The following is a 286,759-nucleotide window of genomic DNA, read 5'->3' as shown; positions in this document are numbered from 1 at the left end:
GACTGTGCTCAGTTAATATTTCACTGAAACCATAAAAAACAACCAAAATATGCTATGGGCAAAAACGCTTGTGCAAAGTGCAATAGAGACAAATAAATTCAGATGCCCATGCAGTATGTAGCTTGCATGTCCATCTCACATTTTCATTATACGCCTTGAAACAAACATGAATTCTATATTTCCATTACATTTTCCATAGGTCTTTTCTAATGTCATTATCTTGTTGTTTTTTCCTGTGGTTTTCTTGGCATTTGGCTGAAAATGTCTTGACCTAACTACTAAATTACCAAATTGTAATGGAAACCTGCCCACTATGAGTATGGCATGCTAGGATTTGCATTTAGCTTATAGTACCACTGTGCCTAAATACAGCTTGAGCCACCAAATATGGTGTTACATTTTTCTGTTTATTAGTATTAATATACTATATTTTATTAGTATATGTTTATGCTCAATTAATTATCTTACAATGGCCAGTGTACTCTCTGCAAGTATCAGATTTTTGATCATTGATGATAGTTTTTGGAGCTCTGGACTAAATATTTGGATGTGAATTTTTGCTTTAACATATTAAAGTTTTGTATTTGAATAGAAATGCCAAAAACCGTATTACATTCATACATGGAACAGAAGGGAGGTGGCTTCTTTATTGAAAGAACAGTCTTTTTTTTTTTTTTTTTTTTAAATTGTCACATTTTTTGACATCAACCTTCACTAACAAGATGGTTACAGGCTCTTTCAAGTATTTTTTATAATACATGGTAGCTGTGAATGAAGAATGAATCAGGAGATATGGAGTCATGCCTTTAATGCCTCAGCGTGAGCTGAAGTAAGCCTTGGTGGGTCTGTCACTGGAAAAATTGTAAGCTTGTGGACATCAGGCCATGAAGAGGGCAGTGGGGTATGGATGGGGATAAGCAGAGGCACTTTGCTCAAGCATGAAATGCTTTCCAAGTAATATGGATGGAGATACAGAGAAAGGGAGAAAGATAGAGAATGAAAGGGACAGAAAGAAGCAGAGGAGGCGGAAAAAGTAAATGAGTCACCATGCAGGACACAAAACGTATTCTTTTGTTCTCATGGAAGTGACTCACACTGGTTTAATGTATAATGCTGTTTTCTTTTTGTCATATTGTTGTATGGTCTTTTGTATTTGCCCTGCAACTGGACAAATCCTATCCTGTAAAATCACTTTTGGAGACACATTACTTAATTTGCCTAGACTACTATTTTGACTGTATCTCTTCTTTGTAAAATATCTATCATTTGGTGAGCCCAAAAGGCAAAGGGTAGCAAGCATAACAAGGGCCCTTGGGGCAGCAGTATAATGATAAGTCTTCTCACGGCCTCTGGTTTGGGTTTTCAACGTTCCACTCGCTGCCACAGCTTCTTATCTGACTCCGCATCTGGGTTTAGCATCACAGTGTTGTGCTCTCAGGATATCTCCACCTTAACAATGATGCTGAATCTGTCTATAGTGGTAGATACAGGAAATCATGTAGAATTCATCATTTCCAGAATTGTATTCAGAATTTAACAGTGTCTTGCTCTTCATTCTGTGGTTTTAAGAAATAATGTATAGCATAGCTTTGTCAGTTGTACACTATTTATGGATATTTTTATATGGATATTTATATATCCATAAATAGATATTTATTCATGCAATTTTGATTTAAAACAACGTGAACACATTTTGGAACTATATGAATCAGATATGTTACAGTATGATGCCTCCTGGGCTTCATTTTTACTGTAGTTTTCATCCTTTCTCTGTCCCTTTTCATAATTGTGTTTCTCCACAGGTTTGCTGATAAATAATGATGTTGAGCTGTGGGGAATAAGACATTACCTGGAGCAATCACTCACAGTCGTCCAACTCTTTCCACTGGTCTCTTGGATTTAAACATTTCTCTGTAAGCACCACATGATTTCAAACTGTTTAACCATTGTGTACTGAAGATCATATTATCATGCAGTTTTTTTTATAAAATGAATTTAAAAGAAACAGAGATGAAAACTGGAGGCTAAAGCAAATATTTTGGATTGTATGGCAACATTACTGTGATCTAAAAAACTGAACATTTATCTCTGATGATTAATTTGCTTAGAATGTAAAATATGTTTCTCTGAAGGGGCTGTGAAACTTATTAAAATTACATGGCACTCTATTCGAAACAGCTGGAACCTCCCCAGTGCTGTACTCTCAGCAAAAAGCAATTCTGGCTCAAGTCCACTGCAGTAATTTTAAAAAAACTTTTTTTTACAAAGATGCAGTTGTTGAGAGACGTACTCCATTTGAAATGGCTTCAAACATCTGATGCACTTAAATGTCTTGTATTCTTTTTGTTATGCATGTTTGCTATGAGATACAGCACAATGTGCCAAAACAAACTCTGAAGCATCAGCAAAGGATCTACACAAGGGTTATGAAAAATATGAAAATGTCCTCTCCAAAAACTGTTGCCACCACAGGGCTGCATAGAGACACTGTTCATTATCACTGATTGGAAATGACGAAAAAAAATCACATCAGCTCTTGTGGTGCAGGCTGGTATCCATTGGCTTTTTGATTGTGAATCACATTTAAACACTTCCCAATCACATTAAATCAAGATAATACGTTTGTTTTTGTTTTGTTTTTTTTTTTTCACTCAGTGCTGACTACACTTCATTGTTACTGGCTGTGTCATTTAGTACTTCATTTTATCACCATACCTGTGAGGACAGTTCTTATTTTATGCAAGTATAATCTATAGCTCAGTAACTCCCCTGGGTTCTGTTCGATAAAGCATTTTGGGAGTTGACATATGTGTCTTATGTCACATTATAGAGTAGAAGAGAAACAGCAATTTCAACTAACAAATGTATGCAAACATCTCTGACCACAAATGCTTTATATGCTATCTACTGTACTTTCACCACCTTTATTCACACATATGGATTATCTGGCCTTTTCTTAGTCTCTACTGTTGTTTCATGAGCTGTACAACTCTTAAGAAAACCTCAGTCTGAAAATACACACTTTAAATATCTATCATTTAATTATACTTAAAATTGATCTTTTTAAGTACATATATGTGTGTGTATGTATATGCTAATGTATATACTAAGGTCTTCAATCATGCCAAACTTATTTTGTCGCTCAGAAATGTTTGAGTGCGTTCATCATAAATTCACTGGTGGTTTTCTTACTTTTTAGTTGCATTCATAATCTCTAGTCTGTGTGTGGCAGTGAGGGTTGTGCTGTGTACTGTAGCACTGTGTCTGAGGGGTTTGTTGTTCTAATGAGCTGCCAGTGGGCGGTGGGTGTGCTCAAATGTTACATGTTGACATGTTAGAAATCATGAAAGCTGTGAAAACTAAATATAGAAAGAATAAATAGGTACCATCTCTTATAAAGGCACGATAGTTTGAACAATTTTATGTTGAAGTAACACATTATAGTACGTTATGCCTGATTACTTTTGACTTATAAAGTTACTTGCACTTTCTCATCCAGGTGTTTGTCATGGACTTTGTCTGCTTTTCATCTGACTCATCATTGTGAATACAGCTGGTGCAGCAGCCTGTCAGCGCTGGTGAACAGGTAAGAGATGGCATCACTCTTTTAAGTCAGAGCTGTGATGTTGAAACAAGAATTGTCACAGGTTAATGGAGCAACCCCACACATCTGTGAAGCCAAGTTAGCTCCCTTTCTCTGTTTGTGATTCCGACACAAGCCAACCATAGAAAGTGTACTTCACAGCTCATGTACCAGTAGGTTTATCTAAGCAGACTCTTCTTGTTAATGACTGTGTATGCTCGCAAGTGATTTTAAGTCTCTTCGTATTGAACTGGACCTGCAGGTCAGCAGTCGTGCTCACAGCTAGAGGCAGAGGACTTTGTGTCATTTGTTCAAACCCACGTACCAAACTGGGTCATGCTGTTTTTTGGTAGCAGGATCTAGTGATGTCTTTTAGGCCACACAATCTTTGATCGTGAATGTTCAAATTAAAATGTTTTATCTATGAAAAAGCAGAGACTGTTATGTGCAAAGTCCTTTCTGTTCATCATCAGTGGAGCAGAAGTCTTTGATTTAGTAACATGTAGAAAATAGAGAAGCACTTTGATGTGGTGTTGAGTCCTTTTACTTCAGAAAATAGCTTAAATCTCTAAAACAGGAGCAAAAAGTTGTGTACGGAAGAAGCATATACTGTTGATGTACCTTAATAGAGTGAGTAGAGATGATGTTAAATTGTATGATCAACAGAATAATGTTTTAGGTAAGAAATAGCAGCTTAGACTTATACATCAAAAAACATTAGAAAAAATAGCAATAGGACCATAGAACAAAAGGTGTGCTGGACTATTTCTTAGCCAGACACAGTGACCTCGTACAGGTTTGTTTTCACCCTGAGGTTGCCAGGTAATGCATTAATTAGTGAGCTTTTAAGGTGTTGGTACAATACAATCAGGCCTTTTGTTCTCTCCTTCTTCCAGTTGAACTAAGCTAATCAGCTGCTGGCTCCAGTTATCTCACAAGAACACCAATAAGCTTAGTTCCACCCAAATATCAAATTAATAAATCAAAGATTAAGTGTATTAATAGATAAAGGGAAATTAATGCAAAATCACTAAACAGTCCACATAAGGACATCCAAAGAGGAAGGTAAGGATTAAAACAGCTCAAAATGTTACCTAATACTAATACATGGTTGGTTCAAGTCTACTTATTAGATACTGTATTTTATGGTGTACTGTATGTTGTATTGGTATGGCAAGGAGCTCCAGTGGGATCAAAAAGAGCCTTAGTGAAAATAATATACATGCATAGTTGTTTCCAGGATTGTACCAGTTATGCACATACAGTATGTACAACATGCAGGTGTAAGTGTGTTAGAATTCTAGGCTTTAGGACTACTTTTGTTTTGAAAGTGTTAACTGGTACAGTAAATATAAACATTATTTAATGACCAGATGCAACATGGAGCTCATCTTCATTTCTTGCCCCTAAATCTTTTTTTACACCCTGGCCAAGCAGAAGACATGATTGCAAAATTTTCTCCCATGGAAAACACCATCTCATAAAATGCAATAGCAGTAACTATGGTGGCTGGTGGGTTATGGATTTTCACTCTGAGAAATACCGGATTCACCCACCGTAGCATGTTTCACTGAAAGACACTACACCTCAGGATATTGCACAGAAATGTGCCACATAACTCATATTAGTTATGTTACATGTGGAAAAAGCAGATTCTAACAACATGCAGTCAAAGAAGTCCCCTCTCCAGGGGTGACAGTTGCAGGGTGTGTAAACTTAGAATTACTAGGACAAATTGTAAGTGCAAAAAGAGAAAATAAAAATCAGGCACTGTATTAAATGTTGCTTAATAATTTGTTGTCCACAGGTGATTAACATGAAGCATCTATTTTACTGCTGTTACAAAGGTTAGATTGAATCCCTTCACTTATACAGGATTGTTTCATCTTTTAAAGGAAGAGCAGCATTCAGCGGGTGGTCCTGAATTGTAGTGATTAAAAAGGCATGGACAGCCCTGCAAGGAGAGTCTAAAATGGCACAGACAAGAGAGAGATAGATATTGAACACCCTTTATCAATTACTTTGTATCCTTTTTCTCTTTTTCCGTCTGAGGTCAGGCGGGGGCTTGCCGAGTTAAAACGTGTTTATTTTTTTCTCTTTGCATTGTGGAAATTTGGCTGCTGCTGATAAGACACCGTGGCATTGATTTAAGGCCTTGACACCCTTTTTTAACAACCAATAATTCAGACAAATGGTGACTGGATGGCGTGATAGAGAGGGAGTCTGGACATTTTGTCCAGCGTGTCCACAACAGGGTCAGCATCAGTATGCACATGAATGCATATATATATCACATATCTGCATAAACTAGGACAGTGTGGATTGGGAGAAAAGCTTAGCACACTAGATATTATATATGTATGCAAGGCACCTGTATTTTGTACAAGCCTATGCTAAATATCATTGTAATTATATTATTACTAGTAGTACATTTGCAGTAGTAGAGTTTGATAACTGATGTACTGTGTATGTATGTTGCCCTGTTTGTTGTCCACTTACCTTAATTATGTTTGTGTTGGGGTGAAGAGGTGTACGTTTGGTCGTGATTGTTGTGCGAAGTAGTGATTAGTCCTTTCATAAAACCCACACTCATACAGAAAGGAACATGAACACTCACCAGTGCACGTGTTGGCCTCGTTCTCGTCAGCATTGTCAAGGTCACTATTGTTGACGCAATAGTCTGAAGTGTGGGTGTTGGATATCCTTAAAGGAGTGCAGACCACAGGTCCACAATAGCAGCTCAATGAGAGCTGTCTGCCACCTAATCCTCTCTGTCCAGGCAACATTAAAGTTGCATTGTAAAGAGGGAGCGCTCATGTGCCATCCCGGCCCAGCCCATTGGTGCTGTAGAGTAGGTATACCAAGCTCATGGATCACTTGTTGGGCTGTTTCGTCCATGACATGGATACTTCTACACTGCAGTGTCGGTAAGCACTCACATATTCATGAGCTTAAACTGAGCTTTCATTCAGGGGCTTTTAAACAAAATATTGGACATCTTTTGTATAAGTCAAAGAATCTTCAAATGGTTTAAAGGTATTTGTGCAGCAAATTGATTGAAACAGGAAATCTTTGTGTGTCTTATCATCTCAGAGCTTCAAACAAACCAATCTTTTCTACAGAGGTATAAAAGTGATCTCCACAGCAGGGGGACCCGTAAATCCAATGAAACCGTACAAGGTATTGGCAAATCATTATGTCAAAAAGGAAAATTGTTGCTCAGGGCCGCAGGGAGAAAGAAAAAAAAGGAATAGGCAGGCACGCCAGCAGATAAACATTTGATGCACATCAAAGCCACGAAAAGCGAAGGACATCAGAAGAGTCAATTCTTTCAGCCAGTGTGACTAGATCTGCTAGATTAAAGGAAGCTCCAAAGTGAGCCACTGATCAGGTCAGCCAGGTTAATCTGGTGAATCTTTTATCTTTAAAGTGATGGGGGCTAATGTCTAATTTGGCTAATAAAAAAAGAGTCTAAGGGAAGCACCCAAGTAAAGCTCCTTTTATAATTTTTTGTTCAGGAACACACAGAGAATACAATGAGATTGAGCATAGAAAGGAAAGGAAAAAATGAAAAAGATAGAATTGCATCATGTAAAGTCTGATCCTTCTTTTTTGTCAGCATATGGGTGCACAATTGGGTCAGTAGATAAGCAAGTCCCTGTAGACTGTAGACAGATGCAGTCCATCTCTAGATGTGTTGATGTCCTCCACCATCTTGTCTCTGTCAGGCTCTCAGTGATCAGGCAGCCTGTGGAAAACCAACCATGCCTTTAGGATGCAGATGATCATAGAGGGGGATGCCTGATTCATAGCGGGCTTCAGTGCCTTCCTGACATCTGCTATCATTAGCTATCATTAGGGGCCTTGTGAATATTGTTTTCCTGAGTGAATGAGCTTGGGATAAGTAAAATCACAAGAACATCTGGTGAACGAAAGCATTTCTAGGTTCTGTGCCGAGTATTGGAAAACCATTATTTTTTGGCTTTAGAGTTAAAGGTCATATACTTCATTCCAGTTACTGATCTCAAATTCCAATCAGACCCTTAATTAGAAAGTTAATAATGCAGAAGCTTGTCATTGTTCCTAATAGAATTTTGTGATTTAATCAATAAAGGAGCATTGTGCAAAAATAATCAATATGACTGGTCTTGAAAGGCTGCATGTTTGTGTGTGTGCACACCTGTGCTTTGTATATATATGTGTGTCTATGTATGTGTCTGTGTATTATTATATTTTTCAATTTGTAGATCAGTGATTTAACAGTAATGATGAGCCAGGTGTCTGTCCTTTGGCCTGCTGCCTGGAAATGGCATTAGATAAGACTGTGGGCAGGGAGGAGGCTGACGGGTGCCTGGGTGAGGGATATGCAAAGCTCGGTGGAACAGAAGTGGTGGAATTTTCATGAAATGCATCAGTCATGTCGTCCACATGTAGCTCTGACCTAGTAGCAAAATCATTTCAGAGCAAGGGCTACATAATGACAAACGTCAATATGAAGTATAGGAGCGAGTTTCATGTACCTGTCCACTAACAATTTCATCTGCTGCACAGGGCAAAGTGCAACACAGAGGTACTTTAACACAATGGATTATTTTTTTCATCACTAGATAGCTACCAACTCAAGGTTATCATCTAATTTCTGTTATTGTGAAACAGTGTGTCTGATCTAAAATACTTTACTGTTAAGATTTTTACTTTTTAAATCACTATATTTCAGATCATCTGCAATCAAATTAATCACATTAGCCAAACAGTTCACAACCTTCTTGGTTCATGACCCTTCAAAGTAAATCACTGCTTACATGCAACCTCTAGAAAATCAGCTTGTTCATCATCTCACAGTCCCACAAAAGTACCTACTGCCATTTTTCTTTTTCATATTCCACAATTCAAAGCAAATGGATTTATTAGTGTGTCTCTCTGGTGATTTGATGCAAGCTCCTGGGACATTTCAGCCACCATTATCTGGATTAAAACATATAAGGACTTTACACCCATTCCAGTCGCCTAATGCCAAGCAAGTAAATCCCCAATCAGCACAATGACATGCATGCTGTATACACACACACACACACACAAAAAGGTCCCAGTGAAAAACATCTGTTCAGTAGTCTGCTTATCTGTCTCAGCCATGTTAGCTCTGTCCCATGTGAGCACAAAAGGCAGCAGTGGTGTTTTATGCTCTGCAGATCAGTTTGCTGATAGCCACACTGCTGCAGCCTCAAGACTGTTCAAACACTGAGAGAGCCGGGAGTGATGATAACCAGGGTCATTCTTGCTGTTCTGTAAAAAGACATGCTCTTGGACATAAGTAATGCCTCGTGTGATACGCACACACACACACACACACACGCTACCCCACAACTAAATAGGAATTAGCTTGACTTGCTGGACACCACCCTCACCACCACCTCCATAAACACTCCCTCCCACACTTTCCCTCCTGCCCATACACCTTCCAAAATGAACTTGAAGCCACCCTGCCACCTCCTTTTTCTCCCCCCTGCCCACCATCCTCCCTCTCTCACACTCTGTGGTCTGAGCTGCATGCTCACTGTCCCGAAACATGATGAACCATTCAGCCCTGTGGGAATTTCTCCTCCCAGCTAGCGTCAGCTGCATCTGTGTCTGTCAGCCGGAGTAGACAGTGGAAGCAGCAGCAGCAGCGGCGGTGGCGGCAGCAGCAGCAGAGGTGGCAGCAGTGTGTAGTGGCAGTGACTTAGCTCAGGCATCAGGCAGCGTCTGACTGACGTTGGGCTTCAACTTGACTGAGAGGAGGCACAGTTCATCCAGCTCAGCTCACACTGGAAGGAAAAGTTGTTTCCTGTTCCCTTTTTTTTGGCACCTGAGCAAAGAATAACTGGTTCTGAATCACCCAGGAAGGATGTTCTGCAACTTGAGGATACTTTTCTTATCTGGAGGAACAGTGGCTGCTTTGGGCGGCTCAGAGGAACGGGATGCTGTACTCTGTGCCTCTTGAGCACGGATGACCAAAACCTTCTGGTGTCCACCCTCCTCCTCCTCCTCTTCAAAAGCCTCTGAGCTCACGCTTTTTCCCAAACCCCTCCGGCATGTGAGGGTCAAGTCAGCATGATTTCTCATCCACCTCAATCCTCTCTCCAACTGTGCTGTGATCCTGTTCCTCAGCACCACACTTGACCTGAGGGCTTCCCAGGCAAAACAAAGGGATTAAGTATGAACGTTGCTCTCACCAGGAGCCACCATCTGCCCTTAAACAGAAGACTGTGAGAACTGATGAAAGTCAAATGTGAGTATGATCACAGAGATTTTTTTTTTTCTCTTTACATCAGTGACTTATTTCACTGTCTCTAGAAAGCCATGACTGACTGAATGTGCACTCTCATTAATGCACAAAGGCATGACCTGAATTTAAGGGGAAATAGAAGCATGCGTGCATGTGTTAGAGGTATCCGTTTGAATTTTTAATGTATCCTTTTACCTTGATAAAAAAAAACAACACACACACACACACAGAGGATGTGCTCCAAGAAGGATGTGTGTGCAGCTATTCCTCTGAAAGACCATTATAAAATACATTTAACTTTAACTCTAGCCTACTAGTTATGGCTGAATTATTTGAAGAAATATGCATTCACAGTTGCCATACACATTGACTTTCTTTTTCCACTTCATTTTCTGTCTCACATCCACATCTGCTGTGATCACCTTTATCCATCTTCCACATTTTTCAACACACTCCTTACCTGTCAATAGAGCACCCAATTATAGAGTCAGTCTTACAGTATTTATCTCACACCTTGCATACCTTCTCTCCAATCTCCTTTAAAGTCTGCCTTATTAGCATTTACAATTTCAACTGCATTGCTTTGAAATGTAGAATTCATATTTTCAAATGTAATTTCATACCTCTCAGGAAAAAAAAATGTTTTAAGAAAAAAGAACAAATCTTGCACCCCCCCCCCCCTTTCTTCGACTGAGTAGAAATGACAAAACAGGAGAGGATTAAGCAGTGAAGTGTGGTTTTAACAAGTCCATCCAATTCCCACAAATCTTGTCAGGTGTTACAACAAAGTAGTTCCCACAAAGCAGTTTATTAAAATCATGAACAGACTGTGGACCATTATTTTCCTTTTGTGCAGCAATTTTACTTTAAAATAAATTTTTTGTGAAAATTGCAAATAATGGTTTGGGAGTTCAATTTTGCTCTTGTTTTTAACAAATCTAGTTTGCCAGTGAGCTAAATTGATATAAACAATTAGCTTCACACACATAAATGCAGCCAAACTGTAGATTATCATCCATATGTTTATATGCAGTTTTCCTCCAATGAATATACGCTTAACTCCCACTTTCAAAAGAAAATAATTCATGAGCGCCATGGATGTTACGCAAAGCAAGACCCATTGATTTAGCAGGCAAATGTAATAAAGAAAATTAGGCGTGTTATGAGTTAAGAACAAATGACAGACAACCTAGAGGCACAAACAGCACGGACTCATAGTTAGAAAACTCCTCACACAAGAGCACAAATGAGTTTGTAGTCAAATCATTATCCAAATGATAGGACATTAATGAAATGTTCTTCATGAAATAGAACTCCTGGAGGCATAAAGTGTTATTGTTTTATTCCCTTCAGCAGCTGCCAAAATCACTGTTGTGTCCATAAACTGATCATATTGTTCATCTAATGATCATACTCATTTCCCATCGGAGCAGAGCTGTTATTTAAGTTTATACTTGTTTTAAAATCACAGGGGGAAAGGGAGTGAATAGACAAAAGAGTGCAGATATACATTATAGCATTTATAATCATTTATTTCCTTTTGCCTTCCTATGTATGCTATGTTTGGTCACCAACACTGACGTGCTGCTATATCACATTTTATGCTGTTGAATATTTATTATCCTCTGTCTTGCTCCTCCAATGCATAATACACAGAATGATTCAAACATTTTTAGGTCTTCTTCCAGAACACCGCTTCTTAACCATGGGTCATTGGGCTGACTACGGGGTCCGCAAACTATTGTGCCAAAGAGCTCTGGGCTGACGTGCGCTTCATACATACTCAAGATTCAGATGCACGTGGTGCATTTGCTTCCTTAATTTTGGCTCATCCTCTCCCTTGCGCTCTCTTTCTCTTTCTTCTGTGCGTTTCTCTTTTTCTTTCCCTTTCTTTCACAAATGCCACACAAGACGCTATGCGCTTTCTTGCTTTTGCTGGGCAGAGTAGCTGTGTTGCAGCAAAAATAGAGTGGAGAGGAAAGGTTACGTATGACTGCAAGGCCTGGTGTGAGCCAGCGTATTGAGCAATAGCACTGGAGCAGTGATGGCTAGGTCCCAGTAGGTAGGACCTGCAGGGAGCCACCCTTCAACATGTCTCCCTCCTGACTCTGTATGGAGGCTCAGAATGAATTTTAGCTACAGCACTTAGTCTGTCTTTAGTCAAACACTGGACACTGTTCATCACTGGATCATTGACCAATATTTCTGCATGTTGAGCTGAGACAATATTTCAGAGAACTGTCTGATGCTTCAAGGATGTGTATGTAATAAGGAATATCCTCTTTCACTGTAATGAAATCCATGTATAGTATTTTTATTCTCATACACTAGCACTAGCAAATGGACTGTGCTATTCTGCAGCAGGATATTTGTGTACCTTTTTATCCCGCTGATGAGATAGTGTTGTCCGTCATATTTGATAAGAAACATCATTCACAAAATATCTAAAAACAGACCATATTTACTATTTATAGTCTTGCAGAGAGCATGTTTACCCCACACTCTGCAGTCTGAGTGTGCCATTAAAACACTTTCCTTTGATTTTGAGGCTGTTAGCAGGCTTGATTTGTTCCACCTTCGAGGTCAAAAGGTGGAGCAAGTGTATTCTGTGCATGTGTGTCTATGCTTGTATGGTGATCTTTGTAAGGTCTATTTTGATTATGTTTTAGGTAAAGTGAAGACATTTTGGCCTGTCCTCACTTTCTGGTGTTTGAGTTGAGACTTGGTATAAGGTTTGAGGCTAGAATTGGTTTTACATTACTAAAAAATAATATTCCTAATAGTAATGACAGTGCAAGATGCGTTTTTACAGTTCATCATGGGGAGGGACATGCAAATCTGCATCAAATCATGGCAGTGCATTTATTAGGCTAGTTGTTGAGATATTCAATCAAGACCGACATTAGTCACATTGGTTGCAGGTGTAAAAAGGGTTTGACTTAGGAAGAACATTCTCCACTTTCAGCTTCACAAATCTCACAATCTTATCTCTTTATAAGAATTTCTGCTATGGTCAACAAAGGCTAAGTTTGTTCAGTTAAATAGGCAATTCTACAGACAGATTCATGGCACCTCATACTAGAACAGGGAGACGGTGCAGGGATTTGAGTGATTTGATATGAAACACCATGCTATAACAAGATGAGGGACAATCCAAGTCCTGCAGGAGGCCCCCCACAGCGACTGGAATGTTATTTGCGTGGGCTGCCACTGGCATTACTGCTAACCTGGTGCTGTCAAAAGAATCACAAAGTGAGGAAGTTATTTCACAAGCATGAGGTAGTGACTGATTGCATCCATATCTCACTGTACTGTGGGAATAAACTATGATAAGAGAGTTTTCCTTCACATGAACTCTTTTTAGTTAAGGTTAAACATTTTGGATGAAAAGTTACATATTGGTTAAAAACTGACAGTATGGTCTTTGAAAAAAATAAAATGACTCTAAAATGGCCATCCAGCTTCATCAGTACCCTCTCTGTTTGGTGGCTATGCATCAGAAAGAATATTTAGCCAAAAAAACGTGTTCAGTTTTCTGAAGCCTATTTAATGAGGGTGGCCAGTGGATCCCTAAAATGGTGCCTAAAATACATTTATTGAATCCTTTGCCTGCTTCTCTATAGGTATATTTCAGAACATATTGGCTAACAAGTTGTGTGTGTAAAGCTGACACTCTGCCCACATGAGTGCCACTGCATCTGCACCCATTTGACAGCTCTGCCTAACAGCTTTCATTTGCTGCTATCCACATGGAGGATTTTCTTTGGGATGTGATCTGCCTGAGTTCACTCTTGCTCCACATCGAGAGCCTCAGAGGGTCAATGCCTCAATGGCGATAGTGGGTTTATGCCCCTGTGGGTGGACTAGTAATTATCAATACAAAATAATGAACGGGCACTATCAGACCACATATTTGACAAGCTTGGAAGTTCATACAGGGGACACAGATACTGGGCTGTAACATGGCATTGACGTTTTCTTATTTTAAGCAGAGCAAGTGGCGCAGCGGAAAATACTGATGCCAGAGTGCCCAGATGGCTGAGTTTTTTCCTGAGAGAGGAGTGTCCTCTCTGGAAAGCTGGAAAGAGGACTTGAAGTTATTAACTCAGCTAGTGTGGAACAGTATCATGCAGAGACTATGAGCCTCATGCTGTATACTGTAAAGTCTGAATGAATACAAATCAATGTATCCTGAGTATAATCAGCTACATATACAAATGTACTTTTACCCAGAGTATTTAATGCTACTTCAACATTGACTGATACTGTTTGTAGGTTATGGAAGGCAGATCTAGTCCCTGGATGGCCCCTCATCCATTGCTGATTGTAACATCCAGCACCCAGGGATTAAATGTAAATGAACGCTCTAAAGTGAGAGTGAAGGGACAGTGTCAGTGACAGTGTCAGATTTTACATGTGGAAGGTATATACTGCCCTCTACTGGTGCATTTGGCACTGTGAAAGGACACTAACCCCCTTCTATAATGTGTAGTAATTGCACCAATGCCCTGAGCATCGGTTTGACTTCATTATCCATAGCAACAGTCATGAAACACATTGTCGACTAGTGTTAATAGTGCTTCTGTGGATGGCTTTAGAGACAAAAAGTTGCTGTGCAAATTGGGCCTTACATTAAAGAAGAATATGACTCACAGGTACATCTGCTAAGTGAAAATTGTTCTGGGTCTATCAGTGGTCCCATAGACAGATGTGTTGCAAAGAAGGGAGCAAATTGCTAGACAGGGGCAGCAAATGTATACAGCTTATTTGATTATTTTACTGTCATCTCTCTTGGAAGTATACGCTCTAGAAATAATTTGATACAGTACATGGCTGAGAAACTAGCTGACAGTGGGTTTAAAATGTAGATAGATTTATATTTCTCATCAATCATAAAGCTGGGCACAGATTGCATCTGTCGCTTCATACATTACAAATTTCATGGCTGAATGTGCAGTACTGGCTTCCTCAGAGTGCAGCAATTTCATAGCACTAATACAGGGTGTACATGTCTTGTTTTGGTTTTACAGTAGTTTTATATACAATTTGAAGGCCATTATTGATACACATTTAAACGTACCACGCTGGGTGAGCATTTCTGTGGTAACCGATTAGTCAGTAAATATATTGTCACATTTAACTAATAGCAAGACCAAATTAGCTAGTCATTTCTCATTAATATTGATTGGCCTCTGCGATTGGTGCTATACAATACTGTATGTCTGTGATCACAATATTGTTCACGTAACTTGTCTTTGTATACTCGGATACAGATATTGTATTTCAGTACTTGTATGGATGCAGTGATATACAGTAAATAATCAGTGACAATTATGACCTCATTTGATTTACTCATCCTGCAGGTACATTGGAAATTACCTATGCAATACAACAGATTTCAAAAGCTGTAAAGGTATGGTAATAAAAAATCATCATCTGGAGAGATGATCTCCATGCCCAACCGCATTTGCTCTAGTGGTGTTATCACAACTAGAGTGGGGAGGCTGTTGAATTTGTCTGACCACAGTTTTCATTCCTTTTACATCTGTTCACTGAACAGTAGACAGATGTGTGCTCCTTCTGACAGTATAACTATGGAAACAAACAGACTCAGAGGATGGATGCACAGTTAGCTACAGAGTGACTCGAGTGCCAAACAGCAGCACTGACTCCTATATACACAGCTGATCAGTGTATAGTGCATATCACACTATTTGCTGTCTTTTATTTTAATTTTTGACTTTTAATTTGTCTTTTATTTCTGTAAAGCACTTTGAATTACTCTGTGTATGAATTGTGCTATACAAATAAACTTGCTTTGCCATGTTTTTAAAAAGTAAAATGCTTTTAACATGAATAACAATCCAAGTGGGAATAGTTGATGCTCAGCCTGCTGAAACTGTGCCATGAAGTGTCCATAAAAGGCGAAACAAATACTTTGACCTTTTCTTTCTTTTCTTTTCAGAAGAACTTACTGGAAATGATGAATCAAAAAAACGTTGTCATGGTTGGATGCCAATAAACACAAGATCATGGAAGGAGACTGGCTACAGAACTCCACTGTAAATAACAGTACAATGGATATCCACCAAGTCACACACAGTCTCTGGGAGGTGATCACCATTGCGACTGTGTCAGCTATAGTCAGCCTCATCACCATTGTGGGGAATGTTCTGGTAATGCTCTCTTTCAAAGTCAACAGCCAGCTAAAGACTGTAAATAATTACTACCTGCTGAGTCTGGCAGCTGCCGATCTCATCATAGGTGTTTTCTCCATGAATCTGTATACCTCTTATATACTGATGGGCTACTGGGCCTTAGGAAACCTTGCCTGTGACCTGTGGTTGGCAGTAGATTATGTAGCCAGTAATGCCTCAGTTATGAATCTGCTGGTGATCAGTTTTGACAGATATTTCTCCATCACCAGGCCGCTTACCTATAGAGCCAAGCGGACTCCCAAACGAGCTGGGATTATGATAGGTCTGGCCTGGCTAGTGTCACTTATTCTGTGGGCTCCACCTATTCTCTGCTGGCAATACTTCGTTGGAAAAAGGACTGTCTCTGAGAAGCAATGCCAGATCCAGTTTTTCTCTGAGCCTATAATAACCTTCGGGACAGCGATTGCTGCCTTTTACATCCCTGTGTCAGTCATGACAATCCTGTACTGTCGAATCTACAAGGAGACAGAGAAAAGGACCAAAGATCTGGCTGAGCTGCAAGGGATTAATTTCACAGCAGACTCTGGGGTTAACCAACCACAGAAGACCATTATCAGGTCTTGTTTTAGTTGTAAACTGAAATCGGCTTCAAGTGAGAGGAACCAAGCCTCCTGGTCGTCATCCAGTAGGAGCAATGCTGCCAAATCAGCAGCCACCACCAATGATGAATGGTCCAAAGCTGGTCACCTGACTACTTTCAACAGCTATGCATCCTCAGAGGACGAGGACAGGCCTGTGTCGCCTGGAGGCTTCCAGCCCTCATTCAGGAACCAGGCTTGCGAGAGCAGCAAGAGCGGAGTGGGGAGTGAGAGTGAGCACCTCAGCAGCTATGATGAGGACAGCTTCTTCCAGACGCCACCAAAAAGCAGCTCTCAGAAGAGCAGCAAGTGTGTGTCCTACAAGTTCAAACCTGTGGCCAAAGACACTCATGCGGAGCATCAGAGCAAAAATGGAGACACCAAAATGGCATCGTCTGCCTTTTCCTCTGCTGAGTCCATGAGCGTTCCATCCACCTCCTCGACGTCTAAGCCTATAGACGTTACACTGAAGAACCAGCTCACTAAGAGGAAGAGGATGGTGCTCATTAAGGAGAGAAAGGCAGCTCAGACGCTCAGTGCCATTTTGCTGGCCTTCATCCTAACATGGACACCTTATAACATCATGGTGCTGATTTCTACATTCTGCTCAGACTGCATACCCCTCTCTCTCTGGCATCTGGGCTACTGGCTTTGCTACGTCAACAGCACCGTCAATCCCATTTGCTATGCCCTTTGTAACAAGACCTTTCAAAAGACCTTCCGCATGCTCTTATTCTGCCAGTGGAAGAAGAAAAGGATTGAGGAGAAACTGTACTGGTATGGACAGAACCCAGCTGTCAGCGCCAAATGACATGAACCTATAGTGTTTTGTTTTTTTTTTAAGGTGGTGTACAACAGTGGCTGAAAATCATATGTTTGTACTGATAATCTTGGCTTCATGAACTTGAATTCTACATATTAGGTGACACCAGATGTAAAAAATACTAGATAAATGAGATGGTACAATTTATAGCATTGTTTATTATTCAGTAGGTATTTTGTAGTGTATGATATTTAGCCTACTGCTCAAAGTACAGAAACAGGAGAATATAATAAAATTGTCCCCATGTAATCACTGATTCTGCATATAGGTTTTAAAATAGTAAAAATATCAGTATTTTCCTTATAAACAAAATGCCATTTATTAACACAGAGACAATTTAATATTAAACTGTATTTATATTCATTTGTATTCAGTTTTAATATGTGGAGACCAATATTCAAATTGACACTGTATATTGGTCTAAAACTTGTCCCACTGAAGTTGATGCATTACATACAATATAAAACAAATGTATCGGTTTAATTCTGTAGGTGTTTGCATTGAGGATGCATATTTCTGAATTGCTCTTTTATTTTAAAGGCCTACTGTACTAACTTGTCCTAATTTCAGATTCTGCTTGCTATGTCAGGATTGTAACTTGGTGATAAAGCCTTTTCACATGTGCCAGTTGTCAGACATGTAAATGTAGATTCAAGCATCATTGTTTTGAGATTACATGCTCTGTATTTTCTCTCCAGCAAAATCTCAGTGGAAATCAAGTGTAATAATTCTGTAATTTAATAATGGTCCGAATTATTCAAATACAAACCAAAAGACTTTATTCCTTTAAGTCAAAATACATTTAAAAAAAAAAAACTTGCTATACAATGTCAGTGTTTACATAGAGAATGGTATGAAGGATTTAAAGAGCACACACTGTTTATTATATCTATGAGTTTTCATCCTCAGGATCTTTTCTTTGTTTTCTCTGAATTGCTGTAGCTGAATTAATGTCATATCTTTACTGTATTTCTGGAAACCTTGTAATGCACTGTGGCAAAAGAAATGCTGTTTGTGATTCGTTTGTTTCTGTAAGAGCTGAATGAAAGACGTCATAAGCTCAATGTCAAGAGGCATTTTGTAATTGTGATAAAACAGAAGTCTGCATTTGCAATTAGGTGTATGAAAGAGACGCTTTGCTTCAAGTACATTGACGTGATGTATAATGCAAACAAAAATAGAGCTAAAACTATACTGCATTTTTATACTGTGTTTTAAGTGTGTGATTTTTATTTTTTGTTCTTTTCAGCATTTTGTGATCATGTTCATTAATTTCTGAATAAAATGTGGTGAATTCAATGTCAATATTAAGAGCGTATCACTAGTGTCACCACGGGAGTACATGTTTGAAAAGAAAACTTTAAAGAAAACAGAGCTCTTAGTCCTTAATAGTCACCAAATCGAGTAAAAGTTAAAATTAAAGTTAAAATACTTCATAGCTCGTCCTTCTTACAGTCCCCATTATGTATCAGTTTAATTGTGTCTGAAGGTCTCACCATCATCCATGCATACTTGCACAGTCGCTCCTTGTTGCAGTCCTTTTGCCAGTAGATGACATTCCTGCGATTTAAATTGGCACCAGCACAGGCGTCATACCACCAGCCTCCTCCCGGCACCCCCTGAAACTCCAGTTTTGCACAGTTCTGGAAGTAGTTGTCATTGTCTCTGTCTTTGGTGGTGAACTTTTGGTTATCGTGGAGGTAGTTCTCTGTGTCCAGAGTCAAAGCATCTACAGCAGTGCCCTGGAACAACCCCAGCCTAAGCCTGTACGCTGATGCTTCGTCCTCCACTAGAAAGGGGTCATACTCTCCCGTTTTGGTGACGGCGTCTCGATCCACTAGTTTTACTCCCAGTTTATAGCGCGCAGGGCCACGGGTGAGCTGATGAAGGTATTCATTCCCAAGCCAGTGATCCCCGGTGATATCCCCGAAGCCATGCTTGTACTCAGCCCAGGTGCAATCAAAATTCACACTACTGTTAACAGTGATATGTTGCACCACGGTCCATCCTCCCTCCTGCATGGCGCAGTAGACCACAATAGGGGAGTCACCAGGTTGGATCAGGTACACCCCATCTCTGGCCTGGCCTGAAGAGGTCATTAGCATTTCATAGCAATCTCTGGGCACCACTGTTGGTCAAATTAAGATATGAGTCATAATATTCAGTATATAAAAGGCAGTTGCACTGACTTCTCAGCCTGTCTCCATAAAAAATTAAAAAGATGCTGAGTAATGAGTAATACAATGGTAATGTATGGGATGACATCCTTACATCAGCTTTCTTTCCATTTGATGGTAAAGTGATGTTGAAGATCAATACCAGATGATGATTCTTAGCACAAAGACAGAAAACCAACTAGCCCAAGGTAAACAAAATGTGTCACCAGCCACTGCTGCCATTATATTACCTTATTAATGAACACGTTATATCCTTGATCTATGGTTCTACCTATTGTTTGGGGTGTTTTGTGCGTATTTAACAACCACAATATAACATGTAAACTGGTACACTTTAGCTAATTATCGACATAAAACTTCAAATCTATTTAGTGTAGAGCTGATAAATGTCTGATTTTGGTGCTTGTAGTGTCAAAAGTCTCACTGTGTTGAGAAGAGCAGTGCACATACCAGGAATTTATTACATCCATACCAACACTATTTCTCAAGGTCTTCCAGGAAAACATGGCAGAACCTTGATCGACTGCCAACCTATTACAACTGTTTGTCTATCAAATCATCTTACAATGATAAACAAATCACGTCATGAGACATAACACTTATTGAGTCACTGAACAATTTGGGTCTACAACCTGGAATTGGACCCACATCTACAAAATACACACAGATCATAGGTGAAAAAGGTAATTCAGCATCTGAAGGCGATCACAGAGCTGTTTCACACGAAGTATGAATTGTACTGTCTCAAATAAGTGGAAGGTGTGTCATCGAGATAGACAGCAAAAGGAAAAGTCAAACTTAAAGTGAAGGTCTACTCAAGCTAACATACCTCTCATTCCATGGTTAAGGACCAAGTTATGCTCATCTGGGCGAAGGAGATTCAGGTTCTTAGCTTGGAGATGCTCCATGTTAACTCCAGCCACATTAAGCAGCAGCAGGGGCACTGCAGGCAGCCAACATCTCAGACACTTCATCCTTTACCCTCCTGTTCTGTCAAACCAGCAGTGTAATACAGTATTGTAACTTCCTCATAGGATTCAGCGAATTAAATCAAGAGCACACAACAAAACTGTGCTTAACTTTTTTGTGCTTACCTTCAGTGATGACCCCTGTAACAGGCCTTAGATATGTGTTGTTCTCTGTACCTGAATATTCTCCCTTGCTCTACTTTATTAGTCTGCACTGAATGAAAACACCAGACTGCAAACAAGGCTGTCGATGGCTGAGTTTAGATTCAGAGTTCACTGAATTGCAGCCTCTCCTGCCCAGTCACAGCTGGACTTCAGCCTCAGGTTCACATCACAATAACAGACACCCCACTTATCTGTGTCAAGTGAGATAAGACCTGCAAATGGAGAGAGATATGAGCTATGTGTATCTCTGCATTACTTAAATCACTTCAAAAGTGAATGAGGCTGAAGTCCAAATGAGACTGAAATGTAGTGATTCAATTAAAATCTGCTGCTGGCGATCTACTGCACTAATGGTAGTAATAATAAATAATAGTAATAAGGACTTGCAAGTAAAATAAGTAATAAGTACAACATGTACAGTTCCAGAGAGGGTTTGCATTTTTGAGCTTTTATTTAACAGAAACATGTCAGTACTGTCTCTTGCCATAGAAGAAGGGGAAATATTACACTGAAATATTACAATACCAACCATGCAAACATTATTTATCTTCAATAAAATGGAATACAACATATCAGTAACACAAAATCCTTACTTTCATTCTTGTATACATCGAAGATGCAAATTATCTGTGAAATAAATTAAACTGGAAAACTCACACCAAATTTGCCACACTATTGCACATTCTTAGTGAATTAGTACGGTGAATACGTCAGTCTCTACGGGCAGGCACAGTAGCCTACACACCAAAAGCTTCTACCAGGGGAGAGAAGGCTTAGTTATCTTAGTTATGTGGTTCTTCAGTGCTGTCAAGATGAGACAGAAAATGATCAATGACCTAAGGGAAAAAAAAAAAATCTGTATAAGACAAAATAGTCTTTCTACAATATAAGAACATTCTGAGGCAAAAATGACAGTGACAATCTTGTATTCATACATAAAACACTGACCTTTGCCATATCGCCTGCAGCTCCTGGAACAGATTTTAATAAGGGCTCCTGCTGCCACAACTCCAATAACTGCTGATTAAACACTTCAAAATTTCTGCAACAAAGTTAAATAATACTTTTACTATAATTTCTTGATTTACATTGTGGAAAATATTAAAAACAGTAGCAGATATTAACATAACTATTTAGTATCAAGGTTGATGTTGTATGGGTTCACAGTATGTTATGTAGGTGCATTTTTTTTCATTGTCTCCTGTTTTTTTAATGCTTTGACACAACAGATTTGCATGAATATATACAGCTTTTATCTGTCTGAAGTACTGTAAAACAAAACACTTACTTTTTCAGTGCATCTTTAGAAGATCCATCACAGCCACATGCACTTAGTTCTTCCCACCAGTTCTGCAAAACTGAATTTATCCACTTTAAACCCACGAGAAGATACCTGGAAACATAACAGACAGCATTAATTCATTTGCCTTGCTGTGATTATCCAGCCACTAAAAATACACTCTGTCTGCTCTTCTATGTGCAGTATGCATTGTATTGTGCCATAATTGTGTTAAATTACAGTACCAAGCAGGGATACTCACTCTTCATATGGATTGCTGAGGACTTCCCTAACTAAAGGAAAGAGGTCCACACAACAGCCAATGGTAATCCTATCAGAGTCCTGATCAATGCTGCAGAGAATATGAGATTTGTTTATAGTAACATTTAATCCACTTGTAGTCAGTAGCAAAGTGCAGCTTACCTTCTGCTTATCACAGGAAGAAAATCAACAAACACGCCAGTGTCTTGGATTCTGTACAAAGACAATAAGGTAAGAGTTTGAAATTATTTCTACTATACCATATGGCCCATGTTTACCACCAACTACAAACTATATACCTCAGAAAGTATGTCAGCAGCTCTCCAACATTTCTCTGCCACAATGTTAAAGCCACTTTGAGTCTCAGATTTCTTCCAAAAAGCACATCAGTCATTGTGCAATGATCCTTTGAGAGCTGAAAAACATTGTTAGGCTCAGATTGTTTTGTCTGCAAAGAAAGAACAAAACAGAAACATAATCTGAGCTGTGACAGTATTTCTGACCTCAGTGAGTGCACAGGAGCCAGCCTGCTCAGAACCAGTTGTACCAGTCTTGTGGTCATTATTGATATTTAGTGGGAACTCCCAAGGGTCCATGTCAAATATCTCCCGCTGCATGTCCTGCGTGCAGTTCATCTCATTCTCCTTGTTTGCACCATTGTTCGCCTTCCCAGACCCGAGCTGCTTTTTCCGAGCCACCGTCAGATGGTGCGTCTTCCTCTTACATGACACTACCCGCTTCACTCTGCCTGGGTTGTTGCCTGAGCGAAACACTGGATACCTGAGACAGGTGAAATGTTCAAACACATAATGCACTTTTTTTTCTAATGTAATCACAAAGCACATGCACTGTATCAATACTTTACCTCTTTTTATTGAAATCATCATTTCTATCAGAATCCATCTGCAGACAGAAATACAGTCAATACATCAGTTGTATGCAACAAAAAAAAGGTTCTGTATGTAGTGGCACACCTGAGTAACCCAGCTCACCTCTTCTGTGTTTCTCCCATGGGGATAACTCACTATGTACTGGGCTCCATCATACTCAGGGGCATGTTCAAGATTTAGATCTCTGTTCTCACAGTTGGAATCCATCAGACCTAAAGAAAGAGACAAATCAACACACATAATTAAATACATCATAGAGTGCACACCTTTCCTACTGTGGTTAGGTCAAGATAATCTCTATAAACACAATTTCCCACAATTCACCTGTCTCTTCTGCACGTTGACGTAGACAGGAAATGTTTTCAGACCAAACACCTGAGTTTTGTTGTGAGGGTTTTTAACATTGAACAGGTCTATTGTGGTCATAAAGGGGCTTTATCCATTTCTGTCGGCTGAGCGGCAAGTGTAGTTATAACTTGTCTGTAAGTTAACTTGGCTGTTAATGAGTAATTCAGTCAGCTAACAGCTAATTAGCTCGGTTTAACATTACAAGTGGTCCAAGAAACAGGTAATAAGAGCAGTTTAGTAGAGCCGCTGTAACCGCGTTACAACCTTTAATGTGAAATAAACGAAGTCCTAACTAAATAGTGTGTCTGTCGCACTAACCTCGTTTTCCTCTCCCGGTCAGAGATAACGCGTCCTTCGAGTCCCTTTCATTGTTCTAGAGGACTGAAAAACTGGCTAGCAGCTACTTTCCGCCCAGTAACAGAGAATAATGCTTTTGATTCATAAAGCAGCTGGTGCAGTGTGCACCCTCTGCCGACTGCTGAGAGGGTGCAGATTTTCAAACCAAACGCTTCTATAAGCCCTGATCTGGACCGGTGCGTTATATCTGTCATGCTCCCAGTCAGCTGATCTCACAGATAAACAAGTTAAAGTAGACAGGCTAGATGTGCCATGGCCCCTTCATTGTCATGATCGTGATCAATGAGGCTTATCAGCTGTTTGCCTTGTTCATTAATCTCAGACAAGCTGTGACTTGTGGGCCGAGGTCTTACTGGAGCTTACTTCCACAGCAGCGCTTCTCTGAATGCACAGTGAAAAACAACATCAGCTGGTTTTATTGAGACATCATCTTTTTCCCTGCTGACTCTGCTGTTTTGGTTCCGCAGTTGCATCGGGTTAACTGGAGTTTCACATGATGTACAGTTCCCAGTCAGAGGCCCGAAACACGGTCTGTGTGTGTGAACTCACACTGAAGCCAGGTGAGTTACTGGAAGGCTTAAAAGAGATATATTTATCCAGTGTTTTGTATATCTACCTATACCTGTAAGTGTCATGTGATTTTTGATATGCAAGCTTTAAAGATCATGTGATTATGAATGAATTTATTTCCTGGGTGTGCTACAGTACTTTAACCAGCCTTGTGATTCTGTAGTGCAGTGCTAAAATGGTGCCTGTTCGTGCTGCCTGTGTCTTCCTAAGCCTCGCACCCCTGTTGGTGCTTGGTGTGCCCCCCATTTGGACCCAGCCAGAGCAGGTGCACCTCTCCTATCCAGGTAAGTGCTTGAACTACTTCATGTGCTTTCATTTAGGGCTTTATTTTCCATTTATGAATACAAGCCAGCATCCAGGCCACATGGCTTGCAGATATGCAGATGTTCTGTACAAATCATAATATATAATAATAATAAATAAAAGTTCGAAAGCACAGGTGTATTTATAAACCTGAACATTTTTTTACATGAAACACATTCACTGAAGTTGAAATTCTGTCTTTATCCTAAAAAGCTGGTGTGTTTCATTTATTGTAAATGATTAATGGTTGAATGAGTTAATGGAACTTTATGCACAGCAGCAGCAACGTGATGAATTTTCATTATTACTATTCTTAGTAGTAGCGTGTTAGAGGCACCAGATAAGTGCCTAAACTGACAGTCATATTGCTGATGTTATGGTTGGATCACAGTCAGTACAACAGAAATGTTAGTTCATTTCCTATGAAGGTGAAACATGTGGTAGCCATTTATTCATGAAGTGAGTATCTGGCCAGGCTTCAGCTTAACTCGTCTTTCTGATGGTTATATCTTGCCAACGGCAAGATCAAGAGCACTGCAGTTGTGCAGTCAGCTTTCTCATAAGCATCTCTTGGCCTTTATAAATGCACCAGTAAGTGAATCCAGTGGTTCTGTCAGCTCAATCTACATCACATTGACAATAATTGGATTTTTCTTCACAGGTGTGCCAGGTTCCATGGTAGTAACCTGGACCACCTTCAATAAAACAGAGAGCAAAGTGGAGTACAGCTTTCTGGGGGGTCGGCACTTTGAGATGACCGCCAACGGTGACGCTACTCTGTTTGTGGACTCAGGAGAAGAGCAGAGGCACATGTATATCCATAGGGTCACTCTCACAGGCCTCAAACCTGCTGCTGCTTATGGTGGGAAGAGCTTTGGTATCATTGACTTTCATTCTGGTTTTGTCTCATTGTTCCACCATATTCCTAAACACAAACATTCCTCCCCTGTGTTTAATTCAGTCTACCACTGTGGCAGTGACAAGGGCTGGAGTGATGCGTTCTTCTTCGCTGCTCTGAACGACAGCACTAATTTCAGTCCCAGATTTGCTTTGTATGGTGACCTGGGCAATGAGAACCCTCAGTCTCTGGCCCGACTGCAAAAGGAGACTCAGCTTGGCATGTACGATGCCATCCTACACATAGGTAAGTTTCAGACTGCTGTTCTGCGTTGTAAAAACAGCTAAAGGGGCACTGATGTTTAACACCTGGGTCTAAGGCATTAGTCATCCATAAACACTTGTTGCACCTTACAATGGATTGTGTTAACAAATTGAGTAAGTAATAATAAATACCCAATAAAGAGGTAATATACTATGATTTTAATTACGGTTACTACTTTGTTTTACTGTTTTTTTCCAATTGAAACAGTAAGTTAAACACAGCTGCATTACATGTTCACAGAGAGTAGTTCATCAGAGATATGAAGTATATAGGTTGTTGTTCATTATGCTGTGGGAAAGTAAATCTCTTGAAAACACTTAAAAGATCCACCCTAATCTATAGATTTATTTTGTTTATTTTACAGGGGACTTTGCCTACGATATGCATGAGGTATTTTACTGTTCTGTCTTTTCAATATCATGAACTCTGATTACACTTGTGCTCGGTTGCTGTGAGTTAAGATCACTCACAGCTAATTTCTTTCAAAACCTTATATTTGTAAAGCCACTCCGATATATTCCATTAAATCTATAATGATAGATGAGATAAGCCACTTTACCTTTCGCCACCGTGCCCTTACCAAGGATCACTGCTATTTACAGCATGTGTATATAAAGGCATTCAGCTGTGGTTAAGTCACTCAGTTTATTATTGGTATTACTGTGAAATGCCTTAAGCCTGTGGTGAAAGATGAGAGTTGGGGTCATGTCACCCAAGTATTTCATGAATAAAAATAGTGGAATTTAAAACCCAAATCTTAAGTCCCAATAACATATTTGCTCATCTGAAAACCTCCCATCTGTCATCTTTGATATTTAGCTGACATAACCTTGTCTTAGATGTTATGGAATTATTAATGTCTTTTTTTTCAAATACAGAGAGAATGCTCAATGCAATCAGCAGACTTCTGTAAAAATGAATAACTATAATTCATCCAAGCTGTGTTTTCAGCTGGAATGTGCAAGTACATCCTGCGGCTTCACCAATTTAAATACAAAAACAGAAAAGAGGGATTATGACTGAAAGGTCATTAATAGTTTCTGGCAGGTAAAAGCCATCAAAACATGGCAGTATGTTTTAAAAGCTGTGTAGCCAGTATTAAAATATCTAAGAAGAAGAAAATCACTTTGTTATATAGTATATTTGTTTAGTAGGTTGATGATGCATTTTTGCATTTTTCTGGAAAATTTACATCATCGTTTCTTAAAACCTATTAGGCTAAATTTCAGTAAATTGGGAAAAAAAACATTGTTGTTTAACAGGAAAATCTGTGGCGTCATGTTTATCGTCTGAATAAAACTTTTCCAGGACAATGCCAGGATTGGGGATGAGTTCATGAGGCAGATCGAGTCAATAGCAGCTTACGTGCCCTACATGACCTGTCCAGGCAACCACGAAGCAACATAGTAGGTGAAACTCAAATCACTGTCTCTTTTTTTTACTTGGATCTTTAGAATCATGTATATCTAGATATGAACTCAGACATTCATTGAAGAAATCTTTCTTAATCACGATGCATCCATAGCCAGAGTGTCAACATGAAAGCTGTCTGACTGTCTTCTGTATAGCTAGTGTTTCTCTTTGTTTACTTCTTGCACCATAATCTGCTGAGGTCATAAGGGCAGAAGTATAATTTATGGGTTTTGTGCAAAAACAGAAGTACATGATGTTGAGAGAGACTTTTCACACACTTGAAAACTGCAATCGGTATTAGCTACTCTAAACGCTTTGTGGTCAAATGCAGTTTTTCCACCATTGAAAACACTCAGGTCTGCCAAAAATGCCTCCACATTTGAACAGTTATTTTGGTCTCCAAAGGCTAGTGAAGCATCAGGAACCACCAACATCTAAACAAGGCACCGCTCTCCAAAACAAACAGTAATCCGACCGTGAATCATCCACCCACTATCTGTTTTTCAGTTCCCAGACACTGGGACCTCCTCAGCATTTTAACTCATCATCACTGAATGTGATGTTCAGATTTAAGCCTGGGAAATTTTCAGTCCGGAGACAAGACAATGAGGAGAGGACAGCAGGATCTTTACAGTGTGAAAATAATGTTAGAGCGAAAACGAATAGTTAATTTATTGTATATTAGCTGATTGTCATAAATTTAATAATTGATTAATCATTTTGTAAGCTAAATCCTGAATTATTGCTGGTTTTAACTTCTCATATATTGCTAATATTTTTTGTCTGATCAATAATTATTTGCATAATAGTAAATTGAGTATATATTTGGGTTTTGGAGCAGCCTCTAGTACAATTATAGGCTAAATGTAGTTAGTTCTATATATTATGACATATTTCATACCGTATCTTTGTCCCCATCACTGTAGCTTTATAATTTTGACTTTACAGTGGCACCTAATTATAGAGCTGTTTAAGCTATTCGCAGCTTTTACAAAGAAAATAGTCAGGTGTGTGGTCATAACCTTATACTATAAAGTCATACAGTATAATGTTACAATATTGTATTGGTCACTTTTTGCCAGTAAATTACAAATTCAGTTCAGTTGCATTTGCTATTGATAAATAAAGCAGCCTTTGTGTTACAACTAATATATCCCTAAACAGCAAGCACTGCTATTGGAGCTAGTGGAGTGTATCTCTGCATTTTGAAAGAACGTGCCTGATTCTATACAACATAATATTTACTTGCTGCCTCTTTACCGAAACAGTCCTCTCTTGGCCTCGCATTGTTTAATGTGACTACTGCCTGGTCTTTATTAGCGTGCTGCTAACAGTAGTCTCTTTTTCTTGGCGCCACATCCTGACATAAGAACCTGATATCAAAAACCAGCTCACTGCATTACATAATCAGAAACCCAGCTCCTTTCTCTCACTCTTATACTTAAATGTGTGTTTTGTTCTGTGGTGTGGTTAAGAATCTGAATATTCCTGCTGCCGGCCCCTACTACTTTTGCTTCCTCTCGCTATACAGTACTTTTCAGTTCCTCGCTCTTTCCAACCTCAAAACCTGATGGGTAATAGGCAATTGAAACTGGGCAGACCACAAAGGTTTTCAGTCAGCATTCCAGCAGGATGAGAATAGCGGGTTCACAGAAGATACCCCAGTCAAGACTGTCTTAGTTCACTGAGCACAATGTATGGCTCGTCAAGCACTCAGAGGGACTGAGGGAAATAACTGTCACTGTTTGGAAGCTGGGTAGATATGCTTTTTATGGACTGTAGCTGGCTCCAGCCGCCTGGATTAAACTCATCAGGTGACTAAAAGGACGATTTGTTGAGAAAGGAAAATTTTACGTTAGGTCAGTTTTATATTGAATATGACATCCACCAGATTTCTACATCAATCTTATTTTAGTAGAAAAGCAAACACACATGGAAACAAGCATACTTTGGGTTACAGAGGATGAGTCATATGTTACATGGGCTACCACAGTGCAGATTAATATAAACAAATATAAACTTATTATAGGTGTACACAATCTGATTTTCCACTGCTAAATGAGAGACACTAAGACTTGCCTTTATTTCTACAAGCTCATTTTTTCCCTTAGGGGTTGCCTGGTCTAATTATTGTTTGCATTCCTACAAAATGTGTGTATTATTCCACTGCATACAGATTTAGTTCATACTACTGGGACAGTGCATACCCTTCACAGCCACAAGATGGGAGTATCAACCTGTCGTATGTCTGTTTCTAGTTCAGTGCCATGGCTCAAAACTCCAGACCTTAATTCATTTTAACAGGAGAACAGCTCACCCTTTTGGGTGTGGGTACAATAGATCTACTACAGCTGCAACTTTATCTGTTAAGCACTTATTTAAAAAAACAACTAAAGTTGACCAAAGTGCTGTACAAGATAAAAAAAATATAAAATGAAACAGGAGTAAATAGCAACAAATAAAAGTATAAAACATAAAGACTAAAATCAGATAAATAACATCTGCTTAGGATATTTTACTTAAAAAAAGAATTCATGTCTTCCTGTGGGTACTATGATGCTTAATAATATCTTCCTCATAATCAGGATTCATAATCAGCCCCATCAAATTTTAGTATGAAACTTTAAAATTTTATCTACCTACTGTTGAGCATTATGTTGATTATGGGGTACACCTAAGAAACCATTCAAGATCAGTATAAAAAATAATCTAAAAGTATTCGTGTGTGTATGTGTATGTGGGTATGTTTGTGTGTGTATGTGTTGCAGAGGAGCAACTCCCAAATTGACCATTGCTGGTTTATCATAATGACCTTGGCCATTTAAACCTGACCTCATTGTCCCTAAAAACAGAATTAGTTTAGGACTTTTTCAGCATTAGCAAATATCCCTGCAATCCTCCTTTTATGTCCCTGCTTGTGACCTTTGCCCTCTGACCTTGCTGTTTTGTAGTTACCGCTAACCCTCCATTAACCCATTCAGTGCTCGCTTCATTAATGGGCCATTGAAAGGACTGGCTCCTGCTTTCATTCTGAAGTTAAAAACTTTGAAGAGACCAGTAGTCGGGGAAAGGATGTTTTGTGAAGAGTTTTGTTTTTTTTAATGGAGCACCCTCTGTAATATTGGCACATGACTGTTGAAATATGAACGATGGCATTGGCATTGAAAAAAGAAGCATTGGCATTGAAAATACAGTGTGTTTTTCAGTGATAATCATTTGATACTTTGTTTTTTTTCATTGACGTTCTTTCTTGTACGATGCTGCTCCTTTTGTTTTACATGCCAATTACTGTTTTTCAGTTCCAACTTTCTGACACCGTTTTGGCGTGGAGGGGGCTTATGTTAACAATGTTAGCGATAACATTACATTGTCATTGAAAAAAAACAGAAAGTATCAAAAGATTATCACTGAAAAACACACCATAATGCAAAAAGATACAAAAATAAAATTATATATTTTTAATGCCCATTTGCAAAAAAAGGTGTTTCAATGCCAAAACTTAAAGACATCAAATTGGCTCCATATTTTAGCTGCTCCTGAGTTTTTGAAGGATGTGTCTGTGTTTCTTGTAGTCTGGTGCAATTTTTAACAGCCTAGAGATTAGTGGTGACCATTGGTGGTACTGACAGATAAGAGTAGTGATGTCTTGATGACTACTATACTTAGATCAAATAAGAACCACCATGACGAAATGTTAAAACCACTGTGGAAGTGCCTTAAGATGCAATTCCTGTAATAGCTGCTACATCTGAAATTGTGGTCTTTCGTGGTTTTAAAGGGTTATATTTATAGGCCTTTTTCTTTATTGACAGGTGTAGTACACTTAGCCATGGTGGCTTATCCCATCTTTACTCCACCCAGGCTCCCCCACATTGCCCAGATTTTGATTTTCTGGCTCCAGAAATTGACCATGATTTTAAGCTTCAGAACATCTTCTCAAAACCTATAGTCCATGTTTTTCTGCAGCCTTTAATTATGGAGAGGCAGCCACTGATAGCATGACTGCAGCAAAGTCTATGGTTTCTCTCAATATCTGAATTTTTTAAAGTTTGAAGCAGATGGAATGACCACAGTTTGACGCTCATCTTTGTCCAACCACCTACCGCTCTGTGTTTTCTCTCAAGTTGACATAAAAATGACATTTTACATAAAACAAAAGAACTGCACTAAACATAGGTTAGATTGTTATTTGGGAGTTGTTGGTTCATTATATTATAGATAAAGTTGGGAATTATCTTGAGTGCATTATGAATCAATTGTAGTTTTTTAGTTTTTATGTAGTCGGTACTAAAAAAGAGACAGCAACATTTTGTAATATTAGTTTTTGTTTGTCAGACACTCAAGGAATATAGATTGTACAATCAGTCCAACTGTCTGGAAATCACTTTTCTGACTATCTTGTTTGTCCACAGTAACTTCTCCAACTACAGGAATCGATTTACCATGCCAGGCCAGACTGAAAGCTTGTGGTACAGGTAAGGGAAAAAAAACAAGGTATATGAGTCAGTTGATCTTTGGATGTGCTTAAGCAGGTGAAAGAACATCAGCCACAGAAAAATCTCACATCAAGATTTGGTGTACCAAACCACCTAATGTTTGCCAGTAAGTATTAATGAGGTACAAGAGGTAACCCAAGTGAATTGGCAGCAGAGGACTACAGTTCTCCCTTACTTTATTTGGCCTTTACTATCGCAGGAAGGCAGCTACTGCACAAAGGAGCTATATAGTACATCTGACTGGGTGACTCATAGTCCTCACTTCAGACCTCCTTCTCTCAGACAGTAAGATAATACCTTGCTAGACCACAGGCCTGCTGCCCACTCCCTGGGCCTAGACACTGGGCTGTTCTGGCTGAGAGCCCTTTGCTCATGTATATGGTTAGGAACGAGGGGAGGCAGGGAGAAACATGGGAAAGGCAATCTGAAATCCCTCAACTTCTACTGAAAACATACAGCACACATACAGAGCAGTGCCCTGTGTAAAGACTCACAATAGTGAGCTTCTTTACGGGATTGCTCTGCGTAATCTCACATCAAGTCAAACACCCCCATACGTTTGAGACTGGCTGAAACAACTGAGAGTCACAAATGTATGTGGACTTAATAAAGTGAATAATCTGCACTCAACACATGCCGGTGACAAAATGCCCTGGATGTCAAAATATTTTTCACACTATCTGGAGGTCACAGGGAGGCATGTTGTTCCTTATTGGCCCTGTTTCAGTATACTTCCTCTGCTGGGTCAAGGCTGTGCATCATTTTAATGATGTGTGTCCACAGCTGGAACCTGGGGTCAGCGCATATCATCTCCTTCTCCACTGAGGTTTATTTCTATCTTGAATTTGGCCTGGAGCTCCTCTTCAAGCAGTATGAATGGCTGAAGAAAGACCTCGAGGTTAATGACCACCCCAATTGCACATGCTAATAAGGCTAAGTATACGCCTTTCTTCTCACACTTGTTCTCGCTTTTTTTATTTGAGCTTTTGAAATGATATTACCTCTATCTCCAGCTTCTTTATATGGCACACATTTACATACGTATGTCTTCATTTCTTCTGTCTTTTGATCCAGGAGGCCAACAGGCCCGAGAACAGAGCCGTGCGCCCATGGATCATCACCATGGGTCACAGACCCATGTACTGCTCTGATGATGACCAGGATGACTGTACCATGTTTGACTCCTATGTACGTAAATTACAGAATCCCATCTATTAAGTCATATTCTTTCCCTAATGGACATAGAGACTTATGATCAAGCATCAAACTCGTGCTAAAAGGTAGCTTTACAAGGACCACACATATAGCACAGAAACCAAAAGACGAGAAGCCCTTTAGTGCTTTGTTAAGGTTTGATTGTTCCACATTAAAGTATTTGTAAGCTTGTTTTCTGCAATTTAATTGTCACTGGTAGCAGACGTGTCACACATGTTGTAAGCAAGCCAGTCCACATCACAACCCATAAGAACGTTGAGTACGATATGTTGTCATAATCACTGCAATTTGGAATAAATAGTTTCCAGCAGAATAACTTCTCTCAGCACTTGGCACTGTTTGGGCCAAGGCTGGCAGGGAGATAATCGGAGCTCCACCAGGTAGCAGGTCTTGTTTGTGATGTTAATACCAATTCATGCTGTCTTTATTTCTCTCTGGAATATCTCAGGTCCGCCTGGGACGGAAAGACACAAAACCACCAGCTCCTGGTCTAGAGGATCTATTTTACCGCTATGGTATGTTCCCTATTTGACAACCAGCTGTGTGCTGCTAATGGGTGTTTAAGATCACACATTTGCACGCTCAGACTGACTAATGTTCTAATGGCAGTGCAATCCAAACATCCTTTATTAAAAAAGCAGGCTTTTGGTCTGGCTGACATCCCAACAAATTCTATAATGTTTTTCCTGTATTACATTTCTCAGGGTTTTGTTTGTTGTATTTCATTATTTCACTTGGGGAACTTTGAAAGTTTCGCCTGCTCTGATCTTAAGTTTTTGTTGATTGCTGAGTAATGTGAAAATTACATGGACAGAGGATCTGAGAAACAGTAGATTACACAGCACAATGTGTTAACCCAAGCAGATAACACTGCTTGAGCAGTTCTTTTTCTGTGGGAGGTTGTTGACTATCATCAGATTTGTATCTTTCACAGGAGTGGATCTGGAGCTGTGGGCACATGAGCACACATATGAGAGGCTTTGGCCTGTCTATGGGTACAAGGTCTGTTACTACAATACATCAGTTCTAGTGTATTTTGAAGTTTCTTGTTTTAGGTCAGTGAAAGAGACTCACTAGGCTTTTCTGTTTAGGTGTACAATGGGAGTAAAGAGCAGCCTTATGTGAACCCCAAAGCTCCAGTACACATTGTGACGGGCTCTGCTGTAAGTACTTTCATATCATTGCATCACTAACAATGTATTTCCATAAGGATCAATGCATGAATTGAGAGCAACATCAACAAAACAGTGTTATGTATTGTACACGGCCCCGTCTGTGTGGCAGCCGAAATGCCACAGAGCTTAGTACAAGCTGTTCCTCTGGCAAGTGTTTTCTGATGTGGTAGCAAGCGGTGCAGGGCATACTTTGTCATCCAACCACAGATCAAATGCAGCCAGACTTTCACCAAAGCACAGCTACAGTTGTGAATGTAAGTGAATTGAACTGTTTAGTTATTCCTCTGCAGGGCTGCAGAGAGAAGACTGACATGTTTAATCCAAACCCTAAAGACTGGAGCGCTTTCCGCAGCACAGACTACGGCTACACCCGCATGCAAGTGGTCAACACTACCCATATTTACTTGGAGCAGGTCTCTGATGACCAGGTGAGCACACATAGAAGAACATTTGCACAAGTACAACAAAGGTGAAAGGATACATTTTAAGGCTAGGGATTATTACCGGGGCCCTGCAATGGACTAGTGACCTGTCCATGGTGCACCCCTGCCTTTCACCCAAAGAGAGCTGGGATAGGCTCCAGCAGATCGCAGCACTCTGCCTCCAATTAGGAATGGGCGGGTATAGATAACGGGTAGATGAATCATATAATAGCCAAGATGATTCTCTGTCTTCCAGTATGGCAAAGTGATTGACAGCATATGGGTGGTGAAGGAAAGTCATGGTTTCTCGGCCTGGTTCTGAAGACGGCCATCCTTGAAATAAATGAACTGCTTTGGAAATGTACTAATTTTGCCGTGATGATTAAAATCACACAAATTCTGTATTCCTGACCATTCAGCTTTCAGTTACTGTCAATTGATTTTAAAATTATGTTTTATCCAATTGGAGTACTTAAACCGTATATGATGATCCTTTACTGTAACTGTATATAATGTTACTGTGATTTGATTTAAGGTGCTTTACTGCACAGTGTGTTGTAAACAAGGCACCAAAATGTGTTTTAGGCCTGAATAAACTGCTTCTTTATGCATGTCTGGGTTTTCTCTTCATAACTGCAGTCTGGCAAACACCGCTTTTCTTTCAGAGCATATTTTTCATTTCATGAACCTGGAAACACACTTAGACAGATCGGGTCAAGATGACAGATTCTCCTTTGGCTAATCCTATCAGGATATTGGAGCCTTATTTCATTGTCCATCTGTGTGGCCGTCAGGACTTGTGGCAAAAAGACACGAGTCTACGCTTCCTCAAAAAGGACTGTTATGTAACTCAGGGATGCTTGTGGCTTGGGCACATGCAGAGTGAAAGAAAGTGTTTTCCCCTAGAGGAGTGTTGCTCATGCCATGACTCTCACCATGATGGTGGTGTTAATTCCTAATAACAGCACGCTGCCTCCGATAATTACCGGCAGACAACCACTGCAGAGCTGCATGCGTCTGTGTTTTGAGTTGTCAAGCTGTCTGCTACCACCAGACTTTAATCCTCTCTGCATAATTGTCTTGATACAACATTGTCAACATAAACAAACTTAATGGTTTATAAACAACAACTTTCATACGTGAGGGAACATACAGCATGCTGTACGGGAGGCATTGTTCTCTAAAGCTCATTCAATACTTAAAATAATAGAGTAGAAGGAAAAGCAGCAGTGAAAATGGCTGTTTTTTTTAAATCAAAATGATAGAACCATTACAAAAACTTACACTTGGTCAAGATGCGACACGTTTGCCATATGAAACTAAGAGTTCTTGTAGAAAAACATATAAGTAGTCAGGCCTCAGCAGCCTGTCTGTGACACACAAGCTTACGGAGATCACACCTCACGGTCACATACTCTTGGTGTACCTACCCACTCAGACACAACCTTATGGCTATAAAGGTATCTTTGCAGAGGAGGCCCTGCACCACTGGGTTCCAGACCTTTGACTTGTTCGTGCTGTATTCAGTTCACTGTTGTTCTCCACTGAGTGAGAGAGACAAGGAAGAAGTGGTGCTGAGTGCAGATTGCACAGACCAGTGGGGGCTGTAGAGTCTGAGCTGCCAGACTGTAGACTGTAGACTACACTGAATCCCCGTGTTTACAAATGTTAGTGGCCACATTAATAGTCCAATAAAACCTGGTTGTTCTCCAGTTAGTCATCTATGTACAAGGTGTGCTGCATGTGCTGGATGGATGGAGGGTTCCTGCCTTCATCGAGGAGCACGTAACGTGGCGTACACGTTCCTCGTTTATTTCATGTGATTTCCAAAAAAAACAAAACAAAACAAAAAAAAAAAACATTGATCACAATCCAGGAAAAAAAAAACAGCGTGGGGAAAATAACGTGTCACCTCAGATCGCATGCCTGTCGCTGAAATATGATGTGCTTATTACCGCCTGTGACTGAGCCACAGCAGGTTCGTGGGCTTGTGGTTAGGGGCCTGTGTTGACACAACTTTATTCTTGCCATTTATTAAAGCAACAGTTTTTCTAGCACTGCTGCTACGGGATGTTAGCCAATTTATTTCTTTCAGCCAAGGCCTGTGGCCTGTCAGAAGTCAGATCTGTTGGATTGTTTCATCCAAACTTTGAGAAACTGTCTCAGGCGCAAAAACAGGCTGATAACAATTATTTTTGCGTCTTCGTACAAGGTAGGACCACCCGTGGTACACTGTTTCCATGTTGTAGTTCTATATATTCTATATATAATATTTATTAAGCTGTGAAACTACAAAAACCAAACCAGGTTGGAACCCAGAACATTTGCAAACTTTGCAGCCCGGTCTGAATTTATCGGAGAACCCAGACTGGTAGCGTTTCCTGTTATTGTCGGCCCGGTCTGGACAGGTGCGAGTCTAATGACACCTGGACAGAAAAAAACTGGAGCCTGTTAAACGCAACAAAGTCCGCAGCACCGTGTGCGAGAAAACAGAAACGAGGAGCTCAGGGGTTAAAGTTCACCAGACAGGTGGTCCTGTGTTTAACACTAAGGCCTCAGCATGACCCGATAGGAAACCTCAGGACAGTGCTGGGAGCTGCTGCTAACTTTGTAAGTATCGTGACGTTGTTGCTAGTTGCTAGTCCAGATGTAGCAGAAAGTGTTTTTACCAATGGTCTTTTAAAGGGTTAAATACTTCTGGTACATTTGACTGGAATTTGTCCTTATCGGGTTAGTTCAACACTGGAAGTCACTGCCAGCTGACAACCTATAAAAACAGGCCCTGTTGTCTGGCTGGATTACTAAACTCAGTGACCTTGACATGAGCGCATTTCCTTCTCCTGTAGTTCACCACTGTAGGCTCATTTATATCAGCAATTATTTAACCTTTCTCAGGTTTATGGCTCAGTAAACAATAATGTAATCACCTCTGCATAAAACACATTTAACCAAATGTCTCTTTCTCTACACCAAAAAGCTGCAAAGTATTTCTAAAGCCCCCTCAGTTAAACTCTCCGGTTTCCTGACATTATTTATGTATTTTCAAGGGTCAACAAACAAACTCCCTCAGAAGACAGGACAGGGCTTTCTCTCCATGTGTGATGAGTGATCACACAGCTGGTTCACAGGATTAGACGCTGGAGACTGGGGACGTATAATGAATTTATACTTCAGATGCTAGATCCCAGGGATATGTCATTAATACAGAAGCTCAGTGTTCTTCCAGAACCAGAGTGCCACTATTACGCAGTGTCAGACAAACCACCAAGAGAAACAGATGAGCATAGCCCGCCCAGGCACATCAGTGCACATTCTTACCACGATTCCTCTCTCAACATAAACACCACAATGACTTACGGGGCTTCAGAGTGTGGCATCAACAGGAACACAGTGTGCGCACTGAGAGCGCTCTGTATTGCCACAGAAAATCTCAGCCAAACATGATAGCACCCATGCTGAAATGAGGTTTTCTCCATGAGAAAAACAAAGTGAAATAGATCAGATGTGGCATTTTGATGAAAACTGTGTATTATTTTTGGAGATACAGGAGGCCGGGGTCAAAATAACACGATTGTCACTGATAAAGGGAGGCTCTTAGCCCTCAGCTTGATCCAAGAGATATTATATTTGGGAATATGAGCAAACCAACCTAGGCAGTGATAATTCAAATAAATGAAAAAAAAATATCATCAATATTCATTTTTACACCAATAAATCTACTTTCAATTCAGTTCCTTTGAATATGTCTGTTTTGTCTGGTACACCAAACAAAAATGTTTGGGAACCACTTATGTAAAGGATCAGTCTGCATAGTATGACTCAAACTTCACCTTCTAAATATAATTACTGTGTATGATTATTTACAGATGGAGAAGTTTCCGTGACCAGAGGCACATAAACGAGAATCTCAAAAATGGTCCTTCCAAATATCAGTGGCACTGCTCCTGTAGTCGTCCCCCCTGGTGAGTAATGCTGCAGTTATACCAGAGGGCAAACTACTGGTTTAGTCAAGCAAGAATAGCTTTAGTTAGCATAGAGCTCATCATCATCATCATCCTGTAATTTAACAGTTAGAGTGTTTGGCCCACCGACGAGGTTGTTCTTTGAAAGCTATGGCAGCACAACCTGAGATTGCTCTTAGTCTGCAGGAAGTGCCTGATTTGTGCCAGGGGGCAGAAATTCAACTCATTATGTTTGTGCCAAACACTTGAGGGGCCTTGAGAGCTGAGAAACAACAGGGGTATGCTACCATGTTGGCTGCTGTTGGCAAGCAGAGCTGGTCCATGTCAGGGTCTGTTAAATCCAAAAGAACTCTCATTCAGCAGTCTGCATAGTTTGGGGATGCAAAATTCCCTAGGCCTGATCTGACGACAATATGACCTCAGACCTTTTGCCAGTGACTGACTGCGAAGAAAGCCTCGCTATGCTGAAATGAGCAAAAGTATGCACTGCAGTATGCATTCCAAAGCAATCTGTTAATGTCTGCGTCTTGTAGTGGGGCCTCATTACCTGTCACAACAGTGCGATCACACTTTTAACACCAACACTGGACTGCAATAGAAACCATGGTGCAGACATTTACCTCTGTCCTCTAAGTCAAGCCATGAGGATCCAAGTCATTTAACTACAGCACATAATCTCCTGGCTCCGTCATGCCTGCCTGGTTAAGACAAATTGAATGGCAAGAGCTGTCTTCCCTCACAGGCTGCTACCCAAATGCTCTCAGAGAATGCAGCACGCTATTGAGAACAATGCCAGGCTCATTATGCCTATCTTGTGTCCTAAATGTTGTGCATGCCAGGCAGTCTGTGTGTCTCCTTTAACTTATGTTCTCACACTTGGGCCCAGATATCACAGAGGTCTTTCATTGCTGGAGCTTTTGCTAACAGTGTATTGTTCTTGTTGATCCTTGTCTGCTGTTGGAGGTGCATTGCTGTGGAGCACAGGCTGTGCTCAGATGAATAGCACAGTGAATCTTCATTTTTGGTATGGAGGCATCAATCTATCAGCATTTGTGATCCGAGAGCTTGTAAAAGAATGTTTACTGAATGATTTCCATGTCCACGGTTTTAGAGGAAACGCAACACAAGAACTCCTTTAAAGCACTGGTTTTAAAACCATTTAGATAGGAATGAGGTCATTAATGTTTTTAATGGATTTTGCATGCACAAATCCAAATTCTTCCCCCCTTAAAAATGTCACAAAGAGTGCCTGAGGACACTTTGAGTGTTCTTAACCTCACAGGCACGTGTAGTGGCCATGCTTTACACTCCTCACATTGGGCAACAAGTCGAGAGTTGAAAACCACAAGCTCGTTTGAGCATTTTTTAAACACACACCTGCTGCTACTATTTGACATGTCAGTTGCCCAGTAGAAAGCCATCCCAGATGATTTTTTTTTTCAGCTCTGTAAAAGTGTTACAAGACGGGCATAATCTCACTCTTGGCACAAGACTGTTTTTCCAACACTTTATTTCCCATGGGGAGTTAATGCAAGATCTGTCTATAGGAACTCCCATGGTATCCACAATGCTACTGACAAGGTGACAAGCACTGATGGATCTTTCAGCACCCTGCAAAAAGACAGCAAGGTCATAGAAAACAATCAAAGCTTATTTTTTCTTATCCACCTGAGGAAAAGTCTGGCACAGACTGTTGTCTCACCTCAAGTTCATGGAGAGGCCTGCTGTGGTTCGAAGGGCAGCATGAGAACACTCAAATGGTCTCCAACACTCAGGAGTACCCTGTGTGGCCCCTGGTTTTGACTGACACATTGGCCAAAAAGGGGTCAGGAATGTGAGTGTGTGTGTGCTTGGGAGGAGGGGTGAGCAAGGGGTAAAACAGAGGGATGAAGGACAGCATTAAAAGCTGTCTCTGTCCTCAAAGCTGCATTTCAAGCTGTGAAGGTAATCATCCTGGGGAGATGGTATCCAGTGTTGGTTTTTCAGGAATGTGATTATATTAGACTGTCTTACTGGCGGTAAGGGGAGCTCAGAGATCCAATTTAGATGCAATGTAGATTACTATGTACTATGAAAAAAATACTCCTCTTCCTCAATCTGTTGAATGGGAACTGAGTGACTGGTTTGGTACGAAAACACAGACATCTCAAGTCATGGAATACGAAGTATTCAGAGAATCTGTCCAGCAATAGCAGGTGGTTTTATCATTAGTGGAGACTGATGTCCTTGACAAGATGCCAAGGACAACTGGATTGAGACAGACAGGTATGTCCCCTGTCTAGACCCGTGAGGATACCTTACGTCTCTATATTTAGACCATATAGAGCAATCTGCTTTAGACCTAAGAATTAAACTTGGTGCCATTTGCTATGGGTCAATTAAATCAGCAATTTGTATCTGTAGACATTCATGGTTCCCAGTGGATGAAGCTAGGTAGTCTTTTAGTCAGATCTCCTGACTTTTTCTGTAGTGGCACCATGACGGTGACATTCGTGGATTTGAGTGAGTCTTGCCTGTAACTAATGGATGGATTGCAATGGAATTTTATAAAGATATTCATGGTACTGTGAGGATGAATTGTAATCCCTCACTTTAATGTTGTTATCTAAGTACAGCCTAACAGAGTTGCTAGTGTGGCTGTAGACCTCTAGGATTTGGATATCTCAGTAAAGTCACAAACACAAATTTCAACCTCACATTGACAGTATATTGAATTCCTCTAAGGCGATATCAGCAACAGGTGTTTGCAGTTTTTGTACCCTTTTGTTGCAAGCAGCCAAGACAGCTAAGAAAAACATGACTTGGAGTGTTGGTTCTACCTTACAATAAGTATGTTTGACCACCCATTAAATGGACCAAGGCATGAATTTGGGCAGAGAGAAGCGAATCTTCCCGTGGCTGGGAACCGGTTTTGTGTGGCCACTGGCCGCCGGAGGAGCTTGTTTAAACAGACCCAGACTGAAAGACTTAATGACCATGCTGACAGCAGTCATACGAGATGTCTAGTGAGGCTGGTGTGCTGTGGCTGAGAGGGAGAGACTCCCACAGCTGCAGGGAGAAAGGGAGGGATGTTGTGGTCATCATCTCTTTATGTAAGCTCCAGAGAAAAAGAGGTGCACAAGATTCATTTTTAAATCTTCAATATTTGTTCTCCCACCAAACCTGAACCAACAGAGTATAGGATATACAGTCTCATGGCAGCCTGCTTTGTTTTTCCTGCCACCTCAAAAACGTGTTCTGCCGTTCGCTCCAATGTCATCTCAATTAAATGTCAGCATGTGGACAGAGAACAGCTCAGACTTAAAAGTAGGTTTGTGTTTTTGTATGGTAGCGGTGAGTTTGGATTGCATTCTAAATATAATCACACATATTTTGGAGCAGATTTTGCTGATTTGATTGATTCCCCAAAACCTGTGTGGTATTTACACACGTGCTGACCAACAGTGGATGTACATATGTAGAGAAAACCGTAGAGAGAATGGTGATGTTACACAGAAGGAAATCCTGGATGTTGGCTCTAAGATTAAAAGATGACACTGTTGCTGTCAAACATTGACATTGAGGGTAATTATAATTCAAAAAGAATGCTTGAAAAAGCTGAACGTTAGTCACTTTATATGACAGACTTTGACTTTTGATCCTCTGGGGAATGAAGAGGCTGATGATAAGAATTAATCAGAGCTAAACCCTGAAGAGCGGAGCACATGTACATGAATGTTTTCAGGTTGAGGTGCCTCCTTATCTGATAGCCTTGGTCTGCTGCTATATTTTGCTGCTCTGACTTGGACCAAGCCAAAACAAATAGGAGGATCCAGATATCAAAACCACTGAAGAGCCTTATCGTCTGTATTTTGTGCTCTGTACTCTCACTGTGTACTCTGTAGCACAGATTTTTGTGTTAACTTGCCACCAACCTTAAGAGTTCATCAACAAATGAGCAAAAATATTAATTATTAAAATATGAAGGAATCACAAAATGATAGATGACTTTGAATATATTTAAATATTAAATAACTATCATTTCCACTAATTACCTTTGTTTTTTTATGATTCTGTGAATTTCAGGCAATAGTCATTTCTTTGCCAAACACGTAAACATAATTTATACGTGGCATTTTTAGATTTGTCAGCTGTTTTGTGTTGGCAGGTAGTGTAGTTTTTGGTAAAAACAGAGGCCTGTTACATCTGGAAACAACAGGCCAAGTTTGAGAGTGGTGGTGGGAATCAACCAAACAGTAAAGTTGCTGGCCCTAAAGCTAAAACAATAAGCTGAGAGACACACCACAAAACTCCACCAGGCTGAGGGAACTGCAGCGATGTGTGATGATTTTATGTTACTGATCACTCTAATCAGTTCTTTTTGCATTGCACAATATTTTGTCCCATTGGTAAAGACGAAAAGAAAAGTATTAGAGCTTGCTGTTATGTTAGTGACAACATGGCTGCTATCTGCATAACAAAAGTACAAGGCCAAGGCAGAGTGGGAGAAAGGGCTAAAACAAATGGGAGAGGAGAAAGTGTGAGTGTGCAGAAAAGAAGCAAGCTTCTGTTAGTGATTTAAGACTTCCCAGTCTGCATAGCTATGGCCATCCTCCACATTCCAGCCTATACGGGAACAAGATTAAATACTTTTGGAGAAGGATGCTGGCTGTCCTTCCCGCTGTGGTTAGTGCCGTCGCCTTCAAAAGAAAGTCACAAAGGGTATTGTGATGACTGTTTCTCTCTACTTGTAGAAATCTGTTTTGCTTTAACTCAAAGGTCAATGAGCATTTGTCCCAGACTCAGCAGTCTGCAGCACTATGACCCCTGCTTCAGTAAGAATGCCTTCATATGAGAATTTAATATGAACGTATCTGTCTTCACTTCTGGGCATCTGGTTATTGTGAAGAATCTGACTGATGCGTCATCTGCGTTTAAGCAGAAAACATCATGGGGGATGCACCTGATGGCACAGAGTAACAGTATTACAGCTAAAGTGAAGACAACAATATAATTTTCAGCTTATCTTTGTCATCTAACACAGTCCGCCCATATCCTCTGTGTCTAATTTTACTTTTGTTTCTTCCAATGTAAAACCGGCCTGGGGTCAGCAGTGGGTTTAGTGTTAAGGTGAGATATTCCGCTTGTGTTTGGTTTAGTACTTCCTGTCTTTGCTCTGTGACCACATAATCTATCTCCTCTGTGGTATGTAAACTATCAGACTAAACTCTTTTTTTTTTTTCTTTTTTCCTTCTATAAATACACTTTTCTTTAGACCCAACAAAGATCCACACAATGTATAAAATTAAATATAAATTAATTACTAATAAGTGTTAGCTAACCATAGCTACATGCCCACCCGTATTATAGCACTGAATAAAAGTTGTAATTAGGATTCCCTAAATAGGAGAAACTTCATTTGCTCCTGTCTGATTTTTTACTTAGTAAAAGATCAACAACAATAGAGTGACCCTTTCTGACAAGCGTGTATCTGCCTATATTTGTTTGAATTTGCATATGTGACTTTTGGCCTTTTGAATGAGTGTGTAGGCTCATCAGCACACACTCCTGTCAAACCTAGATGTGTGCGGTGTCTTTCCAGACATGGCTTAGATTCCAGATATTTCCACAGCTGTAATAGATCCAAACGCCAGTCAGTCAACCAGCCCTGCAGAGAGGCGTGATTCACTCTTTTGTGCTGCATGACTCAAAGGCCTCTTCCCTGCCTCCGCATGTCCTCCTCTCACTCCCACTGTCCTCCGTGGAATTGGGCTTGCCATCTGACCTGCTGCCAGCTTGGATGTGCTCCCCCAGTGGTCAGCTGTGGGTTCATATACTGTACATAGCAACAGTTTATGGACGAACTCTCCCAAGCATATGCATGCAAAAATGATGAACAGATGGTTGTGGAGTGATTTGCATTTTTCCAAATACAATGATTTGTTGTCCTTTTCTACATATTGATTCCATATACTCTTAATCAGTACTGAACAAAGGAAGGTCTTAAATCACTGATGCTCACAGCGTTAGTGAGAATCAACACATGCAGAATGTTGCCTTTGGAAAGTGAAGAACTGACTCTTTCATGAGGTGGCAGTCAAAAAAAAAAAAGGCTGTGAAATTCCTTCAAATTGGTCCAACAATGGAAAAAAAAAACCCTACAGGTTGCCAGGTCCAGCTGAAGTATCACATAAAGACTGGTCCCAAGTGGGCGAGTCTAGTACAGGGGTTAAAGAGGACCAGATGATGGGGCAAAGGTGTTTTCAGTCATGAGATTTCTGCTGGTTGTATTTTCTAAGAAGCTGGGAAAAGAGACACAGAGCTGCAGATGTTGAGGCTTGTTCTGCTGCCCCCAGGTCTTATTTGTGTTAATCTCAATTCAGATGGAGCACTGACTGACATCGATTATGCAACATTAGTCAAGATTGTGTATTTACTTTGATCAATGGACTTACCACTGCAGCATATTTAAAATGGGGTGTGAAGTGATCCCCCAGACAGAACATACCCACAAGGTTGAAACAAAATAACCTCAGAATCCAGAAATTATGAGTTTGCTCTGAAAGTTTCCAGTGAGCCACGTTTTCTTGTGAAAATGCAGTAAACAGGCTTTCCTGTTCCTCTCCTTGTGAGCTTTGAAATAATTTCTTCACATTCTTACCAGATCTGTAAACATAAGACTAAAATATAAACAGTCACCGAAGTTAAATGAGAGGGAAAGTTAGTCTGGCCAGCTTACAGAGGCATGGTCTTGTAGGCTTGGGAGCCAAACACCACAGAGCAGCTCACACACAGGGAGGGGTGTCCAGTCTGTACATATCCCACAAGAACCAGAAAAGTCCCCTTAAATATTTGTAATAGCCCACATCAAACTATCCTGTGTATTGCCAGTCATCATTCAACAATAATATCTTGATCATTAAGAGATCTCAACAAAACCACACACCCAGAGTCAAAAATTATACTTAAGTGATCATTTTGGTTAATGGATGAGCAATTACATTTGAGAACAATCAGCATCCTCTCAGTAAATTAAGCCATGATGTGTTCTCTTGCTAACATTTAGGTCATATATGGAGGGCCCTGAGAGCTTGATGCACTGCAACTTAAGAAACTACATGCAAATCAGGACATTTTCACAAATTGGAGAATGCCTGCACAACATTTAGGTAAAAGACACTGTATGTACAGAAAACACAACCAAATAGATTCAAACAAGTACTAAAACCTGCTGCAAATACAGAAAGCACAGGAAAACAGTGAGGCTCTTACTGGTTAATTAAAATTCAAACAGAACACCGTATTAAATGCATGCATCCTCTCCTGTGAAGCTCTTAATCTGTAGGTAAACACTTTAAATTCAGAGCAGGAATGGTGAACTTCACCGCTAGCAGATATTGCTGAAAAAAAAGCAGACCATATTCATTTGCAGGATACTATGAAATACATGGCTCCTTATATGGAAGTGTATACTTCTATTTGAATTAATGACTCTATTTACTCACTATGGGTTAATTCTGCAAAGCCTTTAGTCTTCAGAGACTGCTTCAATTAAGGACAAGAATGTTCTTTTGAATATAACTGTGTCCAGTCTTCCTTGAAGGAAATGTTTTGGATCAATGAGTCTCTTTGTTTCAGGCAACATCATCTAATTTCGAGTTGAAAAACAATTGCACCCTCCGCTCTAATAAAACATCTCCAACTTGCCAAGACCAATGAAGCCAGATATATATTTTTTTTTTTAACTAGACAAGAGGGTCAGAGCAACAGTTAATATGCAATGTAGACTTTGTCCCTTTTTCTCCAGAAGGCAAAACACATTCAGTTCTTTCCACTGGCTTTTCACTAAAAACAAAAAACTGAGGGCAAATGTAGTGGAGTGATAAAATTCACAAGAGCAAGTGGAGAAAAGGTCTCAGGTAGGTACAGCAGAGGTCCACCTGGAAAACAAAACAGGTGAAAGAATGGAGTGGGAGAGAACTTCCCGTCTCTAAGAATTTAGGCTGTATTTTCCACAAGGCTGTCTGGATAAACACCAAGCAGAATGAGCTGTCTGAGTGAGCTGTCAGTGGGCAGTGACAGCTACAGCTCTGTCTTGACTGCCATGCCTGCATGGTCAAAAGAGAAGGGACAGCAGATTCCTTAGGGACTCCTCAAATAAGCAGCAGATGGTATGACACCTCCCTTCACGGGAAAACGGGAAGGAAGATGAAATGGAGTGAGACAGAGACCTGACTGTCCTTTCAGCCAGAGGAATGGGAAAAATAAACACCCAGTTTAAACATTTAATAATGGAATCCACTCATCCATAATCAACAGCACTGACAAAAAGACAGAGGTCTCTGTTTTGTTTTTGTAGTTCATTTTTGTTCTTTTGCCTGGTGAATGCCAGAGTTTTAGCCATACTCTAGTTCATCAGTCCACTACTTTGGTCCAAACTGAAATATCATTGATAGTCACCTTTGATAGTCAATCCTAATTACTTTGGTTCCCAGACTTTTCCTCTGCTATATTTTTTTAAATTAGCTTAGTGCAGTGGTGGAAAGTACATTTACTCAAGTACTGTACTTAAAGGTTCAGTGTGTAATATTTGATCTATTAGCATCCTTAAATATGTTAGTCACTGAAAAATAAAAATACCAACTGTTATGTTTTCTTGATCTTAGAATGAGCCTTTTTAATCTATAAAAGAAGCGGGTCTCCTTTCACAGGGGCAGCCATGTTGCGCCACCATCTTTCTACAGTAGCCCAGAATGGACTGAGAATCATTTTGTTTTAAAGATGACCACCACTGTTCTTTCCCTCACTCCTGGAAACAAGGGGTAGAAGTGCGGGGTTGCTCATAAGGTTTCAGTCTGTAATCTTATCACTAGATGTCGCTAAATCTTTCACATTTTACACATTGCACCTTTAAGAACAATTTTGAGGTAATTTCCATTTTCTGGTACTTCATACCTTGACTTCACTGCATTTCAGAGTAAAATACATTTTTTATATAAGCATATAAACTAATTAACATTAGTTCAATCTTTACCAGCTGCAACAATAAACACAGTAATGCATCAATTATATGATCCAGTAATATAAAATACATTAATAGGAGATGTACCACTAAGCACTTTCACACTTGTACTTCAAGCATTCTTGCATGGCTTCTAATACCTTTTTACTTTTACTTAAGTAAAAATTTGAAAGCTGAGTTCAGTGATTTTACTTGTAACACAGTATTATTACACTGTAATTATGCTTTTAATTAAATATTAAACTGCTTTGCTGATCCTTTAGTATTTGATCCTCTGATTAGCATTAGTGTAGCAGACGAGTAGACTCAGACATGTTAAATTAGTTTCGTTAAATATGGAAAATGTCATCACCTCTGTAACAAACATAGTGTCAGGTGAAAGTGATACTTGCCGTCCATGCTTCCATTATGAAATATACACTGAGTGCTTAATGTAGCACATGACAACACACATAGTGGCTTCTAGTGGGAAAACACTGTTGAACGGAGGCAGTTTGTAGCTGTGCACTTTCAAAAGTAGAATAGGTAGGTACAAAGGATTAAATTCAACAGAAAACCATCAAACAAAACATGATTGTTGCAGTTGTCCTGACATGAATAAATATGATCTCAGATCTTATCATTACAGACCCTAATACCGGCAGTAAATAAGTCCATAAAAAGGCAAAGGGGAAGTGATGTTGTCAGAGTGGAGCGATTCGACAGCTGGTCTCCTGTGGAATCCTGGGCGATACTGGGGATGACGGAGACCAGCTGCTGAGTCAGTGACTCATTTTTACCTCAGCAGGGAGAAGGAGGGAAGGAAACGGCAGAGCAGCAACTCTGGTCCAGACAAAGAACAGACACAGCCAGTTCCAGCAGGACAAATGGCCAACATAACACTTCACTAAACAATCTTAAATCTGCTATATCAGTTTGTACCGTCCCTTTCCTCTGACGCCAGGAATGGCTTATGCTGCAAAACAGTAATTTGGTTTATAAACAAGATATGATGGAAAAGTCATCGTAAAAATATTCCTCTTTTGGTTATTTTGGTAAATAGTGTGGAATAACTTGAAACTTCGGGGAAAGAGTTTCGCATGCAGCCTATAACATTGTGGCTAAATGACCGCGGCCCAACTATCTGTTTCTTCCCCTTCTGTGTCCCTGTTTTGCTCAACAGACTCAGTATGGGAGCCTGTGTTTTGTCTGGGTGTTGGCATTAGCAATAAATTTATGTTCAGAGAAATGAACAGGGATCAGTGGTTTCAGATGTAGACTTGGAAAGTGTTGCAGACTGTTCAAGTAGATATGAAATTACTGGGATTGAAGCAGAGAACATATAGTTTAGATTTCTTCCATTTCATTTTGAGATTTTGGTTTTAAAAAAAAAACTCTTCTCCTATTTGTTGTTAAGTTAATTATCAAAAGTGAAAAGGTATTTTAGTCCTAATATATCTCCTAAGCATTTTGAGGCTACAATTGTCACCATCCTTGCGCTGTTGCTATGGTTACAGATGATGTTCTTGGCTATGATGATGATTGAAGAGCTGAATTCACTCATTTGGATAATTTAATCCTGTTCAGTGGGTTAAACTTGAAGCTAAATCTTTGGATAACATTAATTCAGTGATATTTCACATCTTAGTGTCTTTCAGCTCATTGTTTTGGTTTTATAACCCACAACATTGCTCTTTTAGCTCGCACTTTCAACAAACCCATTTCCAGCTGCAACAGGCAAGTGTTTAGTGAAAACCTTGTGATAAGGTAACTGCTGCCCACCAGCCCAGCACCAAATAACAGACAGACAGTTTGTCAGTAGCTGGTCAACACTTGCATTTAGCAACTAAAAAGCCAAACTCATTTCACGTCAGTGTTAGCCAACTTTATCCCACAAGCCATTAGGAGGGAAATTGGTTTAAAGCAAAGAATAAATGGAAAAGAAAGACAGAGCAGACACTTTGACATGCCATAAGAGTAACAGCACTGCTGTAACTAAAAACAATACTCATGGCTCTGTTTCACAGTGTCCCATTAAGCCCTTCCAAACCCAGGAACCTGGAAATGACTTACAATTGTGGAACGCAGCTATTGTCACTGTTATTCATTACACCTGTGCTTTTCCTGTTTTGACTGGTCAAAGGTCTCCATTCTTCTGTCTGAAGTCAAAAGTACTTTTAATCATGTAGTGATGTAGCATCCCACTTTCTCCTGGCTTTAGTTTTTAGTTAGATAGTGAGAATGAAATCCCCTGGTGGGTAAACAGTGTTGACAGCATCTGAACCCAATCAAATTCATGAACTCTGACCCACTTAAGAGCCCGCACACACACACACACACACACACACACACACACACACACACACACACACACACAGACATAAGTTGATACCACAGATCTCTCTCTCTCTTGAATCCGGGAAAAGAGCATCTTCTCCCTATAAACCTTTAGACTATTGAAGACGCCTTTATCATCTGATGGTGCATTTCACAGTGGTGGTGATTGTCCCAGATGTTTTGTTTTACAGCTCTGAAGTGACAAATCCTCATCACAAAGAGTCTGGGAGGTGTTAGTATGTGCGTGGGTGTCTTTGAAGATTAAGCATTCATGACTTCATGGCCCCTCTGCACTGTTTGCCGACCATAATTAAAGTCAGACTGTGATTACAGGGACGTCAGTTTTGATTAAACTGTCCTCACTAATAAGGGGATTTTATTCTGAAACACTATTTTAATCATCGTTAGACAATAGAATGAAATGTCACTGTGGCTCAGTAGCACATCTCCAGCCACCACAGTCAAAATGACTCTCTATGAACAGTCTGTCAATACATTCAGTGAGCAAAACTCTCATGACATCAGCCATGACTGCACTGGCAAGAAACTCTTAAGATAAACACATTTCAGTCTCTCATCCCTGTGTCACTACAGAGCACATAACTACTGTAGGTTTTTTCTAAGGAAACAAATAGAAGAATGCAAATGCTAAAGCAACAAACAGCATACTGGCACACATACCAGCGCAGATAAAAGACAGCTGAAAAGTGGAAAGCATCATTTTTTCCAAGTACATACCATTCCTGTCTGTGAGATTATTGGAAGTTCTGCAATGACACAGTAGCCTTGGCCTTATATGGCAGCTGCGGTCCTCATAGTGTGTCCTGCTAAGGGGCGACTGCTGTGAAAGTCTCAGTAACAGCGGACTTTAATTACATAACAGTCTTGGCAGTGACTGTGTATGCTAAAGGCTTAAACCTTGAGCCAGGCAAGATTTGTCAATGGAGTTGGCTGGTATGTCTGGTATGGCTGGTGCCACTCACGCACAAACTAGAACAATCTGCTGTATGTTAATCTTGAAAAAACAGTCGAGCCTTTGTTGTTGTCCAAAAGGGATTATTTAGTTTGTGTAACCAAATTAAATGACAACAAAAAGACTGTGATGCTAGTAATCATTCTGTGAAGACGTGACATCTGCAGTCAAGAATCACTGGACTGACTTCTCAAAATACATCAAGGTTTTCCACTCTGCCTGTAACAGATCAAGAGGTCCTGGATCTTGATTATCTAATGATTCTTTTACCGAAATCACCATGAGTCAGAGGTTTTTAAAAATGGAAAAGAATACTTATCTTATTTTCTTACATGCTCATAAGTTCTTTGCACAAGATTGATATAATTTATCCAAGTGATTAGTAACTTAATGCTAAATGATATAAAAGCAACATTTGATGTGGATTGCATTACTGAAAAGTACTGATTCTGAGATGTGGTTGGTTTATTGCAAGTTTTACTGTTTAGTACTAGAGAGAAGAATGTGTGAAAAAAAAAGTTTTCTCCTTCTCATTACATTTTGTATCACAGTCACATCTGCAACAAGTTTGCCATGTATGTGCACAGCCAGAAAGAGTAATACAGAGCCCATTTAGCTGAGTGCTGAGTGGTTCTTCAAAATCTTTGTCTATAGGGATGGTAACTCTGCAAAGAAGGAGAAGGAAACTAAATAAATAATTTAAAAAATAGCAACTTCTGTTCCAGGTATTGAGGTATCTGTGTACTACTATAAAATTTGCAGTAAATGTGGAAGAAATATGCATGATAAAATTCCACAAACAAAACTTTATAGTTTGATTTTATAGATTTCTGATATCACAGGTAGACAATACTAAAGAAAAGACACTGAAGCACTCTAAAACTGACAGATAACTTAAAGTGATCCCACTGCTGGTTAATTTGCAATCTGTTGACATTTACATGTCTGGGGAATTCTAACACTGAGCATAAGATAATAAATTCATCAGCTGAAAAGATATGAAAAAGTAAACCTTAGAATTAATTTCCCATCAGGATGCAGTATTTCACAACAACATGTTTCAGTAAAAACATGTTTCATCTTTTTTTATTGGATAAGTCACTGTAGTGGAATTTGCCAAAGGAAGTGCAAGTGTTTGATGAAAGGCAGCGTGCGGCCAGCCTTTTGTCATAATTTTATTGATTACTGGAACTATTTCTTCTAAAGCCCGGTCACTTACTAAAATGTCTGTGTGAAGGACCACCAGAAGTTCATGGTGTTCCATGGCAGCAGCATCAAAATGATGGTGGTTGGTGAGTTTTCAAAGTCGGGAAATGATTTAAACAAAGCTTTTTTTTTTTTTTTTTTTTTTTTTTTTGCTTGTTTAATCTGGTGACAAGGAGATTGTTCATCACTATACGTGGCATTACCTGCTCAACTTTAGACAAAAGAGAAAGATCAGATTTGATTTTAAATGATCCATAATCAGTATTTTGGATCACATGACACAACTTTATGAGGAGGGGTACAGGGCAGGGAATTATCACCTGACTTTCTCTCAGCCCCACACAACATTTTTCTTTCAGCTTATTGTTTTAATTTTCCCACATTTTTGTTGTTTAGTTAACTCACAGCAGACAGCTGTTTTCATCAAAAAAAAAAAAACTTTGATGAAAACACATTGCACACTCTATACTCAGCAGCAAATAACAAGCATGCAAAGATGGTGGCCAGGTATTTAGCAGACACAGATACTGTATTTCTGAGGAGAGCTGGACAAACAGAAACATGACTCCAAATGAATATTAATGTTACTACGTGTCAGCTGAAGGCATACATAGGCTGCTGTTTGCTGACTTGTGCAGCATAGCAACAGCATAATGTTGAGAATTTGTCAGTGTTGTGTTTGTGCTCCATGAAAGAAAAGGTTGTGGCTCGACTGGGAAAATCTAACCAGAAACTTCTTGGTGCTAAACCCGAAACCGTCTAGTGCTTAGTTTATCTGCAGCTGTGTCATGTCTGCAGATGTTTAAAGATGCTGCAGCCTGTCTTCTGACAAAGGGCAGGGAGCACAATAATTTCAAATTGGCCTCTCTCCATTGGCAAGAGTTCCAAATTTAATATAAAATTGTTTTGATTTATCAAGCTCTTCACAGTGAAGCCTTTGAGTACATTTCTATCTAGTGCTAAGCAAAGTCTGCAGTACCTGTTGCACAACCCAGAAAGACAGTTTGATGCACATGGTTAGACACAATAAATATTATTGAGTGTGCACTTATACATTGTCGTGCACAACACTCATTGAAAAGTATCTGGTGAGGAGTTTTCCTCCTGGAAGCTCAGTGACAATTTGTTTAATTTTGAAGATACAGTAAATATTTTCAAATATAAAACATATGAAGCTCCATCGTTTTAATGCATGGATATTTTACCTTACAGTATGTATTGTGACATCTTTTTCAACTGGTATCCTGTAGAAATCGTTATCATAGACTGTGCTTATATCAGCATCAACAAGTACAGCCACTTGTTTCAATACTGTTTCCAGTGTTTATTCAATTGACATGCGATTTATTATACTCTTCATGTTTTTACACTGGAAGTTTACTTTAAAACGCCCATTTATACTGTTGAAGTAATGCTTTCAAGATGGGACGTGACATTGTGCATTCAGTCTGAAGTAGGAACTGCTGAGCTGTGTGTTCATTTTAGAAATAAATGCAGCAAAAACATCAAGTCAACACAGCAAATTTCATGTTGAAGAAAGAGGCTTTATTTTCCTCTCCAGCTGTGGCTGCTGGCAGCACGTTTCTTCTTGAGAAGAGTCCTGGACACACACTGTAGTCTCTCCAGCTGAGGTTTGAACTTGTACTTTGTTGTGCCCTTAGAGACCAGTGGTGCCATTTTCACCCAGACAGTTTGCGTGGTAGCAGACGTTGTCACAAATAATCCTTATATATCCATATAGTTCAGCTAATGATGAGTGAGTAGAAAAATCATTTTAACTATTAAAATTAAATGCAAAGAAATGAAATTTATTGACCCATTTCTCAGAGTAAAAGAACAGACAGGTTGTTGTTTGTGAACCAGTTGAGGATCTGTCTGCCAATTTTGGAACGTCAGTCCACTGATTCAAAGCCCAACGAGAAACGTGACATGACACACAATATACAGTGTTGAGGCTGTCTTGTTTAAATTCTGTAAAGCTGGATTAAAACAAGGCGACTGTGTTTATGTGAAGCTTCTCTCTATTCATAGCTGTGGTTAGCCACAGCATTCCTTGTCGCAGATACCATTTTAGTCATACCTGCCTCAATGCACAAGCTGCAGGAGCAGACACCCAAATAATTATTCCATTTATCCAGATGACTATACCATTCAACCACCCAAAAAATGGTGTAAACCTGAAAACTGGTAATATTTGAGTGAACATATATAATCCCTATGAGCAAAACAACAGCACTGACTCATCACAGTGAAGATCAGACTACAAAGCTTTCGGTCCACATGGACCTTTAGGTGGATTTAATGATGGCTTAATGCAAACAAGAATTCTATAATTACAGCGCCATAAACGGAGCAGTGGGGGGGGAAATAAATCCTGCTGGTTTGATACGCCTTAACTTTAAAGATGGTGCGGTTTTTAATTCCCAGTGTGTGGCGCATAAATAAATGTCAAAGAGGATACGCTAACTGAAAGTCAGCATGCTGTTTATGGAGAAATAAAACTGATTTCCAAATAATTTTACACAATATATATGGACAAAAACATTTTTTCTTTCCTTCCTGAAAATGTAAAGAGAACACGCTAACCTCCCACCAGAGACAATGCCAACTTGCTGATGTTCAGCAGATACACTGTTCTCTGTTGCATTTTAGCATGTTAGCATGCTGTATGGATGAAAAGGCAAAGTTGAATCACAGTAACTTTCACACAAAAAACCTGGAGCAAAGTATTATTATAAAGGGTTGAAACTATTTTTTTTTGTTGTTTTTTATTTTTTGTTTTTTTTTTTTGCTTATGTCTTTATTACTATGCCATCTTCAGTCAGAAAGTCCTGTTGGTTTCTGGGATGCAGGCCCAACCACAAATTTATCCAGCCTTGGCTAGTTGAAATGTCAGGTGATTACCAAGTCATTAGGAGTCATCCTTTGGTCACAGTTGTTGAAATAATCAGGGGATGCAATAATGTGATGGACACCCACATCTGTATCCATTTATCTGTAGTCATTGTTCCCTTTGGGTGGCAATATTCCCCTTCACAGATACCTCAGCTGAATATTGTCACATTTTCTTAGAATACAGGTTATTCAGAATATTATGAAAATGAGGCAATGACGTAATATTTTTCAAGGTTTTTAACAATCTGGAAAACCATTTGAAGTTGTTGAATCCATGTTTATTATTAATATCAAACTTCACTCTCAGGCCCTTTGGGGATCACGTCTCCTGCTACTGAAGAGATTGTTATTCCAAAGGGTATTAAGGACTTTGTTTTGGCTTTGAAAGGTCAACAAATCATCTGGAGTATTAAATGACGTGCTTTTCAGACATTTTTATTTATGTAATACAACACTTTCTTTTATGTGTAAATGTTTTCCAAAGAAATTTACTATAAACGGTTGGAAGTCCTGAATTGACAAAAGATTTTCATTTATTCCTTTAGCTCATGTTTAGTGTCACGTGAGAGCAAATTCCAGACACAGGGCTCCTTCTTGCAATGGTGAGCAAACATATTTATTTTACTCACTCCCTGTGTGATTAATGTGGATGTTACAGTAAAATAATAGTCCTGTTCGCAGGCAGTCACTGCTGAGCCTATTACAGTGATCCTATTCAGTATGCCTTTGATTATTTTGCTCTGTTGTCTTTGACGTCTGTCATTTGTCTTTTTTTATTGGTGGTATTTTGGCAATCAATAAACATATTGTGTAATGACACAATGAAATTTTGGATGGCAATCATAATAATGAATACACACAGATAAAAGAAATCATGACCTAATGCTTTATGTCAGTACATTTTTATTCACCTGTCTATCCTGTGATGAGCTGATGGATTAATCAGACTGGATTGGAAAGTTATTTGATTTCTACTTCAGTTCTCCAAACAAACCACAGATCCTTCCTCCATTTACCTCAGCAATACTGAAATGACTTGTTTTAACTTGAATGTGCAAAGTAATCAGTCACCGAAGGCACTTCAGAAGATTTAACTAAAGGTGTTTATAAAAGTACATATCCATTAATTCCAACATGCACAAGTGCCTCCTGAGGCCATTTCTGCCACCATGTTAACTATCCATCAGCAGCTTGGAGATATTTGCCAGTTCCTTCTGAAACACACAAGTAGAAATCCTGCAGTAATTCTGAAGTTGCTGCACATGTTTAATTAGGTCCATTTTAGAAGACTAAAAGCGATGCTGTGTGCCAACGAAATTTACATTAAACTGAGTATGATTTCATGGTAAAAAGCTGTGGAAAAACTCCTTAAGTAGTATAATTGCCCATCTGTGATTGTCTTATATTCACTTCCCTGTTTGTGTCTGTTTACAATGAGGCCTGAGCAACTAAAATGGTGATGATGAGTGGAACATTTTATCAAATTGCGATGTGTTTATGGCTGTCCTTTTTCCTCTTATTGTTATTGTAATGAATGCAGTCATCTTCCGGGGGCGGGGGAGTCCAAACCACAGGCCTGTTCATACCCACTCGAACAGAACTGGTTCCATTCATGAAACACTAAGGCCTACTTTGTCTTTAGTGACTAGATATTTTGAGTTATTAATAATGAACTTTGTAGTTTAATGTTATGAGGATAGAAAGCTGGATCTTTTTTGTTGTGATGTTGAAATGCAATATCTATCAAATCCTTTCTTTTACCAGAAAAATACTTTGTGATTCATGTTTGGATGTGTGGATTTGTGTGTCTGTTGACCTCATGGAGATGAATCCAATTTTCACCAACGTGTGAGGAAAATATCCTCCTCTTTAGCACAAAATGCTCCAATTTATGCCATTTTTTTTCTTGGCAGGTAGCATACAGTCCACAGTGTATTAGATTTTTTTCATGGAAAACTTTCACATTGCAGATGAAAACAGATTTGATGAGAGCCCTGACAGTAACTCAGGGCAGTAAACTTTCAGGCCATAACACTTAAGTGAAAGACACTAAAGTCAGGTTTTCAGGTGATCATTCTTTGTAGATGTGTCACTCCGGACCGCCCTTTTCACTTTGTTTTATTAGTACAACTTTAATGACATTCATGTTATTATGCATGAGGTTAATGACTTTACCATTATTGATCTCTGTGCTAAACATAGATCCAGGCAAAAGGTAACTTGTCGCCCACTGCGAATGGGTTGATCAGTTAAGCACATGTTGTTTTCTTTGCGAGGAATGGAAGAGCTGATAAGGAGCCATCACTGTTCTCTGGATTCATGTATCAAAACGTGATTCGTTTTTGTCTCGGGATATTATTGAGACAACAGATGGGGAACAATCCACCGCAGTGTCTTTTAACGAGAGCCTGTTGTAGAAACCATAACATTTAAAAAAAACAGCAGGCTTGAACAAGGCTGACTGGTGATATCAAGCAAACTCACAAACAGCCGCTGTGAAGTCATCTGTAAACCTCAGACATGACGTGTTGGAGACAACCTGGCCATTGAGAAGGGGTTCAAATGTTTATTAATGAGCCCTTCAGACTCACCACAGTTATGTTGCTGGAGGCTTACAAAGACATGATCTAATTCAGTAATCTTCTCAAACTCGGCCGATTACGGCTTTACTTTTCACCGTGCAGTCTGCAGATCACTTTGTAATGTCATTTAAGATGGTATTGTCACAGATGTTAATCGTCATAATAAGGAATATTTGAGGGTGAGGCAGCGGCCACATTCACTGAGTTTCACTGGCTTGCCGAGGAAGTTGTGTTGGAAATATTAACAAGACGATGAGGCCAAATGCAAGTCAGAATCATTAACGGTCCAATACCCAGCATTTGTGGTATGGGTATCTCTTTCTCTGCGTCTCAAGAGCAAGATCAACATAAAGACAAGGAAGCTATCGGAGCACTAAGCGATTCAGCAGAAGGAAATTGGTTGTCTAATGTCTGCAGAGAGGTTTGTGCAGAGGTATGCTTGCAAGTTTTCCATGATTGCGTGTTCAAATCACAATAAATATCCCTCTCTTTTGAGCTTCTGAGCCCAAGGTAAAATGTTCTGTTGAATTGCCAGATGCAATTGCCATTTAAAGGGTCTGGCAAGGTGCTTATGGTGTAAAATACATGTGGTGGTGTGTGCTTCGCACCCCACTAGAGGGAGAAAACTGGAATCTGGCAACAGGATTAGAATCATCATGAAACTGAAGTTGTATGTGTATGTGCATCACAGGCACATTTACTTTCGATCAGACCTGTCGAAAAGTTCACAAAACAGTGCAGCTATGTTTCCTACAACTTTCTGGCCTCCTAATTGAAATTGCAGATTCCCTCTTTAGTTTACCTTTCTATTTATTGCCCTTGCTGTCTCCATGTTCTCATATAGAAAAACAGAAGAATTTTCCTCAGTGCATAATTGTGCCGTAAGCCTTACAGTAAATGATATCATTGGAATAAAGTCGGAAATGAGGTTCGACAGCAGCTCACAGCAGTCCTGAAATTTTTTCCCTGTAGGTAATTTGCAATGCAGACAGACACCATATGGAATTGTGTTTGTGGGGCTATAATCCCAACACCGCTACAATACATTAGAAAACGTGACAGTAAATTCTTGCTATTTCATGTTCACACTAAACATGCAGATCAGAAAAAACACCCTGCGTCAGTTTCAAAATTAAATACCTACAGTAGACGACCCACGAGGTCAGCAAAACCACTGAAAAGAGCTCAACGCGGGAGGCTGCTCTCAGCGTGTTAACTTTCCAGAAGGTTTTTTTTTTTTTTCAGCTTGGTTTGCGTAGACTTTTGGCTGTTAGATCTGCTATTACTGTAGAGGTATAGGCACAATCAGCTTTTCCATGTGGTGGGCATTCTAGGCCACATCTGTTTTCAACATATACACATGTCCAGCTGTTTCAGACCTATGGGCAGGCCTACCAGTCCTTTCCCAGGCACTCCATTGAAGCCATAAAAGTGAATGGCATCAGCATTGTATAAACACATGCAATGCAATACACTATATTTGCCTTCTGGTTGCTATAATCCCATTTATTATTGAAGTAGCAGCCAGATGATTGCCATTTGTTTGCAGCCGTTACATATGTCTGTGGAAGGAAAGGGACGTGCATCCTATAAAAACACTTTTCCACTGGTGTATATTTTAAATCAAAAGAAATAACTATGTCGCTACATATCTGTCCGAAGTGATATGATGAGTATCGCATCACCTTAATGCCTTATATCTTTCATCTCCTTATGTGCACAGATACTACAGCTGCACCCAGGCCCAAGTTGAGAGGAACTGACAGAATCTGCATCAGACATCAGCAGCTACCGGCTGGCCACTGTTCAAAGGTAAACCAGATGGAGCTGATGTGACAAGAGCATGTACAGTGTACACCAATAAGGTATGTGCTTGGTTAAGATCCTGGGGCACTACATAGGAATTATTTCTCAGCAACAGCACAGCACAATAAGAGCACCCCCAGCAGATGTATTTAAAGCCGCCCTTCACTCAAAAATGTGTTTTATTGTCACTGCGCTTGATTTTGATGTTTTGACTTCATTGTGCAGGATGATGTATGTGCAAGTTAAAAGTTGTTTTCACATTCGTTTACTGATGGGGGGAAGTTTCATTGTGCTTGGTTTGCAGTGTCTCAGCTACTGCATGGGAAAGAGCCCTGAATAGTTCCCATAGATAAGCTCATGGAAATGACTGTGCTGCTCTTTAACAGCGGTAGAGCAGTTAGCCAGATGTACTTTTTCCAAACCGGCCAGTTAGTCATCAGCAACTTTGACTGTGGAATTTGAAATGATAAGGTTTTCTGTCACCCAAATAGTTCAGAAATGTATTTGGTATACAGCATGTTAATTTTAAGCATTAAAAGTTTTTTTTTTTTTTTTTTTTTTTTTTTTTATGAAACCACATCATTGTGGCCTTGTTTTACTCTCTCATCAGCAGCTTTCTGTCAGGACCCCAGAGGACCTTTCCTCATGTTTTCTCACACTAAGTTTGCCAGCTGTTACTGAATACAAACACCATAAATTCTATTTTTAACTCCCATATGCCTTGATCGTTCACTTAGAGCATGTGGTGCGTTCAGAAAAATAAAATTCACTCCCTGATATGTTTGAGTTATTTAACCTATCCTTTATGTTGCTGTGTTACACAGTGAACATTTCATGCCTGGTTGGGTATGTGTGTTTTACTTTGGCCATTACCACCTTTATCTATACACACAGTATGTCAATAAACTATTTCCTCCCCTGATCAGCCCAAAATAACCCTTTAACATCTACTCACCATCACTGACTTCAGAGTTCATGTGGTGGCCGTCTGGACTCATCTGACCCCGGTTCTCACATGGACCTTGGAAGTGTGTCAAGCTGGTCAGACTGGAGAGACCCTTCCTGAGGTCCTAGGGGACAACAGCCAATTGTTCTTTGACTGTTTATTTGTCTTCTCCCAGGCAATCTTTTACACATTCCTTGACATTTCCTATGTTTGTGTGTTTGGCTGTTAAAGATAAGACTCGTTATTACACTTTTACATTTTTCTGTTTAGTGGACACATGGCTGTTTTTAATCATCTGGTAGTCGAACTAAATCACACAAGTCTCCATCCAGGGACTTAAGTCCTGATTTACAGTAGTAGACAAACTATATCCAAGTGTTCAAGTCAATAATGCCTTCATCTGCTTCCAGCTCAGCCTCCCCAGTGTTAAACTGTTCCACAGATGAGATGCACAATGCTGTTTCTCAACAGATAAATTTGCCCCCTGGAGCAGTGTCAGCATTTTTAAGTTGACAGCTGATGTTCGCAGGTCAAGTTCTCTTGTGTCTTTCGACCATCCCCTTCAGTCAGAGGGGTCAGTCTCCTCATTGATCCCTCAGGCCACAAGCATGCCGCAGCTCCACTGGTCGGTGCAGATGGTGAGGAGTCACGCCATGGAATTTTCACCCTAGAGGCTTAAACTGCTGCAAAACTAACACTATCACATTTAGCTGCAGTTCTAATCATTGTAAAAATAATGCTGCAAGGACACAGCCTGCAGAAAAGAGTTACTCTACACTTGACTACACTTTTGCTCTCTTTTATAAAATCAGTGTTTGAGCAAAGATGAGTTTGTAAGATTTTCAATATATATAGCCAGTTAGTAGATTGGCAGACAACAGATTTAAAAGATTTTCCACTGGAGAGGCATTTCAAAATAAAACAGAAAAACTGCTGCTGTGTCAGCAAGTTAAAATTTGAATTCCAGATGAAGAGAGAACCCATGAGGGATGGACTTTCCAGCTTGGAAACTACTTGCTTTTCATTCGTTACATTGGTTGTAGAAGAAGAATGTATGGTATCGCTGTTTTTTTTTTTTTTCCTCTGCCTTTTCCAGCAGTGCATCAATAGAAACTTCTCTCATACCATAACTACTTAAAGAGTGAGCTTGCATAACAGAGTGAGAGGTGTAGAGTAAAATGATATAAAAGCTATAGAGTGGTGCTTGGCAGTAATTATGGAAAATGACTAAATGTGGTTAACTGTTCCATAGTGTATGCCATGACCAAAATATTTACTGAGTTACAGGTTTTTGGGTATACTTTCAATTCATCCTCCCAGACCTTCCATCCATGTACTTGTCATGTAGCTTTTTTAAAATTTTTTCATTAATTCATTCCTTGGTGCTCCAGATAATATCCTAAGTGTTTTTCCACTGATCCTTTCTAGGAGCCAGTAATGACAAGACGACAAGTGAAAGGCTTGGTTTGATGTTTTTAGGTTTCTGTACAGCACATAGACTCTAATAGCAGAGGTAACTTGGTCCTGCATTCACATAGTGCTGCTGGGGGAGACAGGAACACAACTTAAATAAGTTGAACTTATTTAAGCAGTTTAGGTTAATCAGATACCCCTTAGCTTTGATAATGCTGGTGTGAGTTTAGATTTTTCTTATTGTGAATGAATCTCATCAAAGCACCAAAACCAATAAGCCACCATGCTTTCTGATTTTCCCCAGCTTGTCTGTGACCCTTATGCTCAAAAACGTTTAAAAAAAAAGCAGTAAAAATTCTCCATTTTTAAAAAGTTTTCCTAAAACATCTGGGTATTTTAGCAAAATTTACTTAAATAGAGGGGAAAGTATGCTTTTATTAGGGGACTATTTTCAGCTGCAAATTAATACACATTTTGTAGAATGTGGTCCGGACTCAAAATAAACCACTGTGGCCGTGTTCACGCTAATGAAGGAAAATGTCACCCAGTGCGATGGTTCGTGGGTGTGTCGTTAATAGTCTGGCCAGAAATTGATGTTTATAGAACAGAGGAATAAGTGTTATCAGGCATTGGATACTCAGGCAACTTGCTAATATAATCAGACTATTTTTGGTTTTGGTCTTTTCATGGGATCTGATGACAGTAAGAAAAATAGTGCTATTGACAACCGTATTCTTTAACCACAGATGCTCGCAGGGTGAAGTCAGCACTGTCTGTCCCATCTTTTCTGTCAGCACAGTATAATGTTTCTAGGGCTGTTTGTAATTCATCATTTTGTGATTGCTGTTATCAGTGGCACTTAAGCAGGAGCTTGCCAGGTAATTATTTACCATCACCAACCTGTAATGTGCAGCATTCCAACAACTCCCACTTTATAAAACTAAAGGAATAAAATGACATAAAATCACCATACCATATAGGGACCACAATCCCTCAGTGGGCTTAAAACAATATTATGATGGAAACTGAGCGACACTGCCCTGTCTATGGTTGAGACTTCAAAGCTATGAATTATAAGAAGACATTTTCCAGTTATGCTCACTCAGGAGGGTTTATTTTCACAGAACACTGCTCAAATTCTTTGTGCAAGGCCTTGCATTTCAAACTATATTAATATAGCTGTTGTGTTGATGCTGTTTTATTTTGGCACATGTATACTGTAGCTCAGTTTATTTGCCAAAGTTGGCCTTATCAAACTCATCTACCATCTGGTTAGTAAATTCAAACATCATGCATCTGTCAGATGTGTTGTTTGATGTTGAATTGAAGTCTGGGCTGGACAAATAGTTAAAACACGGTAAAAATGCAGTTCGTCTCCAAAAAGGTCATATCAACAGGTGTTAAAGTGCTTCATGTGATATTTGGGGAAGTGGAAGACATTTATTTGTCCTTCATAACTGTCTGTGTTGTGATGCCTTCATCAGACCTCCGTCCTGCTGGATACCTGACATTCCTGTCTGACTTTTAGATCCAAGATCAGCCATGCAGGATTTACACGCACACAGTGTTTCTCTACCTTAGGAGGGCCAAAAGACTTTTTGTTCTAGGGCCCTTTTCTTCGTATAACATGCTCAACGACATGACAGGTTTCCGCTGTTTTGAAAATCCCTCTAATGTCTGAAAAATCTCCAAACAGAAATTAAACTAAATCACTGAAAAGTGTATAAGTTGTTGCATTAAACATATAATATTAATTTATGCAGATGATGCAGTCCTATATACACATTGCTCTTTTACATTTGTCTAGATTGCAGGCTGCAGGCAACTCTCTGCAGACATCTCTGCATAACCTCAAGCTTGTAGTGAACACTCATTGGGCAAACACTGTTTTAATTTTCTAGGGCAAAAAACATTGTAATAACAAATTAGAAGCAATCGGTGGTGAATAATTCATGTCTTCTTGGTGGCCACTTCATGGGCCGCTGTAACTGTTTATGGCTTTCCTCAGTCAGTCCAAGCAAGCAAAATTAGACATTTAAACACAGCAGGTTTTGGTACTCAAACTAATAGGCAGCCAACGTAACACAAGTACTTTGAATACTTACAGTAAAACTGCGACTGTTAAATATACAGTGTGATCTAAGGCAATCAGTTTGTAAGTGTAGTTCCAAGAAAATAGGGACTTGACTCCCACATAAGAGTTTTAGCAATTGGATGTTCAAGACAAGTTGTCTTTGTGAATGGTGTTGTATAGGAAATATTGATGTTACTATTAAAAGAAATTTTTTTTTAGAGGGTTTTGTGTAGACAATATAAATCATGTTTGTTCCTCATCTGGAGGTAAACTTGACCAGTTCAGCGTCTGTGAAGGGCCACACAGGGAGACAGCTTATCAGCGTATCAGCACCTATTTACCCAGAGGGGCTTTCAGGCACACTTTTTTTCTGCAACACAGCCAGATAAGTGTAACTTTACATGAGCTCCCTTTTACAAACAGTGAAGCAGCATTACGATGAGGTGATTCAGTGAGGTTTGCCGCAAAGGCAGTGTTGGCATCAGGTCTGCTAGAACAGTCATGGTTACTCAAACCGCAGCTGCCAAAATTAATCTTTAGTGTCTCTCTGTTTAAAAGACATGGATGTCAAGTTCAAATAAAAACATAAATGAATACAAATATTGTAGTAGTTCTTTAGTATAATACAAATAATTATGAGTACAGCATCTTATAGTTTGTTATACTCTAATATATAGTAAGTGCTATCCTGCCCCTGACAGATATACCAGACCAGACCAGTCATACAAAAGGTCAAACTTTATTGACTAGTTAAACGTACAAGTATAAACTACAGGTTACCGTTTTACAAGGAATGGATATGGCTCTTCCTCCCAGATCTGTGTCTGCAACTAGAAAAAACACAGAAAACACACACTCCTGGGGTTGTGGTGGAGTGCGTTGCTGAGGTGTCCAGTAGCAGTGGCCCCGTGCAGACAGCAGAGGCTGTGGTGGTGGCTGGGAAACATGAAAGGCCCTCAGGAGGAAAATGGGGTTCTAGTAAATCCTTCAGCCCAGGGAGAGGGAGCCCTATATGAACTGTGCTGCATTAAAAACACTCAGCTGTCATGACTCGCCTTTGTACTCAACACTGTGATTTTTGTTCAGTGTCAACCATTTTACTGCTGTTGCTTTTCTAAGAGCAGAAGTGGATGGAGTAGTTTAAATGTCTATTTGCCAAGGCACTACTAAAGCACACTTTAGAGGGGTGGTGATATGCTTAGGAAACTTAGATTGTATAATTTCTGTTTGCTCTAGGATATTATGTGAAGGGATTTGGAGACATGAAGAACTTCATTTGTGTGTGATACAAGGAACTCCAAAATGAAAGCCTTGTGTATCCATTTAAAAAAAAACAAAAAAAAAACAGAAAAAGTACTAGCAAGCTGGGAACATGGTAACACTAGTTAGACAAAACAGCTCTCTGGGTTTCTTTCTCTATTCTCTGTGCTGCTGTATTGCACCAATCTAGTATTTTTGTTTGTCAGGATCCACTATGTTGTAGTTGTTTGTTGAACCCAACATGAAAAATGTGCATTTACTTTGCCTGATTAAAGATTCAATGATTGTGACAATTTCAGTTTTAAATGCTTTGGTAATCAGGCCTTTTCTCTCTTTCTTGTTAATTTGACTTGTGGAAGAGCAGCAATAAGCTGTGAAGAATGTTTCTTGGTTTGTTTTGAAAAAATAGATTGTGCATATACTCTTAAGTACAGTATTTACCTTCCAAATTGTCTTGAGGCATGTTAGAGACAACACACCTGAGGCTGATCACAAAGCTCCAAGTAATTCCAGAAAGGCCTGATTTTTGTTTTAGATAGGGGCAGCCAGAGCAGCATTTAGAGCTTTAGCTGTTTTGGGTTTTCCATCACTTCAAATGTCAATGTCAGCTTTTGAAGTGCTAAGGTCAAATGACACCATCACGACCATTAATCCGTTAGCCGTCTTCTCTCCTCTTAGGAGCTGTTTCCTCAGAATGCATGTGTGCTCTTTGCCCTCACTTCACGGCCTGTTGTTAGAGTTCTGAAATGGTGTGTCATTTGTTTTTCATAGTCATCACATTAAGCTGCCATGTAATGAGCTTCAATGGAAAATAATCACATGGTCCTGTCTAAATCCTGGACTTAAGTTTGTTTGGTTGCCAGTTCATATTTATTTAGGGCACAGTTTACTGACTTGCTTTAACTATGGTGACCCATTGGTTTCACATTCCTCAGTGTCTCTCAGAGGGTCAGGTTTAATTAAAAGCTTTTTGAGATGGATCATCAAAGAGAGCAAATGAAGTTGTAATGAGATTACAGTGATTTATGGAAACTAATTGGGCTCTGTTGTCATTATAAGGATTACTACTATTTTGGGCTAATTCTTCATGATACAATGACTTTTTGACACCTGTGTAACTCGGTCAGTGGGCTTGTGTGTCAGTGCCAGAGGCTTCGTGAGTCAGAGTACAAGGGTTCAAGGATCAATAAGTGCATCAATAATTTTGTGACATTTGCATTGCACCTTCTGGCTTATTTCCACACTCAGTGTGTTTGCATCATTTCGGTTCATAATCAGGGTTCAGTATTGTGTCAGTTATGAGTTGGATTTATTATTGATTTTGGAAACGTTCTGTTAACCTTAATTCCTATCTTTAAAAACATATGCATGCTTCAGGCTGTTTTTAACCCTACATACAGTAGATTTATAGAAATGATATCAGGAAAACTGATTAATGTGTCACCTAATGAGTTTTCTGCAGGATATCTGCGCCTTACCAGCAGCTTTTTTTGGCTGCTTCTGCCTTCTTATGGGGTCTGAAAAACATATATCTCTGCGAGAGGCTCCACTAGATGCTGCTGCTCACTGCTGTGGCCCAGCAGGCAGCATACTCATGTATTATGCCTCCCAATGGGAGCACCACCGGAAAGTGTCAGTTAGGAGACTTTGGCATCTGCAACTTGAGGGAAGCAAAACACTTAGCTTCTGTTTCTGCACTTTCCCTGACACAGCATTAAGTCAAGGGCACATACCCACTGTGTAGACCTCCAGTGGAGCATCACATGCAGGGTAGAGTGTAAGGAAGTGGTTGCTGGACCTGAATAAGTTAGTAAGTCTGAGTCTGTCTCTGCTGGAGAAACTGCTTTTTGTCAGGCCATGTTGAAAATCTAATCTCTGTGTATCCTGAGTTGGCTTGTGCCACATCTCTTTTCAGTGTTTGACAGAATACTCTCACAGGGCCAATACTCACAGGCCCCATCTGTCTGTAAACACAACATTGCTTCGCTGTTTCTGCATATCCCTGACTCACCCTGGAGTTGTGATGTTGGTTCTGGTGGGTAGTGTGGAATGCCTCTGAGATTTTTCCTGTGAATATCAAAATCAAACTGACATTTCAGAGGAAGTCTCCAGAATAAGTGACACACGCATTGAGATATTTCCTGGCGCACTTCTTGTCCAATCAGCAGTCAGGTAGGAGTGCGGCTTGGTGCAATTTCTAATTGATTCACCAGTTTGTTCTCATCTGCATTTAGAGGAGCTTGATGACAGATGCTTTGACCTTTCAGCTAATTTGGAACAGTATTCAGCCCTGGCTTAAAGCTCTAGATGGACTTTTCTTCTTTTCTGTGTGGAAACATCTGCTAAACAAATCTCACTTTAGACTTTTGGAAATAGATTTGGTTCATGAAGTTGCACCAAGTACCTACACTACAGAATGAAACTCACTGGTAGAAAGGGCCTTTACTTTGAAAGAAAACATTATGTTTGCTCATAGTGATCTGATATTGGCCGTATGACAAAAAACATCCAGTAACATACCTTAGCCTAATAAGCCAAGATAATCGTAAGGAATCAGCCTAAAACCAGCAGGAAGCCACGGGGCAGCGTGTGTTTTTGTTTAGTAGCTCTATCCGATTTCTTTTGCAAAAATAAATATAGGAATTACACTAAATCCTGTACTGCTCTGCAACTACATCTGATCTCTGTCTGCATCAAGATCCGTTCAGTGACTCTGATGTTGATTCATGTTAGTACTGTAAAAGCAGCCAAAGCTTCCATTTGAAAAATGTAAAAATGTTGCATGCAGCCGTCTGGTGACTGGTCGTAGTGTTCGCCACGTGCAGAACAAATTACACAGCTAAATATGGCTCCTAACATTTGTTCTTGGCACCTCATCAGGGGATATCTGATTGTCTATAGGAAATGTAGTGCTCCAAGTAGAGATGTTTAGTGATAAAAGTAATAACAGTTTGTATATTTCCACTTCACTCTTTAAAAAAAAAAAATCGGTTGCACACTGTACCTCATTTTTACTAGTGTATCTACAGTACAGTAATTTTATGCAGCTGCAACCACACTGCAGAGACTCTGTAACTCGATCAATATGCCCCTTCTTTTTTCAACAGGGAAAGCCTTTTTGTCCAGAGATATCCAGATTGATGCCCCCCTTACTTTACTTCAAAACAGCCAGGCAGCAATGTGAAGCCTCCACTTGGTCCCCAGAGATATAGCGTGTGCATACTTCAGCTTTACCGTAAATGCTCTGACATGACAGAAAGAGTTATAACTTCACCAGTGGAGGGAACCTCCGATTTGTGGGCCATATAGAGAACCAAATGCGTGGGAGGGAAGGGGTTCCTGGCACTCATAAAGGGGGATGATCATATATTTCGTCTCCCTTTTCTGAGAAATTACCAGAGAGGGCAGAAAACCCCAAAAAACATGTGGAAAATTCCTAAAATTTTTGCTTGTTCTAATAAGTTTGGTTAGGTGTTCAATATGTTCCTCTGCTCTTGTCGTCTCTTATTACAGCACATTTGTATGTTTGTTTCTAAACTCCCCTTTCCCCACACAAAATTATTATCCAAAAGCTGGAAACAATGTCTTTAAGGCATTTATTGACTGATTATTGGGGAATTTAACCACATGTGGCAAACACATGGAGTGAGAATTAATCACCTTTAGGCCTGTATGCAGTGAAATGGTTCTGGATACAAGTATTTATTTAACTTTATTTCTCTTAAAAAAATAAGTTCTTTGTAGTTATTAGAAGTATTGACCATGAATATTAAATTAACCTAAAACAAACAGTCTGTGTGGTGCTGGTATATTTAGACTGATCATTACATTGTTTACAATAGAGACAAATCAATGAATCATTGAATGAAAAAAAAAAATCTTTTTTTATTATTTCTATTTTTTTATATCTTAATAGAAAGGTATCAAAGGTTTTCGTAAGCAGTGATATTATTTACATGATACCGATAAATTATAGCCGAGAGCCTGCCAGTGAACATCTGCATGTTCTGGCATATCCCCACATTACGAATGACTGGAAGTGAAACTCACTCCCTCTGAGACATGCAAAGACTTTGTTGGACTTGGAATTCATCTGTTTTCACAACACGCGTGTTGCCCAGATTACAGCCACTACAAGCGTCATCTCTTTGACTTCGTGTTTAACAAGTAGTCCCTATAATTCTTAGGCATAATGTACTTTTTTGGACATGTTGAGGTGAGACCAGTCAGAGAGCAAGAATCCAACAAGACACTTAACTGGGAAAATTATACCATGTTGCGGTCACAAGTAGCACCTGTTGTTGATGCCGGGAATCTCAGAAAATATTTTCCTTGTTAAAAGGATTTATTGTATCCTAGTATTTTAAATAAAGGCCATAAAACATTTGGAAGTGTCAGCCAGCATGGTACTAAAGAAAGTTTGTACAATTTTATCCACATGCCTGAAGCATCGTATACAGTGTATATGAGCCCACACTACACCTTATTTTTGTTTAAACATGACTGATTACCCAATAGCCATGCTTAGCTCCATTTTTATGGCACTGTCATATTTAAAACACAAGGTGTTGGTTCACTGATTGTTGAACCACAAGAAAAATATTCAGTTCTAGTCTGTTTTAGTGCCCTCCTGAGCAACCAAGACAACAAGAAGCTAAGCTCAGGTCCCAGAGTGCTGCTGAACAGGACTCATGTTTGGAAGAATGGAAGAGTTATTGTACAGCAGGGGTGTCCAACTCCAGTCCTCGAGGGCCACCGCCCTGCTTGTTTTCCAACTATCCCTGTCCTGCCCGCTGCTGATTACCTGGATCAGGTGTGTTCGGCTAATCAGAAACTGAGGCTGGAAGGGTGGGCAAAACAGTGGCCCTTCAGGAACATACTGTCGTACAGTATGTGAGCTGATCAATGGTTGTACCAGGCCTTACAGCAAATCGCCCACATATTGACTTGGACTTTAATGGCAATGCTTTAATGTCAATTGCAACAATGTGAGATGGTTTAGAGCTCTAGTTAGGAGCAATTACTTAATCTATTTGGCTCAACAGTCAATGAGAAGCTGGAGTCATGTTTAAGTGCCTGCAAAGTATTTCTCTCATCATCAGTATTAAGCTTTATCAAAACAAGCTAAATCACATTTGGCTTACTGCAACAAACTAACATGAGGAAATGGTAGTTTTAAAGCAGCTGTAATAACTCATCTTAATGTATACTTTCAGCCTACAGATGAAAACTTTCAGCTCCCAGCACCCCCTGCAGCTGCACAAGGAACACAGAGGGAAATGAAGTGATAGATTTTCAAGATGTACAGGCTGCAAACAGTAGTCAGTAGTTCCTTTAAGTGGTCTCCAAGATGTTAGAGGCCCTCACAGGCCCAGTGGTAACATATTCAAGTTAAAAAAAAAAAAAAAAAAAAAAAAAGCCAAGACAATATCTGTGTTTGGGTACATTCTTAGGCAGCATTCCCAGACACCAACAGTGGCTTCGGTGACGCTCAGATACTGTGCTGGCTCTGCCAAGTATATCCAAAATAACATTTAAAAGATTGTCCATGTAGGTGATTGATGGAAAGAATGAGAGGAAAATGCAATGAGCGATCACAAGAACATTTTCTGAATCAAGAAACCATACACAGCTTTAATGGAGATGATACCTAATAATAATCCGTTTGTATCTGTTGAGTGTATCCAGGGCACAAAGCAGAAGAAATCATTTTGAGTTAAAGCTGGTGTCTTTAATACTTTGTGAGACTTGGCAGACATCTTTCCACTGACTGGAAGAAGCAGCACAAGCAGCAGTAAATTAAAAAAAGGGCTCTCGTCTTTATCAAGCACAAAAAGATAATAAAAGAAACTACAGCCATTAATTAGCTTCTTCACTGCGACCCCGACAGACTTCGGTGATTCGTTTCCAGGAGCAGAGGAGCGGAATGACTTGAGATGGCACATGTCCCAGAACACGGTGGACACTTACTCTACACAGCCAATTGTTTTGAATCAGCAGTAAATACTGCATTGTACATTTGCACACACTAAAAGTGATGCCAAAAAGAAAAAAAAACTCTAAGTAAATGCCACAGAGTTGCAAATATACAATTACAATAGATTTTCACATGCAAATGTCTGGCGACAGACTACATGTAATCAAACAATTTTATGCCTACAATCAGGTCATGAGAGGCAAACTTGATAATGTGCATTATGTGTTGCAAATTTCACAGTGTACCCTATAACTTATAGGCAATTCTGCAAAAGTATTATAATTCCACGTGGTTCCACTCAGCAGAAACATCTGCAAAAATCTAAAGAATTCCTCAGATAGGGGTTGTTTCTGAAGGCCTAGGGTTTTGCATCATAAAAAAGATTTAAACCATAGCTAGTTTACACAAATAGTGTTGATCTGCAGCACAGCTCATCCAGAGCTTTTCAGATATTGGCAGGGATAACAGCACTTCACTTTCAGAGTTTTATTTATTTAAGTTGAAAAAAATGAAAAAATATGTTTCCCAGCGCTACTGTAAATCTAGCTTCTTTTCTGTTATGTCCTGCATGTGCCACGGTTCATAAAAGCAATGCAAATGACACATTTACCCCCCAAAGTACCAGTGCACTGAGGAGCGAAGTCTCAACCTCCTGGCAAAAGCTGCTTTAAAAAAACTACCTTATTTCCTCTGTCAGCATTGAAGCTACAATTATTGATATTTTTATATAAAGAATGAAACAAAAAGGTGCATGTCTGAAAGGTGTCACAGTGATGAACCCTTGCACTTCCTGTTACCTGTGCAGGGCGTTTCAGTAAATTTCAGCTCATTGTTTTGGTTTTAGGCCCACGGGCTTACTGTTTTGGTTCAGTCTCAAAGCTCTCATCAATACTATCTAAACTCTATGGCAGGTGTGTCCAACTCCAGTCCTCGAGGACCACTGTCCTGCTTGTTACCCTTCTATCCTTGCCCTATCCACTGCTGATTATCTGGATCAGGTTGAGTGGGAGAAGACACAGTGAACTGACATCTTACAGCAGGGGTGTCCAATCCTGGTCTTCGAGGACCACTGTCCTGCTTGTTTTCGAACTATCCCTGCCCTACCCACTGCTGATCACCTGGATCCATTAGAATCTGGAAAAGACCATCTGTCTTACAGCAAGTGAGTGAACACATCTGAACTATGTAATCAGCAGTATATAGGGGAGGGATAGTTGGAAAACAATCGGGACAATGGCCTTCGAGATACATCCCTGTTCAGTGGTATAGCATTTAGGCAGACATTTTTCTAATATTGGTGGAGACCAAAACAAAGTTATAAGGAGAGCATATGTCGGATGACTTCAAATGTTAATGTTGCTTAACTTTCCTGCAAATGTTTGTTACAAAGTTATTTGAGGTTGTAGCAAATTTAAGCAAATATTACTTCATAAAAATAATCATACTCAACACTTAAATGTTAGACTTTTTAAATCATCTTGTTTCAAATCTATATTCAAGCTATATGAAGGTTACATTTAACATGATTTTGTTTCATGGCTGCTAAAAAAGCAATGGAAATACTCTAGATAGGTGCATTTCTCCTATATTCTGTCATATTTGGCATTTTTAGAAAGATCAGTAGGTTTTATCAGAATTTGTCTGCTCTGCATAACTTTGCACTTACTGCCCCACCATGGTTTTAAGTAGGGTTGAAAAAGCAATTTGGTTATCATTTTTCTTAAAAACATGTAATTCGCCAACATCTTTGTTCACATTTGAGAAGTAAATAGGTCATGGGTTTCTCAGTTCAGTTTGTTTAAGCTCAGTACTCCTGTAAAGAGCCAAATAAAAAGCCCTGGAAGTGTTTAGAGTAACACCATAGCAGCACTGAGCAACAGGGCTCCCTCTGGGTTCATATCCAACTCCAACAGCTATTAGACTCTGTGCATCATCACGGACCTATGTAATCATGGGAAATATGCAAAGAGGAATATTGTACTGACTGGATAGCATTATGTTGTGACTGGCTGGGTCATGTCTAAGGAGGTAGTAGCATGAAGGCCTCACCTGGCTACCATCACTGAAGGGTTGTTTCACTTTGAGTTTAATATCCTTCAGGGTCAACATGGCAAGAGCACACTTCCTAAAATCAGTGGAATTTTTAAAGGAGAAAGCCAAGAAAAGCAGGGTCGCAAAGAAAACTGAACCTGAAGTTAGTATGTGGGAGGATGAAATAGTGCTGTTAACTTCTTAGTTTATTCTGTACAGTCCAATGCACAATACCAATAGTGAGTTATTTCCTTATAAAGCTATTATTTCCTACTGAGGCATTGTGGGAGAAACGGGCTCAAACGGTGCTCTGCTTAAAGGGTCTGACTGCAATCTCTTCTCAACGTCACCACAATGGCAATAAAGCCATTTCCATGTAGTAGTAGTGTTGAAATTACAGTAAATTCACATGAATTGAACCTTAATTGCAGTTCCCCAGAAATCCAACTGAAAAAAGAACACAAAAACAATTCACTATAATTTGCGCTGAAGATCTTAGTGTTTTGCAATGCCAGACTTCCAGAGCTCAAGAACATAAGATGTTGATTTGCAACTGAATAGTTTTATTTTTACATGAGAATATTTTATGATGGTTTGCATGGTGGAGTGGTGAATAGCACTGTTGCCTAATGGCAAGAAGGTTCTGGGTTTGAATACTGTTTGGTCCTGGGCCCTTTCTGCGTGGAGTTTGCATGTTCTCCCTGTGTCTGTGTGTCTGTGTGGGTTAACATGCAGGCTGGGGTTAGGATGATTGGTGGCTCTGTTAAGTGTTTGCCTGTCTGTATTTGTCAGCCCTGTGATCAGCAAGTGATCTGTCCAGGGTGTACACCACCTCTCACCCAATATAAGCTCACTGGGATTCGCATTTCTCTTGAGAGGCAACAAATATTATAATACATCATTTGGGGACCACAGCAGACAAATACATTTCCTTTGTCAGTGGTGGGTGGAGACCAAATCAGAGCTCAGAGAGAGTGAATATTGGACTTTGGATATTATCAGGTCTTCAAGAATAGCTCCAAATAAATGCTGATGTTACTTTCTCCCCGATGGATGTGTAAATTGCCAATTGTTTGCTAATGTGTTATCCATGTAAATCTTATAAGCAGATAATCACCTGTGGTTATAGCCACAAAGTCTGTAATCACTGACAGTACTATTGCATCAAGTTTTCACGATTTTTGACATTCCTCAGTTTCATTTTTTAAACCTTTTTAGTAATCTTAGCTGTCGTCAAGGAATACTGTTTTAAGGTGGACATTTCCTTGAAGCTCAGATCAGAGGTTCTTGCTGACCCATTTATATCCACTGTGTGTAGTCATCAGGACCTGCAGCTTGATGGGCATCAGTTCTTTCACAGATCAAACACTTTCTTGCACCTCTTTTAAAATACATTGAACTTTCCTGGGTATAGTTCTTACATTTGAGTGGCATGTGGTCTGTCAGCTTATTAGTCAAAGGTGTGAATTTAGCAGCAGGAAAAATAACAGCACAGCGGTGAGCCTTTCCCGCCATCACTCACCAAACCTATAGCACTCTGTGCTTGTACAACTGGTGTGTGAGGAGCACCATGGATGACTTGGTGTCTTTCTGTGAACGGTAAGAGTAGACACGCTTTCAGAGCGTCTGTCCAACATAATCAGACTCTGACTTCACTTGCCGGAATTGAGCAGACTCACTGCAACCAATTAATCATTTTCTTCCATGCATACATCCAAGGATAAGCTAGTTAAATGCCACCACAAGAAGATCTAATCCCTGTCTGGTCTGTTTTGGAGGCAGCATTTAGCACGGTGAATTACCTTAAACTGAAATCCAGTAAATTCCTGCATATGTAGCTAAACGTCTACTGTATATGTCAAACATGATTGATTAATGTTGCATAAGAATAAGTGCAAAATATAAAAAAAGTCTTTACATGCTGAATGTTTTAACAATTGTATTTTACCACAGACAGAGCAGGATCTTATGTCGTTTCATAAAGCAAAGATTTCACCAAGCTCTGCCAGTTCCAAAGCCACCAGTAATATCCATATTTCCCTCTTTTAACCCAGCACGGATTATGATCAATGATTTACAATGGTTGACTGGTCCAAGTAATTTTAGTGTTCTGGCTTGTGCTAAAGACAAAACAGCTGAACGAATAAAACAAAATTTAAAAAAATGTCTGACATAAATTATACCCTGTCGTTCCCAAATTTCTTTGGAAGTACAATTGTTTACCCTGGTAGATAAGATGGTTAGTTACTGTGACAAACACATGCTTGACACAATGTTCAGTGTTACTCTGATTTGTTTAACATCGTCAGCTGCCCTTGTCCATGACCAGTACAGCAAATGGTCTCTAAGCTTACCCTTAATATAAACATCAAGATGATCATTCCCAAAAACAGATGACTGCTGACCAGTGACCATATTGCCAGTAAGCACTTTTTCTAACCATTGATCAGTGACTCACGATGGTATTCGTGGTACTAGCAGCCATAACAGGGCTCTTGCTCACTCTTTGACCTATACTCACCTTTTCTCGAGCTGTTGGATTTTTTTTTTTTTTTTTCACCTCCTGAAACATGACTTACTCAAATGTGCTCCCCTGGCATGTTTTGTGACTCACAGCGAAGAGTAATGTGTTCAAACAAGGCCGGCTTTCCACTAAAATGTTAATACACGCTTGTCTTTCATAAACTCCTTTCCTTTGAAATAAACACCTTATTCTACAGTTAAAAACTGTAGCTCGGGGGGACATGTAGAAACCTTGTTTGATGAGTTAGTCATTGCAAATGGTAATAAATTACAGCAGAAAGTCTCGACCTGTCAGCACGATAACAGTTTTGCTGAGTCAAATGTTACCCAATATCAGTCCTATTAACTGTCAATCATCATATGTTGTTCCCGATCAGCATGCTGTTTCCATGTAGTCATAAACATATTGACTTGTAGCTTTGAAGATGGAAAAAACCCACAGCGGCTTCATTTGTTCAGGAGTCAAGCTTGTAACGCACCACAAAACAGCTCAACCTTTTTCTCTTAGAGATTAGAATTTGGAAAACAGTCAATGCTGAAGTAGAAACATTTTAGATTATATCATTAATCTTCATAAGGTAATATATATTGTGAAGAAACATACAGGATTTTTGATTACTGGTGACCTGTCCAGGGTGTACCCCTGCCTTTCACCCAAAGAGAGCTGGGATAGGCTCCATCAGATCCCCGTGACCCTAAAGTGGAATCAGAGATTATCCATAATGAATGGGTGGTTTTCTGGTAGGATGTTTAGCTAGACATTATCCAGAAAACAGCAGTGAAATTCAGAGGAACACTCCCGCTCACTGATGTGTCTATGTAAGCTCCCCCAGTTGGAAAGAAAAACTAGGAAATACACTCAGAGTAAACACTTGCTATCTATGGGCCTGTTTCCGCTGTAGTTTTGGCTCAGGTTAGAGGATATTTAGCCAAGACTTGAAGTCTCTTCCCCTCCAACACAGTGTTGTCAGTTACATCTCCCACACTGTGAGCTCACGGTCATGCCCACAGTGATGTTCCCAGTCACACCTGCCTGTGATATCTCCAAAAATTCTTTCCCAAGAAGCCAGGGACTCTAATCCCACCTTCATCCAAATTCACAGCCACGAAGCCATCTGAATGTCACTTTGATCAGCAGAGCACCATTACTCTCTTATCATTTCCTGTAGGCTTATACATGTGTCACCAAGGTGAGTAGTGTGTGCTATAAATCCTTTTATGTCACAAAAACACGAGAAGCCATAAAAATCCTAGGTTCCTGTGGTATGTATACACTGGCTGAAGAACACATATCCAGATGTTGGTTCTCACACATTCATTGGTCCATATATTTAAGCTATTTTTAAAGCCAGAACCCCCCCCATCCAAATTTTAGAGTATAAGTCATCATAGGGTGTAGGCGTCTTTGTCCTTCCCTGTTTTTCCAGAGGATTTTCATCTCTGTCACACAACTGATGTGTATCCACAACTGTGTGTTGGCGAGATTCAAACAGTTAGGAAGCACTTTTTCTATTTTTTTTTTTTTTTAATTCTTAGGAACATAAGCCAGAAACACTTCTCTGGCCAGAGGTCAACTGAAACAAATCACCATCAAGAAATTTCTTGTCTTTACTTGGTACTGGTCTGGGAAAGATAAGAGAGAAAAGCGGTCACAGAGAGGCCCAAACTTCGTAGAAAGTAGGTTATTGGAGAAAAGGCCTTTGTATATTAATATATTATTCATCTAATAATGTATATAATACACATTTACATAAAAAAAATATATATGATAACATAAGTGTGATTTTGGATGCAAGACTTTTACTTATAATGGTGTATTTTACATTAAAGTATTTGTGCCATTACTTTAAATGAATGATCTGACTACTTCCTGCTTTAGCAAATGTTTCACATACACACTTTTCAATCAAGTATCATCTTTGACTTTTCTTAATCCAACATTAACATGTATCAGTTTAGCAGGACAGGGTATACATACATAACATAATTCATTTCTCATCTCTTCCGCAATGGTTGTAGTTTTAGAAACCAAAAGTTGCTTTAGCTCTTCAAAAGGGTTTTACACTGCATGGCACAAAGAAAACCTGCATCTACATCTACAGTCTCCCATTGCACTCTTACACTCATTACTCTCTGAGTCCCCTGGTGGACAAAAGAGGAATAGCAAAATCAGAAGCATCTAATAAACCAGTAGCCTAAGTAGTCTGCTGTATGTCATCAAAATGATGTAGAGTTATGGAAAATATTTTTATATTTTATAAAGTTTTTAGTATGTTATTGAAGTCCACTTATGACTGGTTTTGTTTTACGTTTTATTTAATCTACCTTCATATTTTCCGTCACATATAAGTAAATCTATACATTTTTAGAAAATGCTGATAAAATGAAATTAAGGCTGTTTTGACGGATAATCAACGTTTTCTTGGACCGGAAACCAATGAGCTCTGGCTACGGTGCGGGTATGAAATATTTGTCCGGTGATGGAAGTTCAGCTCAGGAATGCATTTTTCCGCTCTGTGTGTGCGTCTCGGATATTCCTCTGACTGAGTGTGAGGTAAGACAACAAGTCCGTCCCTCTGTGCTGCAGCCATCTCATTGGTGCAGATGGGACCTCAGGAATGTCCTCAAACTGTTTAAATAGCACTTGCTGCGGTGGGATAAGTCAGTAGAATAAGTGAAAGCATCGGAATAAACCCCGGACAGGAGCTCACAGAGGCTTTGCAGCTATTTCCTTCAATTTCATGAGCTAAAGGAAGAGAAACGGGATAAATAGTCTTACAGCAAAGAGTTTTCCCTCCAGTTTTCGCAGGAACTTTTCATTTTAAAGGTTTGTTCGCTGCTCTTTTTTTTTCTTCTTTTTTTTTGACATGTGCTATTGTTTATTGACACCCAGATAGATGCAGTCTATAGATGTTTAACTGTGTGCTTCTGGTTGCATTAGGGAGGCGCTTGAGATTTGAAGATGATGCTGTGTAGCATCTTTTTGCTCTTGATGCTTTGCAGTTGCGAAGGCGCAAGACTGGCAGGTGAGGATGAAAAGTCTTATTATTATTTAGTGTTTGACTTGTAAAAACCGGTAAAGTCCTTCCCTATTGAGATGAACCATTATTTTCTCTTACTAAAGTTAGAACGAGGATGATAACATTCAAACAATAATCTTTGTTTTTGCACTCACTGGTAGTTTTTTATAGCTGTGTTTTAAGTGCTGTGTGTTTTCCCGCAATTGTCATCATGAGAAGAAAAAAATGACTTTTCTTTGGCTGCAGAGAGTCGAGATGATGGCAGCGTGTTTGATTTATTTGACCTGATCCGGGTAAGCAAGAGACAGAACGGAGTGAGCTTGGTCAAAGGCGCGGATCCATACAGTCCCGCGTACAAAGTCCTAAACGCGGACCTGATCCCCCCAGTACCCGACAACTCCTTCAGGGACCTCCTCGACTCCATCCAGGCTGAGAGAGGCTTCCTCCTCCTGGTCAATCTGAAGCAGTTCAAGAAATCCAGAGGCAGCATTCTGACCATCGAGAAGACCGACGGATCCGGACCAGTTTTCGAGATCACATCCAACGGCAAGGCGAACACCCTGGACGTGGTGTACTCCACCATGAGCCAGCAGCAGGTCGTGTCCATCGACGAGGCGGATTTGGCCACTGGACACTGGAAGAACATCACGCTGTTCGTGCAGGACGACCGGGTGCAGCTTTTTGTCGGCTGTGAGGAGATCAACGCGTCAGAGATGGATGTGCCCATCCATAAAGTGCTGTCCCAGGAGGTGGCAGACATTGCCAGGCTCAGGATTGGAAAGGGAGCTGTGATGGACAAATTCATGGTAAGATGCACAATGTTTTCATGTTGATGTCAAAATAATCTTATGCTCAGACAATAAGTGAAGTGAAATGAACATATGAGGCTCTAATATATTTAAGTGTGTCTTGTCTTCTTTCAGGGAGTGCTTCAGAATGTGCGCTTTGTCTTTGGAACCACTCTGGACACAATCCTGAGGAATAAGGGATGTCAGAGTGGTGGTAAGTCTGAAAAATAATTCAATATTTCAGTTACACTACATGGATCAGACACCTCTAAAAACTCTTCAGGGGTGAGCTCAAATAGTCTTTCGCACTTTGCATCAAACAGAAATGAATTTGTCTTCTCTCCTCTTTTCCCCGTGCAGCTGCCTTAACTGATGTCATGACCCTGGACAACCCGGTGAACGGCTCCAGCCCCGCCATCAGGACTGATTACACTGGTCACAAATCCAAAGGTGAGACTTCTCCTCCCCAAAACAGACAAATCTGTGTCTCTGAGCTTTGTGTCAGTTGTAAACTTGAAGAGTTGAGGTAATTGATTGGACTCACCTGTATTCAGATCTGCAGTCTATCTGCGGCTTCTCCTGTGAGGACATCGCCAGCATGTTCAAGGAGCTCAAGGGACTTGGTGTGGTTGTTAAACAGCTGTCGAATGAGCTCCGTAAAGTGGTAAGCTCCAAGGTCCATGGCCCGCTCTTTGCCATCATTCACTCCTTCCTTTCCTCTCCGTCATTCCCTCTGCTTCCATTTAACACATTCCCAGTGCGTAGCCACTTGTCGCTATAATGGCAGTCCCCAGCCAAATCCTTAATGAGACCCATGTGAATACACAAATATGTTTGGCTGCCGGTTGCATTCGCACTGCTTCGCTAGAATCAAGCAATGTCTTAATCACGGTGTCGGTTGGTGATTCATTTTGTATTGGAACTTTGGCAAAGTGAAAGTTTTCCATCCTCCGTCCAGAGCAGCCCCCTTCACTCTCTCCCTCTCTCTTTTTTTTTTTGCCCAGTCTGAAGAAAACGCACTGCTGCAACGTCTAATTCCCAACCACATTGGAGTTTGTATGCACAATGGGGTGAAGCATATGGACAACGATGAATGGACCGTGGATGGCTGCACCGAGTGCACCTGCCAGGTAACTGTCATCACACCTGCTGGAATTTAACCTTAATCCAAGCCAGGAACCAGCAGAGGAAAGACACCGCTGTGTTTCCTGCATCCCTGCCTTAATGAAGTGATAATAGTGTTTATGTTAGCACCTCCCCTTATAATCACATTGCTTCTGTCTGAAAGCCATCAACACTTACTGCAGCTACCAACAAAAGCAGTAGGGGACCTTTTCTCCACCAACAACACCTAGTAAAGGTTGTTCATGTATTGTGTAACTGGCAGAGTGTTAGTGAGAATAATGTTTTCTGTCAAGACAGCAGGAGTGTCATGTCCCTGATAAAGATCACTCTAATGTGAAATATAGCAATTAGTCTTGGAACAGCACCAGCTAAGCCTCTGTTTTTTCTGTCTGCAGTCAGCCATTCAGTTACCTGATTATTCTTGTACTAATTGGACTCTTCCCCTTTCCAGAACTCAGCTACTGTGTGTCGCAAAATTTCCTGCCCTCTGATCCCATGTGCTAACGCCACCGTGCCTGACGGAGAGTGTTGCCCTCGCTGTGGAACACGTAAGCTTCGGTTTTAATAACTTTTATCTTTTTCTTTTAATCTCATCTCATATCTTATTTTATCTTATATTTATCTTATCTTATCTTATATTTGTCCTCCAAAGTAACCGTCCCACCCTTTGCATCTTCACCCTTACAGCGAGTGACTATACAGAGGATGGTTGGTCCCCCTGGTCTGAATGGACCCATTGTTCAGTGACTTGTGGTCGTGGCATCCAGCAGCGAGGACGCTCCTGTGACCGCATCAACAGCAACTGTGAGGGCACATCTGTCCAGACCCGTGACTGCTACCCCCAGGAATGTGACAAACGCTGTAAGTCACTCAGCATTCTTAACAAAGCCGCTGGGATCATAAATGCTCTGTTTGAGAGCATGATGAATTAATTGTTTATGTGCTGCTCACAGTCAAACAGGATGGTGGTTGGAGCCACTGGTCACCCTGGTCTTCATGCTCTGTGACCTGTGGTGAGGGGGTCATCACCCGAATCCGCCTCTGCAACTCCCCCACACCACAGATGGGTGGAAGGGACTGCCAGGGAGAAGGACGTCAGACCAAACTCTGCCAGGAATCACCTTGTCCTAGTAAGTTCAGGTTTCATGCCAAGGTGTATATGATGGCTCCTGTACGGTCAGGGCAAAAAATGAATAATGTTTGTTCAATTTTTAGTCGATGGAGGTTGGGGACCTTGGTCACCATGGGACACCTGCACTGTTACCTGCGGTGGAGGAATCCAGAACCGTAAACGTCTCTGCTCTGACCCTGTGCCCAAACACGGAGGAAAGGATTGTGTTGGCGAGGCCACCATGTCTCAAGTGTGCAATAAACAGGACTGTCCTATTGGTAAGCACTAAGCTTAAATGAATATTAAATAAGGCATCACTCATAGCAAATCACTGTTTAAAGCACAAGTTCTTTGTCACTGCAGACGGGTGTCTCTCCAACCCTTGCTTCCCTGGCACAAAGTGCACCAGCTCTCCTGATGGCTCCTTCAGGTGTGGCAAGTGTCCACTTGGCTACAGTGGGAATGGAATCACCTGCAAAGACATTGACGAGTGTAAAGAGGTCCCTGATGCTTGCCACACACATAACGGAGTCCATCGCTGTGAGAACACTGAGCCTGGTTACAACTGTCTGCCCTGCCCTGCACGTTTCTCTGGCCCCCAGCCCTTTGGAAGAGGAGTGGAACAGGCAACTGCTAAAAAACAGGTTTGAGCTATTTCTTACTGGCTTTGTTTATGGCTGGTAGTCAAGCTGCATGAATTTTCATACTAAATCCTCTTTAATTTTCTCCAGGTTTGCACACCCCGCAACCCTTGCCAGGATGGTACCCACGACTGCCATAAAAATGCAAGGTGCATCTACTTGGGTGTCTTCTCCGAGTCTATGTTCCGCTGCGAGTGCAGGCCTGGCTATGCTGGGAATGGCCGTATTTGCGGAGAGGACACTGACCTGGACGGATGGCCCAACACTGACCTGTTGTGTGTGGTGAACGCTACCTACCACTGCAAGAAGGTAGCCAGACCCCACATGGACAGAAATACAAAAGGCCATTATTACCCATCTGCACTATATTATTGTGATGATTGCCTCCTTAACCGCTCTTTTGTTTCTTTATAGGATAACTGCCCCAGCCTTCCCAACTCTGGACAGGAAGATCATGACAAAGATGGCCTGGGTGATGAATGTGACCATGATGATGACAATGATGGGATCCCCGATGACAGGGTGAGTCATTGCAGCAGTTTTATTTAGCCCAAAACTGTGAGGCTAAGGTCTCCTTCCTCAGAGGCCATACGTAGCAATCAGCTGTAGCCATCCTTCCTCTGGGCAGAAGGAATGTAAAGTCTTGATGTTTGTGTGCTTTCCCCAGAGAGTTGAAGTGGAAAGCTGATAGCATAGGAAAATGTAATTTTAGCACAAAGCATAAAGAGTTCAGGATGAGATGGTGTGTTGCCCATAATTCTTAGTGGGATGTGGAAAAATTGCATGAGAAAAATGCTGAGGTAAAAATTACCAGCTTCCATACAGTGGAAGATCACATTCCAGCTGAAGTAGTGAAAAGCAGGCCTTAGACACAGAATTGTGTGCCTATAAATATCACCTCTTTAAATCTGTGTCTCTCTATGAATTTAGGACAATTGCCCCAGAGTGTACAACCCTGCCCAGTATGACGCAGACAGGGATGATGTTGGCGACAGCTGTGACAACTGTGTGTTCGAGGCTAACACCGACCAAACCGACACTGACAACAATGGAGAGGGCGATGCCTGTGCTGTTGACATTGATGGTGATGGTAAGTGTCCTTTCCAAATTGTTTTTTTCTTAGTGTTCAGAAGAATTTGCACAGTACTGAAAGCTGAATATGTTCTCACTCAACAGGCATTCTGAATGAAAACGACAATTGCCCATATGTTTACAATGTGGACCAGAGAGACACTGACAGGGACGGGGTGGGGGATCATTGTGATAACTGCCCTCTGGAGCACAATCCCGATCAGGTAACATCAGATCTCACCTTTCACCTTTCCATTACAGCTACTCTGAGTGATATAGATTAATCTGTCATGTAACTATTTGCCTTGGGATACATCACCCAGGCCAAATATTGCACCTGCTTTAATGAAAGATAGGAATGTGAAAGGTTTGAGGCAAAACAGCGCAACACTCCCTTTTTTCCTCTCTATTCATCCACCTCTGGAACAAATATGAATGTGTAATTGTGCTGAGGTGCAAGGACACTGGCCATTTGTCTGAAGGGACATTGCTTGCATACCTGAAAACAAGAGGCTACACTTTAATCACATTCATGGGAGCACCTCTCATATTGAGACTGGTGAAAAACAGTGAAGGGAATTATTTGAAGTGAGGACAAGCGTCCTCTAGTCTGTCTTTGGGAAATCTCATCATAAAGGAATTCTGTTCTCCTACAGATCGACTCTGACTCAGATCTCGTAGGAGACAAGTGCGACAACAACCAGGACATTGACGAGGATGGTCACCAGAACAACTTGGACAATTGCCCCTATATCCCCAATGCCAACCAGGCAGACCACGACAAAGACGGCAAGGGTGATGCCTGCGACCATGATGATGACAATGATGGCATTCCAGATGAGAAAGACAACTGTCGACTGGTCGCTAACCCAGATCAACTGGACTCTGATGGTGAGTCAGTCTTTTATTGTGTCAAATGGACGAATTAGACATCCTCAGAAAAAAATCTGGTTTAGTCGTCCAGTGAGTAGCTCCTTCTCTGTTATTCCAATGTCTAAATCTATATATTTCCTTGCAGGTGATGGCCGTGGTGACGCATGCAAAGATGATTTTGACCAAGACAATGTTCTTGACATTTATGATGTGTGCCCGGAGAACTTTGACATCAGTGAAACAGACTTCCGCAGATTCCAGATGGTTCCTCTGGACCCCAAGGGCACCTCCCAGATTGACCCTAACTGGGTGGTACGGCATCAGGGCAAGGAGTTGGTGCAGACTGTCAACTGCGATCCTGGCATTGCTGTTGGTGTGTAATGTACTGACAGCCATCTAACTCCAAGTGCACAGACACAAAATAGTAGCTAACCAAATCTAAAACAATTCCCCTCTTGCTGCAGGTTATGATGAGTTCAGTGCAGTGGACTTCAGTGGAACATTCTTCATCAACACAGACAGAGATGATGACTATGCCGGATTTGTGTTTGGCTACCAGTCCAGCTCACGATTCTACACAGTGATGTGGAAACAGATTACACAGACCTACTGGTCCCACACACCCACAAGAGCTCAAGGCTATTCTGGCCTGTCAATCAAAGTGGTCAACTCCACCACTGGGCCTGGTGAGCATCTGAGAAACGCCTTGTGGCACACCGGCGACACCCCAGGACAGGTGGGTGTAGATTCATTGAATAAAGGTTTAAGACATAATTTAGCAAAATGTGTAGCACTTTTCTTATTTAAGACATTGCAATGAATCATTTTCAGGTGCGCACTCTGTGGCATGACCCCAAAAACATTGGCTGGAAGGACTTCACTGCCTACAGGTGGCATCTGACCCACAGACCCAAGACTGGACTTATTAGGTGAGTTCAAAGTCTCAGAAACCTGCTCTTTGACTCACTTAAAAACCTGCACACTTTTCTTTTAAATGGCAAGAGCTCATGTGATCATGTTGTCTGTTTTAGAGTGGTAATGTATGAAGGCAAAAGAATCATGGCTGATTCTGGAAACATCTATGACAAGACATACGCTGGTGGGCGACTAGGCTTGTACATCTTCTCTCAGGAGATGGTGTACTTCTCAGACCTCAAATACGAATGCAGAGGTAGGCACACGAGAGATGTCTGACATTTTAAAAAGGCACAATGTCAACTTAGACTTTATCTGTAACATTTTTTTGTCATTCATTTCTTTCAGATACATAATTGGACCACAGAAGAATGTATCATTCTGCCAGTATGAATATATAAATCAAGACCTGGATCGATATCTATTTAAATTTTTCCTTTGAGAAATGCACATTGGAGAATTGATGAGCAGGTGAGCTAAGGTGAGGTAAATTAACCTCAAGACTTTTAAACCAAATGAAAGTTCAATGATGATATTGCACCACTGCACCAAACTCAAATTGCGAGCACAGCTCTGCTCAGAAGAAATTGCCCCTTTGTGCTTTGATCTGCATTGAAAGAGGACCACATTTATTGCTTTGCACACCTGAACTGTTGTCGGTATTCCTCGGTGGATGAGGGACCTAAGGGAAGATGTTCCATGTTTTTAATCTTGTTTTATTTTTGAGCACTGCTGTGGACTCAAAGATTCGTGTTTCAGTATGAAGAAAGCAGTAAGAGAACTTTCTTAGGTCAGGGTAACTATGCCTTTGAAGGATCTGTTGAGGGACCATGGACAGTATGGACTGACTGTTACTATCAAAGAGAGTGAATGTTGTTTGTGTGTTTGCGCATGTGTGCCACAAAACAAGCATAGTTATAAAGACAACAAGACAAATTTTCTTTTCATTTCTTTCGATGATCCCTCATGTTACATTCATTCAAACATGTAAATACCAGATCTTGTATTTAACCAAGGCTTAAGGCTGGCCTGAAATATTTGTCTTCTCAGGAAAGAGCACTAAAAGGAACAAGGAGAGCACAACATTCAGGACAGCACAGGGCTCCCAAAGCAGGCACAATTAGAACTGCTTTGGAACAGTAATTACTATTGTTAATCTTTACACAAAGTGCCACGGGACGTAAACGGTGTGGGCCAGTCATTAGTTAACCTTTGCAAGTATGGCTGTTTGTATTTACTTATTCATCTTAGAGGCTTCAATTCTGGCTCATCTCAGCATCTTGCCATTTTTAAAATATTATCTGCAACTTTTTCTAATGAAATAAGTATCAGCTAATGGCAAGACATGACATTACATCTGACCACAACAGTAAAAAATTGATAAGCATCATTTCCAGTATCTAAATATTATGCTTCTGCACAGTGTGCATGACTGGTGTGCCTGAGCTTGTGTGTACATTTCTGACAAGGGAAAATCAAAGGAAATCCTTCGTGTACAAATATTACCTCATTAATTCTTTTTGTATTGAGGCCAGCAATACACAAGAATCACTTGTCTTAGCAACAGAGAATAAATTGGTTGGCTTCTTATTTTTTTTTTTTTTTTAAAGCAAGACTTTAGTATCATTTGTATGCTGTATATAAGATATTTTTGTAGCAAGAGAAGCCCCACATTAACGTAAAAGAGTAAAGAAATGTTGTCTTGACTATGTTGTGGTATATGTATTTCCTGTGCATTTTTTTTTGTGGTAAATTATTATGTTTGTTATATGTCAAGTTTATTTCATTTGTGTAGATATATGCTATTTAAATAATTTATCTAGAAGCGTAGCCTCATATGGAAGCGTTTCTGTCTGTATAAACTTATTTGCACACTGACATGAGGATGTCTTTGTTGTTTTTGGTTTTTTGTATGTCTTTTTTTTTTAATTATTAGTGAAGCTTTTCTATAAACCTTGTACTATAGTTTCTACCCAAAATGTTGTTTATACTCCTATCTGTTATTTTGTAATGTCAAGTGAACAATAAACACTTAGGAAAAGACCATCTTGAGCCATTGGTGATGTTTTAGACAAGCAAACAGTTAAATAGTCGGTTCCATATAGTAATTCCAGATCTAACCTTACGTCTCTGTGTTTTTTTAACTTCATATCTACTTTGATTGAGGTCTTCTCCCTACAAAAGCAAAAGGGAGCCGAGCCACGCTGTGTCAAGCGACTGGAATCTATTAGTTGAGTCTAGCGCAGCCTTGGAGAAAAGGGAGTATCCTTGGGAGTCAACGGCAGGAAAACTCAACATGAAGCATGATCCATTTAATCAGCATATCTATACAGATCGGCTTAACTTACAGGAATCTCCTTACACCTTCAAACAACATCACTCCATGTGAAAGATAGACATAAGGAATTTTGCACTCTGGAGTGATAAATTCACTTTGCTTGTGGATGTCAGCTATTAAGTTATGGCTGTGGTCTCGACTCTTGTCAGCAGGAATGTGTGTTGAAATTCCACAGTCTTCATAAAAATGTTTAAAAAAAAATACATCACTGTAGACGAGATATCCATAGAATAGGTCTGCAGCATGCTGGCTGACTAGTGTGTCATCTGCAAACAGAAAGAGCTGTAATCTAAGGCACCAAAGAGGGTTCTGCCAGAAAACCCAGACAGCCTCAGTCTGCTGCAAGGCTCTTTACATTAGTAGTGATCTCATTCTTACCATACTGAGCTCAGGGTTTCCATTACCCCAAATGAGCAGTATGTCTTTCATGCTGAAAATATACTGTCTATTACTTAAATGGTCCTTGTAAAATAGACCAAAATGTTACATATGCTGCATATTTGTCTATGAAATGACTACAAAAGTATGGAACTAGAATAAAAATAAAACCTAATGTAGTGCAGTCGGTCTGAATAGGATGCTCTGTCTGTCAGACCTGTGCTGAGGTGTCTGTCTAGATTACAAGGCAGATAGTGCTGCTGGTTTCAGTGAAAACAGGCATGTCATTGAGGTTTGACCTTGGAGGTTCACCTGGCTAACGTGTTTTGAGTCCAGCAGAATGTGAAATAACCTGTGATGTTTAGACAGGAACAGAATGTGTCGATGAGGTGAAGAGTCAGACGAACAGGTTTGCAGGTGTCCAGAGCCAGGAGAGAGGAAAGGCACCTCTGGGCTGAGGTCAGCCAGGTGCACATTTACTATTCACACTGTGCAAGCAGATGCAAATAGAGAAGCTTGCACAAATCTCCAAAAGAAACCAAAACGAATACTGTCGTTCTCGAAGAAGCAACTTTTTTTGTCAGTGGAATCCAGTTTTTTTTAATGAAAAATTAGCACAAATGAAGACCCACTGGGTTCAATTTCAGAAGATCCTACTAATTTGGCCTACACTGAAGCAGATTATCTATACCTATAAAGTTTGGAATGACAGAAATGCTTGTTTGAACTGGATATGACCATCACTCCTGTGGTGCACACATCATCCCTCTGTCCTCACAGCCACATATTACTAACGCAGTATATTTCATAGGAGAGGGCTGAGCTTTAATACAGGATAGTGCTCAGACTTCACCCCCCAGTTATCGGCTAATGTTTATGTGTGCAGTAGAACATTCTGCGGTCTCCATACCCGGTTACTGGATTTAATGACAGCAATTTTCTGTTCTCATCTATAAAACCTAGGTTATTACAAAGGGTGGCCCTGCTGCTCTGTTTCCTCATGCAGGGCCATAAACACAAATAAAAACAATGGGGCCCAAAACAGCACCATATGGAAAACATGGAGACCTGTTAACATAAAAATAACAGTTCTCATCATTATTTGACAACCAAAAGTTAGAACTAGTTTTCCCAATGCTGACACACTGTAAAACATGTTCATGACCAGTTTATGTTACCGTATAGAAGACAGGTTGGCTATGTCTATATCATTTTAAAAGCAGTTTTCTAGACCCCCTCTTAGACTTTATGAAACTTTGTCACTAAACCTTTGGGTATTAAATGGGTAAGGTTGGATAATAACATATTTCAGTAATATGCTTGAGCTCTATAGGCAACAAGGCATCATTTAATAATGTATAATAGTAGGGCTTCAGATGAATGGGGTTGATAAGAGTGTTTTTTAAGGTCTTATGGTGTTAGTGGTGGAGGCATTTGTCACAGCGTCCTGGCTCCAGCCCTCTGTCAGCTCACATTCATCTAGCAGGCTAAGTAGCTGCTCCTCTGTAAGGTCAGCCGTCTCATCCTGCAGAAAGACAGAAAACATAATGTAACATTTTAAGTCAAGAATGTATGTGAAACTGTACTTGTGTGTCATGGAAACCCACCATTTTAATATATACACAGATATACACAGTAGAACTCTGGTATTATCAAGGTCACATGTGCTTATCATTACAGAAGTGATGACAGAAGATTTTTCACCTTATGGCTTGATGTCCTACTAACATCCTCCCTAAATTACAAATATCCTCTACTGGGCTTAGAACCCAGTTTTTGACAAAACCAGATAATGTGCTACATAAATGCACAACCTGTTCGTAATAATGAACTGCACTGCTTTGATTATCCCCTGTGCCTAGTTGGAAGCTGTAGGGGAAAAAACACTTCCAGTTGGATATAAGAATTATTTTTCTACTGATAAGTCAGACTCGTCACAGGCAGCCTTGTGGGACTGCATGTGAGTTCAGGGATAAAAGCCAGCCTTTGTAAACTAGGTTATGACAGAATGGATTCAAAATATGAACAAATTTCAGTATGTGTTCATGTTGGTGATGTGTCACTTGGAAACTGCAAATGTAATTTCCGATTTCTGACTTGAATTTATTTGGCAATGTAAACTTTAATTCCTAATAATAAGGTAATTTACATATATATGCACGAGTACCATCAGCTTTGTTCAGACAGGTGCAACTCAACTCTCAGTTTGGTCCAAATATGTCAACTTATTACCTTTCAAAATATGAGTGTTAAGTCAAAAATGCCAAAAAAAAAAATCCATAAAATCTAGACCTTAGATTTCAGAGTTAAATAGTAATTATTGTCATCAGTCTCTTAGTATGTGCACTACTGTTTCTAACTGTCATCCTGCACTGAACACAATGTCCCTGGCCTTAGAGTAAGGATGGCCTGATCCAGTATTCTGTTCCTGTTACTGCTGTAAGTCCTAAGCAGTAGTTTGCTAATTTACTTTTTCCATCTGAGGCAGCAGAACCAGCTGTAAACACATCATTATCACCTTATGAAACTAATATAGCAAACAGGTTGATCTTGATACATCCAGCAATAATGGGGCAACAATAGGAATCATTGAAACTGTTCCTGGACTCTTAATGAATTTCCACTAACTCCTTTTGTGGCCCTTTTGTTATTAAAGGTACCACACCTTTCACTAGCTAATTGCTAAATGTGTCGGCTGTTTGTTGTTTTTGCAGTTGTGTTTATCTGAGCCTTTTTACGTATTAGCTGCCTGCTGTGACTAAGAACACTAACTGCTAAAATTGAAGGCCAGCAGCAACACTATCATGTCCATGCAGTTGTTTTCACCTCTTTCCCAAATCTTAGCATGAGAAAGACATATTCACAATCCAAGGTTAGTAGTCTATATTCCTAATCTGACCAGACCACCCTCTGAAACTATCCACCCCCTCACCAGATCCCTGCTGCTGGTAGACATTTCTGCTAGATAATCCTGTTCAAACTCCTCCAGACTGTAATGGCAGGTTGGGCCATGTTACTCATTCATGACCCACCAATTATCATCTTCTACTAACGGACATGAGGCCACAGGTCTCATTCCAGCACATTCCAGTCTTGATGCCCCTGCTGCGCTCAGTATTTGTGTCCTTTACATGAATGGCCCTCTGCCTGTGCACTTGACCTTCACATCGAAATGGAAAAAGTAGATGAGAAAAGCACATCCCAGGTATGTCTTTCTGTTCATGCACACAAACATATGCATACACTAGAGACGCCCTTAGTGCTAACGTGTGTTAAATACACTTAGTTTCAGTTCCATGCTCATTTGTGTTTTTAATATGTAGAGCTGACACCGCTCCAGTGGCTGGAGAATTTATGGCTAGAAATGCTTCTGACCAGCTTTAATGGAGATGAGAACTACAAGTTAGACTACCCTATGGAAAAAAGTGGTTGACCTCAGGTGCCCTCAGTAGTAGGGAGGCCCAGGGGTGTCTGTGGGTGACTGATGTGTTTTCCTGACTGTCTGTCTACTCTCTAAAGGTGCATGTTTAATGTAGGCCTAAGCTTTACAGCCATTCATCTTATCTCAATAGAGGGCTTCAGCTGCCTAGCAGACTCCACTTTCATGTCAGTAAAGAGAAAGTGCTGCGATTATAGTCAACTAAGGAAAATACATAATCAAATTGATTGAGATAGCTAAATAAACGTCTTTCAAGCTACAGTATTATTATCATTTAATTCATATGCACAATTAATACCTATATTTGCATTTTTACGTCAGAAGTGAGCTGCTTGAGACGTGTGGTGTATCCTCTGGCCCTGTATGGGAACTAGGCTTCCTACTTGACCTGCAGCTTGGCCCTAAATGACTCCAGAAAGCACGGATCATTTCTGGAGGAGGAAAGTTTCAGTTTTTACGACCGCGTGCAAACTCCCTTAACGCATCACACAGTGCGCCTGACGCGTGTCTCTCAACATCAACATCAACAACAAAAACAACAACAACCATCATCAACCATCCTTGTGGCTAAAGACAGCTCTAATGGGGTTAAAACCCCTGGGTTTAACAGAAAAACGGACCCCACTAAACAATGTGTTGAAAAGATAATGATGGACCACGACGTCCAGCTTCACAAGGCACCTGGAAACTCATGCAGACGTAAGTGTTGCACATGAGGTTAGCTAAGACTTAACCCGGAGTTAGCGTTAGCCTTCATTTTGTTGACTTACGCTCGTTTTTTGGGGTAACATGTTTTTTAACGTACTGCACAGTGAGTGTCTGTCAGCGTAGACCTCTGCTAAAAGCTGTTAGCATGTTAGTAATCTTAAGTTTTGAACTTCATATCACCACACTTTTTCAAACTTGTTCCTATCAACTTAGGAACATTGCTAAAATTAGACCTGTGTTCATCTTTTGTAGTATCGTGTTAACTGTTTTTTTGTGCATTGACTTTAAGAATGTAGTGATCACTTACAAAGCCTCACATGGCTTGGCCCCAGCCCACATACATGAGCCTTTACAGTCATATGAACATTCAGCATATCAGCATCTAGACTGAAGACTAAAGGGGACAGAGCCTTTTCAGTCCAGGCTCCAAGACTGGAATAATCTTCCTGAGGAAATCAAGTGTCTTCCCCCTTTAAATCAGAGAAAGAGACATTTAAATTTTGTACTTCCTTTCTCCAGTTTGTGCTATGCAGAAACACAGCAGTATTACTGAATCTACTGGGTAATATTGAACAGTGAAGTCGGACTTTCAACTGACTCCAAAATTAGTAAAAACCTCAACCCGACCTCACAATCCAACAGGCCTTCTCTGTGCATCAGACGTAAGTGAAAGCTGTAGAAATATAATCCTTATTTCTGCTTTTGTCTTGTTTGTGTCTCGCTAAAACAGTCATACACACAGTGCTGTCCAAAATCTGTGGACATGCACAAAATACCGTGTAATGATCCAATGTACGATTCTATCATTGATTACTATGAACGCCATGTAGCTATGGTGTTTTTGAGTATTCACTTAAATAGCAGAGATATTTGAAGTAACTTTTCAGTCAGTGTCACATAAGCATCGCTTAAAATCTAACAAGCATCCCACAAAAAAAAAAGTTCATTTATTTAAGACCCTGCTACAACATATTGGATTTTGAATTAACTTTAAAAACAAGAAATGTTGTAAAACCACTGGCCATGTGTGGTGCAGGTGAGACAGCTCAGTGGTTTGGATACCAGCTTGAGGTGTTGGCATACCAGTGAAGAATCACCATATGTCTCTGTGGAATCGGCATATAGCACTGACACTGAAGTGGTATGTTATAGGCCACTTTTCCATCTCAGCTCTGCTGTAGATCTGGTATTGTTGTCTTGGTTTTCCGAGTTGGTGTACTAGAACACGGTTGACTCATAAGCTCTATATAAAGATTAACGATGTGTAACCACTTATGGCCATTATGCAGAATTGAAGCCAAAACATCACAAATACACGGGCAGGTTTTGTTACGCAATTTGCAAGTAGATTGTATGCAGTAGTGACCAGATTGTGAAGCTGCAGTGCAGTGCCGTGACATGTACTGTGACAAATTGACCATATTTTTAAATCAGTCTATGGTAAACTTGGGTTAGACATCATTCCCAGCTCTGGTGTCCATGGTACTTGCATTTTTTATTGTTGTTGCGTTCACTTTGATTCCTTGCCCTGTCACTTGTCACTGCGTTTACTTTAGCTTCCTTGGAGAGAGTGTTTGAATACCACCAAAATAATGGTGAGTTCAATGTGTTGTTTGCCCTCCAGACAGTGGAGTCCTGTATCCTTTCTCAACAAACAATTGGAATGTGAGTAACCCCCTTCTCCTTTGGTAGAAGATTAAGGTTCTTGGTCACTGTCCCATATCAGTTTCCCACCTGGAGATGAATCTGACAAAGGTAAAGCTGTTCAGCCCTGCAGCTACCTGCCCTGCATTGGACCACCGCCTCTGTATAGTTCACTGTTTGAACCATGTACACAGGGTGTGGGACCAGTTTACCATAAGAGTGGGCTGCTCAGCTTTCAAGGACGCTGACTTCAGTCACATACCTCAGCTTTATTGGCTACAAACCCTGGAGCCAAATTTTTCACTAAGTTAGTCAGGAATTCTATTCATTACACACTATATCCTCCCATTCAATGGCTGAGACCAGTTCACGAGGCAAGCCAGCAATACTTTCCGATGTAGTATGCCTTACATCACTGTGAATGCATCATGGGTAGAAGAAAAGATACATGTTTTACCACATTTTAGATAATTTAATATAGATATCAATTCACTCCAGGGACTTCCTGGGGTACCTGTTTAAAGTCATTCTATATTGTAGTGATTGCTGACTGAATCTCAGTATCCTTGTTTCTCCACATGAATGAAAATGTTGCACAAATGGAGAAACCCTTGGTATCTTTGTGCATGTGACTTTAACTTTGCTCATTATTATCGTGACTAATTAATTTTATAAATAATTGCTAATCCTATTATACCCATTGGTACCTAGTCAGATCAGTTTCCAGAACCACAACTGGACTTATGACAGACTAAACTAACAAAGTAAATGCTAACCAGACTTTGCTTTCTATAATTTGAAAGAGATACTACAGTGGTAACTAGTTGACCTGGCTTGCCAGCTTCCACTTTCTGAGAGGAAAATAAACTGAACAACACACAACATCCTCCCAGATGCTGTGAACACTTTATAATCAACACTAGGTGTGTTTTTTGAAAAAGGGAAAAAATACTTTTATATCAGCATTCTTAGGCTATAAAGCGTTATCAGGTGTTTTTGCCATTATTGTAGTACATCTTGCAATATGGACTATCAAATGTAAGTCCAAAGTTCTGTTTCCAGAAATATGTTTAAAACTATCATCTAGAAAAATGGAAAAATATGCTACAAATAGCTGTAGTATCATCATAGTTTACATTTTCTTACTCAGAAGTAGAGAATTCAACTTTAAATATTTGAAAGTTATAGGTGAGGTGGTTTCATAACAGCTGTTTTCAGTGCTACAGTAAAGACACCACTGTATAAAGAGTGGTTTGCAGCTGCCAATATGTACTGTATATCATAAATACTGTTTTTATAACAAAAACATCTGAGCTGTGCACCTCTTATACTATACCACTTAGTTGACACAGAAAAGCAGACTGTTTTAAAGAACCCCCTTTGTCAAACTCTCTATTTGAGGAGATCATAAAATACCAAAAAAGAGCAGAAAGCGTGACAAGCTAATGGCTCACAGCCAGTAGCCCTGGACACAATGAAGTAGAGAAAAGGATCAGAGACACTGTAGGCAAGATTATCCCTTTTTCTCCATGGCTTCTCTTTTCTGGCAAACCTGACAAACCTTCAGTGGAAAAAGATTTGTGAAACTGTTGAGTTGGCAGAACAATGGGGCTGAACAATGCTTGAACAGTGAGCTGAACAGATTCAGTCCAGCTTTGACCTGCCACGGATGAATACCGTGAATACTATGCAAAGGACTGTAAGTGTGTGTTCATTTAATACCCTACACTGCTATCATTATTCTCCAGCTGGTTTCAGGTTACAGGTTTAATTTTCATCTATAACAACTTGTGGCTTTCGTTTAACTTGATGCTTAAAATGAAACCAGAACATCATGTAAAAAGTATATGTTCTAAAATAAGTGTGTCAATTGTGACCCATGGCAAAATACCTTTAAGTGTTTGTCTCGCATAATACACATAGCTCTTTGATTAGTACTTAGGTTCTGTTGCACTAGGAATTCCTGGATAATGTAAGAGAGAGAGTGACAAATGATAGATGATGGTGGTGTGATTAGAACGAGACTGCCTGGCTGGATCCATCCTACATTACTGTAAATGTTGGGATTGTCCTTCCTTTTGCAGTTGACCTAGGAATGCAGCCAAGCAAAGTTGCAGGAAAACTAACACCAGATCAGCTGTTGTGAATTGTAGATTTATCTTTACCAGTTGAAAATAGCCCCGTTGAACTTGTGTTATCTCCTCTGGAACTTGTTATTATACTGCATTTCTAAAGAGATCCTTCTGATTAACAGAGAACTGTGACAGTCATATCCAAAACAACTTTTATTGAACAGGAAAGGCCTAGACATTACTGTGTCTCTGTGTGAGACAGTGTGAAAAAATGGGAAAATCAGAAAGGAAATAATCCTTGGCGAAGAATGAATTTCACTGGAAGGACTGTTATTTGGATACAGAGAAAGAAGGAGCAGGGATGACAAACATGATTACAGAGGTTTTGTAAGTTAAAAAGGTGAAATTTTTAACATGACACAAAAGATTCACTTTACCAAAGAAGTGCAGAGAATCTGGAGTCACTGCTACAGTGTGTTAGACATTTTCCACTTTTACAACAGGTGTTAAAAATAGATGCCAGACTAATAATCTTGTGTCATAACCATCTGTAAGTAGACAAAATAAAACTACCCTTTGAGATGATTTGACAGAGAAAAGAAATAGCATTTTCTGGACCACACTATTTTATATATATTTCTGGATGTTTTTTATTATTCAAAGTGAATAATATTACCTATTATTACAGTGTTGAGTTCATGGAAACCATACTGGAAAGGTAAGTATTTGAAAATGCCACTAGTAGTACTTAAATTGCAATTGTTTGACATTTGGGGAATTGCTGTATTGATCTATAGCTTTGCTTAGTATAAAGACTAGAAAGCACAGGAAAACTAAAACTATTGTTCTCCATTACAATAGTAAAATAATGGCCTTGTGCTGTGCCTTCAACATTGGTCGGCACAGTATTCACTGTTCCAAAACTCCTAAGGGGTCTGTACTAGATGGCACTGCTTTAGCTACAATGCTAGTGCTCAATGAGTAGATCGCTACTACTTCAGACACTTGAAAAGTGTTTTTAACAATCTTAGTTGCATTTGCATGCTGATATTTAGTCAAGTAAATAAGCTGCCTGTCTATTCTTGGTTTCGATATGTTGCTAATTTGTTATAGTAAGGTTTGGGAAATTCATAAATGCCAGTAGGATCATCATTGTCATTTTGTCACAGTGCTGCATCTAAAAGGATGTTGGCCTCTGCTTATGTCAACACAACAAAATATATTCCTATTTCAAACTGATCTTTTCTTTGATATTGTGCGTTTGATCCACCAGAGGATTATGTACAAACCCTGCATAGTTGGGTCTCACCTTAGGTGCACAAAGACTGAAAAGACATCTGAGTTATGGATGTTATACAAATCAACTTTATGAGCATACTGGAGCTGTGTGAAGCTGTTTGAGAAAGCCCTCTCAGACAAATTCCATACAAATAAATCTTTTCTAACCACAAAACAAACCTGTTGGCACTAATAATATATATATGCAGTCTGTGCTGTTTACAGTTGCAGTCACTTGCTGGGTTCAGTCACTGAGTGACAGTACATATAACAGAGTGACACACAGCTAAATGCAGAGAGAGTCTAACAACACCAATAGTTAATAGACTGGGGTTTGATGTTGTGTAATCATAATGAAAGAACAGTTTTCTCAAACAAAGCTTGACTTGATTAGCAAAACATTCTATTTGAATCTCCTTAATTAGTCCAGAAATAGGTTTGGGTTGCATGGTATGGTGCCTTGTTTGATGTGAGGGTGTGGCTGCCACTTAATGTTTTCATTACCTCGCTTTTTGTGAGTAAAAAGGGCATCTTTTATGTTTAAGTATGCATGTTGAAGTTCATCAGTGAAAGAACTGATGTGTTGGATAACATGTGAATTTGTATTTCACTGACATCAGCACTGTGATGAAACAAATAGGTAGTTTGTTGTGCAAGAAGCTAACCATTTCACAAAGTCAAACCACTAAACTAATCTCTAATGTTTTCCTTTCCTTGCACATAAAATTTGAAGTCATAAATGTCAGCGAAAGCAGAAATCATTCCTATTCACCTTTGTTCTTGGAACATTCTTGTGTTGTGCCTTTAGCTACAGGGTTTTACGAAAGAGTGACAGTTCTGTGGCTGTAATTCTGCAAAGTCTCCTAAAATCAGACAGAGCTCAGTGGTTTCCAGGGAACAGTGTGGACATCGAATCTCAGTGAAGACTACTAGAAAGCTATGAAACCTCAGGGAAGACAACGATATGTGTGCCATTAATGACTTTCCTCACCCTCAGATTAACCCCATACATAAAGCTAAGCAAGCAAGAAATTTACTTCACCAAAAAATATAAATAACAACCGAGAATTTTACATAAAACTGTTAACTGATATTAAACTGTAAAGTGAGTGTTTTAGCAATACAAAGGGAAAAAAAAAGAAAATGGAGGGGAAAAGGAAAAAATATGGGCCTGCAGAGACACAAATATTGCATGTGATTTCATCTTCCCCTTGTGAGAATGAGTGCAAATGAGCTGTGTGCTTGTAATAATTTGTCACACACGTCTACAGAAAGAAGCTCTAAGGACTATTAGAATACACAATGCTGACAGATCTAAGAAGTGTGTAGATGTAAGTACTTGTGAATTTGAGTGTGCGTGTGTGTGTGTGTGTGTGTGTGTGTGTGTGTGTGAATGAATGAATATAGCTGCTTTGAACTCACATTCATCTCCTGGCTCTGGCCCAGGATCTCCAGCTGCTGTTGGATCTCTCGGAGCCGCTGCTCCTGTCTTCTCCTCTCCTTTATATCCTGCAGGACCTTCTCTCCTGGCTGCAGGTCCCCATAGCACTTCCAGGCAACGTCTGAGCCATGGCCCTGATATACAACAGCTCTCTCAGGGAGCAGATTAAAAAAAATAGTTCATCACAGTTAATTTGCATGAACATTTTCCATTCCTTTGTGGTGTTTTGTTAGTGTATGTTTATCTCTGTTGATGTGGCATATCATAAAAACGTAGAGATTAATATACACTAATTGTTCTGCTATTTACAGATAGTTCAAAGTAAAATTAGGTACTCATTTTAAGTTCTAAGAAAATATAACAGTTCAGTTAGCAAGTCTAACATAATGGGGTCCACCATAAATCACACATTCAAGGATCCACATATGCTAGGTTAACAAAATAAACTACAAGCTGTCTCTAAATCAAAGTTTGAAAATGGGTCACAAGGAAATAGAAGTGCCTTCTCTAGAGAACCATCAATAGATAGCTGATAAGTGAGAGGCCTGCCTTAATGACCACAGGGTGGGGCTTTTTCACTAGGGCTCAGTAACAAAGAGAGAAAGATCCAGAGCGAAGTGTTGAGATCGCAGTGACACATCTAAAGTTTTATCACATATTTTTAGGGCTGTCACATACTGTACTGCAATGATACTGGGAGACTGTGCCACAATGAAGTAGCTTCTGCAGATGTGGTTTGCTGAAAAGCAAGCACAATTGTGGCAAATCTCAAAGGGATAGGTCAAACTTGTAATATCCTTCCTTACCCCACCCACTATTTATTTCTTTCTAAGTTGGAAAGAAATTCGCAAAATAAAGAATATTGTCGACAGTGGCCGGTGAATGACCTGTCGTAGGTCATACACAGCTACTCTATAAAAGCAGCAGCTGGGTCAAGAAATTGTTAGGTCTGAGAGGATGTTGCCAACCACAGGATGTTAGGAGTGTCAGCCCAGCACCATGTGTTTGAAGTCTCCATCTCTCCTGGTGAGTCTGGTTGCCAGGCAGGCTTATAATACTGAAATTGATGGATATTTTATAAAATGTCGACATCTCAATAGGGACTTATATACTGTGAAATGGTAGGTTACAGGGGACAGCAGGACTAAGCAGACATTTTTAACTTAAAAACTGAGATAATAAATCTGTTAGGACACATTTATGATAGGACATAATCTTAGTTAAACCCAAGAGAAAATGAGAGTTCAGTTAAGTTTAGCCAGTATGTTGAGAAAAAAAAATAAATGGTGTGTCATGCATTGTATTTACACAGATTTTATGGTAAGTAGATGATAATAGTGTGACTTAGCTCTAATATTTTAGATTTTAGTGTGAGCGGCCTCATCTAATGTGGCAATGTCCTCTGTCTGCCTATGTGAAAATAATGACAGCTTCTATCTGAAGCCACTTTTAGGCGGTTGTTGAGAAACCTTCAGTTGGGACTTGCTCATCCAGACTACAAAAGCTGGAATCATGACACAGTCACACTCCCTTTATGCACCAGAGTGAGAAACACACCATTCCAACTAGGAAAAATAAAAATTAAAGTCTAGTTTTACCACCATCCTCACACCACTAAATGCATGTTTCTAAAAAAGCCCAAATCTTAGGGAGTAAGAGTTTATTTAATTTGGAAACAGCAGCTGTTCTACTTTCCAAGAATTATAGACTGCAAACTTAAAAATTGTCTGCAAGGCTTAGAATTGATAAAGCTATCACTGACTAAAGTTTAAACGAATTTGGCATGTGTATCTTCTTACCACTTCCCTCTGGCTAATGAAACACTATACATTCTAATGAATGTAAGGGGAAATCCACTGTTTCTTAGCATAAACTGTACTAATCTGGTTCTGATTACAGCAAAAACATAGCATTTTTCTTTATATTCACCTCATTGTTCTCTCTGTGTTAGACTGGATCTTTTATCACGATAACAACCTCAAGTAAAATGGATTTTACAGTGATTTACATAGTTAACAAAGGTTTACATATATGTGCTATGACAATTAAATCCAGTCACACATGGCAAAATTATAGGATTCATTTTTCTTTGTGCCAATAAAACCAGTAATGTAATGAAGAAGAAGAAGAAGTACTTTATTAATCCCCAAGGGCAAATTCAGTTGTTACAGCAGTTATTAAATTTGAGATTATTTAGATTATATAGATTAATAGTAATTCATAAAGTAATTAATAAAGTAATTAAGTAATTAACTATTTATTTGGGGGGGGGTTGTGTGTGTGTGTGTGTGTGCGCGCGTTATTGTTTATATTGAGGAATTATGGCCGTGGACACAAAAGACCTCCTGAATCTTTCAGTCTTGGCTTTAGGGGGAATTCGTCTGTGGCTGAATGAACTTCCCATTCGCCACAGTTCCTCATGAAGTGGGTGGGCAGGATTGTCCAATACAGAGTTTATTTTGTCCACCATCCTCCTCTCTGCCACAGACTCCAGACTGTCCAGTTCCAGTCCAACAACAGATTTTGCCTTCCTGATCAACTTATTCAGTCTGTTGGCCTCACCAGCCTTGATGCCACCTCCCCAGCACACAACTGCAAAGAACAGTGCACTCGCTACTACAGACTGATAGAACATCTTCAGTAGCTTGTTGCACACACCAAAGGAACAGAGTCTCCTGAGGAAGAACAGCCTGCTCTGTCCTTTCTTGAAGAGGGCATCTGTATTGTTTGACCAGTCCAATTTGTTGTTAATGTGGACTCCAAGGTATTTGTAGGAGTCCACAATCTCTACTTCGTCTCCACGGATGTTGACAGGGACTGGGGTCTTCCTGCTCCTCCTAAAGTCCACCACCAGTTCTCTGGTTTTCTTGATATTGAGCTTTAGACAGTTGTTGTTACACCAATCAACAAAGCTTTATATCAATTGTCTGTATTCCTCATCGTTATTATTATTGATGCATCCAATGATTGAAGAGTCATCAGAGAACTTTTGGAGGTGACAGGTTCCTGAGTTGTAGCGGAAGTCTGAGGTGTAGAGTGTAAACAGGAATGGTGCCAGTACAGTTCCTTGAGGTGCACCGGTGCTGCTCATCACCACATGAGATAAGCAGCCATCTAAGCAAACAAACTGTGGCCGCCCAGTGAGGTAGTCTTTGATCAACTCCACCATGTCTGCAGGAACTTCCATATCCTGCATCTTTGCACTTAGCAGGTGAGGCTGAATAGTGTTGAAAGCACTTGAAAAGTCAAAAAACATGACTCTGACAGTGTTGCCTTGCCTCTCTAGATGGGAGTATGCTCTGTGCATTAAGAAGATGATGGCATCTTCCACGCTGATGTGTTCCTGATAATGCAAACTGCAGGGGGTCCAGAAATTCAGACACTTGAGACCTCAGGTGTTACAGGACCAGTCTCTCAAACACTTTCATGACATGTGATGTTAGCGCTACTGGTCTGAAGTCACTAAGGGTACTGGGATGGGTTCTTTTTGGTAATGGGACAATACAGGAAGTTTTCCATAACTTAGGCACCTTTTTGAGCCTCAGAGAGAGGTTGAAGAGTTTCTGAAAAACTTCTACAAGCTGTCCAGCACACACCTTAAGTATTCTGGGACTGATCTCATCTGGTCCTTTTGCTTTGTTGGCCTTTAGTTTAGCTAGTTCCTTCCTCACCTGTTCTGTGGCAAAGGCTGGGCCTGTGTATTGTGTTGATGATGAGTCACATGGTGAGGGCAGGGGAGGAGGTATTGGAGGTGAGGTATACTTCAATGTTGTATGGCTGCTGATAGAGGAGGTGGCATCAGTGGGCCTTGGGGAGGCAGCATTGGCAGAGATGTTGGGTGGGGGGATGTGAAGAGACCCCAAGGCATCAGCTAAGGTGGTGTAGGGAGGAGGGAAGGTGTGTGAGGACAATGGATCAGAGTAAGAAGCAGAGGTGGTGTCAAATCTATTAAAGAACAGGTCAAGTTCATTAGCAAACTTTGAGTCTCCTTCCACAGCAGTGTGTGACTTCTTATAGCCAGTCATTATTTTCATCCCGTTCCACACCTCTTTGATATTATTCTGTCTCAACTTGTGCTCTACTCTGTCTCTATAGAGCTGCTTTGCCTCCCTCAGCTTCCTCTTGAGTTCCTTCTGCGCGGCTCGGAGTTCCTCCTTGTCTCTTGCCATGAACGCCCTCTTCTTCTTGTTGAGGACGCCTTTAATGTCCTTATGTATCCATGGCTTATTACTGGGGAAACAACAAACTTTTTTGGATGGAACAACATTGTCCTCACAGAAGCGGATGTAATCTGTGATACAGTGTGAGATGTCTTCGATGTCCTCACCATGAGTGTCCATAAAAAGGTTCCAGTTTGTAACCCTGAAGCACTCCTGCAGGTCCTCCTCAGCATCCTTTGACCAACCTCTCACATACCTCTTGGTAGCAGACTGTTGTCTTACCACGGGCTTGTATGTTGGTGCTACATATATTAAGTTGTGGTCTGATCCACCAAGTGGGGGGAGCGCTGAAGAGCTGTATGTCTCCTTCACGTTGGCATATAGGAGATCAAGAATCTTATTTTCTCATGTTGCACAGTCCACATACTGTTTGAAGTTGGTCAGAGTTCCCGAAATACTGACATGGTTAAAATCCCCATTAATTAGTATAAGGGCACTGGGGTGTTTTGTCTGGAGACCAGCGACAACTGTGTGGATGATGTCACATGCACTCTGTGCTGCAGCTGATGGAGGAATGTAAACAGTCACAACAATGGCGTGTGAAAACTCACGGGGCAGGTAGTATGGCCTCAGTCCAACCACCAACAGCTCAATGTCTGGAGTACAGATGCAGTCTTTCACTGTTACATGTCCCTGTTACATGTCCGGGATTGCACCATTTAGAATTAACAAAAACAGCAAGACCACCTCCTCTTTTCTTGCCTCTCTGTTTCCCTCTGTCCGCTCGCACTAGTGAGGACCCAGGCAGTTCAAGCGAGCTGTCCGGTATATTTTTATTCAGCCAGGTCTCGGTGAGGCAAAGCTAGCTACACTCTCTGTACTCTCGTTGGCTGCTAGCTAAAGCTGTAAGTTCATCCACTTTGTTGCAGAGTGATCTCACATTTCCCATAATAATTTTTGGGAGAAATGGTTTAAATCTCCTACGTTTTTCTCGATGCTTCACTCCTGCTCTGCAGCCCCTCCTACGCCTCCTCAGGTCTTGGGGGATTTCAGGTTTTATACCAAGAAGCAGACTTGTTCCCTTAAGAGCTAACAGTTGCTCTCTTGTATAGATGCCGTTGGCACAGAAACGTATATTTTCCAATGCAGTTTCCATAATCTCCGTATGTCTCTCCACAGGAATTAGAAAATCCCAACTCATCCACTTTCATCCGTTATCAGAGAGAAAGCATAGATCTTGGTTTGACTTGGATTAACAGATGATAATTCAGTAAAAAACTTGCAAAAAACAAAAAAAAACAGAGGAGCTGCTATAACTGGCTGCCACCTAACAGGCGCCGGTATTCTGTCAGGGTCCTTGTTTTAAAAAGACGTAATGACCCAGTAAACATCTTGAAACTGCATTTTGTTCTATGTTATCTTTTTTCTGCTTGATTTGTCCTGGACTAATGAGGGAACAGGCCATACCTGGCCATGAAACATTTATTAGCTACCCAAAATTGGGGTGCATGTATATAAATGGCTGTAATTGCTAAATGGTTAATGCCAAACTGTTGAATTAACCTTTTGAATTAAAGCTCAAAGTCGTCACTAATGTAATGTTTTATTTAAAATTCAGTGTGGTGGTGTACAGAAGCCAAATGCCAAAAAAAAAAAAAAAAAAATTAATAAACCTTTAGAAATGTAACGCACATAATATGAATGAAAAGAAAGGAGAGAGTATAAAAGAAACAAAAACTAAAGATAAATTGTGAAAATGATCTGTACAGGACTTGGTAAGACCTTAAAGCAGTGGAGAAAATGCTAAAATGGTACAAAAGCAAAAATGTGTAGTTTTCTTACAATTTTTTGTTCTGTTGCCATCTGATAGTATAAAAAGTAAATATGTTTTTTGAAAATAGAGAGAATTTTTGACAGTGGGAGGAAATAGGGAGAAAACAACACAAAAGTGGGGAAGTTTAAGTGTGAAAAGGATCCATTGGTTGCAGTCGCCTGAACTTAAACATTTTTTATGATCATCATGTCATCATAACATCATCATGTTTTTCTTTTGCAGTGGTCTGATAGGGCAGTAGAGGAGGTTGGGGATATGAAAATGAGGATTAAACTAAACGCCATCACGAACAGCATCTCCCATCATTATTGTTATTATTGCTGTTGTTGTTGTGTGTTTCTCCATACTCACTTTTTTTTTCCATATGTCATTTTTTTGCTTACTGCTGTAACACATGTATTTCCCTACCAGGGGAAGCAATAAAGTTTATCTAATGTAATCTTATTTTATCTAATGTAATCGAACACAGAAACACTCACTTGCATGTACATATTGTGAACTTGTATTATTTTTAATGTCATCCGTTTTGCACACTTGGTGATACTCACCAGGGTCCATGTTTTAAAATGGTATGAGGAGCCTGAATTGGGCTGAGTAATTTATACTGTGTGATGTTTTGTTAAGGAGAAATGAAACTTATGGAGCAGAGCCCCTCCCTCCATGTGACTCTAAAATGTCTTAAACTAAAACGCAAACTCAACTTGCCTGACTGGCTTAGAGGGTCAGTCAACAGTCTGGCTGGAACACTGAGCCAGAAAGATTCACTAAGCAAGTTTTGTTTTATATTTTTTTATGTTTCTGTAATGATTAATCCACCACCATGTGCAAGCTCTTTATTCACAGTAGTAATTCTAATACTAAAATTATAAACTGTGAGCACAGCATAAAATACTAAAATAATTATTATTGTTGTCTATGAATTGTGGAATTTACTGTTTTACAACAATGGCAGAAAAAAATCATAAAGCAGATGCCCAGTTACTTACTTGCATCAGTTAAATGCTTTAATAGATACATTTTTTACTTTTAAGAGAGAAAAGTCCAGTCCATCACAGGGCCACACATAGACACACAACCATAGTCACTCCTGTGGGCAATTTAGAGTCACCAATCAATTTAACATGCATGTTTTGGATTAGGAGAGGAAACCGGAGTACCCTGAGTAAACCCACGCAAGTATGAGAAGAACATACAAATTCCGGGTTGCGAACCCACGGCCTTCCTCCTGTGAGGCAACAGTGTGAACCACCCATCCACCGAATTTTACCTATTTGGATTAAATATGTAAAATAATTAATAGCCTAATTTTTTATGTGGCGTAATTATTATAATTTATTATACCCTTTTTCCAGAGTGTAATTTTTAGTTAAAAAGAATTAAAATAGTCATTTATATTTCTATAAAACTCAAAGAAACGGTTTAGTTTTGTAAAATGGTTCACGTTGCTGTGACTTCCGAACTCAGAAAAGTAAAATGCCCGATGGGTCTTGAAGGCAGCACCCAGCAGCAGACAGTGAATGAGGACATCAGTCAGCAGCTCCATGAAGAGTCATGCTTTCTCTCAAAGTTTAGTTTTCGCCCATGGCTAAGCAGTACGACATTCTGTGCAGGTTGCTCCTGCTCGGAGAGACGTGCATGTTGCGCGGTAAGTTCAACCACACTCATCATTCGGGTCAGAGTCAGCCATGTGTCGGACCAGTCAATGTTTTTACATGACCCTGTTTCAGTCGTCCTACTGATCTGCATGTCCAGAATTCACAAGAGTCTTCAAAAGTGGATCAACGCCAAATAAAAACGTATAAAGTTTCCAGCCAGCACTTCCGACACGCCTTGACGTCACGGCTGAACGTGACTTTGTCTTTACGTGACCCCGTCTCGACTCGGCGACGTCCTCTAACTTAGTTGACGTCATCGATCTCGGTGACGTCATTGATCAAGGCTTTGTGGCAGCTGTTTACTCTGTGGTTACTGTCTGAGTTAGAAGATCCGTGAAGTTTGCTGTGTGTGGAAAGGTTTGGAAGCATTTAGCAAAAATGTCTGTCTCATTTTACATTTCAAGTTCAGATGATGAAAGTGAGACAACTCTGGTTATGAAGCGTGATCTACTCTTTAGCGATTCCACTCGCTACCTGGTAATGGACATTATGGGAGAGGGAACTTACGGTCAGGTTGTCAAGTGCCTCAACTTAACTACAGGCAAGACCACAGCTGTTAAGATCCACAAACATGGTGATAGTGAAAGCATCCTATGGGAAATGGAGATGCTAGAAGCAATCAGGTCTCTGGACACTGAGAAAAAGAACATCTTAAAATTCATAGAAGGTTTTAAGAGTCATGACTTCTCTTGTCTGGCATTTGAAATGCTGGACACAAGCCTTTGGGACCTGATAGTAAACGAGGAAATGTCGCTGAGTCTTAATGAGATTCGCCCTGTGACTCAGCAGCTCATGGTTGCTTTTGAGGCCCTAAAGGATCTTGGCATAATGCACCTGGACTTGAAGCCTGATAACGTGATGCTTGTCAATCACAAGGATCAGCCATTCAGGATCAAGCTGATTGACTTTGGTCTGGCCCACCCAGTTGGGGCGTTGAAAGCTGGAGTGGAAGTGCAAGCCGTTCAATACAGGGCTCCTGAAGTAATGCTGGGCCTCCCCTTGTCTGAAGCTGTTGATATATGGGGAGTGGGCTGCATCATGGGATTTTTGTATTTTGGATTTCATCTGTTCCCTTTTAATTGTAAATATCAGTGGATGGAAGCTGTGCTGCATCTTCTGGGCCAGCCAGAGGAACACCAGCTGAATGATGCAATGTACACCTGGAAGTATTTCAGCAGGGACCATGGTTCCACAACTCAAAGGTGGAGACTGAAGACGCGAGGGGAGTATGAGGATGCAACTGGTATTGAGCCAGATAATTCGGATGATCTTTTGAGCTATGCCAGAAATTTGGAGGACGCAGTAGCGACATGGTACGAAAAACAGGGTGATATTGAATATGAAGATAGGATGGCATTTTTAAGCCTCCTAAAAGGTTGTCTACATCTTGATCCTGCAAGGAGAATCTGTTCACGGGAGGCCTTAAAACACAGATTCCTAACGATGGTTCACCTGGTCGATGAAATGAGAACCAGCTCCTATGTAGATGCTGCTCTTCAACTCATGACTGTTTCCTACCGGCATCAGTCAGTCCATACTGAAAGCAGCTCAGAAGATGAAGACAGCTACAGTGAGTCAGACTTTACGGGACATGTTTATAATTCTTCAAACGGTGGTTCTAAAACCGAAGAGGATTATTCTGCTGGAGAAGAGGCAGTCGCTGACAGTTCCAGCGGTGCAGATGGAGACGTCGAGATTTCAAGTTGCGAATACTCAGACAGACGTTACGACACTGACGTACCCAGTCATGAAAATTTTTATGATGGAGTCGGAGACACTGATATCTTAAGTAAAGAAGACTCAGTCACAGCTTTCAGAGATGACGATAGCAACACTGACTGTTTACTAGTTGCCAGTAACACTAATGACAGAGGTTCAGCTGACATTGGCCCAACCGATGGAGCTGCAGCCTCCATGTCTTCAAAAGACACAGCTGCAGCCGCCATCAGATCCACTAATGCTGATCATGACAAAACCAGACCTGATGGAGGTCAGCGTAGGACTATTTTTCAACGGACTTGCAAGTTCTTCCGTCGAGTGAAGAAGAGAGTAGTTTCTGTCTTTCGGTGTCATAAGAACTGACACCGAAAGACAGAAACCAACCAAGCCTTTGTTATGTGGACAGGAAGATTCTGGGTTCGAATATCTGGGGCTTTTGTGTTTGGGTTTTCTCCGGGTGCTCCGGTTTCGTCCCACTACAAAGTCTAGAATAATGTCATGACTTTTATAGCATCTTTAAACACAGGCAGTGGTGCTGCTGCTGGACATCGACACACACTCTTCAGGCATTTCTTATAAACGGCGCACATTACACAGCAGATTTTGCTTTCATCAGGGTAATTAAAAAAAGACTGTTGCTATTTATAAATACTGTGGGAGACCATAATAATGTATTGACATCCAACTCTATTTGTCAGTGTGGCCACCCAAACTGAGCCTGGTGCTGCTGGAGATTTCTTCCGTTAAAGGGAGTTTTTCCTCTCCACTGTCACCAAGTGCTGCTTATAAGGGATTTGTTGGGTTTCTCTGTGAAGATGATTGAGATGATTGTAGTGTGTGTATTGCTATACAAATAAACTGAATTGAATTGAATCAATGCTTAATGGTTGTGAATTGTTGATAGATAAGCCAAACTATTTCAAGATGTCAAACTATTTCAAGATGTCACCTTGGACAGTGTCCAATGTGCCAGCCCACATTTGGTCATAAAAATATTCAATATGAAATTTCTGATTCCTATTCAAAATGGTGAAGCTAATAAATGACAATAACATTTTTAGTTTTAAACAAGGCTTTGAAAAGTTCCTGATATATATACATATTTATTTATGTGTGACTGTGGGTGTGTAAAAAGAAGAAGAAGTACTTTATTAATCCCCAAGGGGAAATTCAATTGTTACAGCAGTTATTAAATTTGAGATTATTTAAATTATATTGATTAATAATAATTCATAAAGTAATTAACTAATTATTTATTTGGGGGGGGTTGTGTGTGTGTGTGTGTGTGCGCGTACATGCGTGTGTGTGTGTGTGTGTGTGTGTGTGTGTGTGTGTGTGTGTGTGTGTGCGCGTTATTGTTTATATTGAGGAATTATAGTCTTATGGCTGTGGACACAAAATACCTCCTGAATCTCTCTGTCTTGGCTTTAGGGGGAATTAGTCTGTGGCTGAATGAACTTCCCATTCGCCACAGTTCCTCATGAAGTGGGTGGGCAGGATTGTCCAATACAGAGTTTATTTTGTCCACCATCCTCCTCTCTGCCACAGACTCCAGACTGTCCAGTTCCAGTCCAACAACAGATTTTGCCTTCCTGATCAACTTATTTAGTCTGTTGGCCTCACCAGCCTTGATGCCACCTCCCCAGCACACAACTGCAAAGAACAGTGCACTCGCTACTACAGACTGATAGAACATCTTCAGTAGCTTGTTGCACACACCAAAGGAACAGAGTCTCCTGAGGAAGAACAGCCTGCTCTGTCCTTTCTTGAAGAGGGCATCTGTATTGTTTGACCAGTCCAATTTGTTGTTAATGTGGACTCCAAGGTATTTGTAGGAGTCCACAATCTCTACTTCGTCTCCACGGATGTTGACAGGGACTGGGGTCTTCCTGCTCCTCCTAAAGTCCACCACCAGTTCTCTGGTTTTCTTGATATTGAGCTTTAGACAGTTGTTGTTACACCAATCAACAAAGCTTTATATCAATTGTCTGTATTCCTCATCGTTATTATTATTGATGCATCCAATGATTGAAGAGTCATCAGAGAACTTTTGGAGGTGACAGGTTCCTGAGTTGTAGCGGAAGTCTGAGGTGTAGAGTGTAAACAGGAATGGTGCCAGTACAGTTCCTTGAGGTGCACCGGTGCTGCTCATCACCACATGAGATAAGCAGCCATCTAAGCGAACAAACTGTGGCCGCCCAGTGAGGTAGTCTTTGATCGACTCCACCATGTCTGCAGGAACTTCCATATCCTGCATCTTTGCACTTAGCAGGTGAGGCTGAATAGTGTTGAAAGCACTTGAAAAGTCAAAAAACATGACTCTGACAGTGTTGCCTTGCCTCTCTAGATGGGAGTATGCTCTGTGCATTAAGAAGATGATGGCATCTTCCACGCCGATGTGTTCCTGATATGCAAACTGCAGGGGGTCCAGAAATTCAGACACTTGAGACCTCAGGTGTTGCAGGACCAGTCTCTCAAACACTTTCATGACATGTGATGTTAGCGCTACTGGTCTGAAGTCACTAAGGGTACTGGGACGGGTTCTTTTTGGTAATGGGACAATACAGGAAGTTTTCCATAACTTAGGCACCTTTTTGAGCCTCAGAGAGAGGTTGAAGAGTTTCTGAAAAACTTCTACAAGCTGTCCAGCACACACCTTAAGTATTCTGGGACTGATCTCATCTGGTCCTTTTGCTTTGTTGGCCTTTAGTTTAGCTAGTTCCTTCCTCACCTGTTCTGTGGCAAAGGCTGGGCCTGTGTATTGTGTTGATGATGAGTCACATGGTGAGGGCAGGGGAGGAGGTATTGGAGGTGAGGTATACTTCAGTGTTGTATGGCTGCTGATAGAGGAGGTGGCATCAGTGGGCCTTGGGGAGGCAGCATTGGCAGAGATGTTGGGTGGGGGGATGTGAAGAGACCCCAAGGCATCAGCTAAGGTGGTGTAGGGAGGAGGGAAGGTGTGTGAGGACAATGGATCAGAGTAAGAAGCAGAGGTGGTGTCAAATCTATTAAAGAACAGGTCAAGTTCATTAGCAAACTTTGAGTCTCCTTCCACAGCAGTGTGTGACTTCTTATAGCCAGTCATTATTTTCATCCCGTTCCACACCTCTTTGATATTATTCTGTCTCAACTTGTGCTCTACTCTGTCTCTATAGAGCTGCTTTGCCTCCCTCAGCTTCCTCTTGAGTTCCTTCTGCGCGGCTCGGAGTTCCTCCTTGTCTCTTGCCATGAACGCCCTCTTCTTCTTGTTGAGGACGCCTTTAATGTCCTTATGTATCCATGGCTTATTACTGGGGAAACAACAAACTTTTTTGGATGGAACAACAGGTCCTCCTCAGCATCCTTTGACCAACCTCTCACATACCTCTTGGTAGCAGACTGTTGTCTTACCACGGGCTTGTATGTTGGTGCTACATATATTAAGTTGTGGTCTGATCCACCAAGTGGGGGGAGCGCTGAAGAGCTGTATGTCTCCTTCACGTTGGCATATAGGAGATCAAGAATCTTATTTTCTCATGTTGCACAGTCCACATACTGTTTGAAGTTGGTCAGAGTTCCCGAAATACTGACATGGTTAAAATCCCCATTAATTAGTATAAGGGCACTGGGGTGTTTTGTCTGGAGACCAGCGACAACTGTGTGGATGATGTCACATGCACTCTGTGCTGCAGCTGATGGAGGAATGTAAACAGTCACAACAATGGCGTGTGAAAACTCACGGGGCAGGTAGTATGGCCTCAGTCCAACCACCAACAGCTCAATGTCTGGAGTACAGATGCAGTCTTTCACTGTTACATGTCCCTGTTACATGTCTGGGATTGCACCATTTAGAATTAACAAAAACAGCAAGACCACCTCCTCTTTTCTTGCCTCTCTGTTTCCCTCTGTCCGCTCGCACTAGTGAGGACCCAGGCAGTTCAAGCGAGCTGTCCGGTATATTTTTATTCAGCCAGGTCTCGGTGAGGCAAAGCTAGCTACACTCTCTGTACTCTCGTTGGCTGCTAGCTAAAGCTGTAAGTTCATCCACTTTGTTGCAGAGTGATCTCACATTTCCCATAATAATTTTTGGGAGAAATGGTTTAAATCTCCTACGTTTTTCTCGATGCTTCACTCCTGCTCTGCAGCCCCTCCTACGCCTCCTCAGGTCTTGGGGGATTTCAGGTTTTATACCAAGAAGCAGACTTGTTCCCTTAAGAGCTAACAGTTGCTCTCTTGTATAGATGCCGTTGGCACAGAAACGTATATTTTCCAATGCAGTTTCCATAATCTCCGTATGTCTCTCCACAGGAATTAGAAAATCCCAACTCATCCATTTCATCTGTTATCAGAGAGAAAGCATAGATCTTGGTTTGACTTGGATTAACAGATGATAATTCAGTAAAAAACTTGCAAAAAACAAAAAAAAAACAGAGGAGCTGCTATAACTGGCTGCCACCTAACAGGCGCCGGTATTCTGTCAGGGTCCTTGTTTTAAAAAGACGTAATGACCCAGTAAACATCTTGAAACTGCATTTTGTTCTATGTTATCTTTTTTCTGCTTGATTTGTCCTGGACTAATGAGGGAACAGGCCATACCTGGCCATGAAACATTTATTAGCTACCCAAAATTGGGGTGCATGTATATAAATGGCTGTAATTGCTAAATGGTTAATGCCAAACTGTTGAATTAACCTTTTGAATTAAAGCTCAAAGTCGTCACTAATGTAATGTTTTATTTAAAATTCAGTGTGGTGGTGTACAGAAGCCAAATGCCAAAAAAAAAAAAAAAAAAATTAATAAACCTTTAGAAATGTAACGCACATAATATGAATGAAAATAAAGGAGAGAGTATAAAAGAAACAAAAACTAAAGATAAATTGTGAAAATGATCTGTACAGGACTTGGTAAGACCTTAAAGCAGTGGAGAAAATGCTAAAATGGTACAAAAGCAAAAATGTGTAGTTTTCTTACAATTTTTTGTTCTGTTGCCATCTGATAGTATAAAAAGTAAATATGTTTTTTGAAAATAGAGAGAATTTTTGACAGTGGGAGGAAATAGGGAGAAAACAACACAAAAGTGTCCCCACTTTTGTGTTGTTTAGGAGGTTGGGGATATGAAAATGAGGATTAAACTAAACGCCATCATGAACAACATCTCCCATCATTATAGTTATTATTGCTGTTGCTGTTGTATATTTCTCCATACTCACTTTTTTTTTCCATATGTCATTTTTTTGCTTACTGCTGTAACACATGTATTTCCCTACCAGGGGAAGCAATAAAGTTTATCTAATGTAATCTTATTTTATCTAATGTAATCGAACACAGAAACACTCACTTGCATGTACATATTGTGAACTTGTATTATTTTTAATGTCATCCGTTTTGCACACTTGGTGATACTCACCAGGGTCCATGTTTTAAAATGGTATGAGGAGCCTGAATTGGGCTGAGTAATTTATACTGTGTGATGTTTTGTTAAGGAGAAATTAAACTTATGGAGCAGAGCCCCTCCCTCCATGTGACTCTAAAATGTCTTAAACTAAAAGGCAAACTCAACTTGCCTGACTGGCTTAGAGGGTCAGTCAACAGTCTGGCTGGAACACTGAGCCAGAAAGATTCACTAAGCAAGTTTTGTTTTATATTTTTTTATGTTTCTGTAATGGTTAATCCACCACCATGTGCAAGCTCTTTAGTCACAGTAGTAATTCTAATACTAAAATTATAAACTGTGAGCACAGCATAAAATACTAAAATAATTATTATTGTTGTCTATGAATTGTGGAATTTACTGTTTTACAACAATGGCAGAAAAAAAATCATAAAGCAGATGCCCAGTTACTTACTTGCATCAGTTAAATGCTTTAATAGATACATTTTTTACTTTTAAGAGAGAAAAGTCCAGTCCATCACAGGGCCACACATAGACACACAACCATAGTCACTCCTGTGGGCAATTTAGAGTCACCAATCAATTTAACATGCATGTTTTGGATTAGGGGAGGAAACCGGAGTACCCTGAGTAAACCCACGCAAGTATGAGAAGAACATACAAATTCCGGGTTGCGAACCCACGGCCTTCCTCCTGTGAGGCAACAGTGTTAACCACCCATCCACCGAATTTTACATATTTGGATTAAATATGTAAAATAATTAATAGCCTAATTTTTTATGTGGCGTAATTATTATAATTAATTATACACTTTTTCCAGAGTGTAATTTTTAGTTAAAAAGAATTAAAATAGTCATTTATATTTCTATAAAACTCAAAGAAACGGTTTAGTTTTGTAAAATGGTTCACGTTGCTGTGACTTCCGAACTCAGAAAAGTAAAATGCCCGATGGGTCTTGAAGGCAGCACCCAGCAGCAGACAGTGAATGAGGACATCAGTCAGCAGCTCCATGAAGAGTCATGCTTTCTCTCAAAGTTTAGTTTTCGCCCATGGCTAAGCAGTACGACATTCTGTGCAGGTTGCTCCTGCTCGGAGAGACGTGCATGTTGCGCGGTAAGTTCAACCACACTCATCATTCGGGTCAGAGTCAGCCATGTGTCGGACCAGTCAATGTTTTTACATGACCCTGTTTCAGTCGTCCTACTGATCTGCATGTCCAGAATTCACAAGAGTCTTCAAAAGTGGATCAACGCCAAATAAAAACGTATAAAGTTTCCAGCCAGCACTTCCGACACGCCTTGACGTCACGGCTGAACGTGACTTTGTCTTTACGTGACCCCGTCTCGACTCGGCGACGTCCTCTAACTTAGTTGACGTCATCGATCTCGGTGACGTCATTGATCAAGGCTTTGTGGCAGCTGTTTACTCTGTGGTTACTGTCTGAGTTAGAAGATCCGTGAAGTTTGCTGTGTGTGGAAAGGTTTGGAAACATTTAGCAAAAATGTCTGTCTCATTTTACATTTCAAGTTCAGATGATGAAATTGAGACAACTCTGGTTATGAAGCGTGATCTACTCTTTAGCGATTCCACTCGCTACCTGGTAATGGACATTATGGGAGAGGGAACTTACGGTCAGGTTGTCAAGTGCCTCAACTTAACTACAGGCAAGACCACAGCTGTTAAGATCCACAAACATGGTGATAGTGAAAGCATCCTATGGGAAATGGAGATGCTAGAAGCAATCAGGTCTCTGGACACTGAGAAAAAGAACATCTTAAAATTCATAGAAGGTTTTAAGAGTCATGACTTCTCTTGTCTGGCATTTGAAATGCTGGACACAAGCCTTTGGGACCTGATAGTAAACGAGGAAATGTCGCTGAGTCTTAATGAGATTCGCCCTGTGACTCAGCAGCTCATGGTTGCTTTTGAGGCCCTAAAGGATCTTGGCATAATGCACCTGGACTTGAAGCCTGATAACGTGATGCTTGTCAATCACAAGGATCAGCCATTCAGGATCAAGCTGATTGACTTTGGTCTGGCCCACCCAGTTGGGGCGTTGAAAGCTGGAGTGGAAGTGCAAGCCGTTCAATACAGGGCTCCTGAAGTAATGCTGGGCCTCCCCTTGTCTGAAGCTGTTGATATATGGGGAGTGGGCTGCATCATGGGATTTTTGTATTTTGGATTTCATCTGTTCCCTTTTAATTGTAAATATCAGTGGATGGAAGCTGTGCTGCATCTTCTGGGCCAGCCAGAGGAACACCAGCTGAATGATGCAATGTACACCTGGAAGTATTTCAGCAGGGACCATGGTTCCACAACTCAAAGGTGGAGACTGAAGACGCGAGGGGAGTATGAGGATGCAACTGGTATTGAGCCAGATAATTCGGATGATCTTTTGAGCTATGCCAGAAATTTGGAGGACGCAGTAGCGACATGGTACGAAAAACAGGGTGATATTGAATATGAAGATAGGATGGCATTTTTAAGCCTCCTAAAAGGTTGTCTACATCTTGATCCTGCAAGGAGAATCTGTTCACGGGAGGCCTTAAAACACAGATTCCTAACGATGGTTCACCTGGTCGATGAAATGAGAACCAGCTCCTATGTAGATGCTGCTCTTCAACTCATGACTGTTTCCTACCGGCATCAGTCAGTCCATACTGAAAGCAGCTCAGAAGATGAAGACAGCTACAGTGAGTCAGACTTTACGGGACATGTTTATAATTCTTCAAACGGTGGTTCTAAAACCGAAGAGGATTATTCTGCTGGAGAAGAGGCAGTCGCTGACAGTTCCAGCGGTGCAGATGGAGACGTCGAGATTTCAAGTTGCGAATACTCAGACAGACGTTACGACACTGACGTACCCAGTCATGAAAATTTTTATGATGGAGTCGGAGACACTGATATCTTAAGTAAAGAAGACTCAGTCACAGCTTTCAGAGATGACGATAGCAACACTGACTGTTTACTAGTTGCCAGTAACACTAATGACAGAGGTTCAGCTGACATTGGCCCAACCGATGGAGCTGCAGCCTCCATGTCTTCAAAAGACACAGCTGCAGCCGCCATCAGACCCACTAATGCTGATCATGACAAAACCAGACCTGATGGAGGTCAGCGTAGGACTATTTTTCAACGGACTTGCAAGTTCTTCCGTCGAGTGAAGAAGAGAGTAGTTTCTGTCTTTCGGTGTCATAAGAACTGACACCGAAAGACAGAAACCAACCAAGCCTTTGTTATGTGGACAGGAAGATTCTGGGTTCGAATATCTGGGGCTTTTGTGTTTGGGTTTTCTCCGGGTGCTCCGGTTTCGTCCCACTACAAAGTCTAGAATAATGTCATGACTTTTATAGCATCTTTAAACACAGGCAGTGGTGCTGCTGCTGGACATCGACACACACTCTTCAGGCATTTCTTATAAACGGCGCACATTACACAGCAGATTTTGCTTTCATGAGGGTAATTAAAAAAAGACTGTTGCTATTTATAAATACTGTGGGAGACCATAATAATGTATTGACATCCAACTCTATTTGTCAGTGTGGCCACCCAAACTGAGCCTGGTGCTGCTGGAGATTTCTTCCGTTAAAGGGAGTTTTTCCTCTCCACTGTCACCAAGTGCTGCTTATAAGGGATTTGTTGGGTTTCTCTGTGAAGATGATTGAGATGATTGTAGTGTGTGTATTGCTATACAAATAAACTGAATTGAATTGAATCAATGCTTAATGGTTGTGAATTGTTGATAGATAAGCCAAACTATTTCAAGATGTCAAACTATTTCAAGATGTCAAACTATTTCAAGATGTCACATTGGACAGTGTCCAATGTGCCAGCCCACATTTGGTCATAAAAATATTCAATATGAAATTTCTGATTCCTATTCAAAATGGTGAAGCTAATAAATGACAATAACATTTTTAGTTTTAAACAAGGCTTTGAAAAGTTCCTAATATATATACATATTTATTTATGTGTGACTGTGGGTGTGTAAAAAGAAGAAGTACTTTATTAATCCCCAAGGGGAAATTCAATTGTTACAGCAGTTATTAAATTTGAGATTATTTAAATTATATTGATTAATAATAATTCATAAAGTAATTAACTAATTATTTATTTGGGGGGGTTGTGTGTGTGTGTGTGTGTGTGTGTGTGTGCGCGTACATGCGTGTGTGCGTGTGTGTGTGTGCGCGTTATTGTTTATATTGAGGAATTATAGTCTTATGGCCGTGGACACAAAAGACCTCCTGAATCTCTCTGTCTTGGCTTTAGGGGGAATTAGTCTGTGGCTGAATGAACTTCCCATTCGCCACAGTTCCTCATGAAGTGGGTGGGCAGGATTGTCCAATACAGAGTTTATTTTGTCCACCATCCTCCTCTCTGCCACAGACTCCAGACTGTCCAGTTCCAGTCCAACAACAGATTTTGCCTTCCTGATCAACTTATTTAGTCTGTTGGCCTCACCAGCCTTGATGCCACCTCCCCAGCACACAACTGCAAAGAACAGTGCACTCGCTACTACAGACTGATAGAACATCTTCAGTAGCTTGTTGCACACACCAAAGGAACAGAGTCTCCTGAGGAAGAACAGCCTGCTCTGTCCTTTCTTGAAGAGGGCATCTGTATTGTTTGACCAGTCCAATTTGTTGTTAATGTGGACTCCAAGGTATTTGTAGGAGTCCACAATCTCTACTTCGTCTCCACGGATGTTGACAGGGACTGGGGTCTTCCTGCTCCTCCTAAAGTCCACCACCAGTTCTCTGGTTTTCTTGATATTGAGCTTTAGACAGTTGTTGTTACACCAATCAACAAAGCTTTATATCAATTGTCTGTATTCCTCATCGTTATTATTATTGATGCATCCAATGATTGAAGAGTCATCAGAGAACTTTTGGAGGTGACAGGTTCCTGAGTTGTAGCGGAAGTCTGAGGTGTAGAGTGTAAACAGGAATGGTGCCAGTACAGTTCCTTGAGGTGCACCGGTGCTGCTCATCACCACATGAGATAAGCAGCCATCTAAGCGAACAAACTGTGGCCGCCCAGTGAGGTAGTCTTTGATCGACTCCACCATGTCTGCAGGAACTTCCATATCCTGCATCTTTGCACTTAGCAGGTGAGGCTGAATAGTGTTGAAAGCACTTGAAAAGTCAAAAAACATGACTCTGACAGTGTTGCCTTGCCTCTCTAGATGGGAGTATGCTCTGTGCATTAAGAAGATGATGGCATCTTCCACGCCGATGTGTTCCTGATATGCAAACTGCAGGGGGTCCAGAAATTCAGACACTTGAGACCTCAGGTGTTGCAGGACCAGTCTCTCAAACACTTTCATGACATGTGATGTTAGCGCTACTGGTCTGAAGTCACTAAGGGTACTGGGACGGGTTCTTTTTGGTAATGGGACAATACAGGAAGTTTTCCATAACTTAGGCACCTTTTTGAGCCTCAGAGAGAGGTTGAAGAGTTTCTGAAAAACTTCTACAAGCTGTCCAGCACACACCTTAAGTATTCTGGGACTGATCTCATCTGGTCCTTTTGCTTTGTTGGCCTTTAGTTTAGCTAGTTCCTTCCTCACCTGTTCTGTGGCAAAGGCTGGGCCTGTGTATTGTGTTGATGATGAGTCACATGGTGAGGGCAGGGGAGGAGGTATTGGAGGTGAGGTATACTTCAGTGTTGTATGGCTGCTGATAGAGGAGGTGGCATCAGTGGGCCTTGGGGAGGCAGCATTGGCAGAGATGTTGGGTGGGGGGATGTGAAGAGACCCCAAGGCATCAGCTAAGGTGGTGTAGGGAGGAGGGAAGGTGTGTGAGGACAATGGATCAGAGTAAGAAGCAGAGGTGGTGTCAAATCTATTAAAGAACAGGTCAAGTTCATTAGCAAACTTTGAGTCTCCTTCCACAGCAGTGTGTGACTTCTTATAGCCAGTCATTATTTTCATCCCGTTCCACACCTCTTTGATATTATTCTGTCTCAACTTGTGCTCTACTCTGTCTCTATAGAGCTGCTTTGCCTCCCTCAGCTTCCTCTTGAGTTCCTTCTGCGCGGCTCGGAGTTCCTCCTTGTCTCTTGCCATGAACGCCCTCTTCTTCTTGTTGAGGACGCCTTTAATGTCCTTATGTATCCATGGCTTATTACTGGGGAAACAACAAACTTTTTTGGATGGAACAACAGGTCCTCCTCAGCATCCTTTGACCAACCTCTCACATACCTCTTGGTAGCAGACTGTTGTCTTACCACGGGCTTGTATGTTGGTGCTACATATATTAAGTTGTGGTCTGATCCACCAAGTGGGGGGAGCGCTGAAGAGCTGTATGTCTCCTTCACGTTGGCATATAGGAGATCAAGAATCTTATTTTCTCATGTTGCACAGTCCACATACTGTTTGAAGTTGGTCAGAGTTCCCGAAATACTGACATGGTTAAAATCCCCATTAATTAGTATAAGGGCACTGGGGTGTTTTGTCTGGAGACCAGCGACAACTGTGTGGATGATGTCACATGCACTCTGTGCTGCAGCTGATGGAGGAATGTAAACAGTCACAACAATGGCGTGTGAAAACTCACGGGGCAGGTAGTATGGCCTCAGTCCAACCACCAACAGCTCAATGTCTGGAGTACAGATGCAGTCTTTCACTGTTACATGTCCCTGTTACATGTCTGGGATTGCACCATTTAGAATTAACAAAAACAGCAAGACCACCTCCTCTTTTCTTGCCTCTCTGTTTCCCTCTGTCCGCTCGCACTAGTGAGGACCCAGGCAGTTCAAGCGAGCTGTCCGGTATATTTTTATTCAGCCAGGTCTCGGTGAGGCAAAGCTAGCTACACTCTCTGTACTCTCGTTGGCTGCTAGCTAAAGCTGTAAGTTCATCCACTTTGTTGCAGAGTGATCTCACATTTCCCATAATAATTTTTGGGAGAAATGGTTTAAATCTCCTACGTTTTTCTCGATGCTTCACTCCTGCTCTGCAGCCCCTCCTACGCCTCCTCAGGTCTTGGGGGATTTCAGGTTTTATACCAAGAAGCAGACTTGTTCCCTTAAGAGCTAACAGTTGCTCTCTTGTATAGATGCCGTTGGCACAGAAACGTATATTTTCCAATGCAGTTTCCATAATCTCCGTATGTCTCTCCACAGGAATTAGAAAATCCCAACTCATCCATTTCATCTGTTATCAGAGAGAAAGCATAGATCTTGGTTTGACTTGGATTAACAGATGATAATTCAGTAAAAAACTTGCAAAAAACAAAAAAAAACAGAGGAGCTGCTATAACTGGCTGCCACCTAACAGGCGCCGGTATTCTGTCAGGGTCCTTGTTTTAAAAAGACGTAATGACCCAGTAAACATCTTGAAACTGCATTTTGTTCTATGTTATCTTTTTTCTGCTTGATTTGTCCTGGACTAATGAGGGAACAGGCCATACCTGGCCATGAAACATTTATTAGCTACCCAAAATTGGGGTGCATGTATATAAATGGCTGTAATTGCTAAATGGTTAATGCCAAACTGTTGAATTAACCTTTTGAATTAAAGCTCAAAGTCGTCACTAATGTAATGTTTTATTTAAAATTCAGTGTGGTGGTGTACAGAAGCAAAATGCCAAAAAAAAAAAAAAAAAAATTAATAAACCTTTAGAAATGTAACGCACATAATATGAATGAAAATAAAGGAGAGAGTATAAAAGAAACAAAAACTAAAGATAAATTGTGAAAATGATCTGTACAGGACTTGGTAAGACCTTAAAGCAGTGGAGAAAATGCTAAAATGGTACAAAAGCAAAAATGTGTAGTTTTCTTACAATTTTTTGTTCTGTTGCCATCTGATAGTATAAAAAGTAAATATGTTTTTTGAAAATAGAGAGAATTTTTGACAGTGGGAGGAAATAGGGAGAAAACAACACAAAAGTGTCCCCACTTTTGTGTTGTTTAGGAGGTTGGGGATATGAAAATGAGGATTAAACTAAACGCCATCATGAACAACATCTCCCATCATTATAGTTATTATTGCTGTTGCTGTTGTATATTTCTCCATACTCACTTTTTTTTTCCATATGTCATTTTTTTGCTTACTGCTGTAACACATGTATTTCCCTACCAGGGGAAGCAATAAAGTTTATCTAATGTAATCTTATTTTATCTAATGTAATCGAACACAGAAACACTCACTTGCATGTACATATTGTGAACTTGTATTATTTTTAATGTCATCCGTTTTGCACACTTGGTGATACTCACCAGGGTCCATGTTTTAAAATGGTATGAGGAGCCTGAATTGGGCTGAGTAATTTATACTGTGTGATGTTTTGTTAAGGAGAAATTAAACTTATGGAGCAGAGCCCCTCCCTCCATGTGACTCTAAAATGTCTTAAACTAAAAGGCAAACTCAACTTGCCTGACTGGCTTAGAGGGTCAGTCAACAGTCTGGCTGGAACACTGAGCCAGAAAGATTCACTAAGCAAGTTTTGTTTTATATTTTTTTATGTTTCTGTAATGGTTAATCCACCACCATGTGCAAGCTCTTTAGTCACAGTAGTAATTCTAATACTAAAATTATAAACTGTGAGCACAGCATAAAATACTAAAATAATTATTATTGTTGTCTATGAATTGTGGAATTTACTGTTTTACAACAATGGCAGAAAAAAAATCATAAAGCAGATGCCCAGTTACTTACTTGCATCAGTTAAATGCTTTAATAGATACATTTTTTACTTTTAAGAGAGAAAAGTCCAGTCCATCACAGGGCCACACATAGACACACAACCATAGTCACTCCTGTGGGCAATTTAGAGTCACCAATCAATTTAACATGCATGTTTTGGATTAGGGGAGGAAACCGGAGTACCCTGAGTAAACCCACGCAAGTATGAGAAGAACATACAAATTCCGGGTTGCGAACCCACGGCCTTCCTCCTGTGAGGCAACAGTGTTAACCACCCATCCACCGAATTTTACATATTTGGATTAAATATGTAAAATAATTAATAGCCTAATTTTTTATGTGGCGTAATTATTATAATTAATTATACACTTTTTCCAGAGTGTAATTTTTAGTTAAAAAGAATTAAAATAGTCATTTATATTTCTATAAAACTCAAAGAAACGGTTTAGTTTTGTAAAATGGTTCACGTTGCTGTGACTTCCGAACTCAGAAAAGTAAAATGCCCGATGGGTCTTGAAGGCAGCACCCAGCAGCAGACAGTGAATGAGGACATCAGTCAGCAGCTCCATGAAGAGTCATGCTTTCTCTCAAAGTTTAGTTTTCGCCCATGGCTAAGCAGTACGACATTCTGTGCAGGTTGCTCCTGCTCGGAGAGACGTGCATGTTGCGCGGTAAGTTCAACCACACTCATCATTCGGGTCAGAGTCAGCCATGTGTCGGACCAGTCAATGTTTTTACATGACCCTGTTTCAGTCGTCCTACTGATCTGCATGTCCAGAATTCACAAGAGTCTTCAAAAGTGGATCAACGCCAAATAAAAACGTATAAAGTTTCCAGCCAGCACTTCCGACACGCCTTGACGTCACGGCTGAACGTGACTTTGTCTTTACGTGACCCCGTCTCGACTCGGCGACGTCCTCTAACTTAGTTGACGTCATCGATCTCGGTGACGTCATTGATCAAGGCTTTGTGGCAGCTGTTTACTCTGTGGTTACTGTCTGAGTTAGAAGATCCGTGAAGTTTGCTGTGTGTGGAAAGGTTTGGAAACATTTAGCAAAAATGTCTGTCTCATTTTACATTTCAAGTTCAGATGATGAAATTGAGACAACTCTGGTTATGAAGCGTGATCTACTCTTTAGCGATTCCACTCGCTACCTGGTAATGGACATTATGGGAGAGGGAACTTACGGTCAGGTTGTCAAGTGCCTCAACTTAACTACAGGCAAGACCACAGCTGTTAAGATCCACAAACATGGTGATAGTGAAAGCATCCTATGGGAAATGGAGATGCTAGAAGCAATCAGGTCTCTGGACACTGAGAAAAAGAACATCTTAAAATTCATAGAAGGTTTTAAGAGTCATGACTTCTCTTGTCTGGCATTTGAAATGCTGGACACAAGCCTTTGGGACCTGATAGTAAACGAGGAAATGTCGCTGAGTCTTAATGAGATTCGCCCTGTGACTCAGCAGCTCATGGTTGCTTTTGAGGCCCTAAAGGATCTTGGCATAATGCACCTGGACTTGAAGCCTGATAACGTGATGCTTGTCAATCACAAGGATCAGCCATTCAGGATCAAGCTGATTGACTTTGGTCTGGCCCACCCAGTTGGGGCGTTGAAAGCTGGAGTGGAAGTGCAAGCCGTTCAATACAGGGCTCCTGAAGTAATGCTGGGCCTCCCCTTGTCTGAAGCTGTTGATATATGGGGAGTGGGCTGCATCATGGGATTTTTGTATTTTGGATTTCATCTGTTCCCTTTTAATTGTAAATATCAGTGGATGGAAGCTGTGCTGCATCTTCTGGGCCAGCCAGAGGAACACCAGCTGAATGATGCAATGTACACCTGGAAGTATTTCAGCAGGGACCATGGTTCCACAACTCAAAGGTGGAGACTGAAGACGCGAGGGGAGTATGAGGATGCAACTGGTATTGAGCCAGATAATTCGGATGATCTTTTGAGCTATGCCAGAAATTTGGAGGACGCAGTAGCGACATGGTACGAAAAACAGGGTGATATTGAATATGAAGATAGGATGGCATTTTTAAGCCTCCTAAAAGGTTGTCTACATCTTGATCCTGCAAGGAGAATCTGTTCACGGGAGGCCTTAAAACACAGATTCCTAACGATGGTTCACCTGGTCGATGAAATGAGAACCAGCTCCTATGTAGATGCTGCTCTTCAACTCATGACTGTTTCCTACCGGCATCAGTCAGTCCATACTGAAAGCAGCTCAGAAGATGAAGACAGCTACAGTGAGTCAGACTTTACGGGACATGTTTATAATTCTTCAAACGGTGGTTCTAAAACCGAAGAGGATTATTCTGCTGGAGAAGAGGCAGTCGCTGACAGTTCCAGCGGTGCAGATGGAGACGTCGAGATTTCAAGTTGCGAATACTCAGACAGACGTTACGACACTGACGTACCCAGTCATGAAAATTTTTATGATGGAGTCGGAGACACTGATATCTTAAGTAAAGAAGACTCAGTCACAGCTTTCAGAGATGACGATAGCAACACTGACTGTTTACTAGTTGCCAGTAACACTAATGACAGAGGTTCAGCTGACATTGGCCCAACCGATGGAGCTGCAGCCTCCATGTCTTCAAAAGACACAGCTGCAGCCGCCATCAGACCCACTAATGCTGATCATGACAAAACCAGACCTGATGGAGGTCAGCGTAGGACTATTTTTCAACGGACTTGCAAGTTCTTCCGTCGAGTGAAGAAGAGAGTAGTTTCTGTCTTTCGGTGTCATAAGAACTGACACCGAAAGACAGAACCAACCAAGCCTTTGTTATGTGGACAGGAAGATTCTGGGTTCGAATATCTGGGGCTTTTGTGTTTGGGTTTTCTCCGGGTGCTCCGGTTTCGTCCCACTACAAAGTCTAGAATAATGTCATGACTTTTATAGCATCTTTAAACACAGGCAGTGGTGCTGCTGCTGGACATCGACACACACTCTTCAGGCATTTCTTATAAACGGCGCACATTACACAGCAGATTTTGCTTTCATGAGGGTAATTAAAAAAAGACTGTTGCTATTTATAAATACTGTGGGAGACCATAATAATGTATTGACATCCAACTCTATTTGTCAGTGTGGCCACCCAAACTGAGCCTGGTGCTGCTGGAGATTTCTTCCGTTAAAGGGAGTTTTTCCTCTCCACTGTCACCAAGTGCTGCTTATAAGGGATTTGTTGGGTTTCTCTGTGAAGATGATTGAGATGATTGTAGTGTGTGTATTGCTATACAAATAAACTGAATTGAATTGAATCAATGCTTAATGGTTGTGAATTGTTGATAGATAAGCCAAACTATTTCAAGATGTCAAACTATTTCAAGATGTCAAACTATTTCAAGATGTCACCTTGGACAGTGTCCAATGTGCCAGCCCACATTTGGTCATAAAAATATTCAATATGAAATTTCTGATTCCTATTCAAAATGGTGAAGCTAATAAATGACAATAACATTTTTAGTTTTAAACAAGGCTTTGAAAAGTTCCTAATATATATACATATTTATTTATGTGTGACTGTGGGTGTGTAAAAAGAAGAAGAAGTACTTTATTAATCCCCAAGGGGAAATTCAATTGTTACAGCAGTTATTAAATTTGAGATTATTTAAATTATATTGATTAATAATAATTCATAAAGTAATTAACTAATTATTTATTTGGGGGGGTTGTGTGTGTGTGTGTGTGCGCGTACATGCGTGTGTGTGTGTGTGTGTGTGTGTGTGTGTGTGTGTGTTTGTGTGTGTGTGCGCGTTATTGTTTATATTGAGGAATTATAGTCTTATGGCTGTGGACACAAAAGACCTCCTGAATCTCTCTGTCTTGGCTTTAGGGGGAATTAGTCTGTGGCTGAATGAACTTCCCATTCGCCACAGTTCCTCATGAAGTGGGTGGGCAGGATTGTCCAATACAGAGTTTATTTTGTCCACCATCCTCCTCTCTGCCACAGACTCCAGACTGTCCAGTTCCAGTCCAACAACAGATTTTGCCTTCCTGATCAACTTATTTAGTCTGTTGGCCCCACCAGCCTTGATGCCACCTCCCCAGCACACAACTGCAAAGAACAGTGCACTCGCTACTACAGACTGATAGAACATCTTCAGTAGCTTGTTGCACACACCAAAGGAACAGAGTCTCCTGAGGAAGAACAGCCTGCTCTGTCCTTTCTTGAAGAGGGCATCTGTATTGTTTGACCAGTCCAATTTGTTGTTAATGTGGACTCCAAGGTATTTGTAGGAGTCCACAATCTCTACTTCGTCTCCACGGATGTTGACAGGGACTGGGGTCTTCCTGCTCCTCCTAAAGTCCACCACCAGTTCTCTGGTTTTCTTGATATTGAGCTTTAGACAGTTGTTGTTACACCAATCAACAAAGCTTTATATCCATTGTCTGTATTCCTCATCGTTATTATTATTGATGCATCCAATGATTGAAGAGTCATCAGAGAACTTTTGGAGGTGACAGGTTCCTGAGTTGTAGCGGAAGTCTGAGGTGTAGAGTGTAAACAGGAATGGTGCCAGTACAGTTCCTTGAGGTGCACCGGTGCTGCTCATCACCACATGAGATAAGCAGCCATCTAAGCGAACAAACTGTGGCCGCCCAGTGAGGTAGTCTTTGATCGACTCCACCATGTCTGCAGGAACTTCCATATCCTGCATCTTTGCACTTAGCAGGTGAGGCTGAATAGTGTTGAAAGCACTTGAAAAGTCAAAAAACATGACTCTGACAGTGTTGCCTTGCCTCTCTAGATGGGAGTATGCTCTGTGCATTAAGAAGATGATGGCATCTTCCACGCCGATGTGTTCCTGATATGCAAACTGCAGGGGGTCCAGAAATTCAGACACTTGAGACCTCAGGTGTTGCAGGACCAGTCTCTCAAACACTTTCATGACATGTGATGTTAGCGCTACTGGTCTGAAGTCACTAAGGGTACTGGGACGGGTTCTTTTTGGTAATGGGACAATACAGGAAGTTTTCCATAACTTAGGCACCTTTTTGAGCCTCAGAGAGAGGTTGAAGAGTTTCTGAAAAACTTCTACAAGCTGTCCAGCACACACCTTAAGTATTCTGGGACTGATCTCATCTGGTCCTTTTGCTTTGTTGGCCTTTAGTTTAGCTAGTTCCTTCCTCACCTGTTCTGTGGCAAAGGCTGGGCCTGTGTATTGTGTTGATGATGAGTCACATGGTGAGGGCAGGGGAGGAGGTATTGGAGGTGAGGTATACTTCAATGTTGTATGGCTGCTGATAGAGGAGGTGGCATCAGTGGGCCTTGGGGAGGCAGCATTGGCAGAGATGTTGGGTGGGGGGATGTGAAGAGACCCCAAGGCATCAGCTAAGGTGGTGTAGGGAGGAGGGAAGGTGTGTGAGGACAATGGATCAGAGTAAGAAGCAGAGGTGGTGTCAAATCTATTAAAGAACAGGTCAAGTTCATTAGCAAACTTTGAGTCTCCTTCCACAGCAGTGTGTGACTTCTTATAGCCAGTCATTATTTTCATCCCATTCCACACCTCTTTGATATTATTCTGTCTCAACGTCAATCTAATGAATATCTAAAGCCTGCACTTTATTGTTTCAACGAACTCCACTCTTTACTCATCACTGAGTTTTATTCTTACAGTTAACGCATCTCGGTGCAGAATTCCTAATATGCTAATTCTAATTACATTGAAGAAATAAACTAAGGTTTTGTTTTCCTGCACAAGCAATGCAGGTGTCAGTGCAAACACACTTTTTTGTGCACTTTTCTTTGAGTGTCCATTTTTTTGTATCTAAGCTTGACTGGGAGTTTTCCTGTGAGTAATAGTACAGATGGATGTAAATATCAGCATGTTTGTTATTAACCATTAAAAACATAATCCAGCTGAGACTCCTGGGAATTTCGTTAGTTTACAGGTTACCAAACCAACCAAAGTATATTTTTTACCTGAAGATGGCATTAGATGAAATCCTTCTGAGAGATATTTTGCTTAAAACCATAAATGCCAATTGGAATGAAATGAAATGTTAAAATAAAACAGATTAGATGTTAATGTGAATATGTATTTAGTTTGGGAAGTGACAGTTAAGTGTTAAATTTACATTTCTGCTTCATAAAAAAATAAAAAATACTTAGGTGGCCTATAACGTCTTATTAGCAGTACTTTGGTCACACATATCTAATTGACTATGCAGCAGACAATAAATCAGTGCAGCATGTTTAGATCCACATCCAAGCACTGGCGTGACTAAACAATAGTCTTTGCTCTCATGCCAGTCAAACTGTAGTAATGATTCACTACTTGGAAAAGACAGGGAATTGTGTTTCTTGACCTTAATAGATGACAGCTTTAAGTCAATATGAGGTTAGACTAAGTGACTTCTAAACAGAGCAGGGGAGAGAGACAGGGTTGTGCTTATCTGAACGTCAGTAAAATGGTGGTAATTAGCTCTCCTTGGAGTAGCCACTTGACATGTTGCTGAGGCACTGTAATCATCATATCACCTACTGTAACTGGGTCATAACACTGCTTGGGGGTGGGGGGCACAAAGATCTGGACTTTTTCCATGGGAAAAACATGTCAAACATAATTAGCTTTTTAGAGTATGAAGTATGTCTTGTAATGTAATATCAAATCAGTGCTTTGGAATTTGATGTTGTACTAGTGTGGCAGTGAAAATACAGAGTGCACCTTGAGTGCAAAATGAATGTTATTAAAAACAGAGAGGGAAAGTCCATTCATGCATAATATGATGACTCCAGTGAAGCTGTCCTTGTTTTACCTTATGGTTTAGATTTTGCTTTCCCACAAAATGAAAAACAATGAATGACATGCTAGTTGCCACAAGCTGTTGCTAGTATATTGTTTGTATAACTTTCAGATAAGTTTAATCAAGCATGCATTTCACATCCAGCAAGTTATTGATATCCTGTGATCAATTTTTTTACTTCAAATAGAAGTATTATATTCCATCTAGATGCTGTCATAGTATTTGAGCATGAAACAGCTGCAGTGGTTGATGGATGATCCACTGTTGTCCAAAGTGACGAAATGGGAAAAATAGTGAGGATTATTTAATGCCAAACTTTTCACTTCAAATTAATTCAAAACAAATCCTGAATCCCTAACACTAAGCAATACCGAGAGTGATAGATGTTCCCTTAAAAATATATAATTATATCACATCAATCATATTAGTTCTGTTAGACAGTGGAAGAAACCATTCAGATTGGTAGCCTAGAGCATCATCTCTGCTCTAGTGTGGGTTGTATCTGTGGTGTGATGTGCCAAATAGAACAGCTGGATCCTCTCATGCAGGTGCATTCTTAGATTCATTTCAGAAACAGCAGGAAAACAAGAGTAATGACTCAACAAAATCTATTCTATAGATAGGTGTACCAGATCAGTTTGTTTCTTCCTTGCCTCACCTAAAAGCCAAGACCAAGAGCAGTAAAATAGTTAGATGACCTTGTTCTTGTGGTTCTTGCAATTGAGACAAGCAAAACAGTGCCAGCATGTTCTGAGACAACTAATCCAAAATGTCAACGGCAAATTCATAAAAGCATACTCCAAGCAAACTAGTTCCTACAATGTGGACTTTTTGACTAAGTTTGCTGCAAAGCCAAAGTAGGTGAAAAAAGCTATATGTCATATAAAGGAAAGCAGACTGCTGGGAATTTTAGTAATATGATGCAAAAACCAAACAATGGAAAAAATAATGGCTCTGTGGGTCTGTTCAGCTGGGGGGAGAACCGCTGAATGGTGATGTCATCAGGTACAGGAAGTAGTATATTTAGGAACTCCTGAAGCCAACCTGTTCTCCAATGAGGAGACTGGGAAGACTTGGGGAGGATCTCACCCATAGTCTTTGCAGAGGTCTCTCAGGTAATTGGGAAACTCCTCAGTGGCAGGGCACCAGGTGTGGATGAGATTTGCCATGGATTGCTGAAGGCCCTGGATATTGTGCGATTGTCTCGGTTGTCACACATCTTCAATGTTGCATGGAGTACAGGGATAGTGCAGGGTGCCAAGTTCTGTGGTATCATACTGCTCAGCATTCCCGGGAAAGCTTACACCAGGGGACTTCAAAGGAGGCTTTGACTGACATCCTTGGATCCAGGATGAACAATGTAGATTCCATGATTCTCACCTGGAAAACAGTGGATTGCTTCCTTTAAGTGGGTAACGAGTTGCTGCCTTAAGCAAAGGAGTTCAAGTATCACAGGGTCTTGTTCTTGTTTTGTTGAGAATAAAATGGAGTGTGAGATCGACAGAGCTTGGTGCAGCATCAGCAGTAATGCTGTGTGGGGGCTCTGCCTTAGAGATCAGGTGTAGAATTCTGACATCTGAAGCGAGCTTAGAGTAGAACTGTTCTTCTTTTGCATTAAAAGAAGCCTACTTAGGTGGTTCAGACATCTGATTAGGATATGTCCTGGACAGTTTCCATTGGAGGTTTTCTAGGGACGTCTAAATAGGAGGAGGCCCCGAGGCAGACCAAGAGGATGCTGGAGAAATTTTATGTTTCATTTGGCCTAGGAATGACCTGGGATCCCTCAGGAAGTGCTGGAATTAGTTGCTGGGGCAAGAAATCAGAATTGGCTTAATGAACCTACTGCCACCATGACCTGATCCCAAGATAAGTGGCAAAAAATGGAATGAAATGAGCTTTCCCTGAAAATCGTGATGTGACTAGCCAACATCTCAGGTTATTTTAGCTTGAAGTAGTTACAAAATGGCTCATTGGCTGTGGCTCTAGGCTTGATTATATAAAAAGGTTTGCTGGTCACATTAAGTCACTCGGTCATTAAAAAAATAACAATTTTTGTTATAAATTGATAGATATTATGCATTAAGCAGTCCAGTGCCATAGCATTAAAGCTTATAATTGAGATATTGATAATGGGCTGTAGTTAATGACGCATAGCTATAAGCTACTGCAAATGGACAGTGCTGTTATGATAAAAGAGAGCCAGCAATGCTGACTCACCCAGTTATGACTGTTGTTGTTCAGAATACTGCATTCCTCTTTCTCCTTCTGTCTCTTTCTTTTCTCTACCTCTCTCTCAGCAAATCTGGAGTATAGTATGAGCTCTAGCTGTGCCACGTGGACCCAGGCTACCTGCCAAGGCCTGTCCACATGCTTTGCCATGAGCACTCTGTGAAAACTTGGGAGTGAGCTACTTGGGCGCTATGACTGAGAGTCTCTTGGCTTCGCTCTCTTTCTCTGTTATTTCTTTTTCGGTCTGTCAGACTGACATTTTGCCCAGCTATAAGCTGCAGACATTTGTCAAGTTCTGAGGCAGATGTGCTGTAACACTGTTGTATGCCATACATGTTATACTACCCATTTGCATACTGAGACTTGGTAAATCAAATCAAATATTTTGATCCTGCACCACCAGGTGTAGTCGTTACGCACCATACACTAGTTTACACACCATAAACTTTTACCGTTCTTCCTCTTAAAATTGCAGATCTAGTACTGCTTTTTAAGAGACAATATAGACAATAGATTTATATCACCATCTTATGAATGTCCCAGATATAATATTTGTTTGCATCCAAGTTGTGTTTTCCACTACCAAAGACCATCAGTATTTTGGATCTCTGGTAGATGACTTGCTGATTGCTGAGCATTCCTGAAGTATTAGAAGATTCACTTGTGGGTCATCTGGACCTGCTTTTTTTTTTTTTTTGAACTCAGGGTGGTCTGGAACAATTGCTTTTGCACAGATCAAAACCTCCTGGTGCTTTCGCAGTCAAACAGGCATGTTGAATGTGTTAAAATACCTACACCACCTATGTGTTCTGTGAATCTTAGCAAGTTTTTACTGCTTGTGAAGGAAAGTCTTGCATTTGTGATCCCTCCAAACTATTGTAAATACTTCACAGTCTATGGCTTTTTTTGTGGTTAGGAGAGATTTATAGAATCATCTCCACCCAGCATCACTTCACTAATATAAGGTAATTTTAGTGTTTGCCAAATAATGACACAAACCAAATAAGTTTGAGCTTAAGAAGCTGAACATGTTAAATATTTATCAAAAGCATCTGGAGAGAAAAAAATGGTTAAGCATATTTTGGCACTACTTGTCCCCGATGATGCATGATGTTGATTATTGTCAAGCACATTATCTGACCGATATTGCAGGCTGATAACAGTGTTGTATAATAATGATAGTACTTAAAGGAATATTTATTTAGCACAGACAGCCAGGCATTGTCTGAAATCACAACATGTTTTTTAACTCTCACTTCTTTACATTAATGGTTATGAGCTTAAATGTATGTTTACATAAAAAGTGAAGCACTCTCCATTTGTCGAAATATTTTTAACTCATACACACACGCAGTTTGCATGTTAGTTTTCACTGACACCCTACCCCCTTTTTTAATACTGTGAACTATGCCCATGTATTAAAACATAAAGAATAGTGGTTTGTGATAATATTCTAAAATGCTTTAATGTTAAAATGACATTAAATTGAGGCCATTGAGAGAAGAGGTCAGTGAATATTTTAAGGTTTGTTTGTTGTTAGTGGATGACTTTGTGACTAAATTATCCATTATGGAGCGTCATAATGAGTGGAACAATCAAAAGTTAGATCTCAACCATGACAAGGGAAAAACTCTTGAAACCACATAGCACAATTGCTGCTGTGGATAACACCAGTGGGAGTGGCATTTATAAGGAGACAATAAAGTGGGTCTCATGAGAATTACAGGGCGGGGAAGGGTGTGGAGTTTATTCTTTTTAGCCAAGTTAACACAACAACCATGCCACATGACAAAACTGACATCTCAATTCTCACCATGCAGCTGTCCCACCTTCAGAATACATAAGAAACAAAGGCAGCAAAGATTATTATAAGCCTTTTTAGTATGTTTTATGGAGTTTGAATGCTTAACTAAGCCAACTTTCAGCTACTGGGGAGGAACAAAATACATGGTAGGGAAATCCTGTCCCAAAAAGGACAGGGGGATAAGTTGTCTTTTTTTTTGTCTTCCTTGGGCTATTAGTATTTAAAAAAAGCACTCTGCTAAAAATAATGCCGCCTTTTTGATTTACTTTCTATTTCTGGTTTTATTTTGAAGCTAGGACATATGTATATTACATCTGTATTGTGTTTCTGAACCTTGTATACTGACTTTATGTCATGAATTGAAATGCATTTTGTGGTATAAAATAGCATCTAACCTACATTTTAGATTCATTTAATATGACCAGAGCTTTTCCACAGTTGTATAATTATATGGCCAAAGTAAGTAAGATAAATTTACAAACTGTTTGCTGACCACATTGTGTTGGCCAAAAGGGCGTTTTCTGCCCAATACTCTGCTCTCTCACTTAACATTTGCTATAGTTAAAATCATGGGTGCTCATCAGCAACCACACAATGTGACTAAATGACCTCATAGTCTTGCATCAAAATATAGCCAACCATACACAACAAAAAAAAAAAAAAACAGCTTAAGTTACCATGTAAACACACAAGAAGCTGAAGCCCTGAGAGATCTGATGCATTCAGATACAACAGGACAATGACTATGAATATTCATTCATTTTCATTGTAACCACTGTTTTTTAAAAAAGCCACATTTGAGTGAATGGCATATGCAATTCTGATTTGTCAAACATGCACACAAACCTATAGTATACACACCCATCTGACCAAGCACCCATGAAAACAGTAATTCTTATGACAGAATCCCTTCTTCTGCCATCAAACTGTGGGTGGTGCAGGCATTACCACAAAGTGATACAGTAGGATGAGTGTACTGTACATTAACAGATGTTTTCAATAATATAAAGTCTATTTCAGCTGAAGTCTGAGAAAGCAGGAGAAAAAAATGAAGAATGCAAAAGAAGCAATGCTGTCATAAACACAATATTAACAGCGCCCAAGGAAAACAGTGTTGAAATTGTCTTTTGATTCCATTCAGACTAGATCATTGAAGTAGGTTTTGTTGCTACCTGACCTTTTTCCTATCAAAAACAGAGCCAGAGGCAAAGAAACAGGATCATTTCACCATGGCTCAACATGTGGCCATTTGATGAGTGATACTGTGTTTCCACAAATATCAATCCTGTGGTTTATGGCATTAAAACATGGACCTTTCAAATATTTTTATTTATTTACTACAGTACAGGGTTTGCACCTGCCACTGTATTGTCTTGTAGAGATGGAAAGAGAAAATGTCAGTGATTCCAGTGGCAGATAGATAGGTAGATGGACTTTATTAATCCCCAAAGGGAAATTCATGTACTTTCTATCGCTATAGATGTAAGTGTAAAACCCTTGACATTTTCACCACTACACGTAGTATAAAGTATGCTTTGTAAGCCTACATTTTTGTGTATAAATGTATTGCTGCATTATATGGACAATTATCCAGTGTAGAATAGCCATCATATGTAGGAAGTATTTGTGTGTGTGGCCATATCTCCAAATGAGAGGAAAGCCATGTTCTTTTTCTGGACCTGGCACTCCTCTACTGCCACCAGATCTGTAATTAGGTAGCTCTCTGGCAGTATACCGGCTGGTTCCAGGCCTCACAGATTGTATCAAACCTCAAAGGCTTAAGTGACAGACCCATTTACCAGAGAGAAGCTAATACTCAGGTGAGTGCACTGGAACGCTCAAGCTACTTTCTCCTCAGAATATCAATCACGTCTTATTGGGAAAGAATGCTGAAAAGGTCTGAAGTCACAGATTCAAGCCCAGACTGATCCTTTACAAGCGTGTGCACACTGGGGTGTGGTGAATAACTCACTCATCCACGTAAAACGTGACAGATTATCGACCTGACAGAAAACAGGGTAAACATGGAAATCTAGGCCATGATAATAATATCCCTAGGGAAAATGGTTTCAGTGGTGTTGAGAAAGAGATACAACAATCTCTTTTGTGTATTGTAGAGGCTGCTCTGAACTGAGCATTCAAACAAATAGGTTCCTAAATTGCTATCTGAATGGTTTCAGTTAGGAAACTGAAGGTGGTGCAAGGTACTGCTGAGAAGAAAGGTAACCGCCAAACAAAAGCATATTTATTTCTATGACCATCTTTAAAATTTATGGCAGCTGATACAGAATGAATGGCTGAATGAAATAGATATATTGCATGTGCAGTTGATCTTTAATAAATCCCACAACAGCGAGACAGGATTAAGGCAAGGTAAGGAAACAGCTACTTCTTAGGCTCTGCAGCTATGGTGTTCACCAACCTTTCATTTTTTGTGTGGCTGCATGAACACACAATAGAATATAGCTAAGGGAATTTTCATTTTTGGTCTTCAGTCTCAAAGTAAATCACCTGAAAAAACTGGAATGCAATCATTTAGTTCATATTTAACTTAGTTTGAGGAAAAAGCCTACATTTCAACTCTTAACACAGGGCAGATGATGGATGGATGTTGGAGAATTTTACTTACTCTAAAACAAACAAAAAAAAAAACTATTTAACCAGACAAGAAGATTAAGGAGTGGGAAAGAGAAAAAGTAGGTTACAGAAAGTAGAAAAGCTGTCCAGTAATATCAGTTTTGTACTATTGGCCACAAGTCCACTCCACATCATGTGCACTAGGGAGGGTTGACTTGTTTTTTTTGAAAAAGCATTAAGGCAACAGTCAGAATTACTGAGGAATGACATGTCTTGTACTCATTCACCCAAAACCCCAGGTCAGCCATTACAACTACTTTAAACATTTGAAGCTCATGAAATTTGTGAATTTCAAGCAGCAGTAAGTCATGTTTTCATTGAAACGCTCTCCAAAGTGTACATGTTGATCGTATAAACATCTGCTTGGGCTCAATCAATTCTCAGTGGAAATTATTTAAAGTCAATCTTGTAGGGGAAAGAGCTTGTAAGATTCTGCGTGTGTCAGGCTATGGATTCAATTGTAATCTCTCAAATCACAAGGTTGACTTTGGGACCTTCCCACTGAACTGCCTTGTCTGTCCTGCATTGTTTGATCTTTCTAGGGCTGAAACAAACCATTATTTATTTTTGATTAATCAACTGTCGAGTTGATTTTGATTCACTATGGATAGGTGATCTTAAAACCATCCAGTCCTCCACCATCCAGTTGAGACTTGAAAGTGGGACATCCATGGCTGTAGTGATTGTGTCCATCAACTACATAGCAGGGCTTCTTCCTTCCTGCTACATTTACCTTCAGTTTTGCTAAGCATGATGTGCTTTTTCAGTGATTGTTTTCTCCTCAAGATCTATCTGAATTAAGAGAGTAAATGCCGTGCCATTTGAGTTTCCAGTTATGTCTTTGGTTTTACCTGTTGCAATACTTTCATACTATTGAATTACTGATCTGAATAGACTGACATTATCTACTATTTCTGTTTCTTCGCCATCAAATATAATGTCAAAAAAAAAAATTTGTTTGAAAAAGAATTTACAGTGATTTATCAAAATAATTACCAATTGATTTTCTGTCAGCTAATTCACTAACCTTCAACTTTACATGCCAAAATATTTTACTACATTTACTTTCATCATATAAACTTATTTTAAACAGTAATAATATCTTTAACAGTATAATATAATATGTTTTACATAACAATTTTGATAAGCATCCTATAGATTTGTTTTTTTCTGTTTTTTATTGTGACCAAGATAAATATCAAGTGGACCGTTTTACAGTTGAAAAGTCAACCTGTCAGAGCTCTCTAGTGGGAAAACTGTGGCACAACATAAATGACTTCAGTACCTGAACCTGAAATATTCATCTTTGTTTTACTACAGTTTTCATATAATAGTAAAAGAATGTTTTCATAAATTTATAGTGGAAAAGTGAAATAATTAGACCAGACACATAACTATTCCAGATGAATATTCATGTCCTATTCCGCCAGAATGCTGCTGTTTTCCCTTGTCTGTATCCAGTAGTGATAGTAGAAAATGGCGTCCTGTGTTGCGAAACAGCAGTTTCCACTGAGAGACTACAGAAATGATGAGCATGCCATCTGGCCTTTAAACTGCAGTGAGATAAGGTCCTGAGATACCTTACTGAGCTCATGTCTAGGAGCAGGCCCAAACCAAGGCCTGGAACATTTTTACAGTTATAAATATTTGTAAAATATTTCATTGTCCCCACTGTGACGTGGTAGTGATATACTGATTATATAATGTTCTAAAGTCAGATAATGTACAGTATTTTAAGGCTGAGCATTATGAAATGTAGCAGCAATATAATATGGATTTCCAAAGGAATTGTGGGAAAATGAGTGTAAAAGTGGGGCAGTCTTCAGTTCTGAATGACAGCAGCTTTCACAATGTTCTTTTTCCTCACTTGCAAATAGGGCTGTGATTCCTCTTTACCTCATCTCAGAGCAGTTCTAGATAGTGTCTAAATGACACTCTGTAAAAACACACTGCAAGTAGTGCTGGGCCACTATTGGACACATACCTGGGATATGTTAAAATCTGTGTAGGAGTTTTGCACCAAGAGAAATTCTTCGACAGGAAGAAGGCGGCGCATTTTGGAGTCAATGTCAATCAGCTGCTGCAGGTCACAGGCCTCTGGGGTGTAACCATGGCCTTCCAGGACTGACAGAGTCTGCATGTCTTCCTGAAAAAAAAAAAAAAAAACATTTAAATACATCATAGGCCACTGGGTATAAGCTGGCTAAAAAGTAGACATTATCAATCAATTGACATCTAAAACAGGGAAATGGTACAAGTGTGACTCTTGTATTTGGTATTCACTTCTGGATAGCGACCACGGTTTTGATCACTTGTCTCTACATAGCTTGCAGAGTAGCTAAATGCCTACATTTTGACAATTGCTTCTTCCCACTGCCCACCCATTGTTTCCCATAGGATACAAAGGGTGGGCGGTGAGTTCCTGACAGTCCACTGGTGAGATAAGGTCTTGCATAAAGCCTATGATTTAAAAGAAATCACAACTGTACAAAAAGCACAGCTGTATTTTCTGAATCATACTGTACTCATGTGAAAGGGGAGTAGAAGAAAACTGGCACAAGAAAACAGCAAATGTGAAGGGTCTATTTACAAGGAGGAGCACAAACCACAAAAAGCCAAAAGTTAACAAACGAAACCAATAAATCTCTATCACACTGATTTATGTTCCTTATCTACAGCTCTATTCTGGTGAAAAGTTACTCTAATGTTTCTACTATTGCAGAATCACTAGGTGTCAGACAGGCCTTACTTTATGTTCACATCAAGGTCTGTTGACCATGGCATGAAAATATAAATCTGCCCCAGTGAGGGTATAGTTGCGTTACTTAAATTGATATTTAATGAAACAAACACATAAACAGTGAGTGAAATCGTTTGTACAACTACAACATTATTTTGCTAAATCAGAATGTCTCCAATGTTTCTCCATCAGTTATTTTTTTCAAAAGAATCAATATAAAGTTTTTATATCCCCATAAATAAAACTATTGGGGGCATAGGTAATTGTTCTAAGATTACAGACTGCTACGGATTTATTGCCATGGGTTACCAACCACACACAACTGTGGAGCTTGTTAGTATGAGAGTCAGTAGCATCACACAAGTGTGTGAAACAACGAGCAGCAGCTTGTGGTTGATGTGTCCTAAGGGATACTGCCAAGAACTGCGTTAAGTCCTCAGAACTTAGGACGCATCAGTGCCAAAGTCCTGATGACATAAATAATGTGCTTTCTCCGTTATGGCTATTCGTAATAGCATGCCTCGCAATAACAGGAAGTCTTTATCCAGCCAATAAAGAAACACAGAGCATTGTTCTAAAAGTTACAACAAATATCATAAAAAAACAGCAACAACACAAAAAACCCTGGCAATCTGTCCCATCGGTGCAGAATTGTCAGGGTCAAGTTAAATGGAACCGTATGTGAAAGGTAAGTGTGTTCCTTCTCGTTTCTCAACAGACTTCATCTCATCTGACTTCACAAACTGCTCTCACAGCTGTCAAAATGGCTATTAAAAGTAAATTAAAAGTGAAAATAAAAACATCTGAAGTCAGGATGTGTAAGAGGGTTCACAGTGAAATACTCTAGGGCTCCCTGTGTCGCATGATTTAAGATGAATCATCAAAGGAAGCTTGGATTTCTATCAGCACACCCTCAGATGTAGCTTATAGTACGCTATATGAAAATGGGTGCCTTCTGAGATTCAGAGAAACACCACACAGGGAATTGTTATACAAAGGTGCTTATAAAATGAATCCATAACGTGCGTCATTCCATGTGAACTGCATATGGCACTTAACATCTGTTTCATAATTTGAACTGCTTTGAGGAGTCAGAATCTTCTGCCCAGAGGCTGTCTCAGCTGCCAAAAAGTCATCAAAACAGGGATGTCGGATCAATGTTACTCTGTGTGCTATTCTGTGGGCCAAAGTGTGGCTGAGTTATTTGAGAATGTGTTTAATAACATCATTCAAAAGGTCAAATGTTATATAATGACACACAATGTAGAAAATAAGATACTGAAAAGAAACATTCTCTAAATGCAAACAGTGTACTGCAAAGCTGGAAATATTCCTGAATTACACTTCTTAAAAAGTTGAAATTGAAATAAGTTTTAAGTTTAATAAATATAAGATCAAATGTCAGTAGCAGAAACAGTGGATGGGATCATTTTCTGCAATGCTACTTTCCATAACACTGCTAGACCTGAAGGAGGAGCATTATGGAATTTGAGAAAGAGATCCTACAGCATGTGTTGTCTGTTAAGACTTCATGTCAGCCCACCTCGCTGTCTGCACCTCTGGCACTGTCGTCTTCCTCTTCTATTTCTCGGAGGAGCTCGGCTAGACGTTCTCTCTCTGCCTGGGTCAAAAGCACTTGGCCCTCCTCACCACATACTAGCTGTTTGGAAAAATGGCATTGAAGATTATGTGCATAACATTTCAGTGGTGCATTATCAGGCTTAAACGGGTGGCTTAAAATATACTGTTTTCTTTAACTAGAGAGAAATATTTTCCTCACTTAGGAAAAACAAACACTTGAGAGACTTGTGCTAAGTCATGCGATTATACCCCAGCACTGAATTTTGCCTGCCATGAACTTTGACATACCTCAATATTTCTCTTGACAAAGTCCTGTTTTTTCTTGCCTTTGGAAACATCACAGTGGCTGCCTTCAAATTGTCCTTCCTCAGTCTCCTCATGGCCTGCTTCAAATGAATGTCTTGAGCTGTATGGCCTCATTTCACCTGTCAGACACCGCATTCCATTAGGTAAATATTGAAAAAGCAAGTCAAAAAGCTTTAGTATTAAGACTTGGCTAAATCTGATTAAATTATTCTGTCATTTTGTCCTCAATTAAAGCAAGTGTTGTCTTCTTTCAACATACTGAAGTATAAAGAAACTATAGTTCCTTGGCTGCACTTTTGATTGAAAAGAAAAAAATTCATAAGTCCCTGAGTAATTAAACTGTTATGCATTCACCTCTGGAAACTGCTGTGAAATCTGAGTTACTGTACTACCGTCTGCACCAGCCTCTAGTGAAGGGGGAGAATAAAATAGCCTGTAAGTTTCCTGAGCTTATGGTGCCATCAAGTGTACAATCCAGGTAGTACAACTCAGAACATAGATATTAACACCTGACATAAACTAGAAGTAAGCATGTCTTTAACTTACATTGCAAGTGTTGGCTGTCTTTGTCATGCTCACAGTCAAGAACCTGAGTTTCAAAAACAGGCACAAAGTTGCCCTGCTCTTCTGGCCCTTTAAGATAAAACACATATAGCACTTTAGATGTCTCACAGTGACCAGGTCTTTTACATTTTCCAACACTGTTGCTGATCTGTATGTTATTGGGTGCCATGCTTACCAGTGGGTGCTTCCAGAGCCAAGAACAGTCTTGTGTTCAGAGCTTCATGAGCACATTCAGAATGACCTTTAGGCTTTTTTTGCTACAGATACCGCACAGTAAAACATCACACCATCAGTGATAACTATAAACGCCTTTTTCAGTCAACAGTAGTACTGATCAGTACAAATCGGAACTGGTGTTAATATAAAAACGGTCTACCTGAAATTCTTTCCAGAGATTTGCTTGAAGTTCTCTCCTTTGACGTTTGATTTCCTTTTCTTTGTAGATCTCTGCAGACAAAATTTCATCCAATCGTCTCATTTCCTGAATGGCTCTCTGCAGTTTGGAGTCTTCCTTCTCTTCATCAGTAACATCAACGTGACTATGATCTAAATAAACACCTTTTACTAGAATTTAATTAAAACCATCCTGAAGCGAAAGAGCGCCTCTACGGCACATCCAACAAAATATATTAGCTATACCTCTGTCAGGCCCTCTGGGTGAGGTGCTGATCAATGGTATAGCTTCTTCTGTGTTGGTCGGGTTCTACGGAAAATTAGGACAAATAATCCCATTTTTAAACTTCATCACTAGTTTTGAAATGTGATTTACTTTGTCGTCTTTACGTAATTACCTGAATATCGGCAGCATCGTTGCTCAAAACAACAAGGGTAAATGGAGGTGTCGGACAAATCCTGTCGCTGTGAGGCAATGACACGCTAGACACACGGTTAACGTTACCTGTTTGCTCACTCGATGCAGGTCGAGAAATGTCGTCTAAACTACCTTTAATAATTTCCATGATGTGTATTTCTCAATTCAAGACGAACAACGACAATGAAATATTTACTATTCTAAAATAACTTGGCTAAGTAAAAGCAGCTGTAAGCAGAAACTTCCAATAGTTGGAACTATGGGCGCAAACGGTCCCGGATGTTGTAACTATGGACATACATTTGTTGCTATGGCTACCGAACGTAATCGAGCGTAGCTGACGCTTAGCGTTAAATCAGAGCAGACGGCTAACGTAACGGGAACTAGCTAGCGGTTAGCTGTAGTAGCCAGGACTCGGCTCGTTTACTCTAAATCATGATTTTGTCGGTATCGCAGTAACGTTACAGACCTTTGGCGTAGCTAAAATATTGTTGATAAATGCCTGAAGTGTGAGAAAGCGAGGGTGGAGGTTTCGAGGTCGTGTTTTCGCGGTGGGTAACGTTTTTTCAGCGACACATTTAGATTGATGTTTAGATTGCGTTAGCAAGCTAAAAGCAAATATTGATTGTATCGGGTAGCTAGCTAACGTTAGCTAACCTGATAATGAAAATCAGCTATGATGCACTCTCTGATATTCTGTACGTGGTAACAGTTTCAATCCAGTCATTGTCAGCGCTGTGGACTCTGTATATAAATGTGAATTTTGTTTTGGTCCTGGTCTCTTGTCTGTAAGGTTAATGTTGTCAAACTTGGTTATCAAGAAGCATTGGAAATGGGCGTGTAACGTTAGCCTAAGACACGGAACCTTTCTGGACCAGTGTTTTATATGTGGGAAATAGAATTCGCCAACATTCATCGTTAAAGCAGCAGCGCTTTCTAATAAATGCCATATTGCTTAAAGCATATAGCTACCTTTGTTATTATCTGTTTATGCTCTCAGTCCTGTCATTGTATCACTGTCCCGTAATCACACCCATTTCGCTGGCTGCTCTCCAAGCTCTGCGGAGCACCTGCACCAGACAGGTGTCAGCATATGGTTAAAACTATGGGCTCTCTCATTGTGATATATTTGTACCTTTGTAGTAACACGAATCTCTCATATTACCAGGCTGAGTTGATTCTGCAGGGGAAGATGTGCAATGGAATTATAGAGACAGTATCAAAAGCCTTCAGGGCCCACACCTCAGCCACTAAACAGTCCTTCTTGTTGCTGCTGGTACTGGCTGTAGTGTCCACTGGACAAGGGTCAGGTAAGAGGCAGAATTTATGGTTGCAATCTTGTACAATGCAAAGCTCTATGGGTTCTGTCTGTATTGCTAGTAACCTAAACAGGTTAAAAGTCAGAGAGATGCAGAGCTTGTTCTACTGTGCTGTTTAATCAGCTGTATCTTTACACTGATTGCAACTACAGCCAGTTACTCCTGACAGATTTTTGTTACAGGTTTATGATTGCTTAAGCAATGTGATTATCTGCGGAGCACATTATAGTCATTTGAAAGTTCATGTTATTCTGTCTGAAATATCTGTATCTGTGATACTGGCATATGGTTAAACAGCCACATACACTTGTTTATATTATTTTTATAATTTTGTTCCTCATAGCCTGTGTAATACAACACCACATATTACAGATATTAAAGTGATTAATGTGTTGAGTCAGTATCTTTCTGGCTACAAAGCCTTATTAGATAGAATATGTGGTTACCATCAGTCATGCTGTGTCTGTGTACTAGTGACCTCCCTGGTTAATGTACGCTACCTCAGTCCAGGCACAATGTATTTGTTGCTTTAATTCTTCCGAACCCTTAAGCAGTTTCACAGAATTTCTTCTTTGGCTTCTCTTTGCAGGATGTGTGAGGCCATACATGGTCCAGAACAGCTGGGTAAATCTCACAGAAACCAACAGGGGTTTGTTCCCTGTGGGCACAGTACTGCAGTACAGCTGTGACCCTGGTTACCTGCCAGACGGACCTAGCATCCTCACCTGCACCACATTGGGACGCTGGTCCTCTGAACCTCCTCACTGCATTCGCAGTGGTGGTAAGATATTCTTTCCACCACTATCTTTTTTATATAAATATATGATGTCACTGTATTGTGAATTACATCCTCACCAAACATGCTTCTCTCATAAGGAACAATTTCCAGGTTTTAATTATGTAGCACTTTAGTTTCTGTAATCACTTTTAGTCAGTTTTGCTAACATAAATTTAAAAAAAAAAGACACCAAGTACCTTTGTACTTTTTAAGTTGAGCTGGTATTTCATATGCTGTTTTGTTTCCCTTAGCATGTCTACCCCTCTCCAAACCTGAGAATGGAGGCTATACCTGCCACCCATCCCCCTGTCGAATGTTTTCCCACGGCACTGTGATTGAGTTTTTTTGTGATGAGGGCTTCATTCTCAGTGGCGACTATAATTACCTGACCTGTCAGGATGGACAGTGGGATGGCCCCATGCAGATGACTTGTGTCAGCCAAGGTTGGTTAGTCCTGCAGCTCAGGTTAATGTGTTGGTCCTAAACACGCAGCTTTCAGCAAAACCATAATACGCTATATAAATAGATAAATCATGAAATCAATGAAACAAATGGTGACATCAATCTTTATTTAAACCTAGCTTTTACGTTAAGCTCCTTGTCTAGTTATTGCAATTATTAAGTTTTTGTTTAGTTTTTAACTCATCGTGTTACCCTCTGTTCAGCTTTTTAAAATATATAAAAATAAATAAATCCAACCTATAATTGTCATTAAAAATTAATTACAGGTATTAACTATAGTTTTTAATGCTGTCCTTTTTTTAAGGTTGTGTAAGGCCCTCCTTGGTGCAGCATGGCTCAACTAATCTGACAGACACAAACAGGAGTTTGTTCCCAGTGGGCACAGTCCTACAGTACAACTGTGACCCAGGTTACCTACCAGCTGGGCCTAGCATCCTCACCTGCACCACACTGGGACGCTGGTCCTCTCAACCTCCTCACTGTGTTCGCAGTGATGGTAAAGATAATTGTAACCAAATGACTAGATCTGCTTTAGTTGAATAATAGTCTGGAGGTTTTCTATTTTTTATGATTTTTTATGTAGTTGTCAATATGTATTTCAATTTCTTTTTCAAACCTATTGTCTATATTTTCTGTTTTATATTTCAGTTTATATTTGTTTGAACACCTGCATTTACTTTGCATTAATAATTTGGATTGAGCAAACACAGCTTTAACTGTTCCCGTAAATGCTGTCAGAGACGTATTGGAGCTCTGCTCACACAAACCAACTCCACATGAGGTCAGAGACACATTTTGTGTCTTGAATCAACATCCAGCAACTGTGAAAATAGCCGTATTATGACCAGCATGCTGCCCAGATTGTAAGCATTCTTAGAATATCCATGGATGGAGACCAAGCAAACTTTTATTAAAACCAGGTGCACCCAAATTAAGTATTTATTGATTTTATTTCCTTCTTTCCATGGACAGTATGCCAGCCACCATATCAGCCAGAGAATGGGGGCTACACCTGCCACCCCTCCCCATGCGGAAGATTTTCTCATGGCACTGTGATTCAATATTTCTGTGACGAGGGTTATATTCTGAAGGGTGACTATAAAATCCGTACATGTCAGTATGGGAAATGGGACAACCTAATGCTGATCAGCTGCCTCTTAAAGCAAGGTAAAGTTAGATTACTTGAAACTTTTGTGTCCCAACTATTAGATAAAAGTTCTTATATAGGTAAATAAGTCAACTGTGCATGCACTCTTTTTACTCTAGCTACCCTTATTTATTCTTACTTACCTACTACATTTTGTGTTTCCATCTTTTTTTATTTGTTAAACTCTCTAATTTGTAACACTGCTTGTCGTTTCAAATGCCTTTTAAACAGAGTGTGTTTAATTGTCTTTTTTAAGGTTGTATAAGGCCCTCTATGGTGCAGCATGGCTCAACTAATCTGACAGACACCAACAGTAGTTTGCTCCCAGTGGGCACAGTTCTGCAGTACAGCTGTGACCCAGGTTACCAGCTTGATGGAACTAGAATCCTCACCTGTAACGCACAGGGGCACTGGGCCACAGAACCTCCTCGCTGTATACACAGTGACGGTAAAGACAAACGTCTTTAAAGTACTGTCTGCTTTTTTTTGTGTGTGTGTGATTGATTTTGTAATTGTCTTAATGTGTTCCTTTCTTTCTGTTGGCAGTGTGCCAGTCACCATATCAGCTAGACAATGGGGGCTACACCTGTCACCCTTCCCCCTGTGGAAGACTTTCTCATGGCACTGTGATTGAATATTTCTGTGATGAAGGTTATATTCTAAAGGGAGACTATAAATATCTTACCTGTCAGTATGGGGAATGGGACAGCCAAATGAAGCTCAGCTGCCTCATGGAGCAAGGTAAAGCTGAGATGACGTGAACTCTTAGATAAATTATTGCAAAGTTCTGTAAAAGTAAATGAGTCTGGTGTTTTCGTCTCACAGACCGCAATCCAGCTTTACCGCTGGGGATGCCTACCTTGTCCATAGTGGCATCCACAGCCAGCTCAGTGGCCCTTATCCTGCTTCTTGTGGTGGTGTTTGTCCTTCTACAGCCAAAGCTCAAATCCCTCCATCGGTGAGTGTGTTCTCAAAACTCTATTTGTTCACTACCTCATCTTATAATGGAAGTCATGGTAACCACTTTACATTGAGGGAAACCTTAATTTAACTTTTCATCTGGTCGTCTTTACTTAGACGTGATCAGGGGGTGTCCGGACAGCCCGTGTCAATCATGGTGGAAGGAGTCCAGGTGACTCTGCCCTCATATGAAGAAGCTGTGAATAGTGGTGGAACCTCAACCTCAGGTCTTAGCGCTGAGTCTCGAGTCCAGATAGTGCTGTCTGAGGGGCAGCATGCCACAGTGCCAGAGGCTGGTCCCTCTAGGGCTCCTTCCCTCAAACAGCAGCATTCTGAGATAGCTGTAGTCCACTGTGTACCACCATCCACATCCTCCTCATCACCCTCTCCCTCATCCTCTACCTGGGTTCTGGAGCATGCAGGTGCTGCAGTTCCTTCATCCTCCCAGAGACGGCCGTCTGCAGGCAGCGATCAACACAGCCTATCTCTGGACTCTGAGATGGACTACTCTGATGGTAAAGCCCCCTTGATATACAAGTTTTACTTATTTCAAGTGTCCACATTGTATTAATGCAGACATTTGATCTGTTTACAGATATGCCATTGCTGAAGGAGGCCTGAAACATGCTGCAACCTTTGGACTTATTGGAGACGGCAAGCAAAGCTACTGACCTGAACTGGTGAGCCGGAGGCCTTTTGAGGTTTTGTCAACACAGCTGTCACCACAGACAAGCTCATCTGAAAAGAGTCAAAGTGAAACTGTGGGTCACTCAGAACAGTTCCTCTGACCATCCCAAAGGAGAACAGACAAGACATTTACATGTACAGTACATACATGCTTACATTTTTTTTATAGGAATCCCTACATTATGTATGTATGTGTAATGTCTGAAGCCCTAGTTTGAAAATGTAGAACAAAAACAGAAAGGGAGGATAGTGTCTTAGAAAAAAACATGTTTGGAAAACATGACTCTTGCTTGAATGGGAAAAGTTGCAAACTTGTTTTTGGGAGCAGGTAATCTCATCACAGTCTTGTTTACTGTTCACTCTTACTTTTGTTTCACCACCTATCATATCACACCATTTCATCACTCGTGAAAGATACATAAAAGGCAAAGATACATGAATGCCATGTAATCTAGATTGTTAGTGATGCACATTCACAATGTCTGCAAATTTTTTTATATCATTATGTACAGTGTTATTAATCATGGCTTCCATCATTCCGCATGTCACTGTATAGTATAAGGCTAACTGTCCACCCAAAAGTCCACTCCATTAGTTGTTTTTATTGGATTGAGGGCAAATATTTTAGGTGATTTATTGATTCAGGCCTGCATTCAACACATTTCGTCCCTTCTAAGATTTCTTTTATCTCCTAACATATTCTCTTCACACTCATACCCTCCCCCCAATGGCCTTAGCTTTCCACTTCTATGCACAGGTATCTGTATTATGTCAAATAAGGAATTTTAAAAATGAATGTCAGTTAAAATGCCTCCACTGCTTAGGGATATCACTTGTACATCAGAAAATATTATCTTCTTAATTTATTCTGGCTGCTTGGAAATTCCTGTGTTATTTATTTGTGTCAGAACGCTGTTGATCAGCCATGGCTTCTTTTGATGTTTCATCAGCTCTTGGATAAAGCTGTTCACTTGATCGCTTCAGTTTGAATTCTACTGCAGGCACGTTATATGTGGCACTGTAAAAGTGGTCAGGAAAATCCAATACAAACAATGAGTAAGTGTACAGTAATGTGTATTGTCAGTGTTCACCTCATTTGAGTGTCCATTGAATTTAATTTTGGACTGAGGAATGGATGTTTTTTTTTCTCTTTGTGAAGATAGTATTTTAATATATGTAAAGGCTTTAATTTAAGTTTTCTCTGTGAATACCATATGGTCACTTTGATTAAATATTATTTGAGGAGTTCATATTGCTTGTAAACCTTTTTTTCATTACACACATTTTCGACATTTCAGAGATTGACTTTTTTTCTGTAGTTTATTTTCTGTATTTTATTTATAAAATGTGTTTAATCGTGTACAGCACAATTGTACATACTCAAAATCTTAAATTTTTATACTTTAATATTGTTACGTCCATAAAATTTGCTAATTTCAGCCTTAAATAGAAACATATAAATAGAAAAATCTTATTACTTGTAAGTACTTCAATGTGCACTACCTGTAGTTAACACTGTACAGACTTAGTTAAGTAAACTGCTGTAAAGTGTTAGTTGCTGCAAATGCTTTAAGACTCTTTTTTTTTTTTTTTTTTGTCAGACCCAGTCCTGAGCAAAGACCAAGCTTGTTTCCCTCCAGTACTGGGCTGTCTTTTGATGCTGTCACAGTTGTTTCACCTCCTCGTTTAACGTCAACCGTGGTATATTCCTGTTTCTGCACAAAAGCAGGGTGATGTTAGATTGGAATTCAAATACACCAATATAAATGTATGAAGAAAGTGCATGTGCTTGTGTCAACCCTCCATCCCACATCCCAGGTTCCCACTAGAAAAATACACACAGGCAGCTGTGACATTTACCATCAGCTTGTGCCTTGAATGTTTGGTAACATCTGAAGCACAGGACCAGGAAAAGGGCCTCAGCACACTGGAATGTGATGTACACCAAAGGGAAGAGAAACAAGTGTCCAATGACCTGTGGGGTAAAGACCACCTTCAGGATGGTAGTGCATAGCTGGATGTTTTGACATCCTGTCTCCATGGAGATGGTTCTGCTGCATCTGAAAACAGGTGAGTTATTTGTCATTCATTTTGTGATTACATTATAGGGTTTCATACTTAAATGTACCAATTTTATTGCAACTGGCTGAAATAACTTGAAATAACATAATTTTTTTCTAGGTTTCAGTCATTTATTTGCAGCTTTTTCACACATTTTTTAAGTTTCCCAAGCTGCTTTGTGAAAGACCAGTGAAAATCACTATTGCAATATACAAATTCTCTTTTACCTCTAAAACTTTACATTGAAAATGTAAATTAAATTAAAACTAGGTGGTCATTTAGCAAAGTATCAAAAGTAAGACTACTCATAAAGCAAAAAAATAGCCTCTAGGAGTGTTTTACTATTGCAAATGATATTGTATTATATTTTTAATGCATTAATATTTGTGTAGTGTCATTTTACTTTTGTAGTTTGTTGAGGTGGAAGTTGATGGCTCTAGTGGCATAAAACTAAAACTACCATATTTAGTTTATTTTGTGTAGTACATTTAAAAAGTTATATGAAATAGTGAAGCAGAGTCAAGTAACAATGCCACAAAACCTTCAAGGCCTCCCAGCCTTGAAGGTCCTATGGTTTAACTGTGGGTTATGCAACATTATCTTTATTTTTTCCCTCTAGTCTTGGTCTGTACTAGACACTTTAAGCTTTTCAGGCCCCAAAAAGTTCTTAAATAAACCCACAAATGCAAAATTATTAGAACTGCTCACAAATCACATCTACACTACACCCAGAGCCTGTGAATAATATGCATTGTCTCATTTTGCATGGTCATAAGTCAAAAAGGAGTAATATATACAATTCTGTCAAAAAGAAAAGGGGGAACATACTCAGACCTGAAAAACAAAAAAAAAATACTTAAAAATACTTAAAACTGTGAATGTATTGCATATTTTCCTGTTAGATAAAAATAGTAGAAGCACACTAATTATACCACAAGACTTAGTCCATTTGTCCGCTGCATACATTTAAAATGTAGTAACTGGGAGACAATTATGTATATTTAGTGTATGTTCACTTACTGAGAATTGAATCTGCATATGACAGACATGACATATCCCAGGATAAAGCCGATCAGTGGCATCAGTGCAGCCACGACCAGAATATCAGCTGTTAGGATCATCCATAGTACATCTTTGACTATAATGCCAGACAGGGTGAAAACTATAATGCCGGAGATGATCAGAATGCTGAGGCCGATCTGTCAAGATGGACAGTTTGGGTGAAAACATTTTTAAGTATTACATGAATCTGGATATAAAAACATTTCTCTATTTTCAAACATTGTCTGGAGGCATCAGAGTCTCATCTATTTAATGTGACCACAAATCACAGCCCATGTCATGTGATGAATAGTTTTGGTAAACTATTGGATCACTTTTTGTCCTTTAGGCCTTTTCCACAGGAGATTTTGATTTGTCCAAATAATAAAAGCACAAATCAAAAGAATGAAACTAATGACAGTTGAATTGGCTGCTTCAGTTTTAGGGTGTTGTGGATGTTGACGCATCGTCTCAATAGAGGGAACCTTGAATTTTAAAAAAGGCCTGTCATTAACAGATTATGTGTGTGCGAGTCTCACTTTTTTGATGGGTGGTGTGTATTGTGGTTTATAGTGGTTAATAGTGATGCCAATCCCACAAGGCACCAGGACTAATGCAAGAGCAATGATGATGCCGACGTATGGTATAGCATTTTCCAAACCAGGGAAACCTCGGCAAAGGATATAGAGCAGCAAAGGCATCAGGACGAGGGCTGCGATGTTCGAGAACGTGGTCATTATGATGCTGGGAGGGTAGGACACAGAGAACAATATTATACTGAACTGACTTAAAGGAAATAAACAATACATGTACAAGAACGGTCTTGCTTTGTAGGTTTCTGTTTATTGACCATCTGTGATTCAGCAGTAAATTGTGCTGACACAGCAAGTAAATAATTGTAGGCATCTTCCAGCCAAACAGGAAAGAGTACATCAACAAGGATTTACCTGAGGTTCATGTCACCCTTCAAGGCTAGGGAAAAAATGTTTGATAGGCTTCCACCTGGACAGCAGCCACAGATGAGCACAGTCACAGCCTTGATGGAATCCAACCTTAGGATTTTGGCTAGGCAGAAAGCAGTGAGGGGCATGATCCCGAACTGTGCCAACAGTGCAATTGCCACTCCCTTTGGCTTGAAGAGATGAGCCTTAATTTTGGAAATCTCCATTGTACAGCCAATGGATATCATGGTGATAAAGAGGATGACAATGGTGAAGATGTTGATGGGTCCGTTTAAAGGGGAGTTCTTCAGTAATGCCATGCTTTCATTTTCAGAGACATTAGACGTTATTCCCTCATAGACTTCTGTTATGTTCATTTTGGCACTTCGCAATACTGTCTGATTACATTCAGAGATTTTTTTTTTTTTACCTGTAACGCAAAGAATATTAAAAATATAAATGACAAAGAATTACACACTGAGATTCATTCATTTAGAGTGTATAAACCTGCAGAGAATTCATTACATTAAAGGCATATAACAACAATTTAGATGTTTATAGGTGGACATGAAGGTATTGAATTCTATTCTTTAAATTTTAGCATTTGCCTCGTCAGGCAGTCAAAGAATGTAACACCTGCCTTTTCATTTAACAGTTTAGTACCATCACCAACTGGCATAAGAAATTTAAGTAAAGATAATTGTTTTTACTGTGGTTTTTGTTCCTAAACTTAATGAAACCATGATGGTTCCATATTCATAAACATGTGTTGACTGTTTTTTGTCTATAATGCAGATAGCAGGCTAAATGTAGTGATAATCTTGAACATAATAGTGGTAAACTCACCACAAAGAAAAAAAGAAATTATTTTTCATTCAAATGCGACAATGGATGAGAAATGAGTTCACTGAACTTCATGATGTAACACTGAATATACCAGCATGAGTCGTTAGCACTGTTGCCTCACAGTATGTAGGTTCCAGGTTCAAAACCCAGCAGGGGCCTTTCTGTGTGGAGTTTGCATGTTCTCCCTGTGCTTGTGTGGGTTTTCTCCAGGTACTCTGGTTTCCTCCCACAGTCCAAAAACATGTATGTCAGGTTGATTGGTGACTCTAAATTGCCCATAGGAGTGATTTGCAGTCTGTTTTTAGTGCTCTACAAATATTTTTCTTGATTCTCCCATTAAAAATTCCACAAAAACACTTTATACTGTTAAATACTGCATGGACAAACATACACAGTGTCATAGATGTGAAGCTGAATAATACGACAGTTACGACGTCAGCTTTCAGTCACTGCAGTCACTTTTTTTTGTATGTGATTGCTTAGAAGTAATATTTAGTGTTGCACTTTAACATCAGCTTTAATTTCGCTCTTCATCTTAGAGAAACAATCTGTCATTCTATCTTACAGAGCTGTGTGGTAAATTAGAGTGAATTGATTTGAATTATAACATTGATAGTTTGAAGCAGTGCATTCAAGTCCCCTTCCATTCAAAAAAAGCTTTGCTTATTGTCCTTTGAATGTTTGGCCATCACATAAATGTGTAGAGTTTGACACTAAAAGACATGAGCAAAGTTTCTAAGGGCTGATCTTAAATCTGAGCAACACACGTAGAACCATCATTTTTTAAAATCACAAGTCGTTTAGGATCAAATTTCAAGTTACTGGCGATGAAGCCTTTTATGCCTGAGATAATAAACACACTTGAAAGAGATTAGGGATGCTTCCCTGTTGATTCTGGTTTGATATTAGTGAGAGGAATAATTACACTACAACAAATCAGTTTATCACATGGAGTAACAACATGTGGCCACTTTTATGTGTCTATCGGTTTGTGAATGGTGTTGAAAGTCTACAGCACAGATGAACAGGCTGTGGATCCTGTTTACTTTAATGATTTTACTCTGTTTTACTCTGTTTACTTTAATCTTTTTTGGTCTTTTTACAGACATTTCTGATAATATAAAGATAAAACACTGCCAGTCTTAACCTTTAAAAAAAAACAAAAAAAACAGCTAGTAGTAATTGGATAAGTAATAACTTTCTTACCTTATTTTCAGGCCAGCTTTTGCCACTTCAAACTGTGCTTACCCACACACTTTTTTCCATCCATGGTCACATTCTTGTACTGAACTCCTTTTCTCTGTTTGGACCCACAGGCCCTCCCCTCATTGTCACATGGGTCCATGACAGAATGATATGTAGGCACTCAAATCCAAAAACAACAATCAAAAAGACATTCTGTGGAAGTCCTTGCACAACCATTTTTATCTCCATGTGTTACACAGTTTTCTATTTAGCAGTCCATTTTTGATTTGTTTTTGATCCAAAACAACATACATTCCTATACATATGTATATGTATAGATAAACACACATACACATATATAGTTTACACACCCACATACACATCCGTATGTAGTACCATATCTCTCCAATGAAAAAAGCATAGACTAAAAGAGTATAGATTTAGTCTAATGCTTATTTTACTTCCCCTGCTCACGAGCAGTGTACAGAATCCCAATACTAAAGTATTTCTACCTACCTATCTATCTATGATCCCTAAAATTTACCAACCTACTAATCAAATCTAAATTCACTCTATCTACTTTCTGATTTGCATCCCGTATTTATATTCAGCTTCATTATTCTCATTACTCAGGCTATCTTTTATCATCGTTACTGGGACAGCTACTGATGCCATTTCATTTCCATGGAGAGTTGAACTCTCCATGGGCAATGTGAGAAAATTTGGCATCGCATCAAAGTTAGGCTCAGTAATCTGGAAAGAAAATAATTGTTTCTGTACATCTATTGAGGCACTTGATTCATTTGACCTCATTTGCATGTGTAAACAAACTTTCAATTAACATTATGCAACCAGGCAGAGGACTGAATTTGCCTTTTGTCTTTTTTTTTTAAAAAGGGGACCCCCTGTTGTTTTGAGACTGGGTTGCTTTGTACTATGTACTTTTAACTTTTCTTTTATTTCTGTAAAGGACTTTGATTTACTCTGTGTATGAATTGTGCTATACAAACAATCTTGCCTTGCCTTTGTTCACCAATATTTTTTTTATTTACAACTCACACAAGAGATCAGACATGTTAAACAAGGCTCAACTATTGCTGACCTTATGGCTAAAAGAGATTAACACAAAGTTAAAGGTCCCACATCTTAAAATCTATACACACTTTGCATGCTGACATTATGTGGTATCTCTTACAGGAAAAACAACATGGGCTCTTTAATGTGCTTCTTGGGACTCTTCTCATTCAAATAACAATATGTTTTCCCTTATCTTAATCCCGAACTAGCCCTCACCCTTTAGTCATGTGGTGGCTAGTAAAGGGTGAGGGCTAGTTAAGCCACCATAAGACATGGTGCTTAACCTGATCTAACCTTATCCTAACCCTTGAGGGACCATCTTTTTTCCTACTCTCTGTTTGCTTTTGCAAATGTAAAATATTAAATATTAAATGATAAATTCTGAACACATAAAGGTAGATTAGCTGTTAATCCTGTTGTTTAAAAAAATAAAAGATGGCAAAGTTTTCTGAACAAATTAGACAAGACAAATTCCTGATACTAAAGCCTATTTCATTGCTGCAGTAGGTTTATAAGCAGTGGCAGCTTCCTGCAGCAGCTATTTAAAGGTCCTATGGGGGCAAGTGTGCAGCCATGGGTGGTGAGTGGGGTGGAGGGGAGGGCTGCTGAAGTGAGCTAGGCCACCATCTGGCCTCACAGTCAGATGCTGCAAAGTAGGGCCTAGTTATTGTAGCAGGGTACCATGCTAAAAACAGCACCATCCTTACATCACAGAATCACTTTGGCATGAAATGTATATTTATAGAGAAGCTTTAACATCAAATTTAACGGTACAGCCTTAAGGCTATACAGATTTTTTCCTGACAGTTTAATAAAATATTGTTTTCTAATATGTAAGCATATTAGCAAAGAAGCATCCATTGGATTTAAAACACCCAAACTCCTGAGGCAGCTGCTGTGTTTGCGAGTTATACAAGATAACAGTATATTTTGGTTGGTCTGCATCCGTGGGCTTATGGGAAATGTTGTTCAAAATCCATAAACCGCACCAGTTCAGAGCGAGCTGCGTATTACCAACTTACCTCATTATCCACAAGGCCTTGCGTGTTGCGCCTGCGCTGTGTTTGTTTTCCAGTCCATGTGTAGGCGAATCACATGTAGAGAAACGTTGGTCGTCATGTCGCTGCTGTAGCAGACCTCGGTGCTACATTTTATTAATCGCTTCCCCTTGTAGCTGAACTTTGATAAATTGTTTTATTTTCTCATACAGTTTTACCGAAGAATGAGCGAGAACGATGACATCGAAGTCGACAGCGATGTATGTGGTTTAGTTTCCTCTGGAAGTAGCTAGCCAGGTTGTTAGCCAAACAGCAACTTTACCATCCACTAACCCTACGCTGTGCAGTTAAGGTAGCTAGCTAGCTAGCGTTTCTTGGCTAACACCAGATTTTACGACGAGCAGTGACGGGAATGGTGGGAAAGTGTTGTGTTGGGGTGAATAAGTTGTGTCTTTCTACTGCTGCGGTAAAGCTGATAATTTCTGTGGGTCAGCTCGACAGAAAAACAACTCCAGCTTGTTGTAATACATTGACAGGACTGTGGTGGCCAGTCACTTAAACACACACGTCAATAAAATGCTGCGTTCATGGTCGACAGCTCGGCTGTCGCTGTAAACAAGGTCAGCTCACCTGAACTAAAAAGCGAGGTGGCTCTTAGTAAAAGGAATTTCTTATTAAAAACCAATCACGTGGACACAATACAATTTTTTCACTATACCTAGATATATTTAGCCGACGTACGGGGGAAACTAGCAGGGTGAATGTTTTGTTTTGACCATCTAGTTTTAATCAATGTATAACGTTACCGTCCTTTCACCCATGTAGTTAAACTGCGAGCAGCGAGCCTGCTATACGTGCTCATTTCAGTTCCTGTTACTGTACAGGTCAGCTATAAATATGCTGTGGTGCCATTTATTATGCATCTGATCAGATCCATAAACTGCTCATATATTTCTCACAGCCATGAGTCCCCCTCCCCCCAGCTGAGCGAGCTGTGACCTCCAGGTTTGATTCCAAAAGAACCACATTATACATTAGGTCCAGGGAAGCCTACGTTGTTACTTATAGTATCATCATCCAGACCTTAATACGACGATTTTAGTCTTGTTACCTCACTGTTAAGCATTACTGTATACCAGTATTTCTGTTAAAATGTGCTGAGCAGTTACCTTCACACAATATTGTTAATATATTTAACATTTGGCCTTGTAAAGTATTTTAGGGGGTGTATAACTATACAAGGACTAACACCTGCATTCAGATGTTAAATTTGGGCCTGTCTGTGATCAGTCACATGAAGGAACACGTCTGCAATTTCTAACCAAATTCTCGACAATTTTTAAGATAAAGGACCTTATGTTCTTCTTGTGGTTGATGTTTAGTGAAATATTCACCTTTATGCAGGAGAAGGGTAATGTGTTAGTGTGTTAGGGTTAGTGTTAGTGGATTGCATCATGAAATGACATCCAGCCTGAAGCTGTTACAGCAGGTGCTGAAGGAGACTGTATATCCAGGTGCTCTCTCTGCTGTGGGACACAGGCTATGGGAGAGAGATTACATTTTCAATCAGTGACGTTTTTTTATTTAATCTGTCTTGCATTGACTTGCAACTCTGTTAACTGCTCTCTTTAGAAGACTATTCATTTATTACATATCAAAAAAGAAAATACTGTACTTTGGGCCTAACTGGCTATGGAAATGCAGAATAGCCAAAATTAGGCTTCAGATGTTATATTTTTTGGTATGTAATAAATAAGGGCAGGGTGTACCCCTCCCTTTCACCCAGAGAGAGCTGGGATAGGCTCCAGCAGATCCCTGTGACCCTAAAGAGGAATAAGCAGGTATAGATGATGCATGGATGTAATAGATATATTGATTTTAAAGGAAGCAGTTAACAGAGTTGTAAGTCTTTGTGAGCAGATGGATGAACTTAGAAACATTACACTTACACAACATGGGCCTGATGCATGATGTCAAAATGATATTTAAACATTTGGATTCAAGACCAGACTGCTATTTATTCCACTTGTTTGCAGTTTAAAGCTGCAGCTTTTGTATATTGTAGCTTTACATTGTTTCCAGTTTTTGTCCTATATATTAAAGAAGTCATGTAGACATCAATTAACAAATATGCTTGTGCCTGCCTTGGTTTTATCTTGTGTGTTTTTGGATAAATGTCCTGTGTTTTCGGAATTCCCATTGTAAACATTATCTATCCGCTTGCAGGCAGACAAGCGAGCACATCACAACGCGCTGGAGCGCAAACGCAGGGACCACATTAAAGACAGCTTTCACAGTTTACGAGATTCTGTGCCTGCATTGCAAGGGGAGAAGGTGAGAGGAAAATATATTCATCTTTTACATGTCATAAATTCTGATTGGAAAAAAATAGATTTAAGAATCAGGAGGATAATGATGATGATAGCAGCTTTTGTGCTCAACAGCCTTTTTCTTGTCAGTCAGTGTGCCACCTCATATGCCATGCTAAAAAAAGAAAATAACATATATTAAATAGATATGGACTAAAGAGAAATTTGAAGTGTCATTTGCAAAGTTGCAAACATGTCCATGACAGTTTGTTACAATCCAAAATTTATTCTAATGTATTACCAGCAAAATCTACTGATAGTATTAAATGTCAAAGTACATGTTTTGTAGAAAAAACATATACAATATTACATGTATTGCACAAATGGATACTAATACATCACAGTTGGTGGCTGTTGAGCTGGTTCTGTGTACCTTGTATGTAGTTAGTTTAGTTCAACCTTGGGTTGGGTCTCTCTAAAGTGCCTCTAAAGATCAATCTGAGGGGTCATTATATTATTGTTTGGACAGAAAAGAATAAAAAAGAATCTTCTATAAAAAAAAGTGTAATTTGGATAGAAGGATAAATTAGCAGAAAATGGAAATGATCAAGTACTGTACAAGTAGCACAGACTCACTGATGGACATGTAAATGTACTTACTGCTCTGAACAAGTATAAAGACCACAGCATAGACACGTAACACTGGTCACTGCATACCTGTTGTAGTATGATTGATACATGTTCTACCTGGACACATTCAGTAGACACTGCTCTCTAAAATTTGTGCTGACAGAGTTCTGTTAAACAGGCTTCCCGAGCACAGATTCTAGACAAAGCCACTGAGTACATCCAATTCATGAGGCGAAAAAACCATACCCACCAGCAAGACATTGATGACTTAAAGAAGCAGAATGCACTGCTGGAGCAGCAGGGTGAGTGGAGGGACATTTCAGTGTTTTTTTGTTTGTTTGTTTGTTTTAATGACTGATATTTTGCTGCAGATACTCTGGTGTGTTTGATAAGAGTGATATTTACAACTTTTTTGTTGTCTGTTCCTGTCCACCGTCTCCAGTTCGTGCACTGGAGAAGGCCAGAGGGAACACTCAGCTCCAGACAAACTACTCCTCTGACAGCAGCTTGTACACGAACTGTAAAGGGAGCGCAGTGTCCGCCTTTGATGGCGGATCCGACTCCAGCTCTGAATCAGAGCCAGACGAGCCGCCCAACAGAAAGAAGCTGCGAGTGGAGCCCAGCTAGACCTGGGGCCACCGCAGGCTTCCCAGACAGACACTCTTTACCCACCAGCCCTGACTACCTTTCCACACTCAGTCCTGCCTTCTTATGCTAGTCCAGGACATGAAGTGGAACAGTGTGAGAGAGGTGCTTTTATATACAAAATGCTTCTACCTTCATTTTTCTTCTGGCAAGCATCCTGTTACTCCTCCTGTGGCGTAGCTACAACTTTTTAGACCCCCAATGTGAGGCAGCTCTGCAGTTTTAAAGGACTTGATGCTTTTCAAACCCCATGACAACCATTCATAATCAAATGTGGAGATTACAAGGTACAAAAAAAAGTTGGGTAATTTTGAACAACCTCTGCAGTCTATTGGAAGAGTCATGAGATTTGACAACCTTTGACAAAATGGCAGTTATAAATAGTTTACCTTTTTAATATTCATACTTTTCCAGAAAAGAATGTGATGTCGCTTCTGAAAAAAAAAAATTGATTCATCACCCAAGATGCAACCCTCCCTATTTAGTGTAAGTGGCTGATAATTTTGTCTTTGAATTTTTTTGTGTAATCAAATGAATCCCTTTATTTATAGCGATGCATCAAAAATGATCACAACCCCGATGTATTTTGTCTGATCTCCGTCATGTTTGGCTTGAGATTTTCCAGAGATAAACAAGTTGACCTGTTGTTTTCCTGGATTCACAGGTTCAGCTATTTATTTTCTTCTATTTTTTATTATTATTAAATACATTGAGTATAAAATAAAAACTCCACTGGATACTGAATGTTAACAATACAGTTAAAGGGCAGTAACCTTTATTTTTCAGTCAGTGTGTGATATGTAACACTCTTCCGTGCTGTCATTTCTGCAAACGAAAAGCCTTCCCATGAAATATATGCCTGTGCTGGGAACTTAAATCTCTTTTTTTCTTATTGCAGAGGTAAATTAGTGTGTTTGTAATCGATATTTGTTTGTTCCGTTCATGGAAATTACAGGTATGTTGTACATACTGCCAATGATTGTCTTGCAAGTTAAGGCATACCTTTATTATGAGACTATAAATAAAACTATTTTATCCTTTTGGGATGTATTTTTGACTCAACAGGTCTATTACTTTATTGCTGCTTCTTGTACCCTAACCTACCTAAGGCATTTTTCAATATATGAAACTTATTTGTATGTGTGTTAATTAAATAATCTGATATTTCTAATGCCATTTAAGAAACTGTAATTGAAGCTAATGGGAAGGATAATTTACTGAAGTAATGGATGACCTTGGCCTTTTAAATGTTTCTTCATCACATCACGGAATTTGAGTTGAGGTGCCAGTGGTGCACAAAAGAGGATTTGTTTTTGTACTCAGTTTCAGCAAATAAGCAGTCAATAATAGCTAGTGGAATTTTTTTTCTTGGCAGATCAAAATCTCCTTAGGTGAGTAGGGATTATTGGTGCAATTTGTTCCATTTTTTCAGTTTATAATACCTGGCTGCAGCACTAGCTTTATTAAGTCAGGACTGGGTCAGCCCATGTTTCTGCCCGTTTGTTTTCCAACTGCCCCTGTGGTACCTACTATCTGGATCAGGTGTGCTCAGTCAGCCAGAAGCTGGAAGATACCATCTCAGATGAGAGTTGAGTAGGGGATAACATAGTGAATTGGTGTCTTCCAGCTTCTGATTGGCTGAACACAGCTGATCCAGGTAATCAGCTGTGAGTAGGGCAGGGATAGTTGGAAAACAAGCAGGGCAGTGGACTTCACATAACATGGGTTTCCTTCCAGTGTTTGAAGTATTAAATTTAGACTTGGTACAAAACAAACCAACTGGGGGAGTCAGCGTTCAAGGATGCAGGTGTAATGTTTAGTTAAAAAGAATTAAAATACTCATATTTCTGTAAAACTCAAAGAAACGGTTTAGTTTTGTAAAATGGTTCATATTGCTGTAATTTTCGAGCTCCGAGTTTTCGCCCATGGCTAAGCAGTACGACATTCTGTGCAGGTTGCTCCTGCTCGGAGAGACGTGCATGTTGCGCGGTAAGTTCAACCACACTCATCATTCGGGTCAGAGTCAGCCATGTGTCGGACCAGTCAATGTTTTTACATGACCCTGTTTCAGTCGTCCTACTGATCTGCATGTCCAGAATTCACAAGAGTCTTCAAAAGTGGATCAACGCCAAATAAAAACGTATAAAGTTTCCAGCCAGCACTTCCGACACGCCTTGACGTCACGGCTGAACGTGACTTTGTCTTTACGTGACCCCGTCTCGACTCGGCGACGTCCTCTAACTTAGTTGACGTCATCGATCTCGGTGACGTCATTGATCAAGGCTTTGTGGCAGCTGTTTACTCTGTGGTTACTGTCTGAGTTAGAAGATCCGTGAAGTTTGCTGTGTGTGGAAAGGTTTGGAAGCATTTAGCAAAAATGTCTGTCTCATTTTACATTTCAAGTTCAGATGATGAAATTGAGACAACTCTGGTTATGAAGCGTGATCTACTCTTTAGCGATTCCACTCGCTACCTGGTAATGGACATTATGGGAGAGGGAACTTACGGTCAGGTTGTCAAGTGCCTCAACTTAACTACAGGCAAGACCACAGCTGTTAAGATCCACAAACATGGTGATAGTGAAAGCATCCTATGGGAAATGGAGATGCTAGAAGCAATCAGGTCTCTGGACACTGAGAAAAAGAACATCTTAAAATTCATAGAAGGTTTTAAGAGTCATGACTTCTCTTGTCTGGCATTTGAAATGCTGGACACAAGCCTTTGGGACCTGATAGTAAACGAGGAAATGTCGCTGAGTCTTAATGAGATTCGCCCTGTGACTCAGCAGCTCATGGTTGCTTTTGAGGCCCTAAAGGATCTTGGCATAATGCACCTGGACTTGAAACCTGATAACGTGATGCTTGTCAATCACAAGGATCAGCCATTCAGGATCAAGCTGATTGACTTTGGTCTGGCCCACCCAGTTGGGGCGTTGAAAGCTGGAGTGGAAGTGCAAGCCGTTCAATACAGGGCTCCTGAAGTAATGCTGGGCCTCCCCTTGTCTGAAGCTGTTGATATATGGGGAGTGGGCTGCATTATGGGATTTTTGTATTTTGGATTTCATCTGTTCCCTTTCAATTGTAAATATCAGTGGATGGAAGCTGTGCTGCATCTTCTGGGCCAGCCAGAGGAACACCAGCTGAATGATGCAATGTACACCTGGAAGTATTTCAGCAGGGACCATGGTTCCACAACTCAAAGGTGGAGACTGAAGACGCGAGGGGAGTATGAGGATGCAACTGGTATTGAGCCAGATAATTCAGATGATCTTTTGAGCTATGCCAGAAATTTGGAGGACGCAGTAGCGACATGGTACGAAAAACAGGGTGATATTGAATATGAAGATAGGATGGCATTTTTAAGCCTCCTAAAAGGTTGTCTACATCTTGATCCTGCAAGGAGAATCTGTTCACGGGAGGCCTTAAAACACAGATTCCTAACGATGGTTCACCTGGTCGATGAAATGAGAACCAGCTCCTATGTAGATGCTGCTCTTCAACTCATGACTGTTTCCTACCGGCATCAGTCAGTCCAAACTGAAAGCAGCTCAGAAGATGAAGACAGCTATAGTGAGTCAGACTTTACAGGACATGTTTATAATTCTTCAAACGGTGGTTCTAAAACCGAAGAGGATTGTTCTGCTGGAGAAGAGGCAGTCGCTGACAGTTCCAGCGGTGCAGATGGAGGCGTCGAGATTTCAAGTTGCGAATACTCGGACAGACGTTACGACACTGACGTACCCAGTCATGAAAATTTTTATGATGGAGTCGGAGACACTGATATCTTAAGTAAAGAAGACTCAGTCACAGCTTTCAGAGATGACGATACCAACACTGACTGTTTACTAGTTGCCAGTAACACTAATGACAGAGGTTCAGCTGAAATTGGCCCAACCGATGGAGCTGCAGCCTCCATGTCTTCAAAAGACACAGCTGCAGCCGCCATCAGACCCACTAATGCTGATCATGACAAGACCAGACCTGATGGAGGTCAGCGTAGGACTATTTTTCAACGGACTTGCAAGTTCTTCCGTCGAGTGAAGAAGAGAGTAGTTTCTGTCTTTCGGTGTCATAAGAACTAATCTGCCTTTGTTATGTGGACAGGAAGATTCTGGGTTCGAATATCTGGGGCTTTTGTGTTTGGGTTTTCTCCGGGTGCTCCGGTTTCGTCCCACTACAGAGTCTAGAATAATGTCATGACTTTTATAGCATCTTTAAACACAGGCAGTGGTACTGCTGCTGGACATCGACACACACTCTTCAGGCATTTCTTATAAACGGCGCACATTACACAGCAGATTTTGCTTTCATCAGGGTAATTAAAAAAAGACTGTTGCTATTTATAAATACTGTGGGAGACCATAATAATGTATTGACATCCAACTCTATTTGTCAGTGTGGCCACCTAAACTGAGCCTGGTGCTGCTGGAGATTTCTTCCGTTAAAGGGAGTTTTTCCTCTCCACTGTCACCAAGTGCTGCTTATAAGGGATTTGTTGGGTTTCTCTGTGAAGATGATTGAGATGATTGTAGTGTGTGTATTGCTATACAAATAAACTGAATTGAATTGAATCAATGCTTAATGGTTGTGAATTGTTGATAGATAAGCCAAACTATTTCAAGATGTCAAACTAGTTCAAGATGTCACCTTGGACAGTGTCCAATGTGCCAGCCTACATTTGGTCATAAAAATATTCAATATGAAATTTCTGATTCCTATTCAAAATGGTGAAGCTAATAAATGACAATAACATTTTTAGTTTTAAACAAGGCTTTGAAAAGTTCCTAATATATATACATATTTATTTATGTGTGACTGTGGGTGTGTAAAAAGAAGAAGTAGTACTTTATTAATCCCCAAGGGGAAATTCAATTGTTACAGCAGTTATTAAATTTGAGATTATTTAAATTATATTGATTAATAATAATTCATAAAGTAATTAACTAATTATTTATTTGGGGGGGTTGTGTGTGTGTGTGTGTGTGTGTGTGCGTACGTACATGCGTGTGTGTGTGTGTGTGTGTGTGTGCGTTATTGTTTATATTGAGGAATTATAGAGTCTTATGGCCGTGGACACAAAAGACCTCCTGAATCTCTGTCTTGGCTTTAGGGGGAATTAGTCTGTGGCTGAATGAACTTCCCATTCGCCACAGTTCCTCATGAAGTGGGTGGGCAGGATTGTCCAATATGGAGTTTATTTTGTCCACCATCCTCCTCTCTGCCACAGACTCCAGACTGTCCAGTTCCAGTCCAACTACAGATTTTGCCTTCCTGATCAACTTATTCAGTCTGTTGGCCTCACCAGCCTTGATGCCACCTCCCCAGCACACAACTGCAAAGAACAGTGCACTCGCTACTACAGACTGATAGAACATCTTCAGTAGCTTGTTGCACACACCAAAGGAACAGAGTCTCCTGAGGAAGAACAGCCTGCTCTGTCCTTTCTTGAAGAGGGCATCTGTATTGTTTGACCAGTCCAATTTGTTGTTAATGTGGACTCCAAGGTATTTGTAGGAGTCTCGCACTAGTGAGGACCCAGGCAGTTCAAGCGAGCTGTCCGGTATATTTTTATTCAGCCAGGTCTCGGTGAGGCAAAGCTAGCTACACTCTCTGTACTCTCGTTGGCTGCTAGCTAAAGCTGTAAGTTCATCCACTTTGTTGCAGAGTGATCTCACATTTCCCATAATAATTTTTGGGAGAAATGGTTTAAATCTCCTACGTTTTTCTCGATGCTTCACTCCTGCTCTGCAGCCCCTCCTACGCCTCCTCAGGTCTTGGGGGATTTCAGGTTTTATACCAAGAAGCAGACTTGTTCCCTTAAGAGCTAACAGTTGCTCTCTTGTATAGATGCCGTTGGCACAGAAACGTATATTTTCCAATGCAGTTTCCATAATCTCCGTATGTCTCTCCACAGGAATTAGAAAATCCCAACTCATCCACTTTCATCCGTTATCAGAGAGAAAGCATAGATCTTGGTTTGACTTGGATTAACAGATGATAATTCAGTAAAAAACTGGCAAAAAACTGAAAAAAAAAACAGAGGAGCTGCTATAACTGGCTGCCACCTAACAAGCGCCGGTATTCTGTCAGGGTCCTTGTTTTAAAAAGACGTAATGACCCAGTAAACATCTTGAAACTGCATTTTGTTCTATGTTATCTTTTTTCTGCTTGATTTGTCCTGGACTAATGAGGGAACAGGCCATACCTGGCCATGAAACATTTATTAGCTACCCAAAATTGGGGTGCATGTATATAAATGGCTGTAATTGCTAAATGGTTAATGCCAAACTGTTGAATTAACCTTTTGAATTAAAGCTCAAAGTCGTCACTAATGTAATGTTTTATTTAAAATTCAGTGTGGTTGTGTACAGAAGCCAAATGCCAAAAAAAAAAAAAAAAAAAAAATTAATAAACCTTTAGAAATGTAACGCACATAATATGAATGAAAAGAAAGGAGAGAGTATAAAAGAAACAAAAACTAAAGATAAATTGTGAAAATGATCTGTACAGGACTTGGTAAGACCTTAAAGCAGTGGAGAAAATGCTAAAATGGTACAAAAGCAAAAATGTGTAGTTTTCTTACAATTTTTTGTTCTGTTGCCATCTGATAGTATAAAAAGTAAATATATTTTTGAAAATAGAGAGAATTTTTGACAGTGGGAGGAAATAGGGAGAAAACAACACAAAAGTGGGGAAGTTTGTTAAGCGTGAAAAGGATCCATTGGTTGCAGTCGCCTGAACTTAAACATTTTTTATGATCATCATGTCATCATAACATCATCATGTTTTTCTTTTGCAGTGGTCTGATAGGGCAGTAGAGGAGGTTGGGGATATGAAAATGAGGATTAAACTAAACGCCATCATGAACAACATCTCCCATCATTATAGTTATTATTGCTGTTGTTGTTGTATATTTCTCCATACTCACTTTTTTTTTCCATATGTCATTTTTTTGCTTACTGCTGTAACACATGTATTTCCCTACCAGGGGAAGCAATAAGGTTTATCTAATGTAATCTTATTTTATCTAATGTAATCGAACACAGAAACACTCACTTGCATGTACATATTGTGAACTTGTATTATTTTTAATGTCATCCGTTTTGCACACTTGGTGATACTCACCAGGGTCCATGTTTTAAAATGGTATGAGGAGCCTGAATTGGGCTGAGTAATTTATACTGTGTGATGTTTTGTTAAGGAGAAATGAAACTTATGGAGCAGAGCCCCTCCCTCCATGTGACTCTAAAATGTCTTAAACTAAAACGCAAACTCAACTTGCCTGACTGGCTTAGAGGGTCAGTCAACAGTCTGGCTGGAACACTGAGCCAGAAAGATTCACTAAGCAAGTTTTGTTTTATATTTTTTTATGTTTCTGTAATGATTAATCCACCACCATGTGCAAGCTCTTTATTCACAGTAGTAATTCTAATACTAAAATTATAAACTGTGAGCACAGCATAAAATACTAAAATAATTATTATTGTTGTCTATGAATTGTGGAATTTGCTGTTTTACAACAATGGCAGAAAAAAAATCATAAAGCAGATGCCCAGTTACTTACTTGCATCAGTTAAATGCTTTAATAGATACATGTTTTACTTTTAAGAGAGAAAAGTCCAGTCCATCACAGGGCCACACATAGACACACAACCATAGTCACTCCTGTGGGCAATTTAGAGTCACCAATCAATTTAACATGCATGTTTTGGATTAGGGGAGGAAACCGGAGTACCCTGAGTAAACCCACGCAAGTATGAGAAGAACATACAAATTCCGGGTTGCGAACCCACGGCCTTCCTCCTGTGAGGCAACAGTGTTAACCACCCATCCACCGAATTTTACATATTTGGATTAAATATGTAAAATAATTAATAGCCTAATTTTTTATGTGGCGTAATTATTATAATTAATTATATACTTTTTCCAGAGTGTAATTTTTAGTTAAAAAGAATTAAAATAGTCATTTATATTTCTATAAAACTCAAAGAAACGGTTTAGTTTTGTAAAATGGTTCACGTTGCTGTGACTTCCGAACTCAGAAAAGTAAAATGCCCGATGGGTCCTGAAGGCAGCACCCAGCAGCAGACAGTGAATGAGGACATCAGTCAGCAGCTCCATGAAGAGTCATGCTTTCTCTCAAAGTTTAGTTTTCGCCCATGGCTAAGCAGTACGACATTCTGTGCAGGTTGCTCCTGCTCGGAGAGACGTGCATGTTGCGCGGTAAGTTCAACCACACTCATCATTCGGGTCAGAGTCAGCCATGTGTCGGACCAGTCAATGTTTTTACATGACCCTGTTTCAGTCGTCCTACTGATCTGCATGTCCAGAATTCACAAGAGTCTTCAAAAGTGGATCAACGCCAAATAAAAACGTATAAAGTTTCCAGCCAGCACTTCCGACACGCCTTGACGTCACGGCTGAACGTGACTTTGTCTTTACGTGACCCCGTCTCGACTCGGCGACGTCCTCTAACTTAGTTGACGTCATCGATCTCGGTGACGTCATTGATCAAAGGCTTTGTGGCAGCTGTTTACTCTGTGGTTACTGTCTGAGTTAGAAGATCCGTGAAGTTTGCTGTGTGTGGAAAGGTTTGGAAGCATTTAGCAAAAATGTCTGTCTCATTTTACATTTCAAGTTCAGATGATGAAATTGAGACAACTCTGGTTATGAAGCGTGATCTACTCTTTAGCGATTCCACTCGCTACCTGGTAATGGACATTATGGGAGAGGGAACTTACGGTCAGGTTGTCAAGTGCCTCAACTTAACTACAGGCAAGACCACAGCTGTTAAGATCCACAAAAATGGTGATAGTGAAAGCATCCTATGGGAAATGGAGATGCTAGAAGCAATCAGGTCTCTGGACACTGAGAAAAAGAACATCTTAAAATTCATAGAAGGTTTTAAGAGTCATGACTTCTCTTGTCTGGCATTTGAAATGCTGGACAAAAGCCTTTGGGACCTGATAGTAAACGAGGAAATGTCGCTGAGTCTTAATGAGATTCGCCCTGTGACTCAGCAGCTCATGGTTGCTTTTGAGGCCCTAAAGGATCTTGGCATAATGCACCTGGACTTGAAGCCTGATAACGTGATGCTTGTCAATCACAAGGATCAGCCATTCAGGATCAAGCTGATTGACTTTGGTCTGGCCCACCCAGTTGGGGCGTTGAAAGCTGGAGTGGAAGTGCAAGCCGTTCCATACAGGGCTCCTGAAGTAATGCTGGGCCTCCCCTTGTCTGAAGCTGTTGATATATGGGGAGTGGGCTGCATCATGGGATTTTTGTATTTTGGATTTCATCTGTTCCCTTTTAATTGTAAATATCAGTGGATGGAAGCTGTGCTGCATCTTCTGGGCCAGCCAGAGGAACACCAGCTGAATGATGCAATGTACACCTGGAAGTATTTCAGCAGGGACCATGGTTCCACAACTCAAAGGTGGAGACTGAAGACGCGAGGGGAGTATGAGGATGCAACTGGTATTGAGCCAGATAATTCGGATGATCTTTTGAGCTATGCCAGAAATTTGGAGGACGCAGTAGCGACATGGTACGAAAAACAGGGTGATATTGAATATGAAGATAGGATGGCATTTTTAAGCCTCCTAAAAGGTTGTCTACATCTTGATCCTGCAAGGAGAATCTGTTCACGGGAGGCCTTAAAACACAGATTCCTAACGATGGTTCACCTGGTCGATGAAATGAGAACCAGCTCCTATGTAGATGCTGCTCTTCAACTCATGACTGTTTCCTACCGGCATCAGTCAGTCCAAACTGAAAGCAGCTCAGAAGATGAAGACAGCTATAGTGAGTCAGACTTTACAGGACATGTTTATAATTCTTCAAACGGTGGTTCTAAAACCGAAGAGGATTGTTCTGCTGGAGAAGAGGCAGTCGCTGACAGTTCCAGCGGTGCAGATGGAGGCGTCGAGATTTCAAGTTGCGAATACTCGGACAGATGTTACGACACTGACGTACCCAGTCATGAAAATTTTTATGATGGAGTCGGAGACACTGATATCTTAAGTAAAGAAGACTCAGTCACAGCTTTCAGAGACGACGATACCAACACTGACTGTTTACTAGTTGCCAGTAACACTAATGACAGAGGTTCAGCTGAAATTGGCCCAACCGATGGAGCTGCAGCCTCCATGTCTTCAAAAGACACAGCTGCAGCCGCCATCAGACCCACTAATGCTGATCATGACAAGACCAGACCTGATGGAGGTCAGCGTAGGACTATTTTTCAACGGACTTGCAAGTTCTTCCGTCGAGTGAAGAAGAGAGTAGTTTCTGTCTTTCGGTGTCATAAGAACTAATCTGCCTTTGTTATGTGGACAGGAAGATTCTGGGTTCGAATATCTGGGGCTTTTGTGTTTGGGTTTTCTCCGGGTGCTCCGGTTTCGTCCCACTACAAAGTCTAGAATAATGTCATGACTTTTATAGCATCTTTAAACACAGGCAGTGGTGCTGCTGCTGGACATCGACACACACTCTTCAGGCATTTCTTATAAACGGCGCACATTACACAGCAGATTTTGCTTTCATCAGGGTAATTAAAAAAAGACTGTTGCTATTTATAAATACTGTGGGAGACCATAATAATGTATTGACACCCAACTCTATTTGTCAGTGTGGCCACCCAAACTGAGCCTGGTGCTGCTGGAGATTTCTTCCGTTAAAGGGAGTTTTTCCTCTCCACTGTCACCAAGTGCTGCTTATAAGGGATTTGTTGGGTTTCTCTGTGAAGATGATTGAGATGATTGTAGTGTGTGTATTGCTATACAAATAAACTGAATTGAATTGAATCAATGCTTAATGGTTGTGAATTGTTGATAGATAAGCCAAACTATTTCAAGATGTCAAACTATTTCAAGATGTCAAATGGTTTCTGTCTTGGTATTGAAATCATTCCCTGTTTATAGGACTTGATTTTAAAATGAAAACACTAAATACTGATGGAATCAAAGTGCGAGTCCAGATATGGTAAATAAAATTACTTTTAATGCATTTACTGAATACATCAACGTGCATGTTGTGTGATCCTCAGCTTGATCTTTTATTTATGCTTTTTGTTTGTGCAGGGACACGGCTGGTCAGGAGTGTTATCAGACCATTCCTAAACAGGCTGGCACAGGTGATCCTTCTGTATGAACAATTAAATGACTGCAGTCAAATGGCTTTAATGGGCTAATTTCACATTCATTCTTTATCACAGTTTCTCGCCCAGGGAATTGTTTTTGTGTACGACGTCACAAATCCATCCTTTCAGCGCATAGCAAAGTGGGCCAGCGATGTGGGCGATCCTTTCGTATGCTCAGTTACTTACTTGCATACGGTTAGGGTTAGTTATTATTTTAGTTGGTTATTAACTTGTGGTCCTTAATGGAAAATATAAGTTTTAATATATAAATGCTTCTATTGATTAATTTCTTACTTATGAGCGGAGTCCAATGTGCTAGCACAAAATTTGGTTTAAAAACGTGACTTAAATTTGAGATTCCTCATTCCTGTTCAAAATCGTGATGCTAATAAATGACATGATTAATTTGAATGCTTTTATGTTTATTTGATGTGTATAAAATAATGTTTTTGATGGGTTCCTAACACATATACATACATATTTGTGTGGGTTTGTGTGCATTTAAAAAGATATAATGACCCAGTAAACTACTTTAAACTGCATTTTCTTCATTTCTGTAGTTAAATGGATATAATTCTAGTTAAATGGACATAAGTTCTGCTTATAGGCTACATCATACATTGAATGATTTTGTTTACTTTTTGTGACACCACTGATCAAAGTTGCTGAAGGTTACAGGGTATGTAATGGCCCTTAGTCATCGTTCCAGCCTATGGCCTTTATCTGCAGACTGCAGAGCAACCACCAGCCTTCTTCCTGCTGCTGCTCCTCCATTAGCAGCTGCAGTTCCAGCTGAGGACAAACCTGTGACCCTGAGAACAATAAGAGCAGCGACCACAGCAGCTCCTGGACAGACACAGAGGAAAGTTTGTTTATTGCATGAAATGATCAGGCCACACCTGCTCCTACCGCACTGTCACTGAAACACTAGACGGAGCCAGAAATAAACTCCCGACAATAACTCAGCTGGAATGACTGTATTGTCATTAAATATGTTTAAAACATTATATATCATTTTAATGAACTATTAGAGGGGCATATCAGTATTGTCAAAGTACAGTTATAGTCACAGAGCTCTATGGGGATCCTGAGACTGGACTGGGCCTTATACTGAAAAACTTCAGGTCCTTTGAGGTGGCAAAGTATGATTGAGTGACCACTCAAGTATTGTCAGGTAGAAAAATTTAATATTGATGCCTGATAATGAAAACAAACTAAAAGCGCTTGTTGTCTATTGTTGAATAAATGTCAGGTTTTTAAATCATGGGTGAGACTGACACTTGACCCACTATAGAAAAGTTTTGAATTTAGTTGATTTTGATATACCGTATATAATGTTAAACTAATTAACTACCAGAAAAAACCTTTAAAAATCTTTATTCATATATTTTCTATAATGTGTTGAGAAAAATATAATGTAAAGAACATTCAAGAAAACTTTTTGATTTAAATGATTCAACTTGTAAACATTTCCAAAAAGTCAGCAACAGAAAGATCAGTTTATCTTAATATGTACTAACAAAGTGATTATTAAAAAGACTTTTGACTTTTTTTAGTCATAATTCCAATTAAATATCCAAAATTAGTCACAGTTCAGTTGTAAATCTCTTCTGACTAGTCAAAAATGCATTGCAGATATTTGAAATCTGACTTTGACTAGTCAAATTTAGTCCCAAACATCTAATAAATGCTAAAACGGCATTAGAGATATCTGTAATGTGACTTTGGACTAGTCCAAATGTACTTCCAGATATCTTAAATACATTACAGATATTTTTAATGTGTATGCTGTCGACCTATTTGATGTTAAAACGACCTGCCACAGTATGCTGCCTTTGGAGCCGTTGGAAAGTGTACTTATTTTAACTTGCTAGATGCATAGAACCGTAAAATATGAGTGGAATCATCACTTTGGCTCAGTGTGATGGTTTTCAAACAAAAATGAATAAACCACGGCAAAACAAAAGGCAAAGATTGAATAAATATATATAAAAACACAAATAATCTCATTGTTTTTAATGTGGAATAATTATCGTTCTTTTTGTAATGTATAATGTTTAGTTAAAAAGAATTAAAATAGTCATTTATATTTCTATAAAACTCAAAGAAACGGTTTAGTTTTGTAAAATGGTTCACGTTGCTGTGACTTTCGAGCTCAGAAAAGTAAAATGCCCGATGGGTCTTGAAGGCAGCACCCAGCAGCAGACAGTGAATGAGGACATCAGTCAGCAGCTCCATGAAGAGTCATGCTTTCTCTCAAAGTTTAGTTTTCGCCCATGGCTAAGCAGTACGACATTCTGTGCAGGTTGCTCCTGCTCGGAGACTCCGGGGTTGGAAAGACGTGCATGTTGCGCAGGTTCACGGACAGTGAATTTGACTCTTCCCATATTTCCACCATCGGTAAGTTCAACCAAACTCATCATACGGGTCAGTGTCAGCCATATGTCGGACCAGTCAATGTTTTTACACCACCAGTGTCTTTTGATTGATTTTTTAGACAAGAGCCTGACTTTCCCTTTTATTCAACTCAGGCCTACTCAGCTGGTAGGATTAGTGTAAAGTGCTCAGGGTCATAAGAGCCCTGAAAGTAGCTGAAAAACATGCCAGCGCTAAGAAAGCTGCACTGCTAATGGCTCTCATAGAACAACAAGGTTTTGTAAAGGCAGCAGGCCTGTCAGCTGTGTAACAATGGGAAAGGAAGGTCCACAGGAAAGTAGTCTTTCTCTGCCCTCCCTGTGTTTTTACTCTAACATATGCAGTGATGAACGCATTAGTGCTCCTTCCTGACTGTGACTAATTATTTGGAAAACAAGCACACAAAAAAACAATCCAAAAAAAAAAAAAAAAAAAACTAATGTGAGGATTAAAGTAGAGCTGCTTAAATAAAATTAAATATAGTTACATAGAGAATGCACAAGGTTAATAAAACCTATTCATTTTAGGGTTTTAGGTCAGGGATTATGATTATTGTTTAACATTTAACTGTTTCAGTCATCCTGACTGATCTGCATGCACAGGGCAGTCATACAGGTTGGACAACAGATCTTTTTGCATGCATGGGCTTTGCATGTTTTATAGAAGTTTAAAAAGGTTTTGTGTCCCACAAGAATTAATGCAAGTGAGTGAGTACATGAATTCAATTGAATTGAAAGTTGAATTTCCCTCCTTGGGTTAAAATAAATAATATGAACTAATAAATGATATGTTGCTGTTGTTGGCAGCTGCTGTCACATTTCGTAGCTCTCTTGTCTCTCACCTGTCACCTAGCGGAACACACATCACTATGGTTCACATCAGTTTTCACCACCATCATGGAGACATGGTGATTTAGAGGTCGACACTATGTAGTGGTTAATATACTAATAATACTGTTCACAAACACACAAAATGTGTGCCGTGTAAAATAGCTCAAGGAGGATTTTTCATCATGTTGTCACAGTGGCTTAAGTGATGTAAGTTTGACTTTGAGATTGTGTTTTAAACTTCAGCTGAGATTGTGTCTGTCTTGGTATTGAAATCATTTCCTGTTTGTAGGAGTTGATTTTAAAATGAAAACACTAGATATTGATGGAATCAAAGTGCGAGTCCAGATATGGTGAGTAAAATTACTTTTAATGCATTTACTATACTTTAATGTGCATGTTGTGTGATCCTCTTTTATTTATGCTTTTTGTATTGTATGCAGGGACACGGCTGGTCAGGAGCGTTATCAGACCATTACTAAACAGTACTACAGGCGGGCACAGGTGATCCTTCTGTATGAACAATTAAATGACTGCAGTCAAATGGCTTTTTTGGACTAATTTCACATTCATTCTGCAATCCTTTTTCACTGTTTCCTGTTAAATTGTGTGAAATTTATGTGTAAAGTAAATATAAGAGCTGGTGGACAATCTGAATTTCCCTATCTATGTACCTATCTGTTCAGGGAATTGTCTTTGTGTACGATGTCACAAACGAGCCATCCTTTCAGCACATAGGGAAGTGGGCCAGTGATGTGGATGAAGTAAGGCAACAAGCACTCTCATTTTCACTCCCCTGCACTTGTTGCCCTTTGCAGCGACCCAGTATTTGCATTACTACTTGTAGAATTGTTGATGCTTGCCACACACCCTGTGGCTTAGTGTGACTGACAAGATGAAGTCCCTTCTGTCTTTCTCATCTCTTTTTGTTGTTGTTTTCTTGCAGTATGCCCCAGACAAGGTGCAGAAGATCTTGGTCGGAAACAAGTCTGATGAGGAGCTGGGGAGACAGGTGACAAAGGAGAGAGGAAGCAAGGTTTGATGGAGCTATATCTAGTGCTTTAGTATTGGGGTCAGCTTTGCGTGGAATATTCTTGCTGAGTGATAACATATGATGCAGGGACTCAAAAGCTTCCAACAGCTCCAAACAGATTGTTTGCAGTATTTCCCTATACATTCAGCGATGTGACTATTAATTTAAAAACATGTTCAAATGGGAGAGAATTCTTTGTCATTTAATTAATCAGATTCATAAATCTGTGTTGTTTATGGGAGAAATTGACCAAAGCCCTTGGCGTACTTTTCCCCCCACTATATTCATCCTAACCTTGCAGCTAGCTGAAAGCTACAGAATGGAGTTCTTTGAAACCAGTGCTTCCACCAACAGTAACATCAGTGAGGTAAGCCATGGAGTGCAACTCCAAAGAAGCTTTCTCTCGGAAGAAAAATATGTGCACATTCTGTCAGAAACATCTTGCAACATTTATTTGTATTTGTCTTGTGCGTGTTTTGTTTTCCTTCCTCCCTCCTTTAGTCATTCACTCGTGCGACAGAACTTGTGCTGCGGGCTCACAAGAGAGATGTGGACAACTTGTTGGTGTCCCTGGATGATTATCTAGAAAAGGCTGCTCTGGAGGAAGAGAAGGGGAGCCGAGATACTGAAAACACCACTCAGAGGACATGTGCCTGTTAGAAAGAAGTGCCATCACTGAAGCCTTAAGATGTTACAGACACACAAACACACACTGGTATTCGACTAAGCCTTTCTTTGCCTTATTCAGAGATCCTTGTTGGAAAGGAGGGATGTTTGAATGGTTGCACTGTTCTGTGAGTCGATGACTACATGGTGGTAAATGTAGTTAGCTACAGCTACAGGCTGAGGGCTAAGTTTGTTGCACTATCACTAAAGATTGTAGCCACTGAAAAGTACACTTTGTAATGCAGCCCTGTATCTATTTTTCTGGAAAAACAGTACAGTACACTTGTTCTCTTCATTTTTCTTGGTGAAATGCAGCTTTGCAGTAATGATATACCTCCTCAGTGTGTTGTATTCCATCACTTTAGATTTCTTGTTGCTTTTAAATTCATTTTCATGCTAGATATAAACAAATTGGTAACATGCATCCATATGAAGGAAGTCAGCTTATTTTGAGAAGAGTACAAAAGGTAGAGCTGAATCATTTACACCTCGAAACTCGAATCAAGCAGAGATGAATTCATTTGTGGAATGGACTTATTTCCTTAAGGGAGACAGTGTTGTGCCATCATGAAGGAATTTGTGCATTTTGATTTGGAATTGTGACTGGCATTGCCTGCTGTATGTTGTGCTTAAGATATTTTGATGCGGTGCCACGAATATTAAATTATATTGTTGCATTTAAAATTAAAGACCGATTGAGGAAAAAAGCAAAATGTAATGTATGTTTTTGGGTTAGATAAATGTTTAAATCGAATTAATTAGGCATTGGAGCCTTGCTGAATCACTAAATTTGGAGAGTGAATTTTCATCCATGTAGAGGTCAGACAGTAGGGTCATTCATTTTTCATCACATGCTGTGAAGAACAGGAGATCGCATGATAAATTTTTGATGATACTGAGAAAACTGATGCTGATCATAAATATACCATAAAGACAAATACATGGTCTAATGCATACTGTTTTACACATGTAAGAGAATTGAGCACATACATTACATTACATTGCATATGATAATTAAAAACTCTGGAAAAATTCCACTGATTAAAAGCACATTACCTTTGGGTCTGAAGAAATGAACACTGAATTTAAATGTGTTTCAAGTCTTATTTGAATTAACATACTTCTTAATGTAAATTATATAAAAAGAACTACGTGTACTTCATGCACTTGTGTAGTTTTACAATCAGTTATATCAGTCAATCTAAAACTTGGGAAGAGTATTGTGTGTCGGTTTGAGATCAGTTTCACGTCGGGCCATTTGACACTCGTGAAAGGCAGCTTTCTGCCCTAGATGAGTCAGGTGACCAAGATGCTAGATACTGACACATGTTGAGATCCTGTCTGCCTCCAGTGTGGAAGCAGAGGAGTTAAGATGACGTTCATCGCCAAGACATTCTACGACTTGAAGGCCACCATGCTGGAGGGGGACTCGGTGGATTTCAACGTCTTCAGGGGACGGGTGGTCCTCATAGAGAATGTGGCCTCGCTCTGAGGCACAACCACCCGGGACTACAGCGAGCTCAACCAGCTTCAGAGCAAGTACCCCCATCGGCTGGTGGTCCTGGGTTTTCCCTGTAACCAGTTTGGATATCAGGTCAGTTGAACAGCATGTTTGCCTGAACCATTTCAGTGTACCTGTAGTATCTGGTGTGGATACAGTGTAGCTCAGAAATCTCATGAAATTACCGTAAATGCTGACAATGTTTTATTATGAGTTTTGAATCTCACTCCATCAGTTTACTGCATAATAGAACTTTCCGTGAGAATAAAGTATTTTTTTGTAAATATGTCTGAACTAAAAATAAATGTTTGCTTTACCCCCATGAGAATGCTTCCCGTTATATTTACCTATAAAACAGGGATCAGCATGCTGGCTATATACAGTTCAAAACCTTGCTAGTATTTTATAATTAGCTAAACTTTGATCCTTCATACTACTGTTTTGAATTACAAACAGCTGGACCACGTAATGCATCATCAATGTCATTCTGTAAGTGAATGCTATTTTATAGGAGAACTGCTCCAATGGTGAAATCCTGAGATCACTGCAGCATGTGCGTCCAGGCAGCGGCTTTAGGCCCAACTTCACCATCTTTGAGAAGTGTGACGTCAATGGAACAAACACGCACCCAGTCTTTGCCTATCTGAAAGACAAACTCCCCTATCCCGATGATGACCCCAACTCTCTCATGCAGGACCCGAAATTTCTGGTTTGGAGCCCCATCTGCAGAACCGACATCTCTTGGAACTTTGAGAAATTTCTCATCGGGCCTGAGGGAGAGCCCTTTAAAAGATACAGCAAAAGGTTCCCCACCATTGACATTGAGCCTGACATTCAAAGATTATTAAGATTAACCAAGACTTAAGAATCGTCTCCACCTCTTAATGAGTTCTCATCCATAAAAGTCAAGGATGATATGCTGTCCTCCACACTTTTAAGCCTTATTAAATGATGGTGATATTCTGAAAAAAAAAGGGAATATTATCTGAGGTATTTTAAGTGCTTAATAGTGGTGGATGAATAAATTCAATGTATTTTTCAACTTTGTGGGCACTTAATGTCATGGAAAGATCACAGGAATTTTACAGTGTGGATTCAAATTTGTACCTGAGAAAATTAATCGCTTGAAAATGTCCTGCATGTTGTTTTGTTTCTTGTCCTATTCTAGCCTGGCCAGCAGATGGTGCTACTGATTGATCATACAAAACAGGCAGCTGACATGCTTTTATGAATTAGCATTCAACCCATACATTCACACAATGTTTGCAGTGGAATAAAACATTACAAAGGCATTATTCTTTCACTGATGTATCTTTTACTTCAGTCGAACCATCTAAACTGCAAGGCACCTATTATAAAGATGCATGCCTTTCATGTAAGGTTGAGATAAATAGATGTCATGTCTGAAACAGCCCTGTGTAGGCATAGTAATGAGGCTTGAAATACAGTAGGGGGGATGTTGAGTTATGATGCATGTTGCCATTGCACACTAAAACGTTCTCTAAAAAAGCCCACAGGCCATCCTCTGCATTATGCATCACCTAGCCTGCTGATTCATTATTTGTTGAGGTCTTCTTTCTTCACTGATTTACTAGAGTTACGTTTCCAAGTAAGAGCTGCTGATTCCGATAGCGTATACATCTGCAAATGGATTGCTTTACTACTCCACCCTGAAGACGAGTCCTCAATCATGCTTTTAGGAAAACATTGACCTTGCCCTGTGTGTAACAAGCCCTTATCCGGTTGTAGTTTTCCCTTGCACAGTGGACATTGTTTGTCAGGTTTGCAGATTACCACTGGATTTTCTGCATCTCTGCTCATGTCACATCAGCTGATGATGTCAGTCACTGGAGGCCCAGGCCAGGCAGTGCCCAAATTGTCTTTGTCGGGTTGCTTCAGGGACATTTGTGAAAACAGTAAAACATTTACAGTCACCTGACTCAGGATGGCCTGTAGTGACTTGTAGTTGTAGCCTGACTGTCTTTGCATATCCCATTCAAATATTTGTGGTGTCATGATACATGTGGACATTTGCTAATTATATTTCCCACAGGTCAACTGGTTTGTGTTTGCCTGCAGCCTATTAGAAGCAGCAAATATTGGAGGAGAAATACCAGGGACCTCTCCTCCACCCTCTACACTGCTCCACTAAACACACAGCCCCCAAAGATCGTTTATGTTTGAAAGATAAATCACTCAAATTCTCAAACTTACAGGTACAAATATCCACCTGTGTGATCAAAGCAGTGTAAGTTAAACGATACTGCTACACACACACAGCATAATGTTTTTTTCTTAATAGACGTTCTGACTGTGGCATAAATAACTAAACTGCTTTAGATAATGCTTTGTCCTATATAAATATTGGAAATCGCTTGCTCAAACTTATACAATATAGCCTAACTCTCAGTGAACCTATATATTCACATTTGACCATGTTACACATATTACACAACATATTACACATATTAAAACATAATAGAGTAAGAGCTAACTGAATAAACAGAGGGGTATTAGCTGTTTTTACGCAGAGTGAGAGGTCTTCATTTCCCCTCCGTCTACCCTCTACAGGTGAGCACTGTTGCCACAGTAACGTTTGCTTTCCCAGCGACGTGTTCTCGCGAGACTCAGGGGCACAGAGAAGAGGGAGAGAGGGAGAGAGAGAGAGAGAGAGAGAGAGAGGGAGGCTGGCTGAATGATCTCATCCCTCCAGCAGCTGCATAGCGCAGCGAGGCGAACACGCAACTTTCTATCAAACTTCTGAGTTTCCTTTCGGAGCGACGCACCGGGACGTCGTCGGTTTGAACCAGAGCGAACACGTTTCTGGCGAAGGTAAGGAAGAGCGCTGCGCAGTCTGTGGTTCAAGGGACCTTGTTACGAGTTGAAAGAAAAAGAAGGAAAACACGCTCACTGTTGTGTGACATTCAGAAAAAGCTTGAGGCTGAAAAGGTGAGTCGGGAGCGCGGTGTTGCTCGCGGTTCGAGGTGTCCACACACATCTGTCGGCTGTCTGAGGACAAAGCATATCTTTGTGCTTTGTGAAGGTGCAGTGTGGAGCCAGTGCGCAATCAGTGCCAGTGGGTTTGAACTAACAGGGCTAAGAAACAGTCAGTGGTGCTGTCAAAATATATGTACCCGCTGCGTCGTTGTATACGGTCAAGGGCATTTCCCCCCTGTACTGCTTTGGGGGGAGATGATTTACAGCTTGCGTCGTTGAACATCATATGGGATGTATGGATGTCTCCTTGTGTAACCGTCACCACCCGAAAATGTTCAGCATGGTATACCCCGTGTTGTTGCCACACGAGGAGAGATTTCAGACACCAGGTGATTTCCTTGTGCCACATCTGCCTGGCCCTGAGAGCTCTGTTTTGTTTACAGCCTGTCTGTTCAACATCTGGTTGAACACATTAGGCATAGCTGATTGCATGGTGATATGATTACTATGTTATATATTGAATTATATACACCGGGGTGTCATGGTCTCTATTGAATATTCAGTAAGCTGGCATTTGGATCAGATAATGCCAATTCAGACCCTCCTACTGCAGATATATTCATGCTTAATGAGCTTTTTTTTTTTTTTTTTTTTTTTTAAACCCCGGCATGGCAGGACTGTTTAGCACCAGAGAAATAATACAGGTTGTTACAGGGTGGCAAGGCATAAAGTAGGAATGATCTGGCAATGCATGGCTGCAAGGTAGGCAGAGGTTTGTTTTGATAACAACCAGGAAACTGTGCCAGCCTTTCAGAGTTCAAACACATGCATGTCCAACATTTACAAAATATTGGCTGTAACAAACCAAACAGCTATGCAGGTAGTAAAATTCAAAATCACTGGGATCCCCTCTAAGTGAGCAGTAGTGAAAAAGGAAAGCTTTGGAGTTTTGCTTTGAGCCAGGATCAAGGATTTTTAGCATTCTTTATAGGCTTAGCTAACCTGCAGTGGGCATGACTGATCATACAGCTTCACTGCCATTTTAACTAGTGAGTCTAATCTCAGCTTTGTCCTGTTTGCTTGTTCTAAATCAGAGCAATTATTCATCCCAGAATCCTTCTTGGTTGCTGTTTCTTATAGAGCATTAATCTAATGCAAATTCTGCAGCCGTAAATGCGGGAGAGGGCGGCCACGCCTTCTCTGTTTTAATCTGCCTGAATGGGCCAACAAGTCTGTGTTTTATGTTTCTGACAAAAATACTATTCAAGGTTACGATTAGACAGGACTGCGTTGGCTTGAAAACAGCTCACTGACAGAGACTAGTTTACAGCCACAGCAGTGTGAGACCCATATGAGTAACAACAGGTTGACAAGATCAGTCCAAAGATTTTTTTTGTTTTTTGTTTTGTTTTAAATTTTCACTTCTAATCAAAAGGCATCTACAAACAAGCTCTAAACATGTTTCTTCAGATGAAAAAACTCTCACATTCCATATCAGCTTAAATAATCCTTCTCCATTCAATAACTGAAGGACAGTGTTTCTATTTTCACTGTTGTATTATACTTCTCACATAACAATAACAATTGTTGTTTGTAGTAGTGTCTTTGTCACATGCCCACACATTCACAGAGAGATGTTTCCTGTTGCTAAGTTGAGCTAATGTTTCATTTGTCCCTCATGTTTTGTTGTGTTTTATAATTTGTCACTCTGTAATGTGTGGGCTGTAATTAAGCTAAGTGGCCATCATGAAATACTGTTTACATTATACAATGAATCATGGCATTATCCTTATGATTAATTCACAAGTTCAAAGTGCATTGTTATTGATTTTAATGTCCAAAGATGATTTTTCTATATATGTATCACCCTCATTTCCCAGTGATGTACTGATTCTAGGTTGCTGTCACAAACTTTTAAGGTTGCATAACTTCTCAAACTTCTTGATCTCACCTTTTGGGAATGTGTACCACCTGACTGGCTTGCTTAGATGTCTGTGTTCCTGCCACCTCGAACTATGCCTGATGGGAGACTAGACGACAAACTAAACAGAACTTCGGACATGGCCTTGGATCATCTGGCATACCAACAAGGTCGATGTCGGCCTCTTTATTCTGAGAGCAAAATGACAAACCTCTTCCTGAGCTTTGACAAGACCTTCAGTAACAGCTTGAAATATATATGAAGAAAAGAGCAAGCCTGCATAAGTTTTAACATGAATGACATTTCAGACGAGTATTAGTCAGCTCATAGTCAGACGTCAAATGACTTGATGATAATGTGACCTGTGTAAGCATCTTTTGTCTGGTGGTAGGGGTTGATGAGTTCAACCATAGTGGTGTGTGACTGGTTCTGTGTGTCTTTCCTGCTTGCTAAACTGTTGGAATGCTCTGTCTTTGTCCGAATCGGATGGCCCACTGTATACCACCCGACACAGAAAAGCAGAGGGCTCAGATGCTACAATGGTGATGTAATGCCTTTTCAGCACACTGTCATAAGCTAAATGTGTGCAGACAGCGGGAAAATTCCCCTTCTTTTCACCCCACCTGCCACAAGATTTAGGGAATTTACAACAATGCACGGCAACTTGTCCGCAGTAAGAGTTCGCTAGCGGGACAGGTGCGAACTGTTGCCACTGACTCAGATCTGTACCTAATTGACAGCTTGGTTTGGTGGTCTGTTGCTTAAATGTCCATGAACTAAAGCAACCTCTCTGTGACTGGTTTTTGTCATCTTGCTTCCAACTCTCAACCATAAACCAAAGCCCACAGTCATGCAGTGATCAGACACTGTAATTCCCCTTTTCTGCGCCCATCAAACCTCATACAGGCTGAAAATAGTGCAACATGGGACAGAGGTCAGGAGACAGAGAAGAAAAAAAAAAAACAGTTTGACAACCACTTGGTTAAAAAAACTGAAAGCTAGAAAAAGGGGGAAAACGTTCCATAATGAAACCTGGGGTTCGGATGATGATTTGTTGCTGCAGGCTATCTTCGCTGCCACACAGTGATGACGTGCTCAGGATTGTCTTGACATGTCTACCAGTTGCTACGCTGTATCTCTGTTTGGCATGCACATTCTCTCTGGAACAGATTACTGGACTCTGCTCGAAGAAGAATCCAAACATCAGGCAGAGTTGCAGGCCCATGCCCCATGCAGCGAGTATGTGGGCAGTGGTGGAAAATAATTCCACATAGGAAAACCAAAAGAGGTTTTGCTGTTGTCCCTCCTGAGGACAGAAATCTGAGAAGCAGGCAGGAATGCATGAGGGCTTGGTCATGGCTGAGCTCAAGACAAATCTCGATGCATCGACAGGTCGGTTCGGCTTGTTCTCATTCCTGTTCATGCTTACAACTGTTTTCATAGCTTTCAGGAGTCACTTTAACCACGTGATGTGTAGTAAAACAGGAATTCTTGCACAACAATACCCTGCATGACGTTTCCCTATAGAAAACACAACATTAGAAGCACTATCTGAAGAAAAACTGCTAAGTGAAAGCATTAATGCTGTAGTTTGTGGTATGCTTTGTTTCCTGCACTGAAACTGAAAATCTCCCCAAAATCACTCCAAAATTCCACATCCTTTGGAGCCAGGGAATCCATTTCCACCCTTTGAGTTCCTGCTTTGCTCGCAGTAAGTGCAGAGGAAGGAATGTGACCACTGTGGACCAAAAGCTTACTTTGCTATGTTCAGATCACCTTTTAAACAAATTGAAGTTTCAGATGTAGAAAGTAAAAATGTGCAGGAAAATGGCCTATTCACTATAAATACATGATATACTACGTGATATGTAGTTCAGGATTATTACCCCAACTCTATTCATATAACACACAAACAGCCCAGTGATATTGTTAATATTTAGATCATAGAGTGTACATGGACAGATGAATTAGGTCATAGTCTTTTTCCATGTTGCTCCAGGTGCAAAGGGCAGATAGGGTTGGCTAATAACAAACATGGCTGCTTTCCCAGCCTTTCCTCCCTCATTGCCTGTTTCCTGTGTATTTCATTGATGTATTCCTGGATACCTTGCCTTCAGCTTTGCCTGCATAAACAGTTGAAACTGAGTTGAAACTGAAAGGTGATTCATAAATATACAGTACATGTACCTGTAGAACACATGAAACACAGACATCTGGTTCTTTTAGTGTAAACTGAAGTACAGTATGTGAATGGGTGTGCTATACAGTATATGTTTATATGTGATGTCGCTCGAGACCTAATGCCTAGTTCAACATGGTTAACACTATCACTAGTGCTGTGGAGGTGTTGTTGTGTTTACATGGTACTCATACTTGCCTGGAATGATTATTAGGAGGAAGCCACTCGTAGCTGAAAACCTGCACCTGCACACATCCTGGTTTGCAGTTATGCCCAGATTGCTCACCTTTTTGCTCATTTGCAACAGAGACTAGAAACAACAATCTGGTGTTAAAATACCTCACACAAGTTAGGAACCTGCTCCGGATGGTGCAGTTATGTAAAAAACATTCATGTTTTCCTTCTCTGTGACTTGTGAGGATAAAGCTGGGGGATGAGGAGGGGCCATGTTAAGTGGATTTTGCTTCATTCGGCATCCAAGAACCAAGATTAAAAGAGAAGAATTGCTGGAACAACTGGCTGATGTTGTCTCATTAATAAATCAGGTGTTATATCTGCTTGTACTTTGCTATTGTTTAGGCCAATGTCAGTAGGGTTTTTTGGTGTTTAATGAAAACAAAAGTATTAAAAACACTACACCCCGGGCTGCTACTTAAAATGAGATGTGGTTTTCATGGAACTGGCTTAGGAGCACAGTTGCAGAGCTGGCTGGAATGTGCCAGTATTTGCAGTGCAGGCCAGCAGCAACATGCTGTGCAGGTTTGCACTGTGTTTCACTGGTACAGACTGTGATTTAGCAGGTCACCAATGTTATGCAACACTAGCTTAACACAGTCCAAATGACTCTGTGTGAATTGATTAACTCTGTGCCTAGACTGTTTATAATTGCACTGGAAGTGCACTGGGCTATGCACTGGACATTTGCCAAAATCAACGACTAGAAACGTTTTATGTGTATAACTTTGCTACGCTGTTGTTGTGGACTTTGTGTTGTTATCAAGCCTTTCTGCATGCAGAACAATATATTTACAAGCTACTTTCCGTTTCTAAGAAATGCTGAATACTGAGGCACACCTGCGCTTTCTGAGTGCTGAGTTGGGGAATTAGGCTGCCCTCCAACCTGATGGGGACAACACATTCAGCCAGGCTTCCCCAGAGATGTGGCAGAGGATCCCCCTGAGGTTTGCTGTCCTACCTTGTTAAAATGCTCACCTGGCAAGAACCTAAAGCATTACCATTTTTCTAAATCTCTACATGCAAACTTAAAATGTTTAATTAAATAGTTGTAGAGCGCATGTTGTGTACTAGGCACAGAATGAATGTCTGGTGGCAGCAGAGCAGCTATTTGGCCAAAGTGAGGGGGTATAAATCAAGTTTTTATCTTGACTGGCCTTCCAGAATGGCAGCCTGTGTTTTCCTTGAGGCTGCTGCTCCCTCATCTCAGTCTGTTTCTTGCAGCACTCTCGCTATGCTCCTATGTCAGTGATATTAGTCTGGAGGGAATCCTTATGCATTTGAAACGCATCCCATGCTGCTGTTCATCTGTGAAATCAAATCATATTATGTGCTGTACCTTGATTGCTGCAGAGCTGTATTTGTTTCCTAAGCAGTTATTGATCGATTGAGAGATCAGTTTGACTGATGAAAATGAACTCCAAAGGATGCGCAGAACATCCTGTGATATATTTGATTGCATTCTGTGGCTGACTTTTAAACAGCCTGTGGTCAGTGCTGGTGCCGCAATGGAGCTCATGTTTCTTATGTTTGTTCAGTAAGGCCTCGACCTTTCTCAAACTGCCTAACCAAGCCATCGCAACTGCTCCTCTTCCATAACGTCAGCTTTTCCAAACAGCCTGGGCAAAATGAAATACATACCTACATGTCATTCCCGAAGTATTCCATTCTTAAAATGCAATTTCAACAGCACAGTGAGTTTCTATTGTGGGTCTCAAGTTCCTTGAGAGCTACAGTGTCTTGTGTTGCTGACAGTGTTTTCATTCTTTTGTTTCTTCCGTCAGGCTGTTATCTGATCTGAGAACTGATTTTAATATGTATTTGTTTTAGCAAAAGATCTATTGTTGTTATTACTTGGGCACACATGCTATGACTTTCTTTCCATATACTTTGAATTTGCCAAAAAAACTGCTATATTGTAGTAAGGGTAGTTTTATTAGAGAGAGATTTTTAGGTAGAGGTTTATTTCTTTGTGGCGCTCTGTCATTTGGCTTGTTTGCTACCTGTGTAATCAGGCAGAGGATGTGAAAGGACAGGGCAGTGGATGACTTCCAAACATCGCAGGCATCTGTCATATTGACACCTCTGCTGTGAGAATCTGTCAAGCTGCTGTTGACCGACCTTGCTGTGAGTACACAGTTGTACACGAAGGCCTAACTGCTCTCACCCTGACACTTTCCACTTGCACTCTACACACACATACTCAGGCTCATACATGCAAGTGCGTTCATGTTGTTTGAAATCCAGAAATATAGAGAAATCTCGACATAATGCTCCGAGCCTGCTTATACACTTGTTTACCAGTTTATGTTGCTCCTTTGGCCTGACATGACCACGGTTGTTTGATCTGATTGAGTGACCATCATCAGGCCCAAAGCCCCCTGTTGTCACTAGCAGGGTTAAAATTTTAATATTGATTTGTTAGTTTCCAGTAGGAACAACGGGGTCATGATTGGCATTTTAATAATGATGTGTGTGTGTGTGTGTGTGTGTGCCATGCTTGTTGTCTCTATGCATGTTGATTTTCAGGAATATTATTGAGTACTTCTGTTTTGTTTTTGTTGGTAGCAGCCATAGGCCACAGGAGTAAATGGTTGAATTGGCCTGTAAAACACAATGATCTAATAGATATTTTGATTGATTGATTGATTGTGTTGACCCACTCAGTTTACCTATTTCAAACCTTCCTGCAGCTGCACTCCTTGCTCCTGCTGCTGTTGGTGGTGAGAGGACATTGATCCAGTGAAATGAATTTGTGCATGCTGGAGACATAAGATGTGTGAGTAACACTGCTGACTTACTCTGATTTGTTTTGCTTGTGAGTGAGTGTGATTTGAGAATGAAGTAATAGCAGGCTTGGAAGTGTTTGGCGGGCCCCCTTGCTAAGCCTCATCCCCCGTCTACTGGCACGTGGAGAGGCTGAATTATAGACGGCAAACGCGCAAACTATTCACTCAGCCCATCCTCCTTGCATCAACACTGTTAATTATACTGCTGCTACACTTGCATCCCTTCTATTTTAATCCTCAACTGAAGGAAAGTGCTTCATCCCAGAACACACACTTGAGCACACACAGAGGCGTGTGCCAGCTCCTTGCTGAGTTGGGAGTATTTGTTTGGCAAAAAATAGGTTCAATGCTTTTCAGATATCAAGAGTAGGATATTTATTTTTTGCAGAGGGACTAGAGGAATGGGAGTGTCCCTATAAACACCTCGCTGGCATTGCCCGTACTGCCCTGTTTAACAAGGCACAGTGCTGGGAAATGCTCCCACTGCATTGGTGGCCTGGTTGCACAAAGCAAAGCAAGGCAATGTTTTGTTAAACATAAATAGTGCTGGCATTTTACTACAGTGTAACAAGTGGACATATTTCAACATGATAGCAATAAACTTATAGTTGTTAGATTCAAATGTGTGACTGCTATGGCGAGAGTCACTTTACAGCCCCATATAGGAGCTGTCAGTAGAAACAATAAGTGAGACTTACTGAGCACTATAGGATTAGTTTTGTAATCCAAAGCTTTCTCTTCCTGAATGTCACAGGGAAACACTCCCATAAAAATCACAAATCTTTTTCACCTGGAGGAAATTGCAGTAAGTTGCTGGGGGGAAAGGTATGCCATTTGGCAGTGTGCCTGTGTGGAAATGGTTGTCAGTATATTTCCTGTGTTTGACATGAGATTGTCATATTAAATTTCTTAAAGATGTTTTTTTTGAAGCATCTACGTTAGTTATGCTATCTGATATCAGAGTGTGTTTGACTTTTCAGTGAACCTCTGATTTTCCTGCCAGCCAGTGACACTGATTATTCTGCTTTCAATAAGCAGCAAAGCAGCAGCAAAGCTTCCAACAAACACCACATTAAGATAAATTTATTACCAACAGTAAAAGCCTAAAATGAACTCCTACGATGTTGACTTGTATTAATTCTTCACAGCTTTACCCTTTAATGGGTATGTGGGCTGCCGTTGTGCGAGACATTTACTAATATTTTTAATGAAGGAGAAAATTGACAATAAATTAACTTTTTTGGCGAAGAGTTACTTACAATCTTACTTGAGGATGTCCCTTGCACTTTGCACCTTTAAGTGCTAGACATGTACCTGAATGTATCGAAATACATTATTTTTTAATTCTGAATTGCTTCTTATCCCATTTCAATAAACGTTTGCATGGCAAAGCTTAAAACAGAGATACGATATGGCTTTCCAGGATATCTCGGTTTTTGTTCATCATTCTAATTAAAAGGCTGAGAAGAGCAGAGTTATGACTGAGGCAGCTACAAATCCCAGCCTGTGTCTAGTGTTAGGAAACAACGTATAATATACGCTGCCATTTGTGTGCAGTTGGACACCTGATTAAGCTGAAAGCTTGGCTCAAGCCTGTGTAGTGGTGGTGATTGAGTCCTTGTTTATGAAAAGTGAATTTAATCATGACCCCCCATGTTTATTTGCATTCACTGTATATTTTTCTTGTTTGTTTATTTTAAGGAGAGAGGTTGGGGAGACAAATCAGATCCTAGATTTTGTTCTGATCACCTTGATTGGACTCAGAGACCATAACTTGCATTTCAAACATGAATTTTAAATGAAGGTGTTCTTAGCTTGAGACAGCTACTGCAGAAATAGCATCTCTATAAGCTAGCAGGGGACAGAAAAGTGCAGTCTTTGATATTTGCAGAATCAAAAAGCAGCTTTGTTTGTCTTAGTCAAAAATAGCTATTGTCCCATTAGATCGCAATATATATGCTTATGGGTTGTTTTCATGTATATTCTTTAAAAACTGGTGTTGTATGCTTTGTCTTGCGTGTGTTTGTTCGAGCCCTTGTCTGTGCGTGTACCTGTCCATGTGCATCAGGAGCTCCCTGTCAGTCTAATGGAAAGGCCAGAGAAAGGGAAAGTGCAGCCTAGAGCAGACTTCCACTTTTAAAACTCAGCTTCCAACGGCTGCAGTTCAGCAGCCAGCCAGCCACCTCATTAGGATTTTTTACATTCCTCTTCAGGCTGAAACACACTGCTTCCTCTCCATGCCTCTTTATAACTTCAGCTTTTCCAAGCTGACAAACCTAAATCTGAGCCTTCTCACTAAGACAAATTATCTGCAACTCTACCAGCAAATATGAGGCACTAAACCAATGTGCTCTTGGGCTGTGTAGATTAATGTCTTATGGAGAAGAAAGTGGTGAAACAGCTGTTAAGAAGATTGGTGAAAGCTTTGCATACTTTAAGTCAATACGAGCTTCATTAAGACTGTCATCTTTTTGTTTTGACGGGGCAGCTGTTAGATTAAAGTATAAGAAGTTGTAATTATTCCTTACTCAACCAAAGCAATTAGCTTTTTTTCTTTGTTGTTAGAGGTAAATGGCCTGGTAGGAGTTGGACAAAGGCTTTCATTGTTAAACCCCTGGCCCACCCAGATAATGACACTAGAAATAGGAATGAGTTTACCATTGCTGACTATAAACTATGTCAAGGGTTTCAAGTGTCTATTTATCTCTCCTACATACAATGCGAAACCCTGGTGGAGTACTTTCTGGATAAGACGAGAGGATGAATCGAGGACACCCTGCTAAAGATAATAGCAATGAATATATTCTGGCACCCCTCCAGAGCTGTCTTCTCGTGTAAGGCTCTGAGTGAAATTCACTTTGCCAGTGGTTAGCCATGGCCATTACTCACTGAACTGTGCTGCAGTGATAGCGAGGGGCCCTGAGTTGGGGCCGAGCAGCAGCACATCACAGAACAATGGTGATGATGAATGTCGATACAGTGCCGCTGGTTTTTGAAGCGCTCCAACTACACGTGGTGTTTGCTTCACATGTGTAGTCAGTTGAAGGAATTTGTCGGTCCAGTTCTGACATTACTGTAGTTTGTGCCTCCATCCAGAGCTGATGTATTAGTTCTCAGTATAAGTTGATCACAAGCATAAAAGGCGAGACTGCTGTTGTAAAGTCACGGCAGTGAAAGAAAAGTATTCAGCTGACTATCACTTGGACAGTTGATGTTGCACTTCTCTCTAAACTTTGCCTGAACATGTCCTACTTCTGTTCCCCCCACTCTCACACAGACGTTCATCACTTCCTCCACTGAAATTGGTGGAATTCCAGGACCGCTGCTCGCGGTTGGATGATGTTAGTATCGTTTGTCTGCCAGCAGGTCTGCCTGTTTTTCTCTGAAGGTGTCAGGTTCTCAGGATGGCTTAATCAGACGGGCGAGTTTGCGTCTGGTTCTCAGCCAGGTGCAAGTATCCAGGAGGGGGGTGCAGACCGAAAGAGAGTGGAAAAAGAGCGAGGCAGATGGAGGGATAGGAGTGGCAGGGATGCTTTGTTACTTCCTGTGCATCTGTTGTGCTTATGGGCAGCTGTAGTCGGGTTACACCTCAATGGATATGTATATACTTCAGTTTGCCCTTCATCAAACGTTACTGCATGACAGGAAATGATGGTGCGTAGGAGTCTGGATTTACTGTTATGGTTTTTTTTTCCAGTTCTGAAGCTGTAATTCTTTGTTTGACTGCTGGACAACCTTTTGGGAAAGCTTGCTGTGTTGTGTTGTGTGTGTTGTGGAAGAGTTTAGTTTAACGAGAGTCTGGCCCTGCTGTTTAGTTTCTCTTCTTATCGTTTATACAAAATGTCTCAGAAAGTTTTTTTTTTCCTCATTTTACTTCTCCAATTCTCAGTCATCTGACAGCTGTTGCAGTAGTGACTCAGTGAATTACAGAACAGTCAAATAATCCTGGTATGATTCTCATACTGACCCAATCGATATAAATAATTTTCGTTTTGTTTTAAGCGTTTTTGCTATTTTTCTGCTGTTCTTCTGCTTTTCTGTGCTCATCCTCCCAGTTTTTTGATCCTACTGTTTTCCTTGTTTCCAAATTGTGTTTTGGTCTTTGTTTCTTCTCTGTCTCTCCAGCTCCACTTGCATTTAATTCATCTGGTTTTCCTGGCAGGCTTCATGCACACAACCGTAGTGAGGTTCCCATGCCAGGCAATGTTCAAAGACTTCACTGTGCTGGAATGGGGCCCCAGCCTTGCCCAAGCCAGACAGAGGGACCTTTGTGCCTGCTGCCCAACAGCCCAGTCAGCCCTTAGAGCAAGGAAAGATTAGGAGACAGGGACAACCAATGGGGTAAATGGTAGGGTGCCTGTTTGAAAGCCAGTGGTGTCAGCGAAACAGCCCCTTAGCCCCATTCCAGCACGCAGTAATTACAAGCTTGTAGGGCAATCCTTCAGCTCTTTTGTTTTGGCTTTGGAAACACTTGTTCAGTATACTGGGAAACTTCATTCCCTCTCTGTTTGGAGACCCAGGATGACGCGTCTTCAACTCCAGCATGCTGCCCTTTCTCTCTAGGACACAAGCTACACAATCCAGTTCAGCAACAAGGATTTCCCCTCCAGGAGACCGTAGCTCGTGTCCATGCCCAGCACCCCAACACGATGACTCAGCTCCTGTTCTTCTTTGGTTTGCTTGAGTTGCTCTCATTTTTGTGAGTCAGGTTTGAAAAACTCCAAGTCTAGGTTGATGTTTCTGATTCACTGCACTATTCATCCGCCCTGCTGACTGACTGCTGTCTGTCTCCCATCTTTAATTACATGTGGTGTAAATGTGTGTGTTTTGTCACAAGATCCAGGAAGGCCTGTTGCCTGAGTCACTTGTAACACTTGTTACTCTCTCAGTCCTCTGTGTTGAGACTCGTCCTTACAGCCAGAGCAGCATGCTGTAGTTATTCAGAGGTGCACCGTGAAATCACCAGTCCTTGGTTTGTACCACAGTTCTGCTCTTCTCTCAACAGGTCTTACAGACCAGCTGGGAGGTCAGAGCCCCAATTGCAGGAAGAGTATTTATTCAACAGGCTCATGCTGTCGGGACTTGTCCCACCAACATGTGAAAATATATGCTGTTAAATTCTCCTGGTGAGGGTTCGAGGATGGTAGGATGACTGGAAAAAGGGACTGCTTTATTTTGGTTTTTTTCTTGGTTTTCTCCTACTTCCTCACTGAGCGTGTCTTTCATGCTTTAAGTCCATCTCGCACACAAACGTACACAAGGCACTCTCCCTCAGTCTTTATGCCACACTCTTCCTTTTAATCTGACACGAGCATGAAGCCAGTCGTCTGTCTGCATGTCCGTCAGCGAGAAGATTAGAAGCCTGTTTTCTGGGACATGTGTGCGCGCGTGTTGCTTCTATTCATCTGTCTGTCCCTGCAGACGCTCTGCAGCATGAGGGAATGAGGCCCAACACTCTGGGACTGGACTTACAGTTTAACTTTTATTCCCTGATGATATTCACTCTCATTCATGTCAGTGAGAGACTGTTAGTAGGACATGAATGAGTTTTTTCTTTTTAACTAATCAACGAGCTGTGCTAATGCATGTGCTTCACATGCATTACTATCATGGCATAAAGAATAGCTGCCTGCTCGTTTGAGGAGTCTACAGCAGGAAACCTTCATGTGATAGATGGAAGATCGCAGTGGAGATATTTTTTCATCTTACTTGAATTTCTTCTGGGAAAAATGTTCATAAGACTCATGAAGCTTGCATAAAGTGATGGGGTTTAAGGTACGTTATCATGTAACCATGAAGCCGTGAACAGTCTGGGTTTTAATTTCAAAATTGTCCTCTCCATTGCATTTGAGGCCCTAATGTGAGTGTTTTGTTGCTTTATCACACTTGTGCCTAATACTGGAGAAACTGCAGTACAATATGCACAGGTTTGCAGGTTTGTTGTCAGAAACCACTCTCCCATGTTCTGAAGTGAGGCTGGCAGTGGATTCTTTGCTTCAGGCTCTCTGAAACTGGAATCTTCTCTAGAGCCTTGAGATTTTACACTTGACTTGTCTATTGATGTTAATATTATCAAACTACATTGTCAAGGCAGCAATTGACCCATCTCTTTTGATTGTGTTACTGTAGCATTGTTGCTAGTACATGCACACATGGTATTATGCACTCCTTTGTATTTCTGTGACTGAGAAACACACCTACATCTTTGCTTACTTTTATTGTTTAAAGGAAAAGAGAAATGTCTTTGTTCTACTGTGGAGCGATTTGTCTTTGCATGACGTTGGCACTGATATTAGGATGCAGTGTGAAGGTGGCTGTGCTGTAGGCCCATCACAGTGGACCAATTGCTAATGGCTAATGTGATCACAGCCACAGGCCAGTCAGGGCCAACTGAGAGTGGAGCCTTAATCTCCTCCTGTGTCTCTCTGCCAAATTGGCCTGATTTGTCAGGCAGAGGATCATCACCCACTTCTCAGATGACTTTCAAAGGGCTCCTTTGCCTTTTGATGTGCAGCTTTTAGTTTATTTGATCCTGAAAACTGCAACTCGACATTACCATTCAGTAATGTTGGCTACTAATGGGAGAAGTAAGAGACGTCAGACAAATCACAAGCCAAGTGTCAGTGACAGGAAGAGGCTAGAGCTCTGCCAGCTGAAGACACTGGACTTCACTGATCAGATCATTTTTCTCTCACGTATGATTTTGCTTATGACATTAGTCTTTAACAGGTTTATTAAATTGCCAAGTCATTTGTGCTGTTCTTTCTGGATAAATTAACTGATTATGGCAAAGGCATAACTTTGCTCAAATCAAAGTAAAGTATATACACCTTCTATGAAGTAAAAAAAAGATACATTGTTGAACCCATTTTTGAATTTGGCTGATCTTTCATGTTACGTCTCGATGATTATGCTGAAATTGGTTTGAAAAGTAGGTCCCCTTATCTGAAATTGAACATGTCAATGATTTATTTCACTGGCTCTTAAAAAGCCATCATAAAAAGAAAAAAAAAAACTCATTCTGCTCCACAGGACAGTTTGTGGATTCCCTATATATCTCTCTCACTTCCTACAGAGGAAACATTTGCATGTTTCTAAAAATGTCCTCAGACATTTTCACTGGAAATGTTTAATGGACAATGCCCTTGTGTATGAGAACAAATATATATATATATTTTCTAAGACATCCTGAAAGCACATTGCTATCATGCTATTTTGACAATGTGAAAAATTTCCAGAGTAGTGTTAAGCAAGAATTCAAATTGTAAAAATAGATTTACAACTGTCTTCTTCCCTGTCAAGCAGTGTCACAGGCACTGATCAAAGCCAGTGAAGTGTGAAGTTGTCTTGTTTTTCAATAACATGGATCTAATTTTAACAGCTTTATTATTTAAGAAGACATTCACATTTATTTCAGTTTTTATTTATGCAAGATAAGGTCGTGTAAGTGAAGATATAGATGGATTTGTGGTTGTTTGCTCTTCAAACGCTTACGGACTGATTTCTCTTGTCTCTCCAGGGTTTTGTGTTTGGAGTACGAAAAATGCCAAGCAGAAGTGTCAGTGCTGTTGAGGAGGGAACATCCAGGCCTGAGTGCTGAAGAGGTGCCCCGTCCCTTTTGCCTCTTCATTTATTAATCCAGACAATCAATCTGCCCATGAAGTCAGGGAGCCGCGTCCCATCCCAGAGGCAGCCATGTCTACCTGCTAAGTGCCTTTAGCCTTTGGCACAGGTGTCATGACCAGCCTGAAGCGCCCACCCATGGAGCGCACTGTATCGGGTTCTATCCCAGCCACTGATGAGTTTTACACCCGCCATCTCCGTTTGGTGAATGGAGGGGTTGTACCAACACGCACAGACAATGTCCATGCCACTGTGAGCACAGGGGTGCCTAAAATGGGTGTACGGGCTCGGGTGGCTGATTGGCCCCCAAGGAAAGACATTGCAGGGGCTTTGTGGCACTCAGGTGTCGAGTCTGAGAACTCTGGTATGCCCTCAGTTGGAAAAAGTCACATTAGGTTAGGCTCTGTTATAAGCCCTCAGGACTCATCAATGCTGCGTAACATCCATAATACTTTGAAGAATCGCACCCAGGCCCAGGCTAACAATTACAGCACTGACACATGTTACCTGGCCCCGGGAGACTACAGAGGTCCTGCAAATAGAAGCTCACGGCAGAGGCGCATCCGTCAGCGCAGCAACAGTGACATGACTATTGGTGAGATGGAAGGTAGTGGGGACAGTGGAGAAGACTGGGGTCCATCATCAGGAGCCAAATGGTCACCTCTTCACCGTGAATACGGTAGCACCTCCTCAATAGATCAGCATGGACCATCTGGAGAGAGCTTCTTCGAAATGCTTAAGGGCTATCAAGGGGACAAAATTGACCAGCGTAGCCCTGCTCCAGAAAAGCTGGAGGACATGCTGAATGTTGGGCCCAAGCAGGCTATCATTGATTTTCCGGAGGAGACAGACAACCAGACTCCTAAGACCAAGGACAGAGATAAACCCCCAAAGAGACGTAGTAAATCGGAGACAGGGGGTGAGTCTATATTCCGCAAACTTCGGAATGTGCGGGGTGAGTCGGACTCCCCCAGAGCAGGATCTGACATAGAGGATAGCCGGACAGAGGACCTTGGGCCCCCCCTTAAACCCTGGTTGTGTCAGAAAGGATTTGCCCACTATGATGTTCAAAGCATGCTGTTTGACCTCAACGAAGTCATTCAGTTGCGGCAGACTGCAGGCAAGAGGAAAAACACCACCACAGGTGCTTCTGCTGCTGCTGTAGCCTCGGCTACCTCCACCCTCTCCTCCACCCACAGCCTGCCTTACAGCTCCCCAAGTGGCAGCCAGGAAGAGCTCAGTTCAAGGGACAGTCCTGGTCTGGATGCAGGAGATGAGCAGAGCAATGAAATGCTGCTAAGTTGTCCCTGCTTCCGCAATGAGATAGGCACTGATGGCAATGGGAGGCGCAGACTGGGAGGAGGTGGGGCAGGGTATCATGGACTTGTGAGTGGGGTAACAAATGACAGGGTTAACAGCAGCTCAGGGAATCTGAATGGGGAAGGAAAATTGTATGAAGCATCTGTGAGCACGCACTGTTCAAATGCTGGGGTAGCAGTGCTTGAGGGACCTAAGGAGGGTCCCAGCACACTCAGTGAAAAAGGCAAACAGTACATTGTGGAGCATGTGGACCTGGGAGCCTACTACTATAGGAAGTTTTTCTACCTTAGGGGTAATATGCATTTGACTATTTGTAATGTAACATCATCACATGCACTAATAAGCACATGAATGTGTTGTTTAAATCAGTAATGATGAATTTCCTAACAGATGTTTTTTTAATTGTGCCTGTTGCTCTGCTGCTTCTTCCTCTACCTCAGAGCACTGGAACTACTTCGGTATAGACGAGGCACTCGGCCCAGTGGCAGTGAGCTTGCGCAGGGAGAAACTAGAGGAGGACAAGGAGCACGGTCAGCAGTACAATTACCGCCTCATCTTCAGAACCAGCGAGGTCAGCCCTACTGTCCTATCCTGATTACCCACCACAAACTCAGTCTCAGCACCATATCACATCAGTTCTTTCTGCTGTGGACTAAATCTGCCCACAATGTTTAAAGAGACAATCCATTGGTTAAGAAAACTAACTGGTTGCCTGTGGGTAAAGTTTTTTTATTATTTATGATGTTGGCATTTTTGTGTTGTGTTTGCTGTATAGTAGGTGTGTGTTTCATCATGTATAGTAGGCGTGTGTTTCATCAATCAGGTCTGTGTATAGTAGGCGTTTCTCATTTACTACTATGCCTGCTCCATACTAGGAAGGCCAGATCAAGGTAGAACCGCTCTCTGCCCTTGTTTCTTATTATGCAACCAGCCCTTGGGCGATTCAGCTGTCTCCCAGTATCAGTAATGTGTGAAGATTCTTCCGGAAGTACACTCATCTTTTAGCCTCCAAGGCCTGTCAGGGCCCAACAACCTCAAACCACCGTGCAGAAAGCTTACTTCTCTTTTTTCAGTAAAAATAGGCTGTCGTAGTTGGTTGCAGTGTTGGCTCCAAGTCCTGTATGGTCGACTTAGAATTTTGCGTTTCTGTTTTTCAGTTATTAAACAAACATGCATTCCTCGAAAGATAGTGTGAAGGCACCTGCCAGAGGTTGTTTGTTATGAAACTAAACATGTAATCAGACCCCTACACTTTAGAGTGAAGTACCTCACGGCCCCCACCCCCTATCCTAACTTCCAAACTAAGGAACACAGGTCTATTGTGAAGCGCAGCCACAGAATTGCAGGAGAGAAAGTCTCAGCTTGCTCCAGCTGCTTCTGATAGCTGAGTGATTGAGTTCACTCCCAGAGCCCAGCACAGTGCAGACTTTGTGTACAGAATGCAGGGACAAGCACTCCCATCTCTTCTTCCTCACGTCCACTATCTATTTACCCAAGGCCTTTTTCTGCTGTTCTGTGTCAACCTCTTTAAGAGTAAAGTAAGAGGCTGCTGTTAGTTCAAAAACAACAGCAGTTTGAATGTTTTTTTGTAGATGTCTGGGCAGGTATGTTTTTTTTATCACTGCGTTTCATCATCAAGACAAAGTTGAAAGCACACCAAGGATTCCTGAGATGCATATTTTCTCTTCTCACTCCCAACTGTAATGCCCACATCCTCTCTGTCGCTGTCCTTTTAGCTGACAACTCTGCGAGGTTCTATCCTGGAGGATGCAGTGCCTTCCACCTCTAAGCACGGCACCACCCGAGGGCTGCCCATCAAAGAGGTGCTGGAGTACCTTCTCCCTGAGCTAGATCTGTCCTGCCTTAGACTGGCCCTAAACACACCCAAAGTCACTGAGCAGCTGATGAAACTGGATGAACAAGGGGTAGGAAGTCAAGTGTAAATTTACAGAATCTAAACAGTTTCTACTTGCCTTAATTATTGAACTTGTGTCTTGTGATTTCTTTTGTAGTACTCTATCCTGACATGAACTTCTAAAGCAATATTGTGCCTGTGTGTTTTGTGTTCCCCAGCTGAGTTTTCAGGTGAAGGTCGGGGTGATGTACTGCCGAGCGGGCCAAAGTACTGAGGAGGAGATGTACAACAATGAGACAGCCGGGCCTGCCCTGGAAGAATTTCTCCAACTGCTCGGGGAGAAGGTTCGCCTCAAGGGCTTCACCAAGTACAGAGCCCAGCTGGACACCAAAAGTAATAACTTCTGAAAAGACTCGTAGATGATACATACACACAAACGCACAGTTTGAGGCCCAATTTATGATGCGTCTTCAAAGCGAACTGTTACAGCAGTTGACTTGATGGGATGTGTCTTTTGCTGCTTAGAGTATGGCCTCCACGTTTTATTAATAAGCGCTCTTGTATAGCTAGCTTTAGCAGCAGAAAGTGTCTCAGCGACTCATATATGCAGGTCCTGGGTTTCTCTTTCTTCATACTACTTTATAGTGCTGGTGCTTTGCTCCCCTACCTTTCTTTTTGTCAGATATTTCCTTTCAACTTTCACTTTACTTACCTATTTTCTTTTTCTTTTGTATCTGTTTCCCTCTGGTGAGACTATAAAAGTTTCTTTGTGATCCTAATGAGTGTGTAGATGTACTGTTAAGTGCTTCAATCTCTAGGGAATCTCGACAATTAGACCCTTTTTTTTTTTTTTTTTTTGAATAAACAGTTGATTGAGCATTGCTATTTTTGGTCAGCTTACCCTGACATTGTCCACAGTTCACTAGTGTCTACTTTCTTGTCCTTTGTTGACATGGCACCTTGTCTTGGATAGAAAACACAAAATACACAAGAGATATGGATGGTAGCAATTGTACCTTTGGATCTCAGTGCTGTGTTTCTATTTTTTCTGCAGCGGATTCCACAGGAACTCACTCTTTGTACACTTCTTACAAGGACTATGAGATCATGTTCCATGTGTCGACTCTGCTGCCTTACACACCCAACAACAAACAACAGGTAAAGAGTCCAGCCTTTTGTAGTACAGAGTTAACTGTATATCCAGAAACAAGGAAACGTTTTTGTTTGGAAATCGATGCACAAAAAATACCTTAAAGAAAGGGGGTGTATCATTCAGACAAATGCATGATGTGATTTTTGGCTTGTATAACAGGTTTGACCCAACATTAATGCTAAAGAAATTCATTGTTTCAAGCCATGTTTTTTAGTTTTATTAAATGGAACAGACTATGTACTTGGTCTATTGCTTCCAGATCCAAGTTCCATAGTTCTCTAATTTAAGCTCTGTTCAATTGGTAGTTACTGAGGAAGCGCCACATAGGGAACGACATAGTGACCATTGTGTTCCAGGAGCCCGGCGCTCACCCCTTCACCCCTAAGGCCATTCGCTCTCACTTTCAACATGTCTTCATCGTCGTCCGGGTGCACAACCCCTGCTCTGACAGCACATGCTACAGGTGGGTCTTTGTGTTTGACCAGGAGAGGTAACAAAGCAGAATAATAGCAAAACTGGGCAGAATGGTAACTCATTGAGCTTGCTGAGTGAGGACCACATTGGAAAAAACTTTTTCTTCTTCTATGTACATGCAATGTGGTTTTGGGTTGACAATAAACGGAAAGACGGAAGGAAGAAAGACAAAGTTTGTGTGTGTTCAGTATGTGTGCTGCACCAAAATCCCATTCTGGATAAATGCAGGTTCTAAAAAATCATCTTACCAAAACCTTGGAAAGGTTTCTAGCTTACAGTCTCTGAGAATTTTGGGAATGAAACTGTGCCTCACGCTAAGGTAGATTTTATCCCTCCAGTTACTGAATATATATGACCATATCTAAAGTAACTCATTATAGTTTTTAGTATGCCAGAATGACCAAACCAAGAACAAATGTTGAATAAAAATCTGGTTTTCATTTCTCATCTCGGTGCAGAATTAGCCCCTTTTTTATAGGACCCTTTAAAAGCTCCACATAATTCTGCGTGCTACCAGCAATGTTGTTTTCATGCAACTACTACAGGAGCATTAAGACAAAAACACTGACCCGGAGCCATGGGACAAACATAAAAGCCTGCTGCGTGACCATTGTCCCAGCTTCGTGGACTGTGTATATTTGTTTTAACTGTATGTCTATATACTGGAGTTTAAATATGTTTCATTATGGGCAAATAGAAATAACTGCTGAACTGATGGGAACTCCCGTCCTCTTCTTTACTGGGTGATTCTTAGCCTCGTGGTAATCAGACTGAAAGGGTGAGGTCCGCAGCCACTGCATATACAGGCATTATACAACCATGTTTGCTCCCTTTCACTCTCGTACTTCTGTTTCTCCTTTTACCTGTTTCTCCTGCTCACTTGCACACAGTTACACACACATGCACACACTTTTTCTTTGCACACTAATTCATTCAGGGGCTCACTATTCACACACTCATATCATACAAGCCTCCTCCTCCCCCTACCCCTCTTCCTCTTTCCCCCCCGCCTGCCTTTTTGCCTTTGGGTAGCGTGAGCCGGAGTGGTCTGAAGGAGTTAGTGCCATGCGCATGAAGTGCTGTCTTTACCAGGACATGCATGGGCAGGGAGGATTGTTGAGAGCCCATCAGATCTCAAAGAGTCCACTTCAGGAGCGGATGGGTCAGGCCAGCTGTCTCGGCTAACATCCGCATCAAATTTGGGCTAATTTGTTTTGAGCCATTTTTTTCTTCTCTGCCTTGTTTTTGACCATCTACTCCATCCTTTTGACTGGTGGACACCTTCATTCAGTTTGCTTTTTGTCCAAAGTGGACATGACTCACGCTCTGGGAAAATAAAGGAATAAGGGTGAAATGCTGGTTTGGGAGGCACAACACAGAGAATCCTTGAGGACAATCCAGTTACCCCACCCAGAGTCAGTCCTATATATCCGGCCTAATATTCTGTGAATCGAGATACCAAGACTTCACGTCTGACTTTTTGTCACAAGTCTTTCCCTGGATACCTTTCCCTGATGATTTGGACAAAATTCTCAGTCCATATAAGACAACACAAGCTTCAAGGATTTGCTACAGCATACTGAGTGGTATATCTTTTGTGTGTTGGATTGTAGTTACAAAATAGAATCAACTTAGTATCATCATTTTGTTGTCTTACATAGATTGCAACAAAGATTTGGGATATTTAGCAGCAATAATCTGACACGCATGATTTGATTTTTGGTAATCCAGAAGTTAGTGTTCTGATGACGTTTGTAAGTTGTTTGTTTGTGTGTTGGTTTTGTTAAAACCATGCATTTTTCAAATTTGCAAACACACACACACACACACACAAATATTTACATGCACACATATGAGCTTGAAGTGCATTTTTTTCTCAACGAGCTCATGGTCTGTTGAGAGTTTTGTTATAGTTTCACATGGCTGTGTCTGTATATTTTGCAAAGGTCCATGTCAATAATGCAGTGTTTTTACTTCTCTTATCTCTATAAATAATATATGTTATGATTTGTTGAGTCATCCAGTTATTAATAGCCTGTTGTTGCCTGCTGCTGAGATTTGTATAATGCTCAGGTCATATTGAGCCAGGCCGGAGCATTAGAGGAGTAAGTGGCCCGAGGCCAGCGGGGTGCTAATCTGCTACTCTCAACCGCTGCCTCAAAGTCACACGGGGCCAATGAGGCAGATTGCATAACTACATCTCTGTTAAGGAAATGTAGGCTCTTTGGTCTTGTAGCTTCAGCTGCAGGAATGCTTCCACATACCACAATGTAGCAGAGTGCCATGGTGTCAGCACTGGGAACTGGCTTGTCAACTTTGATTAGATGTATAGTATTTATATGCCGAGTGTAGTCAGGCATGGTTAGCAACATTTCTGCTACAGGCAGTGGCTGTGTTATCTGTTTAATGGATTGGATGGAGACTTGTCAGGGCTGCCAACTCAGCTTAAAACTGAGGCAATGTCTTGGTTTTCACATACTTGTGCTTTTAGGAGGTTACAGTAAACATGTTATCAACTGCTTATACCCTGAATACTGCTCCTGCAATGGTAGAAAGATCCCAGTGTTTTTAAAAGCATGCTGTGCTGAATTTGTTCTACATTTACACCATTTTCTTCTGAACAGCAGGTATGAGATTTCATTATCTACTCCTGTTCACTAATTTATAGTAACCCAACTCTAGGACAGCCATTGTGTGCAAATGGAATCGGAGCGGTCGAGGGTAACAGGAGGAGAGCCTTGCCCATAGGAATCTCGTCAACCTTCTCTTTGCATATTAGTGAAACAGGTCAAAGGAAACAACACCTATGGGGAAGCTGTGTAAAGTTTTATATTGATTTATGACAGGAACAAACCAAACCAAAGTGCAAAAACCTATAAAAAGTAATTTACATACATGGATCACAATATTTAATTTATTTAGCAATGACCTAAAACTCTTGGCATCTTCCTCTGCAGTGTGGCTGTTACCCGTTCCCAGGACGTTCCCTCCTTCGGACCCCCAATCCCCAAGGGTGTGACCTTCCCTAAGTCCACTGTCTTCAGGGACTTCCTATTGGCCAAAGTCATCAACGCAGAGAACGCAGCCCACAAGTCAGAAAAGTTTGGTGCTATGGCAACACGTACACGGCAGGAGTACCTGCGAGACTTAGCAGAGCGTCATGTGACCAGTACTCCAGTAGAACCCACTGGGAAATTCCCATTTATCTCCCTGGCACACAAACGACGGGAAAAAGTGCGTCCATACAGTGGGGCAGAGCTTCGGAGCCTGGGAGCGGTGACCTGGCAGGTGCATGCTGAAGATCAGGTAGCTGGTGCTGAACGCGAGTGCCTATTGGCCATTTCAAATGACTTCATTATTCTACTGGATCAGGAGGCCAAAGCGGTTGTGTTTAACTGTGCCACACGGGATGTGATTGGATGGTCAACGGGGAGCCCTGCCTCCATGAAGATCTACTATGAGCGTGGTGAGAGCGTGTCACTGCGCTCCATCAATAACAACACAGAAGACTTTGGAGAGGTTGTCAAAAGACTGGAGGTCAGTGAGACAGTGATTTTTTTTTTTTTTTTTTTTTTTTTTACTGTATTTTTATTTTTACCATCATATTTAGTTCTGAACTCTAGAAATCATATCCTAGATACATGATAGAAACTAATACAAACACACATTTCTAAACCAAGTAATCTCTGTAACCTGAGTACAAAGGTCAGGGCCTCTTTAAATATTGAACAGGAATGTAGACAACAAGCACTATGCAGAGCTTTTCCGTGTTATCTGTGACTTCCAGTCCCATAATGTGAAGACACGCTGTGCCCTCTGCCCACTTCCCTGACAACAGTAGTTGGAGAAAAATATGTATAATAGCTGCAAAAGGGTGTTGCCTCAAATTATACAGTCACCAAAAAGCCACAGCGGTAGTGTTGACTCTGTGATTATAAGTGTTGCTGAACATAATATACAGTCATTTGGTGATATAATATCATTACTGAGGTTTTCAGTGTGGTGTAGGTAAGGAGTGTATTTTGGTGGGGCATTTAAACCATTGCTCTGACTGAGCATTTTTAGTTGATGGTAAACAAAGTACAAGCTGTTGTCTGCTACCAGTCCCTTCTTTGAAAAACAGAAATGTGCTTTTTTTCACAGCCTTTGTTGTGGACATCATGACATGCATCAGAAATGTGGCTAACTGAAGCTCAGCTCATGTTGTGATCTGCTCCTGAGCTGTGCTAACCACTATTTACTTCTCACTTAATTTCCCTCAGGTAGAGGAATGGCTAGACTCAGTGTCTAATACTGTAGTAGTTGTCAGGAGAGGGTCCTGAATAATTTTCATTAAAGTGTTCATGCTATGTGATCAAAATATGTGTCTCAGCTTATGTGTGATAAGATCAGATATATTTTAAATCTAATATACCTTAAAACATAATTGAGTCGACAGAGTTAATCTCCAAAAGGTTTGCAAATTTAATGCATTGTGCATTTTTCACTTCTTTCTCTGGTTTCCCATTTCCAGCTGTTAACCAAGGGCAGCCAGACTACAGAGATGACCCTACGCCGTAACGCCCTGGGCCAGCTGGGCTTTCACGTTAACTTTGAGGGCATTGTAGCAGAGGTGGAGCCATACGGTTATGCCTGGCAGGCTGGGCTCAGGCAGGGCAGCCGACTGGTGGAGATTTGCAAGGTGGCAGTAGCTTCACTGTCCCATGAACAGATGATCGACCTGCTCCGAACTTCAGTTACAGTGAAGGTGGTTATCATTCCTCCACATGAAGACTCCACACCACGCAGGTAGAGTGAACATAGATGATCTATAATTGCAAGAGAAACTACATAATGGTTCTCAGGATCTCAGTGTAGTCTTCTGACTGTGACCACTCATGTGCCAACAGAGGCTGCTCAGAAATCTACCACATGCCACTTGTGGACTACAAGAACCACAAGGAGGGCATGCCCTATGAGTTAAAATTCCCCTTCCGCCCCACCAACAACAACACTAAGTGGCCACGGACCTCATCCAGCCCACAAACACGAGCTGCTGGCACAGGGGGAACTTTAATCAAGGCTCCGCCTGCAGACTTCAGTGACCGTAACTCCGCTGCTATTCCCCGAAGTGTGTCCAGCGACGGCCGGCCCCTTAACCCCAAAAGGTCACAAAATGAAGTGAATGCTGTTATGAAATGTGAGGTGAACTGAACTGGACCCAAAGCTCCAGTATACATTATGTCTTCACTCACATCCACATGTCTCTTCACAGATATTCCCCAAGCAACGACAACTATGCTCTTGCCTGCTCCATCGTGATGGGTCGCACACTACATAGCACAAACTCCCCTTCCAGTCACTCCTACACAGACACCATGAGCTCCAGCCACTGGAGGCAGAAATCCATGCCTGATGGGTAAGTTTTCCTTTATAATGGATTACATACAGTAGTAAATGCATTCTGTATGCTAAATTGCTGCACTGCTGCTCTATCTGACAAGACCTTCTTTATCTTAGGTTTAATAACAACAGCTGCCAGTCCCCTGTGTCATCTGTGCGGCAGGCAGGCGATGTGGTCAATGGGGTCAAAGTATGCTCTAGCAGTGGTGTTGGATGGTCCCGAACTGGGGAGGGAGACGCAGCCAGCAGACTGGGGGAAAAAACCAGTGCAGGTAAGATGGACTTAGATAAACCACGATAGCTGTAACATATCTACAGATCTTATTTCTTATACATCTTTGCCTCCTACAGACACTGTGGTTTCGAAAGTGGTTATACCTCGACTGCAAGAACAGAGCAACCACATGTCACCTAACAAAAGCACTAAGGTCAATCTGAAACACCACCACCAGAAACAACTTTTTTTGGAATATGTACAGAAAAATATAGAGAATTTTTTTTCAATGTTAAAAATTATCATTTGATTTCTTATCTGCGAATAGGTGGATGCTCCATATTCCTCCAGCCAATCAAGCAGCAACACGCTCTCAAGCAACGCCTCCAGCTCCGCCCATAGCGATGAGAAGTGGTACGAAGTCGGGTCACGTTCAGGAGTGCGGAGTGATCTAGAGCTCAATGGGTATCTCCAGGGCACCTCCGCTGACAGTGGCATCGATACCACCTCTTTCACTGCCACCCAGAGCAGCACATCCTCTTCCACTGGTGCTTTTAAGGCCAAAGAGAAAATCCCATGGCAGGATGACCTAGCAATCAGCCAGAGGGCCACTGACACTTCACCTCCAACAAAAGACACCCTTGTTGCCACTGTAGGCAGTGAGAACCCTGCAAAGAGCCCATCAGCCTTTCCTGATACTGGCTCCTACAGCCTCAGTGATGTTGCCTCCCACTCCAGGTGTGCTGCTGTTCTGTTAGTCAGCTGTGAAGGCAGCTGAGGAATTTGTGTCCTTGCATCAGTTTTCCATTAAGCAGGCAATAATTCATTGCAGTCCCCATATACGCTGTAACTTTGGAGATAGAAAATTCCAAAGCTCTGCAGTTTGGCATTAACAAAGACAGAGAGGAACATGAAATAACAGTGTATGTGTGTGGTTCTTGGAGTTGCAGCTATCTCTATCTCCTGGTATCCATGATAAAAAAGGAAGTCCTTGAAGTTGCTACCGATGCTGAGCGCTGTTTCCCGTCTTTAAAAAAAATCCCACTTTCTTTGAATCAGCTACGGCTTTCTTCCTTCTCTTTTTCACTGAGCCAGAAATACCTCCGCTACATCACACCTGTACATCAGCAGCTTTGTCTATCTGCAATTCTGAGTGCGCATCCTAAACAGAGGAAATATTATTTGAAAGTGCTGGAAATGAAGCACAAGGACACTGTGTCCTATTTTTTTTTATGAATTCATTAGTTCCCAGTATCCCATCTGCACAAATAGTAAGAGATGTAGTGATGGAACAAGTTTACTACTAGTTTAGTGAACCTGGCTGTATATGCTCTGTATGCAAACAGTATTATTGCAACTGTCATAATATTTATGACAGTTTGAAATAAAAGTGTCCATCTGGGACAGTTCATTGTCAGTCAAATTGAAGATACTGATGTTTCATCAATCATGCCACTTGAACCAAGACCAAAATGACAAACAAATGAATTACATTGTGCTGCCAATTTTGCCATGGCGGCAACACTGCTCTTGGTGCTTGTGTTTTTTTTAGAAGTTTTTGACAACTTTGTTTTCTGTGACACACTTTCTTCCAGCACACTGAGTTCTGGTCACTCGGGGAGCCCGATGGGTCAGGGCTGTGGCCCCATGTCTCCACAGGAGGAGGCAACAGCTCCAGTCACATCACCCACATCCCAAAACCCCCAGTCCCCAGGAACCAAGAGCTTCTACCCTCGTCAGGGAGCAACCTCAAAATACCTGATTGGCTGGAGGAAACCTGGGGGAACCGTCAACTCTGTGGACTTTGGCAGCACTCGCAAGTAAGATGGGAATAGTTTTTACTAACATCTGTAAATGTTTAAAACTAGTGTCTCACACGGTGCATTATGTTATGACTGGGTTATCATTGTATAGAAATGTATCCTGCTGTGAAGTGTTAATGTGGAAGAGACGAGGGGAAGGAAGGAATATTTTGTCATTTTATCCCAGTGACTGCTCACCAATATTGTTTCTTTTCGTGTGGTCAACACTGCCCCCTTGTGGTGTAGCTGGGTTTTGAGTTTTTTTTTTTTTTTTAATGACTAACAAGATAGGGGAATTATTTTTATTTATTCTAGGCAACACATCTTATCTTTGTTTTTAGGCCAAAGAATCAATACATCATTTTTGCATGATGAAAACTGCAGTTATAGCTTCTCCTCAGCAAACCACTTGGTGAAGAAATTAAATGGTGAGGGTTAAAGGGCATGTCAAAAGAACAGCTGCAGTTTCTTATCAGTCACAATTTTTCCCATCTTGTGTGCGACTTTGAACTGCTGTCCTCTACTCAAAGGCATGCTTTGGTAATTTCCAGGCTACCACACTCGTCACTTTTATTTTTATGCAGTGTCTCTTAATTAGTGTCTGAGTTTGGTTTTGCTCTTACCGCCAGACGGCACCAGAGTGATGGTCTATTGGGTGGTCAGCCGCAGCTCAGGGCCAATCTCCGGGGCTCCCAGTCACCCCAGCGGCACACTGCCAAGTCCAGCTTGGAAGAAGATTTGAAAAAGCTCATAACACTTGACAGTCCTCCACCAACTACATGTGAAGAGAAGGTAATGAGAAAGACTGTAGCCTAATGATCTATAATAATGATCATCTTAAATTAGTGTTTGATTTTTAAAAATATATTAAACTGAGTCATTTATAACTCACCAGTATGAAAGCAAGCAGAGATGTCAAATGAGATAAGAGATACCAGAAACTTTTACTGCCCAAAAGGAAATACTGATTAGTTAGATATAAGTTTTTTTTAATTAAAGTAGTTAAGGCTAGCTGATAGTAATGGATAATGTAATTGTCCACCTAGATAAAGTTAAAAGACAAACAGTTGAAGTAATGGATAATAATTACCTGAGTCCTGCAACTTCTTGTCTATGTGAAGCCGTTGTTTCCGGGCCCACTGCCCAGTCGTCGCTCCCTCCAGAGGACACTGTCAGATGAGAGTATCTACAGTGGGCAGAGGGAGCCGCCCTCCAGTGGCCAGCGTGACACACCCACAGACCTTCTGTTCAGCTGCTCCACCATGCCACGCTCACCCACCACCCGCAACGGACCAAGCCGACGAGCATCACACAAATCCCTGGGTGAATCTTCAGTATTTATAGCTGAACATAGAGGAGGTGGGAGTGTGATACATATTGTGGTGTGGGCCTTTGTTTGTAGTTATAGCAAAGGTAATGAAATTGGATCTAGACACTTCCAAAAGTTCCATTTATTGTCTACAATGTCAATTTGAATGAAGCATTGTTTTTTTGTTGCAAAGTTTATCTGTTTTTTGCAGATTCAAAGTGTCTCCAGTGTATTTTACTTCACTGTTTCTCTTTCCCAGGAGACCTTTCAGCCCCTCAGAGCTCAGAACTAGAGCAGGAGAGGAAGAGGCAGCAGCTGCAGGAGCCTGTCCTCATGCCCCTGCCTGACGCTGGGGCAGATGGCCCGCTGGACTGGGCCCACCTGGTAGATGCAGCCAAGGCCTTTGAGGGTAGGCACATGTCATGTTTTCATTTCCTCCCAGAAAATAATTGGAAGTAAAGGTTAATTACTTGTATTACTTTTCACCAGAGGATGATGCATTTCAACTCAACTGTCATCACTGTCCTCACCAGTAGAGGACAGTGTTAGTCTGTGGTGGTTCTCTCTTCAGGTCTAATAATAGCCTTTTGCTGTTTTTTCATTCAGAGCAGAGGTTGGTCTTCCTAGCAGCCCAAGAGGAAAGCTCCATGGCTGAGAGTGCAGTAGCAACCAGCCCCCAGCAGGCTGAGCCTCAGGCAGCCCCGCTGAGACAGCCCTCGCCTGGGTAAGAGGCCTTAGGTCATGGCTTGGGACCAGTGTTTGCTTTAATCCACTGACGTCCAGCTTTGTGCCATGAAAAACCCAGCAGATTTCAATCCAAAGAACTACTGCAGCTGATATCACTAATTAGTCCTCCTCTGGTTGACCGATCAGTAAAGATTAGCAGGTGCAGCCTTTGGTTGGATTAATAACCTGCTTAAATGTCGTTTGGAAATGACAGAACACAACTTCTTCAACCAATGCTTTACTCTTCCAGTGTTTGTCCCAGCTAATGTCCTGGCTGTACCTTTTCACAGAGAGACTCCAGCCTGCCTGATGGGAAAGGTCAGCCAGCTGGAGTCAATGGTAAAGGCACTACAGGAAGACCTGAAGAAAGTGAGTTATGGCTCAATTAGACTGAGAACTCTTCTTCTGTAAGACACTATAGACATTAAAGAAGCCATGAACAAGAAATCAGTAAAACTGTAATAAAAATAAAATACAATGCTGATGCTTCTGCAAATTTGTCAATGTCACAAATTTATTTACAACATCAGTAACAAACACTGACAACTGTGACAAAGCATTATACATTTCATTAATCATTTTGATGGCAAAAATGAATGTTTAGTTACATTAAAATAGCAGCTAGTTATCTTTCAAGCAGTTGCTATCAAACTGAACAGTTGAAAAACTGAATTACATTTTCACAGTGCTTTGTCTTGTAATTGATTAAATGTTCTTCATTCGCTGTTTTATGACAAGGATTTGAATAATTGAAGTCTCTTTTTTTAATGCCATGAGTTTTTCCTTGTCACAAATAGAGATAAAGAGAAAAAACAGAAGGTACAAACCTTACATCACATTGCTCATGTGGTGTTTTTTCTCGTACTTTTTGGTGACATCAGATATCATGAGACGTGCTTTATGTAATAACTTGATAAAAACTGTGTCTCTCTCTCACATCCAGGAGAAAGATGCGAAGGCATCACTGCAGGCTCAGATTCAGAGCCTGCGTGAGGACAACCAGCGTCTCCTGGAGGAGTCCTACAGCGCCTCAGCCAAGCTCAAGAAGTTCACTGAGTGGGTTTTCAACACCATTGACATGAACTGATGCACAATGCTGCTGACTGCACTACATTAGGAATTTGACCATTATTCAAGCTGATCTGAAACTTGGTTGTTCTGTGTTGTACACACAACAGGATTACCTGTAGTAAAAAAAATATATATTAACATTATCCATTTCTCTTTGGCCTTTACAAACTAGTGCCAACATGGACTTAACATGCCATCCTTCTTCAGCCTTACAGATCTGTGATAATCGCCATGAAAGACAAATCATTACAAGAAAGAAGAGACAGAGGAAAAGAGCAGTGGTGTTCCTGTGCGACAGTTTTGATCAGCATGCACTCCCTTCTTTAAGATTTCGCAAATGATAAGATGCTTTGTGTCCATTTTAATGGATTGTTGGTTTTCCTGCATGTCAGAGACAGCAAGATGTTGAAATTAACCTAAAGGGATTTAAAATCACTGTCCCAGTTTAGCCCCTCAGCTAACCTAGTTACATGTGAATAGATTTCCAATTAAAGAGCTCCAGCACAGTTTAAAATGTGTTCATCCCATGCAAGAGTTGGTGGAAAATATCCCTGTATTTCTCTGATAGAGATTGACACTTTCCAAGAATGAACTGTCAGTTCATCGTGTTGTAAATTAATTGCTGTTTAGATATTCCCCCATCTTCCCAATTCAAAGCTCGCAGCACTGATTATATTTTATTACTGACTAAAGGAAAAGAAGCTCAGTGAGATGATGGGTAGATTCACCTCCTGTAAGACACTGTTCACTAGCAGTGTGGGTAAATGTACACAGACAGACAAGCAGCCTTTGCATAGCACATACTGTAAACAGTGTAAGGTGATGTACAGTACCTGTCTGTATTGCTTATGTAATAACATTATGTAAGTGAAACAAATGTTTTTTTTTTCCTGGAGGATTTAAAAAAAGGTAAAATTGTATAGGACTACTGGTCACAAGCTAGGAAAGAATACAGCTTATATTGTAAAAACACATCCTAATAAGAGTGACATAAAGATTGACAGGTCATTGTCACAGATTCAGATTATTGTAAATATATGATATATGTTAACATTTATTTTCTCACTCCTCCCCTTGATATGATACTAAATGTAAAGAGTATTTATGACAAAGATGGTGGCTAAGAAAAGAAAATCAGCCATATGCATTCAGAGATAATTTTACTTACAACGTTTAGTCGCCTGTATGAGAAAATATATATCATTTAATTCATAACCGTTTTCAACAGGACGAGGCAAATGTTTGATCTGGAAAACTAATACTTAATGTGTCTTTTTAAGTGTTTACAGTTTTTTTTTAGCCTTGGATTGAGTGGATTGATTGACAGAGCCACCTAGTGTTGACAACATGTAAAACGCTACATGTAATTGCCCCCCTCCCCATCCATAGCATGCTAAAAAGCCTCAATCTGCTCTTTAATTCTATTAATGGATTAAATCGGTACTATTCAATAAATTATTGCATAGTAAGATATTGTATAAATCCTGAAATTCCAGCCACTGGTTTATGTTGTATGTAAATCTGCTTGTAAGCCCAAATTAAATTTGGTCAGTAATGACCAAAGTCCTTATTTAAACCTCATACTGTAACTGTTTCCTTTTGTACTCAGATGCTGTGGAACTGTACATATGGAGAATTTGATAATCATATGAATTTGCACCTTCATTCTTATTTTTTAAGATGATTCTTGATGTATTTCTGCTTTGTTGGCTAGGATATTGTGGAGCAATCTGAAAGGAACAATATGAGAGACAAAGAGGGGATGAGTCAGGACAAAGAGTATGAGCCAGACTCAAACGAAGAGTCCCAGGGCCCTAGCACAGCAGATCGCCCCTGCACCTTCATTCTTAACATGTGTGACAGCATGTGGTTCTGTTTCCATTGAGCTGTGATGTGTAAAAAAATGTTTATATCTATTAAAGATATTTTGTTGAATTACACTTTGTCTTGTGGAGTGGTCTTTTTTATAGATATAATGTACTCAACCTGGGACAACCTAAGGTGGTTTCAGAGTAAGTGCATACTTGTCAGTGACCTGACAGGATGTAGCTGCCTGTTGTTGTATTGTGACTAACGCAGAACTGCTGTTTTTCCACTTAGGCATGAGTCGCAAGGCAGTGTCCTGGACAGAGTCTGATGGGACCTATTGATGGAGGAGGACAACCTGAAAGAGGCCCAGGTAATAGCGTGGACAACTAGAGATCCAAGAAATTAGTTATGGCAACTGCAAAGATGTTTTTGGAATCAGGAATAAATTCATGTTTGGTCTTTTCATCCATCCATCATCCATACCCACTTATTCCTATTTAGGGTCACAGGGATCTGCTGGAGCCTATCCCAGCTCTCTTTGGGTGGAAGGCAGGGGTACACCCTGGACAGGTCACCAGTCCATCACAGGGCCACATAGAGACAAACAACCTCACACACTCACACTCACTCCTATGGGCAATTTAGAGTCACCAATCAACCTGACATACATGTTTTTGGACTGTGGGAGGAAACCAGAGTACCTGGAGAAAACCCACACAGGTCCCTGCTAGGTTTTCCAACCAGGAACCTTTTTGCTGTGACAACAGCACCAATCACTACCCCACCGTGCTGCCTAAAAGCTAACGGTGATATTCTGGTGATATCCCTGTATGTATTTGTCAAGCACGTCTCTGCAGTCACTCTCGATATATGCTGCATCTCTGTGCTGCTGTGTGTAGTGTTGCTCTCTGGCATTTGTGGCTGTGAACAGGCTGTTCAATAATTTAGCATTAACGCAGATTAAAGCTGGGCTGGCCCCCTTAAAGCAGATTAGAGAAGTCCCTGTTTGTCTGTCACCTTGTTGATGGTGCTCCTTAATGCCAGAGCAGCTCATAGGACAGGAAGATATGCTAATAGCAGGTCAACGGGGTCCTGTGTGTAGTTTGTTGTAATCAGTGAGGATGGGTGGTTATGTCATATGGTGATAAGACAGATGCACAGAGAGGTAGATATTACAGTTATGATAGCAGAGATCTAATAATGTGGATGTAATATGGTAAGGAGAGTGGAATGTGAGAAGAGAAATGTGTGGGGTAAGCACTATGGGCCGTCGAATGGTTTCACAGACGAGCCACTCGTGTCTGTGTGTGACCTCGGTCTCCCTTGGTTACCACATTTACTGAGAACAGCAGTTTTTATTTGTTCAATTTTGAATCTGCTTTTTTGCCTGAAGAAATGTACCGAACAAATTGTACTTGTAATAACGAGAATTGGGCTTTTCATCTGTTCAGCTTGATAAATCCAGCATTCCAGGTCTTTTCTGTGTGTAAGTAATGTCTGAGGCACACTACCGAAGCAACGCAGAAGCCTCCGCAGAGCTTAGATGTCAACACATTGCTGAGAGATGGAACAGCACTCGGTGATCAAAAGCAAACAAGATAGTTCTTTTGATAACTGGTGAACTGGTTCTGTCACCACAAACATACGTATGTGTGTGGCTCTGTCTCAGTGTGTGTTCGCTGTGCAGGCATGCATTCACAAATTGGCCATTCCATGTATTTCTGGAGAACCTTCCCCAGGGGCTTTTGGGATCTCATTTATTGCAGGGGAAAAAAAAGGTTCATTCGGTCGGGCTGCCATTTAAGCTTCAACGATTCCAGAGTTTCCATGAAGAGAGAGGAAGGAGGACAACACAGACACGCAAGAGTGGAAGAGCTGGAGTACATGTTTGTCACCCTGGAGCACAAAAAGAGAATTAATTGGTGGTATAGATAAGTATATAAATATAAGTTCTGGAAATATGTCTAACTTTGGATAGACTATTTAAGAAAACTGGCAATGAGAAGCTGTCAAGCATGAGGTTTGGATGGAAATTGTTTCCTTAAGGAATCTGGAATATACAGTCTGCATCTGTTTGTGCTCAGTAGCAGTAACTTGTTTTATATTAGCATTTCAATATCTTCCTAATGAAATGTTTCATATTTTCAGCATCAGTGGGCGCTGCTGCAGTGAGAGTCTCTCTGTCCTCCTTTTCTCTTCTCTGTGCAGCCACAGCTCGCTCTCTCTCTCTCTCTCTCTCTCTCTCTCTCTCTCACACACACACACGCGCACACACACACACACTCGCTGTCTCGTGCAGACTCTCACACTGTCTCTCTGCCCATCTTTCTCATCCCTCTATTTTCCTTTTTATATGCTCTCTATTTCCTTCACCCCCCTCTTTCCAACTTGATCTGTCCCTTTCTGTTGCAGAGCATCACCCTCCCTCACTTCTCTCTCACTCTCTCTCTCCCTCACACACACACACACACTCACTCACTCTCTCGTTCAGACTGGAGCACATGCAGACAGGGAGAGAGGGGGGATGAACGAGGTGTACACATGTGAGGATCTGAACTGCCGGGGCAAGGCAGCGCTGGTGAAGAGAGAAGAAGAAGAAGAAGAGGAGGAGGAGGTGGAATAGAGGACTACTGCAGTAACCAGCCAGCTTCTCTCTCTGTCTCTCTCACTCTCTCTCTCTAGCTGCTTCACTGCTTTCCTTCCCGTGTCTCTTCCCCTTCTCTCCCCCTCTGACAATTATACCATGAACCTGCCTGCTGCTTGTTGCTAAGGGGGAGCCAACCGGGGGAGCAGAGTGGACCAGGCATTATTTTGTTTCTAAGGTAATAAAGGCTTTAGTTACGGCAACTGTCAGGTGTCACAGATGTTGCGTTGCACTAGGCTGTTCGCCTGCTAAGAGTGAACAGGGCTTTGGGATTCACAAATCACAATTTGGTTCTGTGCATATGTGGAGCATGGCTTGTTTTGTGGGTGTTGGTGTGTGAACTCTTTGCTGGTTTCTTCAGTCAGTTAAATGGGCATCTGGATGCTTGTTTATTTGAGTCATTGCATGGGGTTTTACCTTGTGAGTGTGTATATATGTCTGTGTGTGCAATGTCCTCCTGAGTTTGTCTCTTCATAAATTGTGTATTTAAATTTGAGGAAGTGAAGAGACACACTCTGGTACCATACGTAAGGACATGTTGGTCCTCTCTGGCTGTCTTTAAGCAGCCGTCAGTGACCGGATTCTACAGTATCTATTTCGCCTTGACACAAGCTTTTACTAAACATCCTGGATGGGCCTTGTGTGGACTTTCATTTGCATGCTTGGGCAGCTCACTTGGAAAGAGGTTTTTAACTAGAATTACAGCTTCCTGTCCACAGGGGACCAATTGGCAGAGTATTGTTTTCTTTAGGCAGGTGCTATGTAATCCATACTGCCTGCTTTTCTATATGGCCCTTGAGGCGGGTGCAAAGATTAGCTGTCTAATGTGCTCAGACTCTAAAAAGAGCACAGATGTGTTAGCCGGTCGGGAGTGCTACCCTCTGCACTTCTAGTGGCTATAGCAAACAGTGAGACGAGAGCGGATGATTACTTATTCACTCATGCGTGTCACCATGCACTGTGATTAAAGCGTTCAACTGCGGTGACAAAGCCACCTTCATGTTTGCTGTTGTGCAAACTGGTGGCATGCTGAATTTTAATCATTTCAATTTTCCCCCTCTCGCCACGACGGCCGTTATCTGCAGTTGTTCAAACTTGTAACATTGTACAGATACAATTACATAATTCAACTACTCTAAATCCCCTGCCAGCAGCTGGCCCTTGGCAAGATGCAGTGTTACTAATTTAGTTAACATATAAAGGTTTAATATTGTACCTACTCATGTGTGCCAGCCATGAAATGTGTCTGTATCATCTAAATTTTCTCCACTAAACAGTTCATCATGGGTCTTTTCAAACACCAATAGCTGTTACAGTGAGTAGTGACACCCAGTGAACTGTGTGATTATTATTATGATTATTTTTTAATGGCATCTTTATTCTGACGCAATTTGTATTTTACAAGTAGCATTGGAATGTGTCAAACTGTGTAATCCACCTTCTCAACTTTCTATCCTCTGCGTAATTAAAGGACTAACACATGGTTTAACCAATTTAATACACACAGGAGACTTCAATGGCAAAGGGCAAATGGGGCTAAAGGGGCTCATCGAAGCCCAGTTGTCAGCATAGGTTATGGAAATCCTTGGTTAAGCAGAATTAATTCTCCGGAGAGAGTGAAAGGGAGGGAGAGGGGAGATAGCCCAGAGGAAGTGATGGGGACTGTGTGGAGGTTGTAAATAAATCCTTTAACAGCAGCTCTCAAAACCTAAAGCTGGAGTGGAGGGGGGGGCAGAGACAGGCAGCCATCATATGATTGATGTTAATGGAGTCAACACTTACTAATGCTTAGCAAAAAAAAAAAACAAAAGTGAGGTGTTTTTTTTTTTTTTAAGAAATATGAGTAATCAACCTCACAGTCATATTTGCGACATTTGTAGACACATCTGTGCTGTTACAGCCTTCCTGACTCCACTGGGTTGATATGCAGCACTGCAGTGCTTTCCAGCGTTTTTTAAAATGTTTTAACCTGTTGTATCCCTGTAGCCACATTTCAGATGTGTAGAATTGATTTTAACTGGATGTTATTTGATGCTATTATATCAAAAAACTTTTTTCAATTTTTTGGTAATTATTTATCGAATTACTTTTAGATAACTTTTTTGAATATTTACACCTTCTTTTTTTGAACAATTTAACTAGTTTATTTTTTACTTTTGGCTTAATTTCAAATGTTTGTCTATGATATTTAGCTGCTGCATTTACTTCAACCATTTATGTGCTACAGTTTTTTTTTTTTTTTGGAAAGTGACATGAGATTGTATTGTGATAAATAAATTGAATTGAATTTTACTGTTTTCCAACATCAGTGACATGTAACGTGCAGATGTTACAACTAACTTAAAATGCAGATATATACAATATATTATTTTCATAATTTCAAATACCTTTCAATTTCACTTAGTTTATTAAATTATTTGTACTATGCCACAGTGGTGACTCTAAATTGCCCATAGGAGTGAGTGTGAGTTTGTTTGTCTCTATGTGGCCCTGTGATGGACTGGTGACCTGTCCAGGGTGTACCCCTGCCTTTCACCCAAAGACAGCTGGGACAGGCTCCAGCTGATCCCTGTGACCCTAAAGAGGAATAAACAATAGATAATAGAAATTGGATGGATGCCACATTAGTCCCTGTCAGCTGCAGAACTATCCTCTGAGATTTCTTGTATACAGTACTGTTATTGCATGTTCATGATTTGACATTGTAGCTTAGTTAATGTTCACCCTGCATCAGGCTGCTTGGGTTTTTATCTGTCTGTAGTGTGACAGATGTCCTTTTTGGAGACAGCAGCATGGATTTTGGCAGCTGAATGTCATGATGATAAAAGATGAAGGAATTTCATCAAATCATCATTTTGTGTTCTTCCACTATCCGGTGGATGTCCATTTCTGTGTTCATGTGATGCATTTGTTTCTTTGACAGGACTGAGTGAAAATGGCGGAGGGGTCCAGAGACAGGGAGCAGGGAGGCACTGGCACCACTGATCCAGAGGAGGACTCCCCCAATATGATCGTCTACAGAAAGGCAAGGCTGACAATGTGTATGCTAAAGTATCTGAGTTATATGATGGGAGAGACATTCGCGGAGAGGCGATGACCCATAGACAGGCTCCTGACAGCCCACTGGTCTGTAACAGTGTGTTTCTACCACACACATGTTTCCCTGTCAGACTGACTGAGGTTTCAAGAAGCCTCTCTTTCAACCATCTTGGAACAAACTGAACTCTTGCTCTCTTTCTCAGTCGTCCTCTCCTGTCAGGACCTTTTTCTTCCATTGTATCCATCACTAGCCTGGCAAACTTTAGCTTTCCATTGTTTAATAAGCTCTCAATCCCATCAGTGATGGTTGGGACAGTGAGAGGTGCTTTCGGTGTCAAGGGTAATTACTTTGTCCCCATGGTGCCTCACTTTCAGTATCTGCTGTTGGACTGGAGAGGGTGAGCAATATTGGTGGCTAATTACATGGATGTTCGCTGGTGTTGGGAGAAAGTGACTGATTCTCAAGGGCTGGAGTTTTTCTTTCAATTACTGAATTGTGACAGTCCACGTTTGATCAGGCTTAACCCATGAGATCCACTGCCCCTGCCAAGGCTGCTGTCTTGATTACAGTATAAAGTGAGCTATAAGCAGGCTGCAGTTGATGGACTGTGTCCCACGGTCCCAAATCTGTTGTTTCATCCTGCTCCTAATGATTGTCCATTAATATAGTGAAAAGAAAAAAAACAGATTAGTGGAAGAATGGGCGAGACAGGATGTGAAATAATTGTAGGCAGTGACTGCATCAGTCAGTAAAATTTCCTTTTTAGTCACACTGTTAACTGTGTGCCACTGTAGAGCTTAGAGCTCGGTGGCATATAGAAGAATTTCAGTATCTTTCTCAATTTTTGTTAATAAACACCTGTATTCTGCAGCTCACCTGGAAAACCTGTCAGGATTTCCTTTTTACCCAGAAACTTAAAGAAACTCTCACGCTACTTCTCATGTTGATGTTCCAGCAGTTACACGTCACACGTAAGCAGTTGGCAGCATGAGGGGAAGTGGAAGTGCATTGCCAGCAACAATTTACTTGTCTACTGTAAACACTCAACCTGTTAGTGAAGCAGTGGGCATTTCCAGTCTCTTAGAGTGTCTGCCAGGAACCTGGGAATAACAATAAATAATCAGATCATATATAAAATATTTGTGTGGCAGTTTTTAGACTAACAGCTCCCCTCGCTGAAGCCTCGATATTTGTGTTGTGCGGGTCTAAGCTGTGTGTGTGTGTGTTTGTGTGCCAGTTCTGCATGGTTAATATATTCATTGTTTATGCAGTTTTGTCATCATCCTCAATGTATTCTCAGAAGCTGTCACGCTGCAGAGAGAACATACTGTACCTACATACTGTAGTTGCATGTAATACTGGGGATCTTCATGGATTTCACACTACAGCTTCATTATGTAACTTTACACATGCCTGGAGGCAACACATTTAAGAGGCTAGTTTTTGCTTGTCAGGATGCTGCCTGAGGTAGTATTCATCATTTCATGATTTATTCATACACAGTGACAACAGACAGATGAGTCTGAGAGTGACTGTTTTTTTTTTTTTTTTTTTGCTTTGAATTGGATTTTATTTGGTTTTATTTGAATGCTTTAAAGAAAAAAGCTTAGGATGAAATGTAGCTGGATAAGATATACATAAAACAGATTAATAATCCAAGACCTAATAATAGTCTTACTATAATATTTGGCATGCTTGCTGTGTTCTAATGTAGTATGCAGACTTTGATTGAATTGCTATACTTTATTATTTTCTTATAATTCTTGTGAGTGCCACTCACCAGCTGAGGATGTAAAGTAGGCCACATGATGGAGGTGCCCATGGCCTCCGTGCTCAGTGATGGGCACCCCGGTGCAGTGTGAAGGTGCTGCTTGCAAAGAGGCAGAAGTTCATTATGATGACAGTTAGGCAAGGAGAATGTGATGCGTTTAGCACTATGATGCTCAGACGCGTTCTAGGTGCTGCAGTACTATCTAGGTATGTCTCTCTCCACCTACAGAAATAGGAAGTGAAGCAAAACAATCCAATAACTGCATAACATCTCATTGCATCAAGAACTTGTGGAGAAAAGTTTGTCTATCTGAAGTAGATTACACATGTACTGCAAATGGGCACACACCAAAAGCCACGCACACGCATCATGCTGGCTGAATGCTCACTACCTGTTCTTGTTGTTTTTGTCCTTACTGGGTTTGGCATGCTCAGCAGACAGAATGTGGCAGCCAGATGAATAGGACTGGCACCATGAGACACACAAAAAATAAACCATGTTGAGAAGCACTACTGTGCTGGGAAATGCATTTAAACTGAGGAGTGAAGCCACTTTGCTGCTCTGTTGGGGTAAAGCTCAGTAACTATTAATAGCAAACCTCTCTCAACCTTAAATACATGTGTGTCTTCTCCAATCCACACTCTGTGAGTCTTCTGAACTCTGATGGGGTCACACTTTTGACTTGTGCAGCTAATTACTGATGAAGGACTGTCCTGTCCTACTGCCCAGGAAGAGTTAAACATTTGTGTTACAGTACATCGCCCCAATCTTTAATTCAGGCCATGAAATGTTAGTGGCATCATTCTTGGCACGTTCATACAAACCTTTCACATTTCTTATGTTTATACAGTTTGGTCATGTTATATCATCTTCTTATTAAATTATATTTCTGTATTTACTTCAGTTAGTGTACTATTATTATTTCTGTTGAGAACAGAGATAATAACTAAGACTAGTTTCTTGTTGTCTTCTGCCTGCTGTTTATGCTGTAAACCTCGACTGGTGTTTGTGCTGGACTCACTGGGAGCTGTGGTCTTGAACCCACTCTGCTGCTCTGCTCCTCCTCTCTGCTGTCTATTGTATGCTCAACTATTTGAAGCATTTTGTATTTTAACTTTCACATTTTTTAAGCATTGTTATTCATGTAAAGCAAATCAGCAGTAATGGGCTGCTGCTGCCTTGGTGTTTAACAATGATAAAGACACGGTACCTGAATGGTAAGCAGGTAGGCAGAGCTGTGGGGCTGAATTGAATGTAGTTAGTGGAGGGAGGGTGGTGTGAGGGAGATGGGGCACCAAGAACCGCAGTGGGATGTGCAGCCTGTTTTACATCCATTAAGATAGTGAGTCTGTTCCACTTTATTTAAAACTGGATTGGTATTAGTTAATAGTACAATTTCACCTCTTATTTTGTTCCTCATCTCATTATACAGTGACCGCTTCACCACTGTAGGCAGGAACAATTACAGTGACTCTCAGTTTTCTTATTTTTTTTTTTATTACTTTCCTCCCTTTCTTTGTCTCCCCCTCTCTTCCTTTTCTCAGCATTTCGTTTGCTTCTTACTAATTAATAATTAAAGCTCATTTCAAGTCTTCAGTCTTCAGTCTTCTGAAAAATATCTGGCCATCTAAGATGTCACATCCTCTCATTCCTTTATTCATATCCAGCACAGTTTTTTATCATCCCTTGGTATTTTTATCCATGTAAGTGCTTCCAAATGTGAAAAGGGGAGGACTAGAGAGGAAAAGGACAAATGGGGGTGACTCTGATGTCTTAACAAAGCACCATATCTGTAAGTAAGCTGACCAGCTCTTTAAATATGCAGTTGCATGAACTTTAATGTGTTGTGATCAAGTATGACAGTGGAAGGGTGACTAGCATGAGTTATCACACCTGTGTCACTCTTTCAGACTGGACACAAGTTGAATTTAACTAGCGATATATTACCAGTGCTAACTTTAACCACCTGCCTGGCTGACAGGCACTGCTGTAGCTGTTCTACATCAGTGCCTGTCAGCCAGTTGGGTTTTGTTGGGTATTTTAGAGACATGACACAGAGGGAGTTGGTATGGATGATATGGAAAAACTGTAAATATGTGTAAGATTAGAGCTATTACACTGCCAGTTAAACACTGACTCTATCTCTGGGTGGCACAAAAAGATACATCGTCCATTCGCCTACCACAGCAGGGACTGACAGCTGCTTGGGTTCAAAAGGTCAAGCGGTCTGAAGCGCTGTAGTTGAAGTTGTAGTTGATGCTGTTGCTGGTCAGAAGGCAGTTTCTCTGCTTCTGCTTCGTCCTGCTGCTGCTGCCGTTAGTCACACTCTCTCGTCTGTCTGAATTCTCTCGTGGACCCAAGGGGGATATATCTCTCCTCTTTTAAGGATAACCTCCATCTCAGGCATCTATGTGCCACTGTTCCTGTATACACTTAAGATAGCACCGTCCTGCTCTGGATATCACCTCTGCAGCTGCAGGGACGAGTTCTCCCAGTGCTTTATCTTCTACGACTGTTTTAACACCGTCTCCACTAGCACCACTGGAGCCTTTATCTGAGGCGCTGGTATGGGCTGAACTATCAGGGTCATGCTGAAGCCTGTGTGCCTGTATGCTAAGTGCCAGTGTGGGTTGCTTTCCTCGTTGGGTCAATAAGATAAAACAACAGTAACAGTGCAAAGCCTTATCTCTTATATAACCAAACTCTGTTTGATGTGTTGGCTTTTCTTTTCTTTCCAGTAAAGCAGAAGGACCAACACATGACATTCCTGGAAATCCACTGTAAAACAAATCATAATTGGATAATAATTCACAGTGTTTTGGCAGCTTGAGCAGTGTGTTGACAGCATTATTCACCTCATCCATTGAGAATTGCTGTGACAGAAATAAAAGGCTTTTCTCCAGTGAGGAAAGTCCTCCCTGTGCCACTGCCTCTTCTGGTCTCCCTCCCTGTTTGCACATTGTTGGCAGTGTGCTCTTAAAGGAGCACATTTAATAATGCAGAAAGTGTCCCTGTGCTTCTTACTGGGACTGGAGCATAAACTGTCATATACATGCTTAGGGTGATTTTAACTGGGAGCTTGGTGAACTAGCCCCATTGTGCCCTACTTCTAAATCCCCTCTCTAACTCCCCCTGAGCCTCCCACTTATCACAGGCTGAAAAGGCTGCTTAGACTAGTCACACTAGAGATGGAGTATGTCTTAAATACCTCCTACTGTACTCTGAACACCCTCAGCGTCACTCCACTGAGGGAGTTCGTTGCACTCCTACAGAATAGATGACATGAAAATACTGGAAATATGTATATAATTACAGCAGTTTACTCAGAGAGGATAAAACCCCCATTAACTCCATAATAGCATCAGCGAGGAAACTGTGGGTCTGTTACACTGTTGTTGATGATGCTGCTAAAGAATAAACTCTTGTGTGATTATGTACAGTAAATACTAATGGATTATTGGAACCGCCTCTGACAGTAGTAAGTTTAAAACCGCTGGTGCTCAGTGCCTCAGGGTGACACGCTGACATGTTTGACAGCAGTGACTCTCAGGGAAAAACTGTAGCACTGCGGTAGTGCTGACATGCCCAGTTAGTAAAAAAAGAAATACAAAAAGCAAACAAGCGTGTACAGTCCCACATGGTTTAAACCCTTTTTTTTCATAACAAACTGTATTCACAGCTATGGGGATAATAGTTACATGCTTGTATTGCACTCTGTAATAATACCTGCCCCTCATGAGTCTAGCCAGGAAACAAGAGGATATCAGGCTGGACTCATAAAGGAGTAGAAAGTCGGATTGAGTTGGCCAGAGGGAGCCATGCTTTGTCAGCCATGATGTTGCCAAAGTAAACACTGAGACAAGTAGGGGCATGAAAGGTGACATCAACTGAGTAGATTATATTTACAAAGTAGGATTAAGCCCAAAAATCCATGGGGGAGTCAATTAAAATAGCACCATCAACTGTGCTTAAAGCGGCTGTTCATCTTCAAATGAACAGGACTGGAATATTTCTCTAAAAGGAGCTAGTTCATGTCTTTATCTGTCTATGGGCCTGCAAAACAAGCTGTGAATGATACACCATCACCTTTTTAGTGTTTTAGTGGCAAAGTTTTAAGCTAAAATTTGCCTAATTACAGATCCAGCAAATGTGTTAATAAGCATTTGCATTTGTGAGTTTTTATCTTCAAAAACTTTGCATACATTTGTGGACTCATGTTTCTGATCACCTGACCAATGTAAACCCTTAGCAGCGTATTTAGCTCTTTAGCTGCTTGCGTGAACAGTGTCAAGGCTGACGAGCACAGAGCAGGTTATTAAAGTGGCTCACTGGATAATTAGCACTTGTGGTATATGAGCACGATAAGCCATAGGTCTTTATTTATAAAGACTGAAAACTAAGTTTCTGTTCATGGTGACTGAATTAGACAGATGATGGGTAAATGAAATGGAATCTGTAAGCTGGTTGTTGAGTGCAGTACAATAGCTTTTCAGATTGATGTGTGCATCTTATTGCAAAACTTGACCTTGCCTTTGTAATCTGTGCTGCTCTGCACTTCTTCTTTTACAACTAACTCTGACTTGCTCAAAACTCAGGTGATTTTTTTAGAAATTCTCCTCACCTCTTCTTCTGCCATTTTCATTCTGCCTACACAGATGACTGTTTTTTAGTACTGGTGCATTTATCTTTGTGTTGACAGACCAGCCGGTGATGAGGATGTCCTCAACATGGTGGAGAGAGATGATGTATGGTTTGCTGCTGGGAAAATAGCTGTATTCTACTTTCCTGATTACAAAATATTGTCTATTTTAATCTTTGGTTTGCTTGATTAGATGGCTCGTTCTCTGCTCAGAAACTAGAAGATCTCAAACAATGAAAATAACAGAAGAATCTAGTCTTACTCGTTCTCACAGGGCATTTGAAGCCTTCATTACGTCTACAGTAACACAAAGAGCATAATACATTACAGCACAGCTCATCACACTGTGAAGATTGTAAATGAAATATGGTGATCAGCAGTGTTTGCAGCATGCTTACAAATGTACTGTGATAGTAGCCCCATCTGCCAACGCTGCTATTTGTATTGTTTACAGACACATAGGTTGATGGATAAAAATGAGTTCCACTTAAAATAGGTCTGACTCAGATGAGCGGGACAGACAGAGAGGGACACAGTGTCATCTGTGCACTGTTGAAGCGCAGGTAATGATGGAGTGTTTGTTGCTGAAGTGGAGCGACTGTAATTGTCTCTGGGTTGAGGCTGAAGCAAGGATGAGTCACACAGGCCGTGAGTGTTAATCACTCCGACCAGCCATTCTGACTAAACAGCCCTTGGAGGAGAGGCCAGACCATTTGGCTTCACTCCAGAGCACGGACCTGACATACCCCAACCTTGGTTCACGTCAGACCACCTTAACTGTCCAACTTTCCCCCTTAGGGATTTTTTTTATTTAAGCTGTACACTGTCACAACAGGTCCCCAGAAATTAATTGGACAAATGATCTAAATGTCCTTGTGCGCGTGTAAAGGTGTAAACATTCAATTTGTCAAAAATGACCTTTTTATCCTTTGAGACTCAGGGAGATTTCAAAATGTTAGAGAGTGCACTATTTGATCAGTTAGTGAGTTAGATAATCAGTAGCAGATTTTCTTTCTTCTTTCCAGCTTGAGAATAATAGAAATGTCCTTCTAGAAGACCTTGCTGCTTGTGGACCCCCATTTCCACTCCAATTGTTCTGTCGATAACTCAGACGGCGGAGACCAACTCCATAATAAAGCAGTGATTACTTTCATCAAACCAAGCGAGAGAAAAGGGGAAGTGCAGAACCTGGACCGTGATGTGCTAGTGCTTGGCTTGATGAAAATTGAACCTGTTTTTACCCTTTTTTGTATGTGTTCAGATTTCATATGCGCATCCATAGGAGAATCCTTTAAACCGAGTTTTGTATGCCTTCTACTGGGGCCAGAAAACTTCATCAATTTCACATCCTCCTCAGCTACTTATATGCGTCAGGGAACTTAATTCATTTAGACGTTTAAATATATCCACCAATGAAAGAAACACCACTGCCTTATTTGCTTTAAATGGAAAGTGTTAAACTACTGGCCCAAACTGTTTGTTAGGTACAGTAGCTTGGCCTGTTCAGTTGTTTCATTACAGTAAGTACTGGATCACAGGGTCACATTTGTGGCCACTTTTCTAATGGAACAAACTAGAAAGAGTTAGTGTTTGTGATCTATGTTCACAAACTGAGTCCAACAGCCTTTGAGGAGAATCTGTCTGAAAGTGTGCACCATTATCCCCATTTCAGAAATTCATTCATAAGTCATGCAAAAGACAATTCCTAAAGAGAGATCAGGAAGGCAGCAGAATCGAAGCCAGTTGGAGGCCATTTCAGCAGGCTTTTCTCTAATGTTTAAAAATTGTTGTACCTTTAAACTGACCTAAGATACTTATAAGCTGATTTTAACTCCTGCTTCAATACTTATATCTACATTGTATCTGCTTTGGCAAAGTCGCCTTATATGTAACTGGTAAGTTGTGGTGACCAGTCATGTCAGAAAATTACTACTCGCTGATTTAATGTTCCTTCAAATCATTTTTAAATCCTATTCTCGCTCACCCTTCGTGCAGTGGAACAAAATAGAATGGACAATAGGATAGAAAAATAAAGGATAGCATAACTGTTGGTATTGTCCCCTCTGCCAACATCGGGCCATCAGTGAGCTCTTGTCACCCACGCAGTCTGCACTTGTCTGACCACTGTCGGTGAGAGAGGAGTCTCTGATTGGCTGATTAGCTCAGCAAATCAGTGTTGAAGCCATAGTTTCACTTACTCTGTACATTTCTGCTTAGTTTTCACTTCTGCCTCTTTTTTTTTCTTCCCCAAGCAAAAGGCAAAGCCAATGCAACTTCTTATTAAACATATTCATGATTAGAAATTGCTATATACCGTCTGTGGAGCTAAATAGATATATCTATTCTATTTATCTGCAGTATAGTTCTTTCACTTTCCCTTCTTGAATGATGAGTATAGACTGCTACCACATGGTGGTGCGGAGTTATTTCCTCTCACACAGGCACAGAACATATGTGTTAGCTTGCTCTTGGCTGTAGTTTACATGGTGTGTTCAGGTGCTTTTTGGCCCAGACAAAGGTAACATGAGGTGACGCAACAGTCGGCTTATGTTGCCGCTAGTTCTTTGCTGTCAGCTTGATGTGTTTCTGCCCTTTTACCCAGTTAATTTACCAAATCCTGATCTGCCAAACAAAGCCGTACAGCCAACCTTTACTGGGCAGACCATAGGTTTCCAAAACACACTTCTCTGTCCTCCCATGGTTCTGCCATCTCCACAACAACCACAACTCCCTGTGCTTCTGACCACAGAGAAAGATCTGCCTTTAGATTAATAGTACCTACTAGATCTCCTAAGGGACTATGTGCTATCTTCCTGAATCTGCCTTCATTTGCCGGTCTAAAAGTGCCAAGTGAAACTTCACTTAAAAGTTCACCTGTTCATTTACTACAGTGAGAGTTTGAGGAGATACAAGCACATGATAGATTCTTCTAGCATGTATCTAATCTACCAGCTTCTGTGGCCGGCACTTCCCTCTAGCCACGTTTCTTCTTTTCCCACCTCGTCCACTGGTCCTGCTGTGCATTAACTTTTTGCACATCAGTATCCATTAATTATGAATGCACTTGAATAAGAAGGTGCATTAGCACGTTAAATCTTTGTATAAAACAGGTCATGGCTTTTTGCAATCAATGTCTAAAGCTTAATTCTAAAAACACAAGGTAATCAGAGTCCTGCCTTCCAGAAACAGCTGTACATGTTATACAGACAATGGACAAACTTTGTACTGCTGTGATGAGAAAGTAATATTTGGGTCCAGTATTTTTCCATTCCCTCTCTTTTGCAGACGTTCTTTCTTTTAGTTATTCTTTCTGTGTGATATTTTATGGATGGGTTATGACAGAAATACCCTGGGCCCTGGTTAGAAAAGTGCTCTCAGCACTTGGTGTTGTGGAGGAAATAACTAGACCACTCTGATGTGCAAAGTCTTAAAGCAGGTATAGCTGTGGAAATCACGTTCATAAACCTTTGCTAAATTACAGCCAGCTGTCATGTGCAGATAGCATAGAGCCAGGGATGAAAACAGAAAAGGACACTCCACTTCATTTTGAAATATGTTAAGAGTATATTAGATCATAAAGCATGGCTAGACCCTTTCTAGGAAGCTGATTCAAAAATTCAAGGGAGTGTGATGGTTAGGTTGCAGGTTCTAGCTTGGTGGACATAATAGATGGTTCATTTTTGGCTCCCCTGAGGTGATAGTATAAAAGATTTATGAGCATATTTGGTTGCTGCCTAGCAATGCATTAGCTAGTACTGAAGGTGGTCCGTTGACATTATAGATAATCAATCAACGGTGAGTAAGGATTTGATACAATAAAAAGCACCTACTGCAGCATTCCCATTTTACTAGCTATTGATTGTATCATTCAGTCAACCAGTCAATTAACATTTGAGGTAATAGATCCCTGTAACATATTCTGTTATTATCCAGCTTCCCCCCGGCCCCTTCAGGCCTCATTCCATTTCATTAAAAGACAATCATCCATCCATTTTCAATACCCGCTTATTCCTAACCAGGGTCACAGGGATCTGCTGGAGCCTATCCCAGCTCTCTTTGGGTGAAAGGCAGGGGTACACCCTGGACAGGTCATCAGTCCATCACAGGGCCACATAGAGACAAACAACCTCACACACTCACACTCACTCCTATGGACAATTTAGAGTCACCAATCAACCTGACATACATGTTTTTGGACTGTGGGAGGAAACCAGAGGACCTGGAGAAAACCCACACAAGCACAGGGAGAACATGCAAACTCCACACAGAAAGGCCGGGTTGCGAACCCAGGATCTTCTTGCTGTGAGGCAACAGTGCTAACCACTCTTCCACCATGCTGCCAGCTAAAAGACAATCAGTGGATAATAATAGGACAAGTGGCATGTGAGGGAGAGGGTTTGACAAAGGCCAGCACTGCTGACATCTCCTCTGCGGGTCAGGAAGAGGAATGATCCCCCAGGGACTGAGTGCAGCAAAGCACATTATAGGTGTGCAGGGCTGCCTGCTGTCCTGTGGCACTGTGAGATGAGATTTTCCTTCCACATGTTAGCCAAACTGCCTGAATTTCATTACCTGTACTTGTGACTTGAAAGTAACAAGGCTTTATTGCCAGCACTGGATATCTGTCACCCTAGCGAGTTGTTTTCATAGCACCTCACCAGACTTAAAAATGATGCTTTGTATTACACACAGAACTGCTGGGGAAGCTGCCACTTGCTCTCTGGCAGTAGGATCGGGTTGTGTGAGTTAAGCATAGAAGACCCCGAGATACATTTCCACCTGCACTCTACTATGCCTACTCTCTCTTTCATAACAGGCATTTTCACTTAGTCCCTCTGTTGTCACAGTAACACTCCCAGCCCCTTAAAGCCTGTCAGCAATCTTGCACTCACAGGGAGAGCCAACATAGGTAATAAGGATGTCAGGTCTGTGGTAACACCAGTGTTTGAGTGACAGTCATACCAAAGTGGTGGAAAGTGGGGGAAGGGATGGTGCATAATGACACAGTGATACTATAAAAGTCCTCTCATACCAGTAGCCATGTCAGGTAATCCATGTATCTTCAAATGTCAAGGGCCTTGCTTATTCTCACTGTTTGTCAGCATTGAAGCAGAGGAGGACCGGAGTTGAAACTGAGAATTAGATCCATTTGCAAAGCATTGGCATCATGGAATAATGAAAGAAAATTTAACTTTAAAGTGTCTAAATAAGATGCACACACACTGTTAGAAAACATTTCCCATCTCAAATAAGTGCAACAGATGCTGGTTCTGTGTCTTTTAATAACGCTAAGGACACATTGATGAGCGAGCAAAGAGAAATTAATAGTTTTGACTGTGTAGTGCCAGCTGTTACAGTTCAGAGTTTGCTGTAAATATTGACATTAAGGAGTTATGTTGATGACTTGTAAAGCCTGAATCTCCTCTCATCTCCTCTCCTCTCCTCTCCTCTCCTCTCCTCTCCTCTCCTCTCCTCTCCTCTCCTCTCCTCTCCTCTCCTCCCCTCTCCTCTCCTCTCCTCTCCTCTCCTCTCCTCTCCTCTCCTCTCCTCTCCTCTCCTCTCCTCTCCTCTCCTCTCCTCTCCTCTCCTCCCCTCTCCTCTCCTCTCCTCTCCTCTCCTCTCCTCTCCTCTCCTCTCCTCTCCTCTCCTCCCCTCTGAGATGACTAAACTTGATAATAGAGTTTTTCTCCGGTGTCTCAGACATCAAGAACAGGCTTGTATGTCCATTGAGGGCCAAGACAAACCTGGACTTGATGACACCTCCTCGCTCTCTCTCTCTCTGTCTCTTGGTCACTCTCTCCCTCTCCCTCTCCCTCTCCATCCCTCTCTCCCTCTCTCTCGCAATTGCCATCATGCCTCAAGGAATGGGACAGGCAGGAGTTGCGTGTCAGCGTGTGACGCAAACATCAAAGATAAACAGATGGTTATGAGGTTATACCACCTCTAACCAGTCTCCTGCAGATATTATTTCATGATTAGCTGCTGCTGTGCCCCAGATATGAAGCTGAGATGAAGATCTATTTGACAAGGAAGTAAAAAAGATTCAAGCTGAACATAAATTCAGCATCACCTCTCTAACAAAGACAGAAACGGTAAGAGTAGCTTCCACAAGCCACTGAGCCCTTAAATTGGCAGCAGCAGGGAAAATGTGCCCAGTCTGAGGCCTCCATAGGGGCTATAAACTATAAGCATCCTCAAAATAGCACACTGTTATCCACTGCCGCTCATCTGACACTGTCACACCAGTGATTTCCACTTTCACATTTTAGCAGCTTACTTCAGTCTTGCGTAACAGTGAACATGCTGTGACTTAGATTTCTCCCATGACTGAGAGACAAGAAGACACTAGTGACTGGGTGAAGAAATGAAAAGCTGACAAATTATTAAAAAAAAAAAAAAAAAAAAAAAAAAAAAAAAACCCTGGAAAGAAACTGACAATCGGGCAGATAGCAGCAGATGCTTTTTGACTGGTGCAGTCTGTTCTACACACCGAGCTGTCACATCCCACCTCTCCCTCTCTATTGTTTTTTCATTATTCCATGTGCAAATAGCCTTCCTTTGCGTTTCTTTTCTAATTACAGACTATTGGCTATAAGGATACAGAACCTTATTAGAGTTTCAACCTTTACAAAGTCCCATAGGCACTTAAATTCAGGTGGTATGAGAGGTGTTTGCAGTGAAAGTAGCCTCCCTGCATGTAAATTGCTGTTAGTGAATAATTTCTAAGGTAATCTTTGCAGAGGAGTGAAGTGCAGGTAATGTGATTCTCTCCCTCTGGAGCAAATGACCTTTTGTGGCTTGTTGCTGTAGCTGTGGTTCATTTTTGACATGCAATAAAAACCGGCACAGTTATGGACCCACATGCAGCAGGGTAAAACCAGCTCATAAAAAAAAGCCAGTTGAAAGTGTGGCTGCTGATGCCCTTCATTTTAGACAGCATCTCTTTAAAAAGTAGCCCCAGTATCTGGACAGGGCACTTTGTTTTAGAGTGGACTATCTATTCAGAGGAGCAGCAGACTCCTGTTTTTGCTGCACTCAAGCCCTTAGCAACCCATGGAGTATCTAACAACAGACATTTACAAGAGTGGAGATGATCTTTTTCTGGCCTCCTTGAGTCTCATCAACAGAAAGGTGACTTGATGCGTCATCGTGCTTTGTGGATAGGCTTATTCTCTCTCTTGAGTAGAGCCTGTATTAGCCTAACAGTGTTTCCATTAGCATTTGTCTCATAAGGATTTTGCTAAACCTTTGATTTTTAAGCAAGGGAGCTTGGTAATTCCTCTTTTCTTAAGAACCAGCATCAGAAAGCACTAACAACAAGATTATCCCTTCCATCCAAAGAGCTCGATCTGTAATTGTAATTTAGTCAAGCTGGCATGCTGCCCACGCTGGGCCCGAACTTGACAAACTTTTAATTCCTTAGCTCCTCTCGCTGCTGTGTTGCCATAGCGATTGGAAATCTAAGTTGACGCACACATGGTGACCCATCATGTCTCTGAAAATCTCCACATCGCACCCACCTCTGTTACCATAAGGGATCTTCAACTGGCCCAAACAAGCAATGACGAATCCTCATCAACACTTATTGTCCCAACACGTGGGTCTGATTGGTTCAAAGTGAAGTGCATCATCACTGTTGGACTCTTCTGAATCTCAGTATGCTCCCCCCGAGGAACATCCAGCTGGATGGGCAATCAGGCAGTGGCTAATTGGACTCTTTGTACAGTCCTGTACCTCTGGGAGTCTTTGTCAGGACAAGGTCTCTATTGTGTTGTGACCACTTTAAGCTGAAGAGACTGCTGATGACAATTCATGTGTAACTGAATCACATGAATTGACAGGGCAACACCTGGCTTAAGGAACAAATGCCACTGAACATTTCAAATTCACTGCATGAGCTGCAGGAGCTATAATGAAGTATTTACATGCCTGCTGACAGGAAACCCAGACTGCCTCCTTTTGTGTTGCCTCATCTAAAGAAGCCACTCAGCAGAACAACACACACGTGCTCGGGCATACGTTTAACCTTCAGCAGCAAAATTATGTAACCCAGAGAGCCCAGATTTGAGTAAATAGGATTTCTTTTCACCACATTCAAACAATTAACTTTAGTGCACTTACAATCCATTGCCACTAAAGATTACAGGGATTACATATGAAAGGTATTGGCAGAAAGGGGAAATGACTTCACTGGAGTGTAAACTGCATTTTTTTTTTCATCTGCAGGACCTGATGGGAAAACAGTTGTTTATTGCAGAACAAAAAAAAAAAGGCTTTCCCTGCAGGGTATTCCTGTGGAGATGGTAATTTGCAAAAGTGATGGATCAGTGCATATGTCTCTTTCAGAACCATTATGATAAGTTGATGCCTCAGTGCAATACAGTATTAGACGTGGCAGGTGATTTGCGTTCGGTAATGATGAGAATCATTACCAAGTGCACTGAGGCAACTGTTTATGTTTCAGAGCATGTGCTTATATGCACTTTGTAAACATCACTCTGCATGGGCATGAGGCAGTGTGTGATCGAGTATGTGCCGATGTGATTCATTTACACGTCTCCAAAGTCGTATAAGTTTCCAACCATCACTCTTGCTTGCCAGGCTTTTCTAGTCCGCTGTGTTGCTCCTCGTGCGACTGTCAGTGTCTGGTGTCTCTTCCTGAAGTGTCAGATCCAGCAGAGAAGCTCTCACAGCTCCCTCATCGTGACATGCTAAGAGAGCTGGATGGTGGTGGCAGTGGGGTTGAGACATGGGAGAGAGTAGCTGCTGGTGGGGTGGGGTGGGGGGTGAAGGTCTCACTCCAGCAGGTTTTATTCTTACCTCATTCCCCAGGGTACCACACACCAGCTGGAACTCACTTAATTATGCACCCAGTATGGCTCAGAGGTCAAATGGAACTCAGAAAAGTACTGTGTGACAGTTTGGGTCTTCACAGTACATCATCCAAAAAGTTAGCACTGAATTCACAGGTTTTACAATTATTCTGTATTTTGCAGCTACATCAGAGTGAACATGTAACACCACCTGACCATAAACCTATAACACAGCAAAGGAAGACAAGCCAACAAGCTCAAACCTAGTTCGTGGAAATGCACAGCCTGAGCAATGAAAACTGAAATCTACTGTATATTGTTTTTTAGGGTAATCAAATGTCACTTTGTGTTACATGTGTTACATATCTAAAAAATATCACTTCCAGTTTGTTGACTCTAATAGTACATCTAAAAAAAATAAATTTAGAATCTCAGAAATGAAAATGAAGCAAAAATGGGTTGCTATTCTAGTGGTGTCCTACAGGCCCACAAGAGTCTGGAAAAGACAGCGCTTATGACAACACACTCGGTGTGAAAACACTGGGAAGGCTACTGTTCTGTGAGGTGATGGGGGGGGGGTGTCGATGTAGCTGCAGAGGACAGAGGGTTTTAAGGTGCTCCAACAGCCTGCAGCCGTCAACAAACCTGACAGTATAGATAAAGAAAATGTTGCTATAGAATGATTTAACAGTGCAGTTCATATGAGCCAGGGCAACACGATATAGTTCATCTGATCCTAAGCTAAACGACACAGAAGCTGACCTGAGGTGAATTCAAAGCCAAAGCGAAGAAACCAATTTATTGTGAGGCAGTGATTTTCCTGGTTCTGGTCTGTGACGCAGTGACCTCTATCATATTTGGCAAAAGACACAAAACAAATCATCAAATCAGAAATTTTTTTTTTTTTTCAGTTTCTAGCTGCACCGATAGTGTTTCATACCTCTGAAATAAGACTAAACTGGATTTTAATATTCAGCCAGCTATAAATACCCAGTTTGTTCGCAAAGGTCAGGTGATGAATAATTATTTATTACGGTGTTTCCATTTATTGTTGAAGGTTACTACATATTTATTCATATTTTCCTCGGTCTCTAGGGGTTGAGGTTTGTAGCACAGAAACTGTAGCATCCTGGTAAGATATTGATTATTTTAATAAATGGAAACAATGAAATATCACCTTAGTATAAATTAAATTCAGAAGAAGAAGACAGTTCACATTGTCTAGTCACATTATGTCATGCAGCTGTTGTATGTTATTTAGAGTAGTGAAATCCAGCCAGCTACTCTTTTTTGTAATAGTATTATACATAATATAATAACATCCTAATATATGCTAATACATTTAAAATGTGGTCATGCTCTTTTCTGATTATGGCGCAAGGTTTTTACACAGAAATCTTTTTCTGTTACACTGACAAGCTAATATCTGGCGTCTGTTAACACAAATGAATTCTATCTAAGGGAAGAATCTACACACTAGAAAAAGCATAAAGGCTGCTTTAGATGTATGAGAATGACTTGGCAAACTTACAAACTTTTCAAAGCTTCATCACTACTTCATTTTCTTGCAGCTCTTACTGACATCTCATAACCATCTCCAGGCCACAAATTTATCTTCTCTCCCGTCACCTGAACATCCATCGTTTTCCCCACAGAACCAAATGCCTTTTACCAGTGACAAGTGTGCCCGAGCTTGCTGATGACTACTGAATCATTAATGGCACTATTACTGCCTGATCCATCTTTTAGCAGCAGCGGTCTCATTTCTGAAGACTGGGCCAGTTTTTAATAACTTCATCTCCAGCCATTTTTGGAAAAAAAGGGCATAGGATTTCAATTAGGAGATGAAGTGACTGTTTCCAGACTTGCAGCCTGCCTATTGAAGTTCAACATGTCACATACGTGATGGTTGTTTATGTAGCTGATGTTCCCGTTTGGATGGTTTTATTTTGCTTTCATTAGGTTCTACTTACGAAATCATGTTACAGGAAGTGGTGACATCTAGTTTTGCACATCTGAGAGCTGCAAAAGATGGAAAGTTAACAACACACAAACGCAGCACCATGCACTGGCACAAATTTGAGCACGTGTGTTGCAAATGCAAACATATGGTGGCAAGATACACAAGTGTTCTCCTGATAATCATTTATAGAGCTTGGTGGTGAGGGGCAAAGTGCTGTTATCGTGGCATAGTAGCAATGATCAGCTCTCAAAAACCATCCACACCAAGCTGCAAACACCATTAGCCTGCACAGCCACGAGATTCAGTGTGCACTCTGTGTAGCTGTGCCAAGCACATCTTGTCTGCTGTCGTCCTATAGGGAGAAGGTCGTCTTTTTATGTTGCTATACCCGGTCTAAGGGCCATTGCTACATGAGAACAAAAGGACTTAATCTTTTTCATGTTGTTGTGTGTCAGAGGATTTGGAGAGTCCTCCAGAGTTGGATTGAATGCGACTGATTGCAAGGCATTTTCCCTTTGCTTTGTTATGTGTGGAAGGTTTGTCTTCCAAGTAGAGATTGTGATGTTTCAGAGCTAATCTATCGTGTATCCAATTGTAAAACTGTAGATGCTCACATGTAGGTGAAAGGAGGCCAAAAATACCAAGGCTCTTCTCACAACACTGAGGAGAGATGCTCCTCTGTCTATTCCCTTTCCTTCCCCTCCCCTCATGTAAGAGATTTATCAGCAGAGTTGAGGCAGTAATTCTCCATAGTGGATGTTCAATAATTCATGCTAAGTCACACTCTCAAGCTTATGGTGAGAGATTGGTAATTGTCTTGCCACACAGTATTCTTTCCCTCCTCTCTGATCTGCATTATGTGTGTTATTATATCTTTATACATCTGGGTGTTTTGTTGTAGATTTATGAGGCACATGTATGAATCATCCATTTAATGCTTTGCTGGGGCGGATGATTACCTTTGATTGTAATGGTGGTTGAGTAAATGTACTGTAGCATGCTGCACTCCCCACTTGGTCTCTCCATACCGTCCTATCCTCCTTTTCAATCAAAACTATAGGGTTATTTATTTATTCATTTATTGCTGGACTTTCACTTTATGTCTAAACAGTCCTGCAGAATTAAAGAATATTGGATTAATGGAGATCTGCAAATGTAAAGTTGATGAGAAACATAATGGCACTAGTCTTTCCAGTTGTTGTATTTTACAGCTAAAACACACATTAAAGTTATTGCTGCAAGTATAAGGTTTGCCAAATACACTTTTATTTGCTGTGCAACGTAAAGAAAACTGTTGAGAAACACACACTCACTCCTACTTGAGGGCATTGTTGGCAGATGGGCTTTAAAACCTAATGCCTATTTGGGTTGTCAGCATGTTGGTCAAAGCCATCAAATACCCACTGGCTCTTAAAAGCAGTGGAAATGCACAATGCAGAGATATAGATGTAAAAAGTTAAAGGAAAGAGCTGGTGATTTTATATTTCCTTATTTTATGACCCCATGAAAAAAAAAAAAAATTAATACTAATAAGGACAGTTGTATATCATTGTTTGAGTGAGGTTTCCTGGACAATACAGTGCATAGTTAATATTAGAAATTACAGAGACATTTGAAAATGTGTATTTACAAATGTGATCTGGGTTTAGGACTGAGTACCAGATACAAGATATAGAACCCAGGAACTAGCTCTTTTAGTTTTTGTCTTGTACATTTAAGTTATACATGTAAACGTAGATGTGTATTGCCAAATGGGACTTCACAGACCTACTGTCAGATAACAGAGGAATATCAGAGGATGAAAACAGAAAATTGTTTTATTTATTTAGTATTTTTGAGGGCGTCTTCTGCCGTACTGGAACGAGTTCTCTCACAGATATGCTGTGTTAAATGATGAATGATGAACAGAGGGAAAGAAGGTCCAGAGGTATGCTGGAATAGCGCTCAGCGTTATGCTGTGAGCCTGTGATTGTGACTTCAAGTCAAGTGTAGTGAGATAAGCAGGGAGCGTGCTATATCCTACTTTGGATGAGAGAAAACCAAAAAAAAAAAAAAGCGTCTTTGTATTCCGTTTGTGGAAACCCATGTGTTGAACCCTCAAAGTTCACCTAATCAGCTTTGTCAAACTGCAGCGGTGTGTGGGCCTGTGTGCATATGCATGTGAGTGTTTATGTGTGTGCGGATCTGAGTGGGCTTCGTTACCAGACCGATGCTTAGGGAGCCATAAAGAATTTAATAGCCAGCACGACGACCTCAGCAGCTACTGGACCGCATATGGTCAGCTGCTGCTGATACAGCTGACTGTGCAAAATCAGGCTCTTTTTGATGTAGATCGATTTCCAGTAAGACTTCACCACATCAATGCCCGCATCAATATATGACCTGAGCACACAATATCTGCTCATAAAAGATGTGTTCAAGAACTTGAGCAAACAGATTTTTAAAAATCAATCACGCTTGTATTTTTATGTTCAAGTGATATAGGTCTATATATGGATTGTGGTGTCCTTGTCCTTTAGTGACTGGCTGTTCCCTTGTTTACTGTATGTGTTCTCCCCTGTGTAGTGGCTGAGTGGCAAGCTGTGCCGCGTCTAATTTTATGCGACCGATGTGTGATGTGTTTGGGGCTCTGGCTGCGTCTGAGGTGTGATGTTTATCTCTCTCTCTGTGGAAAAGCTGTGACAGCCCTTTTCAATTGGCCAAAGCTCCTGACCAATGCACGTGTTTATGTCTAAATAAGTAATCCCATTGTGCAGGTATAGTATTCATTTTTTTTTGACAACCTCTGACCCATTTTATAAGGTCTTTTCATCTTTAAGGTCTGAGCTTTATAAAGTGAAATGTCTTTAGGGTGCCCCTTTATGTCACTATCAAAACCAGATGTGTTTCCCTCCAAGTGTGTGGCTTCAGCGCTGGTTTTGATAAGAGTGGCCTTGCCTCAGGTCAGTTTCCATTATCACCTGTCTGGTGCCCACTGGATATTACTGCTTTCCTTTAACCCTTTAAAGCTACTAAATATGGATGGGCACCTACATTTGTCTCAACGGTTTTGCAAACAGAAGTAATTCATTCTTTGACAAAAATTCACACATCAGGGACTTAATCTAAACACAAATATATTTTTATGTTTCGAATGAATCAAATGACTAGATTTAATGCAACAGGGCTCATACCACCAGTAGTTTGACTTCAAAACATCTTTAAGTTCATTGTTTTGGTTTTACAGCCCACTTTACTGATTTATATCCAAACTGCTACAGTTGAGAACTGTACTTACTTGAGGTTTCACCAAAATTCAAGAACACCAACTAAAGCAGTTTTGGATATGCCATGACTTAATTACTGAGAATCTCTACAGACACATTTTCTGCATGTTTTTTCAGTTTATTTACTGACACATCACACAGCTGTTTGCTGTCAAACCCAGTGTACTCCAGAAAGGTTTACGAACAGCAAGTGTTTGGTGACATGTTTGTTGTAAAAACATTTAGACTTTGTTTAGGTCTGCTGCCCCCAAGTGGCCCAAAAAATCTGCCAATGCAGCTTTAACTTTAACAGCTTTTTAATTAATTAATTTATTTTTATGCACTATATAATTACTGAAAATGAGATCAAATATCTTTACTCTGCATATCTCCTATAGTATCATAAATTTGAAATTGAAGAGATTGATGTCATCTAGTTGTAACTATTTTTCAATGGCTGCTGTTGAAAATATAATTTGTGATTAACCTCTAAAGACAAACTCCCTCTGGCCTCTCCTCAGATTGAAGATATTGTTACACGAATACAAGATGAAAAAGCAGGAGGTGTAGCCATCCGGACCGTCAAAAGCTTCCTCTCCAAGATCCCTAGTGTGGTATCAGGTTAGTGTGTGTGTTTGCACTGTGACTTACATACGCTATACGTTGTTGTGTGTTCCTTCCTTAATAAGGGCTGATCTTATCTGATGTGCTGATAATTGCTCTTGTGTTCGTACGTATGCTTTGTCATCTTACCCAGCAAGTGGGCTTGGTTTAGCTCAGACAAGTCAGGATCAGTAAAGAAAATATGATCTTTTAGTCTCATTTAAATTGCTTCTACAGTTGTAGGCAGGTGATGTCTTTGCTGATCAGACCTCAGCTACTGAGGAAACTGCCTGTAGTGTGGCGCTGCCCTTGTCACGCTGTAGAAAAACTGATTTTCCTCCATGTGTTTGTGCATGTGTGCGCTTGTGTATGAAATGAGTCACCCAGTGTTGGACAAGGGGGTCGTTCCCTCTCCTCCAGATGCTGTTTCTGACTCACTCCTTCACACGGCTCCCCTAGGCCTGACAGCTTCTCACTCTCAGCAGCCTCTGCCAAACACAAAGTCTGGGCCAAATATTGTGCTATCCAGGAGCAGAGAAGCAGACCAAGAAACCAATTAACATTATGAAATATTTAGATACCAATTCAGTTTTAAACAGAAGCAAATCACATAAATTTCTTCAAAGCTCATTTGTAGTTGTGGATTGCAGCTTCTGTAGAATCTGTTGCAGATGTGGAACAATGACAGTGTTTATAACCAGTGTCCTTCTCTCAATACCAGGGGCGGACATTGTTCAGTGGCTGATGAAAAACCTCTCTATTGAGGATCCAGGTATGCCCGCACAGAAATCTGTCATTATTTTTAAGAACAATAAAGATCTGTTGAAGAGGAATCTCCCCCATCCCCCTCATCTGTGTGCCTTCTCTCATGTCAACAGCTGAAGCTATCCACCTTGGGAGTCTGATTGCTGCCCATGGCTACATCTTTCCCATCTCTGACCATGTTTTGACACTTAAAGATGATGGAACGCTTTATCGCTTTCAGGTACAGAAAGCTCCGCCATGGGAGTGTCCTTGACATGTGTTAGAAAGCCTATGAATAAAGAATAATGAGATGATGGTAGTTTATCAGAGGGATATGTTTATTGCGTGATGCTAATAGGAGCAATCCTTACTAAGCCTATTACTCATCCCTCCAAGGTCGATACTACATAACCCGACACGATGAGGCCTACAGAACTGGGCCTACCGGCCAGCCGTGCAGGTTCTCAGTGGGGTGGTTTTTTTCTCCTTTGCTCCATCTGATCCAGCATGAACTTTAACGAGTCCCTCTGATGGTTACGGGCTCCACGATGACTCATTTATGTGACTGGGCTATTAGCATCTTAATCCGGCCAGCCAGCTACAGTCGGCAGGGGCCCCTGTGGGAAGTGCTGAGCTGGCTGTTCGCTGGTTCTGCACTTTTCACTGTCACCAGCCTACCCCTGCTCCTCCCCCTCAATCTACCTCTGAATGCATTTATCTTCACCTCAATTGCTCAAGATTAAAAGCCATTATTGTGCCTGCACAGGGAGGGCAGCATGTGTCACACTTGCTCATTCAGCAGGAGCTAAAAATATTCCCTTTGATGTTGTCGTGATGCAACAAGCCCACGTCATCAGAACCTCTGAAAGAGTCCACAGTGCATTTGAAATGTGTTGGTCTGTCTCTGTAGCTGTGCTAAATGAACTAGTGACAGGGGGAGTTTTAGTTTGCTGGACTAAAAATAGGCAGTATTTCTGGTAGAAGATCCAGATTTAATGGTCTTATGCTGTTTGTGTAGATCAACTTGATCATCGTTAAATTGAAATGACAATTACAGTGCTGAACAAGATCATGTTAACCTTTCTGTTCATTACACTCAAACAAGCACATTCATCGGCAGCAGCCTTTTGCTCTTGGGCTAATTACCATCATGAGTAATAGTGGAAATGAAACATGTGGTTGAGTACCACCAAGTTCTAATTCTGCTCCATTATTAAGAATGCATGATAGATGTGAGTGATCCATTATTAATAGTCTTGCGAATGAACTTTGAATGTGTAATATTAGTTGCAACAAAATGGATAGAGAGAATATACTGTAGCTACCATTGCCCCCCAGATAGTTATGTGCAGCACATGGATGTCGGGGATCATTATCGAACAGTTGCCTTTTGACCTTGTGTTGAAGACAAGTGTAGTGGGAGCATGGTGGTGGGAGAAATGAGATTCCAAAATTCATAATGGAGATTTATTTATTTATTTTTTGTATCAAGGCACAGCAAGAAAATAATGCATTACTTGAATATTTGATAAAATACAATCTGTTTCTGTTTCATCGCCTTCTGTTTTTTTGTCAGTCCCCATACTTCTGGCCTTCAAACTGTTGGGAGCCTGAGAACACAGACTATGGTGAGTCACACGCCGTCAATTTGTGCCTCTTTCTCTAAACTAGTAAGCTCTCTCTAATGCTAATGCCTTTAGCTGTCTCTCTTCCTCCAGAGCCGAAACATTGCTCATACTGTAGATCTCTTGTTGACACTCACGGAGTATCGATCCACAGGACCATCCCCTGTAATGTATCTGGCCCCGAGGAACCCCCACTGGAGAGAATCCCAGGGGATAAGATTAGCCTAACGCAATTAAGGGACATTCACTGGAACGACCACCTCTCCAGCTTTGTGTGTGACATTTACTCGAGGCTTGTATTTTCAGGAGACAACATATCGCCTGTCTGCTCCAGTACAACATTTATTACTGTTGGCTCACACAGCTGAGTTAAAAAAAAAACAAAAAAAAAAAAAGAGCACCTATTGGACGTTTTTGTTTTTCATTTTGTAGTTACAAAGCAGACAACCTATCTAACTAACTCTGCTGTCCTCTTCATGTCTCTCTTTTTCTCCCTCCCTTCAGCCATTTACCTGTGCAAGCGCACCATGCAGAATAAAGCCAGGCTTGAGCTTGCTGACTATGAGGCTGTAAGTACACTGTGATTTTTGGTTTAGCTCATTGCCAGGAAGCTCTGCAACGATATGATGAATTTCCTGTTTTCTTTCACTCTGCTGGAAAAAAACAGAAGAGCTGAGACAGTGTCCTCTGGGACCTTGAAGTCATTCACTTGCCCCAAGAATGTAAACAAAATATCTCCAGGCATAGTTTGCATCAGCAGATCGGGATCACTACAGTTCTGATCTCTTGTTGTTGAACAATAGCAATCCAGCACACTGTAATATTCTAAACTATTGTCCAGTAGACTTCCTTTCTCTCCTATTCGGGTCACGTTTTGCCTCCAGGCCTCATTGCTCTTACCGTTACATGTCTGCTAGTTGGTACTCAGAGTTTTCTCTCTGTAATAAGGTCATGGACTGTACCTTTGACAGATGCTTGTTTAGGTCATAGACACACAGTTTAGTATTCAGCTTTGATACAGAGGTTTAAGGAGCTTTTTTTTTAAACAAAGCTAAATGTATCATGCAAAGCAATGTAGTGTATGTGAATATGAAACATTTAGAAATGTAATCATTTAAACAAAAATATTGTATACCTTTGTTGTGTGATTTGCACACAAACTGAACTGTTTTCTCTGTAAGTTGCCAGGTTTAGTCAGGAAATATTTGGCAACACAACACCCCACTGGACCACAACATGTCATTTTTATTTTGGTTTATTTTAGGTTTATTTTGGTTTTTGTATAGAGAAAACTAACAGCGTGTGAGCTTCTGAGGTGCTGGCTTATGTTGCTTGTCGACACCGCCATGCTAAATGTTTCAGTCCATTTTTAGTCTTTAACTGGCTTCTAATTTAATATTTGGCACCTTGCATCAATCTTTTCTAGCTCTTTGACGACTAGCTGAATAGATGCATTACGCAAATATCAAACTGTTTTATATTTATTTTATTTTATTTTATTTGAATTGATTTTTCATCCTCTAAATTTCCCTTTGTTTTCAGGTGACTTTGATGATTCTGTGTACAGAAACAGTATCCATGTGAAACTTAAATGACGGGTTGGGTGTTAGCAGTTCAGTAACTTGTTCAGGGACATTTTAATTAGAGGTTGTCTCATCACATCAGCATCAATCTAATGTTATGGCACACCATCACAGTGGATGGATAATGTAATTGTGTAAAGGCATTGGATTCAAATGACCTTCTCCCCTAATGCTGCACCTGATTGGTTCCTGCAGGAAAACCTCGCTCGGCTGCAAAGGGCTTTCGCTAGGAAGTGGGAGTTCATCTTCATGCAAGCTGAGGCTCAAGTCAAGTGAGTACACACACATAAATCACAACACATCACCTCTTGATGCAAGTGTAACTCTAACGTGACCCATCAGCAGAGATGAAGTCAGGTTTGTGCACACTTGTAAACACTAACCTTTGCCTGCTGATGCTTTTCTCTTTTATACTCTGCTTTCACTGAAGGGTACATGCATTTAATACATCAAGCCTTTCCTCTGAATTGAACATACTTGCACACACTTCTTTTCTTGCTTTTCTTTGTAAGACTTCCATCTGGTGGCCGGCATGTGGAAGCACAGGACTAGTGTGTTCTTCCTTTCACTTGGCAACACAACCTTCCTCTTTTCTCTGTAGAAAATGTTCAGAGTGCCACTGACACGTCACTGCTATTTTGTTCAAGTGGAGGTGATATGGGGAGCAAAATGTCTTCTTAAATCGGGGGAATAAATAATGCCTCGGAAGGGCAGGTCAGAAAATGTCAGTTATGTAAGAGCTCTGTCCCACCAGGCAACACCAGACATTGCTTGGCGAAGTGAGCAGACAGGTTAAGACCCACACGCTCCAGCTTTTTGCTCCATCGTCTGGCCTGTCAGTGGTATGTGTGTGTATGAGTAAGCATGTGGTGGTCAGGCTTTTTTTTTTTTTTTTGAAGTTTGACCTGGTATTTCAGAAGTATGCACTTCCATATCTGTGTGGCCTGTTTCCTCTGCTCACAGGATCGACAGGAAGAAAGACAAAGCAGAGAGGAAGATCCTGGACAGCCAGGAGAGGGCGTTCTGGGACGTCCACCGGCCAGTGGTGAGTTAGGGCGAAAGTTATGAATGAACAGAAGAAAAGAATAGCAGGTCAGATGCTGCAACTGTAAAAAAGAAAATGGACTATTCAGGTAGACAGCTTTAGCATTTGAAACCCGAAAACAGCAACACCAGACTCACAAAAGGCTGGTGTTGCTGTTTTCAGGTGTTGCTGTCGGCATCATATCGTGAGGAGGACAAGCAAAGACAATATATGCTGGAGAAACAGGTTTTTCTGAGCCAGAAACAGACACTGTCCCCTGCTGCCTCCCACAGCCTGGCTGTGTCAACACCACAGAGATGGACATCCGCAAGTGCCGAAGAGAGAGGAACCCTCACAGGGTGAAAAAGGTGCGCAGAGGAAACGAAGCTGGTCTGATACCCAAAAGGCAGCATGTTGTTTTGTTATTTATGTATTTTAATGATTCAGAAAAATATTTTAATATAATAATATGACATTTTATAAATATTTGTTCATTATTAAAATATTTGTACAAATGTTTAGAATTTCTAAATTAGTTTCAATAATTAGATAATTTTTACATACTATTTACTTATTTTAATAGAGAAAATATTTCAATATATAAAATTAAATATATATATATATGTATGTATAGAGAGAGAGAGAGAGAGAGCGAGAGAGAGAGCTCAAATAACATCTAAATTAGCTTTCAAAACCCATCATGTGTAACTTGTGTGCAATTGTAAAATGTATATCATGGAAACCATCAGATTCCCTGACCACACTACTGCGGTGATGATGAAATCAATAGCTTCCTGATCCTGATCTGTCAAATCAACTAGGGCATCAAAAACAAAACAAGGTTAAAATGTTTCTCCCCTCGCCCTGTCCAGTCAGTTTATGGGGTACCAGATGACGGCCAGAGTCAACCAAGTCCCATCCACATCAGCTCCCAGCCGACCAGGAAGCCCACCAAAGAGGACGTTCAGAAGGAGGTAACTTCTGATGTGACAGACATCTTCATAGGTCATTACCACCAGCCTGTATCGCCCATCCATCATGACAGCAGTGGGGGATGCAGACTGATGAGCTGTTACCTTATTTAGCCTCCTCATTTGTCTCTCTCCCTGTTCATCAGATCACCTTCTTGAACCTGCAACTGGACAGACACTGTATGAAGGTTTCCAAAGTTGCCGACAGCCTGATGAGCTACACAGAGCAGTTCATGGAATATGACCCCTTTGTGTCAGCCATAGAGCCCTCCAACCCCTGGATCAGTGACGATACTTCCTTCTGGGACCTGGAGGCTAGGTGAGGTCAGCTGGTGCGCAGGGGTCTGAGTGGCCTTTGTTGTCCTGGACTCAGGGAGGACATGTCAGTTTGTATCTCATCTAAAAGACCAATAAATGTTGACATTCCCAAACGTTGACTGGATTTGACTTGCTGGCCCCTGCTGTCTGTAGACCATGAGGAAAATGATAAACCACTCTCGCCTGTTCTATCTAATTTCTTTCTATTTTATTCTGATCTATTCTGCTCCGAGCAGCCGTGAGCCCAGCCAGCAGCGTGTGAAGAAGTGGGGCTTTTCTTTGGAGGAGGCACTGAAAGATCCGGCAGGACGAGAACAGTTTCTGAAGTTTCTGGAGTCAGAGTTCAGCTCAGAGAACCTGCGGTGAGACTCATTCACATCTCTCTTATTTAACATCACCTCTTCCTGAAAGCATTTTTCTGTTCCTTGTACAGTACTGTATGGAAAACTATGTGGAATATGTTAGCATGAGAGAAACTCAATCAATTTTACACATCAAAGTCTATTTACAGATTGTTTTTGGAGTACAATTTCATAGTATTTCAAGATACAGTATACAGATAATACTAATGTGAGTACAGTTTTGAGGAACTGTTAATTCATTTTTTACTTCATGACACTTCACAGTGTTTCTTTTACTTCACAGTTTTTTGATTTTATGTAATTATTTATGTCTTTTTTAGTTATTGCCACTGACTCGATATGACGTTCTGTAGGTTCTGGTTAGCAGTGCAGGATCTGAAGAGGCGGCCGCTCCAGGAAGTGCCCTCCAGGGCTCAGGAGATCTGGCAGGAGTTTCTGGCCGAGGGAGCATCCAGCTCCATCAACCTGGACTCTCACAGCTACGAGCGCACCAGCCAGAACCTCAAAGATCCTGGACGATACAGCTATGAGGATGCTCAGGTGGGCTGTGTCGTTGCTTCCTCTGACAGAATCATGTGGATTTACATGTTCACATAGACGAACCTACTGTGCATGCGAATACAACCATACACCTTTAGTGTTACACAGCAAATGATGTCGTGGTGCATAAAAGGTGCCATGCTTCATTCTAATCTTTACATTTTCTTAAAAGCCATTTAGTTCCTCTCTCACCTACCAAGCCTCAGAAACACTGAACCCTTCCACCCTGCTCATGTTACACGAGTGAATGACTTGAGAGAGCACGGAGGAATAGAAAGGGGAGAGAAGAATGATGGTGTGTGTTTGAGCCAGCTTCTAATGAGGCGAGTAACGCCATGAATAGGTTGTTCACCACAGGCTTCTCTGATTTCCGAGTGGGTTGGTGATGTGTGACGTGCAACGCCTCTCACTGGCAGGACATTACTCAGCTCTGTCTCACAGGACTCTGCCGTTCGTGTCAGCGCGCTCAGTTTGCACCCCCCCCCAATCCAATTCGCACGTGCATTTATCTCATTAACATAATCCGACCTGTCTTTATTTCCCTGTACCCCTCTCTTTTCTCATTTGTATCACCCAGGCCAACAGCCCACTCATCAGTTTTTCTTTCTGTTGCAGGAGCACATATTCAAGCTAATGAAAAGTGACAGCTATGCACGCTTTTTGCGATCCAACATCTACCAAGACCTCCTGTTAGCCAGAAAGAAGGTGAGTTGTGCTCGCCGACCCTGACGCCACCTCTTCTTTTTCCAAAACTTCGTCACATCTGTTTCAACATTTCTCATGTTAGTTGTTTCATGTTTAAAAGGGCATTTCAGGAGCATTTACCTCACATACTGACAAGTTACTTTGCAGATTTAAATGAATACAAAACATAAAAGTTATGATGACATATTATCATAGATGAGTTACCCACCAGTGTATACACTGATGTGTCAATAGTCATACATCAGTACATTTAGCTGTATTACTGTAATTTTGTAATAAATGTGGGGGGACAAAAAAACAAACGTGGGGCTCAAACAAATCAACATTAGTACATTTGAGTCTATTTAATCACACTTACATGTTTCTAAGTCAAATCGTTTTATTGCCACACAGCTCTTCATAATATTTGGCAGTCAGCATGAGAATAAAGTACTAACAAAGCCCAAAAGGCAAAACCACTATGACCAAATTGCAGGTGCAAGGAAACTGTTAGAAAGCAGTCTCAAAAAACATGACATCCTATGCCAAACGCAGACAAACGGCTGTGAAAAATTCTGTAAAGAGAAAACATACAATACAAAGATATGACAGAAAAGTGGAGTATATACTGTAAGCGGTTGACAGACGCAGCCTAATATGAACCAGAGTTGTAGCAGCTGGTGATTTTGTTCTTTTTCTGTGATTTTGTCTGCCTCCTGTAGCTTGTCAGTGTAATATTTAAGATGTGCACAGCTAAACAAATGCTCATTTAGCTGTTACTGTGTAATATGGAGCTTTTCAGCAAATCACAGCTGCCTCTGTTCATGCTAGCCTTTCTGCCCTTTCCCGTTTGGACACTGCTCCTTCTGCTGGCCTATCACTGACCCCACTCCATTTCCTAAAAAAAAAAAAATAATAATGCAACCCCCCCCCCCCCCCCCCCCACCCCACATTGTCCTTGGCCCTCATTTTTGCAATGCTTGGCCCCTATTTTTCTTCACTAACAACATCACTTCCGATCCCCGTCAACACCCGTACCTGACCCAAACACTCACCCTGCTTCCCCCTCCCAAAACAGCAGCCAGCAGACACTGAACAGGGCCGCCGCACCTCCTTGGAGAAGTTCACCCGCAGTGTGGTAAGTCATTTGGAGCTGGGGCTGTTCATATCACAAAGCACACTGGCTGGCTCACTATCAGTGGCTTTTGCAATTATAACCATATTACACTCTGTTGTGGCTTTTTAGACCTGTAGTAGGATGTGTATGTGTGAATACCTTGCTAGTCACATGAATGGTTTACAGCTTAGCATTGTAGATAAACTCACCTTGCTTGTATAGAATCCGTATGAATAACGAAGTGCTTCTACCATGCCAGTCTACTAATGTTTTCATTTTAAATGACCTTGTAGGGCAAGTCATTGACGGGAAAGCGCTTGACAGGCTTGATGCAGTCATCCTGACACTGCCTGTGCTGGAGGGGCACAGCCCGACCCTGTTGGAGGGGTGAGCACCGCACAGGGGCCAGGGCAGGGGCACAGACAGTGGAGCTGGCTGGACAGGGCTGCTGTGGAGGCTCTCAGACACTGCTCCAAGGACTGCTGCTGTACTGGTAGTGCAGCACTGGGCCTTCTGGGAAGGATGCCCTAAGCAGAACCACTGAGGAAAAGAAAATGTTGACAAGGGGGACCTCAGCCAACACACCACAAGGCATGCAGCATACAGTATAAGCACATTCAGACTAGGGCTGCCCTCTTTTCATCACTTAGCTGGCAAACTGGTTGTTAGCTCCTTTCTTGACTAAGCTGATCAGTTTATATTGTTTTCTATTCATGTTTATTGGATTTTAGAAGCAACAATATTCTTTGATAAAAAGTCAATTGAAATCTATTTGCCACAACACTTCTAATGAACTGACTATTTCTTTAGTTGTTCTATTATGTGAAATATGAAAAAAGGCATGCTTTGAAACTGAAGTCTCTATCTATACATTTTCATTTTCAGTTTCAGGCCTATACACTTTTATTTTAACAAGCCGTAAGGCACAAAAAAAACAACAACTTTTGAGACATTTACTGCATTCATGTCTTGTGAAGACAGCTATGTCAGAGTTTCACAGTTTATAAGAGAAGAGGGCAAGACATTCAGCCTCTTAAAATGTGCTACATGCAAAAATTAATAACATTACAAAAAAAATAGTGACATTTATTACAAAGAATATGGTCAAAGAGCAGCAGCCCCTGTGGCAGTTTAGCTTTAATAAAATGTATTTTCAGATATCTTAGGTACAATTAGCTTGATATACTCTGGATATACGGAATTCTTCCTAGTCAAAAAAACAACATTGCAAATATCCATAATTATTCCCTCTGAGACAAATTACATAACCTTTAGGCTTTGAATTTTAAAAAGTCACAATGTCATTTGTAGAGATTTGCACTCAAATTCTTACAATTAAAGACATTTCCAATGTCTACAATCCACTTGTTAGTAGTCATAATTTCAGGTATCCACAATAATCTTTGGAGATTTCTGCTATTGCATTGTTTCTAGTTATAATGCTAACTGTAGATATCTGCACTAACATTTTAATATATGTATTATGGACATTCAAAATTATATCGCATTATTGCATCTATAATGCTGCTTTGTTTTGAATTAAATTATGATTAGCAACAGTTGCATGTTGTGGGGATTTGAAACTCAAAGCCCAGTAGACATGAATAACAAAGTGATGTCCTTTGTCTAGGGAAGAATGATGTGGATGTCTGAGGGAGAAGAATTGAATTACAGATATCTGTTCATGCATTTCAAGTCTATTGATTAAATGTCAAAACTATGGCATATGGCAAGTTGTTTTAATACTGGATATATTTTGAAATTAAAATAAATAACATTTCAGACATCAACAGCGGTATCCGTTCTATATACAATTGTCATTTCAGGTACGGAATTTGAATTTCAGAAAACCACAGAAGTAATGTGGATATCTGTTGATGAGATTTGGATATCAGAAATTAAATTTATGGCTAGTAACTGAATTGGGAGTGTTTTGTAGTGAGAAATCTGTCAAAAATTATATTGTGGACATTTGAAATTCAAAGCTCAATATGTAGAAAATGTTTTGTTCAAGGAAGAATGGCATTATATAGGGATGCGTGCCTTGTATTTATAAGTGTGTAGGTGTTGAAATTACAATTTTACCTAATTTTGCAGGGATGTCCATTTCTTGATGCTCATAGATGCTGTCACACGATAGGAGAAGATGCTGATTGGTCAGATGAACGTCCCTCCCTCTCCTCCTTGTAATTCTTTGACAAAGCTTTGCTCACAAAACTTGACCACGTAGTAAATGTCTCAACAATCTGTAAAAACACGCACACACACAAACTCAATTTTTTTTTTTTTTTTTGCTTCAACTTGTGAAAATAAGCTTGTGAACCTGAAACTGAAAGTGCAAACGTGTAAAACAGCATTTGAAGGCAGAAACCCAAAAGTACAAGCCGGTAAAAGGTATTTGACATATACAAACTTCAGTTTCCAAATGCTAAAACACCTGAAACAAGTTTGAACGCAAACATGGTCAGAGAGACACCAACATACTTCAGTCTGTTTTCCATATGTCTGTACTTGCATGGCTGCCACCAATAAAGTGTGAGACTTTTTTCTGTTTTAGAAATGTATCCAACCTCTTTTTATATCCTTAATATTTCTATTAATTTTTTTTTTTTTTTTTTTTTTTTACAAGGCACATCGGTGAAATAGAGAGCACAGTTATCACAGTGTTCAAAGTTGTTTTTCCTGTGAGTTATATTTATTGGTCTCTACAAAATTGATTTTTTCATGCTTCATTACATTCCAAAATCTGGCATAAGGGCTTAATGTAGCATCCACACTGCACCGTTATGTTTCAACCAGTGAAATTGATAATTAATGTTTCATTTCATTTCTATAATAGTGTTTCGTGGCAAACATTTGCTTTCAGTTGGCAAACTGGTCTGCTCCTCTCTCAACCTCCAGTCTTGCAACATTTCCAGGCTGCAGTCAAATGAATTGATCCCAAAGGTCTGTGTGAATAACACAAGTTTAAAAACATGGGACACAGTGATTTGAGGTCTACTTTAGTTCTGGTGTGAAATAGCATCCACATGCTTTTTGGATAGTGTAGTTTTTAAACGTTTCCAGTGCCATGAGTCCATCTAGTGGTAGTTAAACCACAGAACCAGCTCCAGAGTGTTACAAGACTGTAATCTGCTGTGTTCATATCTTATTTAACAAGGTCATGATGTCAACACCTGTTGCTCTTCAGTCATGGAGACATTAGAAGACCAGGTGCGCAGTGTGGGACAGTTTGTTTTGTTTTAACTGCATGAATCTCATTTTTTTCTCTCGCAATACAATGAAACTGGCCCATTTTTGTTTGGCTGAATGTATCCCAAACCTTTCCATTTATTGATCTCTATAGGGTTTGACAACTGTTGGTGCAAGTTGTGCATGTTACTGGATCATAATGGTGTGTTAACTGACTCTGACTAAAAGTGGACAGACAAAGAAAAGCCCAGAACTGAAGTAACACGCATCAAAGCCCTGAAATGCAGATGGGAACAACACTTGACCCATGATCTGAATTAACGCACTGATCATTATTAAGGCCTCTCTGCGCTGCTGTGGCTTCAACCTTCTTCTACTAACAGAAAGTGCTCGGGCTGAGGAAAGTGAAATGTCACAGCGCCCCCATGAGGCCACTGACTGCTACAGTGACAGACATCTCTATTATCTTCTGTTAGTGTTGCTGCAATGCACTGTACAGGTCGTATTATTAACCACCATAAACCAGTAACCTCTTGATTATAAGGTAGAGAGAGATGCTTAACGCGAGTCAATGTACCAAATGTTATTCTCAGCACAAACACAATGACACTATGTACAGCGTACATTGTAGATGTAAAAATGGCTGTTTCATTATCCAAAAGCACATTTTATTATGATATGGGCACATTACTATGCATGTAACATATTCAGGGCATTTTGTGCTTTTAGTTTCTCAATCAGCAAGATAACTACTGGCACTCTAAAACACTCAAGCACCTGCTATCTATCCATGGATACCAAATAATTAAAGCTCTGGACCTGTCTACTCTGTGTCTTGTCATTTACTACTTTGCATCACTAAGCGGTGGAGGACCATGGTTTAGTATAATGATGATCATGTTTTCTATCAAATTAAAGTGTCTTAGCATGTTAACTTTCTCGGATTAGCACTAAAACACACTCACTCAGCCAATAAAAGGAAGGGGCAAAGCAGGTGTATCTTATATGCATGATGGGTTATGTAACAGTAGACAGACTTATTCTTGTGGTTGTTTTGTTCCTGTTCTATGTCAACCTTTACTCATTACATAATGTATTTCTCTTGACATGACACTAACACTAATGTTAACCCTTCCTATCAAAAGCTATTCTATAAACATCGACCATTACCCATGATGCACCTGGGAAAAAAATTTCTAAATTTTAAATTTAATTTAAAAAAACAAATGTTTATATATCACGAATGATTGTATCTTATCACTATATTTTTAACAAGAACAAGCACCCCTATCAATAGCTTAATGGTAGGATATAGATCTTTGGAGTGGGACATCTGGGTTCAATACAGCCTTACTTTGAGAAAGTGGTGTGCCTTTGATGCCAATTCCCTCCTGGTGCACTCCATATCCACACAGATACAGAACTAGGGCACACCACCAATAGTGTAAATGCAATGGCACATACCTGCTGTATGGGTGGACTGGGTTTGATGCCTTGCTGGGGCAGATCCAGATGTACTGGCAAATCCACCTGTAGCCTGAACCAATACCACTTTTAATAATTACATTCCTTAGAAAGTAACCTCTCACCACAATAAATATATGGAGCCCCACTACTTATCTTTTCATTACCTACCTTCCCACATACCTTATGTTTCCCCACATGTAGAAGCCTGGTCCAGTGATATTCTATAGCAGGGGTCTGCAATTTTGGTCCTCAAGCTCCACCATCCTGCTTGTTTTCCAACTATCCCTGCCCTACCCACTGCTGATTACCTGGATCAGGTGTGTTCAGCCAATCAGAAACTGCAAGGGGCACTCTACAGTCAGCTCACCTTTCAAAGAGAAGCAGGGGAAACTTCTTACAAGAGAAACGGAAAAAGATGCACGCTGGGCTGAACACTTCAAAGAAACCCTCAACAGGGTTCCACCTGAGGAAGACAGATATCCCAGAAAGAGAAACAGATTTAGATGTAAACGTCCAAAGAGGAAATCATATCAGCCATCAAGTCACAGAGGAACAACAAAGCCCCAGGACAAGACAACTTGAACAACTTGGCATATGTGGGACAAGACAGACAGATTGAGTGAATACAGTTCTCAAGTGGGCCACAGGATTAACCAGAAGAAACCAGAAATCATGACCTTGAATACCACAAGACAAGCTCCCATTAAAGTCAACAACTGAGAACTTCCCATCACCGAAAGCTTTGTGTACCTGGGCAACATGATCACACCAGACAGCGGACGTAAGAAAGACATTCAAAACAGACTCACCAAAGCAAGAAATGCCTTCATCAGCATGAACAACATCTGGAAGCTTTCACAGTACAATGCCAGCACCAAAACTGAAAGTCTACAACAGCTGTGTAGTTTCCCAGTACTTCTCTATGGAGCAAAATGCTGGAGAATGACACAAGATCTGACAAAGCTGTCCACCTTCCACACCAAAAAACATATTTTTCATAGCTTGAGGCATTTTGATGATGTGTTTACTAAGGATGGGCAATTATTTTTGAATAAAAAATACATTTTCATGCTTTGGTGTTTTCCTAGTATTTTCCCACCTTGCTTTTATATTTAAATAGGATCTTGCCATCATTGACTTTTTGGAAATGTTTATTTTTTAAGGCAAAGGTTTACTTGAACATTGTTTATATGTTAAGAAAAATGTAATGTAAAAACATTGTAAAAATAGATTAAAAAAAAAGTTAATAGACTAACATTTCAATATACTATACTAAAACCACCAAAATTCAATCCTGTGCAACCTTTCAGATAGTAGGTGATGAGCAATTTGAATTTGGTTTCAGTTTCAAGCATAAGTGTAAATTCAACAGATTCTACCTGACAGTACATTGAGTGTTGTCATATTTTGCTATCTAACAGATGACTAAGGAAGTATCTTATCATTCCCTTCCATATCTAACTGTAAAATCACAGTATCGCCCTTTATGCATTTCCCTTTTCCAAGAAGTAAATGTGTCCCATCTGATCTAGTTTCTTGTCCCCATTTAAGTGCTATTATACAGCCTCTCTGTGATGAAGTGATGTGACATATTTCTGAGGATCCATGTCAAATTTCAGTGCTTTTGCTGGGGTGTAAACCGATGAAGGTCCTAAACATTTGGGGTGAAACATCATTTTTCTTACATGAAAATGAAAAAAACCGAGCAGTGCCTGCCACCTGAGCTACTTGTAAATACAAAGACAAAGCAAAGGAACAAATCAGTAAAATGAGAGCAGGGCTGTACTTATTTTCAGGGGATGCTGGTGTCCTTACAAGGGCACAGATATTTGTTTTAAAACAATAACGAATGCATCTTTTTTTTTTTAAGTAGTACACATGGGTAAACCTAACTAGGACTAGAAGAATTTGGAAGTTTAAGAGCAAACAAAGACAGAAAAAGGACTTTGCACCCCTGCTTTCAACTTTGTGCCTGCAGTTAGCATTCAAATCCCATATATTTCTAACAGTAAGTCTCCCTCACTGCCAGCAGACTTTGTTCCTCATGTACTGTATGAATTCTACAGAGTTTTGATTTCTCAAGCAGCACATATAGATCAATATAAGCTCCCTGTGCTGAAGCTTTTTGTCCTATTTCGAGCCCTGAGCTACCACTGCTCTCACAAACTCAAGTGGTGTTTTTTCCTCTCAGTCTGCTCGGTGTGAGTCTCTTCGACCTATTGATCCAGTCTAGGATTCTCTGCCTATCTGCTGCCTTTTCAGGATGACCTCATGCCCTGTCTCATAAAAACAGCATTGAGAATTACCATTCACTCTTTATTTTTTTATTTTTTTTTCAGAACAATAAAAATAGTTTAACAAACAAAAGACTTCTTCATTCTCTCCATTTCGACTCGTATTTACAGCTGAAGATGAAACAAACGTCCAGTCATGTCCATTTCATCTCCTCTTGGCTCCGTTCCCAACCCCGATCCTCCCTCTCCACCCCCGGCAGGCTTGACAAGAGAGTACCAGGGCCTATTGCTGTGTCTTTGACGAGGTATACAGGCTATTCAACGATTGGTAACACGGTATTTTTAAGCAGACATCACTGACTTTTGCATTTAGGAACTTCTCCTTTTTGTTCAGAACTGCACCACACTAGGCCTGTTCGTATAAGGTGGGTAACATTTAGTAGGTTATGACTGATGACACATGCTTTCATTTAATGGCATGAACTTTGGAAGATAAAAGACACAATGACCCATTTTACTGTGGAAACACCACGTAACTGATAAAAGAGAAGAAGACAAGATAACTGACAAGTCTCAGATCCTCTTTATCTAGAGGAGAAACTGTTGTGTGGAGGGTCCCTGAGGGAAGTAAAGAAAGGTGATTTGAATGCACAAGCAAGTCATACCAGACACATAGGATTACTGCTTTAAAAACGGAGCGGATATTATTACATTGCAGCGATCACATGGAAGGACGCAGACGTCTTACGCAGCATGTGCGACCTACAGCCCTAAAAGGCTTTTTGATACAGTACTTCAAGCACCTTCTAAATGTCATAAAGCAATTCGGCCATCTAAAGCACTCAACAGAAATGTCATAGATAACTTGGATTTACAGTTTTCACTTCTCAAAAAGCATGTGGATCTGAGCAGAGTCTCTTTAGCAGTTTAAATATGCATCTGAGATGAATCTCACTGCTGTCAAAATCTACCGAGTGTAGATTTTACACAGAAAACGGAGGGTGAGTGTGGCAGCAGCTAAAATCAGCAGAGACCAGACAAAGTTGAAGCGTGTTATTGCGGTGTTTTCCTATAGTGTAGCATGAGAATGCAGCATCCCAAATACATCCTGGGAGTTGATTAGAACGGGATCGTGGCGTTACTGTCTCTCCTCGCCAGCTGAATACAATCACATGAATCAGGGCTGAGTGGCTGAACAATCAACAGCAGAGGAAATGAAAGATGCCTGAGTAGTTGTGGCTATTGTGCACCTGATCAGGACAGAGGTATCGATACAGTCTGAAGAAACCCAAGAAGTCATACTAACCAAACTTTAAAACAGAAATAATATATGAGAGAAAAGACGAAAAAAGCTAAATTACTAGAACCCATTTGAAATCACAGATGAGGAGAACCAAAGCAGACAGAAGGACAGCAGAAAGCAGAAAACCTTTGTGTCCATGTAGGGAGTATTAATACAGTAGTCCAGAGGTCTGCACGTAATAGTGGTGGATTTGAGCACCATCTCTATGGCTGGGGGTCAGGGCGTCACTGGTCCAATCAGGTTGGAGGGTCATGGCTGTCAGAGCTGGTTTCCAGTGCAGAGCGGCAGGCTGGCACAGTGATGAGGACAATGACGTCTTAGTGTCACATCAGATCACACAGCAGACACAGTCACAGAGCAGGAGTGGGCAGGCTGGGCCGCTTGGGCCCCAAATGCACCCTTTGGGTACAAACAGTCCAAAGGCCTGGCCTTTAGTGTTCCCATAGTTCAGTGGAGCTCCAGCACAGTGCACATGGATGAAATTAAGCTGGATATACTCGCATTTCAAATGTTCAGAAAGGATCGATATATATCCTCAAGGGAGCAGTTGCTTCAATTAAGTCACATGGCCTGTAAAAGTGGTGAATGTCTATTCATCCATTTATGTCAGTTATGTGAGGCCCAAATCAGGAGGGACATGAAGGCTCATTAGTTTTTGAGGTTTAAATCCTCTTCTCCACTGGTCACCCCCCACCATGGGCCACATAGCAATTAGCTGAGTGCTCCTATGTAACAGAGATGACATGGGTTAGACTCACACGTATGTCTGAACGAGAGCCTACAGCCATACCAGTGATCCTCTGAGGCTGTAGTTGGGCACTGTGGTGCTGTGAGCTAAATGCTAATGTCAGCACGCTCACTTAGACAGCGTTAGCATGCTGATGCCTATTTGCCATGTTCACCATCTTATTTTAGCCTGTTAACTAAATGTAAAGCACCGCTGAGGATGATGGGAATGTGATTATTATCTAAATATATAACCAAAGTCATTACAATTCATCCTAAAGGGCCAAAAATATCTGTTGGAAATTTCAGAGTAATCAGTCCAAACATTGTTGAGACATGCAAATTTGAACCTCATGGCAGCACTAGAAATCAGGGGATTACAGAAATCAATAGGATTCATACTCTGGGCACCATGAAAGTATGTGCAGTATTTCTTGACAAACCAGCTAAAAATTGTCATATTTGAGTCTGGACCAAAGTGATGGCCAGCTCCTCCAGCCAGGGTCAAGCTACAAGCCTCAGGTGGATCTCTGTAGCATAAAAAAGCTAGAGTTGTAGTAATTTACAAACCTAAATGACAGTCAATCTTTTTGATTGCACAATACATATGCAACAACATACTTCGTGCTAATCAGACTTACCAAGACATACAATAGCTGACAAACTCAATCCATTGATAGTTGATCAACAATCTGCAATGATAATTTCTAAATGAGAGAAGATATCCTGTTGCTTACCTAGAATTTTTTTAGTCCGCGATATCTGTAAAGGCTTAATTTGACAGGCGTCTTCATCCATACATTTCCAGTGGCCTGGGCAGTCCATTCAGGTTCCTTCATTTTCAAACTAGTTATATCCAGATTTAGAGCAGAAAGAGAAACCTTCATAATCACGCCGACTACTGAGTCAAAACATCCAGTAGCTCAAGTATGGAGCTGCAGTGACATTCAATTGCATCCCAAATATATCATTCATGCCTTTAAAATATTTGATTGTTCGGTTTTCCAATTTTTCCAGTGTTTTTTTTTTTTTTTTGTTCATAACATTTATGCTCCTTCTGCTCCACTGAGGGAGGAAAAAAAAACTATTCCAAAAACATCCTCTGTTCTGCATGGAGATTGAGTCACTTATAAAGAAACACTGACAGTCGTTCTTCACCTTAAAAGTTAATATATATTTATATATAAAAAAAAGGTGTTCATAAATTATTCAACAATGTTCAGAAGATAAAATACCACTTGCATTGCTGTCCTGAAATCACTTTGTGCTTTCTGCAAACAAAAAAATTGAAAAAGAAGCAGCAGATTTTTGCCAGAGGTTAATCCATATAAAAACAAACAAACAAAAAAAAGGGTCTTTTTAAATCTCAAAAGGTTCGCTCTATCTGTGTCGGTTGGATATTCCGTTGCTGTTCGTGGCAGGCTCTTCCAGCTCGTCATCCTCAAAGCCGTGAAAGGTTGAAGTGTCGCTCTCCGAGGTGGTGCCAAAAAGCTCCTCGGCTCCGGCAAAAGTCCCATCTTCCTTCTCTTCTCCACAGTCAGCTGTGAGAGGACAGGGATGGGTAACAAGCTAAATACAAACCACTTTCTTCCAGCATAAGACGGCATGTGGAAACAAACACAAAATGTTTATTCTATTTTGGCATCAACCAACTCACCTGTGCACTGGCAGGCTGAGTAGGGTGACCCAGATTTACCCGTTTTCCTGTTCGAGCCCTGGCATTTATTACAGTAATTGTTGGGAATGCTGGTCCCACCTGGACCCTTTGGACCTGTGAGGGAAATTATGAAAAATTTTTAGGGAATAGTTAATTCAAACCTGACAGGGACTTGGCATGTCCAACATTTTTTAATACCGGTTACAAAAAAAAAAAAAAAAAAAAAAAAAAAAAAAAAAAATACTTGTATTTCATCAATCAAAAATTTAATTTGAATTAAAAAAAAAATTCTAACCAAAGAATGCGTCAGACTTAAAAAGCAATGAGCCAACTTTTTGGACATGATATTTCTTTAGTACAAATACAGGACAGTATTGAAGCAATCTAATGGGACAGACATATGAATGTATTATTAAATTATGTTTTCTTTGATGAAAACAAACTTCACAGGAACAGCAACCAGACATCTTACGTTTGTGTCTGTCAGTCTGTGGTGCACTGGGGGATCTGGACGCCACCGTGCTCCTCTCTCCGGCTCTGTCCTCCTCTGCCAGGTGGGAATGGGTGTAGTGGTAACTTAGTCCTGTACGGTTCCTGTAGCGCTTCGCACAAACTACAACAAACAGAGGGCAGATATTTAGTCCTACGACCACAGCTGCATTTCATTATATAAATTTAACTTTGGCAACACTTTTCTAAATACTATTTTTCTTCCTTGTCTGACCACTTGTGTCTAAGATAGAGGCCTCAGGCCATGATGCTATGTTCTGACAAACACCCACCCAGTGTCTTGCAAAGCTGGTGGTGGCTGTAAGCTATAAAACAACAAACCTGTATATACAGTTTTTATTTACAGTGCAGAATGTTAGTCTCACAATAATAAATAAATAAATAAATAGGACCCCTGATGGCAATAGTCAGTTAAATAAAACACAAACCCAGACAACATAATAGCCATGTCTCTGTATCACACCACCATGGGCGCTTTTCAGCTTGAGAAAAGTAAGATAATATAGGGTTCTAAATCAATAATCACAGCATTTACAACAGTACCACTCAAAGAGCTCTATACCTCAAAACCTCAAAACCCATGGTCACAAAGAGTCAACAAATCAAAGTACCTGAGGTTGAAGATTTTGAGTTCTGCTTTTGTTTGTATCTGTCTGAAACAGAAAAGTCACAAAGCAAAAGAGAAGGTGAAACAGCATGAGTATGTGGCTTTCAGGACGAGACATGACAGCAAGAGTAAAATCCAATACACCTCCACCTGGAATAAACTATGATTGGGTTACTGTGGGTTGTATTCTCAATGTCTGTTGTGTCTGAATAACAGATCAGAATATGGGACACATATCTGAAAAGTAATTGCACAATGCATAAACTAATATCAGGGAAAATCAACAGACTATTCAAACCATACCATGTCATAAACTCAGCATTGAAAACTCACTAGTAGAAAAGACACGATGGTAAAACCCTAATGTTTAAAATTTTCTCTCTACTTACTATCACAAACATATGGCTTGTCATCATCCAGATCTGTCCTCCGGCGGCCTGAACCCCGACCCTGAAAAGAAAGATAGCCCATGAAATGAAATCCATGTGCATGAGTCTTTCACATGCACATAGAAGCATAAAAAATGTATTTCCAAAGTTATGTGTGCCCCTAGGAGCACAATAGCTTCAATAGCTGAGAAATGGAAAGCTATCAAACTATTGTTTAGAGTTTAAAAAGAAACACTTTTTTTTTTTTTTTTCAAAAAAGGCAGATTCTTCCTCAGTTTTTCATGAAGAAGCTTCTACTGTGCAACTTTTGTGAGCATTTGTGTCCATTTGGTCACTTACTCTTCCTTTGCCCCGATGTCGCCTCTTAGGGATGTCCACCTCATAGTCGTCATCATCATTGAAAGCATCCTCAGCAGCATCTGCCTCCAGAACTCTCTGACACACACGCAGGAAAAACCATTTCAATATTCAACTCTGATGAAAGCACCAACTCGATTGAAAAAAAACAAACAAATAACAATAAATATCAACAATAGAGAGGAAATAGAAAACATTCAGTTCCCCAAACAATCTGGACCCTTGTGACAGATGTAGTGTGCTTTATGAACTTCCATAAACATCAGTTTGATGTGAAAGTGCTTTGTTGAGTACCCATAGAATAAATTTTAATTTATGTTTGCCTGGAGACAAGAGATGAACCATGGTTCTCCAAGGCCTGTCTCTTCTGTAAATAGCCACATATGTACTGACAGCATGTGTGCTGATGAGATTTGACAGGATTACAGAGCTCAATGTTTTGCACTGATGGAACAGCTCAGTTTGAACTTACGTTTATGTTTCCATTAGTATGTGGTCTTATTATTATTACCATATATAACAGTCAGTAAATGTGGAGTGAAGGTTAAAGCCAAACTGGCTCTGTGTGACGGCAGGCAGCTAAGCAGCCCTGCAGGTCAGCTGGAAAAACTTGGCAAGTTGCCCTGGCAACCAGTTGGATCACAACACTTCACTCTCAGTGCTAGGGCCCTCATCGTTTGAGTGGCATCACTGAACATTTACATTTAATGTGTTGGCTGGACGATCCTAACCAGAGCAATATACATATACACAGCAAGCGCTTGACTGAACCAACCTGGATCTCGAGCAGGCTCTCCTCATCGTTCTTAGAGTTGTTTCTCTTGTCTAGTCCCTCTCCGCGCAGCAGAGCTTCCAGTGTGGTGCTCTGGGTGGGCAATGTGTCTCTGGACATGAGACCGCCATCTACACAAAGACACCAATAGGCAACATGTGATGAACCATCAAAATACCAGCTCTGTGTTTAATACTATAAAGGAATGCCAACACATGCCTGTTACTCATTTTAAATACAAAAGTTACAGCCATATGAGCAACACAATGGATCTTGTATTTTACTACGTTAAGCTGCAATCATATAACATGCTGTTTTTTCTCACGCATCAGCTTCAAGCACTGTAATTTTAACAAGAACCATCAGTGCTACAATCTCTGACCTGCGAGCGCAGCTTTCCATCAGAATATTTCCATTATGTCTCTTCTGTTGCGTGCACACTGAGCCTAACAAAGGCATGTGGCTAATTGCTGGAGCATTTGTTTGTTATAGAAGCTGTCATATTTATTTATTTAATTTTTTACCCATAACAGAATGTGTCATCACAACTATTTTCACAGCACTATGTCACTGAAGAAAAAAGACATATGGTTTCATTTTGAAAGAATGCATTTTTGCTGGCGAGCTCTTGATAATGCTGCAGACATTAGGCTGACTTTGTCGAAGGAATCTCTGAGGTATAGTGTCGTGAAGTGGCTCATCACTTTAACCTGAACACACCATGCAGATATCTCCTCCCACAGTCAGCTGAAGATCTAAACAAACAGTGTAGGAGGCAAGCAGGTTGAGCAGTTGAAGTAAAAGCAAACAAAAGCTTTGACAGTCAGTCAGATCCACACATCTTATTTACACAATCTCTTCTCCATAGAGAGCTTCATGATCATCCAGTAGCTTTGTGGATGTTTGAAAAGAAGACACACTTCAAAGCTCCTCTGACTCAAGCTTTCTACCAGCCCTTCCTCTTCCTCTCACTACACATGCTGGAAAGCCCTTTGCAGAATATTGAACATGGAGCGATGAAGCAACAGAGGACTGCATAGGTAAGGCGTGAGAAGCAGATAAAACATGCTTAGCTAAAATGAGCCCCACTCCACCGGCAGCCCCTCACCATTGTGTCTGCACACGTTGACTTTCAACTCTCTGCGACGAGACCACCCCCCCCCCCACCTCAACCCATGGGAGCTGGGGGGCTAAAAATAGAGCCGGCAGCAGCCTGCAGCAGGGAGCTGATTCTGCATGCAGCCCCAGTCTCTAGCACACCATCAGTTAGACAGCCTGCCTAGGCAACAAGACAGACACTGGCGGCTGCCCTGTGTGGGCCACCTCTGGCCAGCTGCACAATGTGCTCTGTATAAGAGACGCCAGGTTGAATCAGGGTACGTTTACCCTCTGTTGGGCACTGGCAGACAGCACATACAATTCACTGTTGTTGGAGAAGGGAAGGGACAGCAGGATGGTGGTGGTGGGGTCTTAGTGAACGCCAGCTCAGTGGAAAACAATAGGCTACAATGGGATGTGTTTGAGAAACAAAGGCTTGGTTCATATGCTATCACTCCATCTTGCTTTCTCTTCCCAAGCTGTCCTCCTCTTTCACTTTCTTAACTTCCCAAACATTTGTCATTCTACCATGCAGAGCAGAACCGTAACAGTGAGGCTATGGAGATTTCTATCGAAACACAATGAGTTTCTTAAAGGCTTTTGTAGAAACTGCCGGAAAGTGAAAGAAGTAACATGATGTTTTCGTGCGAGATTCTCTCTTTTGTTTCTTAGGATAGTGTAACATCCCAGTGGGTATGTGCAAGCTTTGGGCACAGAACAGACAAGTTACTTGAGCCCAGGAACACTGGCCACAGTAACACACACATGGCAGACTACAGGGAGAGATGAAGAGATGAAAGACTTTCTAGGGAGAAAGAGACAAAACCAATAAGCAAGGGGAGGTGGTAAGTAGAAAATAAGATCAAGGTGGAATATAGAAGAGAGGGTAAAATGTGTTGAGTGAGCCGTTTCAAGTGGCAGTCCGAGAAGACAACTTCATTCCATAACATTTATTAAATACTGTCTGCAGTGGTTGGACTCTGTCTCCCTGCTCCCAGCAGTGGTAAATCTAATTACATGTTCTACTTCTCACAAAAAAAAGTTTACCAGCTGGGGCGAACACAACCGCATTTCATCCTCTGAAAAATGACTGGCAGGCTGTTATGCTCAGTGCGGGGAGACAGACTGATAGGCTTTTAGCAAGATTATTCCAGATCATCACCAGTAACCACATGAGCTGGAGGAGGAAGGTGAGAGACAGGGCTAAAGAAATAGCTGAGCGAAAAGAGAAAGTGCAAGGAGCAGGAAGTGGCAGGCAGGTTTGCTTGTGGAGAACAGGCTGTCGGGTCTTACCGAGCTGGAGGCCATAGATGCCCAAACGGGGATCTGTGGCATTGTGAAGCCGTCTCTTCTTTCTCCAGCAGCGGGCGGGATATGTGTACATCTGCCCGGCAGCAACCCCTGTAGAATAACAGTTGTACACATGCCAACAAGACAGTTGCAGCTTTTAAACCATGATGATTGCAAAACAAAGCTTTAGGCTCTGTAGCTTTGCCAGTTGAGCATTATGAGACATGAATTGAATAAAAAACTGTAACACTGATTATGTTGTTTTGTTTTCAAGATGTGTGTATTGAAATTTACACTAATTTAATTTCTCAAGCATTACTGAGATCAATAATTGCAGAGGCCACTTGAAAACGTTCCAACAATGCTAAAATACAGTAACCATCTGAAACACTATGAATCAGAAACAATGCAGTGGATGTTTGTGGGGATGCTCTGCTTTTTGCAGCACCAAATTATTGTTTTATTATTGTAACTGATTAATGTGCCTGGTGAAAGATGCCCAGACTGATGTATTCAAATCATTTTTTTGTCTGACTAAAGATACAATGATGTAAAAGAGAACAAGATTTTATAACAAGAAACACCCTAAATAAACTTGCTGAGAATTAATATTCTGTCCACTGACCAGTTGTTGCAGCACCTACTTAGTTTTACCTCATTTAACTTGAATATTTTTGGGGTTTGCAAATGTTTGCAAACTGCCAAAAATAAATAAATAAATCAATCAGCAGATTAACAGGTAATGATAAAAACTGCTATTTTTACAAGCGCAATTGACCAAAAACAGTTAACTCTCACTAAACCTTCTTTGTATGTGTGCGCTCATATGTGTTTTCCCACCAGGGCTGCGGTGATGACGTTCCATCCAGATGTAGCAGTTATTCTGGGCCACGCCAGTTTGCGAGTCCAGGAATGGCAGGCGGACGCTGCGTTCAGCACACAGTCTGGCATTGTAGCTGTGACACTGCTCAATGGCCTCCTTATAGAACTGGTCGCCCAACCTGCCGGCGGTTAACATTAGCAGCAGAGGTCAGTGACACTGAGTGAAGTGGCTGATGTAGTTCAGTCATTAATCTGGCAGCTGCTTTAAAGAACTGGTCAAAAAAAAAAAAAAAAGATGTGTCACTAACAATATGCAGTATGTAATTACATTTGCAGAGTCTCTGATATGCAAATAAGACATTTTATCATGTGAATGATGTGATAATGGCTTGTTGCTCTACTGACCACAGATGATTAAATCAGTTAGCTGAGGCAGCTACAAGAAACCAGATCAATACAACATAAGGAAACAAGTACCAGTTGCTTTTATAAAGCAAGAGCAAAAACAAAAAGGTGCATTTTATTTATTTTACACTCTGTATATGCTCAAGTCCCTCAGAAAGCCTCAATCCAAATAACACTGTTAGCACCCATTCCTGATCCACTTCTGATCAGCCTTGTTAAATGCAAGTCTCAAACTGACAGACAAGCAAGTCTGCGCTTCCTAATTTGCCATCTAAGCCAATTTGTAGAATGCAACACAGTCAAACCAAGATGATGCAGCTACTGAGGTTAAACATATTACCTCTGCATTTACTCTGGCTCATTGTCTGATTTGATTCTAGATGGTGTTGGTGTTGACTGAGTTACATTATCACAGCAACAGCACACTGTATCTGATGTCTGATATGAACTCACTCCTCTGACCAGAAAGCAAGTCTGTCACACTTTAGTTCCACTTTTCTTAGCGCCACTGAGATTTTGGCAGTCCCTCAGGGTTTCAGTGTTAATATTCAGAGTGAAATGGGGGAGGATATTTCACATTCAAGCCCTCAATCGCTGCCACACGCCTGGTATGGTAATTAGCCTACTTAATTAATCTCAGCAGAGTGCCTAGCACAAGGGCAGGTTCTAATTTGACTATATCAAAAACGGGGATAAATAGTGCAAGTCTGAAATCATAGCAAGGTACTGTACTTTGTGTGCAATTTCCACAGTGTGCTGTTATATCACATGGCCAACAGGGCAAATAATACTGCAGCAACTGGTTCTTCTAGTATGAAAATAACCACATCCGCATAATGAAGTTTCCCCACGTGTTCTTAATTACAATGTTAGGAAGACGGCCATTTTGAAGTAAAACTAATGAGCTGCAGCCTGCAGACTGCAGGTTGAGCCTGGAATCTTAAACTATAGGTGGAGGAGGTGGGAGGCTGGTTTGTCAGCATCTCCCAGATCCTGCTCTCACTCCTTCTCTCCGTCTTCACCCCTCGATGAGATGACATCCAGCAGATGAACAGCCGTGTTAGGAATGCTGTCCCGCACAAAGCCAACGGCTCTGCGGTTCACACAAAGACACAGTGTGTGAGCCTTCTGGGAAAGAGAGGCTTCATGCCAGTGTGACTGCGAAGAGTAAACAGTTGCAGGTATGGAGTGAGTGCAGGAAGAGGTGGAAAGGTGTGAGAACGACAGTTGAGGGAATATGAAATATTAAATCAAGATGAGGGTTAAAAAAGGCAAGACAGTGAGAAAGGAGGCCAAAAAACAAAAAAAAACTAACAACCAGATAGCAACTATGGACATTGTTTTGCTTACTTCTGTTACACTCACACAAGGATAGTGTTTTTAATGTAGGTAATAACCAAATTAGTGCTATTCACTGCCTTGTAAAATGCTGTGTATATGTACAAAGCCAACAGCAATTTCTCAGATGATCTGACACTTTCTCAGGAATTAAGTTACTGGATTTTTTACAAGAGGAATCACAAACGGATATCTTCAAAACTGACTGGCCACAAAGCTGAAGAGACAAATTCAGAGGTTTGACATCATTGTGTGGTACCTTCAACAAGGATTTCCTTTAAAAATGCATGTATGACTAATAAAGAAACAACACGCAACCATGTAGGATTCAGCAGCAAATCCCTGGCACACTAACCTGTTTGCTTCGCTGCTTTCCCTTAATATCAACACATGGCTATGATGTGACATATCAGTTTACTAAAAGCAGACCAGCTGTAAATGCTCCCTGAAGTCTGCTACGAGTGCATGCTCAAAGGGTACACACCGTGAAGTGCCAAGAAACTCCTGAGATTACACGAGTTGAACAGACTGAGATGGGGATCTGTGGGTGCTGGAGAGCGTTTAGTGACATGTAGAGGGGTTGGGGGTGGTGGTGTTTGGGAGGGTGGGGGGAATTCTGGCTGTCAATGCAACAACACGCTCTCTGTCTGAAAACCCACTGGCCCAAGCAGCAGGTGCACTGACTTAGGTGAGAGATTGTTCTGACACTTGTAATGAGTGACAAGAACCACAAGCCCAACAACAGAGGATGAGAAAGTGAGTTAGGCCGCTCTCTCACAAACCCACAAACCCTGCTATTCTGAGCAGTGATGACTTTACCCCTTTGGTCAGTTTGAGGTGAGCATTTTTGTTTTTTCCACTGTCCTTTCTAAGAGGCTAAAGTGTAATTCTACTTTATTATTCTGCCAATCATGCAAATTTTAAAGCAAACAAAAAGAAAACAAAGACAAATAGCAAATGTATTACTTATGCTTTGTACTGTAAACATAACATTTTACATACAGGCTTCCTGGTTCAACTTTAACTCACCGCACTTGTTGTACAAGTTGTTGTACAGGACCAAAATTAACATTTTGGGGGCACTGACTTTCAGTTTCACCTACAAAGACAGTTTACATCATCTCTTCCCAAACCTTTTAAATGATGGCTCCTTAAACCAAAACAGTGTCTACCTGAGAACCATTATTACCACTGCATAGAGTTAAATTACACAGTAATTTAGAAGATTTGAGTGTAACATTGTGCAGCAGATACATTTTTGCTGCTTTCATCCTCTGTTAATCTACAAACTTTATCTTGTGACCTCTTCAGGGGTATTGACCCTCACGTCGTACACCACTGGTTTAGATAATCTGGATAAAATACTTGTTTACAACCTGTGACTGTTATTTATTTACTTAGTTTCTTTTTACACGAGTGAACTTTTTATTGTGTTTCCAGACTCCAGCAATTTTTTGCATGACCCTAGTCCTAGGAAAACTGACAGTCAAAACTACAAAAATAACTAAATTAAAGTTATATTTACCACCTAGCTCCATCTCAAATTAGACTGGAAACATACTGGTTGCGTGTGTGTAATTCTGGATTTAAAAAAGGCGCCTCAGAGGTATGTGCTACACATCCTCAATCATCTTCCAGTTGAGTAGAGAAGGTGAGTTTGTGTATGAGAGCAAGGAACAAAAGGAAATCTTGTGGCCAGCGCGGCCTCCACTATCAGCATGTTCCTGCCAACGGTTCGCTGTGTCACATGACTGCGTCCGTAACGTGAGCATGTGTCAACACTCATTTTGCATATCTGACAAACTATGGTTTTCAAGAGAGCAGTTTACAGAGGTGAAGCGATCTGCAGTCATGACAAAATGCCAGTATCTAAAACGACACAGCACTCAAGAGCTCTGACTTAACTCGAGTACTAAATAAATAACCAAACAACAAGGATAAAATGCTGATCTAAAAACAGAACTTCAGTCTCTTCTGCTCTGATCAGGAGGTTTCTCAAATTTGCAGGTGCACTGCTCCTTCACAGGAAGCTACAGCCACCACATAAGAAGAGAGGGGGAGGAGGAGGAGGAGGAGGGCCTACAGAGTGACTGCATCCTGACAACAACCTCTGATTACACCAATCAGAGCAACACAGGCTGGGTGAGGGCAGGAGCAAAACCAGACCATACACCTCCACACTGCAGTGCCAATAAACAGTAGGCCTGACTCATGCAAGGCCTACTAGACACCAATGACAAGGTAGCAGACGAATGGGGAAGGATCAGTTCGATGCGGCTTGAAAATGTGTCCAACCCAGCTCTGGCTAAAAAATTAACGCCCAGCTTTATGAGCTTCTTTATTAATTAGACATTCCTGACTCCATTTTAATCAGCAGATTCTGGAGATTACTGTCCTCCCATGCTCAACTGATGACCCGACGTGCACCGACTTGCACGCTGCAGCTTCATCTGCCACCACAACAAAGTCAAATCGGGGTTTCATTTCCCTAAAGTGAATCATCTTCATACAAAAAAAAGGTCAAACTGGTCCACAGGAGCGACATCCAATTAGTGTCAAGTGTGACTAATTATAATCTGACAAACGTGTGAAATGAAGTCAGAAACCCGAGACAGAGGCTAATTATAGCAGATTGAAACACTTCATTAAGCACAGCTTATAGCAAGGAGACATTCTACATCTGAATGCTAAAACGAATCTGAGATGAAACAGCAGCTTGACAGCAGACGCACAGTGAAGCTTGTTGAGACACAGGGGAGGGAAACAGTCCAACAAGGTAATAATGAAACATACTTTCCAATAATAATCCCACTCTTATGAAAAACCCAGACAAGAGAATGGAGGAGGCTACGCAGAAGTAGCCTGCTATTTATTTAACATTTACATCCAACACTTTAACTTCAAGTGTTCCACTGAGCAGCTCAGGTACCAGCAGATGGAGGCAGCGATTGGACTGGGCAATTCCCTGGTGGGTAAAAGTGTGAAGCAGTGAAAAGTCAAAGTCGACTCATGTATAAACACAGGTTTAACAGAGATCCTGAATATAGGTATCATGCAATGAGTGTGCAAGTGAGGGACTGGCCACTTTATCAGGGTGCACGGCCTCTGTGACCGTACAGTAGCATTGTATGTTAGCGCTGAAATTATTACAGAATTAAAGACTCACCAGTTACAAGTTATACAACCTGCAAATGATCTGTTAAATGATTAAAAATAACTAGTCATTGGCCAGTAATCCCCAGACTCTACAAGTACTTAGAAAATGCCAATGTATATAAAGGCTAAAAGCTGTCTGGACCACCAAAACATCATGCTGCAACCTTTCCTTGTCACAATGCCACAACAACAATGGCAGCAGTGTGCTTTATGTGCAAGGTGCTGTGTGGTCCACTTCCTTGTGCTACAGTCCACTGAGGTGCCAGGGTACCTTAATGGAGGAGCAGATGGTTCTCCTGCTTGTGGCCAACACTTCCTCTCTGTCGGAGCATCTCTCTGACAGATGGGCCCAGGATCCTGGACCAAGCTAATCTCCAGCACTCCTCCACTTAAAGCCACAGTGGAGCGCCTGCTCTACCTCCACAGCCCCACAGAGCCATGATGATCACCATAGCCCATCAATACATGCTTGTGCGTTGCTGTCACGTCCAACTGTACGTGCGTTCAAAACAAATGCTCATTTCTGATCTAGTTTTAGTGTAAGATGCCAACAGGCAGGAGGCCAATTGTGTCCAACTTACAGTAAAATGTCTACCAGAGGAATTGGTGAAACAATACAGAAGAACAAAGGAGAAATGGAGAAAAGGTGGAGCATTTCTTTGAAGTTGAGGGACAGGAACGACTAATGCACAGGCTATCTGAGCACACGGCGACAGCCTCTTTCGAACAGTGGACTCAAAATGCTGACACTTTGGTCGATTTCGGCAGCAAAAGCATGCAAATACAAAATGCCTCCTCCCTTGCTTTACCGGGTCCTGACCACGTCTGCGCTCGGAGGAGCCAAAGTTGACATGTCGACAATTTACACCAACTACAAGCGACTTTCGGAATGTCAGACGATATTCCGCTGCTATGCCCAACCGAGCACGAACAAAATCGGCTTTTACTTATTTCAGTGCGGGGCAAAGGCACGTTGTCGACAGTTTTCAAATAAATTTATAGCCCAGGAAAGACGACACTCTCTTGTGCTGACTGCAAACCCGTACGGAGGAAAAGCTCGTCTAGTACAGCGAAAATGCCAGGCAGCCTCACGCACATGTTTAAGACTAAATGTTAAAATCTTGTGGAATAAAAGAACTATACGAGGCTACTTTGCCATGCAAGAAGTACACAAAATACATTTGGACAGCTTAATCTGCCATATGCACACGGCTGGAATTGAGATGCACGAACAGCCAGTTTTAATGTTCGACTTGGCAACAAAGTAATTATTCACAATTTTCTCAATGTCTAAATTACTTACGCTTTTAGTGGATTCTGAATGACAGCCGCCATTTTGCTACAATGTAACGCAATATCGGCGTCTTGCAGTTCTGAGGGAAACCTACGGAAATTGACCAATCGGAGCTCGGGGTGAATTCGTGGACCAATACATTTTCAGCATACGCGGATGGGGCGTGGCTTAATGGGGTAAACTGTCAAAATTATTTTAAAGGGTTTTCCCTTGTATTTATATTGTACACAACTGAATTACAGCACTTTTAAAGAGACCCTGACTGTAGCTTGGATACATATCAACATGGCAATTTCCTCTCTGGCGAGTCAGTGTAGTGCAAGTGGCACAGAATATCAACATGGAAGCTTGTGTTAAATTATTTATTAAAATAATTATAAATCATTTATCATCATCAATAAGCACCAAGCAAATATTTTCTCCTCACTTTATCTGAAGCTGCAGTGCTGGGGAGGACTGCAAGCAAGGCTCATAATACTCAGGCGTGCACACAAACTATCCTCCCACATACAGTACAGTAAGTGGTTTGACACAGGGAGATTTAAACACACACACACACACACACACTAAAGACATGGAGGCAATTCCAGATTATATTTTTGACAGAAGTGACCCAATAAAACTTTAATCTTATGCAAATCTTCCATCAGTTTTGTAAATATCCACACATCTCAAATTCAAGTTAGTTAAAACCTGTTTAAAAGGTGACAATCATTTCTGTTTGTAGTGTGGAGGTTAGGAGTGTTGATGATAGCACCCCACCTGATCAAAAAAACTGGACATCATGTCTCAAACACCACAAAGGATATCTTAAGCAAGAGTGTGTGAACCAGTGTGCATGGGAATGCACAGCAATACAAATAATCTGACATGGTGTATTTCGTCTTCTATCCTGTGCGACATTTCAGAGGAGGACATGTGTGATGCAACATTCAGGCAGATAAATCTATTTTGAGACAAAGCAGACACAACATCCTCCCTTCTGACACCAGAACCACAAAGTTTCACGGTAGGATCGCAGGGAGAATGAATTTTATGTACAAAGCTTACAGTCGACAAAGACCCTTTTTTTTTTTTTCTTAATTTAAACTGTAAGATACAAGCATATGTGTTACAGGCATCGCCTTGTGCTACGTATACCCATGTGTAACAGTCTCATTACTCAATAACACAAACACAGAAATGATGCAAGACATATTAAAGCTCCCAGACACTAAATATGTTTCACTATCTCTTCAATTTTAGCTTCAGTCTTTCTGTGTAATGCTGAAAAACAACAAAAAAGTGTGGTACAAAGTCACTACAAAGTATATAAATATCCATATGGTAACTAATGCCAAACAAAAACAAAAAAAGAAAATATACACAATGTTTCAAAAATGCACATAAAATAACGGAAACAACTTGCTGTGATGAACTGAATAAAAAAGTACTGAACACTGTCAAAGGTCTTTAACCTGTCCGACTACACTTTCAGAGGCCTGGAGGAGTGAATGCAAAACTGGTCTGAAGTGATATTTTTCAGTCCTGTAAAACAATATGCAAACATCCAAGCAGACAGCAACTGTAAATATTTAGATAACAATTAAAATCGAGTTGTCATGAAACCAACAGTGATCATGAAATATGAAGTTTTATAACAAGTATACACAAAAACGCCACTTAAGAAAAGAGACAGTGAGGTTTATTCAGAGGCCGTCCTCTGAACAAGTAAAAGGCCATGGATCTCTCAGGCTGTCATGCATGCCAGAGTACTATAATTTTTTTTTTCAATACATAAATAATTTTCTAACATTTCAAATATACACACCTCTAACATAGTTCTATGTCTTCATATGACCACAAATTACATGATAAAATATAAACAATATACCAGCACAGACACAGTGACCTGAATGATTTTGGCACACCAGATATCCAGCTCAGTTTGAGACAGACTGCTTGATCATTTGGATATCTAGGTTTTGTCCAAGGTAAGCAACAGCCTATAACAGCTGAAAAGGGTTTAGTGCAAAAACTAAAATGTTGTAATACAGCATGCAAGGGAACCTGCAGTTACAACTGCGTTGATATAAAATATCTCCTTGCCATTACATGTACGACAGAGAAACATATTCTATAATAACAATTGCTGGAACCTAAGTACACCAGCCCCACAGGCCTAATAACTATCTAATATTATTTAAATGATGTATTTTTGTAATATTTTCTGATAGAAAAATAGCTTAACAGCCTTTTTTAAAATGAAATTAGGGACTTGAGTCAGTGTGAATCAAAATATTTACTCTGAATAATCTGAGTGGAAATGCAGGTTTCACACTCAGTCAAGTAACTCACATGTTCTGGCTGTTCTACAAAGGCCACAGAAACTCTCAAATCCCAAATCTGATAAGTGTCCTATATATACACACCTAAAAACTTCCTTGCCACAGATACGAGACAGAACCACTGGAGTGACAGAGGTAAAGCAGTGACAGTCTGTGAGCTGACTGAGCGAGTGGTTCTCTCTGGTGCTCTGAGGAAGGAAGGTTGTCCTTGTTAAAGTTCTCCAACTTTCTGGTTGCAGCTGTTGCAGACACGCACAGGGTGGTCCCAGCCCCGCGAGGGAACCGACCGGCGCTCCGGGGAGCACTCGTCACACACTCCCTGACCACAGGCGCGGCAGTGGTGCTTGGACAGCTTGGCAGTGAACTCACGCTGGCAGTTGTGGCAAGATAGGATGTCCTGGTCAGGCACCCAGTAGGCAGGACGGGCTGCATCTTTCACCAGGCCTGCAGGACACATGAACACATAACATGAATACACACAAATGCACAAGCACTTATCGGTTATAATCTAAGATGGTCTTTTAGATTTGCAACATACATGGACATTGAGGAAAATACACTTCCCAGAGCAAAGCTGAGCTTAGCAAAGACTGGAAAGAAGGGTTGCAAATTACACTTAATGGTTACAGCTTTTGCTGTTCATGCTATTTCAAATGTTTGACTTGAATTACTTTAAATTCTAAGTTATACTAAATACTCTATTTTAGCTTTTTAACAACTGTTTTCCTGCTGTCTAAAGTGCATCGTCACTCTGAGTTAAATGAAGTCCTTGACATACTTAACTATTGTAACCATGGAAACATGGCCACAAGATTTAGATTTAGAAATAAAGAGGCCAATATATCCAATGTATTATTATAGCAAGACAAAATCCTTCAAAAATGAATTACGTCATTTTCAAAGGGTCCAAAATGATTCATTTCACCGACTGGAGCAGATCTTGCTTTAAGGTATTTTTGGGTGGTGTTGGATATAGAGAAGTTTTCAGAAGAATATTGGGTTATTAAATAACATTGATTTATGCCTGTTAACAGTAAATATAGGTCTAATGTGTGTGTGTGTGTGTGTGTGTGTGTGTGTGTGTACATACACATACATACATACACACACACACACACACACATACACACTCCAGTAAAGGATCAGTTTAAGAATCATTGTTTATGAGGCTTTATTTACTAATCTTGTATTACTCTAATTCATAATACAATTACTGACAGATATTCACAGATGTATGTCTTGTAAACATCTAAACATGAGTAGCATGACTCCTAAAGGTGAGTTTACAGCAGGAAGTCTCATAAAATCAAATTAACAAACAATCATTCTCACCTTTGCACTAAGACTGAACAACAGACACAAGAACTGAAATTCTGTTAAACATTAGGCAACAGAGCACTGTCAAACACAGTTTTAGGCTGTATGGCCAGTGTAAGTAGGAGGATTTTCAATTTTTCAATATTTTGGTTTTTAAACATTTTTTTGTTGCTGAAAATAACAAATCAAAGGAAAATGCAAATTCTGCATTTGACCACTTGTGTAATGAAACAAAGTTTTAAATTTTCACGTTTTTTTTTATTTTTTATCTGAGTCTATATTTGCAGTGTAGGGGAGACAAGGGCCTCTTGTCACATGGGTTAGTAGTCACACTGTTAATAATTTCACTACAAGAGCGTGCCTTTCCATGGTCTGATGCCATGTCCTTTCCGGGAAGCTCAAAGCACATTGTTAACAGAGGAGAGCACCAATTTGCCATTTTTATCATTTTAATATTTTTTGCAATAATCTTCCGCATTTCCTTTTGAATTTGAAGTAATATTAAAAACGAACACAATAACAAATTGATTATCTGTGGGACATTTTACTCCACATAGTGTGATAACTTACCCGCTGATGGGGCAACGTGTCACATACAAAATACATGCCTGAGACTGTGTTCTTTCATGTGGTATGTAATTTTTAACAATAATCCCAAGATATATTAAAGAGTGTGAAAACATGCCCTGGTGTCTCCTATTAACTATTTTCCTTATCTGTGACATTTGCATGGTTTACAGAGACCTGTGAACTTTTCAGTAACATTACAGGCTCTATTACAACTAGGCCATTAGGCCATCCAATGTTCCTTGGAATCACAGCTTTGCTGGATAGACTTCTGCATCAAATCTTTCAGACTCAAATTAGAAACAAGAATCCCACTGCTTTTCTTTTTAACTGGAATATGTCTCTGCCACCAGAGGGCGTTGTACACATACACACACATGCATTTACTGGGTTATTTAGTATTCCTGTGCAACAATCTTCTTTAGGTTTTGTTTAGGGTAACACTCACCAAGTGGGATGTCAATAGCAGTGACCACAACCCCTATGGTGTTAGTGACGGCCTCTCCAACTTTCCTAGCCAGGGTTCCACCTTCTTCCTCTTTGAGCTCTGCTTCAATGAGTTCTGCACAGAGAAATTTTCTTTGATAAAGTCACAGCTCATCCAGGATTTATGGATTTCTTCACGCAGATGTTAAAAAAAAAAAAAAAAAAAAAAAAAAATTAACATTATTCATAGGGTTTGTACCTGCATATGGAGCTCTCTGCTCAAAGCAGACATCACAGACTCTGACAGGGGCAAGACCCCAGCCTCTCTCAGGGACGGGCGCAGCTTTGGAAGAGCAGCCATCGCAGAAACCCTCCCCACAGGCACGGCAGTGATGTTTGGTGTCATTGTCCTGGAAGACTGCATGACACTTATGGCACACCTTGGAAAAACAATATCAATAGAAGTTGTTATTGACCAATAGCTATAGAAAAGAATGGATGCAATATGAGTCTACATAAGAGTCAATATACGTTCTATCTTGTGACACATAAGATTGTGTAACAGGTGGAGAACACCACAGACTGTAAACATCCCTCTGGTCACCAAAGTGTTGACTTGGCTGTTAGTGGCGGGTGCCAGAGGGTGGGGCTGTGTGTGTCACTCACCAAGAGGAGGGAGTTGGGTTTCCAGTAAGCTGGGGCGATCTGATCAGTCAGCCAAGAGGTGACGGCTTTGGCAGGCTTGACGCTGAGCTCTGACACAGACTGAGCAACTAGGTTGACTCCATCCAGAAGACGCTGTGCTGCATTGCTATTGTCCTTTAAAAAGCCATCTGACTGCAAAAAGCAAATTAGCAGATACACTTTTCACATATGGGCTTCATTTTAGGTCTGTAGAGCTACAGATAGGTAGGGTAATATAGTCTACATCAAATAAACAAATGAAATAGCTTGAAATAGCTTACCCCTGGCCATACATGCTGGATCTCAGTGCGGACAACTGTATCCACAGGGTCCTGATTCCCATACCAGTACTGACGGCTCCGATAAATCACTCCACAGTTGGGACATTCAATAACATACCTGCATATTCATATGAAAATATCTAACTCAATCTCTCTGAAAATATAAAGGTTTACGGTGTTATTTGCTGATATAGATTACAGATATTATGTCAGAGGAAAAACTTAATTTTAGGTCACAGTTTGACGCACCAGAGCTAAAATTAGGCTGTGTTAAAGTAAGACAACCCTAACCCAAGTCTAGTTATACATGACCCTACAGGTTATTTAATGCTTACCCAGACCAAGCATATTTTGCGAGGCCCATCCATGGGGAGTCTGAGGAAGCTGAGGTCTTTGGGACAACTATCACCTCCTTCCCTCCTTCATAGCAAGCCTGTATTGATGCACCACACAAAGATTTTAACATTACACCAATCAGTAAAGAGAAATTGCAGTGTTGTGGCACTTTTACCTTAGTGCCACGACAAGTGAGATATTTATTCTTACCTTACAGGTATAAATGCGATTATCATACTGAACAGAATAACGACAGCGACGCTTTGCCTCATGGCACATTCCTTCTCCTAAGTGGTTCATGCTGTTCTTGCAGCCAGATCTGTTGTCACAGTAATTAGCCAGAATGTTAAAACACAGCAAGAGATTGAGAGGGAAATGATAATGGGCAACAGTTTAAAAAAAAAGAAAAAGGAAGGAATCACTGACCCACAACTGAGGCACTGACTGGAGCAGGTGAAGTACTCATCAGGAAAAAAGCAGCTGTGGGCTACATGCTCACCTGCAATCTCCCCATTGAAGCGTTCACTCAATGCCTGCAGGAGAGGACCAGCAGATAATGACAGAAAACTCCCAAAACTAAGTTCAGTTTTTAATTTACAACAACAACAACCCAGTCTGACTGAGTTGATCTTTCTGCAGCCCCTACCTGCAAGGCTTTGAAAATAACCACAGGGGTGCGTGGGGAACGGGTGGCATTGTTATCCAGGAGCTGCTCCAGTTTATTCTGTAAGCCACGGAAATCAGTAGGAGGCCTGAGAGTCTGCGTCCCCCAGTAATGGACAGAACTGAAGGCCTCAGGAAAACGGGAAAGCTTCCTGAAGCGATCCAGTAGCAGCCGATCTACCGACTCAGATGACTTATCTAAAGCAAGACACAGATGAAAAAGTTACTGTAGACTGTGATTGTAATATATTGTAGATATTACTTAGCATTTGTTTGAAAAACTCCTCAGTGTGTCCATTACGATATGTGTACCATGAGTTCCTGCCAAGCTTCAGCTATCAGTCCAAAAAACTGTATACTTAATAAAGCTATGAGCAAAAACATGCAGCTTGCTCTGTTTGCATTCATTTTGTTGTCTCAACTCTTGAGCACTCATTTGATTGTTTCTTTTTCCTATGTAAGAAACTGATTAGTGTCCATGCATTTCTATATAGAGTGGAGCAAATGCACTACAAGTAACATGAAGCCTTTTTTAAAATTTTTGTCAGGTATTTTATTGCTGGGAATGGGAATGAAGCACAGACTTCACATAATGCAATTCTACAGCACTTAGTGACAATGGAAATCAGATAAAAGGAAAAGCAGGCATGAGAGTCACTATGAGGGGATTTAGTGAACTCAAGCCAATTACAAATCTCCACAACTTGATTTTCATACCTTTGCACAACGAAAAGAAACCAGTAGCTGTGTGGACATTCCTGCAAATGCTTTAAGATTGTGGTGGATTAAATGCAGTGAAAAGTCACTGATAGCGATGCAAAGTATGTAAGATATGAGCAGCAACTGGGTTTCTACATGTGAAAGCTGCCACTGTCTTCAAGTCTGTGGCTACATATATAATTATGTGTTATTTGTGACTGCACCAACACAGTATGGCCAGTTTCTGCCTTAGTCTAAAAAGTAGTGTTTCCTCATTTCTATAAAAGTTGCAGTGCTGACTGCAACCTCCTGTGATGTCGAAGGAAGAAAACAAAACACTGTAGGCTAATATTTGACAAACCTGTAATTATCTGCTCTGTTCAAGCCTTAGTTTACTTCAAAAGCACACATCCCTTATGGTGATACAGGCCTATACTCAGTGGTACATTCACAGTGTGCCAGTCTAATGAAAAAGTCGAAATTGTCTGGTAACTGGTGAAGGGATTACATCTCATCCACTGGTAGTCAGAGTAACTGAAATGATGAGATATTTTACCTGAACCAAGCAACTTAGTGTGGACTGTTTCGTGGAAGATGACCACTGCAGGGCCCAGGGTGGACAGTGGGACATCCAAGCCACATCGGGATGTTGTGGCCTTAAGCTCCTTGGTGAAATGCTTCAAATACGCGTCTGAGGCATCCCCAAGGAACTTGAAGAGGTCATCATGAAGACGGTCTGCATGAGTGCGATAAATGATGAGGTCAGAGATGGCAAGCACCTTCAGCAAGAGTCGGGTTCTCTGGCCCTGTTTGGAACTGTTCCCGAGCAGCCCTTCTGTATCGATGACCACTATATTGTGGATAGGGTCGAATGCTGCCCACACACCCACTGTACAGGACTCTTGGGTGGGGGAAGTCTTGAAGACTTCTCTCCCCAAGAAGAAAGTGTGGTTCAGGGTATGAGATTTGCCCTCTCCTGTGTTACCAAAGATGGACACAACCTTCAGCAGCTGGTCAGGGTTGCAGCTCAGCCTCTTCACAAAGGAAGCTTCATCTTTTATCTTTGGAAGAACAACGAAAAGTGTGCAAGTGAAAAATTCACTCCAAACTCTGACCTAGGCACTGAAATTGGAAATTTAATAGTCTATGCAAAGAAATGAGACTGTCCACTATTCTGCCTCTGTTCCTGTTCAATGACAAGTGTCACATTTGCACAGCTCACCTGCATTTCCTCATTCTCATCCACCAGCAGAAAACTGGAAACCTTCTCCAGAAGTTTGGCTCTCTGAGAACTGGTCTCATCGACTATTTGAACAGCGGGCTGAACAGATGTTTGCACAGAGTTGACCTCTGCAGGCTTGGGTGGGGGAGGATATGATGTGAGCTGGTGTTTCTTCTTGTTGCCTCCACTGTGGGTGCGTTTCTGGCACTCTTGGCACAAGTTAACCTTGCAGTTCTGACAGCGAACCACAGATCTATGGCGTTTCCCATTGTCCCCATTAACTCCTTTACAGTTGTCACAGTAAGGGACGTGCCCAGGACCTATCTGAACCCGCTCGTGGTTCTTGAGGCGCTCCTGATTGTGGAGCTTGAGCTCACAGCGAACACACTGCAGGCTTTTGCATTCATTACACTCAAATGCGGCCTCCTCAGAGCCACCACAGTCATAACTCTCTTGACATATTAAACTAGTATTAACTCCTTTTTCTGAAGACGAGCCATGCCCACTCATCCTTTCGTAACAGGGTACACTTAAATAAAGAGCAGCGCTTTTTTTGGATCAGCTTTGACAACAGCAGCAGCTATTTCCAAGAGCAGTCAATGAAAAACGCACAACATGTAATAATACTGGCAACAGAAATGACCTAACAGTGTACAATAACTTAATCAGCTTAAAACACCTGCATGGCAACACACCTGCTGATCCACTGACTGTACCAACAAATGTATGTACAAACTGTCAATTAGTTTTAGCAGCATACATTTCAAACACTTAAAGAGGCTTTTTAATAATGTCCTTTAGTGCAACTAACAGCGAGGCAATCAGGCAGAAACGACCGTGTCCTTTACAGATGATGTGTTTTCGTCAAAGTTAGCAATTAGCTACAGTGTTACGTAAAAATATACGTAAGGTCAGCCAACAAAACTGTAAAATAAAACATGTGCAGCTGGTCAGTCCAGTCAGGACAATGAACTCTCCCTGAAAAGATGAATGTGCAAATGGTGATGCTAACAACAGGCTAGCTACCAAACTGACCCCTCCGTGTCTGCCTTAGCAAACCTCAGGGGATGGTTTGACATCTAAACAGGAATATTTAGCTCAGAGCTAGCTACTTTCAACTTTTTTTCCCCACAGAAAAGCTGTAATTATCGAGCCAACAAGCCCTAACAGTTCACAGCCGTCCGAACAAGCAGCTAGCCTTTAGTCTGTCAACTGAGCTGCACCAACATATCAACAAAACAACAGCCAGACGACAAAACTCGGCTATCCTCGAAACTCGTATACTTTAAAACCGGGGAGGAAATACACGCGATTTCGTTTAAAAAAGCTTTTAGATGTGTTACTGTTTTTCAGTCCTTCCGAGCAGTGTCATTGTTTTGTTCTTCAGCCCCCTCCCTGGCAGATTTCTTCTCTAGCTACGTTGTTTTGTTGCCAGGTCAGATCAGCTGATCAGATTATTTTCAGTCACAGGGTCAGTAGACGGTAAAGTGAGGGTGCATGATGGGAAACGTAGTTCCACACGGCAGACTGTGTGCTGCTCCCAGGTACGTGTACATTCCGTTCAGTCCAAATCCCACAAATCAAGTCCTAAAGATGACATAAAACATAACGTTAGCATAAAAAACACCCAATTTTCACTTTAACATTCAACAGTTTTGCTTTAATTTGTATATTTTTCAAATTAAAATAAGTTTCCTATGAGGAGAATTGAATGTTGTGATTAATTTGCCCATTTTCATTGTTGTCTATTTCTGTCTGCAGACTCAATTCGTTTTAGTAGTCTTATTAAACTCTGCCATAACCTTTACTAGGATTTTTTTTTTACACTGATATAAAATAAACATGATAATCTACATGACAAAAAAATAATATTACTTCTGGAGAGATTATGTAATCCAATAGTTGGGGTTGTACTGAGCTCTAAAGGTTTATTGAATAGGCCTATTGGAAATTGTAATGTTTCATTTAGAAAAATAATGATATGGGAAACTTTAAATAAAAACCATTGTTAAAGACCAGTTTAGGGGGTGGGTATTTAAAGCAATGGCTGGAAACATGGCTCAGCAAGCCTTTCAAAACAGGGGGTAGCTTTAAATAGCTTTTGTCTTGTAAATTAGCACTTCAAACGATCAGCGGGTGACCATTTGTCCCAAATGGCATTTTTGTGTTTTCCCTCCATTTTTCCAGTGACAGCACCTTCCACTGTAAAATCTACAAATTAAATGTTTTTAGATTTGCTGTTTAAAGCAATTTTGACCACATTGATTCAAAGGAAGCACGGTTACACTGTAGTGCATTTATTACAAAACTTTAAAACACACACACAAATATGATCAATGAATAAAACATGGAAGCCAAGAAGGTTCAAGATAAAAAGAGCATGCTGCCTTCTTCACTGCAATTCTGGAGACCGCCACATTTCTTGCAGGGCCTTAAAGACAGATGTAATTGGAGGTTTTCAAAGATTGTCTTGTTTTAGTGCACAATCCACATTCTGCAGAGATACCTTCAAATGAAATGCATAGTTTGCCATAAAAATCTGAAAATAAACAGCATCCACCAGGCTGACTAGACTGTTAAACTCCTTGTCAAATGAATCTGTTCATTTTCCTCCACCTACAATCACAAAAAGTCTTTAAACGTTTAAACAGGCTGAGCTTGTTGGGTTTGCCAGTGTGCTTGTGCTTAATGGCAGCAGCTATAGCACAGTCAAATGCATCTTTGAGGTTGTGCTGCGTCAGAGCCGAGCACTCCACATAGTCGTGGGATCTGATCCTGTGTGCCAGCCTCCTGGCCTGGCTGTAGTGCACCGGTTTGGTGCCGTGCTGGTCCAGATGAAGGAGGACTTCAATGTTGTGACGAAGGTCTGACTGAGTTCCAACCAGAACGACGGGAGTGCTCAGGTTGCGAGCCCGGATCTGTGGGATCCACTTAGAGGTGATGTTGTCAAAGGAGACCGGGTTGACAAGACTGAAGCAGAGGATGAAGACATCCACATGGGCATAGCACAGAGAGCGGAGATGGCCAAACTCCTCCTGGCAGATGAAATAATGAGAGATGAAGAAGGAGCAAAGAACACACTGATCTGTTGAGACATTATAATGTGGTTTGGGGCATTTACTTGTCCAGCAGTGTCTATCAGTTTAATACGAGTTGGAATTCCATTCACGTGAACCAGACCTGGAAGTCAAATTAAGATAAATATTAGCTCCATTACTAAGTCAAATGGCTGCAGATCATAGAGAAACAACTGTTGCTTACCAGAAAAAACATCAAAAGCTGTTTGCCTGTAGTCGCTGTTGTATCCATTGAAGATGTAGCTGATAATCATGCTCGTCTTCCCCACAGCTCCATCACCAACCAGCATGCAGCTCACCTCTTCCCTCAGTCTGCTTGGTTTGTCATGTCTCTGACAGGCCTGTGCCATCTTTCCTTGTATTTTCACTCCATTAGCACAGCCGTTTGAAAGTCCATGCAGGACTGCAGCATTACTGTAAAAGATGTCTCCTGTCCCAGGGGGGGCCCTTTGGTTCCAATAAAGGCAGGAGGACACCTCGATTTGAAAGAACAAAGGCGCCCAATCAGATGAATGAGCCCTGACTGTTTCCGTTTGATGCAGATTTACATAGTCACTCCCACCGCACTGCACGATGGTAAAGGTCAGCTGATTGACCTTAAAAACGTACAGTAACAAGATGACTCGGTTTTACTTTTATCACCTCCTGTTTCTAAATAGCTAGGATTAAACGTGTGTGTGTGTGTGTGTGTGTGTGTGTGTGTGTGTGTTTTAAGAAAACATAATGCTTTATGTAGTTCACATAAACCCACCGATTAAAATAGTAATGACGTGTGATTTAGGCTATAGCGCGAGAGGCGATAGTTTGTGTGGAAAAATACAACAATCGGGTGTAAGGCATCTTTTGGTCACCAGAGGGAAGCGTTGCTTCAGCGTCGGCTTCTGCACGTTTGCGTCCACCTTCTTCCAGAAGCAGCTTTCTGTCCCTTCTCCTGGTGCGTTTGTTTCGAAAAGAGAAACCGTCACGAATTATACACACATCAGTCAGACACACAGTGAACACCTACAGTGACTTTTTCCTTTTCAAGACAGGCAGAGCAATATTTTTCATGGCGTCATATCACAGGTAATAAATAATATGTTTCCTGTACTACAAATAAAATGCTGACTACTCTCACTGATTAGAAACATTCACTTATACCACCAATAATACCGTAATATAAACAATAACCTTTTAAAAGCTGCTCTGTGCATGACAGACAGCCACTGAGGGTCAGTAGAGCACACTTTGGCTGATGAGACTGAAATTTATTTTAAGTATGGATTAATAGTTTATTATAAGCAGTGTGAGTGCCATAAACAGGCAGTAATCCTATTAACCTTTATTATTACTGACCGCCTGACTATTATTTATTTGAGAGTATCTGTGTAAATTTGTATTGTTGCATCCATCCATCCATTTTCTATACCCGCTTATTCCTAATTAGGATCACAGGGATCTGCTGGAGCCTCTTTGGGTGGAAGGCAGGGGTACACCCTGGACAGGTCGCCAGTCCATCACAGGGCCACATAGAGACAAACAACCTCACACACTCACACTCACTCCTATGGGCAATTTAGAGTCACCAATCAACCTGACATACATGTTTTTGGACTGTGGGAGGAAACCAGAGTACCTGGAGAAAACCCACACAAGCACAGGGAGAACATGCAAACTCCACACAGAAAGGCCCCTGCTGGGTTTTGAACCTGGAACCTCTTACTGTGATGCTAACCACAAACCCAACGTGCTGCCCACATTGCTTCATATTATTATGTTTCCTGTTCCCATTATGAATTATCAACTTAATAGCATTGTGCTGAAGACAGACCTGATCCTCAACCTTCTTTGACAACATCAAAAGACCAAGTTCAGAGCGTACCTTGCCTTGCAGTGCCTGCGTTTCTGGATTTATGCTTGATGTTAAGAAGATAAGAAGTGTGTTGGTGATGAGGAACGTAGTCATGTTTGTTTATGATCAGTCCTTTTGATCATCATCACACACCATTTTTTGTGCCTGGCCCCAGAGTTTATGAAATAGGCCTATACTGTTGTAATCATAACAGCAACATTCTCTTATTGTGTATATTCCACTTTTATTTGACTCTCATGCTTACATTATTTGAGGCAACACAATCCATATTTTCTGACCCACCATATCACAGCTGTACTGAGGAAGAATTGTACCAACGTGGTGGTTTTGTAGAGAGGGAAATGTTTAGGGGTGAAAATATAGCTTTAAACAAAGTGTTGTTCCTTATCTGTCTGAGCCTGCAGGAAACTCTGCAAGCATTGTGTTGTAAGGTCTCTGCTTCCTGTTTGCCGTTGTTTCTCCCTCACTCATTCTCTTCTCCTTTTCTCTCCCCTTTTTTCCCACCACCTGCAGTGCGAGTGATAGAGTTTATTCCCCATGGCAGGAGGACAACATCTGGTCCCCGACACACATCGTGTTGCCAGCTCGGCTCCCATGCTACACCTCTGACAGCTGTGACTCACAATGCTGTTCCTTGATCCAAGGTAAATGTCAAACACAGGAAACAGTCTTTAAATATCTCCACATCCAAATATTCATTTTCAGCAACAGCTTCTATTAGCGTCATAGATCAACCACTGAGCAGATCTGCAGGGTTGCTTTTATTTTATTCAATCTCTTTTACAAGGGAGAAAGCATTTTTAAAAATACAGGCACTGTACAAGGAAATGCAAATGTCTGCAAACCTACATGCGGCTTCACTTGTGCAGCAGATGTCAGCAGTGTGCTGAGGACTTTAATAGTTTTCAGTACCTGGTCAGCTGGCATTGGATATCAGATACTGTAAACATGTTTGGGGGCCAGGTTTTCACACTCTGTCTTTTTGCATGACCAGACATGCAGAAATGTATCCTGACATAGATTTATTGAGGTAATCTGCTTAGTACAAGAACGTGTGCAGCTTAAGAGAGGGTCCAGTATACATAAAGGAAACTTCAAAATTATGTCTGACTCCTGTAAATTTATTTTCAAACACATATTGTAACGTGAACCCCTTATTTCTCCCTGAACTGTTGCTTATAGTTTTAAAGCACAGGCATTGTGATTCACTGAAATTCCTGATGTATATCAAATCAGAAAACAATAGAAATAAGGTGTTAAAAGATTATACAACATACTCTTACCCTAAGCCAGAGATCAGCAGGGCACACTGTATAGACAGGGCACAACACAAGTGGCTGACACAGAGACGAGGTGATAAACAAGTCATTTGCATAGCATTTTGTGCATAATGTCCCTTTAAGCAGATACTGCCTCAGCTCTTAAGTGGTGAGGATTAGAGCAGGATGGGTGAGACTCCCCATAATACAAACACTTTCCCTCTCCTTCATTAGTTCCTATATGTGACTTCATTGCTGGTACACATTGTTGCTTGTTATATGTATATTCAACATAATGATGTTAAAGGTCCTGACCTGCCTGCTTGGATTTGACACAAAACACAAACTTTGGTGGATTACCATGAAGTCTTCTTTTATTCATGGTTCACAGTTACTGCCTTTGGTGGATATTGTTAAGTTTTTAACTCTTGTTAATGTTGCATCACACAGCAACAATTGCAAGTTTCACATTTCACATGCCATAAAAGCAAAAACATATGTTTAGCATGTATAATGTTATTCTGTTCAGCGATTTAGAATAGTAATGTCATTAGCTTTGTAGTTATTTAGGCTATAAACTCAAGTAGTGGACCCTGTAATGATGTCAGATGAGTTATTGCAATTCAGGGGCCATATATGTATGTAGCAAATATAATAGAAAAACTTCTAACAACTAATATTTTGGTCACGCTAGAGTCACGAGGCTTTATCCTCTAAGGAACATGAATCTCTGTAACCGATTTCATACCAATCTATTCAATCACCGTTGAAATCTTTCAATGTGTGGTTAAAAATGTGTAATTTTTTTCATCATATTGCCCAGAGCACTGTTTTGGGTTTCTGCTGTGTAAGAGATTAATACTATATATCCCTCCAGATCATTAGCAACAGGATACAGTGCCCTTCCCAGGTCAGCTTGAATCCTAGCACCCTATGATCAGTGCGCTGAGTGATTCATGGGAATTCAGACCTCTGTGGACCTCCCCCACCCCTGGCCTACCTCCTAGCTGACCCCTCTTGTTCACATTCTTGACTTGAAGCCAGTTGTTGCAGGAAAGCATAAACTATAATGGTGAATACATTGTAATCCTGTGAATCGGGATATACTTCCTTGCCTTTTTTTGTTGGATGAATGCATTTGCTGTTAATCTGAATAGATTTCATGAGCAATATTGTATCATTTAGATCTGAACCAGCTTAGGGTAAGTCACTCTGTCCCAATTTTTAAGTAAAGCTAAGTGTTTTGGGGATTTTGTTGGCCAGCAAGCATCCCTGTCAATTTAGTTACTCCTGCTCCATTAAACCCTGGCAGGGGTTCAGGAGCAGCGAACTAATCCCACTTTAGCCCTGTGAGAGCATCACAGGGGGTCTACCCTCCGTCTCTCCTGGGATATACAGTAGCCTTGCTCCAAAAGTGTCAAACAATGATCCTTCCATGGATCTGATTGTTGGTGACCGTGGGAATACACATTTTAAATTACAAATGATTTGATCTAAAACACATTTAAAGACCCTAAAACATAAACATGCACTTTTTGCAAAAGTTATCGTATAAGAATTCATCGCTACTTTGCATGAGACTTGTATGTTTGTTCTGATTTTCCTCCACTCTTTTCACTGGTTTGAAGAGGGTAGTACTAATTTGGGAAAGGTTATGTCACACATTTCTTGGCACCAGTCAGAATGGAGCAATATCAGAACGGCCAAATTTGTTGTGGGGTTGTTTGTGTATTTTTTTTTTTTTTTCAAATTCAGGTGGTAAGTCAAGCGGCTTCTATTGTCGTTTCAACCATGTGAAGTGAATACAATGCATAATAAAGCAAAACAATGTTGCTCCAGGAACCAGGGTGCTGCACAACACAATACAAATCTACACAAAACCACACATATCTAAAAATTTGAATTAGAGCCCTAAGCCACATAAAAGTGGACGAATGCGCATAGAGAGTATAACACAATGTACAAGACAAAGCCACAAACTCTGCGCATCAGCACTTCTATATCTTCTTTCCTTAAGGCAAAAAAGCAACATTTTGAAGTAACACATATAATATTTTAAATGTACATTTCGTGACATGTCCAATAACAATGCAGATTGATATAAAGTATGAAGCTTAAATTCATACTGAAAGTACCTGAGTTGGATCACAGAGCTTACCAGCAAATTGGATTGTTAGTACATTTCCTGTATAACAGGTGTGTTTGGGGGTTATTACAGGGAAACCTTTCCAATGTTAAACAGTTCCCATCATGCGTGGCAGTACACGTCTGTATTTGTTTGACGTTCAGCAAGTGGAATCTGTAAGTTGATTCTATGAAAAGTAGGACATCTACACACCTTTGGTGATTATGATCTCCGCGTATCGATGGTGACTGCCTCAGTCAGGAATGTTGTGTCCTCACTGCACACCTAAATATATGTCATAGGAAAATATGTTGTTTACAAGGGCCAAGGTAGTGGCACAGATTCCAGAGTAGGATCATAGTTTAAAAAATGATTAGCTACTTAAAAAAATACAAGAACTATGATAGAATTGCAGGCTTTTTGCCTATGGTGATTGTAATCCACGCATAAATTAAAAATCCACATCAGTGGGCAACATTTGAATGTTTGATCCAGTACATTACAGGGAACTGATAACAATAATAACAGGGGTCTCACCCTTTGGCCTTTGAAGCATTTGTGTTTTCTTCTTATTTTAGTTTCAATTGGCTCCACATCAATCCACACAGTGGCATATGTTCTTTCAGAGCCTGATTAGAATCTATTTAAACAGGAAACCTCACCGCAATTGGCTGATTAACATGAGAACATGATCTTTTCAAAGGGATAAAACTTTCCAAACAAACACAAAGTATCATTACTTGCCATTACACACTCAGTAAACATTTGACTCACACTGGAAATTAAATATTAAAAAAAAATGTTTTGTGGAGGTTGTTTTTGTTGGTCAACAGGAATGCCTACAAGGTCATGTTGATA

The 286,759-nt window shown here is 40.7% G+C and overlaps 16 protein-coding genes and 1 long non-coding RNA gene across 34 annotated transcripts; 10 read left to right on the top strand and 7 right to left on the bottom strand.

Moving 5' to 3' along the window:
- Positions 1-15,862: 15,862 nt before the first annotated feature.
- Positions 15,863-17,455, top strand: chrm5a (cholinergic receptor, muscarinic 5a). The gene has a single exon (XM_026305774.1). It carries the CDS (start codon positions 15,881-15,883, stop codon positions 17,453-17,455), a length of 1,575 nt encoding a protein of 524 aa, XP_026161559.1. The 5' UTR covers positions 15,863-15,880.
- Positions 17,456-18,900: 1,445 nt separating this feature from the next.
- LOC113131826 (fibrinogen-like protein 1-like protein) lies at positions 18,901-21,528 on the bottom strand. The gene is made up of 4 exons (XM_026309527.1): positions 21,435-21,528; positions 20,739-20,989; positions 20,474-20,634; positions 18,901-19,595 (listed from the first exon to the last, which is right to left on the bottom strand). The coding sequence occupies exons 3-4, from the start codon at positions 20,616-20,618 to the stop codon at positions 18,901-18,903; spliced, it is 840 nt and encodes a 279-aa protein (XP_026165312.1). The 5' UTR covers positions 20,619-20,634; positions 20,739-20,989; positions 21,435-21,528.
- On the bottom strand, positions 21,205-50,766 carry LOC113131811 (KATNB1-like protein 1). Of its 3 annotated transcripts, none has more exons than XM_026309516.1 (10): positions 50,686-50,766; positions 23,310-23,419; positions 23,183-23,220; positions 22,821-23,097; positions 22,617-22,732; positions 22,480-22,530; positions 22,319-22,408; positions 22,066-22,170; positions 21,726-21,819; positions 21,205-21,613 (listed from the first exon to the last, which is right to left on the bottom strand). In XM_026309516.1, the coding sequence occupies exons 2-10, from the start codon at positions 23,412-23,414 to the stop codon at positions 21,560-21,562; spliced, it is 930 nt and encodes a 309-aa protein (XP_026165301.1). In that variant the 5' UTR covers positions 23,415-23,419; positions 50,686-50,766; the 3' UTR covers positions 21,205-21,559. The 3 variants fall into 3 exon arrangements, with proteins under 3 accessions (XP_026165301.1, XP_026165283.1, XP_026165292.1); XM_026309498.1 differs by lacking the exon at positions 50,686-50,766 and adding an exon at positions 23,874-24,370; XM_026309507.1 differs by lacking the exon at positions 50,686-50,766 and adding an exon at positions 23,532-23,587.
- acp7 (acid phosphatase 7, tartrate resistant (putative)) lies at positions 23,552-35,279 on the top strand. Of its 4 annotated transcripts, none has more exons than XM_026309486.1 (15): positions 23,552-23,689; positions 24,380-24,472; positions 24,651-24,766; positions 25,447-25,647; positions 25,747-25,929; positions 26,312-26,337; positions 27,256-27,353; positions 31,773-31,835; positions 32,640-32,754; positions 32,931-33,044; positions 33,520-33,586; positions 34,006-34,073; positions 34,163-34,234; positions 34,537-34,674; positions 34,925-35,279. In XM_026309486.1, the coding sequence occupies exons 3-15, from the start codon at positions 24,658-24,660 to the stop codon at positions 34,988-34,990; spliced, it is 1,320 nt and encodes a 439-aa protein (XP_026165271.1). In that variant the 5' UTR covers positions 23,552-23,689; positions 24,380-24,472; positions 24,651-24,657; the 3' UTR covers positions 34,991-35,279. The 4 variants fall into 4 exon arrangements, with proteins under 4 accessions (XP_026165271.1, XP_026165245.1, XP_026165254.1 ...); XM_026309460.1 differs by having other exon boundaries at positions 24,646-24,766; XM_026309469.1 differs by having other exon boundaries at positions 23,553-23,594; positions 24,646-24,766.
- A 27,522-nt stretch (positions 50,767-78,288) lies between the features above and the next one.
- Positions 78,289-87,061, top strand: thbs1a (thrombospondin 1a). Its single transcript, XM_026300408.2, has 22 exons — positions 78,289-78,460; positions 78,575-78,659; positions 78,900-79,459; positions 79,577-79,655; positions 79,802-79,891; positions 79,996-80,105; positions 80,446-80,571; positions 81,018-81,114; positions 81,254-81,427; positions 81,520-81,696; positions 81,782-81,955; positions 82,041-82,321; positions 82,409-82,627; positions 82,733-82,840; positions 83,249-83,408; positions 83,495-83,613; positions 84,046-84,280; positions 84,408-84,635; positions 84,727-84,998; positions 85,094-85,191; positions 85,294-85,433; positions 85,526-87,061. Exons 2-22 carry the CDS (start codon positions 78,596-78,598, stop codon positions 85,531-85,533), a joined length of 3,519 nt encoding a protein of 1,172 aa, XP_026156193.1. The 5' UTR covers positions 78,289-78,460; positions 78,575-78,595; the 3' UTR covers positions 85,534-87,061.
- A 459-nt stretch (positions 87,062-87,520) lies between these two features.
- Positions 87,521-141,596, bottom strand: fsip1 (fibrous sheath interacting protein 1). 2 transcript variants are annotated; one of them, XM_026303588.2, is made up of 10 exons: positions 141,279-141,596; positions 141,127-141,190; positions 140,864-141,045; positions 140,663-140,744; positions 140,470-140,556; positions 139,906-140,042; positions 139,580-139,696; positions 137,281-137,442; positions 98,457-98,627; positions 87,521-89,418 (listed from the first exon to the last, which is right to left on the bottom strand). In XM_026303588.2, exons 1-10 carry the CDS (start codon positions 141,444-141,446, stop codon positions 89,296-89,298), a joined length of 1,293 nt encoding a protein of 430 aa, XP_026159373.1. In that variant the 5' UTR covers positions 141,447-141,596; the 3' UTR covers positions 87,521-89,295. The 2 variants fall into 2 exon arrangements, with proteins under 2 accessions (XP_026159373.1, XP_026159382.1); XM_026303597.2 differs by having other exon boundaries at positions 140,864-141,033.
- Positions 141,597-141,646: 50 nt separating this feature from the next.
- Positions 141,647-147,901, top strand: LOC113128320 (sushi domain-containing protein 4-like). 2 transcript variants are annotated; one of them, XM_026303567.2, is made up of 11 exons: positions 141,648-141,849; positions 142,467-142,608; positions 143,207-143,398; positions 143,647-143,838; positions 144,162-144,353; positions 144,830-145,024; positions 145,261-145,452; positions 145,551-145,745; positions 145,830-145,962; positions 146,082-146,479; positions 146,560-147,901. In XM_026303567.2, the coding sequence occupies exons 2-11, from the start codon at positions 142,491-142,493 to the stop codon at positions 146,583-146,585; spliced, it is 1,833 nt and encodes a 610-aa protein (XP_026159352.1). In that variant the 5' UTR covers positions 141,648-141,849; positions 142,467-142,490; the 3' UTR covers positions 146,586-147,901. The 2 variants fall into 2 exon arrangements, with proteins under 2 accessions (XP_026159361.1, XP_026159352.1); XM_026303576.2 differs by lacking the exon at positions 144,830-145,024 and having other exon boundaries at positions 141,647-141,849.
- A 396-nt stretch (positions 147,902-148,297) lies between these two features.
- Positions 148,298-152,864, bottom strand: LOC113130323 (sodium/bile acid cotransporter-like). The gene is made up of 6 exons (XM_026306849.1): positions 152,747-152,864; positions 150,701-151,124; positions 150,293-150,497; positions 149,733-149,911; positions 148,512-148,711; positions 148,298-148,366 (listed from the first exon to the last, which is right to left on the bottom strand). Exons 2-6 carry the CDS (start codon positions 151,069-151,071, stop codon positions 148,344-148,346), a joined length of 978 nt encoding a protein of 325 aa, XP_026162634.1. The 5' UTR covers positions 151,072-151,124; positions 152,747-152,864; the 3' UTR covers positions 148,298-148,343.
- Positions 152,865-154,882: 2,018 nt separating this feature from the next.
- LOC113131283 (protein max-like) lies at positions 154,883-159,434 on the top strand. 2 transcript variants are annotated; one of them, XM_026308394.2, is made up of 4 exons: positions 154,883-155,060; positions 157,027-157,134; positions 157,918-158,041; positions 158,182-159,434. In XM_026308394.2, the coding sequence occupies exons 1-4, from the start codon at positions 155,025-155,027 to the stop codon at positions 158,364-158,366; spliced, it is 453 nt and encodes a 150-aa protein (XP_026164179.1). In that variant the 5' UTR covers positions 154,883-155,024; the 3' UTR covers positions 158,367-159,434. The 2 variants fall into 2 exon arrangements, with proteins under 2 accessions (XP_026164179.1, XP_026164170.1); XM_026308385.2 differs by having other exon boundaries at positions 157,903-158,041.
- Positions 159,435-166,462: 7,028 nt separating this feature from the next.
- On the top strand, positions 166,463-174,710 carry LOC113129013 (ras-related protein Rab-15-like). The gene is made up of 8 exons (XM_026304683.1): positions 166,463-166,571; positions 171,829-171,923; positions 173,058-173,118; positions 173,209-173,269; positions 173,452-173,529; positions 173,712-173,801; positions 174,100-174,165; positions 174,300-174,710. The coding sequence occupies exons 1-8, from the start codon at positions 166,543-166,545 to the stop codon at positions 174,456-174,458; spliced, it is 639 nt and encodes a 212-aa protein (XP_026160468.1). The 5' UTR covers positions 166,463-166,542; the 3' UTR covers positions 174,459-174,710.
- A 1,011-nt stretch (positions 174,711-175,721) lies between these two features.
- gpx2 (glutathione peroxidase 2) lies at positions 175,722-176,830 on the top strand. Its single transcript, XM_026302485.1, has 2 exons — positions 175,722-176,058; positions 176,477-176,830. Exons 1-2 carry the CDS (start codon positions 175,837-175,839, stop codon positions 176,828-176,830), a joined length of 576 nt encoding a protein of 191 aa, XP_026158270.1. The 5' UTR covers positions 175,722-175,836.
- Positions 176,831-178,624: 1,794 nt separating this feature from the next.
- LOC113128550 (signal-induced proliferation-associated 1-like protein 1) lies at positions 178,625-210,894 on the top strand. 7 transcript variants are annotated; one of them, XM_026303977.2, is made up of 23 exons: positions 178,625-178,797; positions 184,054-184,183; positions 193,545-195,260; positions 195,409-195,539; positions 196,705-196,893; positions 197,042-197,216; positions 197,878-197,981; positions 198,282-198,439; positions 201,408-201,987; positions 202,964-203,238; positions 203,340-203,597; positions 203,705-203,848; positions 203,950-204,104; positions 204,184-204,260; positions 204,375-204,784; positions 205,642-205,866; positions 206,478-206,640; positions 206,970-207,171; positions 207,417-207,566; positions 207,764-207,881; positions 208,174-208,252; positions 208,827-208,939; positions 210,669-210,894. In XM_026303977.2, the coding sequence occupies exons 3-23, from the start codon at positions 193,763-193,765 to the stop codon at positions 210,700-210,702; spliced, it is 5,238 nt and encodes a 1,745-aa protein (XP_026159762.1). In that variant the 5' UTR covers positions 178,625-178,797; positions 184,054-184,183; positions 193,545-193,762; the 3' UTR covers positions 210,703-210,894. The 7 variants fall into 7 exon arrangements, with proteins under 7 accessions (XP_026159762.1, XP_026159805.1, XP_026159754.1 ...); XM_026304020.2 differs by lacking the exon at positions 184,054-184,183 and having other exon boundaries at positions 193,545-194,792; XM_026303969.2 differs by lacking the exon at positions 184,054-184,183.
- Positions 210,895-216,342: 5,448 nt separating this feature from the next.
- On the top strand, positions 216,343-247,062 carry LOC113126050 (regulator of G-protein signaling 6-like). 3 transcript variants are annotated; one of them, XM_026299833.1, is made up of 16 exons: positions 216,343-216,432; positions 237,400-237,499; positions 238,203-238,253; positions 238,360-238,466; positions 239,802-239,853; positions 240,355-240,419; positions 241,629-241,705; positions 242,397-242,478; positions 242,751-242,825; positions 243,330-243,431; positions 243,575-243,747; positions 243,983-244,108; positions 244,462-244,648; positions 245,264-245,353; positions 246,414-246,470; positions 246,743-247,062. In XM_026299833.1, the coding sequence occupies exons 1-16, from the start codon at positions 216,343-216,345 to the stop codon at positions 246,791-246,793; spliced, it is 1,485 nt and encodes a 494-aa protein (XP_026155618.1). In that variant the 3' UTR covers positions 246,794-247,062. The 3 variants fall into 3 exon arrangements, with proteins under 3 accessions (XP_026155618.1, XP_026155609.1, XP_026155598.1); XM_026299824.1 differs by having other exon boundaries at positions 246,411-246,470; XM_026299813.1 differs by having other exon boundaries at positions 246,411-247,062.
- A 6,354-nt stretch (positions 247,063-253,416) lies between these two features.
- Positions 253,417-269,137, bottom strand: LOC113126062 (zinc finger protein DPF3-like). Of its 2 annotated transcripts, none has more exons than XM_026299847.2 (11): positions 269,076-269,137; positions 262,892-263,052; positions 262,055-262,162; positions 259,667-259,794; positions 258,874-258,969; positions 258,535-258,595; positions 258,150-258,191; positions 257,501-257,641; positions 257,029-257,142; positions 256,109-256,912; positions 253,417-255,370 (listed from the first exon to the last, which is right to left on the bottom strand). In XM_026299847.2, exons 1-10 carry the CDS (start codon positions 269,105-269,107, stop codon positions 256,752-256,754), a joined length of 1,044 nt encoding a protein of 347 aa, XP_026155632.1. In that variant the 5' UTR covers positions 269,108-269,137; the 3' UTR covers positions 253,417-255,370; positions 256,109-256,751. The 2 variants fall into 2 exon arrangements, with proteins under 2 accessions (XP_026155632.1, XP_026155641.1); XM_026299856.2 differs by having other exon boundaries at positions 262,892-263,145; positions 269,076-269,131.
- A 277-nt stretch (positions 269,138-269,414) lies between these two features.
- LOC113127815 (zinc finger FYVE domain-containing protein 1-like) lies at positions 269,415-279,009 on the bottom strand. The gene is made up of 11 exons (XM_026302659.2): positions 277,589-279,009; positions 276,923-277,427; positions 275,651-275,865; positions 275,431-275,537; positions 275,215-275,323; positions 275,004-275,101; positions 274,669-274,786; positions 274,370-274,540; positions 273,963-274,143; positions 273,726-273,839; positions 269,415-271,837 (listed from the first exon to the last, which is right to left on the bottom strand). Exons 1-11 carry the CDS (start codon positions 278,096-278,098, stop codon positions 271,605-271,607), a joined length of 2,361 nt encoding a protein of 786 aa, XP_026158444.1. The 5' UTR covers positions 278,099-279,009; the 3' UTR covers positions 269,415-271,604.
- Positions 279,010-280,047: 1,038 nt separating this feature from the next.
- Positions 280,048-281,257, bottom strand: LOC113127825 (rho-related GTP-binding protein RhoV-like). The gene is made up of 3 exons (XM_026302670.1): positions 280,850-281,257; positions 280,710-280,768; positions 280,048-280,623 (listed from the first exon to the last, which is right to left on the bottom strand). Exons 1-3 carry the CDS (start codon positions 281,013-281,015, stop codon positions 280,177-280,179), a joined length of 672 nt encoding a protein of 223 aa, XP_026158455.1. The 5' UTR covers positions 281,016-281,257; the 3' UTR covers positions 280,048-280,176.
- Positions 281,258-281,601: 344 nt separating this feature from the next.
- Positions 281,602-285,977, top strand: LOC113128720 (uncharacterized). The gene is made up of 3 exons (XR_003295534.2): positions 281,602-281,730; positions 283,031-283,161; positions 284,654-285,977. It is a non-coding gene; the product is annotated as an uncharacterized LOC113128720 (long non-coding RNA).
- Positions 285,978-286,759: the final 782 nt, after the last annotated feature.

The sequence above is a fragment of the Mastacembelus armatus genome, chromosome 22, assembly GCF_900324485.2.
Source record: "Mastacembelus armatus chromosome 22, fMasArm1.2, whole genome shotgun sequence".
NCBI lineage: Eukaryota > Metazoa > Chordata > Actinopteri > Synbranchiformes > Mastacembelidae > Mastacembelus > Mastacembelus armatus.
Note: the sequence above shows the minus strand (reverse complement) of the source record. Positions and strands in the feature narration are given on the sequence as shown.

Bases quoted from the DNA above. Each gene is read 5' to 3' on its own strand.
- chrm5a (XM_026305774.1), top strand. From the start codon at position 15,881: ATGGAAGGAGACTGGCTACAGAACTCCACTGTAAATAACAGTACAATG.
- LOC113131826 (XM_026309527.1), bottom strand. From the start codon at position 20,618: ATGAAGTGTCTGAGATGTTGGCTGCCTGCAGTGCCCCTGCTGCTGCTT. The intron at 19,596-20,473 runs GTATGTTAGCTT...TTTGACCAACAG, and splicing joins CCTTAACCATGGAATGAGAG to TGGTGCCCAGAGATTGCTAT.
- LOC113131811 (XM_026309516.1), bottom strand. From the start codon at position 23,414: ATGGATTCCAACTGTGAGAACAGAGATCTAAATCTTGAACATGCCCCT. The intron at 22,733-22,820 runs GTCAGAAATACT...AATGTTTTTCAG, and splicing joins GCTCCTGTGCACTCACTGAG to CTCTCAAAGGATCATTGCAC. The intron at 22,409-22,479 runs GTAAGCTGCACT...TATTCTCTGCAG, and splicing joins CTTCCTGTGATAAGCAGAAG to CATTGATCAGGACTCTGATA.
- acp7 (XM_026309486.1), top strand. From the start codon at position 24,658: ATGGTGCCTGTTCGTGCTGCCTGTGTCTTCCTAAGCCTCGCACCCCTG. The intron at 25,648-25,746 runs GTGGGAAGAGCT...TGTTTAATTCAG, and splicing joins CAAACCTGCTGCTGCTTATG to TCTACCACTGTGGCAGTGAC. The intron at 31,836-32,639 runs GTAAGGGAAAAA...GTGTGTCCACAG, and splicing joins ACTGAAAGCTTGTGGTACAG to CTGGAACCTGGGGTCAGCGC.
- thbs1a (XM_026300408.2), top strand. From the start codon at position 78,596: ATGATGCTGTGTAGCATCTTTTTGCTCTTGATGCTTTGCAGTTGCGAA. The intron at 78,660-78,899 runs GTGAGGATGAAA...CTTTGGCTGCAG, and splicing joins CGAAGGCGCAAGACTGGCAG to AGAGTCGAGATGATGGCAGC. The intron at 85,192-85,293 runs GTGAGTTCAAAG...TGTCTGTTTTAG, and splicing joins CCCAAGACTGGACTTATTAG to AGTGGTAATGTATGAAGGCA.
- fsip1 (XM_026303588.2), bottom strand. From the start codon at position 141,446: ATGGAAATTATTAAAGGTAGTTTAGACGACATTTCTCGACCTGCATCG. The intron at 140,745-140,863 runs GTAGACCGTTTT...CGGTATCTGTAG, and splicing joins ATCTCTGGAAAGAATTTCAG to CAAAAAAAGCCTAAAGGTCA. The intron at 140,043-140,469 runs GTAAGTTAAAGA...GGTGTCTGACAG, and splicing joins AGACAGCCAACACTTGCAAT to GTGAAATGAGGCCATACAGC.
- LOC113128320 (XM_026303567.2), top strand. From the start codon at position 142,491: ATGTGCAATGGAATTATAGAGACAGTATCAAAAGCCTTCAGGGCCCAC. The intron at 144,354-144,829 runs GTAAAGATAATT...TTCCATGGACAG, and splicing joins TCACTGTGTTCGCAGTGATG to TATGCCAGCCACCATATCAG. The intron at 145,746-145,829 runs GTAAAGCTGAGA...TTCGTCTCACAG, and splicing joins CAGCTGCCTCATGGAGCAAG to ACCGCAATCCAGCTTTACCG.
- LOC113130323 (XM_026306849.1), bottom strand. From the start codon at position 151,071: ATGAACATAACAGAAGTCTATGAGGGAATAACGTCTAATGTCTCTGAA. The intron at 149,912-150,292 runs GTGAGACTCGCA...CCATCTTGACAG, and splicing joins ACACACCACCCATCAAAAAA to ATCGGCCTCAGCATTCTGAT. The intron at 148,712-149,732 runs GTAAGTGAACAT...ACCTGTTTTCAG, and splicing joins ATATGCAGATTCAATTCTCA to ATGCAGCAGAACCATCTCCA.
- LOC113131283 (XM_026308385.2), top strand. From the start codon at position 155,025: ATGAGCGAGAACGATGACATCGAAGTCGACAGCGAT. The intron at 157,135-157,902 runs GTGAGAGGAAAA...TTGTGCTGACAG, and splicing joins CTGCATTGCAAGGGGAGAAG to AGTTCTGTTAAACAGGCTTC. The intron at 158,042-158,181 runs GTGAGTGGAGGG...CACCGTCTCCAG, and splicing joins TGCACTGCTGGAGCAGCAGG to TTCGTGCACTGGAGAAGGCC.
- LOC113129013 (XM_026304683.1), top strand. From the start codon at position 166,543: ATGGCTAAGCAGTACGACATTCTGTGCAG. The intron at 173,530-173,711 runs GTAAGGCAACAA...GTTTTCTTGCAG, and splicing joins GGGCCAGTGATGTGGATGAA to TATGCCCCAGACAAGGTGCA. The intron at 174,166-174,299 runs GTAAGCCATGGA...TCCCTCCTTTAG, and splicing joins CCAACAGTAACATCAGTGAG to TCATTCACTCGTGCGACAGA.
- LOC113128550 (XM_026303969.2), top strand. From the start codon at position 193,763: ATGACCAGCCTGAAGCGCCCACCCATGGAGCGCACTGTATCGGGTTCT. The intron at 195,261-195,408 runs GTAATATGCATT...CCTCTACCTCAG, and splicing joins GAAGTTTTTCTACCTTAGGG to AGCACTGGAACTACTTCGGT. The intron at 203,849-203,949 runs GTAAGTTTTCCT...TCTTTATCTTAG, and splicing joins CAGAAATCCATGCCTGATGG to GTTTAATAACAACAGCTGCC.
- LOC113126050 (XM_026299813.1), top strand. From the start codon at position 216,343: ATGGCGGAGGGGTCCAGAGACAGGGAGCAGGGAGGCACTGGCACCACT. The intron at 239,854-240,354 runs GTGAGTCACACG...CCCTCCCTTCAG, and splicing joins GCCTGAGAACACAGACTATG to CCATTTACCTGTGCAAGCGC. The intron at 241,706-242,396 runs GTGAGTACACAC...CTCTGCTCACAG, and splicing joins CAAGCTGAGGCTCAAGTCAA to GATCGACAGGAAGAAAGACA.
- LOC113126062 (XM_026299847.2), bottom strand. From the start codon at position 269,107: ATGGCGGCTGTCATTCAGAATCCACTAAAAGC. The intron at 259,795-262,054 runs GTAAGACCCGAC...GTCTTTGTGTAG, and splicing joins CATCTATGGCCTCCAGCTCG to ATGGCGGTCTCATGTCCAGA. The intron at 256,913-257,028 runs GTGAGTTGGTTG...GTCCTCTCACAG, and splicing joins CTCAGCCTGCCAGTGCACAG to CTGACTGTGGAGAAGAGAAG.
- LOC113127815 (XM_026302659.2), bottom strand. From the start codon at position 278,098: ATGAGTGGGCATGGCTCGTCTTCAGAAAAAGGAGTTAATACTAGTTTA. The intron at 275,538-275,650 runs GTAGGGGCTGCA...CCTCTCCTGCAG, and splicing joins TTATTTTCAAAGCCTTGCAG to GCATTGAGTGAACGCTTCAA. The intron at 275,324-275,430 runs GTCAGTGATTCC...CTGTGACAACAG, and splicing joins AGTCAGTGCCTCAGTTGTGG to ATCTGGCTGCAAGAACAGCA.
- LOC113127825 (XM_026302670.1), bottom strand. From the start codon at position 281,015: ATGGCACAGGCCTGTCAGAGACATGACAAACCAAGCAGACTGAGGGAA. The intron at 280,769-280,849 runs GTAAGCAACAGT...TTTGACTTCCAG, and splicing joins AGCTTTTGATGTTTTTTCTG to GTCTGGTTCACGTGAATGGA. The intron at 280,624-280,709 runs GTAAATGCCCCA...TTCATCTGCCAG, and splicing joins TGATAGACACTGCTGGACAA to GAGGAGTTTGGCCATCTCCG.